Source organism: Leucoraja erinacea, chromosome 25, assembly GCF_028641065.1.
Source record: "Leucoraja erinacea ecotype New England chromosome 25, Leri_hhj_1, whole genome shotgun sequence".
Lineage (NCBI taxonomy): Eukaryota > Metazoa > Chordata > Chondrichthyes > Rajiformes > Rajidae > Leucoraja > Leucoraja erinaceus.
In genome coordinates, this window is record NC_073401.1 from 18,487,890 (window position 1) to 18,744,788 (window position 256,899).

At 41.3% G+C, this 256,899-nt stretch overlaps 3 protein-coding genes across 3 annotated transcripts; all 3 read right to left on the minus strand.

Moving 5' to 3' along the window:
* Positions 1 to 17,030: 17,030 nt before the first annotated feature.
* Positions 17,031 to 20,015, minus strand: LOC129709280 (uncharacterized). Its single transcript, XM_055655548.1, has 3 exons — positions 19,615 to 20,015; positions 18,117 to 18,227; positions 17,031 to 17,243 (listed from the first exon to the last, which is right to left on the minus strand). The coding sequence occupies exons 1-3, from the start codon at positions 19,939 to 19,941 to the stop codon at positions 17,046 to 17,048; spliced, it is 636 nt and encodes a 211-aa protein (XP_055511523.1). The 5' UTR covers positions 19,942 to 20,015; the 3' UTR covers positions 17,031 to 17,045.
* Positions 20,016 to 37,462: 17,447 nt separating this feature from the next.
* On the minus strand, positions 37,463 to 208,192 carry grk3 (G protein-coupled receptor kinase 3). Its single transcript, XM_055655888.1, has 21 exons — positions 207,457 to 208,192; positions 196,764 to 196,840; positions 107,190 to 107,263; positions 99,221 to 99,322; positions 97,984 to 98,058; positions 93,313 to 93,374; positions 91,443 to 91,494; positions 87,810 to 87,901; positions 84,794 to 84,893; positions 77,361 to 77,439; positions 76,873 to 77,003; positions 69,542 to 69,636; positions 68,635 to 68,742; positions 66,462 to 66,528; positions 62,088 to 62,188; positions 58,614 to 58,680; positions 57,589 to 57,684; positions 56,310 to 56,472; positions 54,413 to 54,549; positions 41,427 to 41,540; positions 37,463 to 40,401 (listed from the first exon to the last, which is right to left on the minus strand). Exons 1-21 carry the CDS (start codon positions 207,567 to 207,569, stop codon positions 40,240 to 40,242), a joined length of 2,067 nt encoding a protein of 688 aa, XP_055511863.1. The 5' UTR covers positions 207,570 to 208,192; the 3' UTR covers positions 37,463 to 40,239.
* A 39,300-nt stretch (positions 208,193 to 247,492) lies between these two features.
* LOC129709474 (beta-crystallin B2-like) lies at positions 247,493 to 256,280 on the minus strand. The gene is made up of 5 exons (XM_055655890.1): positions 256,173 to 256,280; positions 255,870 to 255,988; positions 254,329 to 254,461; positions 251,949 to 252,091; positions 247,493 to 250,779 (listed from the first exon to the last, which is right to left on the minus strand). The coding sequence occupies exons 1-5, from the start codon at positions 256,230 to 256,232 to the stop codon at positions 250,611 to 250,613; spliced, it is 624 nt and encodes a 207-aa protein (XP_055511865.1). The 5' UTR covers positions 256,233 to 256,280; the 3' UTR covers positions 247,493 to 250,610.
* Between the last annotated feature and the right edge of the window lie 619 nt (positions 256,281 to 256,899).

Sequence of the window (256,899 nt, forward strand, 5' to 3'; positions counted from 1 at the left end):
TGGAGCACACCAGAACATAGGAGGAGCACAAAGCATACAGATTCAAGGATGCGGGACCATTGTACACATAAGCACACCATGAAATAGGATACATCACATTAATGTAAACGATAACGGCAAATAACAGAGAATTGGGCTAATAATGTGAAGTTGTTTGTCCGAGTCCTGGTTATCATTACCTGATGTACCTGTGGTGAATTCAGCGATTTCCTGAACCGGGGTCATGCCGTCTTAGCTCCGGTAACCTTCGACCTGAGAGTGGGGAGATGATTGTATGCCCGGATTGATGCTGCCAGCCTTTTTGAGGTCGCGCTGGTTATAATCCCCTCGAAGGGAAGTGGAGGTCAGAGCCGATGATTGGACTGTGGGCATGTTTACTACTTTTTTGTATCTTTTCTGCTCCAGGCGCTCTAAGTTGCCTGAACCAAGCCATGCTGCAACCAGTCAGCATGCCTCTACGTGCACCTGTAAGAAGGTAGAGAGAGTCCTCCTTGACATAACTGACTCGCTTTAATCGTCTCAGGCAGTAGAGGCTGTGATGTCACTTCTCTTTATGGATTGCATCAAGGCTCGTTGTCTTGCTCTGCTCAAGCCCCAATTCCATGACTCACAGTCCTCTTTTTTGTCCAACCCACCTATATCCCATATACAACATATACCATTACAGCACAGTAAATACTTGCATTTTTTTTCCCAAAGGATTCCCTCGCAATTTGCAGCAACGTTTCTTCCTTATTTCAGTGCTGTCCAACTTGCTTATTGAACTATGAGCTTCCCTCTGTGAGTTTTCAAGCTTCAATCTTGAGGGAATGAACTGCAGAGCCGGTTTCAACCAATATATACAACGAAAAAGCTGGAGTAAATCAGAGCGGGATCCGAAACGGCTTCGTGATCCGTAACGGTCTACTTTCGCACAGAGTGAGTAGTGTACATGGCCATAGTTGCTATTGGCATATTTAACGATGGGCAATTAGATGTGCGGCACCGGACTAGTGCGCGCTAAGGACTACTGCAGTGACGTTGTTCGATATTGGGACAGGCCGCGAAGGCCAGAATTAAGGGGAAATGACACTTGCTGAGTCATAGCACGTGATCACGGGAGAACAAACCTATGTATGGAACAGTACATGCTTGACCAAAAAGAGTTAGGCGGTTGCTGCAACACGACGTGAGAAACTGCCGAATGCCTACACTCATTCTGCTACCTCAACTGGTGCCTAGGTGTGAGAACCATGTACTGTTTTCACTGGAGACTTCAAACAAGACTGAGTGGTACAAACTTGCGGTGGGGAAGGGATGGGGGGAGTTTCTACATTGGCTGATGGTAAGTTACTGCAGAGTGTTTGGGAAAATGACGCGCTCCCCAATTTTGGAGCCACTGTGGATCCACATAGGGTCACTGTCCATCTCCTGCATTTTTCGGCTCGGGGTTGATTGCAGAGTTACAGTAACTGTGGGAGTTAGGGGGGTACTATCGAAATGTTTCACAACAATGGGCCTTATGTAACGCCCAAAGGGGAGTATGTAGGTGCAGGGAACCCTGGGATATTTTTGCCAGCTGTGCTGTCATGAACATATAGCAACACTATGAAGAATCTTGCAGGTAAACACACCTGTCACAGCAGGACCCATTATTGTTTCCAAACCTTGTCAATTCAATTCAACTTTATTTCATCGCCACACTACTACAGTATGGTACAACAAATGCAGGGCTTGGCGTCAGTCCGAATTATTGTATCATAAGGAAAATTAAAAAAAAAAAAAAAATAGAAAGAAGAGCATATACCGAATAATTCAAGCCACTACAGTATTGTAAACAATGTCAGGACGGAGGGACCAGTAGTAAGCATAGGTCACGACGGTACTCCGATCAGCATGTAACTTGTATTGTGGTGTAGGCTGACGTGTTTGCGCCATCTCTACTAGGTACTTTGACCTGCGCCGCTTCCGCCGTCTGCTTGATGAGTGAGGCATCAACAGCCAGTCCATGGTTTGGGGTGTGAAGGTACTTATGATGATCTTCCCAGCCCGTCCCAGAAGAAGGACCCAGGAGGGAACAGGAAAATAAAAAAGAAAAAAAAAAAAAGAAACAGATAACAAGAAAATAAAACAAAAAAAAATAAAAAAACAAAAAAAAACTTAGAAACGCACCCAAGAAATACTCATAAAAAATAGAGCCGACACAAAGGAAGAAAAAAAACCTAGACCAAAAACGACCAAAAAAAAAATAAAAAAAAAAACAAATATTAAAAACTAAATCGCTAGTTAGTAATCACCAATCAGTAAACTATTAGCTTTTGCACACAAAAAACGAAAAAAAAAAAAAAAACAGAAAACAACCGTTTTTCCGGTGTAGGGACATCCATGTCAGGGTTGCAAACTTATTTAACAATGAGAAACATCTTCCAAAACAAAAACGGTTTTTATTTTTTGATCCATTTCTGCTGGTAAAGGGATCAAAAAATCACATGAGTAATGTAATCAGCATGTGGTATAATCATGAGACCAATGAATTGAAATTGAGGCATGGTGTCAATTTGGCAGAGTACACGATGGATATTTGGAGGTGCGATAGGGGTGTAGGCGTGATAGCAGGACGACTGCACCCAAATGTCACTTAGTCAGATTGCTAAGTGTGTCTAGCAAGAAGTTGACTTAGCGAAATGTGGCAGTCATGCATTTGTGGTCGCAGGAAAAGACTGTAGATATTTCTAAATGGGGAAGGATCCTAACTTGGAGTTGCAAAGGGACTTGGGAGTGGTTGGTGTAGCATGCACAAAAAGCGTAAAGTGCACGTTTAGCAAGTTAAGAGTACTTAGTAGGCAGGTCCCAAGCTCTTGCCCAAACTGCATGGCCCTTTATTTTCGATGAAGGACTAGTGTATTAAAACAGGGAATGTTAATTGCTCTAGCATGTTTATAAGGCCACGGCCTATCACATAGTCTTGTGAGCAATTTGGGGCCCCATATGATGATAGGTTGTTGCTGCTTATGTGGATCCATGATGAAGTTTACCGACAAAGATCCCGGGAGAATGGGTTAACTATGTGGACTTTTGAATACCCTGGGCCTGTATTTACTACTGGAAAAAAAAAATGTTAGAAGTATAAAGGGTGACCTAATTGAAACCTACTGAATATGAAAGGCCTGTGATATTGCGTGTGGAGAATATGTTTTCCCTAGTGTGTCTAGTCCCAGAGTCCATAGCTTCATATAAAAGGATGTCGTTTAAGAAAGAATGATGAGGAATTTTTTAGTCAATTATGTTGAAAGCTGTGAATTTCCAATTCCACAGATGGCTGTGAGGCTCCAGTCACTTCATTTTGGGTAATTTTCAGGCAGAAGATGGTCAGATTCTGTATTCTCAGTCGAAACCTAAAATAGGTACGCAAAGGATGCGAGGCCATTCGCCCCTTCCAGCCCTACGCACCAGGGCGCCATTCTTCCTGTGCATTGTATGTCGTTCCCTATCATAACCCATGCCTGCCCTTCTCCCCATATCCCTGTTGACTTGCACAGCTCTCATATCATCTCTATCAACCGTCTCTGATCTCTAATCCATCCGAGTGACTGGCCTCCACTGCTTCTGGCAGTCGAATTCCCTAAAATTCCACAACTCTCTTGCAAACATCCAGTTCGATCACGCACCATCGGGGCGTGTCGTTTGTGGAAGTGCTATACTTCCTCCACCCGTGGGTTTCCGCCATTTTACTCCCCATCCCAAAAGACGGTTGGCCAGTTTTGTAAGTTTAATGTGGCTCCTCTCTTTAATTGGTACACGGGGGGGAATGAACAATAAGAAGTGATAGAACTATTGTGAATGTGTGATTGAATTGTTGCGTAGACCGCATTGGACCGAAGGGCACTTTTTCCATGGCGTTACCATCTCACGCTAAAATCGAATTGATATCTATTGCAAGATCACGAGGAAGGCAAACTGAGCAGGCTTTAACCAACAAACAGGCTTTGTACAGAGACGTTGAATCTTATAGGACTGTATATCTACAATCCTACTATCATTGGCATCCTTCTTACTACTTAGTGGGGTAGGGGTAAAACTTTTTTGTTTATTGGGGTCAGTCCCGATCATAATGTTAAACACCTTAACATTCTTATTACAGATTAATTAATCATGTCTAGAGATTTATCTTAAACAAATGTAAATGATATACGTATTTGACTATTTATGCATATTGCCCAATTTATACTTCAATAATTCTCTAGCAACTGCCCATGACATCACCATGTTTATCCGTATCCCACAAGTTGCCTTCTGTAGGAGGTGAGAATCAGCAGATCACGTACTTTTTTCACAATAGCTAAACGCGTAAATCATCCCCCCACAAAAAAAAAAACAAATCACCCCCACAAATTAACTGGCCCAGGGTGCGAAGCTCTATAAGAATTCTCAATTTATCCCTCACAAACACATTGAATGTGATCACGACAATGCTTCCAATGTGTCGTGACAAATAGTTGATTAATGCTCTTGCTTCCCTCAGGGTCCTTCAACAACACGGGTTCGCCACGTACCACCACTAAAGAACTTGCTCAAGTCGTCCGTTGGTCGTGCCGACGCACGAGGGGCATTGACAGCCAGCATAGTGACTATATCATTGGCAAGCTGAGCCTCCCTTGCCCTTAGAGTGTGCTCCCAATGTACCGGGATCAAAATTCCCCTCAAGTACATGAGATCTAAGGGGTCTTTAACCCAAACATAGTACAAATTAGTTTATGACACTACGTTCATGGCTAGGATCACCAAAGTGAGAAGGATCTGTCCGGAAATGTTGTGTATTAAATAAACACATCATATTTTCTAATGTATGCAAGATCAAACATGGAGGCTGTTCAGTTTACAAGAGTATGACCATCCTTTTATACTGTTTTTTTTCAGATTCTCCTGATCTCATAGCACCCCATCATCGAGCAGATTTTTTGCTTACTGAGGCATGAAACCTCTGATAAATATTTTTACTTGATGAGTTCCAAAGATGCAATTGTCCATTATTTGTTACAAATCTCACTTAGGCTTCCAAGATAATTGCTTTTTATATAGAATTCTAACCTTTTCCCACAAATTGTTTTTGCTTATAAGCCTTGAATTCCAAATGCTTTTAACTGCTCACATATAACCCATCCTACAATCTTAAAAGAGTTTGGCATAACTTAACCTTCAGGCTCTCTTTCTTTCACCAGTTTTAACTTTAACACTTAGTACCTGAAGTGTGCCTGGCATCTCACTAACAAATGTGTTGCCTTTTAGAGATGTTTTCTATGATCTTATTCTTCCCTTCTACTTCTTCCCCCCCTATTGATTATCCATCCTGTAACGTACATCCCCGATCCAAGTCACTAACATAACTCAAATCACCAGTGGTTCTTTCAACTCTGAAGGGTACCCGTGACCAAAAGCTGGAGAAACTCAGCTTGTGCAGCAGCCTCTAGTAGCCAAGGAAATAGTCAATCGTTTTCGAGACCGTGAAAAACATGCACTTCTTCCCAGCACACGTTTTGTGACCAACCTTCGAATTTACTCCGACATCCAACATTTTCCTTCTGACCCACAAATTCCGTGTGTTAACTGAGCCCTAAATACACCCCGTGCCTTCTACCGTAGTCCATACTCACCAACACATTTCTCCTTTTTGTCTCCCTACCCTCCCCATCCAGGTGTTCATATATGTTTGCTTTCACGTATGAATCCCTATGCCTCACCCTCTATCCATTGGGGCATTAACGCGCTCTGTGAATTCAGTTATTTCATGTTATAGCGACAAACGACAATATTTTTTATTCAATGCACTATTATATTGAATAGTAGGATGTTGGGAGGGTTTTGTGCTCATTCACGCTCCCTTGTGCTTACGTCATGCATCACTTTTACCCCATACTCTATACTCCAAATCCCGAATTTCATTTTTCGCTCACAGAGCTTGTTTCTCTTCAGAGAGTCCTCCGCCCCCACACCTGAACTGCACCCCCTAAGCTTGCTATAGCATTTTTTTCACCCCCCTTTTAGTAAACATTGTGGATTTCAGTCATTTGGCCTGTATTTGAATTTCTCACACTCCTTTGATCACTATCACATATCCAACGACTTGAAGTGACACTAGATGGACTCTTATTTAATGGTTGCCTCTGAATCCCTTTAATATAATTCAGCAAAATGGCATAGTCCTTCCTCTTCTGTAACCTTCTGTCTGCTCATTGCGCCATAGAGTCCAATTCCCTTTTCGATTATGCATCATTAGACGATTTATTTCGCCCTTCTTGAATTATTGTCTACATTTCAAAGGTAGGCTACCTGCATCCTCTCAACCTTTCTGGGGAAAGAGCAATGCACAAATCCCATCAAGTGTAACCCTGGCAAACTCAAAAACAAAGAATTCCGTAATTAGTCAATTGAAGTATCATGACTTCCCTCAAGTTGCATTCAAAGGATATGTTGAAAACCAAATTATGATCTTTTCTGTTTTTTTTGGCAGTTCTCTGGACTTGATTCCTGATGGGCCGCCCTTGGCGAGTGGTAATTTCTAGATTTTGGGTCCACACTACTACGTACCCTCCTGCGTTGGTGGTTAACTTCAAACGGATTGCGACGCAACCATTTCACCCAGGGCCAACTTACTTTGCCCTTTGCTACGACGTTACTTCTATGTCTTTGCCTTGTGGTTTTGGGAACCTGTTGGTGGGGGGCCTTGCAGTGCTTTAAAGAAAAACTCTTTACAAAAACAGAACAGCCTGACCACTAACCTTGTTGTCATCTTAGCAGGTACAGACCTCCTGTGGTTTGCTACTTTTTGGTGATGCCATAGGGTCGGTACCATGGAGAACCACTAATCTTTTATTAACATGTACATTAGTACATGATTGATGAAGCTGAGGTGCTTAAAATAGATTCCCCATACTAGAATGTAATGAAATGAAACTGTCGCGCTATTAATGTTTATGTTATTGTGATAATGCACTCATAACAGTATATCACGATTAAATCAAGGAACTCTCTTTTATATTTATTTGCATTCATGAACTTATGATCATGGAATGCATCATCGATAACCAATCTTAAGGAAAGACAAGATTTGCAATTTTCACAAGTGACAATGAAGTATGACAACACACTACCACCAGATTCAGGAGTTTTTCTTCCCAGTGTTTATCAGAGAATTGAACATCATACTATAACCCACAGAGAGTCAGTGCTGATCTACTATCTACCCTCTTTGATGCCCTCGACTATCCTTGCGTGGACATTCTGGCATAACCTTCCACTAATCGTATTATCTGTAAATGGTGGAGAATTATTGATAGTACAGTAGTGTCTTTCTCGTGACTACGCTATAGTCACATTTCCACAAAAGCGTGTTCTTCGAAGCTGCTCTAACTTGGTACACAATTGACCATAAACCTAACTAAACTAAACATGAGCTGTGTATGAGCTCAGTCTCCAGTACTTAGGTAGTATGGTTGATGTGAATTTTTCAGTGATTTTGACGTTCCTTTATCCAGCTGTGTGGTAATCAGAACATTAAGGGGATTTGAAACCACATTGGCCGGATGCTTTCTACGTTTTAAACAAATGTAATGGTGGAAACTCAGCTTTAATAAACAAGGGTTGAAGGTAGAACCCAAGTGCCCTGGAGTAACTTAGCAGAACCATAATCAAAAAAAAACATGACCTATAATCTCAACTCTGAGGTGTCCACTCAGTATCGTTGCTTACGACAAGTTACCCGCTGGCGTCCCAGTCACCGGTTCTCCTCATGCACCATTCCGCCCAAACAGATATTCCACCCCTCACCCATAGCCCTGACTGGTAGGGTGTTGCACCCTGCTCTCCGTCCCCCCGCACGCTGCTCTCCCATCCTCCCCCGGAAAGTGCTCACCCCACCTATTCTGCTCGCCTCCCCGCACCGCTGGGCCTCTCCATCCCCGCACGCTGCTCCTACCCGCAAGCCTGCTCACTACTCTGTCACCATTCCCCGCCCCATCTGCTCCTTCAACTTATTCGCTCGCCGCAGGTGATTGACGCAGGTGCAGAATGGGCGGTTTTTATTATGATTTTTTAAACCTTCATACCTTCAGAACTATTCACCGATCAGAACAAAACTTCTTGCACTTATGTACACAGGGAAGGCTATTACAATGATGGACGACAAAGCATAGTTGCTCATCTGTGTACCCCAGTTTATGGGCACAAACCCTTTTACAAACAACCAAACCGCAAGTAGGACAGGATCAAGTAGTTTTATTAAGTATACTAGACTAGTAAGTGGGACCCGTTGGTTCCCATGTTCACGACTGGACGGGCGGTGGTCCCCCAGCATTCCTAATGCAATAATTCCACCTCTCCACCACCAATTCCATATTGTTGGCCAGTAGTGACGGGGGGGTGGGGAGCTTTTTCTGGAGAGGCTTGTATGGTCTGTTGTTATTTGGCCTTCCAGGTACTAGGGATCTCCCAAGGGCAGTATGGACATGTGGACAAATGGATTCTTGGGGGTGGCGGCTCAGTCCCTCAAGCGCCTGATGTTCAGGCAGCTCACTCGACGCTTGTGTGCATGGCAGTTGACGGGGTCAACGGCTATTCCGTGAAATTCAATTTTCAGCAGAGGTGCAAGGCCACCAACAATTCAAATTCCATTTTCCTACCCTATTTCATCCAGTGTGGCCAGGCCACCAATTCAAATGCATTTCGTTCGCAACTCTAATTTCAGCAGGGTGCAAGCCACCAAATCAAAGTCGTTTCACAACTACATTCAAGAGGTGCCAGGCCACCACATTCAAAGAGTTTTTCATACCAGTTTCAAGCAAGGTGAAACTACCATACCTACATAGAAACCACACAAAACCTACTCACGGTTCAGTAGAACATTAGTGTGTTACAGACAGATTTGTGACCCTCATCCCTCCCATCGTAACAGAGACTGACTGTCCCACACCCACACGTTGTCCGGGATATATAATCCCTCCCCCTCTCCACACTGTGACAGGTGTGGCCTTCATGGCCGGATTCGCCAGGAGAGAAATAACTCAACTGACATGAACTGAATCCATTTTGTAAACACAACTATACCATTTTGTTATATTTCATTGATCTGGAATAAGAATCCTTATTCCCCTGATGCAGCGTGTGGGGGGGGGGGGACTGGGGAGTGTAAGAGTGAGGCAAAATCACACAGCCATAAGTGGTATCGTTGTACCTAAACTCAAACTATAGTTGACAAACTTGCCGGTATTGTCTCAGTTTATTTAGCCACACAACCATTTGCCAGTTGCATTTTTTACCTTCTCCACCAAAACTAAAGCCATTAGGCAGTGCCTTTTTACTTACAACCCAAACAACCTTTGCGTGCCATTTTAAGCTCTATGCACTTCAGGGCAACGGAACAAAGTGGACGAATTTTACTTCAGCAAAACCAACCATGGAACGCAGTGGCATTTTCTACGTTCAACTCAAACAACCAGTGACAGGTGCCTGGTTTACTTCACACCACCGGAAACCCAAACCCCCCAAACAACCCTTTGCAGTGCCTAGTGGTTTCACTCTTCACCGCAAAAAAACCACAAACGGCCCCTTTGCAGGGCATTTTGTTAACTTCAAAACCCCGCAAACACACATTTGCATGCTTTTCACGCAAACACGCCAAACACGCATTATCAGTGCATTCTTTTTCACATGCAACCCCAAACAACCATTAGCAGTGCAGTTTTCGCGTCAACCCAAACAGTGCCATTTAGCATGCCATTTTTTACTTTCTCCACCTCAAACGGACCAGGGAGGCAGTCCATTTATGCCTCAACACACCACGGATTTTTATCAGTACATTCTTCACTTCACCCCAAAGAAATCCCTTAGCAGTACTTTTTACAATTTTATTTCACCCAAGTCACTCCACTAGCATTGCATTTTTCACTTCAATCCAAAAGCCATTAGCCGTCGCAGTTTTTTTACTGTCAACGCCAAAACGCCCATTAGCAGGTGCATTTTAACTTCAAACCACCCGATATTTGTCATTTTTCAAACCCACATTTAAGGGCACTCACAGTTGAGTAGACATGTGTATCAGTTTTTATTCAGAGCCAAGAGACGTGAACCTTCGGGCCTTCGCTCTCTTGCAGAGACTGAGGAGGCACACCATTCCTGGTTTTATATTTCCTTCCTCCCCCTCCCTCCAGCCGGGTGCAGAGAGAATTGAACATTTTTCAAACATGAATATCTCTCTGATGTTTTCAGCGTGGGAAAAATCCTCCGGGCCAGACGGGGGAGAGGCTCTAGCGAGGTGGGGCATTTAACTCAGAACATTATTCCTCATAGAGTAACATGAAAAGACGACACCGCAAAAAATGACTGCCATTGGTGGCAGCGTTCTCTCGGAACTCACGCACCAGCGAGCCAAAAGCGGTCAAATCGACTTTTAGTATCTGATAGATGTACTGAACAAAATCCTTTCTGGCCACAATTCTATTTCAGCAAATAATATATTTAGGTGGTGGAGTACCACCTACAAAGCAATGAAAGACGGCAGCAACAAGAGGTCATAAATAAATAATTTTCACTCACATGCTTTCAATTAATAACCTAGTGAAAGTTTCCCTGATGGGGCCAGTCATGATCTCATATGATAGGCATCATCACATAACCTTCTTTTTTCGATGACTTTTGCATAGAATGTAACGGTCGTGGGCACCATTGAGTGTGAAACTTCCTATTTTTTACATGTATTACGGTTATTACATCGTAGGGTTTCTATCGTAACAACACCATTAGTTGAAATTCTTTGCCGGTATCAGGAGAAAGGCACATAGAGGCTCTGAATAGCGCCAAAGGGCCCGCGCCCACACCAGATCGCCCGCCATCCGTTGGTAATAAAAATAGGGGCAAGCTATGAAAGGCTGACAGCCTCCTCCCTGCTCCTACATTGAGTTCCAACATCGTTTCAATCCCCAAACCCAAGGCAAAGATGATCACAGGGTCCAGTTCCAACAATCCATCTCTGCCTACTTAACTCTCCTCCTTGGTGTCAGTCTCAGGGTAGCAATCTCTATAAAACCTCTGCTCTTAACCAGACGGGTTCGAGGTGCCGAAGATGGAATATGGTGGCGACGGGTGTGTTGGGGGAGGTTAAATCCTCGTACCCACACAGCACAAAAAGGTGCCTTTTTACCCAACTCATTCATCCCTGCGTTCAGATGCCCTGTCGATGCTAGTCCTATTTACTGATTTCCCTACTTTCACAAATGTTCACATCTGACTACTCCCGTTTTTGATGACATCTCCATGTCAATCGTAAGGGAAGTTTAGCCACCAATCTTATTTTACAAGCCCACCAATTCCCACAGCCCAATCGGGAATCTGTTCACTACTGTCTCTACCGTGTTTAGAAAGCATGAGGATAACTGAGGATCTGTGAATAAGAATTTCCTGTGTATGATGTCGTACACTCCATTGCCATCTCACCAGAGGATGCTGCTGCCATGTTGTACATGCTGTGCCCGTTTTGGGCCACGGTAAATATTCAGTAGTGTCCTGACTGCCGAATGACCAACGCCAGTCCCACTACAATGATGGGTACCTCGCTCTTTGAAGTACTAATGTTAATGCTTCTCACCATCCGCTCTTTCCATATATTCTCCCTAGTATTCTTCTTTTTCTTCCCTTTCACATTTAGCCACAGTTTGCTTTTTATAAAGCCAGAACTGTTCAATAAATCTGCTTCCATTTTCGCTTTGGATAGCCTTCCCATTGATTACAATCTGGGTTCCAGAGATTATTCTCAACTCCTCTTTTGGTCTTCAGCAATTACTTAGCCCTAAACCTAAATTGGAAATACACCCACGACGATGGTCCTAGTAGGTTTGTACTGGTGTTCTCCTAGTTCGTAACACAAAGTTTTCCTTTGGCATGTCTCTAGTGTCTGACCCTGGATCCATATGTAGCTAAATGTTTCCCCACGAAGGTAGGAACTAGGAACACACGTTGCTATTCCCCGTATTGATATTTTAGCAAACACAATAGAATTCACTTTTAAGTGCTCTGTGACATAGATCACAATGTTAGCCACTCCTGGCGACCCAGATCTAATATTAATGCGCCGAACGGGAAATCTTAGTAGAGTCCTTCAGCTTTCGTGATCTGATTTTTCAATCATGCATTGGAACCACTTTAAGGTGTGTGTGTGAGATCAATATCATCCACATACCTGGAACTGATGTTAAATCAGAAAACGATGACACTGTTACTTCTTTGTAACCTCGAAGCAAAATAACAACGAGTGTATTGATCAAAACAAATCACCTTCCAACCCAAGATATGACTCCAAATGCTGGAGTATCAGCGGGTGAGGCAGCATCAGGAGAGAATGAATGGAGAACCTTTCGGGTCCCAGACTTTCTTCTGCCCTCTCAGACCAAGACGGGCGTTAGATTCCAGCATACTTCTAGACTGAACAGATCTTAGTACCCAATAAATCAAAGATGTGGCACCATTTGCTTCTCAGTTCTCCCCGCCGATACTGCTTTTAAAAACAAAATGTAGCAAAGCATTTACTAAGTCAGCTCATCAGATCAAATAGACCAGGATGAACCCCATGGAAGCTTTTGACTGTATTGATAGGTTAATTCTGTGTTGCTTGCTCTTCTTTACGACGCTTGATATTTTCCTTCATGTCTGTCTCCTCACTCTTTTAAAATAACCAGCCAACGTGCCAACTTTTTCAAAAGTTCTTTTGAAATTTAATGTGCCACTTGAGACTGTATCTGTTGAAACTTGACCTAATACAAACTGTTTTCAGGCTCAGTAGACCTCCCAAGAGGTCCCCACCCGACCGTCCTCTATCCATTCCCCTTCAACCGGCTGCCTGATCTGCTGAGTTCCTTCCTAAGGTTTGGTTGTTGCTTGAAAAGTCTCGCTGCCAGCCTCGTTGCTGATCAGGAGTTGTTAAAAGTAGTTTAGATATGGACACCATGCACTAGAAGGGGAGCGAGATAACGCCACAGGAATGAATATGAGTGGTATGGGATGGGGTTTGAAGAGGAAAGGAGAAATGGGTGCTGCACAAGGAAAAGCGGGGAGGGAGGGTGTGGGTTAAAATTGGGGTGGGAGGTGTGGGGAGTTAGTTACCTGAATTGTGAATTGAATATTCACTATGTTGGTTTTTGTGCTAGCCCAAGTGGGATATGAGATGCTATCCTCGCAGTCTCGCGACTTTTGGCCTTCAATAGAGATTGCCCTCCAGGACAGAAGGTCCAAGAATAGAAATCGGAAAGGGAAATTAAACTGGTTAGCCACCGGGAGATCCACTGGCCTTGTGTGTTCAACACAAAGCGTCTTAAAAAATCTTGCTAGTCTATCTTTTTCTCGCTTTTAAGGAGACCACAGCGGAAAGCACTGACTGCAGTTAGATGGTGGGCTCAGAGGATATCACTTTCGCAACATTTTCTCAGCCCGTCACTCTGGAAATCTGCTGAGGGCCTATGCAAATGCGAATTTATAGACTAGGAGGTTCGATTAATTAAGGCGGATAGTGAACAACACAACACAACGATACACTGCGTACCCGGAAACCCTTGCCCCATCTCAGCATATGTTTGTCGCCGGTGCCACGCAGAGTAGATCATCGATGATTCGATATCTCGGCTCTCCCCCTCTGCCTGATACCACTTGGCCAACGACAACAGCACCACCTACACCCACACTGTTGTTTCATGCACTCACACAACACACACGCACACACAATTCTCACTACTGCTCTAAACCACAGCTACACATGAAATATCCTTTTAGGCTAACGGGGTACCTGCCGCCCGCATGGTGTGTGTATGTAGTGGGGATTGACTGGCTCGTAGGGACTGGGAGGGCGGGGTGTAACCAGTGAGTGTGAGATATTGGGGGGAGGGGTGTGATGAAGGAGGCGGAACGTGCGTGTCGGGGCGTGATGGACATGATAAGTGGAGTGTCTTCAACCTTGAGGTGTGTGGGTTGACATTAAATTCAGGGGGAGGGGAGAAAAGGGGGTCAGGGGCTGGGTGATGAGGGCAGAATGGAGGTGCGGGGGAGTAGCCTTATGGGAGAGCAATAGAGTGGCGGAATCAGTGGGGGATGTTTAGCAGTGGGGACTACAGGCGAGATGTCAGTGGGAAGGTCAGGTACTGGTTAGTGGGCAGAGAAGAGGGGAGGTGATGGATGGGGGCATCGAGGGCTAGCAGGGATCATTACGCCGAGGGGTTCTGGAGGGAGGGGGTGTGACTGGTGGTAGGGGAAAGGGGAGGAGAGGTGGAGGGAGGGAATTGTGCGGAGGGGATGTACGGACGAGGGAAAGAAAGAGGAAGGTGGTCCTTCTAGTACGCTGGGGGATTCCAGGGATTGAACGTGAGCCTGCCTATGTCGCACTTGACCCTGTCGACCTCCAACGGATGGGGGCTATAGCGTGATGATTGATTTGCTGGGTGATGGGTTTCTGGTGGAAAGCGTCGGCACCTGTGTGAATCATTCGCAATAGGTACGGTGGCCGGTCGCGTTGGGGAACCAGCCTCCGGTGTGAGCAGGGACCCAGTGTGTCCTCTGACGGGATTCGAGGCTCTCTTATCAAACTTCTCTGCACCTTCACAATGTATGCGGATCCATCGGAGCAGTTTTTTCATCACCGACCCCACCCTGTGGCCACATGACTATTCTCGGTTCAGAGACATTATCTAATGCGGGGGCAGGAATTCAAGTGCACACAAATAGGTTATCTAACTGGCCATGGCAAGGCCGCTAATGCTTTGAAAAAAGTGGTCCCTCAAACCGCTAAACGCAACACCCAGAGATGCTGCCTGTCCCCGTACTGACTTACTGAGACTAGCCTCTATTATGTCCTTGTGTCCTACCTTGTTTGTTTGAAATCCAGGCCTGACTGCAGTTCCTTCTGTACATAACTGGTGCATGCCTAATATTTGTTTTACCAGTTCTTGTGGGCGTCCGCACTGTTGAAATCTTCCAATCGTCTGCCCCAATCTGTGTGTAGTAGAGGTCGGTTTTGAAGGTTCATTATGTTCGGCTAAGATTATGCCCGGACTGGACAAAATCGGTAATGACTTGTTTAATATTGCACTGGCCCGTGTGCTGATACAACTGACTAGGGAAATCGCAGCTGTATTTCCACTTGTAAATGCATAAATTAGACAATGAATGTACCTCTCCAACTCCACATCACCCTTGAAGATCTCACTCTTTGCAATATTAACTTACCCTGTGTTCATGCAACCAGCGAGTTTCACTTTTCATCCAGGTGTTCCTCCCTGTGCTTCATTGGTTTACGTTTTGCAGGCTTGGGAGGGAAGGAAGAAGTAGAGTATGAACTGCCATTTCCACTTAGCCTTGGCTCATTGGTTCTGCCACATCAATCGCCAAACATGTGTGACAGATAAAGGGAAAGTGTCCCTACCTCGGTGTGACCAGTGGCTTTCAGTGTCTATACATGTTGAGATTCTCTCACTGAGTTCTCCTCTCTCTTCGGAGTTATGCACTGAGTAAAGATGTTCTTTGGCCTAATATTTTTTGAATCTAAACAATAGATAATTTGTCTCTGCGCCCAATGTTTTATTTCTGTTCGTTTTTTGATTTTATAGTAGCCCAAAAATAGTGTTAATGATGTCCCAGACCTGCAGAGTTCTCACGGTCTTATGGGGATGCTCTCGATACCAGCCCGCCTGGCAGAAGGAGGCCTTTCTCTCCCTCCCTCATGGCCGTGCGAGAGGGGTTGTTTTGAAAAGCGGCGTTGGCAGATTTGCAAGCAGTGGCCGCGATCGCCCTGAAATCCCCTGATTCCCTCTCTATTCAGTCCTCACTGACATCCCCCGTGCTCCCCTCCCATCTACCCCCCCCCCCCATCTATTCATCATCTACCCACCTCGCATTGATTCTCCCCCCCCCCCCCCCCCCCCCACCCCACCCATCCATCCTGTACTTGGTCCCCCAATTCACCCTGTAATGACCCCCCTTCCCATCATCCTGCACTTCTCCACCATTCATCCCGTTTTGACCCACCCTCCATTTACCCTGCACCACAATCCCCCCCATCCATCCTGTAGTGATCTCCCCATTCATATTTTACTGATCTGCCATTCATCCTGTACTGAACCCCTCATTCATCCTGTATTGGTCCCCTCATTCATCCCGCACTGAAATCCCATTCATCCCGCACTGATCCTCATTCATCCCGCACTGATCCCCTCATTCATCCCGCACTGATCTCCCATTCATCCTATACTGATCCCCTCATTTCATCCTGTAGTGATCCCCCCATTCATCCTGCACAGACCATCCTATCCACACTGTCCTGACCCCCCCCCCCCCCATTCATCCTGTGCTGACCCCCCCCCCCATCCATTCTGTACTGATCAAGAAGAATGGGGGGGGAACAGTCTGAAGAAGGGCCTCGACCGAAAACATTGCCTATTTCCTTAGTTCCATAGATGCTACCTCACCCGCTGAATTTCTCCAGCATTTTTGTCTACTCCCCCATTCATCCTGTACCTGACACCCCCCCCCCATCCATCCCGTACTGATCCCCCCCCCCATTCGGCAACGTTTTGGGCCGAAACCCTACTTCAGGACTGATGGGTTTCGGCCTGAAATGTTGCCTATTTCCTTTGCTCCATAGATGCTGCTGCACCCGCTGAGTTTCTCCAGCATTTTTGGCTACCTTCGATTTTCCAGCATCTGCAGTTCCTTCTTGAACATAATATGTGAATGCTTCATTGAGCATAATTCCGACTGGTAACTACGCACTTCGTCCGAGCACATTATCGCACGTGTCATGCAAACCATCTTAAATGACCACCTAAACTGTCATTTGGCAATCTAAAAAGCTGTAACGGTTGCCCGGCTGGCAACAGGGAAAAAAAGTTAAGCGAGAGCCCTGACTAATGTTTCTAGCCTTATTCCTTAATCCTGACCTTAGTTGACAGGACAGGTTGTGGTAGAAGAGGGCAGGTTTAGCACATCAAAACTGTGAAATCCATTTTCTAGACTCACACTAGATTTAAGCACATGACCAGTTACATAAAGTAAAGGTAAACAAAGCTTCCCTTTTCACTTACCCGAGTTAGGAATGGCACAGTGAAATCCCTCAGCGCAACCCATTCTTCAGCCCCGTCCGTTATTACAAGGGGTAGATTCTGACGCAGATACTTCTGAAGAACAACTTTTGGATCCACTTTCTGCACAGATTCCACGGTTGGGTATTTCTGGCACACCTTTACCAATGAAATAGAGAGCCACTCAACCTTTCAAACTAAAACTACAATAACTTAAAACATGTAATTTCTCTTGCCACTGTAGAGAAGAACCACAATTCTTTACAATGTGTATTTCCCCCCAAATTCCCTCTTGAAGAATAAGCCCCAGCACATTTTGAATCCCAGATGCTAAGTGCTGCCCACGCAAGCACAGTTCAATTATAATCTTAGACTGGCAGGCTAGTCCTGAACAACATTGGCCCTAGAAAATCATCAGTAATCATTTAGTTCAAATCTGGCAAGATATTTATCATCCTTGTTGGAGAAAACCCAGGCTGATTATAGTCATGCAAAGTCCCTTTGTCCAAGGTAAACTAACTCAAAAAAGGCATTAGAATACAATTTCCAATCCCAATAAAGCAGTAACCAAAGTAGGGAATGCATAACAAAGCTCGGGATATTTATGGGTTGATCAATTAGTAAAAGATCTACTATCAGTAAAACTATCTTTCCCAAAACTCACTTATTTTTATTTTTACCATGAAAATGAAATGAAGAAAATCAACATTTGAATGCTGCCACGTTGATGACCAGTAGAAAAGGTGCACGTTAGTCAATGGGCTTATTTGTTTCAAACATTATACCCACACAACGTGGACACTCCAAAACGAGCATGAATCGTTGTAGTTGCAGAGACCATGAAGGATAGTTATTGAACCCCATAGTTATTCAATCCCATCCCTTAATAGTTAACCTGAACAGGGAATTTGAGTTCCCAAGAGTTTCATGTAGAAATAAGATTTTACCTCTCTCAGTGAAGGTTCCACCCCACTTCAGAAACATCACAAGATAACATTTGATAAGCTTTTGTCACAATGGTTCCACACTCACATTGATGCAGTCAGTCAGCTGTAAGGACTCGAGGCCTCTCACAAAATAATAGGGGTTCCTGATCAGGCAGTCTGTGTTGGAGTACAACGTCCAATCCCAATAAGGCAGCAACTAAAAGGTAAGTAAGTGTTCAAGACCATAAGACATAGGAGCAGAATTCAGCCATTCAGCCCATAGTGTCAACTCCAATCATGGCTGATCTCTTTCCCTCTCAACCCCATACTCCTCTGTAACCTTTGATGTCCTTCCTTGTCATGAACCTATCAAGCTCTGCCTTAAAATAACCAAAGTCTTGGCCTCTGTAGCAATGATTTCCACAGATTCACCACCATCTGGCTACAGAAATTCCTACTCATCTCCATTTTGAAGGTACATCATTTTATTCTGAGGCAGTTCCTTCTGGTTCTACTCTCCCATTACTAGAAACATCCTTCCCACATCCACTCAATCGAGGCCTTTCATTAGGTCGTTTTTGAATGAGATTCTCTCCCACTCCCCCCCCCCCCCCCCCCCATTTAAATTCTGCTGAGCCCAATAAAATAAACGTTTCCATCATTCAAACTATAACATTAGGTTAAGTGAAATTTCCAAAGAGAAATAGACCACTCTAGGGAGAAAAAACAATTTTGTTACAGGGCTTGAGCACAATACTAAAATGTACTCAAGGCTTTGGTTCATGAAGCCAAAATATCAATAGCACTGGCCTGGAAACAAGGTGCCCCAGAGGCTCAGTAATCTAAGGACGCCAGTAGCAACTTTGGATAAGAACTTGAACACATCACAAGCCCAGATAGCATTTGTAATTTTTTTTTTTTTTTTTTTTTTTTTAAGTGAGCATCGCTGATTGCGAGTGTATAATTATTGTATTGGCATTAAAATCCTCTTTCACTCATGTCCTTGCCCGTTTTAGCCAACATGCCATTCTGGATGTAGTAACATTCTGGTTAAATTACTAAACGAATAATATCGAGGCCTGGGCAAAATACACGGCGCTGGAGAAACTCAGCAGGTCCTGCAGTGAATCGAGAAGCCTGGACAAATGAAACAACGTGCATGGTCGAAACACATCAGTGCAGCGCAGAAATTTTAATTGACTAATTGGAATTGTCGTTGATCCACAAGGAAACGATTGGATAGATCACTGTGAACAAAACAGCATTTGGTTCACAATGTCTCTGGGTGAAAGGACGGGCCATGGGTAGGGAACAGGCAGCAGCAGTGAGCTGTAAGAAATGTCCCAGCAATGCACTCCAGACTGGAACAGTAAACAATTATCCAGCCTGAAGAAGGCTCCCAACCCGAAATGTCACCTGTCCATGTTCTCCAGAGATGCTGCCTGAACCGCTGTGTTACCCCAGCACTTTAATTGTTGATGGTCCATTAATGGTTCCCCCGCGCCTGAAATGCCAGCATTGGAAACTCTCAGCAGCCGGGGGGCGATGGGGTTTGTTCGGGACGGGACGGTGGGTGGGGGCGGTTCAGGTCCGCGGACACCCACCTGGATGAGCAGGGCGCGGCCGCAGAAGCTGAGGAAGCGGGCGGCGGGGCCGGCGCGGAGTAGGCCGCCTGGCAGGAGCAGCAGCAGCAGCAGCAGCAGCAGCAGCAGGGCGCCGGCGGCCAGCGCCGACCGAGGGCCGGGGGAGCGGCTAGGCCCGCGGCGCAGCAGCGGCTCCAGCGCCCGGAGCCGGGCCGAGGATGAAGCCGGCAATCGCCGCTCCCGCCGCAGCCGCTCGAACTCGCCGTCGAAGTAGGCGAGCCTGCGGGCGAAGGGCAGCGAGCGAAGCTCCGAAACCGGCTCGGAGCCTCGCCCCCACCGGCTCACCATCGCCGACTCCCCTCGGTGCCAGCAATGATCTTAGAGCTTTGGGTGCCAGGAGCTGCGCCGCTCAGCCCCGCCCACTTCAGAACAGCCCCGCCCACTTCGGCTCAACCCCGCCCACTTCAGAACAGCCCCGCCCACTTCAGATCAGCCCCGCCCACTTCGGCTCAACCCCGCCCACTTCAGAACAGCCCCGCCCACTTCAGCTCAGCCCACCTGGGAACAAATGCAGAGCCCAAAGATCCTATAGCAGCTCTGCTATAGATTCAAGATTCAAGAGAATCAGTGTACAGTACAGAGACAACGAAATGCATTTAGCATCTCCCTTGAAGAGCGACATAGCAAACGATTTGAATAAAAAATAAATAATAAGTGTCGGGGGGGGGGGGGGGGGGGTGATGGGCAGTCACCGAGGTACGTTGTTTAGTAGAGTGACAGCCGCCGGAAAGAAGCTGTTCCTCGACCTGCTGGTTCGGCAACGGAGAGACCTGTAGCGCCTCCCGGATGGTAGGAGGGTAAACAGTCCATGGTTGGGGTGAGAGCAGTCCTTGGCGATGCTGAGCTCCAGGATCTGGCAGAGACCGCCCGCCGCCAGTCCTGCAACAACTTGTTTGAGAAGGAAAGGTCCCGACCAAAGATACCAGAGGAGCTATAATCTTTGTGCTCCCGACCTCTTTCACAGGAAGGTCAACATTAAGTTGCAGGTACATTATCAGCACCCCGTTATCGCTTTATACCTTTGGTTGCTTACACAAAAAGTCACTTTGAATAAAAGTCCATCCCCGTACCTCCTTCAGCACTTTGTCAAATATTGTTCTTAAAGGTCTTATAAAATATCTATTTTTAATATTGTTTTACTGTTGTTAAAGGTGCAAAATTGTTAAACTTGTTAAAATTCCACACTCTTCTTAGAAGCTAAATGGTAAAAACAAGTCTTGCATTCATTGAACACTTTTAACCATGTCTGGGCATCTTATCCTAACCTGATGAACCACAGTTTACAGGTGTGAGAACTACATGAAACAACTCTCAGGGCAATTATAGATGATTCAGATTTTGCAGCCAAATAGCGATCCAACTAAATCTACAAGTTTGAAGACAACACCACTGTAGTTGGCCGGATATCTTGTTGGTGGGGGCGCTGCCAGCAGCGTGTTAGTCATTTCTACTTTTTTTGTTTTTTTTAGTATGTCCAAATGTTTGTTTTAATGTCTCTGGGTGTGTCTTGTGAGGGGGGGGGGGAGGCAAGGGGGGAACCGCTTCTGGTTGCCTCCTCCACAGAGAGGCGACTTTTTCCATGTCGCCTCCCTTGCGGCCCAACAACAAGGATCGGGCCCGGAGCTTCAGCAGCGGGCGCAGCGTGAACGTTTCATCGCGTAGCGGGCGAGCCCTCGCCGGGGGTCGCCAGAAGGGAGTGCTCCAATCGCTGGCCCGCCGACTGTTCCATCCTGAAGCCGCGGTCTGCGGAAACTGGGATCCCTCGCTGGGGACCCCGGAGGAGAAGAGCTCCGACCGCCGGCCCGCGGCCTACAACATCTTGAAGCCGCGGTCTGTGGTGCTTCTAGCTGCGGGGACTTAGATCTTTGACCGCTGGCCTGCGGCCTACATCATCTTGAAGCCGCGATCTCTGGTAGGGAAGCAGCGATTCGAGAGGGCCTGTATATCTGGCCGCCGGCAGCGGTGACTGCGGAGGTTTGTGGTCCCGACCATGGGGAAAAATGGAGGACTGACTGAACACCACAGTGATGAATGCTGTGGTGGATGTTTTGTGTTAAATTTCTATTGTGTATTGTGTGTTCTTTTTTATTGTACCACTGCTGGCAAGTTCATTTCACTGCACTTCATTCTGTATGTGACGAATAAATCTAACTATTGACTATCGAATAATGACAAGACGGAGTACAGGATGGAGATTCAGAACCATGTAACATGAGACAACCTCTCCCTCACTGTCAGCAAGACACAGGAGATAGTGATGGTGGTTGACTTCAGGAAGCAAAGCAGTACACACCAGTATACATTGATGGCGGCAAGATAGAGATGGTCGAAGGCTATAAGTTCTTAGGAATAAATACTGCTAGCAATTTGTCCTGGACTAGCCACATTCAAAGCAATGATCAAGAAAGCACAACAATGCCTCTACTTCCTTAGAAGGCTTTAGAAGTTTGGCATGTCCCCAACAAACTTTATCAACTTCTACAAATGTGTCAAAGAAAGAATCTTATTGAGATGCATCACAGCCTGGTTTGGTAACAGCTCCATCCAAGACTGCAACAAATTGCAGAGAGGTGTGGACGTAGCCCAGATCATCATACTAACCAGCCTCTCTTCCCTTGCTCCATCTACAATTCACACTGGGACTAGTCTCACCTCGGTCACTCCCTCTTCTCCCCTCTCCCATCAAGCAGGAAATACAGAAGTTTGAAAATGCACACCTCCAGATTCAGGAACAGTTTCTTCCCAGGCAACTGAACGGTCCTCCCATCAGCTAAAGTGTAGTCCTGACCTCCCATCTACCTCTTTGGAGACTTCTGAACTACCTTTTATCAGACTTCAATGTTATATCGTTGCACTAAAAGTTGTGGCTTTTATCCTTTATCTGTGCTTGTAGAAGAAAAAATTTAAATCTTCATTTACTTAATTTTGATCGGAATTAAATAAGGTAACAAAAGGGTGTGCGGACGTGGCAATTGGCATTTCGTTGACCAGGTGCAGAAGATCATGGGAATTTGGCAAAACAAGTTGCTTGATGGTCTGCTTGAAATATGAGATAGAAAGATGTAAAGATGCCCTTGTATTATGTTTGACTTGTATTAACCATCTGTTGTTGAATAAGATTAACATAAAGAAAAAGTATACTATGACTAACAAAATAATTAATATCCATGTAGTAGATAGTAATAACAGGAAAACATGTAGCCAAGGACGAAGTATATTTTTGCATAGTTGTAGCTAACAAAATAGTTGTTTACTGCACTGTATAACTGTCGGCTAATTCTGCTGCAAAGACAGGGAACTGGTGAACAGTTAACTGCCGCCATCTCTCCATGATATCATGCAATAAAGCCTCTTGAATCGAACCGCCAAGTCTCCGTTTTTCCTTTAATTTTCCTCTGTCAATTTCCTCTACGGTGCTTTTATCCTTTATCTGGATGGCTTGATTGTATTCATGTATAGTTTTCAAAAACAAAGCTGTCAAAAGCTTTTGACTGTACCTTGGTACACGTTACAATATTAAATGAAAGTACTGATGTCTCAACCCTCAGACCATAGTTTCATAACCTGTTATCTCTGTCTCTAATTAGAACGTTGACCTTATTGAGACAGCACTAAATCAGCACAGGTGATAAAGCAGATATTAAGTACTTTTGAGAACAAAGGAAAAATTGAATTGTCTGAGAATAAACCAAACCTTAAGCAATGTTTCCTCAAATTGGAAGGCATAAAGATGCGATTTCTCAATTTCACAGGGACAAAAAAGGTCACAAAGCCTTCAACATAATGGGAAGAAACATGCTAGAAGTGCACTATATGCCACATCGATAAATGCCTCAAGTATTTTCATTCCATGCATGAAATAGTCATTAGTCTTTTCTGTTTGTAAGTGAAGGGCTGAATGATTATTGGAGTCGCCTTTCCCCACTTTATTGAGCTTTTTCAATTACGCCAATATTGTAATTTGAGAGCAGAGGTAAAATGTAATGAAATTATTAATGGTCATAAAATTTTTAAAAACATCAGAACTGCAACATTTTGAGACTTATTGAGGCTGTTTAATCTGAGACACAGCCTCAACATGTAATTGAAAAGCAAAGTACTTAAAATGCCAGAAATCTAAAGTAGAACAGATAATGCTAGAAATACTCTGCAGGTCTGACTGCATTTATGGAGGATCAGAATTAATGACATAATTTCATGTAAAATTTACCATGAAACAGCTGATTCTGACTGCAGTCATAAATAAAAAACTATCTTGTAGATCAATGCCCAGTGTCTGCCTCTAGGTTTGGTAAGTATGGAGCCACGTGCAACGTGGAATGCTCCACATGCTGCCGTTGCCTTCCCCCTGCTACCTTCATTCTGGTCATTCCGCTGAATTTTACTCCACGTATTTTCCTATATCAAGACATCGACTGCACTGCAGACCATAGATTACTTTAGAAAAGTACTTTAGGAAGTCATCAAAAACATTATTAAAATTGTCTCTTTTCCTCAAATCTACAATGTAACAGAGTGGGTACTATTGATTAATCACTTCTGATATATTGAACTGCTCAGATTAGAAATAACCGTCAGTTTACTCCTGCATTCACCAAAATGGTATAAAACACCACACTGCAAGACCAAATATTCAAGCTAAAACTAATGATCAAATTTATTTACACCATATTTAAATACACAGAAGCAATTATTTAGCAGATAATTTGCAAAACAAAGCTCGATTTACATACATCTTTAAGCTTCCTGTATCCAAAATAATAACCTTAAATCAGATTGTTTGATATTTTTAATAAACCTTTCATTAGCGTAATGCAGAGTGTCTCTGCCTGCAAGAGTTCTATCTCAATCAATTGATATGGAACCAATTTTTTGAAACCACGGCCTTTAAAATGTTAAATGTATTTGCATTTTGCTTCCTAAAATAGTATTATTTAGAGATGTATGAAATTCAGTTGAAAACTATACCAATTTTATCATTTAGGCACAAAGTGCTTTTTGTGTTAAATAATTGCTGTGTGGAATGTGAGAACTTCAGGAGCTAAAATATGTTCCTATTCCATCGTTTCTAAGATGAAAATTTCCAAAGCAGCGAATATGGCTTCAGAAAACAAAATGCAAGTGCTCCTGTTTCTCTTCATTCCCAACGATATATTGTAGTGATGTTTAAAACTTGTTATAATCTCCGGATGATTCATTGGGACTCTGCCTTCGCAAATGATACCTCTGCATCTCAGAATTCCTGCAGAGTGGACAGGGGTACATTACGACAAGACTGCAGAAATTTGATCCTTGAGTAACAAAACAAATTGCTGGAACAACTCAACGGGTCAGGCAGCATTCATGGAGGGAATGGAAAGGTACCATGTCGTGGTCGGGACCCATCCTTAGATTCAGGAAAATTGCTGCTCATATACATCCTTTATTACTGTAAATAGTGAAAGGGAAACAGTTAATGAAAGTGGATGAAATTATAAGTGAGATGATGTGCAAATGCTTTGGGCAGGAATAGTTGTGCAAACTCATGGAGTGGCAGAATGAGGGGAACTGTGGACTGAAGCCAATTTTTCTGAACATCATCTGTTAATAATATGTAAGACACCCAGTAATTCGGTCCAGAAAGTTGAGCAGTTTGAACACGAGGTAGAGTGAAAAATAACCAGGGAGAAACTGGGATATGAATACAAGGATTAAGAAATCATTGGGTTGAGGTATTTGGAGTCAAGTTTAGGTAAATAAAATTTGTTGCAGGGTAGGATTTTGACAAAAGAATTGTGTAAAATTTGTAGATAACTGGGGATGGAGCGTTGGAGGTAGCAGTCAGTACATGGAGAGTTTAATCTGGTAAATCAGAAAGGTACGAAGAAGAGCTTCTATCATCCTATGATGAAGCAGGAAGGTGATGTTATTTTGGACGATTACGTGGATTGTATAATGACAGACCAGGTACCCAGTCAAAGCTCAATTCGGATAAATGCGATAATGTGAATACACATATTAGGATTCATCACCCAATCAATTAGGAAGGTGGTGGATGAGGGTTGGTATGGATTGCTTCCCTTGAAATCAGAACCGGGTGTCTTTAGCTTTGTGATGATGAACAATAGTAAGCTTTAAAATAAGTTTAGTTTAGTTTATTGTCACATGTACCGACGTATGGTGATAAGCTTTCATTGCCTGCTAACCAGGCAGTGGAAAGACAATGCATAACAGCAATGTATTATATCAAGCCAGCTGAGCTAGAATAAAAGAGTGTTGAAAAAGTAACCCCGTTGCAACCGCAAGAAATGCAACACCTGTCCCTTCACCTCCCCCCTCGACTCCATTCAAGGACCCAAGCAGTCGTTCCAGCTGCGACAAAGGTTCACCTGTATCTCCTCCAACCTCATCTACTGCATCCGCTGCTCCAGATGTCAGCTGATTTACATCTGTGAGACTAAGCGGAAGTTGGGCAATCGTTTCCCCGAACACCTCCGCTCAGTCCGCAATAACCTACCTGAACTCCCAGTGGCTCAGCACTTCAACTCCCCCTCCCATTCCCAATCCGACCTCTCTGTCCTGGGTCTCCTCCATTGCCAGAGTGAGCAACACCGGAAATTGGAGGAACAGCACCTCATATTCCGCCTGGGCAGCTTGCATCCTGATGGCATGAATGTTGAATTCTCCCAATTTTGCTAGCCCTTGCTGTCTCCTCCCCTTCCTTAACCCTCGAGCTGTCTCCTCCCATCCCCCCGCCCTCGGGTTCCTCCTCCTCCCTTTTTCCTTCCTTCTCCCCCCCACCCCTCATCAGTCTGAAGGGGTTCGGCCCAAAACGTCGCCTATTTCCTTCGCTTCATAGATGCTGTTGCACCTGCTGAGTTTCTCCAGCATTTTTGTGTACCGTTGAAAAAGTAAAGCTGTGTTAAATTTCACAGGTACACAAAAATTCTGGAGAAACTCAGCGGGTGCAGCAGCATCTATGGAGCGAAGGAAATAGGTAACGTTTCGGGCCGAAACCCTTCTTCGAGCTTTCACAGATTTCACATATGCATGACAGCTCATCAGTTTTTATGAACTTTGTCAGTGAGTGGGTGGATTTAAATAACTACTTGGAGTTCTGCAATTGATAAAACCTTTGAGTACTGTAATGTTCTGCTTGAACGTGAGAAAAGGATAATATAAATTAAACATGAGGTAGCAAGGAATGGAATCACAATGGTTGCGAATGTGCATTTGATGGTCAGATAACTGAGAAGAAAGTGAATGTCCAGGTTTTTTTGTCAAGGAAAGAGTGAACTAAAGTTGATCACCCGTGACATGTTGCCAGGGGTCGTCTGTATGGTCGTGAGAGGTCTCCAAAGAGTCGTAGCGTCTTTCTGGTCGCCGCTGAATTTTAAACATGTTTATAATTTCGGCGACCTATCACGGGTGCCAGCAGATCGCCTGTAAAGGTCGTGTAAATGGGACAGGCCCTTTAGTCAAGATGGAAATCCAAAGTTATTCAACTGATTGATGCAGGAAATCAGCACGAGATTGGTGAAGGGGCGGCATGGGAACAGGAGGATGGGAAAGCGACGTTAAGTGTATAGTTGAAGAGCTGAGTGTAGATCTTTCAATTATTAAATTTTTAAAAGTAGATGGTAGCCAAAGTGAATGCTCAACAATATTAACCAACATTGAGATTAGGAGAGGTAATGAAATTACCTGGAGCTTTGAGAAGAGCTCGTGATATTCAGTGTTAGCTGTGGCTAAGTTAGTGCTTCTCTCATCTTTGAATCAGAGGGTATTTGTTCAATGCTACTTCAAACATAAAGCCAAGGCTGACCTCAGTTTAGTTGTTGAGGGAATGCTGAACGTTGGAAATGTTGTCTTTTAATTTAAACTTTCAACCACCAATCTATCTCGCCTCTTCCATTGCGGTAAAATATTTCAAGACATTATTGAAGATGAGCAGGAAGTTCTCTCATTGTCCAGCTAATATTTATCCCAGCAGCATTACCCATCTTTCATTTTGTTGGTTATACGTACTCTGCCTGTATAAATTGTGACATTTCTAATGTTATAAGAGCGTACACTTTGTTTACTTCTTACGAGTGAAGTGTAATATGTCCTGCAGTTATCAGTGAAGTGCTATAATACTGTAAGGTTTTTTTTCCTTTCTCATGAAGATTGGGTGTTCAAGGAATTGTGCAGATGGAGCACCTTCAAAGTATGGACATCAGATATTGAACATGTACAGCAGTGATTGCAGAGATTACAGCAATCTCGAACACCAGAGTGAAACAGAACAGATTGGAAGATACATGGAGAGGCATTGAAAAAATGATAAGGAAACACACAATTCAATGAAAAATTACTATCTGCAATCTTTCAAACTACGAGGAAACCGAATAATTGCAATTTCCCCATTTCACAGTGAAGCAGTATATGCAGCTGTACTCTTTGAGAATGGGGTAACAATGTGGAGTATTGACAGGCAACTTTCCTGATGTATTGCTTTGCAATAAATGATTTATTATTTTTCAATCCTTGATTCTATTTTTGTTTAATTTAGTTTTGAAACCAGATTTGGCCTGAAGCTATCTTCTTGGTATAAAGTAACAAATCATTCATAATTGTTAATATCAATCATTCTCAAACAAGATGCAAACCAGATGGATCCTTCTCCTATTGGCCTTTAGATTGTTTTGGAATTCTTATCTTAAGTAAAGAGGTTGTAATTCATGAACTGGTCTACATTGACACTTGTCCAAGGAATGCTGCCTATAAGTTTAGTCAACAAAATATTAAACTATGCCTTGGACGGCCACATTACTTGGATATGAAGGTTGCTTATCATGTTTGTACAAGGGCAAAGGGTTCTCATAAGGTGTCACTGGTTCCTTCAGATTCCATCACACCACATCCAAATTTATCAATGAGACGTCAGAACGTCAGCTAACCACTTTAACATTGCTGATTTAATTCATTTTATATAGTAATGGACTATATCATTATTTAAAAGCTGTGCCCTCCACGGTTGTACGTTTATTTGCAAATCAGTAATACTTTGAGTCTCCCTGATCTTTAATTTATTGCTAATACCTCAATTTTGTATGTTGAATCCATGGCCATTGGATATTACCTAAACTCACTTCTTGGCAGAAGATGGGTGACTTTATTTTCATTTAATCTGGGCTCCATTGTTCAACATTTGCAGTCCCAGCACACTGATGCAATTATAAAGAAAGCACATCAACGCCTCTACTTCCTGAAAGATTACGGAGAGTCTATGTCAAAGAGGATCTCTCGAACCTCTACAGGTGGACAGTAGAGAGCATGCTGACTGGTTGCATCGTGGCTTGGTTTGGCAACTCGAGCGTACAGGAGCGGAAAAGATTGCAGAAAGTTGTGACCACTGCCCAGTCCATCATCGGCTCTGACCTCCCCACCATCGAAGGGATCCATCGCAGTTGCTGCCTCAAAAAGGCTGCTAGCATCATCAAGGACCCACACCATCCTGGCCACACATTCATCTCTCCGCTGCCATCAGGTAGAAGGTACAGGAACCTGAAATCTGGTACATCCAGGTTCATGAACAGCTTCTTCCCCACAACCATCAGGCTATTAAACTCGCCATCAAACAAACTCTGAACTATAACAGCCTATTGCACTTTATCTGTTTATTTATGTGTATATATATATGGTCTGCTATATAGACACACTGAACTGTTCTGTATTTATGCTTACTATATTCTGTTATGTTGCAGTAAGCAAGAATTTCATTGTCCTATATGGGACACTTGACTTGACTTGTTTGCCTGATATCTGAATTACCCACTCTAATTTCCCATTATTGGAAATGAAGAAATAGAATGGAAAGTTAATTGGACATGCACCCTCCACATAACAATTCTCAATCAACTCCAAGTGAAGTTGAGAAACCCAAAGCCTGAATGAATCAGTTTGTACTCGCTAGAATTTAGAAGATTGAGGGGGGATCTTATAGAAACTTACAAAATTCTTAAGAGGTTGGACAGGCTAGATGCAGGAAGATTGTTCTCGATGTTGGGGAAGTCCAGAACAAGGGGTCACAGTTTAAGGATAAGGGGGAAATATTTTAGGACCGAGATGAGAAAAACATTTTTCACACAGAGAGTGGTGAATCTGTGGAATTCTCTGCCACAGAAGGTAGTTGAGGCCAGTTCATTGGCTATATTTAAGGGGGAGTTAGATGTGGCCTTTGTGGCTAAAGGGATCAGGGGGTATGGAGAGAAGGCAGGTACTGGATACTGAGTTGGATGATCAGCCATGATCATATTGAATGGCGGTGCAGGCTCGAAGGGCCGAATGGCCTACTCCTGCGCCTATTTTCTATGTTTCTATGAATCAAACATCAGAGTTACAGAACCTCTTAAAATTGTTTGATGAGTGATGCTGTGTGCAGGTATTTTAAAATGTTCTGGCCCCAAAGTTCATCTCTGAAGGATGTCTTATTGAGTGATATCAAGAGACTCTACTCCATTTCTACTCTCCTTTTACATTTCAGGGGCTCCTGCTAATTTTTTCACTATCCCACCTCATCTCTGCGCCATCTTGTTACTTCAAGGGAGTGATTCAGTGATTGTTCAGGCTCCCGAGAATTCCACTTAGGGCTACAAGAGACGTAAGATAACTGGTCACAGAAGGCATGTGTCAAACACATTTCATTGTACCGTTGACCCTGTGTTAACCTATATATGAGAAATAAAACGGAATTAAAATTATTAAAAAGGCACATTTACTCCACTGGGAGCAGGACGGACAGGGAAAAGGATTTGCTTCCAGCTCTTGCACCTGTTAGTCTTGCTGGTAGGTTGCAGCGACAGATCATTGTCGGCACAATTGCTCGTTCCTGCCCTGCGCATGTTCCTAACTCCAGGTAAAACTGTCCACTAGGAATTTTACCATAAACATTTTCATCCAAGGCCAAACATGCGAGAGGACTACTCAGGATGCCCCAAAACTCTTTACAACCAATGATGTGCTTTTTGAAGTGCTTTGTTGCAAAGTAGGAAGTGCTGCAGCCAATTCCAAAGGAAAATGCTCTCACAAACAAAAAAATGAAAATGGACAGATAGCCATTTGACTGAAATTGGTTAAAACCACGTTTTATTTAGACAACCAGTTAATGACTCATCTGAAAAAGCAGTGCCTTCCTTGGACTGTCAAAGTAGACTGTTGTACTCAAGTGGAGGTTTCAATGATACTTACCATCCAGATGAGTGATTGAGTGCACACAACAATAATGCTTCACATGGTTGTTAACGTGAAATCAGCTGATATGGAGATGTAACATCTATGCAGCAACGATGAGCCAGATACTCTCCTGTTGTGAAATGTTTGTAGCTCCTTCAGCACCTACTCTTGAGTCTGACCTGTAACCTTTGATAAGCGTTAATGGTGCCAGCTTCTGAGGTTGTGGGTTCACTGATTTGAGAGGTACATGAATTGGCCATGTTTGTACAATTGGGAAGGGCTGTATCTGATTAGCATAAACTACAAAATTAGTTATTGGTCTGAACTTTTCTGTCGTTGGCAGATTAAGTTTCCTTATCAAACAGCAAGATCTGAGAAATACTGTTAAGCAATTAAAATGTGTATACATTGATGGTGAAGCTTTCTGTTTTAATTTATTATGAATCTACTGACCTGCACTTATCAATCCCAAAGTTAAGGGTTATAACATACAGAAATTACCATGTTAATCAAGTACAAGTCCAGCCTTGTATTGTGGTGTGATGGGCCCCTATATAGAGCACACACTGATATGTTCAGAGTAAACTATGACCATTGCATTCACTAGCTTTTGTACTTATTTTTAATTGGAAATAAAAATCCTGCTAACAATAAGCATCTCCCCTCTCTTTGCAAGAACTATTACATTAGTGGTAAAAAATATGAAATGATTCATTGAAGTATGCAGCAAAATGGAAACTAAGATGTGGCATTTGTGCTAATATGGTCAGTGAAAACGGATGTCCAGACTATTCTGTTGAAAAATGAAACAAACAAGTTGTGTGATGAATGGTGCAGTGTGTAAATTCTCAAACGAAAAATCTTGAATGAGTTTCAACCAACAAGTGGGCTAACGGTTTTAGCACAGTTTCCAGCACTTAGTTTGTGGCAGGAGTTCACATGTAATAACACTTGCATTTAACTGAGGGAGAGCAGTGTTCACTCAACCAATTAGACAAGCTTACCTTTGTTCAAATGAGACCTGGTTATCATTTTAGGCAGGACTGTTGCTGCCTAAATTAGTAAGTGGCATAAGAGAGGCATGGACCAAGTTGAAGAATTGCAGGCAGACTAACACTTTAATATTGTTTTTTCACCCTTGCTTATGCAAACTGAATATTCTTCTCAGTACACAAAACCACAATGGTATTCCAATGAGTCATTATGCTCCAACAGTAATCAATTTGGTAAAGTGCTTTGAGATATTTTGATGTGATAAGGTGCTTTATAAATTAATATCTCGTCAGTACTACCTTTATAAAACCAACCTGGTCTAGACAGATAGGAAGATTCAGGCATCGTTATGATAAATGCCACGTTTCACATCGGAAGTATACAAAATCCTTTCTTCCACTTTTCTCTCCTCTCCCCTTGAAAAAAATCCTGGGGTACACTTCTATTAGCGGTTAATAACCCACAACTATGTTAGATAAGTGGCCACTCTTATATCCGGAACAGGAGGAAACACACTCAGAACCAATTCATTATAATACCCACATATCTACTTTTCAGAGGGCATTCATTGGAAAGCACTTAAATGGGTTAATGTTTAATTTTTTTTCACAAGCCACTCAAAGACTCAGCTGCCAAAATGGCTTTGATCAAATCATTTTCCCCGAGGCAGGAAATTGAACATTATTTTCCATTCAGAAGAAGACAGGGAATGCCACTTAATGGAAAGGGTGATGGTAGTGTAGAACCCTTAAAGAGAGCATCAGATGTTAAACAATGTTACATTTTGCTGGCTAATGGCATTCAGACCCAAAATTGTTGGATTAATTCAGGTCTCACTGAATGACAGAACACATAACGTTGAGGGCCTTAAATGTCTTCTCCTGTTCCTCGGGATGACTCAGTTACATGCTGGCATTACTAAGTGATCCACCAGAGGAGAGAATGTTTGAATCTTCACACTTCAATTCATAATAAAACACAAGAAGGAGATTCAAAGAATCATATAAGCAATAAAATACGACCACATGCACCGTAATAATTCAGACAAGAGTTCAGTTTGGAATGTCAGAATGTCACAATGATGTCAAACAGACAGTTTCACAAATAAATAACATAACATGTCTTTCTTATCCCTTCTCCCCCACCGATTCTGAATTTTACACTGAAGATAGTTCATCCACGTTCATGCCACCAAAAAAATTACAGCTGAATCCATTACACAACAGGGTAGACACTGTTTGAAAAAATGCAGATTGAAGATCAGAGGGTCAATGAATGGGGAAGAAAGGGAGGGAGGAGGTCAGACATTCTGCAAATAAGATGCTTCTTTTTTTCCCCCAGACTATATACATCATCTGATATAATAACAACAAGATTCAGTCAATAGACAAAAGCTTAAAAAACTTTTTTTTCCTTTTTTTTTGTAAATTCAAGCACAGTATAGAAGTTGAAGATGCAGCATATCTTCGTGGGGGCTAATGTGGGCTTGTACCAGCGTACACTGTGACGCACGTGTCCAACTGAACACACCTGGAGACAAGCCTATCCCTGGATCACTCCAGCCCTGGTGCTCTGCACCTTTTTTCAATACAATTGACCCAAAAAAAAAAAACAGTAAAGGGTTAGGTGATGAACAATCTTGAGACTGTGCAAGCTTCATCAGCTTTTACTTACTTACTTTTAATTATGCCCCAAGTAAAACATTATCAAGTTATCTTCCTCTCATTTGTCTTAAATTAAACAATCTTGATTACAACCAGCCACTTTTTATGTGGAAATGTATCTGCATTCGAATTAAAAGTTTCCATGATAAACAATAGAGTGTGCACATCCCTGAGCCCAACGGAGCCCCTTTCTGAGGGACTCCAGTGTGCTGCAGGTTGATGATTGTCATGGGCATAAAGAGGAGCAGAGCCAGATCGCCAGGATCGAGCTTCGGCATGCTCGTAAATTATGCAAAACACATTTCTTAAATAATATAAGATTCATGATGAAACCAGGTCAAGCATGATGGCTGATTATCGTCCCTGCCTGAAATAGTCCCTCTTCCCAACCACCACCCCCAGCTTCATCCTTGCTTCATGGAGCTTCATGTTTGAACCTTGGGTTCAGCAATAGGGATGAAACACCTGACTTTTAAACCACGGGGGCCACCACTAGAAATGCTGCAACTCCTAGTACATCCTTAAAGCATTTCTTCAGCAGTAAAAGGTACAGGAATTAACCCGATTTAGACAGCATCATTAATGCAAAGCAGCTTCTTTCACTTCCCTGAAAACTGGTGCAAAAATACGATTTTAAAGTTGAAATAAATCTTGCAGAACTAATGATAATTACAAAATTTTGAATGAATCAATTTATTCATTGTGCAAAGACTCCAAAGGCACAAAATTTACCACAAGCTGAAGCCATAAAGCATTGATTCATTGCTACTGCCCGACAATTTGAACTTCACAAAGAACACAATGAAAATGTAATTTTCACTAAAGAATCTGCCCTCACCCCTGGATTTGGTGCTTAGTTTAACTTCTCAGCATTATCACCCCATTAGTGACACCGGCGTACTGTCTGCCTCCAGGGTGAAGAGATGGGTGTGCACGGCAGAAGCAGGGAGTGTTAGGAGCAAAGATCTTAGAGCGAAGCTCTAAGATCTTTGGTTAGGAGTATTTCATAGAGATGGGATCACACTTATTCAGAGGTGTAAATCACATGGCTCACTTGTTTGGAGTTAGTTTACATGTGTTGTGCCAATGAATGAGAATTATTCCAGACTAGCTTTTGGCATTTTTAAAGAACAAAACTTGGTACAGAGTTTGTACACGTTGCAGGAGGGATCATTTAGTTAAATTAGCTTATTTTTTTCCTCCAACTAAATCCCACAGTGCCTTGCATGTTTATGAAATAATTCCACTGGATTTACCTCATCAGCAATAGGAATGTCACTAGTTGAGGGTATACATCACTGTGAGGATGCAAGAACAACCAAATGAAATGAACACATGGAACAGCTAAACTTTGATGTACATGAAGTATTTAGATTCAATTATCGCAAACTCTTAATTTATTCAGATTCATACATACTTTATCACTGAATGGAAATAAGTGTGAGTAGGTTTGAAACTTGAATGATTGTTCGAAACTGAGTGTCATCCTCAGGATGTAGAGAAATTGGAACGATCTGCATGGTGGCTGGTGGGATTTTAGCATGTCAGAACCTCAAGACTAATCATAAATCAATACAAATTTTACCTGACATAATTGTCTTAATACATTTATAATTGGTGCAATCCAAACATTAGCTATCATTCACTACATATTCCATCCAGTTTTCTCTAGCATTAATACCATCCTGGGACTGATGGTAAAGATATATCTATAGATGGTAACAATATAACTAACTCCCTTTGCATGCACTGGCTAAACTGTTCAGTAATTCTGTTCAGCATTTTCTGTTTCTGCTTCGAATTTCCAGCATTTGCAATTTTCTCTTTATTTGTTATTCTTCACCCTAAGCCATGGTTTTAAACTTATTTAAACTTATGGCTTTCCCAGCAGTAGAGTGACTGCAAGCACAGCATGGTCTAGGCTGCTGGTACTCTGAGCTTCATGACTTCAGTATCTTGCCATACACTACCAAATAGATCACCAGAGGAGAGTGCGTATGATAAAACAATTGGTTGTGAAGATAATGTGGCTTTCTTTCTAGAAAATGGAGGGTATAGATTCTTTGGTACTCAATGGGGGGGAATCTCCTACTTTGGGGTTTCTAAGGCAGACGGGCATCTCATCCTGCTCCTTTGCTGGCTCAAAGTTAGAATTGAATTGAAGTTAGAATGTGAAGGAGATATGGTGGTCTCCTTCATCATAAATGATTACAGTACATCTCTTGGAGCAAATGCGACTCAAAAATTAATTGCCTGAGAAATTGGAGGATTCTGCAGCCATATCCTTCATCAACTCCAGCAGTTGCATCTCTACACTTCACCTAAGCTACCTGTGCTGGGTCCACTGTTGTTCATCATTTTGTATAAATAATTTGGATAAGAGCACACAAGGCATGATTAGCAAGTTTGCAGATGACAGTAAAATACGTGATATCGTAGATAGTGCTCAAAATTTACAGCGGGATCTAGATTTACCGGGCAAGTGGTTGAGGAATGGCAAAACCCGTTCAATTCATATAAATACGCGGTCTCGCATTTTGGGAAGACTAATCAGGGTAGAACTTTCATAGTGAATGGGAAGGCTGTATAATAGAGCAGAGGAATCCAGGAGTGCAAATACAATTCTCTGAAAGTGGTGTGACAAGTAGGCATCATTGTGAAGAGGACGTTTGGTATGCTGGCCTTCATTATCTAAGGGATTGAGTATGGGAGTTGGGATGTTATGTTGGACAACACTGGCAAGGCCACACTTGTTCAGTGTTGTGTTCAGTTTTAGTTACCCTGCCTGAGTGACAGAGAGAGATTGAGCAGGCTATGTCTTTATTCGTTGGAGCATAGGAGACCAAGGGTAACCTTATAGAGGCGTACAAAATCATGAAGGGCATAGTTAAGGTGAATGCACAAAGTTATTTTCCGAAGGAGGGGAGAATCAAAAACTAGAGAACGTAGATTTAAGTTAAGAGTGGTAAGATTTAAAAGGGACGTGAAGGGCAACTTTACAGAGTGTGGTACACAAATAGAACAAAATACCAAGAAAATGGTTGAGCCAGGTCCAATACAACATTTTAAAGATATTTGGATCAAAAAAAGATATTTGAATAGGAAAGGGTTAGAGAAATATGGGCCAAAGATGGCCAAATATGACCAGCATTGATGTGCACTTGGTCGGCATGGATGAGTTGTGCTGAATGGACTTTCCCGTGCTGTATGACTCTATGACTGATTGTGATAACACAAAAAAACTACAAATCTGAACAGAAATCAGCTAAATTTGGCGATGATACAAAGATTGATGAGTTAATCCACATTGTGAAGATCCCACGTAGGGATCTCGATAGGTTGTGATGAGGCAACAATTCAGCAGATGGAGTTTTAAGTGGGAAAATGTTAAGTTACCCACTTTGGAAGGAAAAAATTAAAAATCAATACCTTTTTTTAAAATGGCGACTACAAAATGTCACAGTACAATGGTTATGTGACAGAAACAAAAAGTGTGTGGATACAGGACATAAATAGAATTAATAGAATTTCAATTGCTTACTGCACATCATATGGGTACAAAAGTAAGGAAGTATAGATACTATTTTATAGGGCACTTGTGAGACCACACCAGTGGCACTGTGTACAGCATGATCTCTATATTGATGCAGGAATGCATTTGCACTGGAGGCAATGCAGAGAAGGGTTTCCTTTCAAATAAATTTCAATGAGGTATCATTGAATCAACCAGGAGTCATGATGTTAACGAGTCACAATCAGCTCTCTGCATCAAAGATTATAGATGGTTGCTATACATTGCTAACTAATTTAGTGAGCTCGGTTTATGCGCTCGAGGACCCATGCTGTGCAATGTGAAAAGCAGTGGGATATATTTTTGACGTTTGCTACGCATTCCTTGGGTAGCGCCCAGAGGAAGGTGGATAGACAGGGAAGATTGGACATTTTCACACACTCCACATGTTTGATCTTTCTTTAATTCAACATCACTTTCCTGCATCAATCCCACATCCTCTGATAACGGTCAATATCCAGAATACATAAATAATTTTTGAAGCTAAAATAAAACTAAGTGCATTATTATTTATAGCTTCTGCAACAAAATAAAATGCGGGAACAATAATTGCTTGAATCAGCGAACATAATTTTGTATTTACATATAGTACTGTACTTTCTCGTAAGGAGACCCAGTGTGTATCTCTCTTTAAGAAACAAATTATTTGCACCAATATCTTCTTTATGAGGTTCAAACATGATATTACATAAAAAGTCTTAAGGTATTTTCATACTGAGAAAATTAATTAATTACCTGTCTGAATAATTGGGTACGAACATTTCCAGAGGCACTGTGAAATGGAGCAAGCATGTTTAAATTTCCTTTCAAGGGATATAGCAGGGTGTAGAAAAGAGGAAACAGGATAGTAGGAAGAGAAACAACCCATTAAATGGGGCATTACGTTTCTGAAGGGCGGAAAATATTTCCAGAACTTCCTTTCATGTTATCGGTCTCAGAATCAATCGAACAATTAGCTTAACTCATATCAGGCAACCTAAACCATATTTAGGTTCAACAATGCATCCAAATATAACACAGCCCTTCTGACAAATCCAAGAGAAGCCAATGACGTAATTCCAAATGGAACTGAACTCATTGTTATGACCTCAGTCCTGACACTTTCAAACGATTTTGTTTCTCCTTCTATTACAGCAATAGGCTATGGCAATAGCTGTGGTACATTTTGAGCCAAATCCGTCCTTGTTATTATTATTTTTCAGTACACATTAAATGTAGTAGTCCTAAACAAAAATATAACCAGAAAATACTATACTCATCACTTTTGTATTTTTTACAGCCAAAATATGAGGTTTAAACATTTTAGTGGTACTGTAACTAAATCAAAATACAACATAAAATAATAAAAATTCAGCGTTGATGTTGCTCCCTAAATTCGGATTAATAGCTGACCCTTGTTGCAACTGATCAATTATTAAGATGCAATAATACATTGTCACTGTTCATCGAAGACATGTTGATAAAGCAACTCATGCTATGTAATCACCATTTTCTGATTTTCTCATTGTTATCACAAATTCTTGGTATATTAGTTTTTTAACATTATGTACACTTGCACAGAAATACCTATGATAAATATTTTACTTTCTCTTAAATCACTTTTAAATTTTCCTTAATTTGTAAAGTCCATTGGCACTTTGCACTTCATGGTGGGAATGGGGCAAAGACTTTACAAAACAAATCATGTGCTATGTGGATCAGAAGTACTGTAGAATTCAGGAATTCCTAAATATTTTTATTGCACTGAAGTAAAGGATTCAGGTTGGAGGTTGGGGCAATGTCCCATCAACGCAATGGTTTCAAAATCCTTCAGACTATCACAAGTAATTAATGACGGATGGAGTCCAGTAATTCTGGACCAATATCGAAGTTCAGGGAAACCAGGAACAAACTAGATCTGTTCATCAGCATCCAATTAAGTATAGTAACAGAAAATTGCCAACAATAGCAGAATAGTCTATGGCTGGAACCTGACATCACAGAAGCACAATGAGTCATGAATCAGTAACTATAGTTATATATCTTGTAACCATAGACACTTCGCAAAACACACTGAGCCATATACTGTAATTCGTTATCCATGGAAACTTGACAATGAAATGTGACAGTATTGATATCTAGCAACCAGTGAAATCCTATCAATAAAACAGGCCACAAAGCAACATCCAAGTAGCCATGAAAACTTAACAACTGCTGAGAGATAGCGATATTAACACATTGGAAACCCTGGTAATCCAGTATGGTCGCAATCATTTTCTCGTCTTTCATAGAAACATTGCAATCAGCAGGGATATGAGACAGGGTGGAGGGAATTAAGCACCAACGCACCATTGTTTTTCACAGTCTGTGTAACAAGGATCAAATGTAACTGCTCCAGAAACCAAGAAATGAATTGGCACCTGGTTACCATGGAGATAAAACAATCCATCTTCCAACATGTCTACAATCACCCAATATTGGGTACATATGAAAAGAAGTAGCTGGTAGAGATATGTGGCAAGACACTGAGTCTGAAACACTGAGATAAACCCAGGACAGATGATGATTGGCACATAGTGCAACGGTGACAGAAGATATCACCAATTGACATTTTGATAGCAGGAAAACCATGTCGACGGATGAGCCACCGATATGTGTCCATGTCTTTTGGGATATGTTGGAGTCCAGGAGCAAAATAATGTTGAGTGAATCAGTGACTGAAACACGGGTCCAGTCAGCCACTTGCTTTGTACGTGAAAGTTCCTTCGACCCTCCGATATGAAGCAAAGAACACCACCAGGGCGCAATGACGCATGACAAAATAAATTCTCCAAAATTATTTGGCAACATCCTCCAGTCCTTTCCTGTGGAGTTGGCTCATTAACCACGGCGATCACTGTGGTTGCATTTAACAGGTGCTACACTCGTTCATCAATACTTCCAATAGAAAATAAACAGCCAAACTGCTCTGAAAGTCTTACATTCATATATACATACACGTATGCATATATATAGATATAGATATACATATCTATACATATATATATACCCTGTTTTGTGGGATCATATAATTAACTAATAACAACACGCTGAACCACGTACGAGGTGATATAGAAGTAGTTGCACAAAACCATCCTCTGGTCTCTTGTTTCTCTTCCCCCACTCACACACAAGTGCTCTCTACTAAAGCCCGTTGCTGTTCCTGTGGCTGAGAGGGGGTTTGGTCAGCTCTACCACTGCTGAACGTGACTTGTTCAGCACCTTAGGGGCTCTCCGCAGCACCCTCTGAGCTTCATTGAAAGCTTCCGTTAATTCTTTCTTCCATTGGATAAACTCTGGATCACTCTGGAAAAACAACAAAAAGGAAGTGCAAGGACATCAGTTTAAATCTTTAGTTACATTTCCTAACTTTCTCCACTGTCTTCCTCCCGGTGATATTTGTTGAACATAGAATATAGTCCAACACAGGAACAGGCCCTTAAGCCCACAATGTCCATGACGATAATTATGCAAAATTAAACTAATCTTGTCTGCCTGTATGTGATCCATATCCCTCCATTCACAAGACATAGAAAATTACAACAATCACTAACACTACACTAATCAATCTTCCTAAATTTGTGGCAAGATATTTAATTATGAGAGGTATTTAGCCCGGCTTTGTCCTGTCCTCAGATGAAGTTTGCAGATAAACATTGTTAATGAACATTTCTAGAAACCTGCAGGGACTAGCCACCCTGAGCAACATTTTCTTCAGGAGGACCAGGGATATTTTAACTGTAGTAATCCACTACAAAAATGCATAGTAAATATTGTATCAGGTGCCTGAAACACAAGCATTATGCTTTGGTCAAGCAAAGAAGCATTTTAACATATTCTAATTCCGTTCTCCATGAAATAAAGTTATTTCATATATATGGAGAGTAAATTTCCTTCTCAACAATAATGAGAGGGAACATATTTTGTGCATCACCCATCCGTGCAGCGTCTCTGAATCAAGATGGCAAAGAGTTCTTAGAACTGAATAGAGATCAACTAATCAGCTCATGTCTTCATCAAACTTTCATCTCATTAGTCTGAACTGGGTTCACATCTAGTGCCGTAAAGTAAACGATCAGTTTATTCCACATGTAAGCTGTTCTTGTTTAGATTTTCAATCAATTATTGCACTGAACAATATACAATGATTAACTTTCTCCAACTCAAATAGTTTCAAAAACTCTCTAATCAATTTCTTTATGTAATATACTGAATCAAGCCCACTCCTGGAAGTCACAGTACAGCAGCAAAGCTTTTCTATGTTTACTATTGTTAAAATGGTGAGACACACCACTCATCTCGAGACCTCGCTGACCCACAGAAGCACTTACCTCACACTGCAATACAAATTGCTTTCCTCCCTTAAACCGCAGCAGGATACATTTTTTATCTTTAATCTGAGTCTCTTCCACTGAAACTATCTGCTCCATTGTCAGCAGGCTTTGCTAGATTAATAAAACAGAAAAGAAGAGTTAAATTCAGAAATGAACGTCAAAGTATTTACTTAATTTTGACATTGGGTTTTGCAGCGGATTGCTAAATTAAAGTATCCTATTACTATTTACTATCCAAGGGGAAGACATTCTGGGTATGGGAGAAATCGCCTTAAATGCTACTTAACTAATTATACGAAGCCCCACATTAACAAACACATAAAAAGAGGGATTTTAGATGGACAGCATCTGTGTTCTACTTTAAGTCAAAACTTAGACCTTGTGGTAATAACGATGCTGAACCCTGGCCTGGTGCTATAACTGTGTTGCTGTTATGGATGTGGTGAAGAAAGTTGTCAATAGTGGCCTGGTCTACCCAAATCACAAGTAAGCAGGCCATCATGGTAAAACCAGCACAACAGAAAACTCTAACAAACTGAAAGGGTGCGCAGGAGAAAAGTAATCTGGTTAAATTGGACAACAGTTGTAAGAATGTCGTACTGTTCTCCCGATTCTGTGTCTACTGGGACATCACATGAGAGGAAAACTGATTAGTCTGAAAACCAAAACATATCATTAAGGTTTTCTAACTCGCAAAATGATTATCAAATATATTGTTTCAAATTAGTTTACTATTTGCATATCTTCAAAGTAATCTCAAAACTTGTCTTATAATGTATGGCATGACCCCAAATCATATATGCAAAAATTTCCAGCCTTGCTGGAAAATTAAGTCATCACTGCAATTAGTAATTTATTTTCTATAATTGTTGATTCACTGTTAATCAGATACATTTGATCTAGAAGATCAGCACAATTGTTATGTTCCAACATGTGAATGTAATGTGATTGAATTTGTTATTAGGTTTGAAAGAATGAAGAGATTCTTAAAAACCAAAAATACATGTCACATTTCAAAGGAACTAGATATAAATGAGAAATAGTAGTGCAAAAATGATAATGGATAAACATAAACATAATGGGGGGTGTAAAAATGTGAATGTAATTACTCCAAAACAAAATCAGTATAAAAAGGGGCAATGCTCCAATTATAAAGCTGAGTAACCACAGTCAACAAGAGAGAGGTGCATGGACATGTGGGAATCCAGTTGATCAGAACAACTACGTAATGAGAAATGGGATAGGAGGAAAACATTGAAATGTTGACTGTAAAAGTTAAAAAGTAAAAATAATCTGCAAATATACTGTGAAAGCAATAAAAATGTGGGTTCACTGAAGAAAGAAGTTTGTGAGAATACATAGGAAAAAAAATGTAAAGCTCATTAAATGTATTCCATTTTCACAATGGAGCATAAGAACAAAATGCCAAGAAACTAAAAGCCAGTAGTGGAGAACATTTAGACAGTTTATTATTAGCTGAAGTTTAGACAAATGAAAAAATAAGATAGGCCAATTTTAAGATCTTGCTTTGACATAATAATATTGAAATAAATATACAAAAGTATTGCTGATTAAACAGTCCTAACTTTCCAAAATTCTTCAGCTTTTTTGGGAATTGTGGCTCTAGCTTAGAATCATTTCATTACTTAAGAGGGAGAAACCAGGTAACATCCAATGCAACCGTGGTGGGCTAACCAATTTAGTTGAAATTTTTTAAGGAGTTTGCAAACAATGTAAATGAACAACACCTTTGGATACAGTGTCAGTTTCAATATCAAACATGATATTCTGTTGAAGAAACCAAAATATAGCACCTCCCTCGGTCAACCTCCTTTAGTCCTGGGAAAATAGTTCCAGCCTATCCAATCCCTCTTCATAACTCAAGCATTGCAGTACAGACAACTTTCCTGTGATTCTTCTCTGCACCTTCTCTAGCTTAATTACTTCCTTCCTATAGTGTGGCAACCAGGTTAGAAGGAAGATAGCAGGATTGAGCTTTTAATAAAGCCCTATCAAACAACCAAGCAGAGCAAAAGGTTCAAATCACACAAATCACAACATTCACAAAATGCCTCAGGTCTTTCGTACAATACATCATACTTCAAAGGCTACTGAATAAGGTCAGTGAAAGTGGTCAGGGGACAAGCAGCGGAAAGGATATGCTTACTGGTTTCATCACAGAAAGCTGTCGAGGTCTGGGGTAGTCATTCATTGCGGGAGGTGAGGAATGGTATTTGGGGGGTGGACACATTAACAGTGTAAACAATGGAATTAACAACATAATTTCTAAATTTAAAGTTGACTCCAAATTGCAAGAGGTAAGGAAATAGTTGATACCGAGGAGGATTGTAATGAATTATATCGGAATTAATAAAATTGCAGATTGGGCAAATAGGTTGCAATGATGGAAAGTTTCGATGAAGTTTCAGAGAGAATGTTTCTATTTGCAGGGAAAGGATCAACTAGATAAATGAAGAGTGGCGTGAATGTGTAAGTTGCTACTACAAACTGCGCTTGCAGTGAATAGCTATGTATCTATTGAAGGAGAGGATGGACAACAATTCAAAGGCGAAAGGAGTGGACTTGTATGAGGAAAGTTGGGAGGAGGCGCAGGTGAAACACAAATACCGGCATGAATTAGTTGGTCTGACCAGTTTTGTGTTGTACATTCCATGGAGGCAGGCCAGCAATAGTAAGACAGTTCCTCAATCCACATTATCTGGCCAGGTGCAACAATAGCATTGGCCTCATCAGCACATCAAACACCTTGCGCAATGATGTAATTACCCAAGTAGATCAAATTCTCACGATGATGAAGAGAATAAGGGAGACATTGCCATAGCGATTAAGGTACTGGACTAATAGTCAGAATTCTACACCGCTGATCCAGAAACACAAATTCAAACCTCACATGACAGCTGGAAATGTCAGTATCCTTAAATAAATGAAACATTATTAATTTAAAAACATGGTAGTGTCTGCCAAAAAACCCCATAAATCCACATGGCCATAAAAACCTATTCATTGATGCCCTTCTTGGAAGAAATCTGCCATCATCCCCCAGAATAACCTTAATGTGATTCCAGCTCACTCATATCAATGGTCATTGCTGCAGCAGATGATTTTGTGCTTCCAATTGCTACTCTGACTGACACATTAACTAAACTCCAAAAAACTATCTTGTTTCCTCTCTTTCCCAGTTCTGTGCAAGAGTCAGAAGCCTGAAATATTAACGTTTTCTCTTTCCACACATGCTGCCTGACCTGCTGAGCTTTACCTGTATTTTTATCTATCTATATTACTAAAATTCTGAGCTTGACCACTTCCTGTTGTTCTGTATATTGATTTTAGAAAAAACGCTGTCACTTACGTCTGTGACTGCGCAGGACAAGAGGATTTTCCCATCAATGAAAAATAAAAGTTATTAGTCTTTAATAAATGTTGAGATTCTCTCTCCTGAAGGCCACGCCCCTTCCAGACTATAAAACACGGAAGTGTTGAGTGCCTCAGTCCGTCTCTGCAAGATGGGGGAGCGAGAGGGTCACGTCTCTCAGTCTGAGCTGTGAATAACACTGAACACATGTCTACTAAACTGTGAGTGGTTTTACTGACCAGTCAGTGCCCTTAATGTGGTTTGAAAATATAGTTTGGAAATGCTAACGCTGTGTTGCTGATGCTGTGTTGCCTTTGGTTTGGAAATGCTAAAGCTGTGTTGTCTTTGGTTTGGAAATTCTAAAGCTGTGTTGCCTTTAATTTGGAAATCCTAAAGCTGTGTTGAATTTGGTTTGGAAATGCTAAAGCTGTGTTGCCTTTGGTTTAGAAATGCTAAAGCTGTGTTGCCTTTCGTTTGGAAATGCTAAAGCTGTGTTGCCTAATTAAAGTTGCCTTGCCTAATTAAAGTTGCCTTGCCTAATTAAAGTTGCCTTGCCTTCTGTATAATTAAAAGTCTAATCTTGACCACTTCCTGTTTGCGCTTTGTATTGATTTTAGAAAGAAAACGCTACCACGAACGGCTGTGATTTTTGGCCATCTTACTCAGACTCCCCTCCGCCCATCAGGTGCCGAGGATTTTTCCCATCGATGAAAAATAAAAGAGTTATTAGTGTTTAAACAATGTTGAGATTCTCTCTCCTGTCAATCATGCCATGAAGGCCACGCCCATTCTGGTGGAAGGGAGGGACGATAAAACCCAGAAGTGTGAGCGTGGCTCAGTCTCTGCAAGATGGAGGAGGGAGGGGTCACGACTCGCTGTCTTTAGTGGCCTTGCACCCTGCTTGAAATGGTATGAAACTGCACTTGAATTTGGTGGCCTTGCACCCTGCTTGAAGTGGTGAGAAACTGCACTTGAATTTGGTGGCCTTGCACCCTGCTTGAAATGGAATTTCAAGGAATAGCCGTGAGTCAACTGCCAGCGCACCAGCCGCAAGTGAGTGAGCTGCCAGCACAACAGGCTTGAGTGACTGAGCCGCCAGCCCAAGAATCCATTCGGCCCACGATGTCCATACTAGCACTCTGGAAACCAATGCCTTCAGCCCACAACACCCATACTAGTGCTCCAGCAAGCCACCCTCCCTCCACTGGCCACCGATATTGGAATTGGTGGAGAGGTGGAATATTGCGTTGGGGGACCAGCCATCCCGTGTGATGCTGGGACCCAACGGGTCCCACTTAGTCTAGTTATTAATGTAACTGAGACTTTATTGCCTCCCATCCATTTGCCCAGATTTGAGCCCCACCGCTGGGCAGGGACTTAATATCGGAGTCGATCCCTTGCCTGGGATCACTCCAACGTGAGCTTGCAGTCTCTGGAGAGGCTAGTTGAGAGCTCCAACGAAGCAGAGGCTTGACCAGTCCCGACGCGGGGTTCGATCGCCGATGCGGAATCAAGATCGTCCCGTCAACGGAGGGCTCAAGGCCCCTGACCGCGAGAGAGCAAAGAAGGGAAGAGATCTGAACTTTTTTTTTGCCTTCCATCACAGTGAGGAATGAGGAGTCACTGTGGTGGATGTTTATGGTAAAATGTATTTAGTGTGTTCCATTGCTTTTTATTTGTATGACTGACTTGGCAAATGAAATTCCTCATTTGTTGCAAAACATACTTGGCTAATAAAGTACTATTGTGATTGTGATTGTATTCCCAAACCAGCGGAAACATTTCTTCTTTCAATCAAAATTCTTGAGAATTTTTGGAAAACTTCTCATCAATCTCCCTTTAACCTCTCCATCCATAGCTCCCTGATTCCCTGGCATAATTCCTCTGAACTCTTTCTAATGTCTCAACATACTTTTAAAAATGCTATGTTTAGAATTGGACACGTTCTCTTGTTAGGGCTTTGGCAATAATGATTTGCCTGATTTTCTACTCTGATGCATTTCTGAAAACATCGACATCGTGCCTCTAAAAATCAATAAAACATCTTTTTAAATGAATGTTTCTAAGCTTAATAAGGAATTAAAAGAAATGAAAAAAAATGAAGACATTAGTTTCAAGGAAGAGCCATGAAAATAATGTGTGAATTAATTAAATTGGAGATCCAGTGATCGTTTGATGATAAAACCTTGGAACTCATTCAGACATTGTTTTAGAATGCTAATCAAACACACTGTTGTTTTATTTCACTATCCCTTTTAAACAATTTCATGATCTGAAAACAAAAACGCAATTCATGGAAAACCATTTCAATTTAAAACAAAATCTCTATCCATATACTGTAAAAAAAAAAGCAGCACATCTTGGCAAGACAAAGATAGACTTAGAATTCAATTCTCTGCAGGTCAGCTTTTCAACAGATCATGTACAATGCACCATTGCAATTTAGTCTTGCATTTTCAGATCACTTCTCTCATCATCCTTCAAAGAATTTAATGCCATCATCCTTGTACAATTCATTTCAATCACTATTTTTATTGATAAGGTAAAATTCTAGGTGTGAGTGAGCAGGACTGAAAAGAAATGGCAACCTTGCTCTGCACAGAATTCAATGGCCTGAGCTTGAGCTCAGAGTGTAGCAAACCTGGCTTCAGTTCCATGTCTTTGAAGGAACACATCTGATCTTATTATTTATTGATTTGTGGTCTCTGTTGGTGGTGAATTGATAGACGCAGGGATTCTGGATGTTGTGGGCACTTTTAAATAGTTGTGGCCAACATAGAAATGTTAGTTTGCAATTTTCAAAAATATTGGAGATTACCAGAAGTTTTAAGTGCCAGCAATTATCATGCAAGCAAACTGTCAAGATCATCAGGAGAGGATGAAGCAGAGGAAAATTGGCAGAAAAGAATGAAGAATAAAGATAGATCTGAATATAAATGAAAATGGATGGTGCAATGTAGTTTTATTCCCAAGGGCCAAGTTATCGTGTCAGAGTCCCAGACGTTGCTCATATCCCATCTAGCTGGTCCAATTTGCAAACATATCCCATGTTGGTACTGACTGCATCACCACCTGCAACTACTTTAATTTTCTAATGTAATTGTGGTTTTGAGGTTGTACTTTCCAAATTGGATCAGAAAACAATACCTCACAAAAACAACCATTACAGAAATGCTTGAGTATTAGCACATTGGATCACAAGGGACAACCATACAAACCCAGGGTGGGCTATCAAAAGGATTCACACAGGAAGGCTGTCAATTAAGATATATTGTGCTAGTATGACCCTGCTTCCTGTGACCTGATACATAAGCATTAAATTGATTGAATTTCATTGTTTTTTGGCTAATCTTCCAGCTAGGCTGAATATGTTAAACAGGATGGCCGTCAAGGGAGAAAAATAAATCAATGAAAATGCCCAATTTGTTCTCCTTGCTTCTTAAAAGAGGGATGAGAGAATGTTAAAAAAACTAATAATAAAATGCAACATTTAAAAGCATTTCTCTTCTTGAACAATTAAGTTTGCGATAGCTAAGCTACTAGCTGAAGGGGAAAGAATGAGCGACAGAAAGACAATGTAAAATGAAAATAAAAATAGTTATATGTTATTAAAAGTAATCATGACAACCCCACAATACACCCAAAGTTTCAACTATAGCATGGGAGACTGGGTCGATGCTATAGTTTGATGTAGTGTTCTTACCAGCCTACGTCTTTTATAAATAATCCAGGCATCCTAAATGGAAAATAACATGACAAATCCTTTGTTTGATTAGATCTCACTTTATAGGGTATTGTTGCACTGATCTACTCACTGTAATGAAGCTCTGTTAAAATTTAAATGTTTATTTAATATTTTAAATGGCATCACATAGATCTGAGGGTGCACATCAAAATAGACAACCTTCCTAGAGTAGTTTATTGCCATGGCAATGAAACACCACTGTGTGATTGTGCATGATCTAACATGTGAGGGCTGACATTGATATTATCAAACAGGTCAAAACGATTAAGATATACCACCTTAGGGATGATATTATGTTTTCTATCAGGAGAATGGAACCTTTATTTGAAATATATCAATACAAAATATGCAAAATTGCATGGTATCTTGCAGGGATTGATCAAACCACAGAATGTGTATAAGCATCATTACTCCTGTGCCTGTCCTTTAAAGTATTTAAAATGCATAATAAAATAAGAAGACTGGAATAAATAAATAACATCTCTCAACACCAAGGAAGCAAAACATTTTCTGTAAAAATGCATAAAGAAAATGCAAAATCAAAGACCTGTTGTGGATAAATAACAGTTTTATGTGCTGCGACTAATTTAAAACAAAAGCTAGATAGATATTTTACTGTACAATGCACATCAATGGATTATATTCAACGGAACCCAACATCTGCCTGTTATTATGCACACAAATATGTGTATATGAGAGTGTTAAATAGGTTTATAATGATTCCGTTTATTGCATGTACACGCTAGACAGCTGTTACTGACATGATGCATCTGCGCGGCTGAGTTAAATACCATGTTCCACAAACACATTGCTGTTTGACTGCACTGACTGATCATTAATTTCAGTTTTCACTTTGCTTCCTATTATTCCAGAAAATGTTTTCATGGTTTTACCTTTTCATTGTTGACCTGGATAGATCAGGTACAACACGTTGGATGCAGAGTAAAGATCTTTCTGCATTACCTAAGGACTGAATACATTAACTGCAGACAAAAACTCATTCCATAGCCTGACTGAGCAACTAAATCTGGTACAGAATTACCTTGATTGCCGAATACGGATACTTTCCTACAGCCCATTTACAGAAGAGTCCTTAGTGTACCAAGGGATATTTCTATTACCAGCCAATTGTTCTTGTGAGCTCCCAATCAAAGCCAGAGTCACCAAGCAATGCAAAGGTACTCATATTATGTAAATAGAGCAAGATCATGCACAACTTCAAAAGTAGGCGTTAAATAGGGAAGCAAATGTTTATCTGAATCCTCTTTTACAATAAAATCTATTACTAGGTTAAAGCTAAAGATTATCAGTAGAATTTTGCCTCACTTAAGCGCTTGAGAAAGTGCCATCCCAGGGATCTGTGATACGCCCTAACAACTTAATATTGGCAACTTAATATAGACAAAATAGACACACTACTATTGAAGTGATACATTGTTCAAAAAGATCAAGAATTGTATTTGCAACATATTACAAGTCAGGAGCAGGCTATTCGGTCTCTCGGTTCAATTAAGGCTCCCATAAGAGCAATCCCATCAGTTCCAATCCCCTGTCTTTATGCCCTGTGATCCTGCAACATCATCTCTCTCATAGGCCCATTCATTCCTCTTTAAGTACAGTGCTCTCCATAATGTTTGGGACCCATCATTTATTTATTTGCCTCTGTACGCCACAATTTGAGATTTGTAATAGAATAAAAATCACATGTGGTTAAAGTGCACATTTTCAGAATGAATTAAAGGGTCTTTTTACACATTTTGGTTTCAGCATGCAGAAATTACAGCTGTGTTTTTCCTCCAGGCTTTCCATCACCTTTTGAAACTGTCAGCAACAGTGTTGGCAACCAAATCCTCAATACAGAACAAGGGGATAAAAGACACGGCCATTACAATAAAGACATCATCCGGTGAGGGCGGATCCTCGCACGTCTTCCGGGGTGCACGCGAGAGAGTGTCAGCCAGGTGCATATCCTTACCGCGTTTGTGGATCAGAACAATGTCATTTTTGAAGTTGCAGCAACATCCGCTGTAGGCATGCTGGAGAGGCGTGGATCGGTTTGTTAAAAATGCTGATCAGAGGTTGGTGGTCAGTTTCAATCGTGACCGTGTGTCCAAAGATAAAATCGTTGAATTTCTTGCAGGCGAAAGCAACCGCCAAAAGCTCTTTCTCAATTTTGGCATACTGTTGTTCTGTGTCAGTCATGGTGCGCGAGGCATAGGCAACAGGCTTATTGCCGTTACCATCATTTTGAAGATATGCTACGCCTAGTCCATGTTGTGAGGCGTCACAAGTCAGTGTGACCGGTAGTTTAGGGTCAAAGTAAGCAAGAGTAGGAGCACAAGACATCTGCTGCTTAAGCGTGTCGAACACCATCTGTTGTTGCTCGTGCCAGGTCCAAGCTGTGTCTTTGTGTGTAAGCTGGTGCAGTGGGGCTGATATTTCGCTGAAACCCGGAAAGAATTTGCTCAAGTAGTTAACCATGCCAAGGAATCTCTGCAAACGTAGCACGTCTGTGAGTGCTGGCAGCTCGTTGAAAGCACTGGTTTTCGCTGGATCAGTTTTTAGGCCGTCTTTGGTAAATACATGGCCAATGTATTTCACCTCATCCACCATGAATTTGCATTTTTGAGGGTTCAGCTTGAGATTAATGGCCTTGACACGGTCCAAGACCTTCATCAGATTGGCATAGTGTTCTTTGACTGTTCGTGCTGCAGTGAGGATGTCATCCACTACGATTGAGCATGGGTAGCCTGCAAACAACTGCTCCATAGCTTGTTGAAATACTTCACTAGTAGAACTTATTCCAAAGGGCATGCAAAGAAATCAATAACGCCCGAACGGAGTGTTGAAAGTAGTTAACTTCGAGGAGTTGTGTTCCAGGGAAATCTGCCAGAATGAACTCTTGGCATCTAGCACCATGAATACAGTTGCCTCAGCCATCTGCGTAGCAACCTCATCCACAGTGCGCATGGGATAGTGGGGTCGTTTAATTGCTGCAAGTCCTTTGGGTTGATTAAAATCCGTATCTCATCTTTATTCTTCTTGGTACCCACGCCCATAGTGGAAAACCAATCCGAGCGGTCAGCGATGGGAGCAATCACACCTAGAGACACCATTCTGTTGAGTTCACCTTGAACACAGTCCCGCATAGCGTGGAGAATCTTATGAGCTGGACGAACAACTGGAATTGCCTCAGGGTCAATGGTAATCGTAAACTTGACAGGCAACCTGCCCAGCTTATCGGCAACCAAAATTTTGTATTGTGTCAGGATTTGATGGTTAAAGTCACGGTCTGTAGTCAGATGACAAACAGAAGGGCTGAAAGCAATCAGACCCATGTCTTGACATGCGTTGACACCCAGCAGAGACGGCACATTTTCACGAACCACATAGAAATCCAGGTTGTGGACACGCGAGTTAAGACAGCAGCATTACTCAACTTGACCGATAGGGTGCACTCGACCGCCTGCAAATGGAACAAGGGAGGCAGCCCTCATCTTAAACCTATGTCCTCTGGTTCTTGATTCCGCTAGGTAAAAGACTACTGTGTATTTACAGTATCTATTGCACTCGTGATCATATATGCCTCTATAAGATCCCCTCATCAACGTTCCAAGGAATAAAGTTCTAGCCTGTTCAAATTCTCATGAAAGCTCAGGCCCTCAAGTCCTGGCAACACTTCGTAAATCTTCTCTGCACCCTTCCCAGCTTTACAACATCTTTCCTATAACAGGGTGACTGTGTAGGTCCTGCCTTAGTTCAACTTCCCAAAATGCACACTTCTCCGTCAACTATTGGACAAGCGAAACAGTAAATAGTAAATTCAGAATTGTTAAATTGAAATATTTCCTCAATACGTGGTATAGATTTCTGAATGGAACAGCGAACACGAATCCTTTGGATCTTTTTTAACTAACTAATGCTGAAATGTGGAAATATTTCAGTCATTGAACAAATACGTGTGGAATGATCTTCTGCATTTACAATTTTATTGATAATAATGTGAAAAATATATAACACGTTGTCCTGGCAGATTTCAAAGTTGCAGTCTGCCTCTGAGGGACTAAAAATATGCTTTGATATAAAAAAAAAGTAATGGGAACAGTCGTCCGAGATGGAAAGGAGACCTATCCATGTGCCCATCTGTTATGCTGTCTTTCCTTATCCCATGAATAAAGCGAGATGCTAATATTAATTCAGCCAATTTGATTCATAAAATTAATACCTCTTTGAACCAATATGCACAAATCTGTAAAATGTAAGATAGCAAGAAACTCAAAATTAGCCATGCAGTAACTTTTGATCTTTATGGCCTGATAATTCACCACACAGAATTACATCACACAACTAAAGGGAAATGTCACAATGAGGAACAGGTCATGTCATTAGAAAAACTGTTTCGCAATGAAGTCATTACACTTACCAACACAATTCTGTTTGTGCACTTTCTGTGTGTCTACCATTTTGATTTAAATTCTTCAATAAGTTGAAAACAAAATAAATGAAGGGGAGCTGCAGCATGTAATTAATACCCCACTAGCCATTGACCTATCATTCATGTATCATTGTTTTCAGTTATTTGTGATCAATTATTCTAATAATACAAGATGTGAGTTCTCACTTTTGCCGTCCTTCCTCTATTTTTGAGAAACACTCTTAAACCAGATAAACAGAAGCTCAACTTTCCTAATAGACAATAGACAATAGGTGCAGGAGTAGGTCATTCGGCCCTTCGAGCCAGCACCGCCATTCACTGTGATCATGGCTGATCATCCACAGTCAGTACCCTGCTCCTGCCTTCTCCCCGGTGGGCGGCGCGACTCTCGTCAGCAGCGGCCTCTGCAGTCTGTCCGCGGTTTATTATTTTTTGTCTGTGTTTTAATGTAGTTTTTGTTATTTTTTGTTGGGGTGTGTGTGTGTGTGTGGGGGGGTGGGGGGGGAGGGGAGGGAGGGGGGGGGGAAACTTTTTAAATCTCTCCCTGCACTGGAGACCCGACCTTTTTTCGTCGGGTTTCCGTTGTCGTTGGGGCCGCAACGAGGAGCGGCCTACAACAGGAAGAAGCCGGGGACTCTGGTGCCGACGACTCACCTCACCGTCGTGGGGCAGGCCGAGTCCGGAGCGGGTGGAGCGGTGGAGGAGCGCTGATGCTGCTGCTGCTGCTGCTACCGGAGAGTCGGAGGCTCCAACTGCGGGTCTGGCGGACGGCGGCACCGGGAGCCCGCGGGTCCCTGGAGGGAGACCGCTTTTCAGGGCTCTCGCAACGGCGACTTCTCCCGCCCGAGTTGCGGGGTCGAAGAGCTCCTGGAGCGGGGCCTTTACAGCACCACCCCGCGAGGCTTGGAATGGCCTCGGGACTCTGCGAGCGCACGCCGGGGGCTCTAACAGCAAGACCCGGTGTGCGACCTCGCATCACCCGGCGTGGCTTTAATGGCCGCGGGACAATCACCATCGCCAGCCAGGGGCTTTGACTTTGACCCTGACATCGTGGGGGGGGAGAGTGCAGTGGAGAGATAAGTGTTTTTTGCCTTCCATCACAATGATGTGATGGATGTTTATGTAAATTATGTTGTGTTGTGTCTTGGGTCTATTTGTTTGTAATGTATGGCTGCAGAAACGGCATTTCGTTTGGACCTCAAGGGGTCCAAATGACAATTAAATGTATCTTGTATCTTGTATCTTGTATATCCCTTGACTTCGTTATCTTTAAGAGCTCTATCGAACCTCAGTGCTCTTTACATTTAATACTCAAATATCCTGAATGAAGCATTAATCTTGATAAAACTTCCATTCTTTTGTCGCAATCTGGATAATCATATGCCTGATCACAAACAATTTCCTAATTTCTGTCAGGCAAACGTGCTTACCCGTGACTCGCCTTCTCCTCTCCATTCCAGCCGATTTGGAAAAAGATAGAAATAACGACGTTGCCACTGTGTCAGGAAAGGGTTTCCTAATTTCAGCATATAACCATGCATGATGCAGTCTTTCCCCAGGGCATAATCTGCATATAAAAGATGATATTAGTCCAGGTCTTAGAACTTACAACACTATCAGGATAGATCATGACAACACTTAAGACTCCACCATTCAGTAGGATTATGGTTGATCCTAATGTTGGTTTCAATTACATTTTCCCCAGCGATTACGATTTCCACAACACTTCAATAGTCCAAACATTAAACACTAATTTACATACATCCGAAGATGACTGTGTCGCCGACGACACCACTGTTGTGGGACGAATCACTGATGGTGACGAGTCAGAGTATAGAAATGAGATCGACCGATTGACCAAATGATGCCAGCACAATAACCTAGCTCTCAACACCAGCAAAACCAAGGAACTTATTGTGGACTTTGGAAGTGGTAGGATAGGGACCCACAACCCCGTTTATATCGACGATGGTGGAAAGGGTCAAGAACTTCAAATTCCTGGTCGTGCATATTTCCGAAGATCTTTGCTGGTCCCAGCGCACTGATGCAATTATAAAGAAAGCCTCTACTTCCTGAGAAGATTACAGAGAGTAGGTATGTCAAAGAGGACTCTCTCGAGCTTCTACAGGTACACAGTAGAGAGCATGCTGACTGGTTGCATCGTGGCTTTGTTTGGCAACTTGAGTATTCAGGAACGGAAAAGAATGCAGAGAGTTGTGACCACTGCCCAGTCCATCATTAGCTCTGACCTCCTCACCATCAAAGGGATCTATCGCAGTCGTTGCCTCAAAAAGGCTGACAACATCATCAAGGACCCACACCACCCTGGCCACGCACTCATCTCTCCGCTACCATCGGGCAGCAGGTACAGGAGCCTGAAACCTGGTACATCCAGGTTCAGGAACAGCTTCTTCCCCACAGCCATCAGGCTATTAAACTCGCCAACAAACAGACTCTGAACTATAAGAGCCTATTGCACTTTATCTGCTTATTTATGTGTATACATATGGTCTATGCTATATAGACACACTGAACTGTTCTGTATTTATGCTTACAATATTCTGTTGTGCTGCAGCAAGCAATAATTTAATTGTCCTATCTGGGACACATGACAATTAACTCACTTGACTTGATTTGAGATTTCCTAATCACTTTTTTACTTGGTTCTTTCACTTTGCCCTATCTAAATGGTGTCTTCCTCCTTCTATGAATCTAGTATAGTCTGATGTGACCAAAAGGGCATACTGATATCTTTATTCTTTCTTTGCTGGAGTGCCTTTGGCACTAGGCAACAGAGTTTCAATGGAAAACAAAATTGATATGTTCAAGATGAATTCTAATGAATGAAGGAGTGTTAAGCCGATAAAGATACATCACTGTAACTGTGAGCAGGTCCAATATACAATATTTAGAGCCTGGCCATTTGTGGTAATTTAGAAATCACTTCTTCACACAAAGAGTAGATTGAATCTGTAATTCTTGGCCCCAAAATGTATCTGTGGAAAGCATCAAACGATGGAAGAAGCTTGATATTTTATAAATGTGGAAACATTAAAACTGAATTCTAATGAACACTAACATGCAATTTCAATCCTCCTGGCATGAGTCTTGGAGCATGCATGAGAAATTTAAAATTAAAAAAATTAAAAAAAAATCCCATTAAATGATAGTGTGAAATTCAGGAAATATACAGCAGTTTGTGTGCATTAGTAGAAAGTCATCAACATTTAGAATGTCGCACTGAGTACTTTGTAGCATTTTCAATTATTTTACAATGCAATAGAAATTGATTTATGATCTATCAGATATTGAAAACAACTTTCCTACCTTCCTCGTGACCAAGCATCTTATTCTTTGCTCTCTTTCTGATCTCGTTTTTATCAGTGTCACTATTGACCGCATCGTACACAGTTTCCGCCACCTCCTGTTGCCAGCGTTCCGATATCACCAGAGGAAAGTTTTTATAGAGCTCCTGATCACTATCCAACAGCTGTGAGGGAGAATTAAGAAATGCAGGGCGGGAAAAGTAGAAGATGGAGAAGAGAAGAAGAGATGTGCACAATAGAGAGAGCAAGAATTGAGATAAGCCAAAAACAGAAGACCGGAGAGACAGTGAAGAAAATATATGGATGGATGGAGAGAGCACGAAAGAGGAAGATAACACAAGGAGGGGTGAAGAGAAAATGGTGAAAGGGTAAGGGAAAATAAGAACCGAAAGGAAAAAAGTGCAGCAACAAAAATTAAAGAGGATTAAGAAACCATTATTAACATAGGTTGACTCTGGTGCAGACATTTTTTGCTATGAATGCGATTAAAGGTTTAATGAAGCTCCCATGCTATACGTTATTAATTTAAATCTGTGAATTTTGTTTGATAAGAACCATATTCGCATTTCCTTTTTAACTTCTGTCGATATACAGTATTGTACTTTGTTCAGCATATTACTCTGTAATGCACTGGATTGTTTACTTTATAATTCTGTAGGAGTGCCATCTGAAAGCACGTTCTGTTGAACATTCTTTTAAAAATCAGCACAATATTTGTCTTTCTTTCACTAAGGTGTGAACAGATTTAAAAGAGACCCGAGGGGCAATATCTTCACGGAGAGAATGGTGTGTATATGGAACGAGCTGCCAGAGGAAGCTGCAGAAATGGGTAAAATGGTGATGTTTAAAGAACATTGAGACATACGTGGGTAGGAGAGGTTTTGGAGGGATATGGGCCAAACATAAGCAAATGGGACTAGCTCAGCTTTAAACTTGATTGGCATGGATAAGATGGGCCAAAAAGCTTGGTTCTGTGCTCTGTGTATGGTTAACAACTGAGGGACGTTGCAAATTGTCACCACTTTCTGATAATACAGGTGCCACCCACACGGTGCAGCTGCATAGTGACTGTTCAAGCACCTCTCATTACAAAGCAGCTACCCGCATCAACTGGTTACAGGAAAGACACCTGTACCAACCACTTCAAAAGCACCACTAGCAACTGATTATTATTGAGCGCCATTTATTCCGTTGGCACTTCACATTTTACAAGCATTCACATTTTTTCTAAGAGTCCAAGAGCAACTTTTAGAGAACTGTTCTGAACTTGCAGGCAATACCTTAATGCCCTTTGTGTCTTCTTCATCAAATGATCCTATATCAAATGCATCAGCTGCATTCACCTCTCCCCGGGGAGGAATAAGTGGAGGCACATACTGGAAACAGAAAGATAAAGACAGTTGAGCACAATAGTGTGTACCATGATATTTGGCACGTGTATTTTTATTGACTGTAACATCGCTCCCGGTGGTGGGAAGAGTTTGTGAAATTAAGGTCATGCTTAGAAATAGGTTCAGTGTCATAGACAGAATCATGATGCTTGATAAGTTGGGCTGAAGGGCCTATTTCCATGCATGACTCTACTCTACACCATTAGCTAGGACAGTGAGAAATCTTCAATTTACTGACAGAAACGGAACTCAATAAAAATGAAACACATTGTAACGTGTTAACCATAATTGTGAGTCAGAACAGAGAAGTTTGATTGTTCCTCTGAGACTCCATGTGGTTCATGCACCAGACTCACTTCTGAAAAGAGTGACCAGTAATGGTATGTGGGAATTCATTTTTGACGTCACCATCTTATGCCAAGGCAGAGTCATGATGAGGAATAAAATAAATTGTAACACAGTATTATTATTCAGCTCTCTGGTCCATACATGCACAGTTTTGGACATGTTTTGGAACATGTTGATATGTCTTTACTGTAACAAAAAACATAGTTGCACGTGATGATGTAATGTGTGGAGATAATTGTAATCTGTTGCAAATGTTGTAGGTTCAAGTGGTATCTTACAATAGTTTGGTCTTACAAGAATACATGGCTTGGAGACTCATTGATCAGATCCAAGAAACTGGCCTGTAAATATTCTAGTACTGGGGACAAGAAATGAAAACTGGATGATATAATTTGCGAAACAGAAGACAGGATTTAAAATAATGTAGCACAAAATCTAATTGTTCTTACTGATGCAGTTGGCACTCACCACTCAAGGTGCAATAATGATTCAAAATACAGCGATACTTCATAAATTCTTACTTCATTTACGTTTCGAAAGAAACATAACAATGAGCCAGTTCTCACCTTCTGCAAGTAGACTTGTTGCCAATCAATCCCTTTAAAAAAAGGATGTTCTTTCACTTCCACAGCACTAAGGAGACAAAAAGTATAATGTAACCCTAAAGTTGAACAAAAATTGACCCTTGCATTAGGTTTGATAACCCTAGCATGAACAAACATAGAACTGTCAATAAAATATTTAATCTTGGCACTGAACAATCAAATGTCATCATTAACCCTTGTGCTAGGAAGCAATATTTAATCTTGAAACTGAGCAACAGCATCACAGAATTCTAGCAAAGGACATAGTGATTGTCCATCATGCCGCTGCCATCTCTGTCAAAGACAAATCCAACCAAATTCTCTGCATTTTAACCAAAAGCGTGCACATTTCCAATTATGCTTTCAATATTATTGTAAATGTTGTATATTGAATCAGCTTTCATCACTTTTTCAGGCTGTGAATTCCAGATCATAATAATTCTCTGTATAAAAAAAAAAATGTTTTTGTTCTCCAATAACCTCAAATTTGTGGTTCCAACCATCATGACAATACTTTTTTCCTCTCAAAAAATGTTTTAAGTTTGAACATCTCCATTAAGTCATCTGCTATCTCCTATGTTTTTAAGAGAACAATTCCAGTCTCTCTGGATAATTAAAATAATTAGTCCCTGTTATTATTCATGGCCTCTCCAAGGACCTGTCATCACTTCTGGATTGTGTTGGCCAAAAATGGACACCATTACCCAGCTGACTCTCACTTGACAATTTATCACATGAGATTCTCGCACTCACAGGGTGTACCTTCTCAACTGATCCTGACATCAGTACCCCTGGCAGCATGCAAAATATATCAAAAATAAAGTACAGGGCAAAAATGGATTATTACACCTGGGATGAAGTAATAAGATGCAATCATTAAACCTGGCACTGAGCAAGAAGACATAATTAGTAACTCTGGCATTGAGCAACAAAAAGTAATAACTAAGAACTGTGCATCAAGATATAATCAGGAACCCTGGGGTTCAGAGGCAGGGAATCATTAAGTCAGGCAGATTATTAGTATTGTTGACATTTTAGCAACAAAATATCATCATTTGCTCTGACACTGAAATGCAATAGGATCATTAACCCTAGAAAATAAACAAAATATGATAATTTACACTGATTATCCGGGGAGAAATAATCATTAACACTGAGCAACAAAATAATCCCAGCACAGCCAGCATCTGACATTAACAGGTGCCTTAGTAAGTGACATGGTTTTATAATTGGTAGTGACCAACAACAATTAGTATAACTTATGTCGAGCAACAGGTTTTTATCAATAACATGGCATTGAACATAACAGTATCACTGACACTGTCATCAAAGCAATAGGATATTGTCACTAGCACAGGTACTGAGTAATATGATACCATCAATTACAAAGATAATGTACATCTAAAAAATATCTCAACAAGCAAAATAATTGATTATCTTGTGGCCAGGTATTATGACGTTATAATTAACCCTACCATCAGTGTCACTGGTACTCAGCAACACGATTTCAGCAGGACCCCTGACATTGAACAATAACGTTTCTTCAATAGCCTTGATATAGAACACATGACACCTAGTGATTTAGTGAAAGGTTTATCAGTAGCCTTCACATTAAGCAAAAAGATACCAATGCTACAACAACATGGTTCCATTAACCTTATTCCTCAGCAGCATTGCCAATGAACAAGGTGGTAAGATTACACTTGGCAAGGGGCAGCATGAAACCAACATCAATCCTGGATTTCAGCAACACAATCTCAACACAATTAACTTTGACAATCAAATACAGTGCACATTTCACTTCCAGAATTCCAAAGAACATCACTTCTGACAACATTTGGAAGCATGCAAGAAGGGATGATCCTTCAAAAAAGACATGGACGTGAGAATTATGAATGCAACAAAATAATATATTTTCTCAATCTTCCTCAAAAATTTAATTACTGACCACTCATGGAACATTACATAATGGGCAACTTTTGAGTTCAGTGGCAAATCACTGAATCTTATTATTGACTTCAGAAAAAGCTGCCAAAAAGATTGCGGGCTCTCTGGGGTCAATTTCCTTTACTAATTTAACTCTCAATCTAGTGCCTTTGCTAGAGGAAGCAAATCCTTAATCATATTATAAAACACAGGTGGGCGGCACAGTGGCATAGTGGTAGCATTGCTGCCATACAGCACCAACGACTAGGGTTCAATCCTGACTAAGGGTGCTTGTCTGTGGGGTGTTTGTATGTTCTCCCCGTGACCTGCGTGGGTTTCCCCCGGGAGCTCCTATTTCCTCTACACTCCAAAGTCGTACATGTTTGTAGGTTATTTGGCTTGGTAAAATTGTAAATTGTCCCTAGTCTGTGTGGAATAGTGTTAATGTGCGAGGATCGCTGATCGGCTCACATTCGGTGGGACGAAGGGCCTGTTTCCGTGCTGTATCTCTAAACTTAACTGAACTAAACTAAAAGCCACAAAGTGAAAGCCATGGATTAACTTTACAATCATTTTACAGAAGCAAAATTAAATTGACATCATAAAAATGGAAGATGAATGTAAAAAAGTTGGTTAACATCAAATAACTAATCGAATCTGGGAATACAGGTGCTTCCCAGATTACGAAAGATTTTCATTCCTGAGAATTGTTCGTAACCCGCAACTAAGAAACGTGCCCCCGGCAATGTATTTAAATAAAAACATGAGCTAACCAAGGACAACATGTAGTTAAACCAGAGCATTTAATAAACATTCGGATATTGCTGTGAACCAAGTTCCCACGGGTCAGAAGATGCCTGCAGCCCTGCAGCAGCCTGCAAATCCATCCCCGTACGGGCTTCTACACGAGTCAGCAGAGGAGGACCTGCAATGAAAAATTGCATCCTGTGCAGAAATCACTGACACCAATTCCTGTATTTCAGCAGTTAACTGTGCATTGATGCCAGGAGTTGCATTGCACTTTCTTTAGTCTTCATTCTACTCCTATATTCAAATCTTTCATGAAGATGTTAACCAAAACAAGACCCAAATAAACCATCCCACTGCTCAACCGTCAGAATGTTTCTGTTTATATTCGTCAACCAATTTCATATCCAAGTAACAAACATTTATTGAGGAAAACACTTTCATGCGGAAATGCAATGGTGGCAAATTCAACTTTATCACATTGCGTGCTTAACTTAACGAACAAGTTCCTTTATCGCAGCCTTGTTGAAATCTGGTAAAATATATTGGCAAGACAATCTTCATAAGCATATATTAATTGGCTTTCGTTTAACAAAAAGAACATAAACTTTAACATTTTGCACTGTGGGATAAGTATTCCAGCTTTCAAGCGATCTGAGTCACAAACCTACAGTCACTGCCTACTATTTAAAGTATTCGACCCTTCAGAGAGCACATCCTTCACACATTCTGCTACTGGTCTCCAATATGCTCCTTTACATAAAGCATAAAACTACAACCTACCCTCGTCCTAGGCATCCCAGTCTCTTGGCAACATCTCGCTGTAACAGACCTTCCAAAAGAGACTTCAACTCCACAGAGAAATAATCTGGTAATTCCACATTCTGGAAGAGGAAAGGAAAACAATTAAACACCATTGAAGTTTAGCCTTCCAGTGTAAATGGAATGGATCCGAATCACATTCTTCCCAATTGTTCCAATGCATTTTAGATTGTCTGGGTTTGAGAATACTGTGAAAATCAACAAAGCTAAAAAGGTTGATATACCTAGGATCTTTCGCATTCTTAAAGTACTTCAGAGCCAATTAATTTGTTTTACATGTTTAAGAAAGAACTGCAGGTGCTGGTAAAATCGAAGGTGGACACAATATTCTGGAGAAACTTAGCAGGTGAAGCAGCATCTATCGAGAGAAGGAATTACCGATGTTTCGTGCTGAAGAAGGATCTCAACCAGAAACATCGGCAATTCCTTCCCTCCATAGATGCTGCCTCACCCAAATTTGTTTTACATAATGTTTTAAAATAAGCAAATCCGACAGTCACGCAAAGAAAGCACCCACAAGCCGAAATGTGATAAGCAAGCGTTTTGAGTGGCACTGATTGAAAAGTAAATGTGGGGCAGGGCATAAGAGCTCCCCTACACTTCTTTCTTAGCTTTCTGAGATATTTCCTAGATGATGCTGCACAGTCTGAAAAAATTGTATTTTTCCAAAACAATCAGACTCTTAACCCTTCTTTTGGCAATTGCTCCCATGGTTGTCTGTAGAGCCTCCAGGTGGAAAAAAATGACTTAGAAATCTTAATTACAGCCTGGTCCATAGGTAGTACTTCATATTGGGAGCCAAAAACATATCAGAAATGTAAGAATCAACAATGACTCTGAGTTGCGAGTTGGTACTTGGTCAATGTGAGTAAATCTCTGAGTGGGAGATCCTTTCTCACAATGCATTCCTTCATTTCCATTCTCCAAAATGAGTTCTGCAGCCAGTCCACAAAAACATGATCTGGCTGTTCTTCCCGGAATGCCTCACCATTGGCCAATATTTCTTGCTTATGCTCTTTACTGCATGTGGATCCTTAGCTCTGCACAGCAAAAGGGATTTGCACGCAAAGTCCCCTTAAGTAAGTACATGCAGTTTGTTCGTTAGTTCAGAAAGTTGTATTGTCCACTTTCTTGTAAAAAAAAAACTGTTTGATTACAGTTGAAATTCAAGCAGGTTTGTAGCTTTTATCGTTAATACATTCTATAAGCTCAGGCTTAATATTGCATTATTACTATCCACAGATCCCAATTTGTCTTGTAATTTCTCACTGTGCTGAACAATCTGTACAGTTAATCTCCCCCAACAGTGAAGAGCTTGGTTCATTACATTTTCCTTCACTCAAGTCACATGGGTGATACCGAGCAACAATTATGATTGCAATATCATTAATCACTGATACATCAATACCGATCAGTTCTTTGATCCCAAAGGTTAAGCAGTTTTTCAACCATAGCTAAATGAAGAACTCTTGTCACTAACAACACTTAAGATTCATTGGAGTTGTTGATTTCACACAGTCTCTAAATTTTAACACTTTTAATAGCATGCACAGTTGATTCATTTAAATTCAATAAGTGAGCAATCAACACAGCATTATAGTCTTCCTGATTACTCAAGGAATCTATTTTCTAGGCCAGTTGACAGACTTATATGTTCTTCATGGCCCAACATCACAAGCATTCTTTCATGTCATTTTCACAAGAATGAAAGCTCTAAGCCAACATTGGGATTTGGCATAAAATTGAACAATCACTCTACCACCTACTATGTTAATGTGTAGCAAGACCACATGAGTTCAAACATTGAATGGTAGTCATACAGCATGGAAACAGGCCTTTGACCCAACTTGTCCATGCTGATCGAGATGCGTCTTCTGCAGTGCCCTCCATAATGTTTGGGACAAAGACCCATCATTTATTTATTTGCCTCTGTACTCCACAATTTGAAATTTGTAATAGAAAAAAAATCGCACATTGTCAGATTTTAATAAAGGCCATTTTTATACATTTTGTTTTCACCATGCAGAAATTATAGCTGTGTTTATACATAGTCCCCCAATTTCAGGGCACCATAATGTTTGGGACACAGCAATGTCATGTAAATTAAAGTAGTCATGTTTAGTATTTTGTAGCATATCCTTTGCATGCAACGACTGCTTGAAGTCTGCGATTCATGGATATCACCAGTTGCTGGGTGTCTTCTCTGCCACACCTGTATTGCAGCAATCTTTAGCTTATGTTTGTTTTGGGGGCTAGTCCCCTTCAGTTTTGTCTTCAGCATATAAAAAGGCATGCTCAATTGGGTTCAGATCGGGTGATTGAATGGGCCATTCAAGAATTGACCGATTTTTAGTTTTGAAAAACTCCTTTGTTGCTTTAGCACAATGAGAGCACAATATTGTTGTTTGGGATCATTGTCTTGCTATGGAATGAACCGCCGGCCAATGAGGCATTTGTTTGAACTTGAGCACATCGGATGTGTCTATACACTTCAGAATTCATTATGCTACTACCATCAGCAGTTGTATCATCAATGAAGATAAGTGAGCCAGTACTTTCAGCAGCCATACATGCCCAGGCCATCACACCCCCAACACCATGTTTCTCAGATGAGGTGGCATGCTTTGGATCTTGGGCAGTTCCTTCTTTCCTCCATACTTTGCTCTTGCCATCACTCTGATATAAGTTCATCTTCATCTCATCTGTCCACAAGACCTCTTTCCAGAACTGTGGTTGCTCTTTTAAGCATTTCTTGACAAATTGTAACCTGTCCATCCTATTTTTGCGGCTAACCAGTGGTTTGCATCTTGCAGAGTAGCCTCGGTATTTCTGTTCATGAAGTCATCTGCGGGCAGTGGTCAGTGACAAATCCACACCTGACTCCTGAAGAATGTTTCTGATTTGCCGGACAGGTGTTTGGGGATTTTTCTTTATTATAGAGAGAGTTCCTCTGTCATCAGCTGTGGAGGTCTTCCTTGGCCTGCCAGTCCCTTTGAGATTAGTAAGCTCACCAGTGCTCTATTTCCTCTTAATGATGTTCCAAACAGTTGATTTTAGTAAGCCTAAGGTTTGGCCGATGTCTCTAACAATTTTATTCTTGTTTCTCAGTCTCATAATGGCTTCTTTGACTTTCATTGGCACAACTTTGGTCCTCATGTTGATAAACAGCAATAAAAGTTTCCAAAGGTGATAGAAAGACCAGAGGAAAGACTAGGTGCCCAGAGATCTCTTATACCTGCATCAAGGAGGCAATCAAACACACTTGAGCAATTACAAACACTTGTGAAACCATGTGTCCCAAACATTATGGTGCCGTGAAATGGGGGGGACTATGTATCAACACAGCTGTAATTTCTACATGGTGAAACCAAAATTTATTAAAATACCCTTTAATAAAATCTGACAATGTGCACTTTAACCACGTGTGATTTGTTTTCTATTACAAATCTTAAATTGTGGAGTAGAGGCAATTAAATAAATGATAGGTCTTTGTCCCAAACATTATGGAGGGCAATGTATGTTAGACCCTATTGCTTGTGTTTGGCCCATATCCCTGAAAACCTTTCCTATTCATGTACCTGTCCAAATGTCTTTGATTTTTTTGTTATTGTATCTGCCTCAACTACCTCTTCTTGGATACATAAAATAAATCTCACACATACACGTGGAATCAGTACAACATGATACCCATGTAACGGGGGTGTATTTTAAGCACCGATATTTTCCTTTCCATTCTTCTCCCCCTGTATCATCACACCACACCAGCCACCTCCTCAAGCATCCACATCATACTTACAATTTCACTTCAAGATCAACTCCCTCGTTTTAACCCACTATTCTCTCAGAATTGATCAGACTGCTGATCAGTTTTGAGGTATGGGCAGTCTCATACAGAGATCACACTGTTTTATGGGATTACTGAGTAATTTCTGTCTCTCACCCCAACTACCCATAGATGATTCGACATTGTGAAAACCTGCAGTTCGCAAAAATGCAAGTTTACATGTTTCTTCTATTGAACAAGCATTGATATCTGGAGAGACTTCTCCATAGAAGACAAGCGCTGGTCAAATAATTATTTGATTGGTGTTTCAAAACTGTCCAAAAATTATTTAACAAAAAAAAACATATATATCAAATAATTAAAATTAGCAACAAATTATCATTTTCCATCATCAAAATTTATAAACGAAATCAGTTTAAATATAACATCCTAACAATTCTTTGTCGCAGTCTGAAGCATTTCTGCAGTGTGACTAACCCAATTTTAAAAATCTTCCTGTTGCACTGTCTCATTTGTGAATGGGATTTTTGTTGAGAAATCTGTTTTCTTACCATTGTGAGCGTCATGCGATCAATCTCGTGCTTATCTTTCGTCTTGTGCTGCCGGAAAGGACTGTGTCTAATGGGTGGAAAATAGTTTATCATCAGACACTGAAGCAACTGATTTGAACATCGCGAAGATGGTCAATCGCGTGGGAATCTTGGGGGGGGGGGAGAGAGGAAGAAAAGGAAAGTTTGTCTCTGATAACTTGGTCATTTAAATGTTAACATACAAATTCATTTTATTTGACATGGCTGAAGGACATATTATGTCAATGACCATGAAGCATGCAAGGGGAGGCTCTTTTGTTATATATATTTTTCACATAGTTTTAAGAAAATTACTCAAAATCTTTCATCTTTTGCATGTTTTATTTTAATATTATTTTTCTCATCTCCCTTTGAAATGCTTGCTACTCCCTAATCCAGTCCTCTGTGTTTCACTGTGGATCACTTCCGGGCAGTCACTGTCAATTAAGCAATGTTACATTGAAGTTTTCATTCTTTTATTAAAATATAAATTATAATTCTGAAGTACTGTGGTTGTAGTCGAGCCTCCAACTAGTTCCATACATGAATTGTAGCCAGAGGTATGATGTAAACTTGAATGACAACCAAATCGCTGGAAGAACTCAATCAGTCAGGCAGTATCTATGATCTCCCAATTGCCCAGGATGTAAAAGAGACACGCAATTTATGCTCTGTGCTGGTTCAGCTTTCTCCCAATATGAAAGAGTATATATATATATCTTTTTCAGCAGAGTGGCTTTTTAACTTCCTTCTATTCACAATAAGTATTTATCAGAAGAAACACCAGGAACCAGTTTGATCAATGGATTTCTGATTTGTTCACAGGTGAATTAGCCAAGCAAGTTTTAATGCAGAGGCTCCGACATGAAGAATGGAAGAGTTCTTGTCAATGTCTATACTGTATCAATAATACCTTAGGGAGAAGAAAGGAGAAAACATGCAATTTTGGCTGAATTGACATCAGCAGGCCTTTAATGTGTAGGAAAGAACTGCAGATGCTAGTTTAAACCGTAGACAAAAAATACTGGAGTAACTCAGCGGGACAGGCAGTATCTCTGGAGAGAAGGAATGGGTGATGTTTCGGGTCGAGATCCTTCTTCAAACAGAGGGTCAGGGAGGGGGAGATACAGAGATAAGGAAGTGTGCCTGTCCCATTGAAGCTTAGTTTGTTCTTGTTTACTCTTGTTTACTCCAGCATTTTGTTTCTAGCAGGCCTTTTTAATTCCTTGCTTCAAACGTGAACTGAATGAATGACAACCTTTTCAACTACAATATCAGACCTGAACACATTTTTTCCACCTGACAGTTAGATAAACGTTTTCCAATAGTGGTTACGAAAGAATATTAATAAAAACTGAACCCTGGCTAATTTTCCCAGTCTTTGTGCAGGTGACTCAAATCAGCTGTGGTGGCACATCTGCTGCCACAGCTGGAGCTATTTTCACTGAGGACTGAACCTGGCACCTTCTAGTCTATATTAAGCTACATATTGTAATCCCCTCTGTGGACCTTGCATGGATTTTTGCTGTTTTTACAATTGCGGAATTTGAACTTTTTGTTTTTCACTTTATTTCTCATAAGGCAGAACATTCTAACAATAATCAGGTTTGAACCATGAACAGGCTTAATTTCATATTCTGGGTATTTAAAGATATTTTCATAAATATGCTCGGTATGCAGTGCTCGAAATACAATAGCATAGGTTATTTTCATTAAAACGATGTAATTTGTCTTCAAAACCACCAGGCAGCAGTCATGTGCAAAAGTCCTCATTTGACGGCCTTGATATAAATCCAAAGATTCCATGGCTCATTTCCTGCTAAGCTGTGCTGTTGCTGCTCAGTGTATCAGCAGTCAGAGGACGCTTACTGTTTCCACAACTCCAATTCCTCTGGCTTCTCTGACTCCCATTGCATGGCACTTCAAGGCTTTGCTCATCCTGTGAATTGGACCATCATTGCTGGGATTCTGTTTCGATGACAGGCTTTGTTTGTGAAGGGAATTAATGAATTAGAATAATTTATTAAAACTACTAGCAGCAGAACTGAGAATAAATACTTTAAATACTCCTGCCTTTTCTCTTTTATTCCATTATTTCTACACTAGTAAGGCAAACAACATTATTTACGTGTACCAATTTGTTTAGGTCACTTACCCTCGAAGTAACTTGAAAAGCATGCAGCCCAGAGAGAACCAATCTGCACTGCTGTCATATGCTGTACCTTTCTGCAACACCTCTGGAGCCATGTATCCATGTGTCCCACTGCATCAATAACAACAAACTAAGCTTCAGAGGTAATATGCATATTATTATCTTTTTTAATACCCGCATAAAAAATGGCAGAAAAGCAGTGATTCTACGGTGGCAATTCATGCAGAACAGACGGGCTTTAAATTTTGTTCTTCCTTTGGAAATTAACTGACCTCCAGCTGATTGATGGCGCTGATGATAAAAAAAAGGTCTTGTTATGTTTACGCGAGGCAACTGCTCATGTTTTAGTTTCTGATTGCTATCCAACATTGATGTCAGAAGTATACATGTGTAAACTGGACAAGGAAGAATTTGGTTGTACTGCATGCTTAGGCTAAGGACTGGAGAATCATAATACTGTATACAAGCAAACATCGGTGCATGTTCAAGAAGGAACTGCAGATGCTGAAAAATCAAAGGTAGACAAAAATGCTGGAGAAACTCAGCGGGTGCGGCAGCATCTATGGAGCGAAGGAAATAGGCAACGTTTCGGGCTGAACAGTCTGAAGAAGGGTTTCGGCCCGAAACGTTGCCTATTTCTTTCGTTCCATAGATGCTGCCGCGCCCGCTGAGTTTCTTCAGCATTTTTGTCTACAAAACATCAGTGCATGTTGGAAAGAAAGGGTAAAAGAATAACTAAAAATATATATTTTTTAATTAATTAAAACTAAAAAGTAATTAAAAATAGAGAATTGTCTAAGTAGATCTGGTTGTAAGTAGGATAAATGCATTTATCTGCCAGCTCAAGACTGGTCATGTTTACGCAGTGCTCACATTAACATTAACCGACTCCCGACTAACAAGTACGTACACGCTGGCGTGGGGCTTCTTTTTTGAGAAATCACAGGCAAGCCCAAGATCTGATATCCTCACGTGACCATGTTCATCCAGTAGAATATTTGCTGGCTGCAAAAATAACACCACGTAACATGATGCAGCGATCACTATAATATAATTTCACTTGTAAACCATATAACTTCAATGCTTGTTGTAATTTTATTGGAAGTTAGATCAAATGGAGTTAGCTTGCAAATGACACCTGAAGACTTCTCAGAGACTCACATTCCCATCTCCACAGAAGCGGTAGAATTTAAATTCAACGAACAATGTAGATTTTTGAGGAACAATTACTGATTTCGTAATAATGATCGCAAAAAAACTTAGTTTGTCACAAAAGTCCATGTGGCTCATCAATGTCCTATAGCATAGGAAACCTGCCAACCATACCTGTACCTGATGTCAGGCCCTCCCGGCATTGTTAATTCTTAAACACCTTCTGAAATGGCCCAAGAAGCATTTAGTTCAAGGACATTAGGGATGGGCAACATTGGCCTTGCTAGCAATGTCCCCCCCCCCCCTCCCACCCCCCAACCCCCCTCCAATCATCAACAAAAACTTTTGGAAGAGGATTTAGAAAAGTAGCCATTGCTATGATGCAAGAAACTCAATTTTTACAATAGTCCTTCAAACAGCAACATGATAATGAAAGCAATTCTTAATTGAAATATGTATTTAGCCGAGCAAAAGGACAGGTCTGTGCAACTTCAGAAGATGCTATGGCATCTATGTTATGCCCACCTGAGAAGATAAATCTCATCTGCAAAGCTCTAGAAATTCAATGTTTGCCCCATCTACACGGTGCTACCAATATAAGATTGTGTGCTCAATTCTCTGAGATAGAATTTAAACCGAAATTCAGATGCAGAGACAAGTGCATTGCACTGATTAACGAGTTGTCCGAGTCCTTGAAATCCTTATCCTGGTGATCCTCAGCTGAGGCCAACTGTTTCTCTCCTACAAATGATAAATGACTGTCCTCTCATCATGGATCATTGGCACTCCATGAATCACATTATTAAGCGCCTTTTCCTTTACTGTGTGTATTTTGGCGAGTACTTGTTTCATGGTGGCATGAGTGAATCAGGAAGAGAAATGGTCCTGTGAAGGTGACCTTTTTCTTCTGTTGAATGTTCAGTGAGTGGCGTGTTCATTTTAGGAAGCTGCATGTTATTGTGAATCAGAAATTCTGATCAATTAATAATGTAAAGATTTCAAATAATCTGAAAATATGAAGACAGATAAAGCTCACAACACATTGTGAGTCTTCATCATTTTAGCAACCTGAATTGGACTGTTTCCTCCAATTTCATTATACACACACTCCTCAATGTGCTTACTCAGCAATTAGACTTTCCTTATGCCTTCTCCAGCATTTGAGGCCTGTTCTTTTCTCCTGTTGTGATAGGTTTTTTTTTCACTTCTGGTTGAGTGCATGCTTCTCTTTTACAAAGAAAACAAATATTTCACACTACAGAAGAATTCACAATGAGTGTCATCTATACACATTCCCTTGTGAATTTGCTACTGCTGCTGGCAATGCAATAGCCTCTTTACTTGACAATGAGCGACCATAACGTATGTAGAAAGGTAACAGGCATGAGTGATTGGCAGAAGAATACTCCTTGAGCAGAGTGATGTGCACATCCTGTGTTGAACATTCTTCTTTATAACATGTCTTATCATTTTCTTGCACAGTCCTGCAGCATTTAGAGCTTCTGCCTCACAGCAGCAGGGATATAGCTTTGATTCTGATCATGAGTGCAGTCTGTGCAGAGGTTGCACGGCTGCCAACTCTCACGCATTAAGCGTGAGACTCATGCATTTTGACAAATTCTCATGCTCTCACGCTGATCACAAATTTCTCACGCTCTGTCGTGAGAAACTCTGTGATCAACAAGAATTTCAAAATCTCATGGGCCGCGGGTGTTGGAGAGCCGGGGCTGAGGCAGGGATGGAAGCAGATGCAACGGTGGGGGCAGATGCGGATGGGGAGCCGGGGCTGGCGAGTGTTTGCCAGGCTGGCGAATCACTCGCTGCAGCTCCAGCCATGGAGCAGCCTCAGTGCAAGAGTCCCGGGCCGTCGGAGGCGTGCACTGCTCCCACTCGCCAGAGCGACATCCCCCTCTCAAGAGTTGTGGTTTACCTTGAGAGAGAGATAGGAAACAAGATAGAGAGATAGTTGCATATTGTAGGTTCACCTGCTATCCAGGGATGACAGCTTTGGCACTGATAAGAAGGTGGCCAAGGATTTTCACAAACTCCACCCAGTCAGAAGCCAATTGCCTTGAATTGATGTCATCTTAATCCCTTGCCCTTCTATGGAGCACTTCGTCTCCTGCCAGCTTTACCCAAGGATGATTTATTGAAGTATCAAGGAATAAGGAAAGGGAAGTGATGTTAGTAACTAAAGATAATCAAAATGTAAAGAGGAATAGTTTCTTTGTGTCCATATGTGTCCCTTGAGCCTCACATCCGCCATGTCATTAAAACCTCCTTCTTTCACCTCCGCAACATCGCCAAAATCAGACCCTCTCTCACACCTCCCGCTGCTGAAAGACTCATCCATGCCTTCATCTCCTCCCGACTGGACTACTGCAACTCACTTCTCCTTGGCATCAGCTCTACCTACATCAACCGACTCCAACTGGTCCAGAACGCAGCCACCCGACTCATCACCCACACCAAATCCTGGCATCACATCACTACAGTCCTCAAACAACTTCACTGGCTTCCCATCTCCCACCGGATCACCTACAAAGCCCTCCACCATCTGGCCCCCCCATATCTCACTGATCCCCTCTCCCCCTACCAACCCTCACAGTCCCTCAGATCCCCATCAGCCGGTCTCCTCTCCATCCACAAGTCCAACCTCCGCAGTTTTGGGGACAGAACCTTCTCCAGGGCAGCTCCCAGGCTCTGGAACTCCCTCCCCCAACTGATCCGCAATTCCGTGTCCCTCACCATCTTCCAGTCCCGCCTCAAGACCCATCTCTTCACCTCTGCCTATCCTTAGCCCCACGTTCCCCTCCCTTTTCATCTATGCTTGAATTGCCTCATATTGTGTTTTGAATTGAATTCTGTCTTTAATTTGTGTACTAGTCATGTCTCTACTATTTATTTCATTCCCCTTACATGTTTTTCCTCTACTTGCTAAATTCTTGTAAGGTGTCCTTGAGACTCTTGAAAGGCGCCCATAAATAAAATTTATCATTATTATATGAAAATATATTTCATATTGTACTGTTTATTTACACCTTGTTAATGATGGATAATGAAGATAGGAAAAAGCATCAGCATGTTCAAAAGCGATGAATATCAGCACAGGCAGGGTTGTTAGCTACTTCAAGGAAGGCATTGATTGTATGGTACACCACTGTAATTAGGCACTTAGTACAATTCAGATTTAGCAGCTATGGATGAACTGCGATACTGTCCAAAGACCAAATATAGGGGCCGCAATTCTCTTTTCTTGCCCACACCAACTTCCAAACTTTAAAACAGAATTGACAGCCTTCTTTTAACACGGCGAATTAAATCCTACTTTGTATCTTCTGCGTCATGCTTTGCGTTGCTTCAGTGGAGTCTTGATGCCGCATCTGTATCAGGTTTATCTTGCCTTTCAGGAAGTATGCTCAAACATAACTGTCTTCATCAAAGAGATCAGGAAGTCCCAAATAACGTACACTGTAGGCATGGTGCCTGTTTCAAGTCACATGCATGATATCGAGGGAAATGGACATTTAAGAGCTTGCCCCACATAGGCGATTTTTTAGGCGACAACAGGTGAAATAGACTGTCGCCATATGGTCGCCGGGGTTTCGCCTCTATGGTCGTGAGTAGTCTCCTCAGTCATCCAAAGCGTCGTAGCGTTTTTCTGGTCGCCGCTGGATTTGGAATTGTTCAAAAATTTACGGTGACAGTGGGCTTGACACCAATCAGCATAGCTTGACTTCTCCTCATGTAGGTGCTGTCGTAGGTTGTCGCCAGGATGACGTAGGTTGTCGCCGATGCTGACTTTGGTTAATTCCATTGGCGACTACCTACGTCAACCGGCGACAGGTACCGGCGACTGAATTGTTTTAAATTGTCTTCAGTTGTCGCCGACAGGGTCATCGCTTGTCGTAGGTGGACTTAGGTTGTCTTAGGTGTGGTCGTAGGTGGACGTCCTAATGTGTCGCCGCTTGTCGGTAGCCTGCCATAGCTTGACTTCGACTAGGTGGTAGGTTGTTATAGCTTGTCGTAGACATTGTCATAGGGGGGGTCCAGTCGCCAGTTTTTCGGCGACCTGCTACGATTATGACAGTCGCCGAAAAAAATCGCCTAAGTGGGACAGGCTCTTTCCAATGTATGTTATCTGCTGTCTTCAAAGACAAAGTTGCATCTAGGGTAATTGAGCAATGTGGTGGAAGTCCCTCCTCTGTATTTGCTATTAGAAGACACAAAACTCAGTAAAAAAGTATACCTGTCAGGCTTCTACCGCAACCACTTCTTGGCTGATATTGCCTACATTCTTTGTGACACCGTGAACAGATGCAATGCCAAGAAGCAGAGGTCCACTTTCAAAAGGACAGATAAACGTTCAAGATTGAAGTGAAGGAAAGGATATTTGCAAAGGAGCTGATGTCTATGTACAATGGTAGCCTTAAACCATCACTCTTTTTGCCCGTCATCCAAGAAATGCCCGTCACTTAAAAGGCACACACTGGATGGCAAGATTGGTATGCAATAGATTTCTGCCAAACTCCATGCCTCCTCTCAGTTCACCAGTGTGTCCTCATTATATCTCCTAATGTTCATTCAGTGCAAACAGGATCAGTACCTTCCTCCAATCAAACATCTTTATAGAGCAACACAATGGCTTGGTGGGTAGAGCGGCTGCCTTATAGCACCAGAGGCCTGTGTTCATTCTGGACCTCTGCAGCTGTCTGTGCAGAGTTTGCATATCCTCCCTGTGACTGTGTGGGTTTCCTCCGGGTGCTCTGGTTTCTTCCCACATTCCAATGACGTTAGGGTTTGTAGGTCAATTGGCTGTCTGTAAAATTGCCCCTAGCATTTAGGGAATGGATGCGAAAGTAGGATAATACAGAACTAATGCGACCTGATGATCGGCTTGGACTTGGAGGGCCGATGGGCATATTTCAATGCTGTATTTCAAACTAAAGTTGGGAAATGCTAAATCCTCAAATGTGTCTATTCCTCTGATAGTTAATTTCAACTTGACCTATGAAGGTAAGATGACACACTAGTCAACCTGAGGAGTACCTTCAGCAACAGACTGGTTCCACCAAGATGCAGTACAGAACGCCACAGGAGATCCTTCTTCCCTGTGGCTATCAAACTGTACAACTTCTCCCCCTTCTGTCATGGGGTAGACTGACTCCCCTCCCCAAATCTTTGCACATCCCCAATCCTTTCCACTCCTTTCCACTCGTCACTTTCATTTCATGCTTCATGTGTCTTGTGTTTTATGACTGTTGGCAGATCAATTTCCCTCCTGGGATAAATATAATTCTATTGTATCTTAAAAGTAATAGCTAATTTTAATTATTTTCAAACAGATATTTAAAAAGAAAACACTAATGTTGTGGTTCTCTCTTCTTAAAACAGGAAAACAGAATGTAATGAATTAATCAACAAACACCTATCTGACTTCCCAGTTGCTATTCCTCTCCATCGTTTCCATGTGGTTCTCATTAAGTGTCATTGTGTCAGATTAGTTGCATTCGGGGAGAAGCAGTGGTGTGTGACAAATGAAAGCAGGAAACCTTGTTGATCTGTCTATTCCCTGCAGAGAGAACAAGTTTTCAAACCATCGCATTTCAATTAGGATTGTTAGCTCTCTGGGATGTGCTGGATTCTCTACAAATTAATGCCTAATCTCTACGGAGGTGTTGCAAGCAATCCTGGAGAAAAAACATACAATAAAAATGACTCATTCAACATTTTTGTTAATTAGTTAAACAAATATTGGGCATGGGGACAAAAGACAGTGTGATTTATAATCAGAAATTACCCAACCTGGGTGTCTGTTTTCCCTCTTACTCTGGTATGAAGAACAGTGTAACAGATCAACAGAACCTGCAGGGCATGAGTCAATCCCTATCTTGCTGTCAATATCATTTGACAATGCAATTATTTGTAAATAAAGAAATATTTATATTGTATGGAAATTGAACTCTTAAGCAATCGTTTTGCATCCAGTTAATTATCAGGGGAGGAGCCTCGCGGCTCAGGCCTCATGGGTCGGAGCCTGGACCTCGCGGCTGTAACCTCGTGGTTCGGAGATGGAGATGGAGCCCCGCGGGTCGTTGAAGCCCGCGGCATTCATTGCCTGGGTCGACGGAGCTCGCGGCTGGGGCCTGAGTCGGTGCCATTGAGGTGACCGGAGAGGACCCTGCAGCAATAGTTGAAAGGTCGGTGCGGCGGTCGATGACCGCGGACGAGAACGGACACATGGAAGTGAGGACGCCGCTGGCGAGGGAAGGAACAAAGAAGGATCCGGAGTGGGGGGACCGGATGCAAGCAAAGAATTTCACTGTGACTTGTGACTTCAATTCAATTCAATAGGCAACAACTAAAGCTTAATCAACCCACTGATATGAGAGCTCAATGGGGAGCTGATGGGATTGCGAGAGGAAGAAATGGGATTAGTGTAAAAAAGTGCTTGATAGTCAATGCAGATGCAGATACAATGGGTCAAAGGCCTGTATCTTTGCTTAGTGACCTTGAGACACAGCCCTTGCACAGACAACATTAACTTCCATCCCAGAGAATCACTTTAGTTCTTCATCACATACCAACTGTGACCTTTCTGTATTTCACGCCATTATTTTCTAATAGCATCTCAAACCGTTTACAGGTCATTCATGGAAATACTCGGAAACAGGTTACGGTTCCTTCATCAACATTAGGTGTAAGTCACAGCATCATCTACCCAACAATGCTGTGGAGAGTATCTCCATCATTAAGATAGCAGTACTTCAACATCAATTTGCCAATGATAGTTAGAGCTGGGCATAAAATGCTGCCCTTTCCACCGAAGCTGAGATTGTATAATTTAAAACATCCAAATCATTTAATAGCTCATTGCAAAAGAAATACTGGTTAGTCCTTGCATCTTCTATACATTTATAATGAAATTACTTGGTTATCATTCCCATATTTGCTCTGCTGATAAAAATAACTAAAATCTACTTTTCTTTCCAAGCAAATATCTGCAGGTGATTTGACTTACTGCATATTATATTTTTATATTACACTTAAATTTAAATTATACCTGTGTTTAGATCAATCTCATCCTACCTTCAAGTCTCTGTAGACTACAAATCTATTGTGCATATGTTCCAGGCCCAGCATAATCTCTGCAGCATAGAATCTCATCTCCTTCTCGGAGAACACTCCATGCTGTGAAAGATGATAATGCAGATCTCCACCTACAAGCAGAAAGAGCAATGTGTTTTGAGATCTTCTGAAACATATAGCATGCCAAATATGCCCTATACACATCAATGAGCTGGTAATCATAACAGTTTGCTGCATAATCCCTGCCTTCGGGATGGGAAGTAAGGAAGGATAAATATTTGCATTTATTTAGATACTGTACTAACAAAAGATGAATGCATTTTAACCTTCATAAAGCTACACATATCAGGGATGAAAATAATCAGAGATTAATTTATTGTGTTTTAAATTTATCCCTCGCACCTCAACACACTACCGGCGGAGCAGTTTGAGAGTGAAACTAATTTGGGTGTCATCCAAGTGAGCAAGTTTCAAAATGTGTTTCTTACCGTTCATCAGATCAAGAATAAAGCACAGCTTGTCCGGTGTATGGAAAGCATAGGTCATACAGACGATAAAGGGGCAATCCTGTTGAATTAGAGACACAAATAGGTGATCAGATATATCTTGTTGTTGAATATTGCAGCAAAATACAATTGAATGATATAACCGACAAAATGAATCCTCTCATTTTTGCAATCTACAATAATACTTGTAAATTCAAAGGGGACAAAATGTTTTTATATACATGGAAGATTTTCCAAGGATTCTTCAAATTAAAACTGATTAACAAGTTAATGCAATGTTGTGTTTCTTTTCTCCTTCATCGTTTCAGAGAGAAAGCACAACTTGGTGTCAAGAACGTTGAAACTTCCAATCTTTTCATGGTGCAACTCTTGGTGGCTGCAATAAGCATTTTAAAGATCTTAAATCCTTTCCAAAAATCAAGCAAATATCAGTGAGACACAATGTCTTCAATGCAAGCATGGACTTGAGACATACTATATTGATTTTGGAAAGTGGCTGAGATCAGGTGGATCTTTTGAAAGAATCGAGGACTCATCTGACATTCCCAGTGATTAAACTAAGCATTATTTGAATAATAGCAGATTCTCCATCTTTCTATCACTTTTTTTTTATTTTTTAACCAACAGACTGTGGAATTCTCTGCCTCAGAGGGCGGTGGAGGCAGGTTTTCTGGATGCTTTCAAGAGAGAGCTAGATAGGGCTCTTAAAAATAGCGGAGTCGGGGGATATGGGGAGAAGGCAGGAACTGATTGGGGATGATCAGCCATGATCACATTAAATGGCAGTGCTGGCTCGAAGGACTGAATGGCCTACTCCTGCACCTATTGTCTATTATCACCAAATGTTGATTCCCCAACTTCTCATTCATTGCTGTTTATCATAGGATTTTGTAATGCATTAATTGCCTGTCTTGTTTACTGACATAAAGATTACTTTACTTCAACATATAATTGTCTTTAACTACTTTGGCATATGGTCAGAATTTGATGTCATAAAAGGTGCTATGCCTCCAAATTCAGTGCTGTCTTAAAAATTGCATAGAGAGGTGTAGCAGACGCTGAAATACATTGTTCCAATTATGAAACTTTTCACAATCCAGCTGTAACACAGAATGGGCAGATAAAAAGCGGTTTCTACATGGTGAAACCAAAATTTCATAAAAATGGCCTTTATCAAAATCTGACAATGTGCTCTTTAACCACATGTGATATTACAAATCTTAAATTGTGGAGTACAGAGGAAAATAAACAAATGACGGGTCTTTGTTCCAAACATTATGGTGGGCACCGTACCTACATTAAAAACTTTTAATATATATTATTGATATTTATTTTCAGATATTAAGTGAATTAAGGGGAATGAGTTTAGTGGCAGCGAGGTAAAATATCAGCTGCAATCCTTTTGAATGGCAGAACAAACAAAGGGAGTCAAATAGTTAATTATTTATATTTCTTACATTATGTTTTTACAAAAAACATTAATGAAAACATAAGAAAATAAATGTGATATACCAATTTGTACAGGGAAAGCAATCTACTACAGGCAATGAGAGTGAATTATTTAAACAACAATTCAACTGAGTAACACTCTCTCATAATAAATATCACTACCATAAGGCACAATATAAAAAGGGAATAAAGACATTGAGAAACACATTCAAGTCTCCTGACACTTAGTTAATAACTGTACTGCCCAGAGTAACAGCAAGTCATGTTAGCACTTGAACAGTGTTTAGATTAGTCCATTTACTCAATATTTGCAGGGACAATTTGTAAGGGGCAGACATTTGAGGTTCAATCCAGTATGGCAACAAAGATTTGCAGGCCATACTAGGGAACAAATGCCTGACCTATGGTCACCCGTATTATAATCATTAATTATATTAATAATTTAAGGTTACTAAATTAAAAAATCTGATATATGCACATACTTCCATTCTTATGAACGATATAACGAATTTCCTCACCCTCTTCACTTTTTTTAAATTGTTCTTCCTTATATGTCACATATGTTTGCCTTGCCATGCCATTCACTACCACACTATGGAGGTATGGTTACTAGATCAAGTGATTTTGGGGTATTTTCCGACATGGACTAAAACGGCTCATGGGCATCCGTAAAACTGAAGCCCTTTCATTACCTGGGGTGACCTGAATGAGCATTATTTCTAGGATGAGATCATGTCATAAGTGATGGGAGCAGAATTAGGCCATTCGGCCCATCAAGTCTACTCTGCCATTTAACCTCACTTCCTCCTAACCTCATTGCCCTGCCTTCTCCCCATAACTCTTGGGAACCCTTGACTTGAAATGAGGGATTTATGTCTCAGGGGAACTTTGAGAACTTGGGGGTAGGCACAAAATGCTGAAGTAACTCAGCGGGACAGGCAGCATCTCTGGAGAGAAGGAATGGGTGACGTTTCGGGTCAAGACCCTTCATCAGACTGAGAAGCTGGGTATGTTCTCCTTTGAGCATAAAAAGGTTGACAGAAAATGTGGCAATGTCTCTTAAGATAATAAAGTATAATGCCTGAGAAAGGTATCAAGAAGAAAAGGCAAATTTTCAACTTCAGACAATTATACCACATTCTAGATTCTCCACACGAGGAAATATCCTATCATCAAGATCCATTAGTATCTTGTATGTCTCAATCAAGTCTCCTAAGTTCCAATGGATACAAACAGAGCCTGTCCATCTTTCATCATGAGCACCACACTCGTCTAGGACTTTGAGTACTGAATCTTCTGAACTGCTTCCAACCCATAAACTTATTTTCTCAAAAAAAGAGACCCAGCTGGTGCATGTGGATATAACTAAAGCTGCCCAGTCTAGAGCATAGGTTAGTTTAGTTTAGTACAACAAAAACTTGAAAGTGCAATAAAAATCTTTAAAATGTCGTAATTCTAATGCTCAGATCTTTTCTCTGTCCTTTGCCTGTAGTGATGCCTTGACCTATTGTCTTTGCGTGTAGTGATGTCCAGACCTTTGTTCTGCCTGTGATGATGCCAACCTGTTCTTTGCCTGTAGTGATGTTCAGACCTGTGTTTGCCTGGAGTGATGTCCCAAACTTCTGTTTCCCTGCAGTGATTGCTATCTCAGCTGTCTGGTGCATTTCATTTATATTTGTAGCGAAGGAATGGGTGATGTTTCGGGTCGAGACTCTTCTTTAGACTCATGTCGGGGAGAGGGAGATACATAGATAAGGAAGTGCAAGGTGTGAAAATAGGACAAAGGGAATGTGGAATAGATCAAATGTAGAATAGATCATTGTTAGCTGGGCGAAATTAACAACAAAGCAAAAGGAAATAAAATGTAGTCAGAAACAGTAAGATTGGTTGGAGAACTGGGAAGGGGGAGCGATGGAGAGAGAGGGAATGCAAGGGTGACTTGAAGTCAGAGAGGTCAATGTTCATACCGCTGGGATGTAAGCTATCCAAGTGAAATATGAGGTGCTGTTCTTCCAATTTGCGCTGGTCCTCACTCTGAAAATCGAGGAGGCCCAGGACAGAAAGGTCAGTGTGGGAATGGGAGGAGGAGTTAAAGTGTTTAGCAACTGGGAGATCAGGTTGGTTTAGTCGGACTGAGCGGTGGTGTTCAGCCGAGCCTACGCTTGGTCTCACCGATATATAGGAGTCCACACCTGGAACAGCGGATACAGTAGATGAGGTTGGAGGATGTGCAAGTGAACCTCTGCTTCACCTGAAAAGACTGTCAAGCTCCATGGACGGAGTCGAGGGGGGAGGTATAGGGACAGGTATTGCGTCTCCTGAGATTGCAGGGGAAAATACCTGGGGAGGGGGTGGTTTGGGTGGGAAGGGACGAGTTGACCAGGGAGTTGCGGAGGGGACGGTCTTTGCAGAAGCGGTGGAGATGGGAAGATGTGGCTAGTGGTGGGATCCCGTTGGAGGTGGAAAAAATGTTGGAGGATGATGTGCTGTATGTGACAGCTGATCGGGTGGAAGGTGATGACTAGGGGGACTCTGTCCCTGTTATGACTGGGGAGGAGGGGAGGGAGGGGGAGCAAGAGCGGAGCTGTGGGTTATCAAGGAGACCCTAATGAGGGCCTCATCTATGATGGAGGAGGGGAACCCCCGTTTCCTGAAGAATGAGGACATCTCTGATGTCCTGGTTATGGAACACCTCGTCGACCCAAAACGTCACCCATCCCTTCTCTCCAGAGATGCTGCTTGTCCCGCTGAGTTACTTCAGCTTTTTGTGTCTATCTTCGGTATAAACCAGCATCTACAGTTCCTTCCTACACACCTCATCTTGGGCGCAGATGTGGCGTTGACGGAGGAATTGGGAGTCTTTACAGGAAGCAGGGTGGGAAGGCGTGTTGTCTAGATAGCTGTGGGAGTCAGTGGGCTTAGAATAAATGTTAGTTGGTAATCTGTCTCCAATGATCGAGACAGATCAAGAAAAGGTAGGGAGATGTCAGAGATGGTCCAAGTGATTCTCCATAGACTCTGCCTGACCCACTGAGTTACTCCAAACTTTGTGTCTTTTTTTGTCAAACAGCATCTGCAGTTCCTTGTTTCTACTATAAAATTCTGTTTGCTTTCCTAATAACCTGCAATACTTGTGTGTTGGCCTTTATGTTTCTGCACCTGGCACCCAGTTGCATCAGCTCTCAGACTTTCACAATTTCTTACTATTTAGAAAATATACATTTTATTTTTCCGACCAATATAGATAATTTCACATTTTGTCACATTAGATCTCATTTGCCAAATGTTTCCCCGCGGAGTTAACCAATCTGCATCGCTCTCTAGCTAGATGATGTCGTCTTCATAACATACTTTCCCATACATCATTGCGTCATCAACAAATTTTGCAACTATACCTCCAATCTTTTCATCCAAATCATTTTATATAAATTGTACGCAGTTAGAATCCCACAATGTTACCAATAGCATACTGCCAATTGCATCTTGCCAAGCAGCAAAATACATATTCATGTCTACTCTCCGTTTCTGTTAGTCAGCCGATCTTTGATTAATGCCAATACATCACCTCCTACACTACATTTATTTTCTGCAATAATCTTTGATGCACCATCTTATGAAATGCTTTCTGGAAATCAGAGTGTAGCACATCCAATTCTTCTTTATCCACAACACAAAGAATTCATTAAACACAATACATTATGAACTCATGCAATATTCTTGGTATGCTTTTAGGACTCAGTGATTCTGAAAGAGCCAACCTTATTTAGCTTTTTATAAAATATATATCATTTGCTTTTGGATAACAGTAGGAGACAGCTTGATTCGATTTGATGCTGGCTATTGAGAGCACGAGAAAGCCATTTTGTTACCAATGAGCACTGCATTTTTCAACAGGGCAATAAAGCACGGCTCATTAAGCACAGCAGCAGTGAGACACTCACACTTTCATCTGCCAAAGTAACCAGTGACTGCACAAATTAGACATCAAGCTGATTTGTTAACACTTTGAAGTCAACAACTTGAAAACATTAACCTAGAGATTCTTTGTGGCACAGCATTACAGGGCGGACAGGCCTGATGGGCAGGAAGGGGTTGGTGCCGAATCATGGATTGAAGAAGCAGTCATAGTCTGGATTGGTACTGGATTTGGGCCAATAGGGTTATGCTTTGGAACCGATAGTTACTATTAACTATGGTTGGAGGAAAGAGGCACAAAGATTGGGGGTAAGAAAGGTCATGGATCAGTGTTGACAAGGGTAAGGAAAATTGTGAATAGGCTTCCTGTATTGCTGAAAAATCCACAGGTAAGTTAATAAATGAAAGGGGACGACTTGGGCTGGTCAGGGAGGCCTGATCTGAATCACAGCAATAGTTGACTGTTCTGAGAGTGCCTAACAACAGGTGCAACATTGAATACTGTGATCCAGTTCCCCAAGTAGTGTTCCAAAGGACCATTGTACCGACAATGATGTCAGTAAATTGACAACTGATGCAGTAAATGGTTCATGATAGGAGGTGGCCAGTTGAGTTTTGTGTGATCTAACTTGTTTTAGTTTAGTTTAGTATTATATGTACTGACGTACAGTGAAAAGCTTTTTTGTTGCGTACTATCCAGTCAGTGGAAAGACTGTACATAATTACAATTAAGCTGTCCACAGTGTACAGACACAGGATAAATGGAATCACATTTAGTGCAAGATAAAGTCCAGCAAGGTCAGATTAAGGTCAGATTAAAGGTAGACACAATATGCTGGAGTAACTCAGCGGGGCAGGCAGCATATCTGGAGAGAAGGAACGGGTGATGTTTCAGGTCGAGACCCTTCTTCAGATTAAAGGTCTCTAATGAAGTAGATGGTAGGTCAGGACAATTCTCCAGTTGGTGATTGGATGGTGCTACAGTTGTGAGAGAATGTCAGATTGCATTGGACCAATCAGGATCAGGAGCATCAACATAAGCTAATTTGTAATAACTGTGACAAGGGCAAAGTTGGATGCTGAGTCGAAGACACATGGAACTAGTGATTTGTGGTGATTGCAGGCTTGATGTGGAACAGAGAGACAGTTAATCAGGGATTTTCAGTGGAATCAGTGATTGATATGAATGGTGGGGTTTCCTGATTTGGGTTGAAGGTTGGGAGTAAGATCAGTCAGAGTTTTTTAGGGGGTTGTGTGGTTATTATTGATCAGGGGCTGGGTGAGGAGTCGGTGGAAGGGAAGGTTTGGTCTTGTGTTAGGTTACACCTTGATACAAAGATAAGCAGCAAATTTTCCCAAATAAATGAATTATTTACTAGCATAGTATTAATAAAATATGATTCTTCTGGCAATGACTTGCAGAACAACATGATTACATGTCCCAGTCAATATTCCAAAAAAACCGTTATACCTGAAATAATGTAGAGGTTGAAATGTGACTGTGAGTAACCAACTGAATATGTTGCAACAATTTTGTTAACAAAAATCATCTAAGCTCCCATTCTAGACATACCAATCCATGCTGCTTCACTAAAAAATAAAGCATGGGTGAATTGTTCAAACTAAGGAGGAGAAACAGCTGCATTGGGAAAATAAGAGACTGTTAGATTACTGTTTCTGGTCCTGATGAAAGTTGGATTAACCATCATCTAATCTGCTCCATCAGCAACTAAATGGGGATGGCAACAGAAATGCTATGGGAAGATCAAAATTAATGGACTTGATGGGCTCCATAAAGATAACTCTGTTCTGTCAATAGCTTGGTGTCAATCTAACAACTACCAATCACATACAGAATCACTGAACCACCCTAGTCCATAATAAATAAGAGATAAGATTAAAAGTGACTCTGTTTTTCTCCCAGAAAACAGAGACTAATTTGATGACCAGGAGAACCAGGAGTGAATGAATTATGAAGGCAATGAGCTTTTCTTAATATGTTCAATTGTACATAACACTTCAGCAAACAACGTGCATATGATTGGACTTACCCCAGTGCTGACCAGGGACAACATGATTCGTTCATTAAGGGCTAATGTTTCTCCCTGTTTCATCTTGATTCGCTTTTTATCCAAGCATTTCATGGCATACCTGAAAACACAAGAGGACAATTTGGCAATTCATACAGTATTATTTATCACACAAAATAAACAAAGGTAATAAAATAGATTTATGATCTAGGTACAGAATTGAAGTAAAAGAAGTGAGAAGTGCAAGTACAATCAATTATTTCATTATTCATACCTGCAACAGAATATCCAACAGAAACGGCAAACTGCTTTGGGTTATATACCGAAACAAGATAATATATTATTAAATTGGTGTTCTTTACCCCTTGGTTGGAAGAAACAAAAAAGAAAATGGCTTGTGCTTTGAATTCAATTTGTCTTTAAGATGTATTCAGTGTATTTTAGGAATGGGATTTTCACGTGGAAAACGCTATTCGCTCAACACAAAGTAAGGTGTAGGCCAAAATAGGCCAATCACCCAGGGCACTGGCAGCAGGAGTTCTTCGGCATGATGTGAGGCTCAACTATCTTCAGCTGCTTTATCAATCCTTTTCACTCCATCATCAGGTCAATACAGGGATATTAACTGATAACGGGTGCAGTATTGAGTTATTTTTATGGACCTTTTTGGATAAAGACAGAGATACTTGGTTGAGATCTTTGTATCCTATTCAGCCGCAGCCTAAGTCCCAGAGGACTGAGATTAGCCAATGTTGCTCTTCTATTTAAGAAGAGGAGTAGAGTCAAACCAGGGAACTATAGGCTGGTGAGCCTTGCATCAGGGATTTTTTTAGAGAAGATTCTTTGGGATAGGATTTACTCAGATATAGGAAGGCATAGCCACCATGGTTTTCTGCAGGAGAAGTCATACCTCCAAACTTGATTGAGTTTCTTGAGGAGGTTATGAAGATGAATGTGTAGGGCAGGGACTGTCGTCAACATGGACTTTAGTAAAGCATTCAACAAGGTCTCCTCGTGTAGGCTGATCCAAAAGACTGAGGAAAATGGGATCCACTGAAACTTGTTGATTGGATTCAAAATTGGTTTGTCAGAGAAAATAGTGCGTAATAGTGGAGGAGGTTTATTCCACTACCAATAGCCTTAAGGCAAAATACCCCGTAGCCCTGGTCATTACAGCCGGGCACTTCAATCTAGCCAACCTCAAGAGTGTACTACCTAAATACTATCAGCATGTGTCTTGACACACCAGAACACCCTCGATCTCTGCTACACATCCATAAAAAACGTCTACCGTTCCATTCCCTGGCCACATTTCAGCAAATCTGACCATCTAGCTGTGCTTTTACTCATTGCCTACAAACAAAACTGAAGCGGGAAGATTCAGTACAGTAAGTTGTTCAGTGCTGACCTGCAGATACAGATGACATTCTATGCGACTGCTTTGAGTCCGTGGACTGGACCACATTCAGGGAATCTGCAGCCAACCTGAATGAGTACACCACTGCTGAGACTGACTTTATCAGCAATCGTGTAGAGGAATGCATGCCAAAGAAGTCTATGTCTTTGGGAATATCATATTTGTGTCATTACGTTCATCAGGGAGGGTTGCACTACTGCCAAGGATGCCAAACCAAGAAGAAATAAAATCATGGGAGACCCCTTCCACCCCTGCAACGGACTGTTCCAGCTGCTACGGTCAGGCAAACGCCTCCGTTGCCATGCGGTGAGAACGGAGAGGTTGAGAAGGAGTTTCTTCCCAGAGGCAATTCGGATTGTAAACGCCTATCTCACCAGGGACTAACTCTACAGAACGTTTTTCCTTCCATTATTTATTATGTAAAAGAATATGTGTGTTATGATTGTGTTTATAATTTGTTTGGTTGTTTTGTTGTTTGTCTTTTGCACAAAAGTCCGCGAGCATTGCCACTTACATTTCCCTGCACATCTCGTATGTGTATGTGACAAATAAACTTGACTTGACTTGACAATCCAAGTGTTACTTAACCAGAAACCATGGATGAACCGTGAGGTACTTTCCCAGTTGAAGGCCAAGACAGTTGCATACATGTCAAACGACCCCGAGAGGTACAAGAAAGCTTGCGACGATCTTCGTAAAGCTATCAAGAATGCCAAGAGACACCACCAGGACAAACTGAGTCCCAGTATAATAATTTGAACACCTGCATACTGCGGCAAGGCCCGAATACTATAACTGGCTGCAAAGCGAGTCAGGCAGCATCCTTGGCAATAGTGCAACCCTCCCTGATGAACGTAATGACACAAATATGATATTCCCAAAGACATAGAAATCTCACACAAAACCACTTTGGTCAAGACTGAATTAAGTTATTCAATGGGTCGTAAATAGTATTACTTTTTTCTTGACTAAAGCATGTTGTTATACTTTCTCATTTGCTGAAGAAAATTATATTTTCTTTAAAGCATTTAGATTGAGTAAGCGTGAATGTAGAGTTAAAATCTGCAACAAAGACAAACACGTATACAGCCACTAACCTATCCCCGGTAATCATTAATCACTAACAGATGCAATTCTTAATCCTCACTGATTTGCCAAACAGAAAATGTTGCACTATGAGGGACAATCTTGACTTTCCAGTAATGGCTATGGCATTCTTGGTTTCATTCATTTTTTATGTGAACAGAGTATTTGGTTAATCAGGTCTGCCAGCAGATTACATTTAGGTTCCTCGGCTGTAAAGCAGACAAAAGGCTCTGAGAACAACTATGCAGTATTTTCCAAGATCTAACAATCTAGCCTTCTTATTATCCTGAATGCATTCTGACTCCATGCTATTTTGCAGGCAGTACACATCCATCTCTGTATATTATTCTGCATTTAATGCACATCAGCTGATACCATAGCCTGTTGTGAAATCATTTCAGCTTGTGTTAATCAATTTCATATTCCAATCTCCTTGCCATCCTCCATGCTACACATTATTTTATATGTCAAAAGATTTTAAAATTATAACTGAAGCTTATGGAATTAAATACTAAAAACCAGGAAAAAAATTACATTTTTCCAGTATCAGCTTTCCTACATCCATATACTTCTCCGAATCCTCCCCTTCCAATTATTCGATGCACACTGAAGTCATTCATTGTTAGCTGCAAAGCAAGTGAAACATCATTATTATACTTGTGCATGGAATAACACAAACATGTTGCTCTACCTTTCAGCTGGTAGAAGCTCAGTAACATTTTAGGTTGGGAAAATATTTATAATATTTGCAAAGTGATATATTCCGATGTTTTACATGAATGGTTTAATGTTTCAGAAAGGGATTATCACAAGAAGTAATCTAAAACAGGTGCTGCAGGAGCTGATACAAAAAGGCAATTATTAAAACAGGAATTTGTGCAGAGCAGGGCACAACTTCCAACAGAGCAAAAACATATTACTTCAAGAAGTGACCAGGACCAGAAATTATAACTACATAATGGATTCTACACAAAGTGACACAGTACATTTATCACATATATTTATATCAGCATATGATGGAACAAGACCATTGGCAAGATGTTGGGCTGTTTTCTCCAAATAAACAATTTTGAACAATTAGTTACTCTTACGTATTTGTTGCAGCTGCTTTGCCACCACTTTTCAAATACAAATTCCTTGAACACAATTCCCATCTTATGCCAATATCACAAATTGCAAATATTATTTCCATTTTGCTGTGATTAATGTCATCGGAGTTAAATAAAGCCAACAATTTAGCAAATACATTGTCAATTTAGATGTGTACTGGATGTCTAAATATCGTTGCAGTTTGCCAAAGACTGTGACATCTATGCACACACTGAGAATGACCTTCAGTCTATGCAAGGCAAGACAGATTACAATGTCATTAGGCAGGAGCTAAGGAGGGTAGATTGGGAGAAGATTGTTGTTTAAAGGCCAGCAAATCAAGCAAGATCAGCATGTTCCAGTAATGAGGAGGGATAAGGACAGCAAGGTAAATGAATCATAGGTGACCAGGGAGATTGTAATCTTGGTCAGGAAGAAGTGAGGCTTATGAGGAACATTAAGTGAGTAGGAAAGAACTCAAGCGGGAGATTAGAAGGGCCAGAAGGAGCGATGAAATGTCATTGGCGAATTGGATTAAGGAAAATCCCAAGGCTTTTTATATATATATGTTAAAAATAAGACCAACCAGGGAGAAGACAGGACAGTTCAAAGATCTATAGGACCTTTGGCTAAGCCGTATTTGGAGAATTGTGTGCAGTTCTCGTTGCCCCACTACAGGAAAGATATGGATTCTTTAGAGAGGGTGCAGTGGAGATTTACCAGAATGCTGCCTGAATTAGAAGGTTTTCAGATCCATTGGATACTTAGATTGTTTTCTTTGGAATGTTGGAGGTTGAGGGGAGACTTGATAGAAGTATATAAAATTATGGGAGGCATGGATAGGGTAGACCAGGAGTCGGCAACGGGATGGGGGTGGGATCCATGTGTACACATGATAGATGTGGCCCGCCATCCGTTCACAGACATGCGTCCTGGCCCCTATGCATAACAAGGTTGCTGACCCCTGGGGTAGACAGTCGGAATCTTTTCCCCAGGGTGGAAATGTCCAACACTTGAGGGCATAGCTACAAAGTGAATGGGGGAAAGTGAAGCGAAGATATCTGGAGCATTCATTTTTCACGTATGGGGGAGTGGGTGCATGGAACGTATTGCCTGGGGGGGTAGTATCAAAGAATCAAAGGTATCAAAGGTATTTTATTGGTCACATTCACATACACCTAGGTGTAGTGAAGTGAAATGCTTCTTGCCATTTTGCAGCACATAAAGAAGGAAACATAACATTAATAAGAGTTTTAAACATAAAGAACATCCCCCCACAATGGTTCCCATTATGAGGGAAGGCATAAAGTCCAGTCCCCAACCCCAGTTCACCCATAGTCGGGCCTATTGAGGCCTCCACAGTTGCCTCTGCGGAGGCCCGCTGTTCCTGGCCGTTCTCGCCGGGTGATGTTGCTCCGGCGTCGGGAGAGTCCTCTCAGCGGCCTGGGAACCCTGGAACGGCCGCTTCCGTACTGGAGGCCGCGGCTTCCAAAGCCAACAAGGCCACGCCGGTTGGAGCTCCACAACTGGCGATCTCATCTAGAGATCCCAGGCTCCCGGTGTAAATTTCAGCGCCGCCGCCCGCAGCTGGCCGCTCCACAGTCCCGCAGCTCCACAGTCCCGCAGCTCCTCGATTTTCCTCAGTGATCTTCAGCTCACCGGAGCTGCAGCGCGGCGACCCGGGCAAGGCATCGCCCGCTATGTGATAGCGCTCCAGCGCTGTGCCGCCGCCGAAGTTCTGGGCTGTCCCCGACAGGAAACGCCGCTCCAGGCCCACTGGTAGGCCGCGAGGACGGGTCGAAGCTGCAGCCCAGAGAAAAGCTGCCTCTCCGACCAGGTAGGGAACCTGAAAGGTAGTTTCCCCCTCCCCCCCCCCCCCCCACATAAAAAAGTCTAGACCTCCAAACAAAACACTTAACTAACTTAAAATTAAAATAAAAAGATGAAAAGACAGACAGCTGCTGGATGGGCAACCGTGCACTGGACAGCGCCCCCTACATAGTGAATACCGACATGAAAGTGGCGTTTAAGGGGCTTTTAAAGAGACACATGGAAGTACAGAGAAGAGAGGGATATGGATCATGTGCAGGCAGATGAAATCAGTTCAGCTAAGCATCATATTTGGCACAAACATTGTGGTCCAAAGGGCACATTTCCTATGCTGTTCTGTTTAATGTTCAATGCTCTAAGAGCTCATTTCACGTTATTTTTCAGGCAGTAATTGTGATCTCATACATTTTTGGCAAATTGTTCTGCTAAATAGGCTGCATTGAACTACATTAACCAATGGTACTTGAAATTAACACTCATCATCTGTCCAGCGATAAGCCTCGCCTTGTTGCCATGGATTTATGATAGTAGGCAGAATTGGCTTAAAATTATTATGGGAAATGGGAAACCAGTGAACTCTAGTAATCTTGGAATTATATCTGTGTTAAACTGACAATTCCTGCTGTTAATTTCAGAGCCAGCTGATCTCAAGATTGAGAAACAAGAAATTGTACCCCACTGTGCCACCTTGGTGATAGAAGAGAAAAAACAGTACGATAAGCAGTAAAAATGCAAATGATTAGTTCTAGCTACAAAATGAATGCAGGATTGCCCAGTTTAATGCAACCCTAGTTATTTCAAAAATAAGATTCATAAAGCAGTAGCAGTTGGTTAAAAATGTCTTAAATTGTTTCAGCCAATGTACCTGAAATTCAACTTAGTTTTTTAGAATCGAAACACAAAATAATCAGCATGGATAGCTTCTCAATTAATAATGATAAAGAATGACTTCCATCTTGACAGCACCATGTTTCATTATTTTGATAGGCAATGACATTTACAAATGAGGCAAACGCTGGTTATGACTTCTGGCTCTTCTTCACATGGAGACCTTCAATGCCTGAATAAGTAGATTAGCATTTTACTCACAGGATAACTTATACAGACGAGGTACTTAACATACGTTACAAGACAGTAAAATACTACTACCACTAATTCACCTAACAAATATCACGTGAACATTGTGAACACTTGTGTAAAAGGCAACTCATGCTCTATAAATAGCTGAATCGTAAACGGTGTACTTACATGAATGTTTAGTTCCACATTTTTCCATTGGCAGAACCGAGTGAATCTGTCACTGAAAAAGAAACCAAAAGTGAGAAACATGTGGGTCAAGAGGAAGTCAGCTTCATATGTTGAGAAAATGGTGTTTATAAAGTACGGGTAGATTTGAACAATTCAGAGATTTGTTTCAGATTTCCAGTTTTCTTTATTCTATTTAAAGTCACTGGAGTTATATCCAAACCTTTAAAAGCTAACTATTCCATTTGGGACGTGGTGGGTGATTCATTTTATGTCTTTGGATACCTAACATGACACAGCATCTGATAGTTGTTTCCCTACTTCTGTGACTGATGACCACAGTCTGAATTTCACTTTACCTGTGCAAACTCAAGAGCATTGCAATGTACTACATCAGACCAGCAATCTGTCAACCAGCAGATGATTAGGCTGCTGAGATATCATTGTTGAGCAATGGCAGTGAGCCAATGGAACACAACCTTGCTGGAGTCTCTCATGAGGACAGTATTCATTCTCCCATGGTAGACAAAAATGCTGGAGAAACTCAGCGGGTGAGGCAGCATCTATGGATACCATAGATGCTGCCTCACCCGCTGAGTTCCATTGATGCTGCCTCACCCGCTGAGTTCCATAGATGCTGCCTCACCCGCTGAGTTTCTCCAGTATTTTTGTCTACCTTCGATTTTCCAACATCTGCAGTTCCTTCTTAAACATTCATTCTCCCATCCGAGTCACGAACCAGAACCCTTACCATTCCCATCATTTCAGAATGCTGAGGTCACCAACAAAATATACAACCTAAAGCCAACAGTGCTCAATATCATCCTCCAGGACCATCCTCAGCCACTTTCATCAGCCACTTCTCATTTCAGATGCCCAAGAAATCTTACTAGCAAAGTTCCCGGCCAATAAAACATCATAAAATGAAGATTACATCTGTCACTTGTTCAACTCAGAAAATGGCAGTTTACAGACAATAAGGGAAAGTTTAGAGGCAGCATCTACACATTGTAGATCATTGGGTATGGATGGACCTACACAGTCTGGGAACAAGAGTCATGGGGTAGCTCTTCATAGGAAAAGGTTACACACCTTTCCTGCTCCAAAGAATTCAGATGAGTACTGCAAAGGGGCAGGCAATGTGCAATGGATAGGCATGCACACAAAGATCTTTGGAACATTGTCAGACCTATCCAATAGCCTGCATGAGAAAGTCAAAAGCTCTGGAGAATTCAGCTCCAACCTTATAGTTCTCAGACTGCATAGTTCTAGAGATATTTCTTACCAGCATGGAAATGATAGCCAGCTCCATGTCAACACGCATGGGTGCAACCATGTTGTAGCCTCTGCAGGCTGACATCTCAGTTTCCAATGCACCACATGCCTTGTATTAAACAACATTCATTCACCACATATCCTGTTATCAGCGACATTCACGGGGGATAAACTCTGTAATATCAGCATTAACACACCACAAAATCCATTATTAAAAGCAATCAGACAACATGCACCCTATTTTTTAAAAACACTGATAGAGGACATACTCTAGATCATAATTGCAGTGTTCATCCTATTGAATGGAATGGTACATTGCCTATCATAAAGACCATCTTTACAACATATACACTCTGTTTTAATAGCATTTGCATAGGATGATACAATCTATGAACAGCATTCATGTAAATTATTTTTTCAAGGAAGGCATTCACATTTCAAAAACCATTTTTGTCAACAACATTTGCATGGCACACACACTTTCTAAATAGCATTTAGGGAAGATACATCTTTCTCAAAATAATATTTGCTCAACATATAACTCTAAACAATAGCTGCAACATGCATACCCTCCATAAAAAGTGAGCTTTGTACATACCTCTCTATAAACTTCTGGAACATTTTTCCCCGTAGACTGTCACAGATCTCTTCAATGTATGGCTGGTGAAATAAATGACAAGTAAATGTTGAAAATCAACCAATTACTTATGTTGCAATTTTCACAGGATTTGAGTTGGCAGCTATTGATTAGTAGAAACATCAGAGCAAACCACTACTGTACATTCAAATCTCCTCAAGAGTTTATCGATTGTAATTATGTTATTTATAACTTAATATTTCTAGCATGTGGCATTATTCAGCATTTTAAAGCAAAAACTGACAAATAATACTTCAAAACATAGATTGCACAGATGGGGTTATGACTTTGAACTGGAAATGTCTCTAGTCATTACACAGTAAAGGCTGGGGATGCAAATGTGTGAGGAGGGAAGGAAGCAGAAGTGCTGCCTGCAGGCCAACTGATAGAATGTACTGTGGAGATTCTGAAATTCGGAATCCAGCTGCTGCCATTTATGAAAAAAGAGACAAGAATGGGCTATTTCACTCCAGAGTGTTCCAACCCATTAAATCGTGACTGATGCATGCATCAAAATCCACTTGATGCTGAAGAAGGGTCTCGACCCGAAACGTTGCCTATTTCCTTCTCTCCATAGATGCTGCCTCACCCGCTGAGTTTCTCCAGCATTTTTGTCTACCTTCAAAATCCACTTTATCTCTTTCGCATCATATCCTTGAAACATTTACATAACAAAAGATCTGTTGACCTTAAGGGCCTGTCCCACTTAGGCAATATTTTCGGCGGCTACTGGCAACTGTCACAGTCGTAGCAGGTTGGCGAAAAAACGGCGACTGGACCCCCCCCCCCCCCCACGACAATGTCTATGATAAGCTAAGACAACCTACCACCTAGTCGACGTTAAGCTATGGCAAGCTATCGACAACTGGCGACCCATTAGGACGTCCACCTATGACCACACCTACGATAACCTACGACCACCCAGGCGACAACCTACAACAACCGGTCAACCTACGTCCAACCGCGACAAGCTACGACAAGCAACGACCCTATAGGCGACAACTGAAGACAATTCAGTCGCCGTTACCTGTCGCCGGTTGACATAGGTTGACATAGGTAGTCGCCAATGGAATTCACCGGTCAGCACCCGGTGACAACCAACGTCACCTGGCAACAACCATGTTTTGAACATTTCAAAATCCAACGGGGACCAGAAAAACATTACGACTCTTTAGGAGACTTGAGGAGACTACTCACGACCATACAGGCGTCCCCCCGCGACCATTTGGTGACAGCCTAGTCGCCTGTAGTCGTCCAAAAAAAATCGCCTAAGTGGGACAGGGGCTTTACTCCTGAACATTTCAATTGACCATTGGCAGAACAGAGTTGTAGATTATCATCACAGCCTGGTTGGGGCAAAAAACTCATGACTGCAATTTTACATAGCCCCAAGTTTAAGATTTTGTCTTCTTGTTCTGGATTTCCAACAAGATCTTAGCAAATTCCTTTATCATCAAACACCTCAATTCATCACTATTCCAAACTCAGTTTATCCTCCTAATTTATCCATTTGAACTACAATATGCATAATGTTGCACTGTCCCTCTTCCAAAGCTAATATGTAGACATAGAGTTATACAGCATGGAAACAGGTCCTGTGGCCCAACTCAATGTCAAGATGTCCTAGTTCCATTAGCCTGGGTTTGACATACATCCCTCTAAACCTTTCCCATCCATGTACCCATCCAAATAGCTTTTACATCCTGTTATAGGCCTCGACTATCTCTTCTGGCAACTCGTTCCACATATCCACCACTTTTAGAAATTGCCCCTCAGATTCCGACCAAATCTTTCCTCTCTCACCTTAAACCTATGGTTCTTGATTCCCTTACCCTGGGCAGATGACTATGCATTCGCCCCATCAATTCCCCTCATAATTTCACACACCTCTACAAGATCATCCTTCAGCTCCCTGCGTTCCAAGGAATAACGTTCTAGCTTGCTCGAACTATCTCCCTCGAGCCCTGGCAACACCTTAGTATTCTTCAAAAAAGCAAAACTAAAATATTTTTCGAAGCTGGAAACTCCTGAACTAAAAACAGAAAATGCTGGAAATAGGCAGCAGATCAGACAACCAGTTCATTTTCACCATGGAGCTCCACACCATCTGTTCCAGACCAGGACACATGGTCCTTTGAACAGAACAGATACCAAGTCAGCCTAGCCCATCACTTTCTTCCTCCAGACTAAATTTGCTTCTGAACAAATCTATTTTTTAACTGCACTCACCTCTCTCAAAGCACAGATGTAGCTATGGGGACCTAATGGATCCAATATATATCTATCCTTTTGTGGGTCATATGGATTATTCCTTTGTTCACTCTATTCAGCCTATGTAAGTAGCTGACCTCTTTATCTGGCATATTCATGACTGCACCGTGTTGCTTCCAGCTGTTGTTCAGAACTATTAAAGTTAAAACATATTTTTTGCCACTGCTAAAACTGCTATCACCTGGTCCATCTCCAATTCTCTTCTTCCATTTTTGTTTATTTCTCTGTTCCAAACATTGCAACCAATATTCATTACAAGCTCAGCATGTGTAGTGGAGCAGCTAGTGGAGCCCCTGCCACAAATAGCCAGAAATCGGGTTCTATCCTGACCTCAGGTGCTGGCTGCGTGGAATTTGCATGCTCGCCCTGTGACCTTGTAGATCTCCTCCAATGCTCCAGTTTTCTCCCAGCAGGTTTTAAGTTAATTGTCCACAGTGAATTGATCTTAGTGTGCAGGCGAGTGGTGGCATATAGGGAGAGGTTGTGAGAATGTGGGGAGAATAAAAGATGGAATTAATTTAAGACTGTGTAAATGGGTGGTAATGATCAGTGTGGGCTCAGTGGATGAAGGGCTGTATCTATGACTCTTGGACTCATGGATTCCCACACCTATCTTGATTACACCACTCCTACCTCGCCTGCTGCATATCCCCATGCCATTCTTCCAGCTTCTTTGTATTCTGCACACGGTTCTTGTATTGCCAACATTTACACTGATGCTTTTGGTGTGTTTTTTTCTCTTCCAGTTTGGTTCCATTTCCTATATAGTGTCATAGATGGAGCCGTATAGCATGGAAACAGGCCCTTTTGGCCCAACATACCCATGCCGACCAAGATGCTCCATGTACATTAGACCCACCTGCCCACCTTTGGCTCATATCCCTCTCAACCTTCCCTATCTATGTACCTGTCTAAATTATTTAAAATATTGTTACAGAACCTGCCTCAACTATCTCCTCTGGCAGCTCATTCCATATACCCACCACCTTCTGTGTGAAAAACCTGCCCCTCAGGTTCTTTGTATACATTTTATATTCATTCTCATTCCTTCCACCCAAATCAAAGATGGGTTCCCCTTATCCCCATCTCTCAACTAATAGCCTTTACATTTAACAATCATCCTCCATGAAGACAGTATATTGATGCGCCAAGTGATAATGCTACCACATAACTGCATCAATCCAGATTCGAATGACCTCCGAAACAATCTGTGTGGAGTTGCCTGGTTTCCTCCCACCACAAATATATGCTGTGCGTTAGGTTAATTGGTTATTGTAAATTGACCAAAGTGCATGTGGGTGGCAGAGAATCAGATGGTGTTGATGGATATGTGTGGGACAAGTGGATATAAGGGACAACAGTCTGAAGAAGGGTCTCAACCTGAAACGTCATCCATTCCATCTCTCCATGCTGCCTGACCCGCTGAGTTACTCCAGCATTTTGTGTCTATTTTTCGATATAAGGAAAATGAGATGGAAAATGGAACTACTCAGATATTCCATTATTCTGTTCTTATACCATAATTTTTTTTTAGCACAACTTCAGATTGTACTACAACCTTGCACCTTTTTGCTATTTTGCACTTGGCTCTGTAGTTATTGTTGTATTTATCACTACTGCAAGTATATTGTTTATTCTGGGAGCTTCACGTGAACAAGAAATTTCATTGCACCCTGATACATATGACAGTAAGCTTCAGACTCAGTAGGATGAGGAGGTGTCAAAGAACTGATACATGCTCTGCACGGTAGAGTCAGCCTGATAGACTACACAACACTACCTCTGATGGTAATATTGGGATTCATACTGAATGAGTGGAGGGCGACATGTTCTGAGGGGGGTGAGATTGGAATGAGTAAGGGGAGAGGAGATGTCAAGATGGTCAAATTAAAAAGTTGAGAGAAGGTAGAAAGGTGGCAGAGGGTGTCCAGGAGAAGGAAGAGTGTTGGAGATGGGCGAAAGGGTCATCATTTGGGGGGAGATGTGCAATGAATACCTGCCAAAAAAATGAAATGCATAGAAGCGACGACATATGCTCAACATCGTGGCAGGCTCATTGAGCTGTTGGCACAGGTGTACAAAGGTATGGCGTTGGCTGAGGACAGACCATTCAACATTGAAGAGGGGAGTTCAAGGGGGTTAGTGTTTGGGAGTTTGGGCTGGAGTCAGTCACAGGGTCAAAGTGGTGAAGGGCTCTGGGAATGTACCATGGAGGGAGGAGGTGAGCTCAGGGGATATGAAGGGTGGTAGAGGAGCAGAGGGAGGGGGGGTGAGGGGTGGGAAGGTGACATTGTCACCAATGGTTGAAGAGGAGCGGGAGCCAGAAATGTCTGTGTCAAGAGCCCCAGCCTGGGGACATACCTGGAAGAGACTGGGTGGCACTTGCTTCTTGGCCAAATGAGTTTGTACATGGTCCACTGCTCGCTTGGAGAAAGCCTACATTAGAACAAATAGTGTGTTTATATTAACATCTCATCATACTAAAATATCTAAAAACTATTTCCATAAAATAAAATTTTTGATTAACCATTCCAGCATACAAGTAATCTTTACATCCAGTTTTTAGCAATTTACTGATCCAATTTATTTCTATTAGACATTCATTAACTTACATTTCGACGGATAAATTCTTAGCTTCTCGAGGCTTTCATTATAACTGTAGCCTCTCATTTCTGGTAACATCTTGTGTACGAACAAATCACTTTTGATCCTTCATTTTTCAAAATTTCATGGTCATAAATTAATACAGTATTTCAATGCAGCTTAACTAATTTTATCCATTGACTCAATAATGGTTCATTGGTTTCGTCATTGTGGCAAATTTGGAACATGCAATGAATGGAATGGTGAAATTGTTTACTCAGCTAAGATTCACCAGATGAGGTCCTTGGTGCTTATTTCAATATTCCAGGCAAAGGGAAAACAAGTCTTCATGTAATTGTTTGAGATTTAAATGAGGGCATGGTATAGAGATTGAAACAGCCAAAATTACTTTGGGGTTTGACAAGGCGGATAGGAAATGCGCAGAAATATACTATTCAGTGAAGAATTCCAAATATTCCCACCTTCTTCATGAAGGCATTTCTCCTTATTTCAGCCTGAAGCAACTGACCCCCACTCCATCATTATCACAATGTACCTCTCTTCACAAACTCAGCCAGGAAACTCAACTATTATGTATCTAGCCTGTCAAGCTCTTTAATAATTTTGTACATTTCAATAACATCTCCTCTCTTTCTTTGAATGTTTAGAGAATATAATTGCACTCTTCACAATATTTTCTCATAGAAAAGATCTGCCTTCTATGGAATGAATCAAAAGAATTCCTTGCTGTGTTCCCTTTATGGCACATAAATATATTTTTTTAGGTAATGAGCCCAAATTTATACACAACTTTCTCTCTTACGAAGCTTCTTTGTAGGTAGGGAGGGAGATAACATTTTCCCTGTATGGGTTATATAGAACCTGCGGCACAGTTCAAAATGAATCAAAATCAAATACCAATCTTATATGTAATGCAAGTACACATTTCAGATCCTTATACAGATGTAAAATAAAGTTTATAAATTGGGTATTTTTTATGTAGAAGTGAACTCACGTGTGAACAGGACAACAATTCTTTCATTATATATTTATCATAAATCTGTCGACTCCTACATAAACGATCTTCTTCAGAGTCCAACTTTTCATAGTCTTTAATCTGCAAGGGAAAATATTGTTATAATCTAGTCTGATTATTATTTTAAGATGCAATATAGAACCTCTGATCTTAAACACAATTTAGTTGTTACTGGGTGTTGAATATTTTCTCAAGAATACAGTTCCTTTCTGAAGTTACTCATGACCTAAAGATCATCTTTCTGGTTTTCTTTATTTATTTTTAGTCAATTTATATCTATGCTCAATCATTTTTTAAAGTCTTCTTTCACCAGTTCTCAACATTTAAAAAGAGGAAACATAAATCCCTGTGTAATTTATATCAATACAACTTTATTGTTTTGGTTGCCACGATACTTGTAGTAGCAGATATCTCGGTGGTGTTTTGTGGAGCAGTAGCTGGACCCCAGTCATTGGAATGTGACAATTGCACGTAAATGTCAGGAAAAATAAAGCCCAGACTGTGGGAGAGCACAACATAAGCTGAAAAAAGAGAACAGCACTATCTGATACTCAAAAGCACTTTTCATACAGCCCAACAGCAATTTACAAGAGCATAACAAATGATTGTACCGAGTGCTCTGCTCATTTCTAATCTGAACAATGCTCAGGGTACATTCTCATCCTTGTCAACAGAGCAATGATGTGGCAGATTATGTTATCTTTATGTTGTAGAATTTTTTTGACTCTTGTCTTCCTTATTTTAATTGAGCGCATGCAAGCGGTTGATTAAAAACAAATAAAATAAAACCTGACAGATTTGACATTAAGTGGGTCATCTGCACTAAAAATTATTCCCTTTATCATGTATCTGCACACTGTGGACGGCTTGATTGTAATCATGTATAGTATTTCTGCTGACTGGATAGCACGCAACAATAAAGCTTCTCACTGTACTTGGTGCACTTCATGATAATAAACTAAACAATATAAGGGGTATTTCAATTTTCACATTGTAGTTTATTGCCAGCTAGCAATGGAATATTAGTTAGGACTACTCACAAAGGGTTGTCTGATCCAACACTATTGCAACCAAATGTTTTTTCTCATTCCCTTCGTATAACATGACATAGCTGCCCTGTGGGTGCACTGTTATACATCTTAAAATATAGCTGTCAACTCTGAGCAGTCATATGCCTCATCTGAAGCTGAAAATTATGCTAATAAGTTGTGAACCAATGACTTGGCATGTAAAATCCAAGGAAAGTGTGAATTTACAAGAGATATCAATGGATGCATGCATCACACAGTGAAAGGCTACAAGTAACAGAGAGATGAGCAACTATACAAGAGATTAAAAAGCATCAATTTGTAATGTACATTGCCGATGTTTCAAGTCTGATGGAGGGTCTTGCCTTAACGCATTGAAAATTTTGTTTGCCTCACAGCTGCTGCTCGGACGGCCGAGTTCTTTCAGCAGTTTATTTTTTTGTGCTAGATTCCAGAATCTGCAATCTCCTTTATATACTTTGGACGGGTGCATCATCTTGGAAATTAAAAAAAAAATCAACTCAACCCCACCCACAGAATCAATAAATATGTTATAAGCAACTAGAAGAGAGGAAGGGTCCACAGGGAGAAAGTAGTTAACTTGGCAAGTGTTAAGGGGGAAGGGGGGGGAAACTGCCTTTCAGGGTCCCCACCTGGTCGGAGAGGCAGCTTTTCTCCAGGCTGCAGCTTCAACCCGTCCTCGCGGCCTACCAGCGGGCCTGGAGCGGCGTTTCCTGTCGCAGACCGCCCAGAACCTCGGCTTCGGCGGCGGCACAGCGCTGGAGCGCTATCGTGGAGCGGGCGATGCCTTGCTTGGGTCACCATGCTGGAACTCCGGTGAGCTGAGACCGCCGGGAACAACATCGCGGAGCTGCGGGACTGTGGAGCGGCCAGCTGCGGGCGGCGGCGCCGAACTTTACACCGGGAGCCTGGGATCTCGCGACGAGATCGCCAGTTGTGGAGCTCCATCCGGCGCGGCCTTGTCGGCTTCGGAAGCCGCAGCCTCCAGTACGGAGGCGGCCGTTCCAGGGTTCCCATGCCACTGTGAGGACTCCCGACGTCGGAGCAACATCACCCCGGCGAGAACATCGGGCCTCCGTAGAGGCAACTGTGGAGGCCTCAATAGGCCCGACTATGGGTGAACTGGGGTTGGGGACTGGACTTTGTGCCTTCCCTCATGGTGGGAGCCATTGTGGGGGGATGTTCTTTGTGTTTAAGACTCTCATTGGTGTTATGTCTGTATTCTTTTTTTGTGTGCTGCAAAATGGCAAAAAGCATTTCACTTCATTACACCTCGGTGTATGTGAATGTGACTAATAAAAACCTTTGAATACCTTTGAATACTTTGAAGTGTACAGTGCATTCAGAAAGTATTCAGACCCCTTCACTTTTTCTACATTTAGTTATGTTATAGCCTTATTCTAAAATTGATTACATTCTTTTTTTTTTAATCATCAATCTACACACAATACCCCATAATAAAAAAGCAAAAACAGGTGTTTAGAAATTTTAGGGGAATAATTAAAAATAAATAACTGAAATATCACATTTACATAAGTATTCAGACCCTTTACTCAATACTTTGTTGAGGCACCTTTGGCAGCGATTACAGCCTTAAGTCTTCTTGGGTACGACGCTACAAGCTTGGCACATCTGTATTTGGGTAATTTCTCCCATTCTTCTCTGCAGATCCTCTCAAGCTCTGTCAGGTTGGATGGGGAGCGTCGATGCACAGCTATTTTCAGGTCCCTCCAGAGATGTTCGATCGAGCTGGGCCATTCAAGGACATTCACAGACTTGTCACGAAGCCACTCCTGCGTTGTCTTGGCTGTGTGCTTAGTGTCATTGCCCTGTAGGAAGGTGAACCTCCAGTCTGAGATCCAGAGCTCTCTGCAGCAGTTTTTCATCTGTACTTTGCTCCATTCACCTTTCTGTCGATCCTGACTAGTCTCCCAGTTCCTGCCGCTGAAAAACATCCCCACAGCATGATGCTGCCACAACCATGCTTCACCGTAGGTATGGTATTGGCCAGGTGATGAGCGGTGCCTGGTTTCCCCCAGACGTGACGCTTGGCATTCAGTCCAAAGTGTTTAAGCTTAGTTTCATCAGACCAGAGAATCTTGTTTCTCATCTCTCTTGGCAGACTCCAAGCAGGCTGTCATGTGCCTTTTACTGAGGAGTGGCTTCCGTCTGGCCACTCTATCAATAAAGTCCTGATTGGTACAGTGCTGCAGATATAGTTGTCCTTCTGAAAGGTTCTCCCATCTCCACAGAGAAACTCTGGAGCTCTGTCAGAGTGACCATCGGGTTCTTGGTCACCTCCCTGACCAAAGCCCTTCTCCCCCAATTGCTCAGTTCGGCCGGGCGGCCAGCACTATGAGGAGTCCTGGTGGTTCCAAAGTTCTTCCATTTAAGAATGAGGGAGGCCACTGTGCTCTTCAGGACCTGCAATGCTGCAGAAATTGTTTTACGCCCTTCCCCAGATCTGTGTCTCGCCACAATTCCTTCGTCTTCATGGCTTGGTTTCTGCTCTGACATGCACTGTCAACTGTGTGACCTTATATAGACAGGTGACTGCCTTTCCAAATCATGTCCAATCAATTGAATTTACCACTGGTGGACTCGAATCAAGATGTAGAAACATCTCAAGGATCATCAATGGAAACAGGATGAACCCAAGCTCAATTTTGAGTGTCATAGCAAAGGGTCTGAATACCTACGTAAATGTGATATTCCAGTTATTTATTTTTAATTACTTTGCAAAAATGTCTAAACACCTGTTTTCGCTTCTTCATTATGGGGTAGTGTGTGTAGATTGATGATACAATAAATGAATTTAATCCATTTTAAAATAACGTAACAAAATGTGGAAAAAGTGAAGGGGTCTAAATACTTTCTGAATGCACTGTATAATACTGAACTGTAAACCACCATGGACATTCCTTTATCTGTGGTGTACACTGTGGCATATGCATAATCTGCTGTACTGTGGTCCGCCTGTAATCTGCTGTACTGTGGTCCGCCTCTGTTGTTCAAATTTTGGTGTTGATATGAATTTAATGATGCAGGATCAAGAATTGGCAGCAAAGGGAAGTGAGAGGATCTGAATCGAGCAGTTACGTGCCTTTTGGGTACCTGTGAGCCAGAGGTGCAGGACAGCTTTTTTGCAGCTCCTCAGTAAATGTCCTGTTATTATGTGCTTCTGGCCGCTCCTAATGTACAAACTCCACCTTTCTATTTCCCTTGTCATGCAGTCTAATTCCTCTGTGCTCATTAGTCCAGGATCGGTAGGCGGCGCGACTCTCGTCAGCAGCAGCCTCTGCAGCCCGTCTGCGTTTTTATTATTTTTTCTCTATGTTTTTATGAGTTTTTTTGATTTTTTGTTGGGGTATGTGTGTGGGGGGGTGGGGGTGGGGTTGGAGGGAGTGGGTAACTTTTAAATCTCTCCCTGCACGGGAGACCCGACCTTTTCTTTGTCAGGCCTCCGTTGTCGTTGGGGCTGCAAGGGGAGACCGGGGGCTTTGGTCAGGGCTCCCGCCTCACGGCGAAGCTTCTCCAGAGCAGTGTTGCGGGGAGCGCTGCTGCGGCCCGACGAAGAGCTCCTGCAGGTCTGGCGGGGCCTTACAGCAGCCGCGCCCCCTGGTGGGAGACGGCTTGGAGGGCTCCCGCAACGGCGACTTCTCCCGCCCGAGTTGCGGGGTCGAAGAGCTCCTGGAGCGGGGCCTTACAGCACCGCCCCGCGCGGCTTGGAATGGCCGCGGGATTCTGCGAGCGCACGCCGGGGGCTCTAACATCAAGAACCCGGTGTGCGACCTTGCATCAATGGCCGTGGGACAATCGCCATCGCCAGCCGGGGGCTTTGTCTTTGACTCTGACATTGGGGTGGGGGAGTGCAGTGGAGAGATAAGTTTTTTTGGCCTTCCATCACATCAATGTGATGGATGTTTATGTAAATTATGTTGTGGCTTGGGTCTATTTGTTTGTAATGTATGGCTGCAGAAACGTCATTTCGTTTGGACCTCAAGGGGTCCAAATGACAAATAAATTGTATCTTTTATCTTGTATCTTGTATTTCTTATGGTCCCATTTCTCTCCTAATTCCATGTATCCAGTATCACCAACGCATAGTACTCTCCAGTTGCCAGATTGTCACTGAATAAACTCCAAGCACAACCTTGTTCTGCAAGATTCCCCAACCAATTACTGACCAATTTAGTGGGGTTGTTGGACAGGAAATTATTAAAATATATAAGAATGTCCTGACCTACTGGCAATGCTTCATCTTCCTCGATCCCCTAAGACGAGCATTCTCAAAACCAAGCACAGCCATTTTCAATAACCCGAACAGTCGTTTTGCAATATTCTGGCAGATTCACGAGTCTACTTGCAATTATCAACCCTTCCCTTTCAAATAGCACAAACGTTGTCTTTCTTAAAGCAGTAATACCAGGTTTTTCTGAGTGAAAGCCAAACCTAAACACTATTAGCCACATTGTAAAAGGAATAAATCAATAAAGGCTCAGGTGTCATTCCAAGTGAATTCAAGCAAAGAAACGCAGTGTGAAATTATGGAATGACAACATAGGAGACCCTTTGGCAATTCAAGTCCATGCTGGTTCTCTGCAAGAGCAATGCAGCTGGTTACACTCACAAAACCTGCCAAGCAGTTTTGATTTTTTTCCTTTCAAATACCTTTTATGGTATTTAGCAATAATTATGAGCTTTAATAACTAAGAGGGTGTGGCCGAAAGCTAAGATCTAGATTGTGGACATTGATGCCAGTCACATAAGACTTTATCAACAAGATTTAGAGTGCAGAATACAGGAATCTATCTGGCAAGGGTAAAATAGCTGAATTTGTATTGCATACTGAATGGGTTCATCATTCTAGCCTTTTCCACTCCTCTGATGGTCACAAAGTTAATGACCAAATTGTGGACACTTCAAAACTGGAAATAAGTCTCAGACCTTGCTGAAACTACAAATGTTTGCCTGCAAGACATTTATTGTAAACATGTACAGCATGATCAATGTAGGAAAAAATAAGAACATATTTTCCAATACTATAATTGAAACAGGCAAATAAATAATTTGTGAATCGACCAAACAGTCCATTTAAAGGTTGATACCACTGCCTTATCTGTGACAGCAGCAGTCATTCCCTGCCATGGAAACTGTTTAAAAAAAACACATGTCATTGAGAAACAATGTCCACAAGAGGCAATCTGTTGTGACCTGAATCTGCCAAGATTATACAGAGGCCAAGTTATCTCCAGGATACTGCACAGCCCCCTGCAACATGGGGAGGTGGAATACTGTGTTGCTGAGCAACGGTAAGCTTTCTCCAACTCAAAGTTCGTATATGTTAATCCTTCTACTTGTTGCGTGTTACTTGAACAGTTTTTGACCCCAAACAGTACACAGAACAAAAAACTAAACTTGAGCATTGACTTCCAGAACATTTGAGCACTGCTTTTGTAAAGAGTTTATTCTTTTATTAAAGTGACTGGATTTTCATTGCACATCAGCATAAAGTTCTTAGTTGATGGAAGTTAATTTTGAAAAAAATATTAATTGATAGTAATTATATGCTATTTTGTATAGCAACAACATTATGAGTAGTAAGTAATGACTACCGTCAGGTGGTTCAAACATTCACCATAGTGAAGTGCATCAAGAAGCTGGTCATGGTGCCAACCTTCCCCACAGCCTTGATCCATAATTGGTCCAGTGCCACAACGGTACATGGCAGACGCTATTTCCCTGGCCCTACACTCATCACTGGAACATCTAGATAACAAGGAACACCTACACTAGACTCCTATTTAGTGACAATAGATCTGCCTCCAAATCTCAACCAAACTTCTCTCCAATCTCCAGGACCTAGAAGTCAGCATCCCCATCTACCACTGGATCCTTAACTTCCTGACCCAGAACTCACTACAATTATATTATGACTTCTTCATCTCCATAACTCCTAAATCATGGAACTCCATTCAACAGCACAACTGAAGAACTTCTCTAGTTTGAGAAGATGCTTCACCATGGGCTACTCTGGTGTAATTGGGAATGCACATTAAATGCTGGACTCACCAATGAAGCTCACACTCCATAATGGTTTTTATTTCAAGTAATGCGTTTGATTTATATTAAATGCATGATTTTAGTTTTATCGAGAGAATCACTGAGACTTTCATCACATGTAAAGGGATAGTTTATGGCATATAAATCAGCTTAACATGGTCAAGACAGCTCAAAGTCATCTAGAGCTCAAACGTTAACGTGAACTGCAGATCAAAGCATAAAACTACCAACAGTTGTGTGTGAAAACAGATATAAAAATTTCACATTTTTAAAGATGTGTCACGATAGGATGGTTAATTTGAGAATAAAGAGACTTGCTCCACTGATGGATCTTCATCATAAATTTACTTAGTTTGGCCTTGGGTTTATCAGGAGATCCCGTTTACTGGACTGTGCCTTGAGTATTGATTCTTTGGTGCTTAGAGTTACCAAGGAACACAAAAAAAATCAGCCAATCCTCTTACTGCCCCACCAGTTGTGCACTCATTGTAGCCATACATTCATCAGACACTATTTCACCAAACGTGGTATTGAAATTCTTAAAGAAAAACCCAAAGTACACCTCAAGCAAAAGTTCAAGACCTGATGAAATATTAAGTTAAAGATTATAAACATGTATGCAAAATTACTTCATTGGTTCTACCTGCTCTTGCAGGTGCTATCCAAAGACTGATAACATCAAGTGAAAAAGTGTCTCTTCATCTCAGTGCTAAATGGTTGACTCCCACATGCTGAGTCTGTGCCACCCAATCTTATATTAACCAATCACATGGAGCTATATGTTGAATTACACAGCACAGAAACAAACGCTTTGGTCCAACTTGTCCATCTCTTACCTCCTCATAAAACTTCAGCTGGGGAACAGCTTCATCGATTTCATTCAGACAAAAATCTTTAAACAGCAAGAATCCTGAAAAACAAAAGATGAGAAATATCATGTTGTTAACCAAATAAATAGTGAAAAGGGACAAATTACTCTTGTTGGTGATATTGAAAAGATGACTATTAGCATCTGAAACACAGAAATTTATTGTAAATGATATTGTATTAATTCCATTGCTCCCATGCATCCTTCGCCTTGTCTGCTCTGCCATGGGTGAACAAGCTGCCCATGCTCCCTAAAATCTACCACTTTCCTCCTTAAAATCTACCACTTTGAACAAGGTTTAGCACACCTATCTTTAAATATCCAAAGGAAAATTTTGTCTGATTACCAAGCATTATTTAGCCAGCTAATAACAAAGTATGTCCAATTATTGATGTTAAAATCAGAGGAAAAATGCACATATGGCTGGTAATGGAATGAACTGCTGGAGGAAATGATAGAGGCGTGACATTTAAAAGACACTTGAATGGATTGAAAAGGTTTGGAAGGCTATAGGTCAGACGGAGAGAAGTGAGATTAACTTGCAGTATAGTATAGCAACTTGGTTGGCACGGATGAGTTGCATTAATGTCCTACAGTACAGCTCCATGATTCTATGACTTGCCTGGTAATCTCACGAAAAGTAACTATATTTGTTCATCTATGACTTTTCTTAAAAAAGTACACATCTGTGCCTTATTCAAAGTTCAAATATTAAACTTTTATTTTGGAAGTTTGCCATGGATAAGACAACGATCAATCATCAGATTACTAGTTTAGTGCCCGATTTCATTTTATATTTCGAGGACCCCGCATGGTGCTTGGAGGTGCACAGACTTTTAAACATGTGCACCATCCAGTTATGATATGGCTTTGATTTCATTCCACCATCACCCCTCCTTAGTCTGCTGTTGCATTTTCAAAATACGTGTGTTGCATCACCTGCTGTTCCTCTCGTGCCCAATAGATCCTTGTCTGGCCCATATATTTCCTATTCATGCAGCTGTCCTTCCCAGTTAAGGAAAAAAGGAAACGAGCATAAAAAACATCTTTAACCACATTGGATACACCATGTCACCCCCACCCCCAACCCAGAAAATGCACATTTCCATTGTTCTATTATGCACAAAACTAGATCACAGAGCACTGGGAGTTCCTCCACCACTCTGCGTTTTGCCTAAGAAAGTATGATGTTGGTTCCCCGTTTTAAATTTAGCACCCAAATACTTCTGTGGTTTTAACCAGAACCTTTGAAAATTGAGAAGTTTGACAATGGACCTCAACAACTGCTGTATAAGATGAGGGTAAACTGATTGCAGCACACCACAGCTGCACAATGTGCAGAGAGTCACATAAACAGGTAAAGGAGAAACAAAAATGAAAAAGCAGATTTTGTATTTGTTGGTGTTAAAGTATCTGGCTTTACTTTCAGTTCATTGGGGTGTTGATATGCTTCTCAAGGATTTCTTGGTATATTGTCTTTGTATTGATGACATAAGAAAAATAAACATAAATATTATGATGTAATTATACACTTTACTTATATTGTATATTTACTTACATAATGTTGATACTACAGGTGCACAACCTTTTATCCGACGATCCAAACAACGAAAACCTCCGAATAGCGACATTTTTTCAGTCCTTGAAGAAAGGTCCTTGAAAACGTTCACCGAGGGCGGCCCGCAGAGGTGACAGCGGAACCTCCGGTCGGTCTTCGAAGAAAGGGGAACTAAATCCCCATTCATAAAAGAGAAGGTGAGGGTATATTGCGCGGGAGGGTTAATAATTGACAATATGCTGCTGCCTGCCCGCTGAGTTACAAAGTTCCCACGGTAGACTCACGATACACAGTGTATCGTGAGTCTTGCATGAGAACTTTTAAACTCAGCGGGCAGGCAGCAGCAAATTGTCGCTCCCTTCAGTTTCACCCCACCTACACCCCTCTGCTTCCCGGCCATGTGTGTGACCCCTTCCCTCTCCTCTCCAGCTCCCCGCCCATTGCACCGGCGCGGGGGTTTTGCACTGTCTTCACGTCGGAGCCATTCACCGGAGACGTCAGGACCAACGGGACACCGGCCCCCAGGCCCACTGCAAGCACGGAGATCCCAGAGACCCACAGCCAGCAGCAGTCCAGCCCCGTTCCAATTCCAGAGGAACACGCTCCCCGTCGGGACCGAAGCTGATGGTGTGCAAGGTGCGTCTTGGTCTTGGGGTTGCGGATGAGCGGCGCAGCTCGGGCTGTGACGTCTCCGGCCACCCCCCTGTACAGGAGCTGAGACTGGGAACCGTGGAGTTGTTTGCAGTTGCAGAGGGAGGGGGCAAGGGCGGTACAGTTCCCAGTCTCAGCTCCATTCTAGGGGGTGACCGGAGACGTCAGGACCAACGGGACACCGACTGCAAGCACGGAGATCCCATAGACTCACAGCCAGCAGCAACTCTAGCCCAGCCCCGCTCCAACTCCAGAGGAACCCGGGTTGCGGATGAGGGGGCGCAGCTCGGGCTGTGGGCGAACTGCCACTTGTCGCCGTAGCGGCGCATCGGGGAGCGGGTTCCTGTTGGTCCTGACGTCTCCGACCGTCCCCCTGGACAGGAGCTGAGAGACGTCAGGACCACCAGAAGCCGCTCCCCGATGCGCTGCTACAGCGACAAGTGGCAGTTCGCCCACAGCCCGAGCTGCGCCCCCTCATCGGGACACCGACCCCCAGGCCCACTGCAAGCACGGAGATCCCAGAGACTCACAGTCAGCAACAACTCTAGCCCAGCCCCGCTCCAACTCCAGAGGAACCCGGGTTGCGGATGAGGGGGCGCAGCTCGGGCTGTTGGCGAACTGCCACTTGTCGCCGTAGCGGCCCATCGGGGAGCGGATTCCTCTGTAGTTGGAGGGACAGGGAGACACAGCGGCTTTTGAGAATGGTGGGCAATCACTTCCAAAGTTCTGCCCACACAGTCAGTACACCTCTCCTACACTTGTCTCCCGCACTAAGATTATCTCGCAGAGAATGATCCCAGCCTAACCCTCCCTATTCTCTCCTATTCTGCAAGAAAAAACTACATTGTAGACTCAAACTCGCGATCGAGTAACTGCCAGGATCGAGGCGCAAACTCGCGACCTTGCGGATATGAGCCGAGCACTCTACCACTGCGCCAGCCGTTAAAATCTACGCTAAAAATCTTCCATTCCGAAAGCCGAAAAATTCTGAATTACGAAAAGTGTCTGGTCCCAAGGCTTTCGGGTAAAAGGTTGTGCACCTGTACAATGTAACAGGAAATTTCACACATACAGGACTAAAACTCAAACTCTATTCATCAGTGATGGGGAAATAACAACATTACTTAGCCCTGAATATATTTAAAAATACACACGAATGGGCACGTTTGCAATGGGAAAAGGTAAGCACCTTTAATTACAATTTTGAAAGCTTTTACCATTGCTCCTGCAAAATATCAACTACTTACATATTCATCTTGAAGGACAAATGTGAGAATGCCAGGAATACTATTTAGAATTGCACATCTCCATATAAAATCTGAATATTATTTCCATAAATGTCCCACAAAGCTCTCTCTGAAAATTTATTAATCTGGGCTATTGTGCTCCATGATCCAATAAAAAGGATTTTAATGTCTGATAATCTCCATCATGAACACAATGAGCAAAAGGGAGATTGTAAAACCATGAGTGATTGAACAAGACGTTAAAATGATTCGGATTTCATTAAGAGGCAGATTTATACCATTCGCAATAGAAGCTCATACAGCAGAAAACGTAGTAATTTCATTCTCCCTCAGGCCCAAGCTTGAGTCAATCAGTATGGACTCTGAAATAATTATGTGAGCTTTGTGAAAATGGGCATATTCCCACTTGGATATTCTTCAATTCAGTGTTGATGCTGGGATTACTAATTAAATAATGAGCTCTGCACACTGGGAGCAAGATTTTTTCTCACAAGGCCAGAGATGATAGCTACATTGACACAAACACATGCAGGGTGAGGCAAATTAAAAAAAAAAAGCTCTGGCATGCACAGCTGAAGATGAGATGAACAGCATGCAGGATGGAGTGATTCCCTTTCATACCAAGACAAAGGGAACTGCATTAACCAATCTGTTTCAATACCATAACCTGAAATTCCTTTGCTATTTCATCAATCTTCCACTGTAGCTCCAGTGGCAACTGATTGATACATTTCTGAAAACATTGTGCCTGGTTACTGCATTTTTCAAGAGTTTCCTGCTTACCTGATGAATGGAATTTCTAACAGTTTATAGGCCTGTCTCAGTTAGGTGACTTTTTAGGCGACTGCAGGAGACTATGCAGTCGCCACATGGTCACCACATGTTCGGGGGTGATTGCCGGGGAGTCGCCTTCATGGTCATGAGGAGTTCCCTCATTATGGTCGCAGCAAATTTTTCAACATGTTGAAAAATTAGCGGCAACTAGAATGAAGCCGCCATGGAGAGCAGCGAGAATTCCCGTGGCGTAGGTGGGTCGCCAGGAGGTCCTAATGGGTTGCCAAGAGGTCGAAGGTTCTCCTAGGTTCTCGTAGGTTGTAGTCGGTGCTGACCGGTGAATTTCATTGGCTCATTGGGGAAAAAAAAGGTAAGCAGTAATTTTCAGAACCAAGGATAACCGACCGGTAATGTTAAATGTCCGCCGGGCTTCACAGCCGTGTATCTCTGGCTTCTTAAAAGTTGTCTCCACTCCTTCACATTGGCTTTGGATCACATTGGTTTCACTCAGACAGCGCTCCCCCCGCTTGCCCTGTCCCCCGCCTGCATAACGGGCTGGTGCAGGAAGCGATGTGTGTGTGCGCGTGTTCCACTCTGACAATCGCCGTTCCAGTTGTCGGTTTTTCAGGTGACTGCCGGCAACTTGACAATCGCTGGCAGTCGCCTGAAAAATCTCCTAAGTGGGACAGGCCGATTATTCTGTGACTCAGAAGAACAACTCACCTACATCTTGGTTTATCTTACACTACAGAACATGAGGAAGAAACGAGTGACAAGGAATAAAGTGACCAAATGTGATGCACCTGTTCCCGTGGGATAAAGCTGCCTCCTTCAGCTAGCAAATTCATCAAGACTGCCAAGCTGTTTGCAGACTACAGTTTACTGACATCGGGCAACATTGGGTGGGTAGATGGAGATTCTCTGAATGTTCATTGGGAGAACTTCGAGGCCAGGGGTAAGTGGTAGGGAAGAATGAAAGGAGCGGTGTTGACAGAGTGACAGAGACGGGAAGATTGAAGAAAGGGAGGCCCAAGGATAGAAATGAGTGAGGGAAGAGGCTGTGTATGTGTGTCAATGTGTCTCTGAGTATCTGCATCTCTGCTCTGTGACTTCATGTGCATCTGCATAGGTGCATGTGCTCAGGCGACTCTATGTGTGCACTTCCCTGTGTACGTGCAAATGTTCATATAGCAGTCTCGTTTCTAACCATCCCAAACCTATTTGCCACTGATGAAATAATTCATTCTGCTATGTCCATGCGGCAGCTGGGGTGCAATGGTCACCCTACATTTAAATAATTCATGCATATACATCTTCTATTCCTATCAGAAGGGAAACAAGTCGTCCTCGACTCCAGGAGATTGCCGAAGATGAGGAATAAACTAAGTGCAGATGCAAGCAGAGAATGAGAAATATTTATCATACAAATAAGAGAACAAGCACAAACATGCACAGTGACAAAGGCAGGAACTATTTGACAACCTGCCTGCCCGGCTACTTGACATACTGCAATTGACATTTCTGTTCTGCCAGCTTCCTTATGCTGATGTGTCATGTACATCTGACTAATGTCATATGTTCACTGACCAGTATAAAATTTCCATCCTGATAATGAAGGTAAAAAACACTATCTGCAAAATTTCGATAAAATTGCTGCAGCTCCAGAAGGGAACATATGTAATGAGAAACAGTAAATATCTGATCACAATCAAAAATGTATAATTTCTTTTATTTTGCTTTATTTTTGCAGCTTTCATTGGTTTCATCCTACCATCCCAGCTAATTAGGCAGTAAATGGAAGTCACTAGTCTGGTTCAGTTGCAGTTCTCCAGGTGTTTATTGGGTGGCAAGTAAGACTCTGTTTCATGAGGCATGATTTTCTCATTCGGCACCATCCCTCCCGAACAAATATTGGACCCGGTGTCCACTGAAGTTATACGTTCAGCCTTTATTAGCAAATTATAGAAAACTTCAGTGAATTCTGAGAAGAATATTATTAAAAAATGAAATTATTGAATTAGTGAAAAATGAAGGAGATAAATAACCAAATGGATATCAGCCAAATAGTTCCACATTATGTGCTCAGATTTCTGCAACGTTTATATTCAAAAGAAAATTATCTGATGCATAGCTGGAAGAGAAATAAAGACGATTTTTTTTCTGCATGCTGCATGACTAATTCAGTAAAACCAGTTTGGATATGTACTATCTCATTGTACTATCCCTACAGTCATCAATATCTACTTACAATTCTAACTTTATTTTTTGTCTGATGAATCAATAAAGTGTCACATCTGAGTGACATTCAGCCAGTGAAATGTAAAAAGACAAGGAAGAGTACTAAAGGAAGGAACATTTATTAAAAATGGCAGACACTGGACATATGAAATAAAATCAGAAAATGTAGGAAATATTCAGTAGTTCAGAGCAGCAGAGAAACAGTTAAGATTTCAGTTCTGGGGTGCTTGATGTAATTAATGGTTTGTAAGGAACATTTGGTTCAGGAATCTCCAAAGATTGTTCTCGTACTTTTTCTAATCAGGTTTTCTCATGGTTGTAGTAGTGTGGAGGAAGTTCTAAATCATGTGCTTTATAATGTCATGTTTACGCATACATTGAAACCATCCACAGCTGAATATTGGATAGCAAGCACAATAATGTATGGGCTCTAGTTTGGAGACTCTACTTTTTGAAGTAAAGAGAAGGATCAACCATCAATTAAACTTCTAGACAGAAAGATACGATACGATATTACTTTATTGTCAGAACAAAGTCTGAAATTTGTTTTGCATTGCAGCAGCTCCATTTACAGCATCACATAAAAGTTAAAAGTGACTTGAAATGTCATGCATCAAGACAGGACCCAAAAAAACATACATTCAACACAACATTACAATAACAGGACAACATTTGAGGCCCATCAGCATGCATTTGATCTGGGATTAAGCGCCATATTCGAGGATTGACTGGTGCAAAAAAGAGTGCTTCAGTCTAACCTTAATAAATTTTGGAACCCTATATCTCCAGTTTGATGGTAACAAATTGTACTCACTGCTCACTGTTCAGAACGTGGTTGGGGTCAGAAGAAATATTGGTGGCCATCCTTAGTATGTTTTTATGGTTGGATGATTCATACAATTTCTGAAGTGGTTGACCTACAATCTTTGAACAGATTTTTAATTGTTGGAGCAGTTTTGATTTTGAAGTAGCAGACAAACTCTTGTACCATGTAATCTTACAGTATTGCAAAACACTCATTATCACAGCGGTAAAAAATAACAAAAGGATTTGTCTACTTGCTCTGAAAGATCCAAGTCGGCGGAGAAACCAGATTCTTTGTTTTGTCTTATTGCAAATCTTATCAATGTGGTCATTCCATGATAACTGATGATCTATCGTTACCCCCAAGTACTTAAATGAAAATAACTGCTTGATTTTTTCATAATGGATAACAAGAGAAACTTTATGAGAGTCAGATGGTGAACCAAATATAATCTCTTCTGTTTTCTTTGTGTTAATCTCAAGAGCATTATTATCAGTCCACTCGACCAGTTTGTTCACGCCGAGTTGGTGCAGCCCAGGGTTGGCTGAGTTACTTAACAGAGATAATAGAACTGTATCATCTGAGTACTTTAGAATATATTGATTCGGTCTATCTGTAGGACAATCATCAGTGAAAAAGGTAAAAAGCATAGCTGAACTCACACAACTCTGGGGGGCCCCAACATTGGTTGTGATGGCAGATGAAAAGGTTTTATTCACCTTTACAATCTGTACTCTGTTAGTGAGAAAGGAAGCATACCAATGAATCAGATAGGGATTCAGTTCCTGCCGGACCATTTTTGACACCAAAATGTCTTGCTTGTATTATGTTGTAAGCTGACGGAAAATCTAGAAAGAGGGCTCTTGCATAGGTGTTCAAGAAGGAACTGCAGATGCTGGAGGATCGAAGGTACACGAAATTGCTGGAGAAATTCAGCGGGTGCAGCAGCATCTATGGAGCGAAGAAAATAGGCGACGTTTCGGGCCGAAACCCTTCTTCAGACTGATGGGGGGTGGGAGGGGAGAAGGAAGGAAAAAGGGGAGGAGGAGGAGCCCGAGGGCGAGGGGATGGGAGGAGACAGCTCGAGGGTTAAGGAAGGGGAGGAGACAGCAAGGGCTAGCAAAATTGGGAGAATTCAATATTCATGCCATCAGGATGCAAGCTGCCCAGGCGGAATATGAGGTGCTGTTCCTCCAATTTCCGGTGTTGCTCACTCTGGCAATGGAGGAGACCCAGGACAGAGAGGTCGGATTGGGAATGGGAGGGGGAGTTGAAGTGCTGAACCACCGGGAGTTCAGGTAGGTTATTGCGAACTGAGCGGAGGTGTTCGGCGAAACGATCGCCCAACCGCCGCTTAGCCTCCTGACCATAGTCAGCTGATTTACATTGGGGAGACTAAGCGGCGGTTGGGCGATCGTTTCGCCAAACACCTCTGCTCAGTCCGCAATAACCTACCTGAACAGTGTGTGTGTCTACAGAAGCCTGAAAGATTTGTTGCCACACTGTTACAAAGTTCCTCAAGAGAAAAGCGCTGCATCCATCCGGCCCAGCAGCTTTCTTTGTATTTGTACAATGAATTGTTTCCCGGACATCTTCTACTGTGATGACAATTCTGTTGGAGTCAGCAGGTATAACAATGTCGGTGCACTTAGTAGAATTATCTAGAGATTCAATTCTGGCAAAAACAGTGTTGAGTTTGTTAGAAAGAGAAAGTTCGTTATCTGTCACAATAGACTTAGATGGGGTTGACATTCTTGTCATAGATTTCATTGTATCCCACACCTTTTTAGAGTTATTGGCTCTGAAAGCATCTTCTAGATGCTGTCTGTGTGCCAATTTTCCTTCCCTCCAAGATGTTAGCAGTCATGGGATTTCACTTGGATACTAGAGAAAAATGTGGGTAACTATTGGAAAATAAAAACCTTAATAAAATGTTTTATTAATGTTAGGAGTCATCAAAAACATATTTTTGATAGATAATGGTCTGAAGTGCTCAGAATAACTATCAAAGATCTGACTGCAATGCGGCACTATGATAGCAGAAGAGCTTTTGAATTCAGCACACAATTCTACCCACATTACTAAACTACATAACTCACAAGAATAACTACAATTATCCGACATGCTGCACGTGACAAATTGTTTAATAAATAAAGAGACCTTGAAAGTTTACTCAAGAAAAAACTAATAATATTGCCAACTCATGGTAATCGCTCTGACCACCGAAAGTGCAGAAGGAGCACCTGAGAAGGCACTGAGCACCTCATGTCCCTATAACAGGAGGACATGGAGGCCACATAAAACAATGAAAGGATCATACAGCTTTCCACACATTTCAGCTGCCTGCCCTGCCAAGCCTCACCATCTCCACACGTAGCACAGTCTTGGAATCCTGCATAAGACTCAGAAACCACAATACTGGAATGAAAGCATGTCATCCCCAATCCTGAAGGGACTGCTTAGGAAGAGAAGTGCATTGTGTATGTCTGCGGTCAGCAATCAATTACCATAAACAAAGGCTATTGATCCAACGGCACAAAATACTCTGCATTGCTTACTGTGGTAATCTATTTTCATGTTTTGAATGACGTGAAATGACTGGTAAAAACTGAACATCCCACTTGGTTTAACAAAGGGAGAGACTAGAATGGGCAAATAAAAACATTAGTTTAGTTTAGTTTCGTTTAGAGATACAGCATGGAAACAGGCCCCTTTGGCTCACTGAGTCCATGCCAACAAGCAATCGCTTGCACACTAGTTTTATCCTATGCACTAGGGACAATTTACAGAAGCCATTTAACCTATAAGCCTGCACATCTTTGAAATGTGGGAGGAAACCGGAGCATTGGGAGAAAACCCACATGGTCACAGGGAAAAGGTACAAACTCCATACAGACAGTACACCCCGGTCTCTGGCACCCTAAGACAGCAGCAATATTGCTGCGCCACTGTATCGCCTGTAAATGCAAATCTTATTTTTACATTAGATTTCACATTAGAACTACAAAAAATATCACAATACTGTAATTCCTCAAAATCCTCCTTTGAATGCGAGCTGAATGAACCACAGTGCTTTTACTATTGAGGCTTTATCATCAGTTGTGCTCCTTAGAGAACCTTGAAAGAGTCAACTGGTGGAAAGGTTTACGACGAACATCCTGGGAAATTTCCTTGAAATTAGGCCACTTGATTTATGTCGCCAACAGCTTCACTCAGGTCCAAATACCTATCAATCTTCAGCTTGTTTATTAGCTCCTTATCCCCCACATATCTAATTCAAAAGTGTAGTATTTAAATTCCTTCACAGAATTGTTCTCCAGCCCTCCAGTTTTAGTCTTCCATATATGCCTTTCTTCTTTTCCCTCAACCAATACATTACAAGGCCTACAGTCAGAAAATTCCTACTTCTTGAAATTCTCTTGCTAACTTTCAGTGCCTGCCCAATTCTTTTCCACTTTTCAAACTCCTTCTCAAAATGTTTAGTGTGACCATAGGTTTTGGTTATATACCTTACTTCCTGTTTTGTCTCCACCACTTCTACAAACTGTTCTTTCTGTTGAAAATTAAAATGACGGAAAGGTGATTATATTGCTATTATTTGGCTTCAACGTTACTGTTCTCACTCACCATGTTCCAAATGCAATTCTTTTCGCAGAGTTCTAACGCCTAACTGGTTTGATCGCCCACTGACTGGACAATATCAAGCACAATAATGTTCTTGTCTGGAGCATAGCTTATAAGGAAAATCTTACAAAACATAGATAATCCATAACTAACCCCATTACTTTGATTTTTAATTTGTACATCTTTAACACTAAAATGGAGATCATCATTTCAAATCATTTTTTACACATTCCCACTGGCCCAAGCATGCATTGAAGTTTCGTCCTACGTCGTTTCTCTCCTACATTTTTCTCCTAATCCTTTCATTGTAATCATCACATAACTATCTTGTGCATCAAAGTTACTTGACCACGTGCATATTAAACGCAACATCCAACTGTCATTTGGGCCACCATTATAGCTGATATATTGAATATTCCCTTTTTTTTTAGTGTCATTCTGTTTCAAAACACCCATCATCAACTTTTGCCCAAAAACACACTTTCAGCTGTCTATTCTCCCAAAACCCTTATGGCCTTTCAACCTGCTTCCATCTTTCTTGCAATTCCATATTTGAGTCTCTTCAATCGTGACCTTGCCATAACAATGAAATAATTGCCATTGTTAAAAATTGTTAAACGTGAAATTGTAAACATGAAAGATCACAGTTGGTGAAACTCATTATGATACAGATTCCTTTACAACAACAGAAGCCCTTGTGAAGTTAACAGAATAAGCATACCTACACAGGCATATTTTAATTTCTCAATTATTTTCAGCTTTAAAACTAGCTTTTTCCGGCATATAAATAAAATCAAATTAGGGGCGTTTCCAAATGGAATCACTTCATTACCTGGGATTGACCTATATATTTTCAATAAAGTATGGTAAATATCTGGTGTCACAAAGCATATTGCTCGTCTGCTGACTATGACTGAAAACACGTGTGAAGATTTTGGTAGACAAAAGCGCTGGAGAAACTCAGCGGGTGCAGCAGCATCTATGGAGCAAAGGAAATAGGCAACATTTCGGTCCGAAACCCTTCTTCAGATTTTGCTGTTTGGTACTTGCAAAGATACTGTGAACAATTTCACAATAGAATTGTTGCCCATAGCAACTGGAGAAATTCTCATCTCAATTTATAGCAAGTGGACATGGGATGTGGAGAAATTAACTTTGAGTTACTGCACTAATACCACGCAGCGGTACATATCTAAAGTATTTAAAAAATAATTGCTATTTGTGTGTCAGTTTGCTTCATTTATGAATCAGCCCAACAACACAAAGGAAGTTTAAAGTACAGTTTTAATCTTACTTTCTATTCCTCCATCTCTTCCCAGGTGGTCGGTTTTTATGCTTACACCAAGAAAGTGAGCACTGTTGACTGATATATCACACTCCTCAAGCAGAATCCTTTGATCACTGTAATTTGTCTGTCGCAATGTTGATGCAAACAATGCAAATCTTCAGTGCGCGGAACCACAGCAGCACCATTATCACTGCTAGGTTCTACTTACTCTGAACACAAGGGGAATTCAGTGGGCTCCAGGTGGAATTCATGCATCAAATGCAACTTGATACGTAGCTTTGATTCACCTTCTGGAGGACAATTCAAAGGGTACTGAGATTAAGATCTGTTTGTTCTCTCAATTCGGAAATCTTGCAATGGAAAGCTAATTTTGGTCTGGTAGTGGGTGTAATTAATAAAAAATCAATCTAAAATTGGTTTTATCTAATGTTGAGATTCTCAAAATTCTTATCAAATGCTGTACTATTTTGTATGTCCAAGACATTGAAAGTTCCAATCCCATGTGCCTTGAGCTAATCTCAATCAGGAGAGAAGTAATGGGAGGTGTAAGTGATCTCCCCTTGGCTGTGACTTAGAAAGGGAAAATGTCTGGAGTTCTCAACCTGATCTCCACCTCATGTTGGAGACTAGTCTCAAGCATAGCATGGAGCCTGGCCAGGTCATACACTAGCTTATGGAGCTGCATTAACCCACAATGCACTTCTTAATTCTTCCCCCAGCTTTGATGTCTTCCTTTTCCTCATTTCTCTATTCTCCATTCCTATAACTAGAACCACCAACACCAAACCTATTTTCCCCTCATCTCCTTGATAGCCCATGTGGCTGCCATGGCGAGAGTTCTTTAACAGCACTGACCAATTTCTCAGCAGTTCAGCAAACAGTTGCCCTCTGTGAAAAATTAGGTCAGTTTCTGATGAACTTAAATGGAACAAAGCCAATGAGTGCAGCAAAAATGGGTACAATGAATCATAAGGCACAGGGTTGCAATCTGTTTAAAAGTTATATCCCTGGAACAAAATGCTTACATTTATATGTAGCTGAAAAAACTAATCAAGCACAAGAGGCTTCTGAATTTTTGTAGTTGGCTTGTCCAACATCCATTGTAAACAGAAAGTTTGGGAGAGAACAGAACAATATGTGGGTGCAGATCCATTGTTTTTATTTAAATCCTCAATTGTCAAGCATTTTGTGGCATATTCAGGCTAGAGATATTTGGTGCAATGCTGGGCCTGCTATGTGCAGTCATGGGAAGAGTGTGGGTTACAATTTTACCAGAGTGTCTAGGCCGAGCAAGATTCAGTTCATCAAGACAACATTTTTCATCACCAGAAGGGAAATGGTACTAGGAGAATGGGCCACAACACGCAACAGCCAACACTGTTCTTTGTCTACAAAAGGAAGCAGCTGTAGGAAGAAAATAAGAATATGAAGACGTAAGAAATAGGAGGAGTAGTTTACTTTGCTCTTCGAGCCTATCACATCATTTAATGAGGTTATGGTTGATCTTCCCTGCCCAGTCACCTTAACACTGAATTCTCAGCACCTGCAATCCATGCATTGCAGCCTTGATGCACCGAATGGATGAAACAAATGTTTACTATGGAGGATGGGGTTCCAGTAATGTGGGCTGCTTCATTCTGAAAAGTGTTAAGTTATTAAGTGTTGGATAGCACTCATCTGATAAGTAGAGAATATTCCTTCGCACTCCTGACTTATGCCTTGCAGATGGTGGGGAAGCCATCAGGGGGCGAGTTATTATGACAGGATACAAAACCTCTGACCAGTTCATATATTTAGGTGAATAGTCCAGGTATTTATTTAGTCCGTGTGAATTCCTAGTTAACGACGACTTCAGGATGTGGATGATAAAGGACTTGGCAAACAGCAATGCCAATCAATTGCAAGGGGAAGTAGTAATCTATTTTTTGTTGAAGATTGTAATCACCCAGCACTTTTGCAGCACAAAGGTTCATTAATACCTGGTGTGATGACTTGGAGCTAGGATAATTGATTTCCAAAAACCCAAATCATTTTCCTATGTGCAAATGCATGACTGCACTCAATAAAGTGTTTTCCCTGGATGTCCATTAACTTCAGTTTCATCAGGGTTCCTGATGGTTACTTGGTCAAATACTGTTGTGATGTCTGGAGTAATGATGAAAGCAGGTAGAGATGATGCTCTAGTAGTCTCAAAAAACAAACTGAACAAATGTAGAGAATATTCTCTGTGCGATAAGGTCCCAGCTGGATGTCCCTGGCAGGATTTATACTAAACAACTAGTAAAGTCTATCAAATGTATACTCTGGTGAATTCCTGTGCATGCTCTTCATGTTCCTGCATGCTGAAAGATATATTTTTGTGGTATTTTCTCAAGCATTAAAATTGGGATGAATGCCCTCAAGCAATCACTAAAATATGGATTAGCGATAGTTGGCCTTTAAATTCCAGGTTTTCAAGGCAAAGAATGTTCAGGGCAAATGTTGAAAATATTTCAAAGTTGAAAGTTGGTCAATGTGCAATTATCAAAGTCACTTGGGAAGATTTTACACCAGAACAATGTTTCTAATGCAAATGAGATCCAGGTAGGAAATATGAGTACAACCTGGAGGTTCAATAACATCTGGAAAGTGCATTGTTCCTCCACTTTGGGACAAACCCATTTATAACTGCACAGAGCTGGGATTTTTTTGATGTTGTGGGAACAAATTCCTAGATAAATGAATCTCCTTAAATCATTTAATCATCTGAGAGAAGTGCATAATCAAAGAGAACCTTTAAAAAAAAACCCATCTTAAATATGTTCCTGAACCACCCCCCTATCCCCACCCAAAAGAAATACAATCAGACAGAACTCTCATATAATTAACTACATTCCATTGGTGATACTCTTTTTGTTGCAAATGAATACAATCACTTTTTTACTTACCCTCTCGTCATATTATGAACAAGAAATTTAATTACCTTCTTTTTCTGTTTTCGCTATAGTTTAAAATGACCTCTGGCTGCATCAATGGAGTCTAAGCCTGCGATGTTTGTGATGTGACTGCACTCAGCTCAACACCAATAAAGCAACAAGTATTCATTTACATAAAAGATTTTACCAACAGACAAACCATTAATTGATTTGAATAATACAACTGGAAAGCAACTGGTGAGCAAGCCTGAAGATTGAAGTTCCAGCCAAACAGATCAGTGTCTCACAATGACAGATTTATTGAGCAAAGAAAAGGCCTTCAGTATTGTTGCTGAGAACTGAAGATAAATCTGAAACAGCCTTCCTATTTTAAACATCAAACGCCAGAACAGAAGTAGGAAAACAAACAAGATTTTTGTCAATGATTCATGCAGCATTTTAGTGACATGTAGGAACCTCTTACACAGATGTATTTATCAACATTTTAAAACATATTTTGTCCTTTTCTTTCACTAATCTAGCCACAGCATGCTTTGTCCTTGATCCAAGAAGGCAAATGGCCAAGTCATTCCCTGGCCACTGGGAGGTGCAAGAGACCATCCCCCATTTCCTAACAAGATTTATCCTCTTCTTAAATCAAATCCCAGATTAAATACTTGGTACTCATAGGGCTGATTTCCAAGCACATTCCTGTACATCTCAGTTCAATGTACAGTGCCTTCCATAATGCTTGGGACAAAGACACATCATTTAGTAATTTGCCTCTGTACTCCACAATTTGAGATTTGTAATAGAAAAAGATCACATGTGGTTAAAGTGTGGTTAAAGTGCACATTGTCAGATTTTAATAAAGGCCATTTTTACACTTCAGAACACAGTATGCCACTACCATCAGCAGTTGTATCATCAATGAAGATAAGTGAGCCAGTAACTTCAGCAGCCATACATGCCCAGGCCATAACACCCCCACCAACATGTTTCACAAAAGAGGTGGTATGCTTTAGATCTTGGGCAGTTCCTTCCCTCCTCAATACTTTGTTCTTGCCATCACTCTGATATGTTAATCTTCGTCTCATCTGTCCACAAGACCTTTTGTCCAGAACTGTGGTTGCTCTTTTAAGTACTTCTTGGCAAACTGTAACCCGGCCATCCTATTTTTGCGGCTAACCAGCATCTTGCAATGTAGTCTCTGGATTTCTGTTCATGAAGTCTTCTGCGGACAGTGGTCATTGACAAATCCACACCTGACTCCTGAAGAGCGTTTCTGATCTGTCGGACAGTGTTTGGGGATTTTTCTTTATTATAGAGAGAATTCTTCTGTCATCAGCTGTGGAGGTCTTTCTTGGCCTGCCAGTCCCTTTGCAATTAATAAGCTCACCAGTGCTCTCTTTCTTCTTAATGATGTTCCAAACAGTTGATTTTGGTAAGCTTAAGGTTTGGCTGATGTCTCTAACATTTTTATTCTTGTTTCTCAGTCTCATAATGGCTTATTTGACTTTCATTGGCATAACTTTGGTCCTCATGTTGATAAACAGCAATAAAAGTTTCCAAAGGTGATGGAAAGACTGGAGGAAAGACTGGTGCTGAGAGCTCTCTTATACCTGCATTAAGGAGGTATTTAAACACACTGAATATCCTTTTCTCCATAGATGCTGCCTCACCCACTGAGTTTCTCCAGCATTTTTTGTCTACTTTCAATTTTTCCAGCATCTGCAGTTTTTTTCTTAAACACATCATAATTGTCTTCAAAACCCTGGGATGCACACCATCAAATCTCAGGGATTAATGTCTTTAGGTATTAGACTGTTATGAGTGCCTGGTACACACCTATTCCAATAAATACATGTCTTAATTAGGAAGAAAATCCACAAAATGTGTTCCAATTTATACTTACGCTTCAGAAAAATATTCCTTCTTAATTCTTAGAACTCTAATAAAATTCCTGGTTTTTCATCAAATTTTTGATTTGAGTTCCTTTTGCATTACGATTTATATCTGTTTATATTGAAGTCACAAGCTCTGTTTATAAATAACTCTGCTTGGGAGAGTATATGGCTCACTTGTTCTCACAAGAACATTTGAAGAAAAAGCTGAAGTATATCCGACATGAGTACACATGGTATTTATGTGTAATTCACTGACATGGATGATGCCTTTTGAATAGATGAAACACTGTGCATTTATATCTGTTTACTAATATACTATCAGTCATTGCATAACTACTTAGACATTCATTAATCAGTAGGTAGCCATCTTCCAAAGCAATACAAGCCTCTGTTTCTGTCATTCTTTGAGAGTATGTATGCCCACATCAACATCTGCAGTTCATATGTATCTACAAACTTATTTTTAATGAGAAATCTATGTAAATGACAAATCTAAGCACATTTCTGGAAAATAATTTGTGCATTGGCAGAATACAATGCTAGGTAAAAGATTGTGGCCTGGGCTCACAAATAGATCGAGGAAGAGAGCTTTCCGTATAATGAACGTAGCATAATTGACTGTGTGTTTAATGGATTCTAGCCATCAAGAGACAGACTCATCTCAAACCAAAATCTGAAATGTGAAGCTTTTGTACTGTGACAGCACCCTCTCCCTCAGATAGCACTCTGATCCCTGTCACTGGCTGACAAGTCAGGAGCGGCCAATTCTGAGCATCGCTGGTAGCAGATGGGTCCTATTAGCTGATATTGGTTGGCCACTTGAACCGTCAGCCTATTAAACCCAGGCATTCCAACCAGAGTGGAGAAAGGCAGATGGAAGAAAGGTAAAAAAAAAAGAAAAAAGGAAGACAAGGGGAGGCAAAGTGGAACGACTCCATGCTAACTGTGTTCCCCTGTAGCAGGTTCGAGGAAGACTGAGCCACTAGGACAAACCTGATAGTAGATTCAATGGGCCGAATTGCCTAATTTTGCTCCTATGACTTGTGAGACCAGCAGTGCCTCCATGTGGTCAAGACTGGAATGCCAAGAAAAAGCCTTAGATAGCCAGTGCCTCTACTGAAGCTAAGACTGGGTGGCCAGGACAAGCTTGAGATGCCAGTGCCTCTGCCTGCTCACGGACAAGGGACTATGCCCACAAACAGAGGCAAAGACTGAGCCACCAGGATAATGCAGAGATCGCCAACGTATCTGCATTTCAATATTCTTCTTTCCCTAATTGTTTAACAAGTAAATCTCACAATTTGATTATTTACATGCAACTCAAGATGATCTCTTGTCCAGTCTGCAGTTTCACAGTTATGTAATCTAATTTAGGCTGGCAGCAGAGCAGCTACAAATGATTGCTTTTATTACCGTAGATAGACATAAAAAGCTGGAGTAACTCAGCGGGTCAGACAGCATCTCTGGAGAATAGGAATAGGTGACGTTTCAGTTCGAGATCCTTCTTCAGACTGAAACGTCACTTTTTCCTTTTCTCCAGTGATGCCGTCTGACCCGTTGAGTTATTCCAGCTTTTTGTGTGTATCTTCAATTTAAACCAGCATCTGCAGTTCCTTCCTATGCTTTTATTAGCATAGCTGGTCCTCCACTATCCAACTATTGGAAGAAGCACAGATTTCATATTAAGAAGTCTCATGCCATTCCTATTGTGAAGTTGGATAAACTTGTTTCCAAACGCAAAATATGGAACAACGTATCTGGCAGTGCAGCACTCCACTGCTCTGGAATTTCAGCTAGGACCCTGTGTAAAAAACTCTGGAGTAATCTTGAACAATAAACAAACAGGCAGCATCATGGAGAGAAATTGTCAAATGGCATTTCAGGTCAGCACCTTCTTCAGCCATTTCCCTCCATAGATGCTTCCTGACCCACTAAGTTCCTCCAGCAGTTCTGTTTTATTGCTCAAGATTCCAGCATCTACATAGTGTCGCTGGAGTGATCTTGTTGAAATTGTAATCCATGGAACAGGGTTCTATGAACTAAGGCAGAGCTAGCATTGTACAATAAGTGGGAATACACACTCAAATATTATGTTTACTGCTTAGTGCTCGGTCTAAAAGTGTTCTAATGCCAGGGAATTGCTTTCTGAACATTGTGGAGATGTTAATAGCACCATGGTTCTGAACCCTCCAATTGAACACTCTTCCTAATCTTTTCCAAGAAAAATGGCTGATGAGTGCTTTAAAGAAACGTCATAAGATAGCTGCGCTCAACAAAATTATAACCATGAAGCACAACGATAGTGACATCACCAATATGTTTAGGAAACGTTTTCTCATAGTGCAGACTGACGTTTAACCACTACATAACACTCTAAAAGGATATCGAACAGCTATCTCCAGTAGTAATATAAACAGTGAAGCACTGGGGATTATTAAATGCACCTTAAATTATATTATTGGTCAGATCCTAATTATCGATAAAAATTTATGGTATTCGAGTTAAATGTACGTCATAATACAGCCCATGAGCATCAGCATCAGGAAAAAAATATCATTTAATGATTCAATCCTTCTTCATTTGGTCTTCTGTAATATCATCTAACGATATGGATAGCCCTTACACTGTCTTCAATTTCTGATCTTTGCTGGGAAATAAAAATCAATATTTCCAACTATCTTAATCCCATTTTTTCAATATCACTTCAGCCTCACTTTAGAAGAACACAAATGTATTTAAAGATCACACTTTTAACATGGAAAGATTGTGAAATAGCCATACCATGAAATAAACCTTTTGGACAAAATGGATTAGCACCAACCCTAAAACAGCAAGAACAGGATTTAAAGATTAGCATGATAAACATATATTTGTCATTCCAAATATGTAACCTCAGATTCTTGAGTTTAGCAGATCGGTTGGAGTTACAATTTTGCTTCAAAAGAAGGATATTTTGGACTTAATTGCTGAATGCTTGCTGTAATACACAGAGTTTTTGCCCGAGGCTGATGAGTTTTCAGAACTTGACCACTCTTGCCATACAACACTCAGAGCTAGATAGTGTAAGTAGATAATTGCAATTATGTTAAATATTATCTTTAACAATGACAATAAATGTTTAATCTTTTCAATTTCTTCTGTACTGAAAACAAAAAGCACCATTTAACACGTTGAACAGAGCTGATCTAAGACCATATTAAATTTGGATGCTGGAGATCATACTTCCAGTTCCCTTTCAGTCTGAAAACTCTGCCTTTCTATCCCTCTTTCTTTCTTTAATGCACCTGTTAAAACATCTTTCTGCCCAAACTCTTGGTCGCCTATCTTATTATCTTCTTTGACATTCAATGACAAATTTTGCTAAGCGTTTAAATGAGGTAACCTGGAGGCATTTCACTGCCAATAAAAAGATGATAGAAATGGAAGCTGTTGTTGTTTTTGGAAGATAAATACTTGAAGAATAAAGTTTGAATACTATTGTATTATGATACCAGTGTACATTTTTTTTTTTTAAACGTTATATTTATTCCATTAAAAGACAACAAATCATTTTTTTAAAGCAGTAGTGCAGTCGGATGGTGGTAATGATGTTGCAATTATTTCTTGGACTAAGACTATTTTATAAAGGTTGTAATCTACAGTTTTATTGCTGCTAAATTCCTAATCTCCCCAACATTGCCACATGCAGTGCTGCTGACGAAGGTTTTGTTTGTGTAAGGAAATTGAAAAATAAATTGTCTTTCTGAATTTCTGCCAATTGGTACTTGGCTTGTCAAATTTCCATTTCTCCCTGCATATCCAGGAATTAAAAGTTAATTCAAAAGTAACCAGCGTTAAAACATTTCAATTTCACCAAATTTTCTTTAAATCATTATTTATTCCTTATAAGGTTTGGGAACATAGTCATTATGTTCTTGGACTAGTATTCACTGGAGTAATGATACGGAGCTCAATCTCATCATGCCAGATGGAGAATTTTAAATTCAAATAACAAAATGAATCTCTATCAATAGTGATATCAGATTGTCATAAAAACTACTCGCCACATCTTCCCATCTCCCCCCATATCTGCCTTCCGCAAAGACCGCTCCCTCCATAACTCCCTTGTCAATTCCTCCCTTCCCTCTCAAATTTCCCTTGCAACCACAAAATGCAACACTTGTCTCCTCCCCCCTCGACTCCGTAAAGACCCAAGCAATCTTCCCAGGTGCGACAGAGGTAGTGATCTCTTCCAAGATCTATTGCGTCCGCTGCTCTAAACAGATCTATATCGGTGAGACCAAGCGGAGGTTGGGGCATTTTCGCCGAACACCTCCGCTCGGTCCGCAACAACCAAGCTGGAAAGGCACTTCAACTCCTCCCATCCTTCCGATCTCTGTCCTGCACAATGGCCACAGCAGCATCCCAATTGGAGGAACACAGCAACGTAGTCTGCACCCCCGGGGCATGAACTAAATAGCTCTCTGAATTGATCCAGTAGTTCCAAGGATTTTAAGGATTAATAAATTCTAGAAGGGTTAAACGTTGCCTATTTCCTTCGAGAGTGCTGCATCCGCTGAATTTCTCTCCATTTTCTGTGTAACCTGAAAAAAAAAACATCCTCATGGAAAGGATCCTGCCATGAAAATCTGTTTTATGGAAAATACCCAAGGATTTTAAGGATTAATAAACTGGATTGAGGAAGTGTACATCATGAATATTCGAAAAAAAAATCGAGGATAGTGTGAAAGCTGTTTTATGGATACCCAAGAAAGCAACTGGCTTTATATTTTTAGGCAGTACTGGGAACATTCGTTTGGTTTTCGCCAAGATCTTCGGTTCCTCCCACACTCCAAAGACGTACAATTATGTAGGTAAATTGGCTTGGTAAATGTAAAATTGTCCCTAGTGTGTGCAGGATAGTGTTAATAGGCAGGGATCGCTGGTCGGCACGGACCCGGTGGTCGAAGGGCCTGTTTCCACGCTGTATCTCTAAACTAAACTAAACTGCGCAAGACATTACAATAAGAATTCTTCCAGAAAGTGTACTGAGCCCAACCATGTTCACTGTTTCATTGATGGCTTTCTTTAACCACCGCATCAGGAGTGGATATGTTGATTTCAAATGGAAAACTAAAGCAGGTTATTCCTTTTTTGTAGGTGGACAATGTTCAAACATGGCTCATGTGATGTAACATTTACACCATAGAAAGGCCAAGCAAATGATAATCTCCAACATTCCTTCCTTCTTGACATTACAATATTACTAGCTATAGTATTTAATCTCTAAAAAAATTAGCTTTAGGTTTAGGATTATTATTCTCACATGTACTGAGGTACAGTGAAAAGTTTTGTTGCTAACCAATCAGATCACATAATACTACACATAAACACAATCAAGTCAAACTCAAGTACAATAGGTAGAGCAAAGGGGAAGAAACAGAATACAGAATATAGTTCTCATCATTGTGGTGCAACAGTTCCATAGACAAAGTGCAATGTCCACAATGGGGAAGAGATAAATCGGACATTACCCTAGCTTATGGAAGGACCGTTCAAAAGCCGGATAACAGAGGGGAAGAAGCTGTTCTCATGCTTTAAAGCTTTGTTTGATGGGAGCTGGGAGAGGAGAAATGACCAGGGTAGGACAAATTTGATTATGTTGGCTGCTTTTCTAAGGCAGCATGAAGTATAGATGGAGTCAGTGGTGGGGAGTCTTGTCCGTGTAATGGACTGGGCTACATCTACAAATCTCTGCAATCTCTTGCGGTCTTGGACAGAGCTGTTCTCAAACCAAGTGTGATGTAACCAAACAGTAAGCTTTCCAGAGAGAATCGGTAGAAGTTTGAAAGACTCATGGCAGACATGCCAAATTTCCTCAGCCACCTTAAGAAAGATTGGTGTTGGTGTGTCTTCTTGCTGTTGCATCAATATGGTTGGTCAGGACTGATCGTTGAAAATATTAATGCTATGGAACTTGAAATTCTCAACTATCTCAACTTCTGCACCATTAATGCTGATTGGGTCATGTACTTCACCATGCTTCCTGAAATTAATAACTAGTTCCTTCGTCTTGCTAACTTTGAGAAGGAGATTGTTGGCTTGACACCATGTTACCAAGTTATCCCTTCTTGTCATTGTTCGATCTGCATTCACCACTGACTGGATCAGTTACACAAATATATTTGCTATAAGAATAGGTCTGACACTAGGCATTCTGCAGCATGAAATGCAATAAAAGTTTCTTGGACAGCTTCTTCCATATACTCCATCAACCCCACCTGACAGAATCGGCAAGGAATCTACAAACCTATGTTTCCTATTAGGTCACAAACTATCATGGGTTTGGACACATGGCATTGTGCTGTTATCACTGCTGAGATCTCCCTCATCAGAAACACTATTCAACGTATAGCCCAAGCATTCAAGATAACATTCGCCACCTGTTTCTCAAGGGGATTAGTATTAAAGGCTGCCTTGCCAACAATGCCACATCACATAAAGAATACAAAAAAAATCATGATTCTGAATTTGCTTCCTCCTATTCTCACGTACCTCATCTCGCTTCCCTCTAAATTCATATCCCGCTTCCTCTTGTGAGGCTTAATGCAGAGCAGAATATTTCCACACAATAGAATTGTATGTTAATGTTCAAACAGATTCTGAGACTTCAAATTTAACAAAGCAGCTCTGTCAACCTCTTCGTAGCATACTTTTTGTCAATAACATATGAAGTAAATATCCTGCTAGCTTCCACACCAGGATATTTATTTAATGGAACCAGTCCAAAAACAAGTTTGTGGGATTGCAGTGGGAAGTTGCAGTACATGGATTCAGACTGAGCCAATAATCAGGGAATCTAAACCATACTGTTTTAGAAATTGTGCTTATAGTCACCACAATCATTTGAATTGGGTGCCTTAATTGGTCACTACTGTCAATGTACATGCGTAACATCAGAAAACAGGTGCTGCCTACAACAGCAGAGTCACAGCTGCTCGAAGCTCATAAAGAGGCAGCCATTCAACAAGTGATGATTACAAATCTAAGAAAACAATCCCATGTTTCCATTATTTCTGAAGTTCTTGCATCTCTTTTCAACTTTAGTGCATAACGTGTTCAACACCTCCGGGCTGCGGGTCTGCGGAGAGGAGCGAGCGAGAGAGGAACGGTTTCAACATCGGGAGCCTGGGAGCTCCAAACCGGCGCGGCCTTGTCGGCTTCGGAAGCCGCGGTTTCCAGCTAGAAAGCGGCCGTTCCAGGTGGCCCAGCCGCTGAGAGGACTCTCCCGACGCCGGGGCAAGACCACCCGGTGAGAACGGCCAGGAACATCGGGCCTCCGTAGAGGCAATTGCGGTGGCCTCAATGGGCCTGACTTTGGGGTGAAATTGGGGTGGGGACTGGACATTGTGCCTTCCCCCACAGTGGTATCCATTGTGGGGGGATGATTTTTTTGTCTGTAATGTAATCCTGTTAGTCTTTGTCCAAGATGGCTGCCGTGAAGGGAGAGTGGACGCTGGCGCGCTTTAGCTGCCGCTGCTCTCTCTTCACATTGTGTTTTTGATTTTTTGTTTTTGGACTGAATTCTGTTTTTAATTTGTGTTTCTGTGATGTCTTTATTATTTATTTTCTGATTATATGTTTATATTTCCTGTTAACCTATTTAAGGTGTCCTTGAGATGTCTGAAAGGCGCCCAATAAATAAAATTTATTATTATTATTATTATAACATATAAAAAGGCATAATATTTCAGATACTTAATGATCCAAAATCAGCAACATAGATTCTCTGATACTAGATCTCCATCAAAATGTTTCCCTAACTTGCCCAATGTATAGCATGAGCAATTGTGGGGAAACACAAAGTGACTGATATACTCCCTTGTGCCCTATTTTAATTATACATTTATTAGAACTATGCAGTACCAGAAAGGTATAAATTGTTGATTGTCCATCAAGTGAGTATCATACCACAGCTAAACAAAAATATTTGGACCTGTATTCCTTACAAGTTCTATAGATATAGGTACCAATGATCATTTATAAGAAAATTATCCATGTTGCATGTGTTGCAGATGTTTAGGAATTAATATGGTCATATGGTTCAAGGCAAGACATTTTATCTTTTAGAATAGATTTTTTGACTGCAGAATATATTTATTGCACAGTAAAAGACAGTGAAGAAAATTACTATGCATATTTGCTAGAATAGTTAAACTTTGCTTACTTCTTAAATCATTGAATCTAAGGTGGTTCACAAACTAAATATAATCATCCTTCTCATATAACAAGGCTTGCTAGTTGATACTCCAAAACACATTCTCAGGCTACAGATAAAACTCACCAACAGAGCAAGATAAAAATGGCATTTAAATTTAACTTATTGATTTAATTAACTTTACCACCAACCTCTACCCTGCCCTCAGATTCACTTGAACTATCTCCAGTCCCGGCTAACTCCCCAAACCAGTTACTTCCTCCCATCCCCACTCCTATTTGCCTTCCGCAGAGACCGCTTCCTCCACAACTCCTTGGTTCACTGATCAATTCCGACCCCAACCATCCCCTCCCCAGGTACTTTCCCCTGCAACTGCAGGAGATGTAACACCTATCCCTATACCTCCTCCTTTACCTCCACCCAGGGCCCCCAGTAGTCCTTCCAGGCAAGTTAGAGGTTCATATGCACCTCCTCTAACTTCATATACTCGTCCATTGCCAGAATGAAGCCACATGCAAACTGGAGGAACAGCACCTCATATTCCACTAGGGTAGATTACATTGAACATTGAATTCTCCAATTTTAGGTAGGTACAAACCCCCCTCCCATCTTCCCCCTGCCCTTTCATTTCCCCCCTCTCTCTCTCCTGTACATCACCTGGACTCGATCCATTTCCCCTCCCTCTCCCTCTCCCCCTCCACCTAAATTCCTTCCTTTAGCTTCATAATTCACAACTCTTCAATCATTTGGTCTCACACATCCTGTCTTTTCATCTGTTCTTTGTCCAATCATCCGCCTATCAAAAAAATCCTCATTGTGCCTATTAATTGCCAGGCTTTGTTCTGCCCCCGCAGTTCACGCAGTTGTCATCAGAAAGCACAGAGGGTGCCAAGTGCCTTGAACGCACTGACTGGGCTGGTGGTGGAGATAGATACTATAGTGGGATTTAAGAGACTTTTGGATAAGCACAAGGATATGCAGGGAATGGAGGGATATGGATTATGTGCAGGCAGATAAGAGGTGGTCTTGACATCATGTATGCCACAGACATGTGGGCCAAAAGGCCTGTTCCTGTCCTGTACTGTTTTATGTTCTGTCCAATGTTCTAAACTTGGAGGATAACATGAAAGTGGTTATATCATTTATCTAGTTTCCATTGATCTGTTGACGTTACAGTAAATGTTGCGGAACTAAATAAAACGGAAGAGATAACCAAACTGCGAAGTCATATTGCTTCACAGATTCTCATTATCCGTCAGTCTGAAGGTCCTCACAAGTCTGAAGAAGGATGCCAACCCAAATCATCGTCTATCCATTGCGTCCACAGATGCTTCTCGACTTGCTGAGCTCCTCCAGCAGTTTATTTATTGCAAAGGTGGACACAAAATGCTGGAGTAACTCAGCAGGATAGGCAGCATCCCTGGAGAGAAGGAATGGGTGATATTTTGGGTCGAGACCCTTCTTCAGACTATTTATTGCTCACGATTCCAGCACCTATAGTCTCTTGTGCCGCATGTTCTGTGAATCTTGCATGCAATGTGGCCAATATGTGGAATTCATTCTCTACCAGTGGTTGATTTCTGTGCAAAACTGGTTTCTGATTGAGCTTGCTGAAGGACCGTTCACAAGCATCTGTTTAAAATGCAGTGCCTTAAAATGCATAGCTGGTTGCCATTTGCAAACTATTCCAGTTCATAAGTTCATGCGTTATAGGAGCAGAGTAGGCCATCCAGCCCATCGAGTCTACTGCCATTCAATCTTGGCCGATCTATCTTTCCCACTCAATCCCATTCTTCCACCTTCTCCCCATAACCCTCGACACCCTTACTAATCAAATATCTGTTAATCTCCACCTTAAAAATACCCAATGACTTGGCCTCCACAGCCATCTGCGGCAATGAAAATCTACAAATTCACTACCCTCTAGCTAAAGAAATTTCTCCTCACCTCCTTGCTAAAGGTCCGTCCTTTTATTCTGAGGTTATGCCCTATGGTTCTAGACTCCCATTAGTGGAACCAACCTCTCCACATCCACTCTATCCAGGTCTTTCACTAATTGGTCAATTTAATGATGTATCCCCTCATTCTTCTAAACACTGAGTACAGGCCCAGTACTGTCAAATGCTCATCCTATGTTAACCCAGTCATCCCTAGGATCATTCTCATAAACCTCCTCTGGACCCTCTCCAACACCTGCACATCCTTCCTCAGATATGGGGCCAAAACTGGTCACAATATTCCAAATGTGGTCTGATCAGTGCCTTTCAAAAGCCTCAGCATTACATTGCTGTTTTTATATCCTGGTCCTCTCGAAATAATTTCTAATATTGCGTTTGTCTTCCTTACTACTGATTCAATTTGCAAATTAACCTCTTCGGAATCCTGCATCAGCACTCCCAAGTCCCTTGGCACCTTGGATTTCTGTATCCTCTCCCTGTTTAGTAAATAGTCTACGCCTTTATTCCGTCTACCAAAATGCACCACACTTTGCTACGGTGTATTCCATCTGCCACTAATTTGTCCACTCTTCCAACCTGTCCAAATCTTATACAGAGTCCCTGCTTTCTCTACACCACCTGCCCCTCCACCTATTTTCATATCATCTGCAAATGTTGCCATGAAGCCTTCAATTCCCTCATCCGAATCATTTATATACACCGCTAGTCACAGGCAGCCAATTTGAAAAAATCTCCTTTATTCCTACTCTTTGCCTTCTGTCATTCAGTCAGCCATCTATCTATGTGTATCTTCCCTCTAATACCATGGAGTCTCATCTTCTTTAGTAACCTCATGTGCGGCAAAATCTTCAAAAAATCCAGGTCAACAACATCCATTTACTCTGCTTTGGCTATCCTGCTATTAACTTCCTCAAAGAATTCCAACAGATTTGTCAGGAAGGTCACCCCTTCACAAAACCATGCAGACCAATCTATTTTACCATGTGCTTCTAAGTACTCGGAAACCTCATCCTTTATAATGGGCTCTAAAATCTTACCAAACACTGAAGTTAGGTTAACCAGCCTGTCGTTTCCCCTCTTTTCTTGAACAGTGGAGTAACAATTTCAATTTTCCAGTCCTCTGGGACCATTCCTGACTCTAACTCCACTTTCAAAACAATGGAAATACTATACAACTTATTACTTGCTAGATTTTTATTAAATACAAAGCTGTTCAATTGGTCATGAATAATAAGTGGCCACAAATGTTAATTCTAAGGTGGCGTAATCTCACAATGGTGATTACCGAATTGGAACAAAGAATTATCAGGCCAAGTTCACGTGCTTTATCTATCGCGTCAAGAGTAAGAAAAAAATCAAGTAATATATTACTATGGCACAGTGGCGCAGCGGTAATGTTGTTGCCTTACAGGGCAAGGTGAGGAGAGTGTACGTACAGGTTTATAGGTTAATTGGTATAATTGTAAATTGTCCATAGTGTGTGTAGGATATCATTATCCAAAGCTCCTCCATGGCCAGAATGAGGCCACACACAAGTTGAAGGAACAGCATCTCATACTCTACTCAGGTAGCTTACAACCCAACAATATGAACATTGAATACTTCAATTTTAGGGAATCCCACCACCGCCATAATTTCCCTCCCTCTGGCTTTACAACCGCAACACTTCAAACCTCTCACACTTACCTTTCTTTCTTATCTCTGGCCTTTGTTCCAATCATCTGCCTGTCAACTGCCCGCATCTATATTGACCCACATCGCTTTGTCATGCCTCGCCCCTTTGCAGCTTTCTCCTCCCCTCCTCCCCCCCCCACACCCACACCCCCCCCCCCCCCCCCCCCCCCAACTTCTCCGCCACTCACTCACCCCCCACCCCCCCCACACACACAATCAAGTTATTCCAGCACTTTGGAAAGTTTGGAATATTTCTATTCCAAATATTTGGAAAATGATGAGCCGATTCAATTGCTCACTGTGTATGTGGATAGATTTGGAAAAAAAATCTATTAATGCAATTAAATATGCTAAACTGTTACCGTAGCAACAAAATTTGGATGATGTCAATACAGCTTCTGGTTTGATTGAGTTGAGTAGTATCAGTGGAGGTAGATATACTCTTTTAAAAAGCTAAAATTCCTCAAATTATTTTGTCAGGATTATTCTTTCAGAGCTATTATATTTGGTCATCAACAGTAACAACGTAAATTTCACTAGTGTTCACCACATTTAGAAAGTTGATTCAGTGAATATATTAGAATAAGGAGTGATTTTTGATCAGGTGAAAAAAAGCGAAAAATAGAACGATTGTGGGAAGACGGGTGGAAAGTATTGTAGAAATATTTGGAAGTCTTTTAAAATAAGGAGGAATATTGCAAGAAGGGGCGAGGCGAGGAGAGCATATTTATCATTATTAAGAAAATGGCTTCTGCAAGTGATGTAGAAGGGGGGGGCACATTATTGCAAAAGAAGCAGATGTACAGATAGATAGGAAGTTTGTTGAAGCAAGATGGAAAGAAGACTTTAAGTTTTAGATAAGTAAAGACTGTTGTTGAAGTCAATGCAACAATGGAATATCCCAAGGTGCTTCACAGGAGTCCTGTCAAACAATATTTGAAAACAACCATTGCAAGTGAGTTATAGGAATAACAGTGTTTAGGGTCTTCACAGCTGAAGCAACAGCTGCCATGAGCAGAATGATTACAATTAGCATTACGTGGCAAGAGGATGTAATTAGAGCCATGTAAATATCTTGGAGGGTTAATAGGATGACAGGGATAGCAAAAGGTAAAGGCCTCGGAGGCATGTTAAACATAAACTGCAACAATGGGTGTTCAATAATAACACATTGCATGAAGAATTATGGGTGTCATCACAGTAATAACAAATGTAACAAGATCAGTCCTCTACTTCATGCAGGAATAAATAATATTAAAGAAAATGAACAGGGCATAAAAACAATGGACTGCAAAATATATTTATTTTTATATGCCTCACCATGGAAAGCATTTAATGCAGAGTCACTGTCACTTTCAATGATAGAGTCCTGTACTTTAAATATCAGCTAAATGAAATTCAAAAGGAAATTTCTTAATTTTCTCCCTGAGGGAAGTTGGTGCCACGGTCAATTCTGTCTCATTTACTCAGATCACAGAACAGATCTGTAACAACTTACCAGCGCCCAGCTAAATAACAACAAATCTGCTGGATATTGGCACATGTCCCAGACATGCAGAACAGCATTTATGATCGAAAGGCTTGATAGCAAATGAGCACCATTTATGAATCATAACTATGTTCAAATATATGTATGAAACTTTCCGTTCTGTCTTTAAACATTAATTAAGTCAACTGTGTTAATCTTCAATTCATTTAAATAGCATAGTTAGGGAAAGGGGATAGCGTAGCCAGGGAAACAGACATTGTTCTCTGCAGCAAATATAGAGACTCAAAGACTGTGTGCCTTTTCTGGTGGTCGGATTAAGGACATCTCTTCAGACTGGAAAATAAGTTCGAATGAGGAGAAGGATTCAATGGCCGCAGTCCATGTAGGCACTGCAACACATAGCTAGGATTAGGAAGAAGGTTCTGCTGCAGGATAATGAAGAGCTTGGGGAAAAATTGAAAAGCAAAACTATAAGGGTGATATTCTATGGATTATTAAATGAGCCACAGGCAAATTAGCAAGAGGCAAAATGGAGACACGAGAAACTCTGGTCAGGCAGCATCTGTGGAGGAAACGGATAGACAAATGTTTCAGGTCAGGACCCTTCCACAGACTGATGGAGAAATGGGGAGAAAACTGGAATAGGAAGGTGGGGTTAGACCAAAGCCCAGCAAGTGAATGGTAGAAACAGTTGGTGGATTGACAGATGGGTAGAGATTAAGGCAAAGGGGAAATAAGAGCAGTACTGTGGGACACTGAAGGCATAGCTGTGGGCTTCATCGAAAACAGCAGGCAGTAAACCATTTATACTTTAGAAAGAGGATGTCCTATCCCAAAGTGGAAAGCTTGATCTTCGGAGAAGATACGGCGGAGATGGAGAAATTGAGAGTAAGGGATGGCATTCATGCAAGAGGCATTGTGGGAGGAGATGTAGTCAAGCTAGCAACAGCAGTTTTATAGTAGACATCATTTGATCGTCCGTATTGGGGCTGCCTGCTACTCCTGTGCAGAACGCATCAATTTCATCAACTTTATTACTAATTTCCACCTGATTCTCAAATGCACTTGGAACATCTCTGACATATCTCCACACTTTAATCAAAGGAGAAAGACTATCAACAGGTCAGCTATCAGCTACCCTGATACATGTCCCTTGGGGAAAGGAGGTGCAGTGGCACTTTTAATCAAAGAAAGTACCAAGTCAGTGCTGAGTCATGACATAACAGCAGTAGATAGTAATTTAGAATTTGGGTTCAACTCATGAATAGCAGGGGAAGGAAGACACAGGCGGTAGTAGTCCCTAAACCCCCAAAATGTAACCTCTCAACAGGTCAGAAAATAAATGGAGAAATAACATCGACCTATTGGAAAGGAATGTGAATTAACATGGGAGATTTTAACCTATATATTAGAGTCAGAGTCGTACAGCACAGAAACAGGCCTAAAGCCCAGCTTGCCCATGCCGAACAAGGTGCCCCATCCACACTAGTCGCACCTGCCTGCATTTTGTCCATATTCCTCTAAACCTTCGATAGATACAAAATGCTGGAGTAACTCAATAGGTCAGGCAGTATCTCTGCAGAAAATTAATTTTCTACAAAGATGCTCCCTGACCTGCTAAGTTACTCCAGCATTTTGTGTCTATCTTTGGTATCAACCAGCATTTGCAGTTCACTTTTATCAGATTCCCATTAAATCTTTCCCCTCTCACCTTAAATCTATGTCCTCTGGTTCTTGATTCCCCTACTTTGGGTGAAAGATTGTGCATTGACCCTATCTATTCCCCTCACTATCTTATACATCTCTAGAAGATCACCAATCATCTTACTACACTCCAAAGAATACAGTCCAAGCTCACCCAACCTCTCCCTATAGCTTCGGCCCTCAAGTTTTGACAATATCCTCTTAAAAATTAAAAAATATTGAATAGACAATCCAAACTGGGAAGGGTAGAGAAGAAGAATCTGTGGGAAGTAACAGGGATCATTTTTGGATAGGAAAGGTTTAGAGGGAATAATAAAAGTGAACAGTAAATGCTGGTTAATACCAAAGATAGACACAAAATGTGATGCCTACATGGGAACAGCTACTTTAGATTTTATCTTTTGTATTGAGGAAGGATTAGTAAGGGAACTTGTGGTTAAGGGTCATATATATATGGCATAGTTTGGACAGATGGCCAGAGCTTTTTTCTCAGGATGGAAATGTTTATTATTACATAGCATAGGTTTAAGGTGAGAGGAAAAGTTTGAAGGAGATTTACAAAGAAAGTCATGTTTTCTCCCCACAGAGTGTGGTTGGTGCCTGGAACTCACTGCCTGGGGAAGTGGTCAAAGCAAATACCATTTAAAAAGCACTTACCAGACACATGAACAGGCAGGGAATAGAGGGATATAAACCTTTTGCAGATTATGGCTTAGTTTAGATTGGCATCATGGTCAACACAGATATCATGGGCTAGATACAGTAAGATTGGAGGCAATAGAAAGGAGATTCACCAGGCTAGTTCCTAGAATGAGGGACAAAATAGTTTGGGCTAGTGTTCTTTGGAGTTTAGAACAATGAGGATAACCTTATTCAAACATTTCAGATTCTAAAAGGACATTATAAGGCAGCTGGTGGGATGTTTTCACCAACAGGTGTCTCTGACAAGGACACATCACTACAACAGGCCAATCATTTAAAAGTGAAGTTCAAAGAAATTTCTTCTTTCAGAGGGTAATGGATCTATGAATTCTCTGCCGCAGTGGGTAGCAGAAGCTGGATCATTCTGTATTTAAAGTGGAGGCGGATAATTATTTGATAGATCGAGGATAGGGGGGCATGGAGAAATGTCACAGATGGGGAATTGAGGCCAGGTTAGCTGAGCCATAAACATATTAAATGGCAAGATAAGCTTGGTCTACTCCTGTTCCTATTTTCTTTTGTTCTTGTGACTTTTCTGCTATTCTTACTCAGGATACTTAAGCTTCTGTATTTTAGTTTACATTTAAAGTGAGTCTTGGCTCCTTCTTGTTTGAAGAATGTCTTCACTATCCCAGATTTCTAAATACATTTTTGATAGGGGGCCCAGCATAATAAACTGAAACCACACTGTAAAAATTGTACAAGAGCATTTAATCTCCATTTTGCTCAGTTCATTGTAACAAATCTTATGATCACAACAGATCATGGTATAGACTTTTTTTTAAATATTTAGTTCAATACAAGCCTGTCGATCTAGTTTCATCCTTGTTTTTACATAATATGCTATTCAGATATTTCCACAGTACAATAATGTCAGAGTGATACAGCACAACAATGTTTCTTATTAAATGTAAACACATCTGTCTTTGCTTCGTGTACCATTTTATGTCATTTATATGTTATTTCCATTTACCAGTTTTCATACTTCATCAATTAATACTGCAATTGTTGCAGTCGTTTCTCATGTTGAGAAAGGTATTACAGTTAGTCATAAAGCGCAGAAACAGGCCATTCGACCTAAAATGGCCAAACTGACCAAGGTGCCTCATCGACACTACTCCTACCTGCCCGCATTTTGCACATATCCCACTAAACCTTTCCTATCCATGTATCTGTCCAAATGCCTTTTAAATGTAATAATGGTACCTGCCTCAACTACCTACGCTGTCAGCTTGTTCCTCATGCTCACCACTGTGTCTGTGTGAAAATATTGCCCCACAGGTTCCTATTAAATCTTACCTCTCTCACCATGAACCCATGTCCCCTAGTTCTTGATTCCCTTATCCTGGGTAAAATACACTGCATTTGCCCTATCTATTCCATTCTCCTGAACCATTTAAATCCCATTCCAGCTGCACTGCAAATAGCTTTGTTCGAATGGGATGGAAGCACTTTAATAAACCAACACTTTTCCCTTATTAGTAAAAGTAACTAACTTTTAATGTATGGTATAAAAACAGTCTGGTCTTTCAATGTGTGGGATATATGATTTTAATTCTATTGTGATACCAAATGAAATGTATTCCCAATAAGACCAATTCATTTAAGGGTATCAATTATATCCCACCAATTTTCTTGTAGCTTATCTGGATTTTTATAATTGTTAATACATTTTAATAGATGAATGTTAATTTCAAATCTATACAAAATGCCAGACTGTGACCGTTCACTTCCTAAAGTCACATTTCAGACTTGTTTTTCACCAACTTTTTAAATTGTATATTCTTACATCTTTAACAGCCATTACAGAAATATGGCTGTTGATACTATACTGTATCAACAGCCTGAGTGCAGTGTGCATGAGTGCAGTGGAGAGATAAGTTTTTTTGGCCTTCCATCACAGCAATGTGATGGATGTTTATGTAAATTATGTTGTGTCTTGGGTCTATTTGTTTGTAATGTATGGCTGCAGAAACGTCATTTCGTTTGGACCTCAAGGGGTCCAAATGACAAATAAATTGTATCTTGTATCTTGTACTGGAAACACATCTGAGAACTAAATATTACATGGTATTCAGCAGCTTGGAAGGACAGGTAAAGGAGTGAGTAGTACTTTTAATAAGGGATGATATCAGCATTGCTATTAGAAAAGATCTTGGCTCGAGAGATCATGGTGCAGGTGCAAAATTAGTTTAAGTGGAGCTAAGAAGCAGCAAATGGCAGAAAACATTGGTGGAAGTTGTTTATGAACCTCAGACTAGTAGATTTCATGAGCACCATGGCGTACATAAACGATTAGGAGATGCATGCAACAGCAATAATACAATAAGCATAGGGGAATTTAGTGCTAATATTTTAGTGCTAATATTCCTAGAATGCATAATACAGGTACATGGATTTCCAGAACACTGTCAGAGATCTGACTAGGGAATACCCCTTTTAGATCTAGTAATATATAACAAGAAAACAATCTTCCTGATGTACTAGTGGCCAGAGAATCTGGGGTGACAGAGGAACTGAGGGAAATCCACATTGGGCAGGAAATGATGTTCGGTAGACTGATGGGACTGAAGGCTGATAAATCCCCAGGGCCTGATGGTCTGCATCCCAGGGTACTTAAGGAAGTGGCTCCAGAAATCGTGGACGCATTGGATTCAGGATCAGTTCCTGTGGATTGGAGGATAGCTAATGTTATCCTACTTTTTAAGAAAGGCGGGAGAGAGAAAACAGGAAATTATAGACCAGTTAGCCTGACATCGGTGGTGGGGAAGATGCTGGAGTCAATCATAAAAGATGAAATAAAATTTGGATAGCAGTAACAGGATCGGTCCGAGTCAGCATGGATTTATGAAGGGGAAATCATGCTTGACTAATCTTCTGGAATGTTTTGAGGATGTAACTAGGAAAATGGACATGGGAGAGCCAGTGGATGTATTGTACCTGGACTTTCAGAAAGCATTTGATAAAATCCCACATAGGAGATTAGTGGGCAAAATTAGGGCACATGGTATTGGGGGTAGAGTGCTGACATGGCTAGAAAATTGGTTGGCAGACAGGAAACAAAGAGTAGGGATTGACGGGTCCCTTTCAGAATGGCAGGCAGTGACTAGTGGGGTACCACAAGGCTCGGTGCTGGGACCGCAGCTATTTACAATATACATCAATAATGTGGATGAAGGGATTCAAAGAAACATTAGCAAATTTGCAGATGACACAAAGCTAGGTGGCAATGTGAACTGTGAGGAGGATGCTATGAGAATGCAGGGTGACTTGGACAGGTTGGGTGAGTGGGTAGATGCATGGCAGATGCAGTTAATGTGGATAAATGTGAGGTTATCCACTTTGGTAGCAAAAACAGGAAGGCAGATTATTATCTAAATTATGTCAAGTTGGGAAAAGTGGAAGTACAACGGGGTCCTTGTTCATCAGTCAATGAAAGTAAAGGGCCTGTCCCACTTACGTGTCCTTGACACGCTAATTACACAACCTCGTGGTCGTGTTTAGGAGCACGGGCATCGTATGGCCGCGCGGGGCAGGTCCCACTGAGAAGCGCGGAGGGGTATGTAGTTTTTGCGCGACATCGCGCGGGGCTCCGAAATTTTTGTAGCGAACAAAATCTTCGCGCACCAACAGCCTGTCGCGGAACTGACGGCCAAAGTGTGACAGGCCCAAGACCCTGGCGCGACGTAACGTCTCACCTTCAACAGCAGCATAAGCAGGCAAACGATCGCCAAACCCGACCTGGGGCTCACGGCCGTTTCGGTCCGGATCCGCCCCAACTTCTACTCCCAGGGCGGGGCCAAGAAAATTGAAGATAGACACAAAATGTTGGAGTAACTCAGGGATGGCGGTGAAGGCATGACAGTGGCATTTCAAGAGTTTTTTAATATAGGTAGATGCAAATAATGGAAGGATATGAATCAGGTGCAGGCAGCAGAGGCTAGTTTAATTGAGCATCATTGTGGCTCAAAGGGCCTGTTCCTGTGGTGTACCTTTCTATGTTGTGTTCCATATCTAGAACATAATTCCTACCACAATTTATTTGCAATTAAAAACCTCATCCATGTCATAATCTCCTGATTTATTATTTCAGACCCAACATTTTTCAGCCTTCATTAACCTGAAATTTTCCTCAGTTCCTTGTACCTTCAGTAGCACCAAATTGCATTCACTCATTCATTACCTCTTGGCTCAATCAATTTGGCTCCAGGAAAAACTTCATTTGTAAAATTCCATTTTACAATTTTGACCCCACAAATCCCTCCATAGTTTTGCTCCTAATCATCTTTGTAATCACATGTAGCACTTCAATCGATCAAGATCTCTCCTCTTCTAATGCAAGCCTCCTAAGCATATTGGCAGTCACGGATTGAGTACGTTATACCTCAATGCGCTGCTACATTTTCTTACCGTTCTTCTGCTTAAAATAAAGCCTTAAAATCCACCTCCGAGTGCTCAAATGCTCCTGCAGCTCCTGATCAGCGTAGTATCAAATTTTATTTCAAAACAGTCATGAAATGGCTAAGAAAACAGATTGTTAATTGTGCTATATAACTGCAAATTTTGTAGTAGAGATAGAGATAATTCATTGCTATCAAGATATCCTGCTTTTCCATAGTTAGTGAGTCATCGAGTCATACAGCACTGAAACAGGCCCTTCGGCCCAAACTTCCATTTCGACCAAGATGCATCATCAAAGCTAGTCACATTTGCCAACATTTGAAGCATGTCCCTCTAAACCTTTCCTACCCATGTACCTGCCTTTTTGTGTCTTTTAAATGTTGTTATTGTACCTGCCTCAACTACCTCCTCTGGCAGCTGATTCCATATACCTACCACCCTCGAGCATGTGAGAGGTAAACTTTGGGAGGTAGAATGAAAGGGTAAAGTATACATTTAATAGCAAGATCCTTAACAGCATTGATGTACAGAGGGATCTTGGGGTCCAAGTTCACAACTCACTGAAGCAGAAGATGGCAGAAGAAGTAGATAAGACAGTAATGAAAGCATATGGTATGCTTGCCTTCATTGCGAGGTGCATTGAAAATAAGGGTCAGGAAGAAGACACAAAAAGCTGGAGTAACTCAGCAGGTCAGGTAGCATCTCTGGAGAAAAGGAATAGGTGACGTTTCGGTTCGAGACCCTTTTTCAGACTGAGAGTCAGGGGAATGGGGAACGAGAAATAGAGACGGTATTTAGAGCGAAATGAATGGAAGATATGCAGAAAGTAATGATAATCAACAAAATGTGGTCCAAAATGGTCAATTGTTAGCTGTGGAATAGGTAATGACGAGTTAATACAGACAGTGGAACTCAGCAGGGCGATAGTAAAACTAGTACAACGATTAAGGTGGGGGAAAGACTGCAAGGGAAGCGATGCAAGGGTTACTCGAAGTTAGAGAAATCAATATTCATACCACCGGTTTGTATGCTGCCCAAACAAAATATGATGAGCTGTTCCTCCAATTTGGCCTACGTTTGGCCTCACTCTAACAATGGAGGAGGCCCAGACAAAGAGGTCAGTATGGGAATAGGAAGGGGACAACCGGGAGATCACATAGGCCGAGGCGGACTGAGCGAAGGTGTTCAGCGAAACGATCGCTGAGTCTGCACTTGGTCTTGCCGGGAAGTCCACATTTGGATCAGCAGATAGAGTAGATGAGGTCGGAGAAGGTAACATGTAAATCTCTGCCACACCTGAAAGGACTGTTGGAGTCCCTGGGCACAATCGAGGGAGGATGAATTGGGACAGGTGTTGCATCTCCTGCAGTTGCAGGGAAAGGTACCTGTAGAGGGGGTGGTTTTGGTGGGCAGAAGTTAACCAGGGACTTGCAGAGGGAACGGTCTCTGCAGAGGGAACGGAGAGCAGAAAGGGATGTGGATGGGAAGATGTGGCTAGTGGTGAGATCCTGTTGGAGATGGTGAAAATGTCAGAAGATTATGTGCTGTATGCGCCGGCTGATGGGGTGAAAGGTGAGGACCAGTGGGACTCTGTCACTGTTGCGACTAGGGGGAGGGGGAGCAAGAGCAGAGCTGCGGGGTGCTTCAGTGTGAGGGCCTCATCTATGAAAGAAGATGGGGAACCCCCACTCCCTAAAGAATGAGGACATCTCAGATGTCCTGCTATGGAACACCTCACATTGGGAGCAGATGCGGCGTAGACGGAGGAAATGGGAGTAGGGGATAGTCTTTGCAGGAGGATGGGTGGGAAGAAGTGTTGTCTAAATAATAGTGGGAGTCAGTAGGTTTATAATAGGTCAGTCAATAGTCTATCTCCTGGTGGGAGATGGAGGTGTAGAGTGACTGAACGTCCATTGTAAAGATGAGGGAATGGGGGCATGGAAAACAGGTCATTAAAGAGACGAAGGGCATGCAAGGTATCTTGGACATAGGTCGAGAGGGATTGGACCGGGAGAATAGGATGGAGTCAAGGTACATAAAAATTATTTCAGTAGGCAGGAGCAGGCAGAATCAATGAGTCTGCCAGGACAGTTGAGTTTATAGATTTTGGGGAGAAGGTAAAACCGGGCCGTGTGGGGCTGGGGAACGATGAAAGTTGGAGGCAGACAGCCTGAAGTGATCAAATCGGAGAGAGTCTGCGAGATGATGACATGGTGCTCATCTGTGGGGTCATGGTCCAGATGCGAGTAGGAGGAGGTGTCCGAGAGCTGTAGGGGAGGGGGGGGAGAGCAGTAGGAACTAGGAGACCGAGTCAGGACGTCTTGTTGCCGCTCTATAGGAATTTGGCTTGGCCGCAATTGGAATATTGCATGCAGTTCTGGTCGCCCCATTACAGGACAAATGTGGAGGCTTTGGAGAGGGTGCAGAGGAGGTTTACCAAAAGGCGGTCTGTATTAGAGGGTTTCAGCTACAGAGTTGGATACACTTAGAATGTCGGAGGTTGAGGGGAGATTTTAGAGAAGTATACAAAACTATGAGAGGCAGTGATACATTTTGACTTCCTAAAAAGCTAATTTCACACTTATCTGCATTGAACTCCATTAGCCATTCTTCAGTTCACGTGACCAGATGATCAAGATCCAGCTGTAATTTTTGGTAACCCTCTTCACTGTCTATGATAGCACATATTTTCTAACAGCTGCCCACACAATTTGAATAATGTATACATAAATTGCCTCGCAACATGGTGCAATTGGTGTCCATGGCAACTTCTCACCTGTGCCTCATGATATGCATACTGGTAGCTGTGTTGAGAACATTTCTTATAAAACAGTACAGGTGAAAAAACTGTTGAGATTGCTAGCAATCTATGTAGAACATTACAACATGTGCACTCAATAACAGAAGGAATTAGACTAATGCTGCATGTGTACCCATTATTTTATTGGCATGCAGCCAGGTAACCAAGAAATAAAATATGCCCAATAGACTTCCTCCTTTGGGTGCATGCAGATCAACCTGCTACAAATGTATTGCTTTTTGCAATTTTACACAATGCTATCAAGCCCATAATTTATGCTCAAAATATTGCCTCCGAAATGGAACGCAAAAATAACAGGTGATGCCTTTTAAATGTTGCTTTTCAGATTATGAAAATATGATTCTCTGAATTCCATATTCGTATGCACTTAACCCTTAAGATAACCTGGTAGAACATATTGCTCACCACAGTAGAATCACTACAATATTTATCCCATTTATTTTAATAGAACGGGAATCAGTGGAAGTGTTATAGCAGGCAGACCACCAGTTACAGCCAAGGGCAAAAGGTGAAATTTAACCACTTCATCTCAAACACCATTTCTCTCTAACATCATTGATGTCCTAATACAGAATACAACTACTGCCACAGTGGTGCAATTATGGTACAATGTTGTACAGTTGTATAAAGATCAAATGAACATAAAACACATTTCATCTTTTATGGAACTGCAGAGGCTAGTGTATAGCAAAGATAGACACAAAATGCTGGAGGAACTCAGAGGGCTAGGCAGCATCTCTAGAGAAAATGGATAGGTGATGTTTCGGGTCAGAACAAATTCTTCTGAACTCTTCACTCTAAAGCAAGTCGTCACCTATCCAGAGATGCCGCCTGACCCGCTGAGTTATATAGCATTTTTTGTCTATCCCTTGTAACAAGCGCAGATATATCCCACTTCCACTTCACTTTACATAGAAACATAGAAAATAGATGCAGGAGTAGGCCATTCGGCCCTTCAAGCCTGCACCGCCATTCAATATAATCATGGCTGATCATCCAACTCAGGAGAATTACTCCTCAAACACCTTTGGCTGATATAAACTCAAAACAAAAGAACTGATTTTCCTCCCAATTCGACCGATTGTCCTATTCATTATGTCTCCACACATTTGTGATCCAAAGGAATTCCGTTAAAGAGTACATGAAAGGGATCAACTAGCATACGCAGAAGCCTCAGCTTAGCCCTTCAGCATTGTTCACAGTATTCCATGTAGTCAACAACATTTAAAGTACTCAAAAAACAATAGAAAGCCATCAGCAATTAAAAATAAAATTACTGATGATCTCTTTTAAACAGCCCAAGGCATAAATATGAAGTGAATGAAGTCTGAAGAAGGGTCTCAACCCAAAACATCACCCATCTATGTTCTCCAGGGATGCTGCCTGCCCTGCTGAGTTACTCCAGCACTTTGTGGTAAGAGAATGAAGGGAGGGGAAATGGGGATGGACAACATTACTACTTTCAAATGCCTTTTCAGAGGCATAAGGTTAAGAATTGGCTTTAGCTAAGACATTGAGCCAAACCAGCTTTGAACATTGTTTTATCTAATGAAGTTTTTCATAGTTTTGGCATGTTTCAGTTGCTTTTGTGTTAACACTCTGATCATAATGGATCCAGCTAATGGAAACCATTTTAGAATGAAATTTGCTGTGAGCCCACTATGCCTATGCCAGCAGTATGAAAGATCTATGCAATTATTCAAACCTCCCTACTATTTTCTGCTGCCTGCAAATATTCTATATTTCAAGTCCAATTAACTTTTGTCAGTTACAATTGAGTCTGCTTCTTTCAATCTTTCAGATAGTGCAGTCCAGGCAATAATAATTCACTTAGTTAAACAATCTCAGATCTCCTTTCATTCTTTTGTCAATTACCTTAAATTCCAGTTTACCAACCCTTCTTAAAGTGATAGAATATATCAGCAGAAGCCATTTCCAAAGTCCCTCAAAATTTTCAGCACAATTATGGCTAGAAATTCAAATAGATACACTTTACGGTCTGAGGAAGGGTTTTGGCCCGAAACTTTGCCTATTTCCTTCGCTCCATAGATGCTGCTGCACCCGCTGAGTTTCTCCAGCATTTTTTTTTGTGTACCTTAGATACACTTTATACTGATTTGGTTACATCACAGAAAGTCTTATTGTTAGGAGCACAGCACTAGAAATCATTTGAAATTGGACATCTAGAAATTTTAGACATATCATGTAAATAATAAGAAATAAAGAAATTACAGCTTTGTAATTATCTATTCATCATGTTCTTATACATCGGAACAATGCAGATGGAGTAGTGAGATGGGAATTCCAAAATATACACGTATGCATGCTTACAATGGGACACATGTTATCCAGGAACCTCCAGGAGCGAAAATGACTACAAAATGTTTTGACCACTGCCCAGTCCATCACTGGATGTGACCTCCCCACCATCGAAGGGATCTATCGTAGTCGCTGCCTCAAAAAGGCAGCCAAAATCATCAAGGACCCACACCATTCCTGGCATCAGGAAGAAGGTACAGGAGCCTGAAGACTGTAACGTCCAGGTTCAGGGACAGCTTCTTCCCCACGGCCATCAGGCTATTAAACACAACAAATAAGCTATGAGCTCTGAACTGCAAAAGACTATATTACTATTTGTTATTTGCACTATATTTGTTATTCATTGAACTTTTTTCCCCCGTTATATACAATGTTTACATAGTCACATATTCTGTTGTGCTGCAGCAAGTAAGAATGTCATTGTCCCGTCCGGGACATATGACAATAATACACTCTTGACTCTTGACTAGACCTAATTATGAATGACAAAATAGGTTTGCAAAAATAATTAAAAATGGATAGACAACTCATGAGTAACGACTAGAAATATGAAAGGTTTAATTTGTAAACACAGTTGAAAACAACACAAAGATACTAAATAGGAATAAAAATTGATTTTCATAATGAGGAAGAGTGAGTTAGCCGAGTTTAAATGACAAACAAAGACACAAAGGACAACAAAGATAGATTATCAATTGAATTGACTATCAAAAAGACCTAGCAAGACTTTGTCATCAAACCAAAATGTTCCTCTATCTTTCACACTGCAATATTGGGCTTCACTTCCAACAAGCTCCCTACTAGAATGAAGTTAATCTACATAAATGTTCATTCTGTCAACTTTCACATAGGTGGGTTTATGGAATGAGCTGCCAGAGGGAGTAGTTGAGGCAAGTACTACAACAATATTTAAAATACATTTGGACAGGTACATGGATAGGAAAGGTTTAGAGGGGTATTGCAAAATGAAGGCAGGTGGGACTAGTGCAAATGGTCACCTTGGTCAGTCTGAGCATGTTGGGCCGAATGGCCTGCTTCCAAATGGCCTGTTTCCATATGACTATAAAAGTGCCCAGAACTAAGGTGACTGTATCCTCAGTCATCAAGCTACAATGTGCTTGAGTTTGCACTGTTACACCGAACAGTTCACTGAAGTGCATGGAAGAAGAGCTCTTACATTAAACAACGACAAAATAACTATTAACCTCCCCATATCTCGTGCAACCTCTCAGAGAAAGCAAATATTAATGACAACATTTACCGCCACCTCCAGTGTGTCTGCATTATCGTTACCCATCTGAAGAAGATTGTTCGAAGATAAAGGTTTCAAATCTAGCATAAAGCTTATGGTCTGGTGAGTATCATAGACCTGTAGACTTCAGAGACACAGACAACAAATGCACTGCGTAAAAAATACACCAAATCCACTAGAAGAATATGCAAATAAATATCAATGTCCTTCGGGAAGTCCTTCCCCAGGCCAGCATCTTCAGCATTGTGGCTTTGTTTGCATTCAATTGGCTCTGATGGATGGACCACTTTATTTCCACGCCCAACACCAGAATTCTAAAACAAGTAGTCCACTCTGAGCTGTGGCCCAGTAAGAGACTATTAGGAAACCAGAGGAAATATTCTCAAGGCCTTGTTGAAAAATATAAAATCTTCACTGCTCTCACCCTTAGTCAATTCAAAATGGTAAAGGATAATTTAGGATAGCACTAAGAATCTTTATCAAGAGCATGCCAAAGTCAAGTGGGAATGGTGGAAGGACCACATTTCTTCTATTGTGGCGGCTCCTAAGGGTCGTCCCATTATACTGCCGAACCCCTCGGCACAGGAGTGGTGCAGTCCGGAGGCGGTCCTTAGCCGGAGGGTATAAAAGGCAGGGTTTGGGTGCCATCTTTTCCTGGTTTCGTCTTCCCCTGAACCGGGAGGAATTAAAGTAAAGTGCTTCTCAAACTTCGGACTACTTGCCTCATTTTGAGACCCACGCACTATATTGGTGACCCCGACACTCCATTGGCATCATGATTGAGACCGAACAAAGCCCTACCTCCTCACACGCCAGCCCGACCCTGTCTCTGGACGTGGTCTCCGTAAAACTGCAGCTGCACCACACCACGGCTTACCACCCGCAGGCTAACGGTCTGGTGGAGAGGTTCCACCGGCAGCTGAAGGCGGCATTGAAGGCACGACTCACCGGCCCGGACTGGATGGACGAGTTGCCGTGGGTCATGCTGGGCATCCGGACCGCTCCCAAAGAGGACTTGGCCTCATCATCGGCGGAGCTGGTGTACGGGTTGACACTCACAGTGCCCGGGGAGTTCGTGCCGTCGGCGCCGGAGCAGCAGGAAACGCCCTCCTCCACCCTTCAACGCCTTCGCGAGCGAGTTGGCAGGCTCGCACCCGTCCCGACGTCCCGCCATGGGACATTTCGCCCACACGTGCCAATGGCCCTCACGGACTGCCCATACGTCTTCCTGCGCCGTGATGCCCACCGGACGCCACTCCAGAGGCCGTACGAGGGCCCGTTCCGGGTGCTGGAACACGGGCAGTCGACTTTTGTCCTGGACATGGGGGGCCGGCCGGAGGCCGTGTCGATTGACCGTTTAAAGCCGGCGCACCTGGACATTGACCAGCCGGTGCTGGTTGCTCAACCTCGGCCCCGAGGGCGCCCCCCCTCACGACTCCCTCCACCTGTCACTCCACCTGTCCTCCCGCCGGTCCCTCGACCTGTCCCTCCACCTACGCCCCCGCAAGCCCCGGGATCTGCTGACTTCCGCACGCGGGCCGGCCGGGTCGTGCGCCCGCCGGTGCGTTTTGTGCCTCTGGTTCTGGGGGGGGGTCCTGTGGCGGCTCCTAAGGGTCGTCCCATTATACTGCCGAACCCCTCGGCACAGGAGTGGTGCAGTCCGGAGGCGGTCCTTAGCCGGAGGGTATAAAAGGCAGGGTTTGGGTGCCATCTTTTCCTGGTTTCGTCTTCCCCTGAACCGGGAGGAATTAAAGTAAAGTGCTTCTCAAACTTCGGACTACTTGCCTCATTTTGAGACCCACGCACAACACTCTGATCCTTCCACTGGACAGACTCATCTGCTGGTCGTGTTAACCAGTTTTTACCTCATCACTGAATCCCAACTTGGTCTCATAAATCACCTCAGAACCTAAAAGACTGGGGGGGAAATATGTCAAGGTCACTCACAAGGGGCTGCCGAAAAAGATGCTGATTCTTTTAAAAGGATATACCATAAGTATGTATGAAAAAGATGAAGACTATTTCAACCTTTAGAATGCTACTAATGAACACACCACTAAGTAAAATCAGCCTGAGGTTTGTGAACAGAATAAAAGGACTGAAGGCAAAAATGTTAAGGGAGAAACAAGGAATCCAAGAGAGAAGCACAAAAAAAATGTTTCAAGAAGGCAGAGTGAATCACTTCACAAAAGCATTAGCAAAATGAAAATTCTAAGTGCAAGCCGGGATGCCTGAGAGAAGAGGATAATGATTCAGTAGAGCATAAACATGAATTGGCAGGAATACTTAACAAGTACTTTGCGCTAATGTTTATAGAAGAGAAAGATACCGAGTAGGATGTAAATCCTGAATATCTATACATAAGTAAAACTCTGATCTTGTTATCTTCTATTTGCGCAAAAACGGTTCGCGATAGAGCTACGATTTTTCACCAGTTCACTCACCGTTCTCCTATGCTGCGAGTCCACCAAGTTTTGTTCCAATCGGTTGAATGTCGTCAAAGTTAGTGAGGTTTAAAAATCTTAAAAACCGCGCGTGCACAGTTCGATCTCTTCTCCTGCCTTCCAGCACCGCACGGGTTAGTCTCTTCCCGTCACTCCCCGGGACGGTCCGCCCCTTTTGCGCCATCGCGTCTTTACTGGAGCTGAGGAAAGCCGGCGGAGGTTTCCGACCGGACCTTCGGAGGGACCCGAAGCAGCCCCGCCCCAAGCAGCAGCCCGGCAATATCGCCAAACGGAGAGCGGAGAGTCTGATCCTGGCGGAAGAGAGCATCCAGCACTCGCTGCGAGTCCAAACGCACTACCATCGCAACACCCCGCAGCTCCACCCCTTTCCACTCTGGTCCCCCTCGCTGGCTCCTGCCCCCTCCCCCGTGATACCCCACTCTCCCCCATGGCTCTTCCCCCATCTTTTCTCTGAGCTAACATTTGCCTTGTGCATTATGGTATGAACCAAGGCCCCCTCCTAATGGCCTCCTGATAACTCATGTTGCCAGAGATATTTATCAAACAGTTCAAATTTAGTGATTTTTTTCACATTTAAGTACTAATTTAAAAACAATTAAAACTATGTTCAACACAGACCAATATAAAATATTTGTATTAATGAAATTAAGTTAATTAAAGACATCTGGTACGAAGATTATTGGAATAACTGAGTGATAGGATTAATCTATACTTGTAAAGACTAGACATTGAATGAAGATAGTCAGCATGTTTTGTTTTGAAAATATCCAGTCTGATTAATTTGATTAATATTTTATATTGGTAAATGATGAGGTCTGTGCAGTTGTTGCAGTTGACATATTCACCAGAAGACTTTTGACAAAATCCCACATAGGAAACTAGTCCAAAAGATTACAGCCCACAGGATCTGGGGCAAATGGATCTGATTTATAAAGGGTCCATTGCTTATTTATCAAATATAATAGTGACCCTAATTCAGATAATCAGGGTATGTATAATTTACATAACAAGAAGCTAGAATAGACAAAGTCTTCAGCTATACATATCTTTGTTTGGCTGGGATGTCAATATTAATTACATACCTGGCCATGGGTTTTAATCCAACAATAGACAGAAGGACCACACAATATAGAGTCATTGGGTCATACAACATGGAAACAGGCCCTATGGCCCAACTTTTCCATGTTGACTAAGATGCCCCATCTACGCTAGTCCCACCTGCACGCACTTGGCCTGTCTGCCTCTCACCCTATCCATGCACCTGTCCAAATATCTTTTAAATGTTGTTATAATATCTGCCTCAATTGCCTCCTCTGACAGCTCATTCTACACACCCACCACCCTGTGTCAAAATGTTGCCTCTCAGGTTGCTATTAGAATTTCCCCCTCTCATCTTAAACCTATGTCCTCTGATTCTTAATTCGCTTACTCTGAATAAAATATTTACCCTTTTCCTTTCATAATTTTATACACCTTTATAGATCACCATGAGCTTCAAGGAATAAAGTCCTAGCTTACCAAATCTCTCCTTGCAACTCAGATCCTCGAGTCCTGGCAACATCCTCATAAATCTTCACTGCACTCTTTCCAGCTTAATGAAACCCTTCCTATAGCTGGGTAACCAAAACTGAACACAATATTCCAAATGCGGTTTCACCAACATCTTATACAACTGTAACAATACCCTGACTGACGAAAGCCAATGTACCGAAAGCCTTTTGGACTACCCTATCTATCTTTGATGCCACTTTCAATGAACCTGCTGTACAACAGTCCTCAAGGCCCTGCCATTCACTGTGAAGGTCCTGCCCTGGTTTGACTTCCTAAAATTTATTTTTTGATAACCATCTTCACTATTTATGATACCGCCCACTTTGGTGTAATCTGCAAACTAACATGCCTTGTACATTCTCATCCAAATCGTTGATATAAACCATAAACAGCAATGACCCAGCATCGATGCTGAGCCACACCACAGGCCCCCAGTCTGAAAAACAACCTTCTGCCATATCCCTCTGCTTTTTTCCATGAAGCCAATACTCTATTCAGTCGGCTACTGTAGCTCTCCCAGGATCTCATACGATCTAAGTTTCCACAGTAACCTACCATACATAACCTTATTAATTGCCTTGCTGAAGTCCATATAGACAATGCCTACGGCTTTGCCCTTGTCAACTTTTTTTAATTACTTAAAAAAAAAAACTCAATCACAACATGAATAACCTTACAAGTAACAATGTCCAACATCAGTAAAGTACAAGTATTTTTTGATATTTGACTTCGATTTTTGTCCACTACTGGAATGAACAAAAATATTGAGGTCTTGACAATGACAGGCAAAGAACCCCTGCTGCCATTAAAAACCTGGTAAATGTATCCTCATTTAAGCTTTAATTATTGTTTATAATATTTATAAAATAATAAGCAACTACTTAAAGACAATTTTTTAGAAATAAATTTTGGTTGGTTCCAGTTTCCCATTCTGTGTCATTCAAAAAGGATTATTATCTTACTGTGGAAGAACACAAAAAAGAACACATAAAATAATTGGCAAAATACACTTTTTCTTTCCATTTTAATTATTTGTCTTCTATTTCATCGTGAACGATTTGTCCTAGCTTAATCAATCTTCTGGTAAAAACATCCAAGACCTCACTGGTACTCAATTAAAGTGCTTTTTGCGCCATGTCAAACATTGCCCTTTCTGTTGGTGCATACATTCACACTTTCCAGCAGTAATTTGTACCCAGAACAAAAGGTGAATTCTAGCTCCATACAGTCACTCTTGGTGCGATAATTCAAGCCCATTCAATTGAGAGCTGACTCTCCTTGTTTGCTTATTTTACACTTGTACATCTTGCCCTTTATACACTGGAGAAATTTCTATGCAGTAACCTTAACCAGATGGGTTCATCACTGACCCTCACAGTTACTTTAAAACATGTGTTTATTTTCTCAATGTGTGGTTGATTTCAAGATTATTTTTTTTCTGATATGTTCATTCCTTTCTTTTACATAAAGAAAGAATGCCGAGAAAATCTTGAGCAATACTGCGGTTTTCTTAACATTGCCTCAAATTATGAAACTAATATTTAGCGCAATGTGCAAATACGTGCATCCCAGTCAAAATGGAAACTTTATAAATCCATTCTACAGGCTGCAGCATGGGTAATTTCAAAACCACATTGCATGGTTGTTTAACATTTAATCAGCATACCAAACAAATCTGCAATACACCTCTGATTTCCAGCCTATATTAGGCTGCAAAACTCTTGGCTCATTGGCAATACCAAGTTACAAGGAAATGGTGCTGTTCCATCTGTGGATTACCAGGTAAGAGACAACCTGGCAAAGTTCATAGTTCACAGAATGGAAATTCCAATTTTAATTCTCATTCTCAACAGCTGCTATAATTTTATTTTAATTTTGCTATAAATTCCATCTTACACATTTAGTCTGCTCCACTGCAAAATCCCCTTAAGGTATGTCTAATTTGAAGAAGTTGGATAACACAGACTTCGCGAATGAAGACAGAATCGGGTTAAACTTTTAATAACCTGCAATATTGATTCTGGACACCAGAATAAAACAATTTCATTGTATTTCCCCATAGTATTCTTCATTCTTCATCATGATTTTTTTACTCCACCCTGTAAATTCAAGGGAATATAGTATAGTATAGTTTTCAAGGGAATATTCAAAGGGATAAAAATCCAAGATTATGCAACCTGCATAAATAATTTAAATCTCATGAAATTCAGGACAAATCAGCATTGCACACCCTCCAAGACCAATATTTGTTTTCAACTGTTCGGTTTTCAAAGCTGAATCTGTTTTGCTGAAGAACTCTGACCGGGGCTCTGTACAAATGAGCCATAATTTGTCGCCCTTGTATTCCAGTCCCTTTGGCATAAATAGCCATTCATCTTTTTAATTACTTTTTGTACTGGTGCACTAGCTTTTAGTGATTTAAGCTAATTTAATTTACTCTGGCAGCATACTGATTAACTCATTTATCCACTACCTTAATGTTGAGAACTGCAGTAAAATTAATTAACAATGATTAAACCATAAAAGAATGTGATATAAATGTGCTAAACTGTGTAACAGGCATGTTAGAAATTCTTCAAACATACAAACTAAAATAAATAAGAGTGGCAATCACACAAACAGGGATATTCATAAATATTGTACTATAATAATGACTAAAAGAATTTATGAAGCTTTCAAAGTTTTTTTCAAAATATTCTTAACTTGGGCATTGCAATAATGGTTCTTAAGTAAAAGTTCATAACTGTAGAGCACAATTCTGCCCATTTTTGTTTGAAATGCACTGGATTTTTTTCCCAGTTAGACAGCCAGTAGAAAGATCTCCACGTTTTCTTCTCTTTTTCTTGGACAACCCCTCAGGATTAAGCATGACGTGTGTTATGAGATAGTTAATGAGCCCAATGTAGAAACTGCAGACTCTTCCACAGACAGGACGAGGAGCCTGATGAAGCAGATTGGTGGGTCATTTGTATGATGGTTCACTCCTTTTACAGTTTACTGCAATAAGGTCTGGAGCTGGCAAAATTCAAACCATGTTTAAGTGAGCAGTAGAAGCAAAGAACTGCACATGTTGGTTTATACCAAAGATGGAAACAATTTGCTGGGGTAACTCAGCGGGTCAGGCAGCATCTCTGAGGAAAAAGGATGTGACGATGAAGACCCAAACCAAAAAATCACCTTTCCTTTTCCCTAGAGATACAGCCTAACCTGCTGAGGTACTCCAGCACTTAGTATCATTCTTTAAATGACCAGTAAGTGCTCTTTAACAGTAATGTCAGCAACACTTTCCATAATGTTGATGACTGAGAGTAAATGCGTGGGGTGGTAGTTGGCCTGATTTGACATTCAGATTTTTGTGGATAGAATATGCCCAAGCAAACCAGGGTCAGACCTTCACAGTGAATGGCAGGGCTCCTTAGAGCATTATAGAGCAGAGGGGTCAAGGAGTGCATAGTTCCTTGAAAATGGTATCATAGGCACAATCCACAGATTCACCACCCTCTGGCCCTCTGGTTGATGACTGGCTTCCTTGACTTTGTCTGAAATTAATCATCCATTCAGCAATTCAGTTGAAGAAGATTGCAAATTATTTTTGGCACCCTATACTGAGCTGGTCAACATTGAGAAAGAAGATGTTAAAGGACTTCCTTTTTCCTCTTAGGTGTTAACTGATTTCACAGCTAGATATGTTACCATTGCAGAGCATTGATCTGATCCATTGATTATGTAATTGCTTGGCTCAGTCAATCTTCAACTGCTTTTGTGTTTAACAACACATTTAATCCTAGCTGCAGCTCCTGTAGGTTTGCACACCGCTGTTCCTGTCATGCAGTTTTATAATCATTGAAATTGGGTTGTTTCCTCACTAGGACTTCATGGATATGAAAGAGCTTTAGGCTGGACTACGAGATTGTGAAATGTGGTGGAATAAATTATCTGGTTGCTGGTGACCAAGTGCCCAGTTTTGAGCTGCCAGATCTCTTTCAAATTGTTTTCAGTACAATGGCTGTACAATTTTTTTCAGTACAATTATTCTAAAGATAACATTGAAGAAGATATCTTCTGAATAAAGAAGGGATTTTTGCTCCACTGGGACAAGTGATCAATCCTACCAATGTCATGGACAGATGGCCCTATGACAGTTAGATGGATGAGAGTGATGTCAATTAGGGGTTATCCCTTGAATTGATTAATCCATAATCTGCTGCATACCACTTTGGCAATTATAACATTCAGGACTCAGTACCTTAGTCAATAATCATGCTACAAAGTTAATCTTAATGAAAGACATTGAAGACATGTGTGGGTTCTGGTGAAAAGTCATAGACGGTATCAATTGTAAAGAACCCTTAATTCTCCAGTAAACAATCTTGAACTTGAGAGCTGGTAAAGGAAACTGCCACAAAATGAAGAAATCATGACTGTTGCCAAGATGAAAATTTGCCTGAATGATGCACTGTCTATGCATATTTCCATATTTGAAAATGTGAAATCCTTCATGATTCCTGTAAACAACTGTTGCTTTGATTTCCACTCATGGCAATGTATGATAAATTCATCTTTATATTTCCTCTTGCTGCAGAAGGGATAATGTCAAACTGTGTTTTGTTGTAAAGGTGTTGGACACGAGGACCATAATTTGGATACAAGGAACTGCAGATGCTGGTTTACAAAAAAATGACACAAAGTGCTGGAGTACCTCAGCGGGTCAGGCAGAATCTCAAGAGAACATGAATAGGCGACGGTTAATTTGGGACATGAATAGGTGACGGTGCATGGGACCTTTAGGTGACGGTTCATGGGACCTTTCTTCAGGCCATAATTTGTTGTCTATAGCTCCAGCAGCAAACTTGAAGGAACCAGACATTTTAACTTCCATGCGCAATATCACATTTAAGCTATTTTGAGATTGCATTTAAGGGAACAGCAGTTGACAAATTTGTATAACAACCATTTGTGAAGCCAGGATGCCTCAGACAATAGTCCTCTCTGACAATACGATAACAGATTTGCTCCCTGGAGATCATTGACAGATACACTGATGAATCTACCCTGCTTCCCTGTTTTGGGTCTGGACCCATCTTCAGATTTCAGCAGGAACCTTTCCTGTCTAAAATAGGGTCCTGACCCAAAACATCATCTGTCCTTCTCTCATAGATACTGCCTATCCCACTGAATTTCTCAAGCACTTTGTTTTTCTCAAGATGCCAGCATCTGCAGTTTCGTGTACCTTCCTCCTCTTGTACCTTCCTCCTCATCTCTACTCAGTTCCCAGAGAACCTATGAGGGTATTCATTTCTGGAAACATTTCAAGGCAGGTATTTACATGAATATAAAACAATGTTGGCCACAAAACCCAGCAAAGCACAGGAGAGCTCCAACAGCATAGGGAACTATGCTGGCTCCATTCCTGTTCACCATCTACACAGCGGATTTCCAATACAACACCAACAGCTGCTTTTTGCAGAAATTTTCAGATGACACAGCTGTTGTCGGCCTCATCAAAGGGGGCAATGAGGAGGAGTATAGAGATACAATAAACAACTTTGTGGAGTGGAGTGCACACAATAACCTCCATCTCAACACCACAAAAACAAAGGAGATAGTTGTGGATTTCAGGAGGGGGAGGAGGAGGACTCAACCAACACCAATCACCATCAGGGGCACTGAGGTGGAGGTGGTCGCCAACCACAGGTACCTTGGTGCGCAGCTTGACAGTGAGCTGGACTGGAAGAGTCATATAGAGGCGGTGTACAGGAAGGGACAAAGTCGACTGTATTTCTTAAGGAGCCTAAGGTCATTCAACATCTGCCAACCCCTACTGTGCAATGTCTACCATTCAGTGGTGGCCAGTGCTCTGTTTTTTGCTGTGGCCTGTTGGGGAGAAGGCGCCCGCATAGCGGACAAAAACAGACTGGACAAGCTGATCAGGAAGGCCGGCTCAGTGGTAGGGGCTGAGCAACTAACGGTCCAGCAGGTGGCAGAGGCCAGAACTCTGAACAAACTGGGTTCAATAATGACCAACCCCACTCACCCACTCCACGCCCTGAAGGTGATCAAGAGCAGCATCTTCAGTCAGAGACTGATTGCACCAATGTGCAAAACTGAGAGATATAGGAAGTCTTGTATACCAGCTGCTATAAGGTTTTATAATGCACAAAAATAATTTTGCATTTTTTTAGTATTCATTCATTGTATTTTAACTTATTAAGTATGGAAGCTATCTGAGGAAATGTGTGGTGTTATGTCTGTCTTGAAGCTGTTGTGGCACTGTAATTTCCTGTAAAGGATTATTAAAGGATCTAATCTAATCTAATCTAATCTAATTACCCAGACAGTCAACCTTTCAATCAACCTGCAACATGTTTATGATCCATTTAAAAAGTCATGATGGGACAGATGATACAAGTTTAGAAAGGGACAGTTAGGTGGTCATTGTCACTGCATTTAGCACACTGCTGCGTGAGGCCACAGCTAACATACAGTACGAATGAATCGATCAGATACTATGGCACAAGTGTCAAGTCAGTGTTATGCATACTGATATAACATTGTGTCTATCATGATATAGTGATTATGACATCAATCAATGAGTGATATACGCACATTTACCAGGGTAACATCTGAATCATATTAGGATATTACATAGTTCAGCTTTCCCTCTGAATAGATTTTCTAAAGGACAAGAAAAACCCAGTCGCAGATTCTAGAAAGCATTGGAAAGGAAAAATATCAGGTGGTTCCATATAAAGCAGATCCAAATTGGCAGTTTTATGCCAAGGCACCAAATTGAAAATGCCTCCAACAATTTCTGGTCATTAAAGTAACATTCTTATAGCCCTGTCCCACAATACGAGTTCATTCCAAGAGCTCTCCCGAGTTTAAAAAAAAATCAAACTCGTGGTAAGCATGGAGAATGAATGTAGCGGGTATGTCGGTGCTCGGAGAAGTCTCTTAGCGGCTCGTAATGCTAACGGCAGGTACTCAGGAAGACTCGCTAACGGCAAGTAAGCATGGGAAGACTCGTGAAGATTTTTCAACATGTTGAAAAATGTCCACGAGAGCCCCGAGTACCGACGAGTGGCCATTACCGTAAATCTCCGAGTTCGATCGGACCAATTTATAATTTACAGAAGCCAATTAACCTACAAACCCACATGTTTTTGGCATGTGGGAGGAAAACGGAACACTCAGAGAAAACCCACGTGGTCCCAGGGAAAACATACAAACTCCACAGACAGCGTCCGACATCAAACCCGGGATTCTGGCGCTGTGAGGCAGCAATTCTACCACTGCGCCACTGGAGATTAGGAACAAATTATAGAAAACATAACAAATCAAAGTACAATCCATTTAAATGGAGGTAACACAACAATAAAACAGATGTGTAGAAAGGGCATAAAAAGGAAAAGACTAGAGAGCACAAGTTATAGATATACAGAAGAATTTATAATGGGAATAAGGAAATGACTGAGTAATTAAACAATTACCTTGTGTCAGTCTTCATGAAAGACACACAAAGCCTGCTCAATATTTTATAATATCATGCATCCTGTGAGAATTATGAACTGAAGGAACTAAGAATTAGTCAAAAAATGATACAAGAAGTTGGCGAGTTTCAAAGTTGACAAATGACAAGGACCCGTTCGTTTACATCCCAGTTTCAAACAGATTGCTTTAGAGATAGTGGACGCTCTGATTATCATCTTGTACGGTTTTGTTGATTCAGAAATTGCTCCTGGAGATTCCATGATAGCAAATGTGACTATATTATTCAAAGAAGATGGAAGAGAGAAAATGGAATCATTCAATGAAGAATAACAGAACACCTTGAAAAGAATAATATTGAGCAGATTCAACATGGATTTGAGGAAGAGAAAATTATGCTTAACTACAGTTGGGAGTTATTTGAGGTTGGAATGGTGGACTAAATCAGAGGTAACCAATGTCAAAGATGCATTTAGATTTCTCAAAGGTTTACAAGATTCTAAACTGAGCAGCAGCAGTGGTCCGGCATACAGTGTCGGGTCCGACTCTGAAGCACGCGGAGAAGGGAAAAGTATGAATGAGTCATAGTGATAGGAGACTCGTTAGGTATGGGGCACAGACAGGAGATTCTGTGGCAGTAAATAAAACTGCAGGATGGTGTGTTGCCTCACTTGTGCCAGGGTCCAGGATGTCTCTGAGCAGTTGCAGAACATTCTCAAGGGGAAGGGAGAGTAGCTGGAAGCCATGTACAGTGCATTCAGAAAGTATTCAGACCCCTTCACTATTCCACATTTTGTTACATTACAGCCTTATTCTAAAATTGATTTTTTTTGAACTTTTTTTTTTTATCATCAATCTACACACAATAAAAAAGTGAAAACAGCTGTTTAGAAATTTTTGCAAAGTAAATAATTGATAAAAAATACATCTATTGATGCTCCTGAACACATCATCAGTGATGTAACCTGGGGTAATTGGGTGTTTCGGGTCTTTCAACATCAGACACCCTCACCCAGGCGACCTGGCCGTGGTTGACCAGACCACGACTTGTGTTCAGGTGGCATTCGCTCCTCCCCATGGACCTCATCTCCTGATCCAGAGCCATCTCGAGGCCTTCTCCGCTGCCTCTGTGGTGTTCTTGATGGCTCTTCTCCTCTCCATTCCGTTGATGCCCAGTGCACTCAAGGCTTTGCAGAGCGATTGCCCTGCAAAACCTCTGCAGCCAACCTCGATGGGCATACACCTTGCCTTCCAGCCCTGCTTACGGCAGTCTATGACCAGCTCTTCGTACTTGGTCATCTTCCTCTCGTGGGCCTCCTCCAGACGGTCCTCCCACGGCACTGTCAGTTTCAACAAGACGATGTTTTTGGTCGCCTCCGAGACCAGGAGGATGTCTGGCCTCAGGGTGGTCGTGGCAATGTGCTGTGGGAACTTCAGCTGTTTCACCAGGTCTACAGAAAGCTGCCAGTCCTGCACAGGCGCCAGGATTTCTGACTGATTCCTGGCTGTTTTGATTCTTGGCAGCTGCACTACGGCCTTCACGAAGATGATCATCTGGGTGGTGGGCCGTGCTCATCTGCAGCTGCTGATTCCCATGCTGATGGCTTCTGCAATGGGTTTAAGAACCTGGTCATGACGCCAGGTGTACCGGGCCTGTCCAAGAGCCTTTGGGCAGCAGCTCAGGATGTGTTCCAACGTCTTCTTGCCTGAGCATTGCAGGCAATCCGGAGATTCCGCTTTGCCCCAGATTAAGAGGTTTGATGGGCTGGACAGGACATCGTACACCGCCTGGACCAGGAACTTGATGCGCTGTGGTTTAGCCTGCCAGAGCTCAGTCCATGTGACTTTTCGATCCATGACCTGCACCCACCTTGTCTAGGTATGTTACAAAACGTACCTGAATCGTGGCTGAGCATCTGCCCCTCCCCTTGTGTGTGATTTTGGAGCTGTTTGGAGGGGGCGGGTTTAAAACCCGATTTTTACTAGGCTGTTCCAATCGCAGATGTTCAGCCTAGTAAATCATTAACGGAGAATCGCTGCAAGACCCGGTCCCAAAAGCTATTATTAGTTTTATAGGCCTCGAAGAGTAGATATAATAAATTTAAAAGCTCTCGTTCATTCCGCAAGCTCTGGCAGCCCCAGGGTTTTATAAAGCAAACAATTAAAGGTATGTACCTTATTTTTACATTAAATGGGGCATGTATATAACCCTATAATTATAATTTTCTATAGCGAGTAGCTCATTTTGGGCTTCTTATATCCCCCAGTATTTTTCTCGGCATTTGAGGGCACTAATCCAGCGCGATGTCAACATTCTAAACCTGCGCGTTCCACATGAACCCACTAGAAAACCGATTTATTTACAGCAATTGAACACTAAATTCCTTCCATTTGGCCTATAAATTAATGTAAATTAGATATAAAAATCATGTTATATTGTGAATTATTTGTGAATAATCTTTGGACACTTAGGCTATTTAAAAATGTTAATCTTTCCTTAAGAAATGTGCTTTTGACTATCTAAGATCACAGCTTTTTTGTAATGCCCATTGAAAATCAATAGGGAACAAGATGCTAATTTCCGAGTATGAAAATGGTCATAACTTTTTTAATACTTGAGATATGAAAGTGAATTTGGTGTCAAATTAAACTTATTGTTATGCTTTATCTGATGGGATAAATTGCAGACTTGATTTTTTAAATCTCAAAATTTTGTAACATTGCTACCTTGTCCAGGCTCCCTGCTGCCTCAAGCCAACCACTCTGGTAGACCTCTCCTCCTCCACCACTGCTCTCACTTCCTCCTGGACCAGCCTGCGCCTCTCGTTCCCCTTGGCCTTGTCAAACTGGGGAGTTGGGAAGATTCCCAGACCAGCTCTTTCCCGAGTCACTGCTCCCACCAGGACTTTGTGGCGTATCCGAGACTCCACTTGTAGCACGGCTTCTACAGCTCTCCACTTCCTCCCAGTTTTCACCTCCATCTCTGCCTGAGCCACCTTGGGGTCGCTGAAGTCTCTGTACAGCATCACCTCTCTGGCCCGAGTCACTTAAACTCCTCTTCCAGGGACTTCAGGGGCAGCTGGAGCTTAGTGTTATTTCCGTAAATGGCGATGCTGCTAAGACTCCTAGGCAGTTCCAGCCGCCCCCTGAGAAAGCTGCTGACTTTCCTCTCCAATCTCTCTACGATGGATATTGGGACTTCATAGCAAGCAGTGGCCAGAGTATCCTTGGCAGGATACCATGCTGGTAAATCCATGCCTTGAACTTGCCGGGAAGCCCCGACCGGTCCACCGCTCTCAACCAGCTCTCCAGCTCCTGACAGGTTGCCTGGACTGATGCTCTATCCTTCAAATAAATTAATAATCCTTACAAATAACTGAAATATCACATTTACATAAGTATTCAGACCCTTTACTCAGTCCTTTGTTGAGGCACCTTTAGCAACGATTACAGCCTCAAGTCTTCTTGGGTATGACGCTACCTGTATTTGGGTAATTTCTCCCATTCTTCTCTGCAAATCCTCTCAAGCTCTGTGAGGTTGGATGGGCAACGTCGATGCACAGCGATTTTCAGAGATGTTCGATCGGGTTCACGTCCGGGCTCTGGCTGGGCCACTCAAGGACATTCGCAGACTTGTCACGAAGTCACTCCTGCATTGTCTTGGCTGTGCTTAGGGTCGTTGTCCTGTTGGAAGGTGAACCTCCGCCCCAGTCTGAGGTCAGAACGCTCTGGAGCAGTTTTTCATCAAGGATCTCTCTGTACTTTGCTCAGTTCATCTTTCCCTCGATTCTGGCTAGTTTCCCAGTTCCTGCCGCTGAAAAACATCCCCACAGCATGGTGCTGCCACCACCATGCTTCACCGTATGTATGGTATTGGCCAGGTGATGAGCGGTGCCTGGTTTCCTCCAGACGTAACGCTTGGCATTCAGACCAAAGAGTTCAATCTTGGTTTCATCAGACCAGAGCACCAGAGAAAACAACCCTTTTGGCAAACGCCAAGTGGGGTGTTATGTGCCTTTTACTGAGGAGTGGCTTCCATCTGGCCACTCTACCATAAAGGCCTGATTGGTGGAGTGCCGGAGATATAGCTGTCCTTCCGGAAGGTTCTCCCATCTCCACAGAGGAACTCTAGGGCTCTGTCAGAGTGACCATCGGGTTCTTGGTCACCTCCCTGACCATGGTCGTTCTCCCCCGATTGCTCAGTTTGGCCGAGCGGCCAGCTCTATGAAGAGTCCTGGTGGTTCCAAAGTTTTTCCATTTAAGAATGACGGAGGCCACTGTGCCCTTCGGGACCTGCAATGCTGCAGAAATTGTTTTATACCCTTCCCCAGATCTGTGTCTCGACACAATCCTGTCTTGGAGGTCTACGGACAATTCCTTCATCTTCATGGCTTGGTTTTTGCTCTGACATGCACTGTCAACTGTGGGACCTTATATAGACAGGTGTGTGCCTTTCCAAATCATGTCCAATTAATTTAATTTACCACTGGTGGACTCCAATCAAGTTGTAGAAACATCTCAAGGATAATCAATGGACACAGGATGTCATTTTGAGTGTCATAGCAAAGAGTCTGAATACTTATGTAAATGTGATATTTCAGTTATTAATTTTTAATTACTTTGCAAACATTTCTAAACACCTGTTTTCGCTTCTGTATTCTATGGTATTGTGTGCAGATTGATGATTAAAAAAAATATTTTAATCAATTTTTAAATAAGGCTGTAACGCAACAAAATGCGGAACAAGTGAAGGGGTCTGAATACTTTCTGAATGCACTGTATGTTGGCACACATAATATAGATAGGAAATGGGATGAGGTCCTGCAAAGTGAATATAGGGAGTTAGGCAGAAGACTAATAAGCAGGTCCAAGGGAGTTGTAATCACTGGATTACTATCTGTGCTTCATGTTAGTGAGGGAAGAAATAGGAAGATAGGGCAGATGAATGCTGGGCTCAGGAGAACATCTCTTAACTGGATAAAATAAAAACTTAAGGAATAACAAAACAAATAGATCTTCGTCCTTTACAAACATGAAATGATAAACCATCACGATTCAAGATTAATCTAAATTATTCAGCTCACAAGGAGACCATTTCAATATCTGGACACGTTTAAACAAGGTGTAATTTTTCAGATTTTAAATTAAACAGTTTATTTATCTATTTCCATTTTTTTTAAAGAGTAAGTCAAAGAATAAGCCACAGTAAGGTTACTGATCTTAATGGTACGTAGGAGTTCAATTAACACATACAGAATGTAAATGATAAGTTCACCAGATAATCAAAGTGGTAGACTTTATTTGATTTTAATTTAGCTGATCTTACTCAGCAACTCCTCCATCATGTAATCGGAGACTACCCTTAGAACAAGTTACAAAGCATGCCGGCAAAGAGAAATAAGTGTTTAATTAAAGCATGGTTATTTGTGAAAGATGGTCAAGACATTTCTAATTATCCATGCAAATTAAAGAAATTAAATTACTTTTCAGTTCAATCATTTTGCATGGTGCCCTGAAATTTGGTTTTATTGCAAGTATTTTAGTTTTTTGTTCCTAGTCCTCAAGATTTAAACATGATGGTAAGTACTGAGATGAAGATGATTGCACGGGCAAGCAGCCAGGGTCACACTGATTTCCAAACTGTTTTCACACAGTTTATTCAATTTGCTCTAAATTCATGGAGCCAACTGCATCCGCATTGCGTTTGTTGAACTCTCCCGAGGAGCTGGGGCAAGACAGGAAACATTGCTATGTGCTTTCCAAAGCAGAGGTAAAAACATATCACAAGAGGATGACCTTCCAGCACATAATGTTTGGCCAAAAAGGAGGGGGAAAGGAACAATAAAACATGAAAATGAGACAAAGTGCATCGTCAAAGGATGCTTTCCATCAAACCAATAGCTCCCATTTAAGACAGCAAAAGATGTATGATCTTGGGTGTGTAAATAGTTTGTTGAAGGTGACAGGAAAGGTTGAAAAAGTAGTTTAAAGATATATATGGGTTCCTGGGTGTTATAAATAAATCCATGGAATATAAGATCAAGCATAAGGTATAAACAGCAGGTAAAATTGATGCTGAAAGACATACGGAAATATACAGGCAGATGAGCAAAGGGGGTTGACTGAAGATATACTCCCAGAGGAATGTTTTAATTGTGGAGTGATGGCGATCCCAAAGTTCACGATTGTAACGTCTACAAACATCCAATGGGGAAGGGATTACATTTGGGGACATGAAGAAGCTCAACCCTAATCCTACCTCAGCGATGTAACAGTTCGGACCATCTCTTAGTCCACGGACCATGGACTTTTCCCCTACTTGTGCTTTGTACTAATGTCTTGGTTTTTGCAGTCTCTTTTTAATTGTTTTCCAGAAATTGTGTAAATTATGTACAATTTATGTATAATTTATGTTTTTATGTGTTGTCTATGTGTCTTTGATGCTGCAGCAAGCAAGATTTTCATTGCACCTGTACCTCAACGTTTGCCACTTGTTTGTTATTCGTATTATTTTGTTTCTTAGGCGTTCATCAAAATGTATGACACCTCAAAATTTGTAGACATGCATATAAATCATGCAATATATTTCTTATTTCAATTTAGTGGCAAAAAAAACTAATTCTTGTTACAACCACCCAATTGAAATTGTTGCAGCATCAGTATAGCTAATCACATTCAAATTGAGGTAGAGTTTGGATTAAAATTAGTCTCATAGTAATGAAATTGGGAAATCTAATTTCACAAAAAGACTTTTGCACTGTTCCTGATTTAATTTCCATGAAAGACCCAAATGTGATTTTTTTTTTTAAGAAGATGTGCACAGATATCAAATAATAAAGTTACAGGTCCTCCCTGGGTTCCATTCCTGAGAATTGTTCATAACCCAAACATTTCGCAAGTTGGAAATAGAGCTGTGGACAAATTTCCCACATAGCCGGAGAAGCATGCAGAGCTGGGTTGTCCCGAGAACAGATAGTCTAGAGAAGCATTGTAAATCTTGTCTTGGCATTCTTAATAATAAAGCTACTATTAACAAATTTAGCCAGCCTATCTTAGGTTAACAATGATATTATTTTAAAAGAATTTACTGTGGACAAGGTTTTAAAGGGCCCCAACCCATTACACTGTCTGTTCATTTCCATCCACTTGCTGAGGAACTGCTGAGTTCCTCTAACAGTTTGTTTTTAGCTTTTAAATGATATAGATGGTTTTAAAAAGGACACCACTGCTGGTCCAGATTGTGTGTCTCTAGATAGGATTAGCAAAATGGATATCAATGTGTTAACTAGAAGGTATTCTTTTTTGGGCTCAATGTGGTAAAATTCCATCTGGTGTCATGAGCGGTTGCCTGCAGCCCTGCAGCTGACAGCAAACCCATCCCGCTGGTCTTCCAAATGCCTGTTCATATCTAAGTTGGGCATTCATTAACTGGGACAGACAACCTGTGATCTAAATGCTATCTTTCCACTCTGATTTGGCCTTGCATCCAAACCAGGTTAATGCTATGAAAATTCCATCCCTTAGTTACATTTGGCAGCATTCAAATCTTTTTAATCCAATCTGTCATGAAAATGCAAGAATAAAGTTGTTTCTAATGCAAGATTATTAGCAATCATATTCAAAAATTAATGACTAGTTGTTAGAAATAGATATGTTATACTGGCTCATTCTAAACAACAAATACTTGTTATCTAACACATAGTAAAACACATAGTAAAACATGAGAAACAGATACAAGGTTGAGATGACAATTTACACTGCAACTAGATGTAACTTGGCTTGAAAGACCTATTGACATTGATCGGAAAATCTGAAAAAATTACCAACACCATCAAATGACAAGAATGGCAACTTTGTGGTTAAATTCCTGGACTGACATCCAGGGATATGGATTATTGATCATAGGGACACAAGGTAATATTCCATCATGGCATCAAGTGAAAACTGATTCAAGAAATTAAATGAATCCATATAATATAAAACTTCTATATTTAAACCCAAGCTTAAAAATTAATAGTGTAAAGTTACTTCTGAATAGGGCCACATTAGTAGCCAATATAACCATTGAATCTAGCCCAAACAAAATTCAATGGACACACTAATATCCTTTAATAAAATGTTCATATTCATAGAGCACACAAACAATAGTACTGCACATGTTTAATTCTTGGTTACAGTAAAGGGCCTGTCCCACGTTCACAACCTAATTCACAACCTTTTTTACTCTTGGACATTTTTCATCAGGCTAGAAAAACGCCCCGACCTACTTGATTCCATGAGTACCTACGATTAGCATCGCGGCCTGCTACAACCTACCTACGACTTCCTACAGCCTGCTACGACCTCCTATGACCTTGTGACGACCATGCTGCGAGTGTGAGTCCCTCCCCCTCCCTCCAGCAAGGGCAGCAGAGAGAAAGGTGAATTTCTTTTAAACATTAATATCTCTGATTTGTCATCGATGGGAAAAATCCTCCGGTCCCGGAAGGCGGAGGGGGGCTCTGAGCGAGGTGGCCAAAAATGACAGCCGTAGCTAGCGGCGTTCTCTCGGAAATCGCAGCACAGCGAGCTAAAAGCGGTCAAGATCAGACTTTTAGTAATATAATTACTAATCCAACACTGATCACTATTAGATTGATTCAGGTCACCGGTCATTATGTTATTGTTCCACTTACTTATCCCATCGCACAAAGTGCTTTCTAAAAGTTTATATCAGATTCCCATTTATCAATGATTAAGGTTTAGACCAATGAATGGAAAACAAAATCCAATGAAAATTGATGTCCTTTTACATGGTTTCTTTATAAATGAAGTAAACAATTTAAACAGGAAATATGAGAAAATGTCAGAAATGAAATTCTACATATAATTCAAAAAGCAACAATGACCCGATTCAGGTGGCAGGCAAATGGGAATTATGGAATCTTCTTGCTTTTATATTCGACAGCTCACACAGTTCTAAGTTCTTGGACAGAAAAAGTGGGTATTATGTTTGACTAGTCAAAATGGAGCAGCTTAATAGAGACGCTAAATTTTATTTTTGGCAAAGGTTATATCTCACCAGGCTGACTATTCTTCTTCCTATGAAGTATAAAGATAGCTCGATCAATACTGTGGATTTTGAAAAGCCTTTGATAAAATGCTGCTGAATAGGTTGCACTGACGTGTGGTTTCTTTTGCTTTTCTAGCGGGTGCTTTCACTACTTAAAGACCTTAAATTGTGTCAGTTTCCTGATCACTAATATTCTCCAATATTTCTCTCTTTTCTAAGTTTGCTTGTTCCTGTCTGATTGTATGTTTCCCCCAAACTTTTATTCTACAAATTTTTCTATCCTCATATTCAGAAGATAATTTAAAAAACCCTTGACTCCTCTAAAGTTAAAGTTAAAAGCTAGCCTGTCTATTTTTCTTCTACTTTGTTTTTTTGGACTCACTTATAAGATAAACTTCTCTCATGAAATCAAGAAGTGCTGCCTGAGGTCTTTATAAAGCCCCTGTCCTATCCACACTCACTCAACCGACACACCCTGCTGAGACCCAGCCATTCTCTGGCCAGATCTTTGCTGCCAGATTATCTTATCCACCCCCAGGACTGAACATTCACTGCTGGACTAAGCAATCATATCCCTGCACCCTCCCCCTGTTGCATCAGCAGCCTACAAATCAAGGTATGAGAGTAAGGACGACACATTGAGTTTAAACATTCAGGAGATTGCAAGTTTCAAGTCCTGGATTAAAATGCTGCCAGAAAGCAGGTATTCTAAGGAATGGTTACAAAGGCAGAGAGAAGGGAGGAGCAAGCATGGGGGGGTGGGGGGCGTTAGGTAGGAGCAAAGGGAAAGGAAAAGCGAGGAGGGGGAAAGGGGGAAGCAAGGAGGAGGGACGGGGGCAGGGAGGGGGGGGGAAGGGAAGAGCGGGGTAGAGAGGGAAGGAGGATTGGGGGAGAAGGGCGGAGCGGGGAAGGGAGGGAAGAGCGGAACGAGGGGGCAGAATGGAGGAATGTGAGGAGAAAAAGGAGGAGCGAGGGGGGAGAAAGGAAGAGCGAGTGGGTAAGAAAGGAGGAACGGTGGGGAAGGAGGAACGGTGAGGGAAAAGGGAGGAGCGATAGGGGGGCGTTAGGTAGGAGCAAAAGGAAAGGAAAAGCGAGGAGAAAGAGGGAAGCGAGGAGGGAAGGGAGGAGCGAGGGGAGGGAAGGGAGGAGAGGGGGGAGGAGGGGAGGAGTGGAGTGGGGAGGGAGGAGCAGGAGAGGGGAGGAGCGGGGAGCAGAATGGAGGAGCAAGGGGGGAGAAAGGAGGAGCGAGTGGGGAGAAAGGAGGAGCAATGGGGAGAATGGAGGAACGATGGAAAGAAGGGAGGCGCGAGATGAGAGAGAAAGGGAGAAGGGAGGAGCAACAGAAATGGAGAGAAGAGGGCAAAAGGGGCATTGGCAGTTTAGACAAATAAATTAAAGTTAATACAGTTCATTTGATTATGTATGCCTCTTTTCCCAATCAGAAGGATCAAAAACATCTCGTAATCTGAAAGCTATTTCTCAACAATGCTTCTGAAATACAACAGCAAATTTTATTTTCTTTAGGTTTCTAAAATACTCAGTGCACCATTCTCTCTCCTGTATATATATATATATATATATATATATATATATATATATATATATATATATATATATATATATATATATACTGGACCAAGTGGGACCCGTTGGGTTCCTGTCACACAGGAGGGCTGGTCCCCAAATGAAATATTCCACCACTCACCCATAGCCCCCAACTGCGCAGGCATGGCTGACGGATTCCCGTTGTGATGCCAGAGATCCCCGTTGTGACGCGAGTCATGACAACCCTTCACAAGTGCGCCTCGCCATCCCCCTTCCTACCCCTATCCTCCTCCATACCCCTTCATCCCCAGCACTTCCTCCCCCTCCTCTTCACCGCCCTCTTTGTTCCCCCTGTCCTCCTCCCCTCCCCCACTCCCGCCTTAATCTCTACCTTCCCCGACCCTCAGTCACTTCCTCCCTCCATAACCCTTCTACCCCCCCGTACCTCCCTCCTCTCCCTGTATCCCCCCTCCTCCCCCTCTCTCCCTCCTCAACTCCCCCACTTTCCCCTCCCTCTCCACCCCCTCCTCTCCCTCAATCCCCCCAGTCTCTCTCCTCGCCTCCCCCCCAGATCTCGATGTAAACCAGCCCCATTTTCGCCAGCATGGCGGTGATGTTGTACTTGAGGCGGGGGCCGTCAGGGGGGCCCGGGCATCCTGGAGCCGGGGTAGGGCTTGAGGCGGGGGCTGTTGGGGAGGGGGAGGGGGCGAGCGTCCTGGAGCCAGACGAGGGGGAGGGCTTGAGGCGGGGGCTTGCGGGGGCGAGCGTACTGGAGCCAGGGGAGAGGGAGGGAGAGGTCGAGGGTACCTGGCGCGGCCTCTCCCCACCCCAGTCCCCGCATTGGCTCCAACCCCAGCCCAGGGCCCAGGTGGGGCAGAAATTAAAATAGAAGGAAACTTACACGAGAAGCCGTCGGAACGCCGTTGTGATGGGAAAAAAAGATGGCGGTTTGAAATTGTGCAATGGTTGCGCTGAGGACCCGTGGGGTGTCCTTTGTGATGCCTGTCAAGGCGCGCTGAGGACCTGTGGGGTGTCCTTTGTGACGCCTGTCATGTAAAGACGGCAAGTGGGGGCGGGGCAAGTGAAGGCGCTGTTTTATTTTTTTTAAGTTTTAAACGTTAAAAACGTAAAATATACCATCAATCTGAACAAAACTTGTTTAATTTACATCACAGGACAATGGTGAGTAAGGGGGGCCAAAAATTGTAGCACTATCGTGTACGTTTTCTGCGCAAATACAAACCAGGCAAACAAACGGACAAACAAACAAGACCCAAACCTGCCGTATGCTAATTACACAAAGGTTTGGGAAATGTTTGAAAACAGCACGTGTTGCAATGATATGTTGCAGCAGTAGCTAACAAGGAAGTGTTGCAAACAAGTGTACTATCAAACATTATAAAACTAAAGGTGTAACATTCCACTAGTCATAACTCTGTCCTTACCAGCCAACACTTACAGAATAAGGAGAAGGAAGAACTACTAATTTATCATCCTTCCTGAGCTAGGATCACTGAGTCACTCAGGAATTGCCATGACCTAATAATATATATAGTTTAAGACTGCCCCAGGCAAAGTCTTTGCAACTAACTCATCTCAACAAGATCCATAAGGATTTGTTTTTATAATTGCTCTGTCTGTACATGCCTCAATACCTGTTAATGAATTTGTGAAATACAGGGTGTGACATGGAAAGTTTAGACAAATTCAGTATTTGCATTGCTTGTTCCTATTACAGTTCTGTTGGTGGTGATTTGTGCTGGACAGTTCATTTGTCTGGACACCAGGCGAGGTCAAGGCTGGGTTTAACTGTAATATGATCCATGGCCAGTCAATATTCAGTGTTCACATCACCGTCTATATCTCTCGTTCCCTTAACCCTAACCAGTCTGAAGAAGGTCCTCGTCCCGAAACGTCACCCATTTCTTCTCTCCAAAGATGCTGCCTGTCCCGCTGAGTTACTCCAGCTTTTTGTGTCTATATTCAGTGTTAAAGACTAGTTGGATGTGACAATTTATGTTTACAATGTACTCTCAAATAGATCAATGTCTTTGAAAGCAGGAGAGAGTATAAGGGCACCAAGGATGAAAAACTGTTCATGTGAATAGCCAATCTCCACAGTGGACTAGTGACAGCTTTAAAGTGAAACATTCCATTAAGACTCCATTTCTTTTGTTTACCCAAAACCAATTACGTACATGTAGTACTCTGAACTAAATGTTTTATGCTTGTCCAGACCATATTCCTCCTGGGGAAATCAAATGCAAAAGTTCCCAGGTTCAGGGTGGTGCTCACTAATTGATATAAATTGACTGTCTTCTGGCTGCAATGTTTACTGTTCAACCCTTATGGAGATAATCTCCAAAGATTCAAATCTCATCTTGTTTACCTTAAACAGGGATTTTAGTTTCTCAAGATAATGTGGTTTTTGATATTCTAGCGGTGATAATAAAGAATAATAAAGGAAGGGATAAAGACAGAAGGTAACAAAGTTGAGAAGTTGAATTAATTTGCATGCAGCTGAGAAACAGCAGGGGGCAGAAAATATTGATGAAGGTTTTCCATGGGCCTCAAGACGGTAGTGATAATGTGGAACATAATATAAATCAGGAACATTTTCAATAAAAATAATCCAGAAATCAGAGGGGAATTTAGCAGACTGGGCAAACCAAATTAGCAATAATAGTATGGAGGAGAAATTTATACAAAACAGTTTTCTAGATCAGTATGGCGAACAACTAAGGAATAAACATTTTTTTACAGTCTGCTGTTGTTCAATATCAAAAGATTACTAATGATGTAAGTAAATGGCCTTTTGGGAAAATTGATCATCTATATAATTAAAAGTCGCATCTTGACCACTTCCTGGCTGTGCAGAATATTGATTTTAGAAAAAACGCTACCATATATCGCTATGATTTTTGGCCATCTTACTCACAGTGCTTTTCCACTAAGCAGGCCTCAAGGATTGTTCCCATCGATGAAAAATAAAAAAGTTATGAGTGTTTAAAAAACTTTGTGATCCTCTCTCCTGTCAATCACCGCGATGAAGGTAACACCCCTTCCGGGGGTGTGGGGGTGTGTGGGGGAGGCAGGACTATAAAACCCCGGATGCCTGAACATGACTCAGTCACTCTGCAAGATCACGAGGGAAAGGTCATGACTCTCATTTTAGACTGTGAATCAACTGAACTGTGAGTCGGCAATGTACTTGCAATAAATGATTTGTTAGCCCTTAATGAAAATGAAACTAGTTGTTTGGCCTGCCCTGTGCTTGAAACTGCAATGGCAATGGAAATGAAGTGAAAATGCAATGAGCTGTTTGGCTTGGCCTGCCCTGTGCTTGAAACTGCAATGGCAATGGAAATGAAGTGAAAATGCAATGAGCTGTCTGGCTTCGCCTGCCCTGTGCTTGAAACTGCAATGGCAATGGAAGTGAAGTGAAAATGCAATGAGCTGTTTGGCTTGGCCTGTCCTGTGCTTGAAACTGCAATGGCAATGGAAATGAAGTGAAAATGCAATGAGCTGTTTGGCTTGGCCTGCCCTGTGCTTGAAAGTGCAATGGCAATGGAAATGGAAATGAAATGAGTTGTTTGGCCTGCCTGAAACCACTAATTTCGGCCCACAAGGCCCTTATTAGCCGAGAAACCAGTCCCTTTTGCCCAAAATGCCCGTATTAGCCCAGGAGGAGCATTTTGGCCCAAAAGGCCCGTGCCAGGCCAGGAAAAGTCCAGAAAAAGTGCCTTTCACTGAGATTTCACTCAGATTATTTTTTTTCTCTTTTTAAGTCCCTTCGGCCAATCAGGCCTGTAGTAGCCCAGGATGAGTCCCTTCAGCCCATCAGTAAGTATTCCCCCTGCAAGTATTAAACCTCACCCCAGTATTTTTCTCCCTCCCTTCATTGGCTCCCTGTGAGATCCAGGCCAGGATAGACTTTCCTCCTTCATTGCTGTGATATGCAGAAAAAGATGAAAAATGTCTAAAATTGATTCTCCACCCTCTCCCCTTTCTCTCTCACACAGTGTCTCTCACCTTTTTGGGCAGAATTTCTGGCAGTTTCTGAGCTGCCAGCCCACCAGGCCTGAGTGACTGAGCTGCCAGCCCACCAGGTCTGAGTGACTGAGCTGCCAGCCCACCAGGCCTGAGTGACTGAGCTGCCAGCCTACCAGGCCTGAGTGACTGAGCTGCCAGTCCACTAGTGCTCCAGAAAGTCCCCCCCCCTGCTGGCCACCAATATTGGAATTAGTGGAGAGGTGGAATATTGCGATGGGGGACCAGCTCTCCCGTGTGAACATGGGACCCAACGGGTCTCACTTAGTCTAGTAATATTATAAACAGAAAGGGAGTTATTTCAATCCTAAATTCTTATACCTAAACAAAGTAAAAACTCCAATGGTATAAGGCACAAATTAGCTTTGATAAACTGAAAGTAATAAATACTGCATGATTTAAAGGAATATTCGTTGGATGTAATTCTTTTTTTAATCACTGTTGTTTCCTTAGTGAAATGTATTGTATTAAATATTTTTATTACTTATGATATGATTGTGGGTCTGGCTCATACCTGGCCTGATTGTTAACTTAAAATCATTCTGCCCCAGCCCTCTTGAATGGAGACTTCCAAAGAGTCATTTCCCTATAGGGTTAAGAAATTTTGAATCATATCTGTGTTGAATGGCCAAATCTTTATTTTGAAACTGTGATCCTTGACAGACATCTCCAGGTACATTCTTACCAGGGCCTCATATAATTACACAAAGGCATCATTATCCTTGCACTTTAATTAGGGATTCCAATGAGTTAGTAAGAATATTAACGTATTTTCAATGAGGCTTGCAAGGCATCCTTGAAGTGTTTTTGTTCGTCCAGGAAGGGAGAGTCAATTACTGTGACAAAGCATGAAGTAGAATCTTTATTTCGGGAAATAGGAATCAGGCAAGTTCATGACAGAGTCGTAGAGTTCATCAAGTCACACAGCACAAAAATAGGCCGTTTGGCCCACCTTGTCCATGCCTACAATTATGTCCTGCTCCATCTCAAAAGATGATCTGTCTATACTGAAATTATCTTTTTCTAGACCGAGATACCATCACTTAAGAATCATCACTCTCACTATCTAATTTCTGACAGAAGTGGGAGAATATGTTTCATTAAGATCATCTTTACTATATTGTGCAGTAACCTTATTTTTGGTACTTTATCAAATGCTTTTTAAAAAACTAAATCCTGAATATCTGCTGGTTCCCTTTATCCCATATGATTGTTACAGCCTCAAGGAACTCAAGCAAATTTTGTCAAACACATCTTTGTTAACATAAAACCACACTGACTCTGCTTGACTGACATGATTTTCTAAATATGTTGTTTTATTTCCTTTATGGATTGAGCATTTTCCCAATGGCAGATATTTGGCTAACTGCAATAGGATGTCCGCTTTCTGGTTCATTCTTTCATGAATAGTTGTATAATTTTCATAGCTTTTCAATACTCTGGGAACTTACCTAAGTCCACGGAATTTTGGTAATTTACAACTACCTCCATTATCTCTTCAGCCACTTTATGACTGTAAAATGGATGCCATTAAGTCAACAAGTGGATGTATCAGTCTTTAACTCCATCAGTATGTTTTTTTAGTGATAGAGATAGTTTTAAGTTTCTCCCTTGATCTATTATTATTGGGATATTTATAATGTTTTCTTTATTTTTGTCATTAATTCCCATAATCCATATTTATTTTAGCCGCTCTCTTCCTTGTTATACAAAAAAATTCCCAATCCTCTGGCCTACCATGAATCTTTGGAACATTGCATGACTTATCAATCAACTTGATAACATCCTTCACTTCCTTAATTAGCTGCAGCCAAGGCATTCTTCCAGAGACTTTCCTTCTCAACAGAATAAACTTTTTTTGCATTTTATAGAATATTTCCTTAATTATCTGGCATTGCTGATTTACAGTCTTACCCTTTAATACATGTACCCTGTCCACTTTAGATAAGAAGCACAATGGTTATGACCTTCACCATATGACTTTCCAAGAACATTGTGGGAAGTAGTATCAATCGATGATCCTTTACAAATTTGGCAGCCCTCAAAAAATTACTATTTGTTCCACAATGGCAAGTATACCAAGATCCTCACCAACAGATCCAACACAGACTCAAACCTTGTGGACTGGAGTCACACAAGGTATATCATGTCACTGGCGTTCATCTCCATGAATGAGAGAATGGTCTCATGTTCAGATTATCCACAATTTGGAAACATGGAAACAGTTATAAATCGTAAACACTCTGAACATGAGCCAGTATAGCCATTCCATTAGGTCCTGACTAGTCTGGCTTTAAAAACGTAATATTCGTGCCTTTAAAAAGTGCATCAATCCCAGTTTTAAATAGCCCAATCTCCAATTTTAGGGAGAAATCTCCACTACCATGCTAGATCAATGAGATTTGGGTTGAAAATGGGGACAATTGAAGTGATAAAAGTGAAACAAAAGGTAACATGTGAAACCATGTATATTCACAATGGTACAGTATGCTGCAGTACAGCATATTTGCTATAAAGTATGGAGATGTATGCAGTCCCTGCTAAACAATGGAAAAACTAGGCCAGCCAAGAGTCCGTATGGGTGGTGTATTATTGATGCAGCTGCTTGCACAACAAACTGAGTGGGAGAGACTGAACTTACAACTAAAATAGGAACTGTTCGGAAAGCCTTCCTTCCTCTTTGCCTTAAAAGTACTATAGTGCAATACAACTGCTATATTCAATCAGAGAGCATTGACTTGATGATGCATTTTCCGCTCTTTCGTTCCCTGTCCTGACCAAGCCACTGCTCTTAAAAAACAAGTCAAGCACCTGTTAAAGTAGAATTTCATTAGCATAAACATTACACTCTTACTGCATTGGAATGGGAACTGATTCTACAAAGTGCATTTTACAGAATGGGATAATGCCCAAGCAGGGATTTAAAAAAAATTAGACTACTATTCAATATTTTTCAATATCATACAAAATATACTAAATGGTTGAGGATGTACCAAACAGGTAAAAATCTAAATGTCTAGTGCACATAGCCCACATATTGCAGGAAGTATCATTAATACTCCACAATATTAACTCTCTCTTAACTATGTTGCAGGGCTGCCAACATTTGGTATGGAGCTTTTGCATTTTTCAGCTTGAAATTGTGCAATATGGTGCACACTAGCGAATCTTTTAACTTACACTTGAATGCAATATATATGCTTTAAATTGGATTAGCTATGAATAAGGTTAGACTAAATTACATTCCTAATTACATTCCACAGTAGAGCCCAGGCTCTGATCAACACGTGCAGCACATGAATGATCTTGGTATATTCATGTATGGAAATCAGATTATAATCAAACACTTGGCCCATGTTTACCAACCTGGGCCTCACTACACACCTGGTACTACTCCTGACCCTGTCTCCAGTTGCATACCTTCTCTCATTCCTGACCCTGAGTCCAGCCTTACACCTGGCCCTCTATTCTACCCTGATCATAGCTGCTTACCTGCTTAGGTTCCCAGTGCTGAACACTCCCCTGGTCATAGCTTCGACTGCACACCAAGTACTATTCCAGACCTTGACCCTAGAAGCACACTTGGCCTTGCTCCCCTCTGTACTGACAATATATAAAGCCCCATATCTGACCCCCTGGACTTAACCTATTACATTCAAGTCCACAGGTGCTTATCTAATGCAGTAATCTTTTATGGGGCACTTCACTGACCAAATTATGTATAATATAATTTGTTACATCCATTGGCTTCCTTGTTATCTAACATGCTAGTTACTTTGTCAAAGATGTCATCAATTTCGCATCCATAAAATTACTCACTCAGCTGTATATGTATTATGTTACCATTTCTTTCATTTTCCTGTCCTGAAGTCATTTTCATCCCCAATATTTTCAGTATTTTACTGTCTTCCTCTCAGCTGGGACTTTTCCGAAATGCAAAGTCCAATAACAATATATTTAAGCAATATTATTCTATTAAATGGGATCTTGAGAGTACATAATATTTTCTGTGGTATTCATAACACAACAATGATAAAAAGATCTTTGTTTTGATTGCACCGACCAACATGCATACATTATTATAATAGTTAATATGTACCGAGGGCAAATTTTTGTCCCAATGCTCCCCATTCCCAATTACTTTTACATTGATGTGATTGAAATCCAAGTGAAGTTTAAATGGCATCATAAAAGTAAAACTTCCGGAATGGATGATATTCATACGTGGTTGGTTGGGGTCAGTAATTGCACAATTACTATATAAAACTTTGAATCTTCAGATGTTCTGGTTCAAGCTTAAATTAAAGACAAATAATAATCTCCTCACACATTCCCCTGCAAGTATCTTTGTCACTCCTTTAAAATGTGCCCCTTCTTTGAACAAGCTCTTAAATGTCACATCTGAATCCGTTTCCATCTGATTACACTCCTTGTGAATGTTCATTTACATGTTCCATTAATAAAACATCGAGATTGGGGACATTTCTACAACCTGTCAAAAGGAATTGGCGGGGGGGGGGGGGGGGGGGGGGGGGGGGGGGGGGGGGGGGGGGGGGGGGTATAAATAGTCAGTGAGGTAAAACAAACATAATAGTTGAGTGGCAAATGACAATAGTGCTACCTTCCCAATATTTAACTGAAGGAAATAATGTGTTATCGGGGCTGTATGTTGTGACAGACAGCCTGGCACCTTGCATGGAATTTTAATATTACATTTAACCCATCCCCCTGGGTATTCTGGATTAATAAATTAAGGTTTTGTCAACTAATTACAAATCAAGCTAATTACAAATCAATAACATTAGCCAACTCCGAAACATGAAGCGCTGAGCATTGGGATCCAGACATCACGGACAACTGGCCTCTGTACCCCGCTCACATCTGGCAGTGTTCTCCGTCTGAACCAGGGGCTGCAGAGCGTTTTTGAAAGCGGGGAGGCTGAGTGATCACTGGCCTAGGGGGTACCCAGTGAGGGAGTGGAGCAACCGAATGGGGAGAGGGCGTGGAAGGGGGGTGTCCCCCCTCCCAGGGTAGGGACTTTTGAAATTTGATGTAGTAAAATCATGTTTTAGTGCATTGTAGAAGTATGATTTCAATGTTTTTGTATGAAGTATTTTTAAGGTAACTTTATGGAACAAGCTGCCAGAGGAGGTAGTTGAGGCACGGACCATCCCAACATTTAAGAAACAGTTAGACTGATACATGGATAGGACAGGTTTGGAGGGATATGGACCAAAAGCAGGTAGTGTAGCTGGGACATGTTGGCGGGTGTGGGCAAGTTGCGCCTAAGGGCCTGTTTTCACACTGTATCACTCTATGAATACATTATACCTCCACCATGCACGAATACTTCAAAATCAAGTAATCGTGTTTTATTGCCATATACTCAAGCATAGAAACATAGAATATAGGTGCAGGAATAGGCCATTCGGCCCTTCGAGCCAGCACTGCCATTCAATATGATCATGGCTGTTCATCTAAAATCAGTGCCTCTTTACTGGTTTTTTTCCCCATATCCCTTGATTTCGTTAACCCCAAGAACTAAATGTAACTCTCTCTTGAAAATATCCAGTGAATTGGCCTGCACTGCCTTCCGTGGCAGAGAATTCTACAGATTCTCAACTCTCTGCGTGAAGAAAGATTGTCCTCATCTCAGTCCGAACTGGCCTACCCTTTATTCTTAAACTATGACCCCTGGTTCTGAACTCCCCCAACATCAGGAACATTTTTCCTGCAATTACAGTAAGTGAAAATCTAGCAGGCAAGCAGGATGCTTTCTCCAACCATTTGAAGTCCACTATCTTCCACCGTTTCTACCCAGTGCATGGTACTTCCTTCCAGCAGCCACTGGTTGTCCTCCAGGATGTACCGAGCCGCAGCCTGATCCATGTCGGTCACCTGGGCGAATTCGGCACAGAGACTCTCACGGCAGCGGCGCAACGCTTCCGATGCCTCCGACAGCCCGGGACTCTTGCACTGAGGCTGTTCCATGGCCGGAGCTGCAGTGAGCGACTCGCCAGCCCCGCTCCCTGTCCGCATCTGTCCCCGCCGCTGCTTCTGCTTCCAACACCCGTGGCCCATGCAGTCGATATGAGTTTTTTAATTTTCGTTGATCACAGAATGTCTCACAACAGAGCGTGAGAAATTTGTGATCAGCGTGAGATTTTGGCGAAATGCGTGATTCTCACGCTCAATGCATGAGAGTTGGCAGCTCTGCCTCTCTATCCCCCTCGCTCCCCCCTCTCTCTCCCCTCTCTCGTCCCCTCCGTCTCTCTCTCTCTCTCTCTCCTCTCTCTCCCCTTTCTCTCCTTTCCCACCTCACTTTCCACCTTTCTCTCTCTCCCCCTCTCTCCCCTGTCTCCCCCTCTCTCCTCTTCCCTCTCTCTTCTATCTCTCCCCTCTCTTTCCCTCTCTCCCCCCTCTCTCTCTCCTCTCTCCTCCCCTCTCTCTCTTCCCCCTCTCCCCCCACCTCACTCTTCCCCCTCTTTCTCGCCCCCTCTATCCTCTCTCGCTCCCCCTCCCCTCCCCTCCCCTCTCTCCCTCCCTCTTTCTTTCCCCTAACTCTCCCCTTTCTCTTTCCCCTAACTGTTTCTCCCCCTCCCTCTTTCTCTCTCCCCCCTTCTTTCTTCTCTCTCCTCCCTCACTCTCCCCCTCTCTCCTCTCCTCTCTCTCTCTCTCTCCCCTCTCTCGCTCCCTCTCTATCTCCCCCCTCTCTCTCTTGCTCTCTCTCTCCACACACTCTCTCCTCCTCTCCCTCCTCTCCCCTCTCTCTCTCTCGCACTCCTCTCTCCAACCCTACTCTTTCCCCCCCATTTCTCCCTCCCACCTCACTCTCACCCTTGCTCTCTCCATCCCCTCTCTCTTTCTCCTCTCTCTTTGCCCCCCTCTCTTTCCCTGTTTCTCTCTCTTCCGCCCCTCTCTCTCTCTCTCTCTTCCTCCCTCTCTCTTTTACTACCCCTCTATCTTCCCCTCTCTCTTCCCTTCCCTCCTACCCTCTCTCTCCCCCCTCTCTCTCCCTATATCACTCCCCTCTCTCTCACCCTTTCTCACCCCCTCTCTCTCTCTCTCTCCTCCCTCTCTCTCTCTCTCCCCCCCTCTCTCTCTCTCTCTCTCCCACTTGCTCTCCCCTTCCTTCCTCTCTCTCTCCCCCCATCTCTCCCCCTCTCTCCTCCCCCTCCCTACCCACATACTCTGCTCTCTCCCTCTCTCTCCCCCCCCCCCCCCCCCCTCCCCGTCTCCTTCTCCTCTCTCTCCCCCCTCCCTTTTGAGAGTTACTGTCCCTTTGGCACAGAGACTCTAACGGCAGCGGCGCATCGCTTCCGACGCCTCCAACGGCCCGGGACACTGGCACTGAAGCTGCTCCATGGCCGGAGCTGCAGCGAGTGACTCGCCAGTACCGCAAACACTCGCCAGCCCGGTAAACACTCGCCAGCCCACAACACTCGCCAGTCCCGGCTCCTCGCATCTTTTCCCGCCGCTGTTTCTGCTTCCATCCGTCCCTCAGCCCCGACTCTCCAACACATGCAGCGTATATGAGTTTTGAAATTTCTGTTGATCACAGAATTTCTCACGACAGACCATGAGAAATTTGTAATCAGCGTGAGAGCGTGAGAATTTGTCCAAATGCGCGCTTCTCACACTCAAAGCGTGAGAGTTGGCAGCCCTGAATGTTCTAATGGTGACCCAAGCCCAGTCACTTTGACACAAAGAAACAGGAAGGCCAATTGCTCTTCAGCTATCTTGGGAGCATGATTTGCAGAAGGCTGGGTGAAAATGCTTGGTCATACTCATACATTGTAAGTTTTCCAGACGGAAACCACAAAACGAGATAGAATAAACACGTTGGAACCATTTCATCTTTCAAAACAAGCAGAATAAATGTAAATGAATGAATAATTACAAAAATAATCATGCATAAATACAAAAATATTTGGGAGAATCAGGTTATAAATATAATTAAGGTATCAATGTAGTGAAATCAATTTCAAGCAATTATTCTTCAAAAATAGTTTTCTCAGTATTTTTCCAATTTTCTCATCTTTTCCCATAGGCGCTAATCTTCATGATGGGGTCCAGTTTGGCAAACAACTGCTGCATACACCCCACATGCCCATTATTCTCAAATAAGCTTTGGGAATATGTACTAGGAGAATATTTGACTGCTTAGTACATCCCAGTCGTCCTCCACACCCTCTAGTTCACACATATACAAACACTCGCACCCTCACAGGCACAGAGTTGTTGCTCGTCCAACAAAAGATATATATTCCTGACCTACTCTCACTCTGCAACTTGGAGACAATTGTAACACCTAGTTGAGGGGATTATGGCTTCTGCAGCCTTTACTAAGTATTAAGAATCTGACCATCAAACTTTATAGCAAATACTTGGGCACATAACTGCTGCTATTGTAGTATTGAGGGAGTTCATGGCAAACTGAAGATGAAATCTTTGAATTCTCAGAAATGAAATCTGGGATTAATGCCATTTACCAAGATTTCTCTTCATTAAAATATTTCTTAAAAGCTAACTTTCTGACCAATTTGTTTCTTCACCGCTTTGTTTCTTGAACATCCGTATTTGATTGCGTTTCTGCGAAGTATTTCAAAACATTTTAACTTTTAAAGGACAATATAAATATAACTTGCAAATATCAACAAGACAGAAATAGGATTGGGTAATTTATATTAAAAAAAATCTCTTGATATCTCAGCCAAAAAAGAATGCTTCTCTATCATCTATATTTCAGGAAGATATGCATTCCTGCCTGCATTAACTGAATGAACTTACTGTTGAAAGATGGGTAGATTCAGTCTGAAATGTGACCTCCCAAATTAAATTGAGGTGTCAGTAACACTAATCGTTTTCTGCAAGTTGGAGCAGTGAGAGAATGCAGCTCTGATTCACCAACTTCCTTAAGATAAATTTTACCATTTTTCTTGGAGTTTCAGAAGGTCGAGTGTGACACAGGCATGCAAACTTGAGTGATACTCTCCTCTTGAAAACAACATCACATGTTGTTGACTTGTTTGATAGCAAAAGAGTTGCATTACATGCCCTGGTGGACACATTCAGGACCTCCTCCAACCCCATCTCTTGGAGTTAATTGTTGTTTATGTCCATCAAGAGCACATTTGCCAGAAAAATGTTTTTAACAGGCTGATCAGGTCACTTGCTGCACAAATGATTGCTACAATATCCAAGCTTAGGATGCTATAAGAAAGAAGAGCTGCAAAGTTCACACAGTTCTAACAAAGAATATGACATTCATAAAGATTTACAGCAGCTTACAGACTATGCCAAATGGTAGGCAATACCATGTGAGGAACAGGCATGCTTTGACATGCTCAATGCCTGAATAGCCTCATCTTTTATCACCAATCTGGAGAAAATGCAAACTGCTGACAAGACGTTCCAAAAGCTAATTGTCAGGCCCACAGCTCTGCAATAACAGACCTGTTTCCTCCCACATGCCTCCCTTCCCCCACTACTTCCTGTAAGGTCCAGTACTTCCTGTATTCTCATTTACGGTTTTTCTCTCGAAACTCTGCCTCAGCAGCATTATTAAAAAACACAGAAATAATATTTGAGGGTATTATTGACTCGAGTGATGGTTGTGTGAGTGTATTCCCTTTATTAATGCTGGGTTTACAAATGTAGAATAGATACACTGACAGGCAAACAAGCAATGCATTAAAAAGTGTTCACCTACTTGGTCTAATACATTCTTAATTTCTCAAATATTTCCTCTTAAGCTATAGCTAATTTACAATTTACCTCATATAAAAATAGTTCACACTAATTTGCAGATTGAAGTGAAAACTGGACCTGGCAAAATAGTAATTGTGCTTAGGTTTAGGTTTATAATTATGTGTACCGAAGTACAGTGAAAAGCTTTTTTTGCATTTCATCCATTCAGATCATAAAATATTATAAAATCAAATCTATACCTGCTAAGAGTAGAAGAGTCGGGGTGAACGATAGGTAAGCTCTAGCAGGGTTTCAGGAAGTTAAGTGGGTAAGATGGACTTAACAATAAATAAATATATCATGTTTTATTGACTAAGCCAGTAGGATAGGCTGAATAAATTATATTTATTCTAGACGAGGTATAGCACATACTTCTCCCACACTTTCGCCACCTCCAACGGGATCCCACTACTGGCCACATCTTCCCATCTCCACCCTTTTCTGATTTCCGCAGAGACCGTTCCCTCTGCAACTCCCGGGTCAACTCGTCCCTTCCCACCTATAGCACCACCCTCCCCAGGTACGTTCCCCTGCAACCGCAGGAGATGCAACACCTGTCCCTTTACCTCCCCCCTTGACTCTATCCAAGGATCCCAACAGTCTTATCAGGTGAGGCAGAGGTTCACTTGCACCTCCTCCAATCTCATCTACTGTATCTGCTGTTCCAGGTGTCAACTTCTGTACATCAGCAAGACCAAGCGCACGCTCGGTGATCGTTTCGCTGAACACCTCCGCTCAGTCAGCCTTAACCTACCTAATCTCCCGGTTGCTCAGCACTTTAACTCCCCCTCCCATTCCCAATCTGACCTTTGTTCCCGATGTTGGGGAAGTCCAGAACAAGGCGTAACAGTTTAAGGATAAGGGGAAATCTTTTAGGACCGAGATGAGGAAAACATTTTTCACACAGAGTGTGGTGAATCTCTGGAATTCTCTGCCACAGAAGGTAGTGGAGGCCAGTTCATTGGCTATATTTAAGAGGGAGTTAGATGTGGCCCTTGTGGCTAAAGGGATCAGGGGGTATGGAGAGAAGGCAGGTACAGGATACTGAGTTGGATGATCAGCCATGATCATATTGAATGGCGGTGCAGGCTCGAAGGGCCGAATGGCCTACTCCTGCACCTATTTTCTATGTTTCTATGTTTTCTGTCCTGGGCCTCCTCCATTATCAGAGTGAAGCCCATCGCAAATTGGAGGAACAGGACCTCATATTTCGCCTCTGTAGCTTATAGACAATAGAAAACTGGTGCAGGAGTAGAGGCCATTCAGCCCTTCAAGCCAGCACCGCCATTCAATGTGATCATGGCTGATCATCCAAAAATCAGTACCCCGTTCCTGCCTTCTCCCCATATCCCCTGACTCCCTGATAACAATCTTCAAGAGCCCTATCTAGCTCTCACTTGAAAGAATCCAGAGAACCGGCCTCCACCGCCCTCTGAGGCAATGATTTCCAAGGACTCACAACTCTGTGTGAAAAAGTGTTTCCTCATCTCTGTTCTAAATGACTTACCCCTTATTCTTAAACTGTGGACCCTGGTTCTGGACTCCCCCAACATCAGGAACATGCTACCTGCCTCTTGCGTGTCTAACCCCTTAATAATCTTATATGTTTCAATAAGATTCCCTCTCTCCTAAATTCAAGAGTATACAAGCCCAGCCGCTCCATTCTCTCAGCATATGACAGTCCCACCATCCCGGGAATTAACCTTGTGAACCTATGCTGCACTAACTCACTTACACACCAGCGGTATGAACATTGACTTCTCTAACTTCAAATAGCCCTTGCTTTCCCTCATTCTTCATCCCCTCTCCCTTCCCAGTACTCCCACCAGTCTTACTGTCTCCGACCACATTCTATCTGTCCCGCCCACTCCCCGAACATCAGTCTGAAGAAGGGTCTCGACCCGAAACATCACCCATTCCTCTCTCCAGAGATGCTGCCTGTCCCACTGAGTTGCTCCAGCATTTTGAGCCTACCTTGTATTTATTCTAAGCTTTCTTATGCTAAACATAATAAATAAAATCAATTGGTCTACCTTCGATTTTCCAGCATCTGCAGTTCTTTCTTAAATAAAATCAATTGGAAGAACTGGTTCAGGAATTCAACAAGAGGAAAACACCACACACAAGAGAAAATATACCGAAAAAGCAAGAAATCAAAAGGTTACTCCTATCATATTCTAAATAATTCTTTGGAACACAATAATGGTATTAGATTGACTGGATAACTCAGGATATATAGCTGTATATATAACAATCTTATTTATTAATAACTGATATAATCTCACAATAAAGCAACAATTCGAGAATTTTGTACAATAATCAAGGATGAATTTAAAAACTATAGGAAAATTAATTTGTCTTTCAAACTCACTAACAACTCAATGCGTCCATTTACCGTATACAATACATTGAGACAGCAGTACTCCAACTGGGTTCATTCCAACAGAATCATGATCAAATGCAACATTCCCATTAAATAAGATTATTTTGTAGCAGGATGTTCTCTGAAAAGTTCCCCGGTTTTGTGCTACTTGGTAGCAGCCTTGAGACTGACTATTCCATTTGAACTTGACAAACTCAGCAATACTTGAGAGATTCAGGCTGGATCAGGAGTGTTTATTCTATTAAAATAGTCAGGTTTGAATCAGGTTGTGCTGTGCAAGCCCACTTCAGCATTTTATCCAGATCAGGATATACTGCTTATATCCTATTTCCTCAATCAACAGGAATGTACATTTTTTCCTGCTTTTCTACAAATGTCTCTGGATCAGGTTGACTATGGAAAAAATGAGTAATTGGGCTCAGCAGGGGGTTGTATTGACTGTGGCCAAGTTAGATTTGGGTTGAATTTTACACCTGAACCTCACGAAGTACAAAATGTTCTGCAGTCCCTTCCATGTATGATCCAGTACAGATTTTCCTTCCTATCTACCCAATGAAAATCTGACACCAGTACTGTCAAATTTAAATAGCTGCTACATTGTGAAGGTGAGTCGAAGTTTGTGGTAAGTAATTAATGCACCACACAACTGGCCTCAGCGCTTTCAGGCTAGCTTCCTTTCTTATTTCAAGTGAGATACAATGTACACACAACATAAACCCCTTATTTCCTCTTCTAACCAACAACCACTCTGTACAATTAATGCAGACATAATGTGTAGGAAAGAACCGAAAATGCTGGTATTCCTTCTAGACGCTGCCTGTCCCACTGAGTTACTCCAGCATTTTGTGTCTACCTTTAATACAGACATAATCTCCCTCACTTATCAAATGCCCACTCTACTCCTGGCAAATGCACTATGAGCAGCAAGCAACAGCTGTCCTAAAGAAACACTGCATTGATATACACCCATCTTCAACAACGTCAGAGCCTATAACCTAACATCTTTGTAAACATAATGTGCCTTGGCAGAGATGAAACTGCTTATCATTTTTTATTATATCATTCAACCGCAAGAATCATTTGGTAAACTGAAGACCAATCTGCTTGTTTGTTAAACCTCTGGAGCAGAGACCATTACATTACTGCTTCAAAGGTAGCAGCAAATATAAATTAACTGCACTCTCATTATTGCTTGTGGAACACTGCTCCTGTAGCAATCATATGCCACATGTTGGAAGAGAGGAGGGGTTTCTTGAGCCTGCTTTGTATTCCTTCTGTTCAAAAATCTCAGGATAATTCAAATTGTTCCATCTTGAGAATCTCATAACCTGGTACCAAATCAACAACCTTTCCCTCAATGTTAGCAATACAAAGGAGATTGTGATCAACTTCAGGAAGCAAAGCAGCACACACACCCTGGTATACATTGACGGCACCAAAGTAGAGATGATTGAAGCTCAAGTCTTAGGAATAAATATCAACAACAATTTGTCCTGGACCAGCCACATCAAAGCAATGGCCCAGAAAGCATACCAATGCCTCTACTTCCTTAGAAGGCTTAGGACGTTTAGCAGGTTACCAACAACCCTCACCAATGTATACAGATGCGCTGTAGAACGCATTTTAACGGGATGCATCACAGCATGGCTCAGGAACAGCTCTATCCAAGATTGCACTAAATTTCATAGTTGTGGCCGTAGGTCAGACATCATTCAAACCAACCTCCCTTTCATTGACATCTACACTCCATGCAGCCTTGGCAAGGCCACCAGTATAATCAAGGACCAGTCTCACCTCAGTCACTTCTTCTCCCCTCTCCCATAAGGCAAGAGGTGCAGAAGTTTTAAAACACATATCTCCAGATTCAGAGACAGTTTCTTCCCAGCTGTATTCAGGCAACAGGACCATCATCTCACCAACTGGAGAGTGGTCCTGACCTTCCATCTATCTCATTGGAGAACTTCGAACTATCTATAATCTGACAATCTGTGGAATTATTTGCCACGCCACAGAAGGCTATGGAGGCCAAGTCAGTGGATATAATTAAGGCAGAGATAGATAGATTCTTGATTGGTACGGGTATCACAAGTTATGGGGAGAAGGCAGAAGAATGAGGTTAGGAAGGAAAGATAGATTGATAGGCCAAATGCTCTAATTCTACTCCTATCACTTGTGATCTTATGACTAAACGTTATACATTTTATCCATTATATGTACACTGGATGGCTTGATTATAATCATGTAATCTTTCGGCAATTAAAAGCTTTTCACTATATCTCGGTACATGCAACAATAATAAACTAAACTATCAATATTTCATATTTTTCATAAAATTAATAAGGTTCTCTTTTAAATCAGTGTTCAATTCTTGTCAACAAATGTTTGAAAAACTGTGCAGAAGCAATTTCAGCATCTGCTGTCTGGCACTTTAGGATGGAATATGCCATAGCAGTTCAAAGAGCTCCTTGAGCATTTCCATTCCTGTGAATAAAATGCATGATAGATGCTTTACGGTATACATTACATGCAGAGAAATAATGCATGACACCATGCAAGGTTATTGTTAAATGTATCAAAAAGGAACTGCACTTTGACCATCAGGGTCTTTTGCTGAAAGATCAAATCGGTAACTGGAGGCTGAAAATCTGACGCTATTGGGTGGACAGGTTTAAAAAGGCTAAATTGAAAAAGGAATGTATCCAGAAAAGCCTATGTGCATCTTATAGCAAGCAATTCAATGGTATCAATATTGGGCATTTTATGGTTTATAGCCAGCAAAATGCTCTAAAATCTATTTCAATCTTTGGTTTATGTTCTGGTCCAAGAATCATCAGAATGTGGATGAACCTGAAGAATGGTAACTAAAACTTTTTGAATGCTATTTGTTCTTAAAGCAATCCATTTTTAATAGTGAACCCAGGAAAGCACTAGGAACCTTGGAACCTGGGAAAGCACTACAGTATATAATATTTTTTTACAATCAATGGTTCAGGCCAATGTATTAATAAGTCTGAAGAAGGGTTTTGGCCCGAAACGTTGCCTATTTCCTTCGCTCCATAGATGCTGCTGCACCCGATGAGTTTCTCCAGCATTTTTGTGTACCTCCTATCAATAAGCACCCATTGGTTCATTTGTATGAGAGAGATAAATGAATAGATGGCTGCAGGCCAAAACTGAAGGATTTAAGATGAAGGTAGACACAAAATGCTATAGTAACTCAACAGGACAGGCAACATCTCTAGAGAGAAGGAATGGGTGACATTTCGGGTTGAGACCCTTCTTCAGACTGAAGGATTTAAGTTGTGAAAGGCTATGAATACTTTTGTACTTTTCAATGGAAATATCCCTCAATTGACTTAATTGGGAGGATTGCTATAGATGATACACTAATTGTAAGAACATATTTCACTGTCATTAATAAAAGTCAGACCCTTTCTGCCAAAGGGTCTTCAACCTGAAACTGTTGCTGTTTCTCTTCCTACAGATGCAGCTGACCTGTTGGGTATTCCCAGTATCTTCAGCTTTTTTCGTTTTATTAAATTAGCCATATTACACAATTAACCAAGTTATCCCACTGAAATTTCATCCTTATTTGTACTTTCTTTCTAATAAATCTCTTGTGCCAAGTACCAAATAATTAGGTAAATAAACTCACATGGTAAGCAGTTTCTGTTATTATATTGTTGTTCGCATGGTAAGAATTTGTTTCAGTATACGGTGATGAAGAAAATTACATATTCACTGCCAATTGAATTCAAACCCTACAAGTACAGGTTTGCATTGGAAAGAGGCATTTTAAAACTGTTAATTCCCCTTTGCAATATCTTTAGAGTTCGCATGTAGCATTGAAGTCAAAATAAATGCATTAATTCTTTAAATTAATAAATTGGGATTTATATTATTTATTGCAAACTGCAGATGGACATTAGACAAAATGGCCTGCAGGTAAAGGTGCCGAATTAAAATTACAAAAATATTTCCTAATACAGGAAGTGATTTCAGCCATTTAAATTATATTCAAAAAAGCTTTTTTAACTTGTATGTGCCATAAATCCCAATATCGATCACTATAATTAGCAGAACATACTGCACCAATTTTATTCAATTCCCTCTGTAATATGTATTTCACTCTGGGCAGGACCCTATTCAATCTACATCACCATCCCAAGCAATATTTTATTGCACATATGAATTGCACGTATAGTCATGCATACACTGTTGAGCCTTTTCATGTAAATGTAAAATCGTTTTAATTTGTGCAAAGATCATTAGCCTGCAAATCATTGGTCCACATTACATTTTGCGTAAGGCAGTTAAGACCTTATGCAATCCCCCCACAACCTCGCCACCATAACGTTCAATATGGCAGTGTCTGTGGAACCCATTCTCTGTCTGCAGAGCTCCCCACGTTCATAGCCTTTCACTATTTATGCACATAATTCTGAAAAGATTAAAAGTCATGACATAAATTAATTTATTGAACAGCACATTTCCATTGCTACATCAACACAAAACTGAAACTGTGGTAGAAAACCAACTATTTGTTGGGGTTGATTTGTCACTAGACATAGCTTGGATTCCTTCTAAACAAACTTTTTTTTTAAATTATACTGCTGGAACACATTGCTACAAATCACCAGCAGAGTCAATACTGAAATCTTCAATGACAGAATGTATATGTATAAGTATGATTCTATAAGCACATACAGTTTTTTTAATAAAATTAGGAAACCAAAAATAATTTTAAGCTAGAATTATTAAACAAAATCTTAATTCTGCTACTAGTTTTGCTGCAACCTGGCTTCAGATGGGAGATCTGTATCTGCTCTGCATATACTGGAAAAAAAAATTCAAACAGATTTTTCATCGTCTTTCAAACTGCATGTATTATTCTTTCCTCCCAAGTACACTTTGAATACATACAGTACATTATTATGATGATACACAACTTAGGCCTCTTATCTAGCTTAGATTAGGCTTTTATAAACCCTATGCACAAAAGTTGCTCGAGTTTTCTAACAGCAGTAGAACCACTGTTCATTAGTCATGAAATCCTTTCATGACTAATGAACAATACTGTTATTTGAAAATCAAAACAAAATGCTAATACAATAACAGATTCAACTTTGGTAACTCAGATTCTTACAGCAAATGGAATAAGAACAATATTGCATTTTTAAATTATTTAAAAATATATCCACACACAGAGCAAGGAAATGTTAACATGAAGCCAAAGCAGTTAATGAGGTTTATTAGAAAGAGATTGTACAGTTGGCACAGACAAGGGTTTTCTGGGTTACAGAAGATTTGACTTAAGGAACTCTGACGTTATTTACAATTTCCCATAAATTTTAAAGCATCTTTATGACAGAAAAATTAGTTACAGACATGCAAATATCTTCAGAAATTATGGCATAGGGGTAGCAGCTACTCAATTCAAAAGAAAACGTAAAAATGGCTTACATGTAACCTCATGGCTGTAATTAAAGCGATACATTTGCTTTAAGAATGCGGCTACAGACTGACAGCCGGAGGACACTTAAGGGGTTTGCTTCGGAAACGGACAAGGCAAATCTCTTTTATTAACACGTGAAATAAGTAATTTGTCTTAAAAAAAAACATCATTTCAATTTAATTTTTCATCCCATATCCTTTCCTCTTTATCCAGAATTGACATATACAAGAGAAAGTCCAGAATGGAGAATTTAAAAAATGGGTATACAGGAGAAGATGCAAAAAAAACCTCCCAGTAATACCGTCGATCCAAGGGCCCAGTGAAAAGGAATTTAAAGAAATCAATGAGCCAGAAAATGGATAAAGGCCAGGCATCTGATGATCTACATCTCAGAATTTTGAAAGCAGTGATGTGAATGCTTTGATCATCATTAAAATTCTAGATTTTGAAACGTTTCCTGCAAATGGAGGGTAGCAAACTATAATTCCACTTCTCAAAGGAAGGAAAGTGAAAACAAATGATAGGGAGCTGCTTGCCTAACATAAATGATTAGGAAATTGCAGATAGAGCAAGCAATTAGGAAGGTAAAGAGTATGTTGGCCATAGTTGCAAAAGGATTTGAATATAGAAAGTAGGGATGTCTCACAACAATTATACAAGACCCAGGACATTATATACAATTTTTGTCTATTTTTTTAAAGAAGGATGTACTTGTCATGTAGAAAGTGCGGTGAGGGTTCACCAGACGGTCTTCTGAGATGGTGGGCCTATTATATGACAAGAGATTGAGAAAGCTAGGCAGAGGCAACTGAGAAAAGACCTAATTGACAAATATAAAATTCAAAGAGAGCTCAACAAAGTAAATATGAAAAGGATGTTTTCCCCAGTTAAAGAGTTTAGAACCAGGCTTTAGGGTCTCAAAATTAGGAGTTGGCCATTTGACACCAAGAATGCTTGTTCTTCACACCTCAGCCATGGGAATCAGTCTATCGTGGGAATCATTTACTCCACTTCAACTCTGTGAAACCCCATTTTAAAATATTTCAATCTTCCTCATTCTTCCAAAGAGAGTAAATATGCAATTTGCTTAACATCTCCTCATATAATAACCCTGCTATCCCGTGATTTAATCTGATGAACCTTCACTACAATTCCTTTATCGCTCATTATACCTCTCCTTAGTTAGGGACACCAACCCTTGTACCCATATTCCAAAGGCAATCTCACCAGGGCTCGATATAATTGGAGCAAGATGTCTCTGTTCCTGTGCTCAAATCCTCATGCAATAACATACTGTAAGCCTTGCTGAGTGCTTGCGATTAACTCTTATGCAAAGATAGTGTTGTCGCTCCGAACATCTACATTTTCAAAAAGACGCAAAAACATGTCATATTTTTCTACCAAATTTATGACCTATATTTTTCCATGTTACATTATTTTTCCACTTCCTTACCAAACACACTTAACCTGTCCATATTCCTTGCAGCCTTTCAACCCATTACAACAACCAGTTTTGTATCATCAGCAAACCTGGATATATTCCATGAGATTCCCCCATCAAAATCATTGTGGTCATTGTGAACAGATGTGGCCAATGCCAATCCTTGCAGCAATCCTCCAAACAAAAAATGCTGTACATTCTTCCCATGTTCATTCAATCCTCAGAGTCAGTATCTCACAATTTAATATTATTGAATAATATTTTATCAAAAGCCTTCAGGAAGTCCAAATAGGCCATATCAAATAATTTGCCATTGCCCTGCAAGTCATAACTTCAAAAAAACTTCAATCTAATTTGTCAAAACTGATATTTCTTTCAGGAATCAAACTTGACTGCCCAATTCAATTTTTATTTTCTTTTACATTCTCAGGCGTGTGAAAAGGGTGGAAACCAACACGGGTTTTCATGCCTGGCTTATTGTCTGATGACTCCAGTCCAAGTCAGGATCTGGTGCAATACCCTGTCCAACTGTAACATTTTCATTATTTTGCATGAAGTTAGACATGAAGAATCTTGATTGGGATAAGGAATTAAGGATTGGGCAGTCGTAAACACGTGCAATTCTGGACCCTGCAAAAGTAACAACTTCAAGAAAGAAGTGAAGAAAAAGATGAGAAAAATGATCAAGCAAGAAAAAATGCATGAACATCAGGCTCAACCAGTATTCAAATGATTGGATTTCAAAACTCCTTTGATAACATGCCTGTTGTTTGTATGGCATTATTAAAACAGAATTTAGAAAATCAATCCCCTGCATCACATAATGATTATCATGGAAACATGCAATTTTATCACTCACCAATTTTCTGGTTGAAGATCTTCTCAAAGGTCAATTCATCTCTTTCCTCCAAGTATTTTTGCATAACACTGCGTATACTGTAAATTAAGAATAAAACATATTGTTCAATTAAAGAGCATCATGTTGATTCTAAATCAATGTATTTTACCACTGGCTGACATAATTAATTAATTTCTTAATGATATCTGATTAATAAATTATAAACGAAGGTTAAATGCTGTATTATACTAAATGCATCAGCATGATCATAGAGTCATACGGCATGGAAACAAATCCATCGCTCAACTTGCTCATGCCAACCAAGATGCCCCATCTGTTATCTGACCTGCACGTATTTGGCCCATATCCGTCCCAACCTTTCATAACCATGTAACTGTCCACATGTCTTTTAAATGTTGTTGTAATACTCGTCTCAAATACCTCATCTGGCATCTTGTTCCATATACCCACCACCCTCTGTATGAAAAATCTGTTCCTCAGTTCCCATTATATCTTTCCCCTCTCACCTTAAACTTATGTCCTCTGGTTCTTGATTCCCCTACTCTGGGTGAGACTCTGTGTATTCACTGTATCTATTCCCCGCATGATTTTATACACCTCCATACAATCACCCCCTCAACCTCCTGCACTCCAAGGAAAAGGTTCTACCCTGCCCAACCTCTTTCCACAGCTCAGGACCTCAAATCCTGGCAACATCGTCGTATCCTTGTATATGATACCTTTTTCAAAATAAAATGTTTTTCAATTTCTAATTCAGTTTTTCTACTTTGGTCACTCAACGTTACAATCTCCCAGCCAAAGCATAAGCTCTTAACTCAGTCTCATAATGCTGATCCAAATTTTACCCTTTTTGGTTTTGAGCCACTCCTTCCATATCCACTGGAAAATTCATGCACCCGTGTCCTTAATTACTCCCATGATCCCATAATGAAACTTATTCCAACCTTCATTTATCCTAAAGCACAAATGACCCTTCCCAAACCAACCCCACTCCATTACTAACCAGTGTACTTGGACACCTTAAACTTTTTCTGCAGGTAAAGGTACAATATGGGAAATGGTGTACTATAGGAAATTACAACAGCAGAGAACCTCAGTCTCATTATCCACTGGATAATCATATTCTTCTGAAGAAAATTATTCTAAGTGGCCCAAACTACTAAACCTCCCAATTATTGATGGCCTACCATCTACCATAAATTGGACAAGAATAGAGCATTGCACTAGAAGTTAAAATACAAGGATTAAAGTGCTTCAGTTGTGATTTCTGAATTGATTACAAGAACAAATAGAGCTAACTTGAAAACATTAACAACAGGCTCCCAAAGGGCTTTTTTTAGATTTACTGGTATCTAAAAGAAGCCCATTGAGGACATCTTAATTACACCAATGAATTATTCGCTTCACTCATTCATCATCCAAAATTGCCGCCACCACCACTGCCAGTACTGACGGATCTATAACCACCTAAATTTCCGTATTAAGCTGTATTACTTTCAGCTTTCAATCACGGTACGAGGTACTAATGCAAGATCTCATCAACCAAATACAAAAGCAATACCTGTCAATAATATTGCCAATCCTTTTCTCTGCAAGTTCTTTCACTGTATCTTTATCCATAGCTCTTCACATCCTGCCTCACGACTTACGTGTGTTCCCTCACTTCACAGTCAACCAATAACACTGAAATCCAATCCCTCTGCCTTTTAACTTCTCTGTTCATTTAGAAGCCTTTTCAAAATCCCTTTCCAATGAGTAATTTTGCCTAAATTTGGCATTATTTTGTCTTTAACAAAACAGCCTACCTTGATTTTGTTCTGCTAAAACTGAACTAATTTATGTATATAAATGCAGCCTTCTAATCTGCTTGTTTTCAATCAATAACGTTTTTTCACTTTATCCAGTAAATTTGTACACGGCAGATCGTGTCTCACTTACGTGATTGAGTTTTTTGAGGAGGTGACAAAGGAGATTCATGAAGGTAGGGAAGTGGATGTTGATAACATGGATTTTAGATGAGGTATCCAGACGATCAAGATGTATGGGATTTCTGATCACTTTGTTATATGGATTCGGAATGGGCTCATTCATAGAAGACAGAGGGTTGTGATGAAAGGTAGATATTCTAGAAGGTAAAATAGGCTGGAGGTCTGTGACTAGTGGAGTTCCCCAGGGATCTGTACTGGAACTTTTGCTGTTTGTGATATATACAAATCACCTAGGCGCAAGTGCAGGTGGATTAGTAAGTTTGCTGACAACACCAAAATTGGAGGAGTTCCAGACAATGAGGAGGGCTGTCAGAAGATACATTGGGATATAGATCAGCTGCTGAAATAGGTGGTGAAATGGCAAATAAAGTTTAACCCGAATGAGTGCGAGGTGTTGAACTTTGGAAGGTTGAGAGGAGAGTATACAATTAATGACACAGCATTGATGTGCAACAGGATCTTGTAATCCAAGTTCATAGCTCACTAAAGGTGCCAGCACAAGTAGATAGGGTGGTAAAGAAAGCATTTGGGATGCTTGTCTTTATTACTAGGGGCATTGAATATAAGGAAGTGAGGAAGTCATGATGCAACTCTATAGGAGTTAGGTTATGTCGCATTTGGAGTATTGTGCGCAGTTCAGGTTGCCCCATTACAGGAATGATGTGGAAGCTTTGGAGAAGGCGCGGAGGCGGTTTACCAGAATGTTGCTTGGGTTAAAGGATTTTAGATATAGGGAGAGGTTGGATAGACTTAGATTGTTTTCTCTGGAAAAATGGAGGTTGAGGGTGGACTTGATATAAGTATATAAAATTATGAGAGACATAGATAGGGTAGACAGTCAGGACCTTTTTTCCAGGGTGGAAATATCCAACACTAGAGGGCATAGTTATAAGGTAAGAGGGGGAAAGTTTAATGGAGATGTGGGACAAGATTTTTTAAATATAGAGGGTGAGGGCCTGGAATGCATTGCCAGGGGTGGTGTCGAGGCAGTTTAAATGGCTTTTAGATAGGCACATGGACTGCAGGGAATAGAGGGAAATGCATCATGTGTAGGGCAGGTGAGATCAGTTCAGCTAGGCATCATGTTCGACACTAACATTGTGGGCCAAAGGGCCGATCCTGTGCTGTACTGTTCTATGTTCCATAACACGACGGTGACATAAATAAAATCCCAAGATTATTTTCAGAATAGTTCTGCTCCCTGCGTGTAGTAAAGTCAAGAAGGCTTCAATGACCTAACAGTTTAGTGTGTTGTGCAAATTGCAAGGCATGCAATTATGATGGCATGATGATGTTAATCAGTTAATCTTGTCTCACACAGTAAATGGGAGAGAGTAATTTGCTTCTCCCAAGGAGGATCAAATCCATCATATTGTTTGTTTCTAATGGTCCAAAAAACAGAGCATTATTGAACTCGTCCAGTGAAAGATCACTTGGTCATTTTTCCATTCCTTCCGGAGCCATGACCATGGATAATTCAAGATAAATAAGTCACCAAAGCTTAATGAAATGCACCAGCAATTATTGAAAGGGGCCACCATCCAGAGAAATTGTCCACAAATTTTCATTAATTGTATGCAAATCATACACTGAGCGAGAGAGTAGCCAATGCATACTTCTAATTAAAAAAAGGGGGGAAATAAAATTGGAAACTGCAGACAGTTCAGTTTAATGTTGGAAGTGGATAAAATACAAAATTCATAATAGATGATAAACTTAGTAAACAATTTGAAATACGGAATTTATTCAAAGACAACCAACGTGGACTCATGCGGATTAGGCAGCATCTCTGGAGAGAAGGAATGGGCGACGTTTCGGGTCGAGACCCTCCTTCAGACAAGATACATGTCAAGACCTAACAACATTTTGAAGAAACTATTAATTACAGTGGATGCAGCAATGGTAAATGTATATGATGGCTAGGAAGCTACATTTTCAAAGGCTTGATTTTTAAAATGTCATAAAGGATCAAAGAGCATTGCCACATGATTGGAAATTAGTATTATAGGCCTTGCTTAAATTGAAGAAAGTTTTAAAAAGTACTGTGCCTATTTTTCTCTTTTTACATTTATTAAAACAATATTGATATTTCTTTTTTGGTGAATTGTCCCCACATTAGGACCTCAAGCTTTATGGTATAGACCAAGCTAGATATTCATGTCATTAACACCTGCTACAGTAAAAAGTTCAGGTAGTTTCATAAATGAAATAAAGGAAAGATATTCTAGCAGGCTGACTTTAATATCTCTAAGCTCCTGGTTCATGGGGATTCATGTTTAAACAAGAGTCCATTAGTGCCACTAAATGCACAATTAATTCCCCACAGAAAACTGCAGCAATTTTGGACAATGCTAGACTTCACCTTACATTCTGTTAGTTCTGGATGGAATTAAATATATCCGCACAAGACAATTCAAAGCAGAGAAAGGGAACACACAATAAGACACAAAGTGCTGGAGTAACTCAGCGGGTCAGGGAACATGGATAGGTGACGTTTCCGGTTGGGACCCTTCTTCAGTCTGAAATAAATATTGTTCTCTCTGCTGGTTGCCAACCTAACATGTTAAAAGTAAGGAAAACTTGCATATATACAACATCTTTCTTGTCACTTTCAGGACATAAAAGGGCTTTCCAATATCCTTGAATGTTCTTACGACATAGAACAATGTCACTTGGTCCATCGAATCAGAGTAATCCCATTCCACCGTTGATTTTCCTGTAACCTAATCTCTCCCACATGCCCATTAACTTCCTACACCCATGGTAATTTGCAGTAATCAATTAAGCTTCCACCCAACATATCTGGATTGTTGAACAAAAGCAGAGCACCTGGGTGGAGCCCAGAAGTTCCAAGGAAGAACGTGCAAACTCCCCACAGCCAACACCCAAGGTCAGGAATGAACCCTGGTTGCTAGAGCTACGACATAACAGTTTCATCTTTTACAGCCATAAATGTGTAGTTACTATTGCAGTGCGGAAAACATGTAAACTAAAGTGTGTACTGAAAGCTCTCACAAACAGTAGCAATGATAATTACACATAATATGTTTTTAGAATGCTGAAAATTTTGGCAGCATTTTATGTAACAAAGTGTTCAATTTTCTGGTTCCTCCACACTCTCATTCTCTGTGGTTGTTGGTTGTTCCCCAAGTTATTAACATTAGAGCATCAACAAGGAATGCTTTGCTTAGTAGGATGGGTGCAGTTAGCACAGCCACACTGACCCAAACTCCATCCCAAGGTGCACCATCTTCCCCTCCCTAATCCAGGAACCCAGAGGCCTAGTTTAACCAGATTTAAATCAATACACACCACTGATGAAACTGATGAAATAAATATTGTTCTCTCTGCTGGTTGCCAACCTAACATGTTAAAAGTAAGGAAAACTTGCATATATACAACATCTTTCTTGTCACTTTCAGGACACACAAACTGGCTTTTGTTCTACCCATGGCTGTCACTTGTCAGATAAATTCACTATTGAAGAATGCAATCAATTATTCTGTTTAAACAAATATCTCAATTTAAATCATCTTGAATCAACTTCATCTATTGGCGAATAGGCTATGTCACAAGGAACAAGTCATTATTTTAAAGTCGCAAATAATATTTAATTCCAGGCATGATGCATGAAGCAAACTTTTAAAATATACACTTGACAAATCTTTACAATTTTAAAATATGTTTGTATAATTTTTTGGGTACAGATAATGTACAGTGCCGTCCATAATGTTTGGGACAAAGACCCATAATTTATTTACTTGCCTCTGTACAATTTGAGATTTGTATGAGAAAAAAAATCACATGTCGTTAAAGTGCACATTGTCAAATTTTAATAAGAACCATTTTTATACATTTTGGTTTCACCATGCAGAAATTACAGCTGTGTTTATACATAGTCCCCCCATTTCAGGGTACCATAATGTTTGGGACACGAGGCTTCACAGGTGTTTGTAATTGCTCAGGTGTGTTTAAATGCCTCCTTAATGCAGGTAGAAGAGAGCTCTCAGCACCTCGTCTTTCCTCCAGTCCTTCCATCACCTTTGGAAACTTTTATTGCTGTTTATCAACATGAGGACCAAAGTTGTGCCAATGAAAGTCAAAGAAGCCATTATGAGACTGAGAAACAAGAATAAAACTGTTAGAGACATCAGCCAAACCTTAAGCTTACCAAAATCAACTGTTTGGAACATTATTAAGAAGAAAGAGAGCACTGGTGAGCTTACTAATCGCAAAGGGACTGGCAGGCCAAGGAAGACCTCCACAGCTGAAGACAGAAGAATTCTTTCTAAAATAAAGAGAAATCCCCAAACACCTGTCCGACAGATCAGAAACACTCTTCAGGAGTCAGGTGTGGATTTATCAATGGCCACTGTCCGCAGAAGACTTAATGAACAGAAATACAGAGGCTACATTGCAAGATGCAAATCACTGGCTAGCTGCAAAAATAGGATGGGCAGGTTAAAGTTTGCCAAGAAGGACTTAAAAGAGCAACCACAGTTCTGGAAAAAGGTCTTGTGAATAGATGAGACGAAGATTAACTTATATCAGAGTGATGGCAAGAGCAAAGTATGGAGAGAAGAAGGATTTGAGTATAGGAGCAGGGAGGTTCTACTGCAGTTGTACAGGGTCTTGGTGAGACCACACCTGGAGTATTGCATACAGTTTTGGTCTCCTAATCTGAGGAAAGACATTCTTGCCATAGAGAGAGTACAGAGAAGGTTCACCAGACTGATTTCTGGGATGTCAGGACTTTCATATGAAGAAAGACTAGATAGACTCGGTTTGTACTCGCTAGAATTTAGAAGATTGAGGGGGGATCTTATAGAAACTTACAAAATTCTTAAGGAGTTGGACAGGCTAGATGCAGGAAGATTGTTCCCGATGTTGGGGAAGTCCAGAACAAGGGGTCACAGTTTAAGGATAAGAGGGAAATCTTTTAGGACCGAGATGAGGAAAGGTTTTTCACACAGAGTGGTGAATCTCTGGAATTCTCTGCCGCAGAAGGTAGTTGAGGCCAGTTCATTGGCTATATTTAAGAGGGAGTTAGATGTGGCCCTTGTGGCTAAAGGGATCAGGGGGTATGGAGAGAAGGCAGGAACAGGATACTGAGTTGGATGATGCCATGATCATATTGAATGGTGGTGCAGGCTCGAAGGGCCGAATGGCCTACTCCTGCACCTATTTTCTTTGTTTCTATGAACTGCCCAAGATCCAAAGCATACCACCTCATCTGTGAAATACGGTGGTGGGGGTGTTATGGCCTGGACATGCATGGCTGCTGAAGGTACTGGCTCACTTCATTGATGATACAACTGCTGGTGGTAGTAGCATAATGAGTTCTGAAGTGTATAGACACATTCTATCTGCTCAAGTTCAAACAAATTCCTCAAAGCTCATTGGCCGGCGGTTCATTCTACAGCAAGACAATGAACCCAAACGTACTGCAAAAGCAACAAAGGAGTTTTTCAAAGCTAAAATATGGTCAATTCTTTAGTGGCCAAGTCATTCACCTGATCTGATCCCAATTGAGCATGCCTTTTATGTGCTGAAGAGAAAACTGATGGGGACTAGCCCCCAAAACAAGCATAAGCTAAAGATGGCTGCAATACAGGCCTGGCAGAGCATCACCAGAGAGGACAGCCAGCAACTGATGTTTCCATGAATTGCAAACTTCAGTCATTGCATGCAAATGATATGCAACAAAATACTAAACATGACTACTTTCATTTACATGACATTGTTGTGTCCCAAACATTATGGTGCCCTGAAATGGGAAGACTATGTGTAAACACTGCTGTAATTTCTACATGGTGAAACCGAAACATATAAAATGGCCTTTATTAAAATCTGACAATGTACACTTTAACCACATGTGATTTTTTTCTATTATAAATCTCAAATTGTGGAGAACAGAGGAAAATAAATAAATGATTGGTCTTTGTCCCATACATTATGGAGGTCACTGTATATATAATTTAAAATGTTATGCTTATCAGTGTGAACAACTCATGCACACAAGTGTTAACATCATTATCTAATAGGTCAAACATAGCGCATTAGATTTCAAAACAAAGCTGTCTTTGGCCTGTATAAGATCTGAGGACTGCAGACGAATTTTTACTCGGGTGCTTCCAAATTTAGGTCTGGCCCAACCAGATGTTGAGAAACGCTCCTTCTAAAATTCTTTATTCATGAAAAGCACAAACAGTTACAGAGCAGAGTCTCATTATTCCAGCCTTCAATATTCCCCGTTATTCCCACCATAAAAATATCAAAAATATCCAACAGTCATTGTTTTGACCTCTCCAAACTATATTAACACTGGAAGTGTTCTGGCTCATTAATCAGCTGGCTATATTAAATGTAACCCATGAAAAGTGAATGCATTTGTTTGTGCTGGGATATAGTCCCACGGACACCAGCAACTATATGGTACCTTACCAAGTGACTATTCTTCACTTAGTTTGAATCATTTTCAACCACAGAGAGAACATTATCTGCCACATGTTCTAGCAAAGTACATCGGGTAACTAGAAGTTAAGAATCTTGGCTGACTTTTTCAATCCCTTGTCTGACCACTGACATTAATTCTACAACCCCACATTAAATCAGCATATTCCATAGACTAGATACCCAATCTGTGACTTCAGGTCTGCATTATTTACTGCTACATTTTTAATCACAAATCCAAAGGGGAACACCTAAGGTGATTTTAAGTAAAGTTAATCAAAAGCTAAAAAATAAAGTATTCCAAACTATCCCAGCAAGGGCAGAATATATTCGGACTTTCATTAGCTAGAGAGCTCTTCATAATTCATGACGCTGTAGGAGTAAGTTAAGGGCTTTACAGCTTGTGAAAGCACATCTGTCATTTACAGAGATTCAAATAATATTATAAACAGAGGTTCTCTGCAGGAAATTGCATCTTTTTTTTTCCAACAAATTAAGGGATTTTTTTCAATGATTGAAGGAGAAAGGTATTAATTGCATAAATATGTTTTATCTCAAGTGAACATATGGACAAGAGGGAATATTTTATCACCAATACTTAATTTACAACATCTGAAGAAATGCATGGCTACTTTGATATAAAACTAGAAATAATATGTTTTCTCATTCATTTTGGAAACCAATTTCAACAACTACATATCCTCTGCAAAATCCGCCATCTCATTAATTTCCTGCAAATACGTCAATCCACAATTACAATCACAATGAATCAAACTGAGAATTTGATCAAAATTCATGGTGGGTCTCTTTGGAGGAAAATTGAACAACTTTAAATACTTTAAGCCTGCACAGACGCTACATATAACAGATAATCCAGACCTTTTCTATAGTTCAACCATATATTTTAATCAAACACTCAATCATATACTATATGCAACACCATATTTACAGGTAGCTCTGTTCTTTGAAGTATTTGAAAATAATTAGCAGTAATGTAAGCAGATTTCACATCAATTTACTGACTTAAACATTTAGCCTTAAAAGGCCAGGTTGAGTTAGTTATTGAATACATACAATTTAACAAAATGCATTCACACACAGACATCAATTAATTTCATTTCCCAATGTTCTTGATTTCATTTAAATTTCCAAATAGTTATCCTTCACAGTTAAGAAACAGCATATTCGTAAAGGTTCTCATAATGCAGGTTGCATGCTTTGCTTCATGGTTATGTTTGTTCAGATCAGACAGGAAGGAAACGTAGAGCCCACACAATCGTGTTACTCCTAGCATGAGTGGCCTATTTTCAAAAATAAAATGTATGTAGATTTTCTACTAAAAATTAATTTTGGTGCACAATCTACACCAAATTTTGCATTTGGTATTATATAATACCACATTCATATTTAATCCTACTTAATATAAGCTTTTTCACAAACGAATAATTCACATAATTCAGATACTGAATGAAGGCCTAATCTTAAATCCTGCTAACAGTGCTATCTTAACCCAAAAAATTAATTTACCACCTTCTCCAATGTATTTACAAAACAGTTTCATTAATTTATATTGATATTAATCAAACACATTGATTAAAAAAATAAATTTACCACCTTCTCCAATATATTTACAAAACAGTTCCATTAATTTATATTGATATTAATCAAACACATTTTTAAATAGAATTCTTACTGGAATGCATAATTGCAGACCATGACAGAAACGCATATGATGGTACTAAACGTGCAAAATAAATTATTTTAACCTTTATTATTTTGTGTTTGCATACACTGTCTGCAATAGGAAAATATATTTCTCGATTTAAAAAGATATCCATGACCCAGCTAGCACGATATCTAATCACTTAATTCAAGTTTTCCTTTAGGTTAATTTAAATGAGATAATTTTAAAATAATTAAACAATAAAGAAGATAATTTTACGATTCATTCAAATTGTGATATCAACGACGGGGATGCAGAAAATCTCGAATTCCACTCTCGATCTAATCCTGTCAGATTTACACACAGATTGGGCACATATGATCGCTTAAACTTATGTTTTTTTTAACAATTGAGGTTTGCAGATGTTATAGAATGAACTGTTTTCGCGAATTCGTGCAATAAGTGACAGCTGCTGCTGTTGTGTTTTGATGGTGCAACGCCTGTCATGACAAACGGGGTGTATTTTTTAAATTCGGATATGGAGGCATTTTACCCTTCGTATTCGTTCTTTCTTTCGCTCAATCCTTACCTGGGCTCTGGAAGTACAATTTTCTTGCTGGCTCTGGCAGCTGGAGTCGATTTGCTTTTCTCCATCGCCATTAAATAGCTCACATCAGCCAGCACTGCCTCCAGGTCCGCCATCTTGCCGGGAGAGACAGCAGCGAAGGAGCCGCTGAGAGGGCGCGAGGCGAGGGACGCGGGCGCCCGCTGCACCCGGAGACCGGCACAGGGCAGGGAGAGGGGCGCTGACACTACCCCGGGAACAACACTGGCAACCCCGCTCCAGACACGGGGACCAAGCGCTAATCAGGGAGCTAACAGCCAGAAACTCTCCCCAACTCACTCATCTGGGGAGCTGCCAGGCTTCGGCCCTCATTCCTGGAATAGGACACCTCCAGAATAACACTAAAGATCCACAGGTCTTCTCCTCTGCAACAGTGTTTATTTCGTCTCTCTTTCCTTGGTACACTCTGATGCTCTCGGTTGTACAGTGGTCATGAGCAGAGACTGGAAGCTTTTCACTTCCTCCTGGTGTCAAGGAAGGATCTCTTTGAAAACGTGGAACTGGAACGCTTCTAGTTTTCCTCAGAGGCCCCCTGGATCGGGTCAATATGCTGGCCGAGGGTTCATCTGCACGGTAGAGGAATTTAACAGCGTTATCTTTAGAAAAGTACACAATGGGAGGCAAACCAAAATAAACGATCTTCACTTGCTTTGCCTTTGAGGCTGGAGGAGCCAGCGAAGTGCGTTTCTGATTTAAAATGGCACAGCGCTGCTGGTGTCGGAAAGAGCAATGTTATCAAGGTTTTGTCAGAATCTCATGCTATTCAATGAGAAAAAGACTAGCATACACAGAGGTACGAGTTCCTTATTCAATTCCAATACAGAGCAAGTCGGTTTCTTATTTACTAGGATAGGTTGGGTATTTTTAATTTGGTAACATCTATTATTATTACTGTACGTCAATTTTGAATTAAACGCAAGGTGCAGGCTTTAATTTGCATTTTGGGATGATTAATGCTCAGTAGTGGTGTTGGACCGCAACTGTCAGTTTTTGTTTGCCATCAGCTCCAGAACCCATGCAGGTAGCGGGATCAAAAGTGCACGAGTGGAGACTGGTCTTTTGGTAGGTCTAGACCCATGAAAATGCAGGTCAAAGCTTAAAGGCATAACAATCTAAAGACCCACTGTTTCTGCCATCTTCACCGAGACGCTGATTTGACTGAGGACTGACTTCAGTAGTTGATACCATTGTGATATTGGGTCCTCCACATCACTATACATCAGGAATAAACCCACTGTCTTCCTAGTTTGATGTACTACAGTGCAATGGCTGATGAACCCATCTCTGTAACACCCAACCAATTAAATAAATTGTAACGTTTGATTTAACTTTAATATTTTTTGGAAACGCATCTATTTCAAGGGATTAATTTTTGAAAGAGTAATTCATTACTAATTAAAAGTAACTTTTCATTTATGCTGTGATGTTACGTGCCACACCACAGGTCCAACTGTTTTCATTAAAGAATCAGCAAACTATTTCAAAATAAATGTTAAATCAAATGACCTATATTCTGTCTGCATAGAATATGAGAAACTACAAACCCACGTGTATGGGGTGGGATGAAAAAAGTGTGCTCTTTGTTAAGCCTACCATAACTCACTTCACCATAAAAATTTTAAGCTCTTGGAAAAAAGTTCTTGCTTTCACAAATCATTAATTTGATGCCCAATCAGAACAATGCAAATGTACTATATTACACATCTTGCAGACTTTTATTCCCCCAACTGTAATGCTGGTTCATAGTATTTATTGCATGATATGAATTTTCATTTTATCCTGGTACATCCACCAATTTTTCTCCTCATCCTGAATTCACATCATCTGAAAGAGTAGACTCTTCCTAGTGTATACTTGCAAAGATGCCAGCTGATTTCTCATTCAAATTGTTGTTCTACTTTGCAAATACGCTTTCACAATGAATAGGAACAGCTTGTTGATAAGGAAGTAGAGGTATTGGTGTGCTTTCCTAGCCATTGCTTTGGTGTGGCTGGTCCAGGACAAATTGTTGGTGATATTTATTCCTAAGACCTTGAAACTTTCATCCATCTCTACTTCAATGCCATCAATATACACTGGGGGGGGGGGGGGGGGGGTGGGGGGGGCTACAACTTCACTTATAGAATCCCAGCTACACTAGTCTCGCCTGCCCGCGTTTGGTCCATATCCCTCCAAACCTGTGGTATCCGTTAAGCTGTCTAACTGTTTCTTAAATTTTGGGATAGTCCCTGCATAAACTACCTCCTATGACAGCTTGTACCATACATCCACCACCCTTTGTGTGAAAAAGTTACCCCTCAGATTCCTATTAAATCTTTTCCCCTTCACCTCAAACCCATGTTCTCTGATCCTCGATTCACCTACTCTGAGCAAGAGACTCTATGCATCTAGCCGATCTATTCCTCTCATGATTTTATACATCTCAATAAGATCACCAATCATCCTCCTGCGCTCCAATGAATAGAGTCCCAGCCTACTCAACCTCTCTAGCTCAGATCGTCTAGCCCTGGCAACATCCTTGTGAATCCTCTCTGTACCCTTTCCAGCTTGACAACATCTTTTCTATAACATGGTGCCCAGAATTGACCACAATACTCAAAACGCGGCCTCAACAACAATTTCTACAAATGCAACATGACCTCCCAACTTCTATATTCAATACTCTGACCGATGAAGGCCAATGTTCCAAACGCCTTTTCGACCACCCTATCTACCTGAGACTCCAGCTTCAAGGAACCATGCACCTGCACTCCTAGATCCCTATGTTCTACAACACTCCCCAGAGCCCTACCATTCACTATGTAGGTTCTGCCCATGTTAGACTTCTTAAAATACAACACCTCACTGTATTAAATTCCATCAACCATTCCTCAGCCCACCTGGCCAATCGTTCAAGATCCTGCTGCAATTTGTCACAACCATCTTCACTATCTGCAAAACCACCTAATTTTGTATCATCTGCAAATTTGCTAATCTTGCCTTGTAAATTCTCATCCAAATCATTGATATAGATCTGGGGTGTCAAACCCGCGGCCCACGGGCTGGATGCGGCCTGTGAAGGGGTCCGATCCAGCCCACGGGATGATTTCCCCGATGCAAGAGCGGGCTGCAGCTGTCCGCAGTGCTAGATCGGACTGCGTCGTGCGTGTGCGGCGCGATCCGGCGCGCATGAAGTCCCATTTTGCCTATGACCTAAAATGGGCAAAATGCATTTGACACCCCTGATATAGATGAAAAACAGTAACGGGTCCAGCACCGAACCCTGAGGCACACCACTAGTCACAGGCCTCCAGTCTGAAAAGCAACCTTCTGCTTCCATCCATGAAGCCAATTTTCTATCCATTCAGCTATCTCTCTTTTGATTCCATGCAATCTAACCTTCCAGAGCAGCCTACCATGCGGAACCTTGTCGAATGCTTTGCTGAAGTCAATCACAATCTCCTTTGTCTTGCTGATATTGAGGGAGCGTTTGTTGTTTTGGCACCAGGTTACGAGGTTCTCATCACCTTCCTGTACTCCGGCTCATCATTATTTGATATCTGGCCCACTATGGTGGTGTCGTCTGTGATCGTGTAAATTGAGTTGGATTGGTATTTGGCTGCACAGTCATGAATGAATAAGGAGTAGAGGGCTGATAACACATCCTTGCGGGGCACCATTGTTGCGGATTAGGGTCAGTTGCTGAATTTAGGTGACCACTGAATTCATGATTAGCAAATGGGGCCATATGATTTCAGTTGAAATTGTATTTAATATGGAGAAATGTAGATTTTTTACATTTTATGAGATTACATTTACATTTAAATTAAGAATCCATCTTAAAAGTGCGAACACAAATTGACAAAGTTTTTGGAGTAAACATATAAAGAATAATAGTAAGATTAAACGAGAACTTACCAGTTTGAAGTTTGATCTTTATTTTATGAGGAGGAACGTTGAGGGAATACGTGAAGAACCCCGCTTACGGCGCATGCGTGTCATTCTTCAAAGCAGCGGTGTGAGGTCACAGATACACAATAATGACCTAAGATAGTAAGATTATTAAAGAGATACCAGTTTAAGATATGACCATATAAGGGTGGGAGCGGAGGGCACGTATTCCCTCAACGTTCCTCCTCATAAAATAAAGATCAAACTTCAAACTGGTAAGTTCTTGTTTAATCTTACTATTTTACTTCGGAGTCACGTGAGTGACTTCGTGAAGACTTCAAAGCTCTGTGACCTCATGCCGTGGAATGAGTCCAATCTTCACAACTGCCTTGGTAGTTTGGGAGAAATTGTTACTGGTATTTAAGAAAATACAATCATACCAACATTTTAAACAAAATTGTAAATAATATTTATTAAATCAATTTATAAACCTTATAAGCTTCAGGTATAAATTATATAGAACTCAAAATTTTGCCCGAAAACGTTTCTTCTTTTCTAACTGGTTTGTTGTAAAATGTGTGAAACGTTTTCTCTGATGACCATCCTGCAGTTCTGAGGATTTTGTCCATCGGTACCTCCAGGCGATTAGCTGCTGATGTAGCTGCAGCCCTGGTGGAGTGAGATTTGAATACATTAGTGTCCACTCCTGCCTGAATTAAGCAATATCTCAGCCACCGTGAAATGGTCTGAGTCGAGACTTTATGGTACGGCTTCTTATGGCTAATTAAAAGAGCCTTTTCATTGCCTCTGATAGCCTTTGTTCTGTCAATATATAACATGATGTGTTTCACTACACAGAGGCGTTCATCCTGCGGATAGGCTATGAACTCTATCACCTGACCCGCTGATCCTGGTCTATTTTGCTTAATAAGGCCCTGGATCACGAAAATCAACCTTCCTGTCGCCTCAGTCAAATTATCCAATCTTAACTTCTGTAATGACTGGACCCTTTGCGCTGTGACCAGCGCCATAAGCATTACCATTTTCATAGTGAGATAGTTGAGCGGTAATGCCGTAGCCGGTGACCAATTCCGTAACATGGTTAGGACTACGCTCACATCCCAGATTTGGCTATATCTAGCCCTTGGTGGGTTTGTGTTAAAGATGCCTCGTAGCAGTTTTATTACTAGAGGATGTGAGCCGACACCCTGTCTTTCTGTGCCTTCCCATAAATAACTGGACAAGGCACTCCTAGCACTATTGACCGTGCTGTAACTGAGTCCTTCATAGTGCAGGCTTGTGAGGAATTCTAGGACAGCTGGAATATCCATCTTTCTGTGGTCTAGATTGTTATCCAGGCAGTATTTAGTCCATTTCTTGATATGACATAAATATTGTTTTTGAGTCGAAAGTCTCTGTGCTGCTGTGATCATGTCCACAGTTCTATCAGATAAACCCATATGCCGAAGTGGTTCCTTCAGAGTCTACAAACCAATAAATTGAGATAATTATGGCAAGGATGGCTGTCCCCAGTCACCGGATGCACCAGCAACTGAGGACTATGTCTTAAAGTAATATATGGTGTAAGCACCAAATCCTGCAGCACCGAGAACCATGGTTGGGTAGGCCAATCAGGTACTATGAGAATCCCAGATGCCGAGTCTAGCTGAATTTTCCGTAGTACCCGATTGATGAGGCAGAAAGGAGGAAATGCATAAATGAACCATTTCCCCCAGTGCAAAGAGAATGCATCTGTAGCTTCTGCCTCAGGATCTGGTTCCCATGATATATACCTTGGTAACTGATGATTTAACCTGGATGCAAAAAGATCAATATCCGGCCTTCCGTACTTTGCTGTGATATCAGCAAATATCGTTCTGTCTAACATCCATTCCGTATTTTCATTAAATTTTCGTGACCTGGCGTCTGCCACTGAATTAAGTATCCCTGGTAGATACGTAGCCGATAACCAAATATTCCTTTGGATACACCATTCCCAAATATGGTTTGCCAATTCATCACAGGATGTTGATATATTTCCACCCATATGATTTATATATGCCACCACCGTGGTATTGTCTATCTGCAATCTAACATGCTGGTTTATCATTCCCGAGCAATAAGATTTTAAACCATAAAAAGCACTCAACATTTCTAAGTAATTTATACCCTTAGTGGTAAGTAGGTTAGTTTCCTGTATATTCCATCTCCCTCCAGAGCTCGAGATGGTATCCGTTGCTCCCCAACCCAGTGCACTGGCATCTGTTTGTAATACCACAGATGGGTTTGGAATAACTATTGGGTTGGAGTTATATATAACATTTTGTTCCCACCATTGTAGTTCTTTTATAGCTCTTATTGTTAGCTCCATAGGCCTATCAAAATGGCCTCTATTAATTTTTAGTGCTCTAATTTTTTCTCTCTGTAAATTTTGGTAATGCAATCGTCCAAATTGAATGGCAGGAAACATGGCTATAATTTTCCCAATAATCCTGGCTACCCGTCTAATGGATGGTTTAACGGTATTAATAAGCTCTGTGCAATCCTTTTGGAACTCCGTGGCTTTCCCTATAGGTAAAGTCACTAACATATCAAGTGTGTTAATGGTGAACCCTAAGTAATCAATATTAGTAGCAGGTGTTAATCTTGACTTAATTGGATGGATAATGAATCCCAGCTGTTCCATCAATTGTCTTGTGGCAACCACTGCTCTACTAGCCAATTCATAAGTTTTCCCCACAATCAAGATATCATCCAAATATGCCATCACTCTATAGTTTTGTTGTCTAAGAAATGCCAAAGCTGGTTTAAGAATTTTTGTGAATAATCTAGGGGCTGACGTTAGCCCGTTTGGTAGCGCCTTGTATTGCCAAAGCTGACCCATCCAATTAAATTTCAAAAACCGTCTGTGTTCGTCTCTGATGGGTACCGTATAGTAAGCATCTTGCAGATCAATACTTGCCATAAAGTAGCCTGCCGACACTAGCTCTGTAGCAGTACTAAAAGTATCCATTTTAAAATGAGCATATTGTACAAACTTATTAAGTGTTGATAAATCAATAATTATCCGGCAACCCCCATCTTTCTTATGTCTAATAAATATATTTGAGACAAATTCCTGTTGTTCATGTTTGGTTTTTTCAATTACTCCTTTAGTGAACAACCTTTGTATTTCAATTTTAGCTTTAGCTCTGTCTAATTTGGTAAGCATATAAGTTCTGTCCGGTGTATGTTGTACTGGAGGTTCTTGTATGTGTATAAACTCTATAAGATATCCCTTAATACTGCTAAGGATATACCTATCCACAGTTAACTTACACCATGCTTCCAAATGAAATTGCAACCTCCCTCCAAGTTCTGTGCTCCTTATTAATTTTTGAGGCACAGACCCACCTACCTCCATGGTTATCGGTGGTGTTACTTTCTTGGTCTTAACCGAGGTTGCGGAGGGCCTTGAGGTTGAAAGTGGGGTAAATGTTGAAGTGGAGGCTTCCGCATTTTCCATTGTGGGCGTCCCGGGCCAACCCCTAAAAAAGGACGCTGTTGCTGGTTACCTCTGGCCTCTCTCCAATTTTTCGTACTATAAATATTAGTACTTGCTTTTTTAGTCGTCCCATAAGGATGATACCGTTTTCCGAGATATCCTTTGGTCGCTTTTATTAGGCCCAAAGTTTTGGCCTCTTCCTCCAAATCTTTGACCTGTTTTGATAGGTCACCCCCAAACAACAAATTTTGAGGTTTTATGGCTTTCTGCTTGCACAGGATTGCAAATTTTGGATCTAACGCTGGCTGAATAGCCCCTTTCCTGATGTTGTTCAGTTCAAATTGAACATTGCAAAACAGTGCTAAAGCGTCTTTCATGTCATTTGACATATCCACATTTTCCAGCGTACGGGCCAAAGCTGTTATACCCGCCGAGAGTCCTTTAAGAGCGTTTTGTATTTTGATATCTAGACTCCGGATATCCTGCCCCACGTGTCTCCAAATGCTTCGGTTCACCCTGGGTACATTCAGAGCCGCACAATTTCGCGGAGGTAAATGTCTTGCCCATACCTCAGCTAAGGTATTAGTTTGCAGGTGATGGGTCGTCATGTAATCAATGCTGGCAGCCATCCTGGCCTCTAGGTCTTTTCCAGTTTGTTCTTGCTGGAAATATTTGCCCACCATGTCCAGCAACTGTGTTCCCTCATCCTCCATATGGGAACGTGGCTCTGACTCTTGTTCAGAGTCTGAGTCAGGCAGCCCTTGAACACCCTCTTCAGATGAGGATGATATGTCCAGCAGCCTTTTCTGGCAATGCTCTGAGGGACTTACACCTGTGTCTGTGTGGCTTTTATCCATTTTCTGGAGCCTGACACTACGGAGATGTTCCTCCCACAACCGCTCCAGCCGACTTTCATGCTCTCCCGTACTGGTCGATCGCGGGTGTTTATTTTTAGCCCACCGCTCCTGCCGACTTTCGTGCCCTCGGGCACTAGTCGCACGCGGTTTAAATCGCAACCCGTCGCCATGCCTACCGGCTCTGGTTGCTCCCGGCCGCTGCAAATGCCGTTGTTCGCCGTCCCGGTACTCCTCCGAACATATTGATGACGGCCCCACATGCTGCAGCCACTCGTACTGTTTTCCGAGCTCTGCAGATGCGGTCGCTGCTGGCTGCTCTATGCCCTGCAGCTGGTCATCATCACTGCTATACAAGTAAGTATTTACCGGCGACTTTTCGGGCTCACTTTCACAGCGATAAGTTTTGCGTTTCGCCTTCCCGCCCGGTCTAGAATTAGTTTTTCCAGGCGCGGGGTTTGAATCTGGCACAGCTGTCTCAACGCAAACTGCCTGTGCCGTCGGCTGCTGCTGCGGGTCCCCGGCACCTTTACCGCCGACATCCTGCAGCTTCTTCACAGCCTTTCTGCGTCCTCTGTCCATTCCTAAAAACGGTGAAAATGCAGAATCACTTACCTGCCGTCCACCGGCTTTTTAACTCTCCCGTTCAAGGGGACGTCCTCCCCAGGTCCGACACGTTCAATGCGTGTATGCGATATGTCACGCATGCGCCGTAAGCGGGGTTCTTCACGAAGTCACTCACGTGACTCCGAAGTAAAATAGGTGTTATAAATAGAATCATGAAATAGAACGCCTAAAATGCATTTCTCCATTGACATAAATTGCTTTAGTTACAGTTAAAATGCTGTCTCGTTTTCAGCATACTATTTATGGAAAAAAATAAAAAGGCTATGAAGATAGTTTGCACGCAATTCCGCAGCATGTCAGGAATGTGAAAATTTAGTTATAAGGCAAGATTAAACAAACTGGGACTTGTTCTTTGTTAGATACTTCAAATGATTCAATAAAATTTGTCAAGCATGATCTTCTCTTCTGAAAGTAAAAAACAGACGTGTATACATGTATATAGCATTTTTAGTTTCTTGGGGCATTCTGAAATACATTTACAGCCAATGAAGTACATTTTAAATGTCGGCACTGTTATAAGGTAGGAAAGAAACATGGCAGCTAACATGTGCACAGCATATCCCATGGACAGCAAATGTCAAGCCACGTCAAGTCTATTGTTGTATGCACAAGTTCGGTGAGGTACAGGTTCCAATGAAAATCTACCTTGCAGCAACGTCACAGGCACATAGTCAGATAACACAAAACATATATCATATACTTATTAAAAGTCTGATCTTGTACGTGTATATATATGTATATGTGTTTGTGTGTATATGTGGCTGTCTTTACATCTTCGCAAAAACACCACGTGGTAACTATTACATTTTTACATATTCCGATTGTCTTTTTTCCTGTTGAGGCCAGGAACACCTTATCTGAACATTTCATGCTTTATTTCTTGACTTATTCTCGACTCATTACTGATTAAAAGTCTAAAAAAGTAAAAAGACTTTGAAATTAAAACCATCAGCTTCAAATTATGTTATGATGTCACAATGGCTCAGTTAGCAGAGACCAACCAGCCTCAATGAAGATTTCATCCTATATTTGACACGTTATTCATGATTAAAGCTATAAAAATGCCAACTTTCACAAGATTTTTACATATTCCGATTCATATTTTTCCCCTCAAGGGATCACTTTTACTGAACGTTTTATGCTTTCTTTCTTGACATATTACTGATTAGTTTAAAAAATCAAAATACTTTCAATTTCAAACCAACCAGCTTCAACTGATGACGTCACAATAGCTTGACCAGCAGGGGGAGGGCGAATTGCTATTGCAACAGGCAGGGCAAGTGCAATTGGAATTTATTTTAAAGATCACCGGCTGAGGAAAGCAAGGGGAGTGCTGGAATCTTACATTCGAGAACGGCTTGAGTTGGAGGACCACGCCTCTCGTGGGGGCTACAGGTAGGGAACGGGTGCGTTGGGGGAGCAGACCTAACTGCACTTGGTCTAGTTATATATAAATTGTACATAGATTCTACATAACACTGAAAGGAAAAATAAAACATGAGTGCAAAAATACCTAATTAGAAAATGTCCATGGTAGTGCAAAAGATGGTCCATGTGTTTTGTCGCCAAGGTAGGATTAGGGTTCTGCCAAGAACCTGATGGTTGTGGGAAGTAGTTGTTCCTGAACCTGGTGGTGTGGGACTTCAGACTTCTGCATCTCTTGACTGACAGTAGCAGCGAGAAGAGGGCATGGCCTGAATGGTGTGGATCCTTCATGATTGATGCTGTCTTCTTGAGGCAGCGCCTCATGTAGATGCTTTTGCTGGTGATGTGAGCTGTGTCCATGATGGAATGGGCAGCCTCTTGTGTTCCTGTGCATTGGAAATGCAGTAGCAGGCCATGATGTAACCAGACAGGATATTTTCTACAGTGTAAAAACTGCAGATGCTGGTTTACAAAAAAAGACACAAAACATGGATAAATGATGTTTCGGGTCAGGACCCTTCTGTCTGAAGAATGAAGAGTCTGAAGAAGGGTCCCATCACTTATCCATGTTTTCAGATATGCTGCTTGACCTGCTGAGTTAGTCCAGCATTTTATGTCTTATTTTCTACTGTGCATTTGTAGAAGTTTGTTAGAGTATTCGGTGACATGCCAAATCTCTTTAAACTTCTAAGAAAGTAGCAGCACTAGTACATCTTCTTTGTGATTACATCTATGCTTTAGAATTAAAAGAGGATATTTCCAGGACTTGAGGGCCTGAGTTATAGGGAGAGGTTGGGCAGGCTAGGGCTTTATTTATTGGAGTGCAAGAGGTTGAGGGGTATCGTGAGGTGGATCGATAGGGTGAATGCTTAGAGTCTTTTACCCAGAGTAGCTGAATCAAAAACTAGAGGACATAAGTTTACGATGAGAGGGGAAAGACAATAGGAACCTGAAGGGCAACTTTATCACAGAGGGTGGTGGATATATGGAACGAGCCGCCAGAGGAGATTGTTGAGGCAGGTAATATAAATACATGTAAGACATTTGGACAGTAAAGGACATTTGGACAGGTACATGGCTAGGAAAGGTTAGGAGAGCTAAAGGCCAGATGCAGGCAGGTGGGACTAGCGTAGAAGGGGCATCTTGATCGACATGGCCAAATTGGGCCGAAGGGCTTGTTTCTGTGCTCTGTGACTCTGAGACTGGAGATGTTGGAATCTTGAGAGAAATACAAACTGCCTAAAGAAATCAGCGGATCAAGCAGTATCTGTAGAGACAGAGCAATAGCTGATGTTTCAGGTTGGGGTCCTGCATCAGAGAGAGCAGATGGTAGATACTCAGTATTGGGGAATAACCTGAATCAGCATCTCCGGGTGTTGTTTCCAAAGGGATTTCCGTCCACTTAAGAGAGTTTTGAGGACTTTGATTTGTCCTCAACAGAATTCACATACAATAATTTGAACCTTTGAAAGGGTTGCATGTTGTTAGTTTTGGTTGTTCTTTGTCAGTACTTTGTGAAAAAAAATAGCTTGAACCAGTTAAGTGCACATAACACACTTTCAGGGGTGATGTTTTTGAATGTAATGCTGTAAAACTTTGAGGCATTTTGACTATTCCCTTATGTGATAGAGCTTATCATGCAAAATGTGAATAGCTCAATTGTAATCCTGTATTGTCTTTCCAATGACTGGTTAGCACGCAACAAAAGCTTTTCACTGTACCTCCGTGCAAATGACAGTAAATTAAACTAAATTGTGTAATAGAATACTGATCCAGAATAACTATTTCTGAGATATTGTATAGATATAATGTTGCCTATGACAACTGAAGTAGTTCATCAACATTTAGAATTCTTTCTTGTACTGTTTCAACTGAAAAAATGTAAGATATGTATACAGACATACCATTTTAATATTTATTATGAGATATAACAACATAGAAATGTTTAAGTTCTGGGTCAGATGGTCATCTGCAGGAAAAAATTGAGAAGTTTGCAAGTGGCATCCTCAGAAATAGCAATGTGTTTTTCATTGCTTTGCACAATAATGTTTATCTTATGGCGTGCTGCTGTATAAATACATGTTCTTTATCTCTGGAACAGTAAATAAATGGTTTATAAAAGATATAAGTTGTTGAAATAACACTGCCACACACATTATCAGGAGATGTTAATGTTATTTTAACAATACTTATTTTTTTATATTATGGCCAATAAAAAACAATTACACATTTTTCAGCTGCCTATTCCTTTAGTTCATATGTTTTTGGCAATGATTGTTCTGAGGGTAATTAATGGTACAGCAGTGCAATCAAATTTTATTATAAGCTGTTATTTTGCACATGCAGCATAAATAGGTGTATGATTATTATAACCTAATTCTACCCCTTCCTCAGTCTTTTTACACCTAGCTTTCTGAGGCAATATGAAGTGGTTAATGATTGATGTAATTATACAGAATTTACTAAAGTTTGTGAAATTGATTTTCCAGTCTAATTTCCAATCATTTTCCTATCATTCATCTTGGAACATCTCAATCAAATTCTAGGTGTATCTTGAGACAGAAGGAACTGCAGAGGCTGGTTTACAAAAAAATGACAAAAAGTGCTGGAGTAACTCAGTGGGTCAGGAAGCATCTCTTGAGAACATGGATAGCTGTTATTTTGAATCGGGACCCATCTTTAGACTGACAGTAGTGGTGGGTAGGAGGGGAGGAAAAAGCCGGAAGGGAGATGTGGGGGTGGAATCAAATCTCGCTCGTGGTAGGTGGATTCAGGTGAAGGGTATTTTTATTGGCAGATGGTTGGACAAAAGTCAGACATGAAAATAAAACAAGTGTGAGATAAGGAGATAAGTATAGAAGAGGCATGAAACGTGAAGCCAGAGGAAGAAAAATAGGTAGAAAGCGAGAGGAAGAAGGGTAAAAGAAGAAATGGTGAGGCACAGGGAAGAGGGGGGGAAACAAAATGAGGGAGGGTGTTTGTAAGCAAATTACATTTCTGCCACCTTCCATATGATCCCACTATCAGAGTTCCCCTGGTCCTTGCCTTTCACCCCACCAACCACTGCACCCAACATATTCAAGGGCATTTCCGCCACCTTCAATGTGAACCTTAGTTCCCTCATCCCATCCCACCCCAACCATCCCCACCCCCATATACTTTCCCGTGCAACCATAGGAAATATAGCACCTGTCTCTATACCCCCTCCCTTGCATCCATCCACAGACCCCAGCAGCCTTTCCAGGTGAGACAGAGATTTACATGCACCTTATCTACTGCGTTCGGTGCTCCTGATGCAGCCACTTTTACACTCAGTGACATTATGCATAAATTAGGTGACCCTTGCGCTCAATCGGCCTTGGCTTGCTGGATCTCCCGGATGCTAGCCCACTTCCCATTTCCATACCGACCTTTCTGTCCTGGGCCTGCTCCATTGCCCCAGTGGTGCCACACGCAAACTGGAGTATCAGCACCTCATGATCTGCTTGCGTAGAGTATACCCTAATGGTATAAATATGGAAATCTTCAACTTTTGGTAACTTATCTACAAAGATCACCACCAACCCCCTCCCCCCTTTTTTCTCCCTCTTCCTTGTGTCCCAACTTATAAGCATCCATTTTTCCCTTTCCCCTTCCACATATACTCCTTCCTCTGGCTTCACAATTCACAACCCTTGTATCCTTATCTCCTTATCTCACACTTTTTGATTTTTGATCTCTTGCCTTGTTCCATTTATCTGGATATCAAAACTGCCCCTCGCCTGTATTCATCTATCACTTTCCAGAATTTGTCCTGCCCCCATCTCTCTTCCAGCTTTCTTTACCTCTACCCCCCTCCCTCCCTCTCCCCCCCCCCAACAATTAATCTGGCCTCCACAACAATCAATATGGTTCTGACCCAAAACATCGCCTATCCGCGTTCTCCAGTGAAGCGGCCTGATCCATGGACTTACTTTGTCTTTTTTTAAGCGTATCATGCAAACATACTTGGACTTAGTTCATTAAATCAAACTGTCAGTTGTTTTTGTCAGTTTTAACTGTGGGTCCCAAGAAGCCAAGTTCAATAATATTTTTTGCTGCACTGCACATATGCACATACGCACTTTCCTCCTTCAAATAATCATGTGGTAATATGCTAGCCATTTAGCCTGTCATTGTATACTTTGTCCTCACTGTAAGCTAGAAAGACTACTTGAAATAAAGGTCACGCCTTTCATAATAATTTAAATGGATTACTTTACCTGAGAAGAATTCTTCAGAGTAATTTCCCAGCTGATGTTTAATCATTTGGTAATTGTGAAGGCTGCATTTGCTCACATGTGGCATTCTGTAATTTGCAGACACAGGTGTATTCGATAACAATCTGTCAGCTGAGATAGGTTATACAGTATCTGGGAAAAAATATGAGCTGCAACTGCAGTTATTTAAAATAGTTGAGGCTTCCAGATAAAAATGTAATTCAAAGGGACCAAATCATAGTGAAAATCGATTTTTAAAAACATATGAAAGTATAGTTTTATGTCAGCCAAATTAGATTCTGGGTATATTATCTGTTAATTATATGATGAGAATGGTGAAGAAAGGAGCTGTGGCATCCGAGGGTGAGTTAGTCACAGGGAAATAAGTTGGGGAAATGGCCTCTTTCTATGTGGTGAGGAATTGTGAAATACAATTCAGAATTCAGATATCTTTTAATCTTTATATTGATGATCTGTCCAAACAATTGGAATCCTGTAATACTGGGTGCATGATGGTCATATTTTAGTGAACAATATTATGTATGCACATGATCTTCTGGTCTTTAGTCCATCTAGCGCTGGTCTCCAGCAGCTCCTTACTATATGTTCTGGGTATGGTGTGGAACATGATATAAAATATAATGCTTGTAAGAGTGCTGTTATGATCTGTACAACCAAAGAGGATAAATGTCTAAAATTTCCTGATTTTAAATTGTCTGACAATAATCTTAGTGTCTATAATAAGGTAAAATATCTTGGGAATTTTATTACAGAACATATGACAGATGAAGAGGATATTTATAGGCAACGACGTATGCTGTAGGTACAGGCAAATATTCTCTTGCGTAGGTTTGGTGCGTGTACAGATGTGGTGAAGATGTCGTTGTTTAGAGCATATTGCACACCACTCTATACTGCGCACTGTAGTCGAACTATGGAAAGACAAGTTTGCAGAGACTAAAGATGGCCTATAATGATGCCATGAGAACACTGCTAAGGAAACCTAGATGGTGTGGCGCTAGTAACATGTTTGTGGCTGCAGGAGTCAGTACTTTAGAAGCTATCCTAAGAAAACACATAAATAAATTCATTTGCAGGATAAATGATTCTAAAAATGTAATTATTGTGGCCTTGTCAAACATAAGGTTTAGCACTACATGCTACGAATCCCAGCTGTGGAGACACTGGTATCGCTGTCTTGTAGGACATTGAGCATTCTTTTTTATTCTGGATTTTATTTCATGTATTGTGTTTTTTTAATATATAATTTATGATGCTTTTATAACTGATACACTAAGATTTTACATGTATTTTATGAGGTTTTTATATGCTATGTATTTTTATGTAATGTTGTCCCTTGTCTGGACCTTGAGTCTGAAATAAAGTTTATTATTATTATTATTATTATTATTATTATATGGCAGTATAGGATAGTGTCTCTGCTCCACTCTCCCCAAGCAAGCTAATTGACACTAAGCTGTAAAGCAAGTAGCAGTGTTCCCCGCTGTGTAACTTACCACATCCCCTGCCTAAATAAGAACCACAATAAGACTAGCATCTCAGTTAAGCCCAAGTTGTGCAATGGTGCATGGCATACTCAAAGATCTAGGTTGAAACTCTGGAAGGATTTTAAAACTAAGAAGACATTTTTTTTAATAGAGCTGTCATGGGTCAGGAGGTACGGGGATTTGAGGTACATGATAAAATGGGTACTAGTTAAGCACGGCAGCAGGGTTTTTATTAATCTGGTAAAGGAAGCCTAGAACAAGAAAAGTCAGATGAGTGCATTGCAATAATCAATTTTAGAGGTAAAACATGGATTAAAGCTTCAGCAGCAGATGACATTGATGAGTCCAGATAATATGGAATCAGTAAAGAGGTACTCATCAGAGTACGTGTGGAAACTAATTATAATTTTGAATGATGTTGCTAGGATACTATACTGCTGTAAAATTAGTGTAATCGTGCGCATCTGGACAGTGGTGGGAAAGCACTGGAGGAGAATGGGGTGGTCAGCCTGATCACAAAGTGCAGATATTTTGAGAAGGATGGATAACCTTTGTCACTATAGCATAGAAGAAAGAAAGATGTATTTAAATGGAAACTTTCATATCCCTTCAATGGCAAGTTTGAAGGGGATAGAGACAGTACCTGATGAGACCGAAACAGAACCAACAAGATGTGTGTGTGTACACATGATTGTGTGTGTTGGGGATGGGAGAGGGAGATGGAGATGATAGTGGTAGAAAGAGAAAATGGATAGATGCAAAATGCTGGAGTAGCTCAGCGAGTCAGGCAGCATCTCTGGAAAAAATGGATAGGTGACATTTCAGGTTGGGACCTTTCTTCGGACTGATTGTAGTAGGGAGACTGGGAGAAAAAAATGGAAGTGAAGAAGCTTCCAAGAAGCACCGAAAGGAAAATGTGAATAGGATCCAGAGAGCAACAGGAGAGAGACCTAGACATAATAATACTAAGCTTTAAGGTGAGAGGGGCAAAATTTAAAGGAGATGTGCAAAGCAACCTCTGCGGGGTTTGGTGTTTGAAGCAGATACGATAGCAGCTTTTAAGGGGCTTTTGGATAGGCATATGAATATTCAGGCAATGGAGGAATAAGGATCATGCGCATGTAAATAAGAGATGGTCTTGGCAACTGGTACGGCACAGACATGTTGGCCGAAGGGCCTTTTCTTGTGCTGTGCTGTACTATGTTCGAAAAAGGGCATTAGTGGTGAAGTTGCTTAAAAGTGTGAGTAGATAAAAGGGTTTAAGAAGATGATTTACAGGAGACAAAAGAAGCAAAGGGTTTGCTTTGCATTCCAAGATGATCCTGGAATAATACTCAGTCTTGTGACACAAAAGTAGAGCCCAGCAACATATTCATAAATATTCTCTGCACTAATTCCAGCTTAACAACATATTTCCTGTAGCAGGATGAACAAAAGTAAAAACAATAACCCAAATGCAGCCTTACCAATGTCTTGCACAACTGCAACATGACATCCTAACTTCTATACTTAATACTCTTAGCCTTCCTGACTACCCTATTTACATGTGATGCCACTTTAAAGAAACTATGTACTTCCATTCCTAGATCCCTCTGCTCTGCAACAATCTTCAGAACTTTGCCATTTACCGTGAAGATCTTGCCCTGGTTTGATTTCCCAATATGCAACACTTTGCACATCTGTGTTAAACTCCATTAACCATTCCTCCATCCATTTGCATAACTGATTAAGATCCTGCTGTAATTTTTGATAACCATCTTTGGTATCTTCGATACCACCACTCACTTTAGTGTCGACTGCAAATTTACTAATCATGCCTTGTACATTCTCATCTAAATAATTGATATAAACCACAGACATTAATGTGCCCAGTGCTGATCCCTGAGACACACCACCAGTCACAGGCCTGCAATCTGAAAAGCATTCTTCCACCATCACCATCTGCTTCCTTCCATGAAGCCAATTCTCTATCCAGTACCTTAAAATGTTGTTGGCTTTGCTCATGTTGTATTAGAGAATATATTATTTACCAGCATTTGAAACATTTTGCCATACAAGGCTTCTCCTAATATCAGTGTTCCTGATTTCCTGAGTGAATATGTTATCAGATAACAGTCTGGAATTTTTACGAGTATATGAAAATCAATTTGTAAGCTTAATTTAATATTTTGTGACAAGAAAACAAGAAAAGGGAGCAGAGTGGCATATTTGGGAAGTGGTCCCAGCCTTTGGGGAGCCTCTGGAGGTCCTACAATTTTAATTCTACACAATGTTGTTTTTGCACTTACAGCATGGGTAAATGAAATGGTTGGACTTAATGTGATATTCCTTGGATCAGGCAGTTGAAGTAGACAAAAGATTTGCAGCTCTGAAGGGAGTGGCCTTTAACTGACACCAGTGGAGAAAAGATAAAAGGGAAGTATAAATAAAGAATCCACACTGTGTAGAATGGGAGTGTTTAAATATAAATGCTTAATGCTCCTTGCATGTTTTTATACAAGATATCAATTTTTTTTAATGTTGAAGATGAAAATGGGGTCTATATTTAGCTTTCCAACTTACGAAGTGCTGGGGTGAAATGTAGCAAATCATCAACTAAGAATGGTGTTTTGTGTTGCTAATCATATAAATTATGCTAAAACCTCCTTAGTCAAACACAAGTTGAATGATTTAATAGGTACACCTTCACTTGGTTAAGAAATGTATCCATATTTAAATTAGAATTAAAAGATTACTTCTTCATAATGGCTGAATAATAAATAAGAATGCACAGAACAAAATTCAATCTCCAATATCAGTCCACCAAGGAAGCACAATTTAAACAGCTGAAGAACTCCAGAATGTGCTGAATCAGAAAATAGTTGATGTTCCTTCATTACTACTGGGTCAAAATTCTGAAACATTCACCAGAAAGACTGCAGCAATTCAGGACAGTGGATTGTCGCCTTTTCATTGAATTTATTGCCCAATTTGGGGCGTACAGTGAATTCTGGCTTTTCAGCTTTGCCCACTTCCTGAAATAAATGATGACGATCTATTATCATCTGTACAAGGAAGAAACTTCCTCCTGACTGTTTTTCTAAACTAATGTTACCCAACCAATCATAGAGCGGATATCTGTTGACTGGTGGAACAGAGTTCTGTCTTTTTCTGTCTTTCTATCTTGCAATGTAGAATTATTAAAAACTGGAATGAAGAGGTAGGTAAAATGACTTGCAGCAAACTGGAATATGAGAACATTTATACCAGTGAGGTTTTTTTAATATAGTTCAATTTGAAAAGGTGTATTTGCACCTTCAATTTGCAAACTGTATCCATATGGCAAATAAGATTTCTGGTGTATTTCTAATATAAGTTACAAATAGAAAACAAACAGAAATGTTGTTATTTTTTAGGCCTCAACTAAAAGTTGAAAACTAGATTAGTGTAGTTTAGTTTATTTCGTGACAAGAAACTAAACTAAACTAATCTGGTTGAGGCCTAAAAAATGACAAAACTTCTGTTTATTTGCAAACCAGTATTTGGCTGAAAATTTAGAAATGAGGCAGACAAGGTGATCTATCTATCACCTTGACCTGAATTTTATAACCTCTGCAGTATAATGATAAATAACTCAAAATTATGTTAAAACAAAATACCTCCTTAAACTTTTACCTACATTGTTGTCAGAAATAATAATAATAATAATAATAATAATAATAATAATAATAATAATAATAATAAACTTTATTGCGGACTCGAGGTCCAGACAAGGGGCAACATTACATTTAAAAAATGCATTGCATATTAAAAAATATCATAAAGTACATATAAAATCTTAGTATATCACTTATAAAAGCATCATAAATTATATATTTTTTAAAACACAATTCATGTTAAAAATCCAGATTAAAAGAATGATCAATGTCCTACAACGAGACAACGATACCAGTGTCTCCACAGCTGGGATTCGTAGCGTGTAGTGCTAACACTTATGTTTGACAAGGCCACAATAATTACATTTTTAGAGTCATTTATCCTGCAAATGAATTTATACGTGATTTCTTAGGATAGCTTCTAAAGTACTGACTTCTGCAGCCACAAACATATTACTGGCACTACACCATCTAGGTTCCTTAGCAGTGTTCCTTAGATATATTCTTAATCAGTTGAAATATAAAAAATGAAAGGAAAAGCAAAAGTGAAATAATGCCATAATCTGTTCCCTTAATATACTGCATGTAATCTTAAACTCTAGCCCCCTCATTTTATTATGGACAGCTTGTACATATGAACAAGTGTTTGGGAGACTGGCGGGATGGATTTGCCAGTGGTGCTGCAGGATCTTCTGCTGGGTGGGAACTGTGCTTTTCTGCATGCCTTCTCTATTTACCCTCTCCCAGCACCCAATCCACAACAATCTGAAGCAGGCCAGCAGCCATTCTTCCTGTGTATGCTCATTCTTCCATTATAGCTTTACTGTGATCTTCTCTCACCATATACTGACTTTTTTCATATCTGACTTGCGAGCTGGTAGCGTCACAGACAGCTCTCAGGATCGGAACCCTGTTGTAACCTGGGGAGGACTTGTATTGGGCTTTGGCTAAAGGTGGTGTAAATTAATCAGAGTTCCTGTGCTGCCTTCTATTCGGTGACATTGAATAGAAAGTATTGTGTGAATAAAATGAGACTACACTGTAGTCCCTATCAAGATCAAAATGAAGCACATGAATGTCTAATTAATGAGAAGGTGATGGTGTTCCAGAAGATCCAATGGCTTCTGAAGGCTGAAATTACTGGCTGAAATATCCCCAGCCATTTTTTGTCCTCCAATATTCCCTTCCACTATGTCAGGTGCTGTGTTCGGCAGCATTCTTTGCCCATTTGAGCCCCATTTGAAATGAAAGATTAATACTCTGAATTCACACTCCAATGGAGCTGTTGTTCTTTCCACACTATTAGGTAAAATGTTTTTGGCATGTTTTTGAATGATTTCTTAATGTGCTGGGCAATATTTATCCCTCAACCAACAATGACAGAGCTAGCAGAGCTGCTAACCTCAGGTGCTGTATATGTGGAGTTACTCAGTGACTACCGACCTGTGGCATTAACGTCCGTGGTGATGAAATGCTTTGAGAGGTTGGTCATCAACTCGTATCTCAGCAAGAACCTGGATTTGAAATGAACAATATTTGGATAGAACTCCGAGGCATGGTTTGCCTGCTCCTCCCTCCTCTAATGGACCCTTTACATTCAGGTATAAAATATCAAACAGAGGGAGGATGTAAATTAAGTCTTTTGAATTATCTTTGAAAGGCAATGGAAGGATAGAGAGAAGAACATAGTGATGTTAAAACATATGCAATCCTGTGGACTTGTGCAGAAGAAGGATTTAGTGTGAATAAAGTTCAGAAAATTTAGGCGTACTTTTATGGGATTGTAGAGGCTCTCTGCCAACTTTCATGAAATGTCAGTGTTTGTGGTCTACTGCAATGGAAGACACTTATTCCCTGTAAATTTGGGAGTGGCCCACATTTAGTATTTGTACAGTGTTTGGGTTAGAAGATCTGTCGGCAAAGTACACTTAAGACAGTTGAACAGTTATGACAGTTCAATGACTTATGACAGGCATTGAAAGTAGGCATGCAGGTGCAGCAGGCAGTGAAGAAAGCGAATGGTATGTTAGCATTCATAGCAAAAGGATTTGGGTATAGGAGCAGGGAGGTTCTACTGCAATTGTACAGGGTCTTGGTGAGACCACACCTGGAGTATTGCGTAAAGTTTTGGTCTCCTAATCTGAGGAAAGACATTCTTTCTATAGAGGGAGTACAGAGAAGGTTCACCAGACTGATTTGTGGGATGTCAGGACTTTCATATGAAGAAAGACTGGATAGACTCGGCTTGTACTCGCTAGAATTTAGAAGATTGAGGGGGGGATCTTATAGAAACTTACAAAATTCTTAAGGGGTTGGACAGGCTAGATGCAGGAAGATTGTTCCCGATGTTGGGGAAGTCCAGAACAAGGGTCACAGTTTAAAGATAAGGGGGAATTCTTGTAGGACCGAGATGAGAAAAACATTTTTCACACAGAGAGTGATGAATCTCTGGAATTCTCTGCCACAGAAGGTAGTTAAGGCCAGTTCATTGGCTATATTTAAGAGGGAGTTAGATGTGCCCCTTGTGGCTAAGAGGATCAGGGGGTATGGAGAGAAGGCAGGTACGGGATACTGAGTTGGATGATCGGCCATGATCATATTGAATGGCGGTGCAGGCTCGAAGGGCCGAATGGCCTACTCCTGCACCTATTTTCTATGTTTCTATGTTGAAGGGCCACCTCCTGGAGAGGGGTGTCAATTACGATTAATTCTATTCATCCACATCATTTCATTACAGGGCATGTTTACAGGAATGAGGTAACACACCACACATGGTAGAAAGTCCATGTCTACAGTGCAGAGACATTTCAGTTTAGAGTATGATTGTTTCTACTAAGGCATAAGGAACTATGATCAATGACGCAATAGAAAGGCTGAGGTTCTTTGATAAAATCAAGCATTTGGCCAATTAGAATCAATAGTAACCATTGGTGGAATTGATGCAGCTGAATCATTGATTTAAAATGATGGAATCAGGGATATTATTTGGAATAGTTGGAATCAAAGGATATTGAAGATTTGACAGGAGAAAAAACACAGAAACGTCTGGTAGTTATATGCGACAGGGACTGAAAGAGTCTCTTGAGGAATATAGAGTTTGTAAAAGAGAACATAAAAAAGAAATTAGAAGGGCAAAAATGGGCCATGAAATATCCTCGGCAAGTAAATTAAGGAAATTTGTTCTATTAGTATATCAGGAGCAAGAGTATCCAGGGAAAGAGTTGATCCCCTCAGGGACAAGAAGGGTAATCTATGTATCTTTAAACTAAACTAAATTATGTGTCGATCCAGGCGATGAAGGGTATAACCTGAATATGTCTCATCTCTATTCACCAAGGAGAAGCAGATGGAAGATAGTGAGTTCAAAGAAATGTTGATGAATAGAGGGATCTTGAGGTTCAAGTCCATCATGGGTTGATAGAGTGGTGAAGACAGTAGAAGGCAGCCTTGCATTCGTAGGTTGGGGCATAGAATATATAAATTGAGACGTTATGTCGCAACTTTACAAAACACTAGTTTGAGCACGCTTGATTTATTGCATGCAGTTCTGATCACCGCACTATTGGAACCTGTGGCTGTGCTGGCGAGAGTTGAAAGGAGATTCTTCAGTATGTAGACAGGATTGGAAGACTTTAGTTATGAGGAGAGATCGCATAGACTGGGTTTGCTTTCCCTGGAGTAAAGAAGGTAGAGGAGAGACCTGATAAAAGTATATAAGATTATAAAAGGCACAGGGAGGTTGGATGGTCAGAATCCTTTTTACTATGATAGGTGTGTCAAAATTGGGTTTAGGTGAGAGGAAAGAGTTTTCAAGGAAATTTGAGGGGAAGATTTTATTTTCCATAGAGAGGGGTTAATGTTGAACTAGCTGCCAGAGGAGGTGAAGTCAAGTGCAATCATTATGTTTAAGAAACATTTGGACAAGTAATTAACTATGCAAGACATAAAAGGATATTGATGTGGTGTGTGCACATTGGATTAGTGTAGATAAGCAAAATGATCAGCATGGACTTGGTGGTTTGAAAAAGACTGCCTCTATGCTGTACAACTCTACATTTTGGTATGCATCACCTTCTATAAACCATGACCTGCACAGTCTGCAATATTCTCCTTGTCCCTCTGGAGGAAAATGGTATACAATTAACATCTCATAAAGACAACACACAAATCACTACAATTACTGAAATCCCTGAAGCCACAGAAAGAGAAGGCATAAAATGAAACGGACAGATAACCAAAGAACAAATTTTAGAAGATCAGGTTGGAGATGAGATGGCTTGGGAAGATTGATAAAGATTTGTCAAATATTATTCCAATTTCAGTATCAAAGAAATACAGTGCTTACAGTATATATGCAAATGTACTTTCTTCAAGAACAATGTGTTCACATCTATGTAACATACAACAGTACAGCACAGGAACTGGCTCCTCTTCCCTAATGTCCATGCCAAACTTTATGCATAGTTAAACTAATCTCCTCCACCCGCTGCATATCAATGTGTCTATATAAAAGCCTTTTAAATGCCTGCACCACCAACCTTGGCGGTGTGTTCCCAGCACCACCACCACTCTGTGTAAAACAAAAATTGCCTCACACAGGTCCTTTAAACTTGGCCCCTTTCACTTTAAAGCCATGCCCTCTAATCTTTGACATTTCCAGCCTGGGAAAAAGGTTCTGACTGGCTTGTTATAATTTCATATACATCTATCAAGTCACCCTGAGCCTCTGACATGACAAAGAAAACAATCCAATATGTTATAGTATCTTGAAGTAAGAGAACCACACAGCAAATGTAACTTCACAGCTGCTGAAAAGTCTACACCAATTTTATTCTGACATACAGTATTATCTGTCCAGGAACCAGCATAGAGAATAAAATAAATTAATTAAACAATCACAAGGATTGTCACTGAGCGTTAGGGAGATTGAAGAATTAGAACAGAAAAGAGAATCAGAAGTATAGTTACAGAAGGTTACAAACAATTCCACATGGCTGAGATTTCACAAGGCCAGGCTTCAAAAGCGAAGTGATCATGGTGCGCCAGTCTCATCTGCAAGGTAGCGTGAGAGTGTTTCCACACCTTCGCTTCAGTGAGTGGTAAGTTGCAACAGTTCAATGCCTTCAGCTGTAACAGACAGCAATGATTCTCAGAACATTCTGACAAACTAAATTTGTTATTGAGAATCACAACACTAGGAATAGATATTTTGAACAGAATGTTTTCTCAGGGTTTCTGAGCCTTACATGAAGTGATTAATCTGTGATAACAATACGAGGAGCACCTCTGCTCCTTTGCCCTGCTCTGTAGACCAGCAATGAATGGCTAAGGAGGCTGATGGACCTCCGGAGGCTGCCAGCAAATCTGCTTCCTTAAGATTGTCTCTGATGCTTATAGATGGAGTACACTTGTCCGGTATTATTGTGTTTCTATGCTAGTCCTCTGGTCCCTTTCAGACCTTCCCACCAGTGGGACATTGAAAGCAATATCAGAGTGCGCAGGGGCAAGGAGCAGAGATGGAGCAACCCACATCTCAGAAACCAGCTGTACGATGTTGCAAGATATGATACGAGAGTCCAAACATATTGTTTTAGTAAAGAGTTTAAATTTCGGTAGGGTTCAACCTCTTTAAATTTTACCTGCTTGTTCCTGTCCCTATACCTCCTCCCTCGACTTTGTCCAAGGACACTGACAGTCCTTTCAGGTGAGGGAGAGATTCACTTGCACTTCCTCTAGCTTCATCTACTGTGTCTGTAGTTCTAGGTGTGGACTCCTATATATCGGCAAGACCAAGCGCATACTCGGTGATTGTTTCGCTGAACACCTTCGCTCAGTCCGCCTAGGCCTACGTGATCTCTCGGTTGCTAAATACTTTAACTCCCCCTCCCATTCCCATACTGACCTTTCTGTCATAGGCCTCTTCCACTGTCAGAGTGAGGCCAAACGCAAATTGGAGGAACAGCACCTCATATTTTCCTTGGGCAGCTTACAACCCAGCGGTATGAATATTGATTTATCTAACTTCAAGTAACCTTTGGTTTCCCTCTCTCTCCCTGCCTCACCCCCACCCTAGTTCTCCGACTGGCTTCACTGTCCTCCTGATTATTTTATCATTTGTATGCTTTGTTGTCACCTTCCCCTCTGCCAACAATGAAACATTCTCCATTTCCTTGATCACACCTGCTTTGATCTGTTGTTTTCACACCTTACCCTTCCATATCTCTAGTTTCCCTCTCCCCTGACTCTCTGTGTGAAGAAGGGTTTCAAACCAAAACGTCATCTGTTCCTTTTCTCCAGAGGTACCTGTCACACTGAGTTACTCCAGCATTTTTTATCTACTGTATCTTTGGTGTAAACCAGCATCTGCAGTTCCTTCGTGCAAAGAAAATATAATGACAATCAAAAATACAGAGATTGGTATAGGAAGTTTTCTGAATGATTTGGCTAAAAGTTTGTGTCCAAAAATATATTTTACATGAAAATGTAAAATTAAGGAAATAATACTGTACAGAGAGAAGTCAGAGAACTGTGAGTATCATTCACATAATTACTAACCATCTGTTCTTGAAATCTAAGTGACAAGTTTGTAAACAGAATTCTAATGATGGTGAAACATTACAAGTTCTTTGAAAAGGATGAGATACTTTTAAAAGAACCAGTTTTAACCCAATGTGCCTGGCAAAGGCTGAGAGTCTGGACAGTTATAATTGCATAGATTATTTACCTATTCCACAACCACTGGGATCTGACTATTCCTGACTATAATGTGCTCACACTGCTTTGTACAAATAACCAATGAGGCTCTTACAGTTTATCGTGTGTACCTACCTGAGTGTTCCAGTGCATGATATTTTAGAGTTGTAGTGGATACTGTGTGATGGATACATCATGCATTTTAATAGTAAGATTAAACGAGAACTTACCAGTTTGAAGTTTGATCTGTATTTTATGAGGAGTTACGATGAGGGATTACGTGAAGAACCCCGCCAGGACGCATGCGTGTCATTCTTCAAAGCAGCGGTGTGAAATCACAGATAACTGTAATGACTAAACATAGTAAGATTAGAGAAGAAATACCAGTTAAGTATATGATCAGGGTGGAAGCGGAGGGCACGTAATCCCTCATCGTAACTCCTCATAAAATACAGATCAAACTTCAAACTGGTAAGTTCTCGTTTAATCTTACTATTTTACTTCGGAGTCACGTGAGTGACTACGTGAAGATTTTAAAGCTCTGTGATTTCGTGCCGTGGAAACGAGTCCATGCATCACATCTGCCTTGACTGTGGGAGGAATAGTGTTAATATAATTTGGACATGATTCGTCATTGAAATCATAACATTTATTAACACAAATTATAACCCCTTTTATGGGTTTAATTAATTTACAGAACTTAAATTTTTTTCTGCAAATGTTCCAGCTTTCATCACTGGTTTATTGTAAAATAACTGGAAAGTTCTTTCCCCTGACCATCCTGCTGCTTCGAGGACTTGGTCCATGGGCACATCCAGTTGTACTGCTGCCGATGTCGCTGCAGCCCTGGTGGAATGAGATTTAAAAACGTTAGTATCCACCCCAGCCTGTGTCAGCACCTGTTTCAGCCATCTCGAGATGGTCTGGACCGTCACTCTTTTGTGAGGTTGCTTATGGCTGATCAGCAGTCCCTTCTCATTGCCTCTTAAGATTTTTGTTTTCTCTATGTATAATGACAGGTGTTTAACTATACATAGGCGGTCATATGAAGGGTATGGCCTGAATTGTATATTGAGGCCTGCTGATCCCTGTCTGTTCTGCTTTACCAGTTCGTAGATGTGGAACGTAATATCGTCAGGTGAGGAGGTCATGTTGTCCAGTCTGAGTTTATGCAGTGACTGAACCCTCTGTGCCGTGACCAGTGCCATTAACATGACTGTTTTCAAAGTTAGTCTGTGTAGGGACAGAGTTGATGCTGGAGACCAGTTCCTGAGCGTTTTCAGGACAATGCTCACATCCCAAATTTGGGAGTACCCTGTACCTGGTTTTTGGGGGATTTGTATTAAATATTCCCCTCATGAGCTTTGTTACCAGAGGGTAAGTCCCTACAGTGTAACGCTCTGTCCCTTGCCATAGGTAAGTCGACAGGGCACTTCTGGCGCTGTTGATGGCACTGTAGCTGAGCCCCTCATCATAGTGGAGGCCTGACAGATATTCCAGAACAGATGGGATGTTCATGTTTCTGTTGGTGATGTTGTTCTTATGACAGTACATTTCCCACTTCCTGATGTAGACCAGATATTGTTTTTTAGTTGATTGTCTTTGGGCCACCGAGATCATGTTCGCTGTTCGGTCCGTTAGTCCCAGTTGTAGAAGTGGCGTTTTTAAACTCTACAAATTAACAGGTTCAAGCTTTTATGGCATGGATGGCTATCCCCTGTCACGGGATGTAGCAACAAGTCTGGTCTATGTGGGATGGTAATACATGGTTCTAATACCATGTTTTGCACCACTGGGAACCATGGTTGTGCAATCGGGTACTACCAAAATACCAGACGCAGAGTCTTGTTGTATTTTCCTTAATACCCGACTGATGAGGCAAAAAGGAGGGAATGCATAGATAAACAATTTCCCCCAATGCAGCGAAAATGCATCTGTTGCTGCTGCCCCAGGGTCTGGTTCCCATGAAACATAGTTAGGTATCTGGTTGTTTAGTCTGGATGCGAATAGATCGATATCTGGTGTTCCATATTTTGCTGTAATATCAGAAAATACCATTTTGTTCAACATCCATTCGGTGTTTTCATTAAATTTGCGTGACCTGGTGTCTGCCACTAAATTTAGTCTCCATGGTAGGTAAGTGGCTGATATCCAAATATCTCTCTGGATGCACCATTGCCAAATTGAATTAACGAGATTGTCACATGATATCGATTTGTTACCACCCATGTGGTTGATGTATGCTACCACGGTGGTATTGTCTATTTGTAATCTAACATGCTGGTGATATGACCCAGTACAATATGACTTAAGTCCATGAAATGCACCCAACATTTCCAAGTAATTTATACCCAGTGTCAGTAAGAAGGATCCTCCTGCACTGTCCATCTACCTCCACAGCTGGTGATGGTATTGGTGGCTCCCCACCCAAGTGCACTGGCATCGGATTGTAGTACCATAGAAAGGTTACTGACAATGATTGGGTTGGAACAAAGCCAGAGGTTGTCTATCCACCATTTTAGTTCCGTTTTGGCTTGGATTGGTAGTCTCATAGGTCTGTCAAAGTGACCTGCATTGATTTTGAGAGCTTGTATTTTTGCTCTCTGTAAGTTTTGGTAATGTAGAGGTCCAAATTGTGTGGCTGGGAAAGCAGCCACCATTTTACCAATGACTTTTGCTACCAATCTGATGGATGGATTTCTGATGTCAATGAGGTTGTTGCAAGCCTCTATTAAATCTCTAGCCTTTCCCTTAGGTAGAGTCACCGTCATGTGAACTGAGTCAATGGTGAATCCCAAATAGTCCATAGTAGTGGACGGTGTTAGTTTAGATTTAACTGGATGGATGATAAATCTCAGTTTTTCAAATAACTGTTTTGTGGCTGTTACAGTTTGTATGGCCAATTCCAAAGTTATGCCCACTACGAGTATGTCATCTAAATATGCCATAACCATGTGATTACGTTTCCGTAGAAACGCTAGGGCTGGTTTTAACATTTTCATGAACAGCCTGGGGGCTGATGATAGCCCATTTGGCAGTGCTTTATATTGCCAGAGTTGTCCCATCCAGTTGAATTTTAAGTAACATCTGTGGTCACCTCGTATGGGTACTGAATAGTAAGCATCTTTTAAATCGATGCTGGCCATGAAGTAACCTTTGGAAATTAATTGTTTAGCAGTAACAAAGGTTTCCATTTTAAAGTGAATATATTGTACAAATGTATTCAATTTTGTCAGATCTATGATGATGCGACAACCACCATCTTTTTTGGTTTTGGTAAAAATATTGGACACGAATTCTAATGGTTCGTGTTGAGTTATCTCAATTACACCTTTTATGTAAAGCCGCTCCAGTTCAGCTTGTGCCTCTGATTTTTCTTTATCAGAGAGTACGAACACTCGGTTCGGTCTATGTTGAACTGGAGGGCTGTACTCGTGTATAAACTCTATTGTATATCCCTGGATACTGTTTAAGATGTAAGTATCGGTTGTTAGCATGCTCCATGCATTCAAAAACCAGTGTAGTCTCCCCCCAACACCCATGCTCTCCATATCTTTTAGGGAACCAGACCCACCTACCTCCATTGTTACCAGTGACAGGTTTACTTCTTTTTGTAGTTCTTCCACTGTTGTTGCGCTGGTGCCTGGTTTCTCGGGTTGGTTGGTGTTGGCATTGGGGTTCCCCGCATCTTCCAAGAAGGCCGGCCTGGGCCATGGCCTAAAAAAGACTAATGTTTTGAGTACCGGGCCTCGAGCTTTCACCAGTTCTGCTGGTGGGTGCGTAGGGATGCTGTCTTTGGCTGTAATTGTTTTTTGTTGGTGATCCTTTTATTAATCCCAAGGTTTTGGCTTCCTCATTGAGCTCTTTTACCTGCTTCGATAGGTTGCCACTGAACAAGAGAATTGGTGGTTTTGTGGCCCCAGGTTTGCACAGTCCCGCAAATTTTGGGTTCAGTGTGGGTTGTATGGCACTTTTCCTGATGTTATTTATTTCGTGCTGGGTGTTACAGAGTAGTGCCAGCGCATCTTGTTGGTCCTGGGACATATTCCTGTCTTCCACTGTACGGGCAAATGCTGTTATCCCTGCAGTCAGTAATTTTAGTACTTTTTGTAATTTCACATCCATACTCCTGACCCCTGTTCCGATATGTTTCCATATACAGTTGTTGATAATTGGAACATTCAGGGAAATGCAATTGCCCGGTGCCAGATGTCTTCCTGTGGTGTCCAGTAAAGCCTGCTCTTGTAACTGGTTTAGTGACATGTAGTCAATACTGGCAGGAAGCTTTGGCTCCAGATTTTTCCCAGTCTGTTCCGGCTGTATAAAATTGGCCACCATGTCCAGCAAGTTCTCTTTTTCCTCGCACCCCATGCACACTTGTCTTTTCTTCCGCGGACCCCTCTTCCAGGTCAGCCCAGAACTGACCCGCAGTGCTCCCCTCCGGTGAGGTGGAAACACTGTGCAGCCCTTGAAAAGGTACTGCTGTGGGTTTGTCATAGGGCCCACAGTGACCCGACTCCATCTCCCGGAGTCTGTCACGTTGGAGCAAATGCTCCACACACCGCTCCATCCGGCTCCAGCACTCTCGGTCGCTGGCCGCCCGCGGTGTTTCAAAGTCGGACTCCTCCGAGTCCACGACCTTGTTAGATTTGTATTTTGCCTTGCCGCCCGGCCGCGTGGATTTGGCCGGTGCGGCGGCGGCATCGGGCACAGCTGATCCCACTACGGGTGATCCAAGTGCCGTCGGCTGCTCTTGCTGGCTGCCCGCTACTCCGCGGTCCTCCCTCACCAGCTTTGTCGCAGCCCTTGTCTTTTTTGTTTTCTCCATTTCCCTGCCTGTAGTTGGGAAAGGAAATAAAAAAGACTGCAGAGTAAATCCTTACCTGCAATTAGCGGCTTTTAAACTGCCGCCGCGGAGGAACGTCCTTCCACCGCGTCTGATGTTTCGCAATGTGTGTAGCGATATGACACGCATGCGTCCTGGCGGGGTTCTTCACGTAGTCACTCATGTGACTCCGAAGTAAAATAGAGTGTTAACAGTGCAAATAGATGGCAATGTTATGGTGAGTTATATGTCACAACATGGAATACTTCTGATTGTGTTATTGGTCATTTTCCACACTAGGATGTATTCAAGTTCAAGTTCAAGTTCAAATGAGTTTATTGTCATGTGTCCCTGTATAGGACAATGAAATTCTTGCTTTGCTTCAGCACACAGAACATAGTAGGCATTTACTACAAAACAGATAAGTGTGTCCATATACCATAATATGAGTACAGGTGCACAACCTTTTATCCGGTGTTCCAGAAACCGAAAAGCTCCGAAAACCGGCCATTTTTTCCAGATGTCGTCTGCGCACCAAAGCTCGCGTTTGGCGCCAAACTTGACCCAAAACGACCCACGGTCAACCCAGGTCTGTACTACTGTAGCGGCTGCCTCCTCCCTGGAGACCGGGAGACGCTTAAACATCTGTAAATCATTGCTTAAATGTTAGTCAGTTAGTTTGGAGGGCTTTTATGTGAAGGGGGGTGAAGGGGTAAACTTTAATTCTTAGTCCGCTACCTGGTCGGAGAGGCGGGGAGCGGTCAATGCCTTACCGGGTCGCTGTGCAGTAAGCTCCGCAGCGCTGTGGCCGGTGGGGCCGTGGGCGGCGCCGGTTGTAGCTCCGACCCCGGCAACTCTACCCCTGGCTGCGAGGCGCTCCAAATCCAGCGCGGCCCGCGGCCGGACGCCCCAGCTCCGCGAATGTCGGGAGTCGACGGCGTCGCAGCGCTGGGATACCAGCGGGGTGCGGGCAATGCCTTACCGGGTCGCCGTGCGGCAAGCTCCGGAGCGCTGTGGCCGCTGACACACAACATCGCGGAGCATCGCTGGATTTGGAGCCGCGCAGCCAGGGGTAGAGTTGCCGGGGTCGGAGCTCCAACCGGCGCCGCCCGCGGCCGGACGGAGCCCCCACCTCCGCGGCTCCAAATCCAGCGACGCTCCGCGAATGTTGGAAGAAGGTGGCCACAGCGCTCCGGAGCTTGCCGCACGGCGACCCGGTAAGGCATTGCTCGCTCCCCGCTGGTATCCCAGCGCTGCGACGCCGCCGACTCCCGACATTCTCGGAGCTGGGACGTCCGGCCGCGGGCCGCGCTGGATTTGGAGCGCCTCGCAGCCAGGGGTAGAGTTGCCGGGGTCGGAGCTACAACCGGCGCCGCCCGCGGCCGGACGGAGCCCCCAGCTCCGCGAGGTTGGGAGTCGCCGACCAGGTAGGTAGGGGACTAAGAATTAAAGTTTCCCCCTTCACCCCTACAACCACATAAAATCCCTCCAAACTAACTGACTAACATTTATGCAATGATTCTCCCGGTCTCCGGGGAGGAGGCAGCTGCTCCAGACTTTTCAAGCCGCCCGCGCTACCTACCTAATCTACGCTAAAAATCTTCCATTCTGAAATCCGAAAATGTCCGAAATCCGACAAGTGTCTGGTCCCAAGGCTTTCGGATAAAAGGTTGTGCACCTGTATATACACACATGAATAAATAAACTGATAAAGTGCAAATAACAGATAATGGGTTATTAATAATCAAAGTTTTGTCCAAGCCAGGTTTAATAGCCTGATGGCTGTGGGCAAGTAGCTATTCCTGAACCTGGTTGTTGCAGTCTTCAGGCTCCTGTACCTTCTATCTGAAGGTAGCAGGGAGATGATTGTGTGGCCAGGATGGTGTGGGTCTTTGATGATACTGCCAGCCTTTTTGAGGCAGCGACTGCGATAAATCCCCTCGATGGAAGGAAGGTCAGATCTGATGATGGACTGGGCAGTGTTTACTACTTTTTGTAGTCTTTTCATCTCCAGGGTGCTCAAATTGCCGAACCAAACCACGATTATTCATTAATAATTAGCAAAACCGTAATGGATACGGCAAGAAGTAGATTTCTTGCCATGTCCAAGATTGTCTTCAAATTCATTTTGAAACATGACACTTGCTGCAATATAATGTAATGCTGTAGTATATTATTACAAAACTGAACCAAACATGTGATTTAATGTTGGTAGGTTAGAATTTTATACAAATAGGCCAAAGGATGTCTTGTGGATTTACTGGCAATGCCATACTGTGCAGAAGAGGTTATTTTACTGACATTGGGACTGAAGACAATTGTTCGAACATGGTAATGGCTGACCTTGTGATATATCACTGAAGAAGGATCCCAACCTGAAACGTCGCCTATCCATCTCCTCCAGAGATACTGCATGACACACTGAGTTACTCCAGCACTTTGTATCTTTTTTGTGGTATCACTAGCCTGCCTGTGCAGTGCCAAGGTTGATAGCAGAAAACATTACATTTCTCAACACTGACACCTCTCATTTTAAAATATGAGAAAAGAATATCAAATAAAAAGCCGGTGTTGCAAATTTAAAATGTGGATCTCGTGACAAAGATCATAATATTTCTTTGCCTTATCGAAGCGATGATGCATTTCTTGCTTTTCTCAAGCCAAGTAGAAACTATGGGCAAGAGCAAAGACAGCAGAGTTATTTGCTTTTGGGTATTTCCCAGTAGTGATCTGAGGTGACTGTTCAGAGATATGAGGCAGTTATTTTGGGGTTTGTACATCATAATGAAACCCCGCTCAGTCACCACCACTTTGCCTCTGTGGTGGACACCCACTGTTTCCATCTTTGCTGTTATTCAATTGAGAAGCTTGTGAAAGACCAGGGTGTATGGTATTTGGCAGCACACTCTTTGTAAGGAGCAGCTGAGAATAGAAATCAATTGATTCAGTGACAGAAACCTATAGATTCACCGAGGAAGGAGAAAGTGAGAGATTGGGCCGCTTTCAGGTCCTGAGCATACTGTATAAAATATTTCCATTAATCTTCATTTTATTTAGTACTTGTAAGGAAAATTATTTTAAATTCATACAGCAATTCCTGTTCCAATTCTTGATTAATGCCCACATCATGGTCATAAAGGTCCTTGCTGGTCCACCCTTGGTTTGATCAATGTTTGTTTCTGTAAATGCTGATAAAGGCTGCTTTGCTTAGCTGGAGAATGTTATTGTTGCAGTATAAAGGCGCAGCAATTTATGAGGGAAAATATCTTCCCTCAGACAATTGAGATATTTTGGTATTCTCTATTTAAGGAGTTATAGAATCATACAGCATGGAAACAGACCTTTCGGCCCAACTTACCCATGCCGACCAAGTTCCCCCATCCACGCTAGTCTCACCAGCTTGCATTTGGACCATATAAACCCTTACATCCATGTACGTCTCCATTGGGTTTTTTTAAAGGTTGTTACAATATAGTGCCTGCCTCAACTAACTCCTTTGGCAGGTCATCCCATATACCCACCAATCTTTGTGAAAAAGTTGCCCCTCAGGTTCCTTTTAAATTTTTGCATCTCACCTTAAACTTATGTCCATTGATTCTAGATTCTCCTACTCTGGGTAAAAGACTGTGTGCATTCATCCTGTCTATCCTCATCATGGTGTTAAGTTCACCCCTCAGACTCCTGCGTTCTGAAGAATAAAGTCCTTGTTTGCCCAATCTCTCCATATAGCGTAGGCCATCAAGTTCTAGTGGCATCCTCGTAAATCTTCTCTGCACTCTTTCCATCTTAAAGACACCCTTCCTATAACAGGGTGATCAAAACTGCCTTAACAACTGGAGCCATACAGTGTGGAAACAGGCCCTTCGGCCCAACATTCTCCATCTACACTAGTCCCACCTGCCTGTGTTTGGTCCATATCCCTCTAAACCTATTTATCCATTACCTGTCCAAATGTTTCTTAAATGTTGAAACAGTACCTGCCACAACCTCCTCCAGCAGCTTGTTCCATGCACCCACTACCCTTTGTGTAAAAAAGTAATTCCTCAGGTTCCTATTAAGTTTTTCCCCCCTCACAATGTCATCATGCAGAAGGAGTACATTTCTTTGTAATAGCTAGTGGGAGATAATAGAGATTATCAGGAAATTCAGGAGGTAAAGCTGCCAAAACTTTACCATTTGTATGCAGTAAAAGGTAACAGCTGAGGCCTGAGGTACATGGTTGTTTTACTGTTTCCCACCACTGCTTTTTATTGGTGGTGGTGGTACCCATTTAGAGAGAGTACTTTGAAGCCAATTGCTTGAACCTTGCCTCTAATCCAAGGTTGTCCGCTAGTGAAATCTTCAGGTTTTTATGTTAGTTCTCTACACTGTTCATCGGACAGCATTTTCTGATCAACAGGGAACACATTAGGAGTTCATGCTCCATACTTTAAAATTCCCAGCCATGAAGATGGGTTTTACATTAGAGTAAAACGGAAAAACTGGCAGAATTTGTTGAACCCAGAAAAAAATCTCTGGAGAGAATCTCGAGAGTCACTTACCTCTTCTGAAGAAGGGTCTTGACCCGAAACGTCACCCATTCCTTCTCTCCAGAGATGCTGCCTGTTCTACTGAGTTACTCCAGCTTTTTGTGTTTAACAAGGCAGTGTCTCTGCTCACCAGATCAACAGCCTTGCAACTTTGGAAGGGATCTGATATCTTCTGAAATGTCTGTACATCATTTTAAACTTGGCCTAAAGTTTCTTACAGCATTTAGCAAATATAGAAAAAGCAAAACTTGCTTTTTAAAGGTTGCATAATTTTAAAGGAGAATTAGGTTATTACCTTTACTTGTTGAAATGGAACGGACAAGCATTGATAAAAAATGTAGATTGTTTTGCTTTCTTTGAACTGTTTTAACTCGTCTCTAACATTGCTGGTTTTGCTTTCCCCTAGGTCATCTGGAGTACCAGATTGGCGGATAATCAGATCATTAACCTGAATTTGCTTCACAGGTATGTCAACAGAGAAAGGATTACATTACGTTTGCATGCAAATGTGTGACGAACTCTGCCTATGCACGTCAAAAATACTTGTACCCGCAAGTTAATAAGAACATGGCTTTGTTCAGAATGTTTTTGCAGATTATTTTCTATTATATTTTGTGGTTTACCAGATTGGTAATATTGGTGGAATTATTCCCAACAGCTGCAAGTAGGAATAGAACAACAACTTCAGCAGGGTAAACAAAGCCTACTGCAATGGATTGCATATTTTGCATGGGAATGGAGTGCAGTTTTTTGATGACGTGAAGTTTCAGCATGTATAAAAGGGCCTCAAGGCGCTTTTACAAATTAATGCAAAAGCATTATTTATAAAGACATCGAAGGATAGCAGAAAAATTGTCAGATAGCCTTGTACGTATTATGAGGAAAGTGCTGCAACCATGGTTATGGAGGTAGTAGTGGGACATTAAAAAAAATAATCTTATAATTAAGCAGAGTTACAGTGGTCTTATAAAAGTGGAATTGTATTTGGCAATTTATTGCAATCAAATTGTCCAAGAGCAAGGAAGTCACATAGAGCCTTTAAAAAGCAGTGGTTCAGTTCACAACTGGACTACATGTGTCCACTACATACCCTGTTCTTGGGCAGACATGCTGCACACGATTTTTCAGAATGCATCGCCCAGTTATCCGCGCATGCATCAAGAAATGCAAAACAAAAACCATTTTGTGTTTATTTATTTGAATTTTTTCAAGTAAATGTTGTGAGAGTGGATTTCATTCCGATTCTCCAGCTTTACAGTAGTGATTTGTGAATTTCTGTTACCCACAGGGCCGGATTTACGTATAAACTGGACAAGCTCAAGCTTAGGGCCTCGAGATCTAGGAGGGCCTCGCAGGATTTACCACTAGGCTTCATAGGTTGAAGCCTAGGGCTTCGAAATCTAGGGGACCTCCGGCCAAGGCAGGACACCTGCCGTTCAACTCTGGGCGGGCCCCCCTCTCTGTCTCTCTCTTTCTGTCTCCCCCCGCTATCCGTATCCGGGCCGCCGGGCTCTGCTCGCTCCTCATCCGCCAGCACGGCAGGCCGCCTTGCACATGCGCATTGCTACGGCTTGCACGTCCTCCCCCTGCACATGAGCACAACTACGGCCTGCACATCGTTTAAGAAGGAGCTGCAGATGCTGGAGAATCGAAGGTACACAAAAAAGCTGGAGTAACTCAGCGGGTGCAGCAGCATCTATGGAGAAGGGTTTCGGCCCGAAACATTGCCTATTTCCTTCGCTCCATAGATGCTGCTGCACCCGCTGAGTTTCTCCAGCTTTTTTGTGTACCTTACGGACTGCACATCATCGGCCAACCTGCGCATGCGCACTGCCACGGCAACTGGTCAGTGCTGGGCATTTTCTCCCTCACTTTGAATTGTGGGAGATTTGGCCGCCATTGTTGTCCGGTCGCTGCCTCGCCGCCAGCACTGAAAAGCAACGCAGAATCACTCCCTAACCCTGGATCAGGAGTAACTCCCTGGAGTAACTCTTGCTTCTGGTTTCCTGGTCCTCCATAAATATTCTAAATGGAATTTAAACTGGAGGTGGTAGAGGGCTGAACAATAACAGCCTATTGCATTTTATCTGTTTATTTATTGTGTATATATATGGTCTATGGTATATAAACACACTGAATTTTTATCTCCTGTTCTGTATTATGTTCCCATATTCTGTTGTGCTGCAGCAAGCAAGAATTTCATTGTCCTATCTGGGACACATGACAATAAAACTCTCTTGGCTCTTGACTTGGACTTAAGCAAAAAAGGGTTCTTGGAGAAAAAAAGAGTACCTTAAATTTAGTTGCGTCTGGTTGGGTAACTATGGTAGAGTGAAGACTATTCCATGCTTTAATTGTGCGGTGGAACTCCATGGAGCAGCCAGCAACTCAGGATAGAATAAATTGGGTGATGTTTCGGGTAGAGACCCTTCTTTAGACTCCCTCTGGTTTTAGTGTCTTTAGTTTAATTTAAAGATACAGCGTGGAAACAGACCCTTCAGCCCACCGAGTCCACGCCGACCACTGATCACCCGTACACTAGTTCATTCCCACACATTAGCGGAGTAAGTCAAGAATCAAGAGTGTTTTATTCTCTCACGTCCCAGTTAGAACAATGAAATCCTTACTTGCAGCAGCACAACAGAATATGTAAACATAGTACTCTGTAAACAATATTATAAACGAGAAAACAAAGGTGTATATTTATAACTATATAAATATATATGTGTGTGTGTGTGTGTGTGTGTGTATAATGTATATACCCACACACACACACACAATTTCACTCCTGGGATTAATAAAGTTTTATCGTATAGTATGTGTGTTGGAAGGAAGTGCAGATGCTGGTTTAAAATGAAGATAGACACAAAAAGCTGGAGTAACTCAACAGGTCAGACAGAATCTCTGGACAAAAGGAAAATATTACGTTTTGGGCTGGGTCTGAAATAGGTTCCTGCACACCTTTGGAATGTGGAAGGAAACAAGAGCACCCGGCGAAAACCCATGTGATCAAAGGGAAAAGGAAACTTCCATACTGACAGCACCCATATTCAAGATCAATTCCAGGTCTCTGGCACTTTTAGGCAGCAACTTTATGGCCAATGTACAGCCCCATAGTCTAGAACTTAATTAAAACGACAAGTGTGGCATTTCCTGCGGTTGCAAGGGAAAGTGCCAGGAGAGGGGGTGGTTTGGGTGGGAAGGGACGAATTGACCAAGGAAGTTATGGAGGGAGCGGTCTCTGCAGAAAGCCAACAGGGGAGAAGATGGGAAGATGTGGCCAGTGGTGGGATCCCATTGGTAGACAAAAAAGCTGGAGAAAATCAGCAGGTAAGGCAGCATCTGTGGAGCGAAGGAATAGGCGACGTTTCAGGTCGAGACCCTTCTTCAGATTGATGTCGGGAGGGGTGTGACATGAAAAAGAAAGGAAGAGGAGGAGACAGTAGGCTGTGGGAGAGCTGGGAATGGGAGGGGAAGGAGGGAGAAAGCAACCCATAACGTTACCTATCTCCTTCGCTCCATAGATGCTGCTGCACCCGCTGAGTTTCTCCAGCATTTTTGTGTACCTTTGATTTTCCAGCATCTGCAGTTCCTTCTTGAACAGAAAGCAAGGGCTACCTGAAATTAGAGAAGCCAATGTGCATACCGCTGTGGTGTAAACTACCCAACCAAATATGAGGTGCTGCTCCTCCAATATGCGGTGGGCCTCACTCTGGCCATGGAGGAGGCCCAGGACAGAAAGGTCAGATTCGGAATGGGAAGGGGAGTTGAAGTGTTGAGTCACCGGGAGATCAGGTTGGTTATTGCGAACTGAATGGAGGTGTTGTGCGAAGTGATCGCCAAGCCTGCGCTTGGTCTCACCGAGGTTGATCATACGCTGAATAATCCAACCACATTTTTGTTTGGAAGTGGAAAGAAATAATAGAAATTGCATTCATTGCAACGTGTAAAAAGAGTTGAGATACTGTATTATAATTTTGCTGCATGTCATTGTGGTATATATCATGTCTTGATTGGTGAATATGTTTAGTTTGTGGCTTTATTTGAAGCAGAAATAATCTGTCAGTGCTTCATTGAGCATAATTCCGACTGGTAACTACGCACTTCGTCCAAACACATTATCTCACGCGTCATGCAAGCCATCTTAAATAACCACCTAAACTGTCATTTGGCAACTTAAAAAGCTGTCAAGATTGCCCGGCTGACAACAGAGAAAAAAAATTAAGTGAGAACCCTGCAAGGTGTATAATATTTTTGACTCTTTCTTTCTTACATATGCTGTCACAACGCACTGTAGTCTCTAAACCACCCTTCAGTAATTTTCCTTGTCCTCCATTTCAGAATAATAGTGTTTTAAGCCAATAACTCGACACTAGCAGTGGCAATAAATAAATAAATAAACAAAGCACAGCTTTCCAGCCCCTTATCTCGTTGGCCACGCTCGGCTGCAAATAGGTGTCAATCTGGTGGACCATCTTCCTCTAGTCGTGGGGGTGGGGGTAGGGCCTTACGAGTAGAACAGCTTAGGGCCTCTCTTCATCTAAATCCGGCCCTGGTTACCCGAATGGCCTCTATGGCCAGTTCCAAGCACCAACAATTGATGAATGTTGCGAAGACTTTGTAGAGGGTCAAGAATAGATTTACCAAAATGAGAGACTTTAGGTTTGTGGATAGACTGGAGAAGATGGGATTACTCTCCTTGGAACAGAGGGAACAAGAAGACCTGATCAGAGCTATTTAGAATCATGAAGGCTACAATTGGAAGAAGTAGAGAGAATCTCTGGAGTAACACGACCATTCTTCAGTCTTATATATGTATATATGATAGAAATATTCATGATGGTATAGACAGTCGGAACCCTTTTCCCAGGGTGGAAATGTCAAAGAGTAGAGAGCATAGCTTTAATAGAAGAGGGGCAAAGTTTAAAGGAGACGACCGGGGCAAGTTGTCTTTATACAGACGGTGATGGGTGTCTGGAACATTCTGCTAGGAGTGGTGATAGAGGCATGTAAAACAGTGGCAATTAAGTGGCTCTCAAATGGGCATATGGATATGGAAGGGTATCACGTGCAGGCAGAGCAGATTAACTTGGCATCATATTCGTCACAGACACTGTGTCTGAAGGGCCTGATCCTGTGCTGCACTATGTCCTATGTAATATACAGAGTATATACATACTCCTGCTACCAATCATTCAAGGATTTTTAATTCAGTTATCTTTCTGGTCGCAGTGAAATTATTTTTGCACCACCTGAATCCGATGAAAACAGTACAGGCAAAAACAGGGATATCATGTTGCCTATTTCCTTGCAACATTTGCCTAGATTTTAATGTCAACACACATTCACCAATGACTGTGAAGAAAAGTGCCAACAAAGATTTACTAATCTCTGTGGCGTGGACTTCCCCGTTTCCAGGACAGAGTTCATGTTAAACAGCATCCTGCAACGTGACGACATTGAGTGGGACAAGTAACCAATTGCATTGAGCTATTCCCACTGCTAACACAAACACACTTTTATTTCTTTTTTTTTAACCTTTTGCAAAGCTGGTGAGTTTAGAGGGAAAAGGAAATATAGCTGCCCTTGGTCTGTGGCTGCAGCTGCAAACTAACTTATGTTAGTACCTGTACTGAAACTTAGCAACTTTTTTCAAGGCCAGATGCAAAATGTTCCAGAGCTGTCACTGTATTCAGCTGGTTCCAAATGGAACTGCCAGGCTCATTGAAGCTCAGTGACCAGCTAACAGCGTTCAACTGTCGGGGTCAAACCTGGAAGATTTCTAGCATCACAGTGATGGCATTCATGAAAGGCACCGTACTCTGAGGTTGCACAGTCAGTGTCTTCTTGTCAAATTTCGAGTATCAGATCCAGATAGTAAAACTATTGTTGTTTAGTTTTTACTGAAATTGACAGTAATACGACTAAATGTCAGAGCTATGGTTTTACAATGAATTGGAAGAAAATATTAGATTATTGTTTAATGTTTTCAGTAGTTCAGAGCTGAAATATCACACGCTAACCATACTGGGTATTTTGGCAGTTCTGTGCGATATGGTTTGCTGTTGAGACCAGAGGTTTTCGCTTTTTGTGCACAAAAACTGTGAACCACCAATTTATATTTTGTCAAATGGGCCGCAAAGTAAAATAGTTGGATGATTAATCCCACTAGAGATAAAGTTGAAGTTATTTGATATGCAACCAAAGGCGGGGTACATTGTGCACATCAACATTGTTCAGTGTCGCTGATATGAAACACTTCATTCTTTACCCTGGATTGTTGCAAATGTTCTGAGCAGATTGTTTATTGTCACAAGCCTGCACTGCCATTCAGTGGTCACATCGTTGTATGACACAAGACTAACAAGATCTGCATTTGTAGTTTACACCTCTTAGCTTGGATGTGCAATGTGCAACAACGTTCAATTCTGCTCAAGGATCAATGCTACCAGGAGAGAACTGTGTGAAAACCTGCTCACCTCATTTCACAGTTCAGTATTCCAAAATGTATCAAATGGTCAAATGTTAAACTAAAAAAAAGGTAGACACAAGAAACTTTAGATGTTGGAGGTACTCAACAAGTCAAGCAGCATCTGAGGATAGAAATAGGTAGTCGACATTTTGGGATGGTATCCTTCATCTGGACTGTCAAATGACCCCAAATGTTGACCAAGCATTCCCTCCACAGATGCTCCCTGACCTGAAGAGTTTCTCCAGCAGTTTGTATTTTCACTTAAAAAAATTTTAGTTATATAGTACTGACCATAGTGTTACATGATGCAGTGGTACCCACTTACTCTTTTCAAGGTTTGCCAGTAAGTTTAAGTTTCCTATTGTCTCCTCATTGTGCCCTGCTGGTAACATAAATTTGTAAACTATACACATAAACACAAATTGGTAGATAGCTGCAATTTTCCAGGTTCCCCAACAAAGGTAGTTGTTGGGGAATCTGAGAAAGAGTTTTTGTTTGTAGAATGCTGATCACTGTCCAGCACCCATGTAAGACATTCCTGAGCAGTCAACGTCACAGTTCACCCAGACACTTTCCAATACATACAATTGGATAGTGATGAAGAGTGATACTTAAGCTTTGTTTTTGATATCTGTTTTGGAAAATTTGGAACCAACCTATTTTACAGCCAAACCATTGGGTGAATTATTCCCACAGAACATCTCTGTAAACGCTGTTCAATAGGATCAATTTTGTGGAAATCCAGTGTTTCTTCCCTCCACCTCCTTTGCTGTTAAGTTAGTTCATATTTAAAAAGAAAACACACAATAGAGGAGATGAGTTTGAAATGCAGGATTTTATTGGGTTGCTTCAGCTGATATATGCATACAGAATATTGTGGGAAAGCAGTTGTTTAACCTGTAGTTAGGAATTTAGCAGCAATTTGGTGAGAAACTGACAAGTGGAGCAGAGGTGCTGTTCAATTGGTGGGATGAAAGACACCCCTCTGATGCCACTGCATATCCCTAATACGTCTGACAGACTGGATCTGAGGCTGTTGGGCTCCAAATTCACTATTGTCCTTGTATTCCTTCTTCTCCAGCAAATATTGGTAGCCTCTGTAGCCTGGGTACTGGTAGCCAACCCATCTGAAAATAAAATGAAACATGGAAGAGGAATGCCACAAACTCTCAACTTCTCAATTGAAAGAGGTCCAACAGACAGACTTCTAACCCCCAAGTCCAATACGGAACTAACTTATTTCAGCTGAGCTAACCAGAGACGGAAAGCATCTAGTTGGGTGGCAACACTGTCTAGAAAGGGAATGGAAATATTTAATATAATTGAATGACCCTTCCATTCCACAAAGGGATTTAAACCTTTTGAGGCAAGAGTTTCAGATCAAGAAACATACTGTGTAATGTCCATTGTCTCAGGTGGTGAATCCCAAACTGTCATTGAAACATACTTTGAGACATTATGAAAGTTGCGATATAAATGCTAGTTCTTCCTTTTAACTCGTTTTTTTTTTTGAGGAGAGGAAGCACGAGGATCAAACAATAAAAATGTCTCATGAAAGATGAATACTGTTATGGCCTTGTGATGAGGGTACAATCTCAACCTGTTGTTTTGATTGATTATGGTGCACTGAGGTTTGGCTCTGCTTCTGTTGAATTATTCTAATGTAAATTTCTCTAAGCCTTCCTATCAAGCCAAATGTTGCATTTTGGAATAATATTGTGGATAAATCTTTAAGTGACAGATTAGGTTTAGGACTGTCATATTCATGGCTTGAAGACAACAGGTCTAGACTTGTTCCTCTAACATTTCCAACAATTCGTTCAAAAATATTGAAGCCATACTTTTCACTCCCAGCACCAATCCCTTGAAATTGCTAAGGACTCTTACATTTTATGGCTAGCATATATTTCAAGTGAGAATTTGATAAATTTAAAATGCAAACCCAATCCAAAGTAATTTTAAGGTAGGAATTGAAATCTAATTTTATATTTCTCTTTTTTATGATTGGAGGCATTAAGGATTTTAGAAAACCTTCAAGCTGCAGTAAGCACTTGCATGGATAGGTCAATGATGGTCTGCTCTCCACAATGAGCTTGTAGTTGTAAAAATCTGGCAAAAGTCTTCACTGAGTCTATTGATGGAAGGAGGTCAAAAAGCAGCTGCAGCACCCATCGCTAGTACCCCACCGTAAGAAAATAAGCTAGTCTAATGGGAAGATTTTTATCATGTCCAGAGTCAGAGTCAGAAGATGTAAATAGAAAGCTTTTTTTTCTAATAGACTTCTCTCAGTACTCACGTTCCATTTAGAACACGAATGGATGACACTTTTTCCTGGTATCCATGAGCATGGAAACTTGGTACATCATCATCAATGATTTCAATTTTCTTTCCAGTGAAGGTGGGGTTTTCATAAAGAATGATCTTGTGTTCATGCCCATCCTGTAAATGCAATGACATAAAAAGATAAGTCCTCCTCTCAAGTAGAACTTGATGTTGCATTTATGTTGCTGAGATGAAGCATGTAAATGAGAAATGGGATTGGGTCAAGGGTGGATCCCAGGGGTAACAGCTGGAGAAAGAAGGAAAGCCATTGTAGGTGATCCACTACAATTGACTGGATGGACAGCAGGTCAGTGCCATCACACACAACTAAGATGGTTGGTATTGATTTATTGTTGTCATGTGTGCTGAGATATAGTGAAAAGCTTTGTTTTGCATGCTCAACTAAATGACACCATACGCGAGTACAATCAAGCCACACACAAGCACACAGATAGTATAAAGAGAAAAATACCCAGGGAGCAGAACGTGGAGCTACAGCGTTATAGCGTCACAGCACCGGAGAAGGTGCAGATGAAAAAAAGAAAAAGTGCACTGATGTAATCAACTATGTCATAGGTTACACATGGTTATACAGATGGCTTATTAAAACCCCAGTCATATCGAATGGCAGCTGTAACCTACGTAGGGGTTCTCTTAAAGTGGCAGGGATAGAAATCTCATTCGAGGTTTCTGGGAAAGATGGCCATGTAATTCAAAGGCAACACCATGGCTTGGAATAGGGACTTTGGAATACAAAGGAAAATTGAAGATGAGTGAGCTTGAAAGAGATTATTTTTGGAGGGGGATCTTCAAAGAAAGAATTCATCTTCAGACTATCCAGCTTTGCTTTGCTCATTGACCATCCTCAAATCAGAAACACCAAACGTTGTGAAATCTGGCATTGGGACCAAACATAATTGGTAACATAGCAAACGGGTCAGTCCTGATACAAAATATTACAATTAGGAAGTAAGTGTTGTCTCTCAATCATAGACAGAATGCCTGAAGCATTTACATAGCTCAATAGAAATAAATTAACAGCTTCTGAAGAATTTATTCAGAAGAGAACAGTTATTGATTCCACTAAAAAAATGACTCTAATTGTTCCTATACAAGGTGCTTTGAGAATAATTACTTCATTACATAATGGTATGAATCTTCATTTTTTTAAGCGGACTTAATTATACTCACTAATAATATACTGAAGTTTCGGGCTTACTGATACTATCATATCTAACTTGTTTTATATGTGTTGAGGGGGGTCTAGCCTCCATTTCAAGACTATCACAACTTAATGTTATGCACTGCTGTGGACTTGTTTTTTTGTTCCTAATTGTGTTTTGTATTCATGTCTTGCTTTTACATGTTCCTTTCTTCTTTTTTACTGTCTTGAAGAAGTGATGTGTAATCTTGGTACCATTTTTGTTTTGGCATGTTTGTCTGAGACTATGTGCCCAATCTGCAAGCAAGATTTTCGTCGTACCTGTATCTCTCCATGCCTGTGCGTATGACCTGCCTTGGTTATAGAAACTTTGTCTAAGAACAAATAGTAAAAGATAGTACAAAAAGGTTGTCACTCTGGATAGTCATTAAGAAAACCTGATGGCCAAATTAGCAAATCTGTCTCTTCATATTGTTAAGAACTACGTGTCGAAAGGTATCCAGGATGTGATCTTATCCAGACATTAATCAAGTTTGGGAACTTGATCCATTTTTTCTCTCTCTGTTGAAGGAATAAATTAGGATTATCAGTCTTCACGTCAGCCTAATGACTCTGGTTGGAAAATTGGCATGTGGATACTCATTGAGGATAGGGTAAGTTTGACTTTGATGCCCCAAAAGTCAAACAGCTATTTGGCTCACACAGGTGGAGCACTTACAATATTTGGGTGAAACACGGAATAAGAGTTGTCCACTGTGAGATTTTCTCCGCCAACAGGAAATATATTTATGTGGAGGGCATAGAAAAAGAGAGGAAATTGAAAATAAAAATCGAGAAATTACCATCAAATAATCAGCATACATTCTGAATATCAAAGCTTCAAAATTTCAATTTAATATTTTCCATATTCTCAGCACACAAGCATCTTCTATCTGGAATTGTTGATTATTGATTGGAATCAAGTCTCTTTCCTAAACAATTTGTTAGGTCCCTATCTGACAAGTACCAAGAACAATTCTATCAGCTCCCCTGCTGTCTTGGTTGAGATCAGCTAACTCAGCATGGACAGCCGGTCCTGCAACTTTCCCTATTGATAAGATTTGAGTAAACCATTTGGACATTTAAATAGTCCTGCATTTCTGCTGCTCTGATGAGGTTTGGTTAGTTAGCTGTGTGATCGATACCAACGTACCAGTTTCACAGGCTTGAAGGAACCAATGTTGTCACTTCGGCGACTGTTTGTCCATGTGTCCCAGCGAGGATATTCTCCTTTCTCAAACACAAACTGTTCACCCTTGCAGCCAGTCTGTTCAAAGCCAATCCATCTGCAAATAAAATAAACAATGTTTGATTTTGGACAGTAATAACTGTTACCCTCTCATAACAAAAACATTTATTGGTTGGTGTGATCTAATGTTGCTCATATCAGATGCAGAGACCAGATTTTTTTTGTTCAAATGAATCTCCAAGCATGATAACTTGTATATCTAAATCCTCAGTAAGGACATTTGGCCTATGACTGACTCAGTCATGAAAATAATGCTCAAGATAGGAGGTGATTTTTAACTTGCCTCTTATTGATTGGGAAACACATTGCACAAATGGGTGACATTTCCTGAGTATGCCCAGGAATGTTTTCATCAACAATATATAGAAGGCCCTCCCAGTGAGGGCAAAATAGTGGATCTCCTATTGTGGAATGAGGCAAGGCAAGTGTTTGAAGCTTTGTTAGGGAAACACTTTAGGACAAGTGACCATAATTGCATTAGTTTAAAAATAGTAATGGAAAAGATAAGACTGGTCCACAAGTGAAAAGCCTAAATTGGAGCAAGGCCAATGACAGGAGTAGGGAACCGTATGAAGGGCAAGGCTGCCAGGAGTAGGGAACCGTATTAGGGTTAACAGTTCGGCAAACATCAGGTATTGGCAGCTGGGATCAAGTGAACCCCTCGAAGAATACAAGAAACGTATACGCGTGGATGTATACTTGATTTGGAAATCAGGAGGACATAAAGAGGACATAAGGTAGATCTGGCGATAAAGGACATTTGTTTTACAGGCATATTAAGAGCAACAGGGTATATATACCTGGTCAGCTTGGATGGGTTAGGCTGAGTGCCTTGCTCTATGACACTCTATGAAAGACATGAACACTACACAGGTGAGGAGGCAAACATTTGCCCACTCACCCAGCCTATCCAAGTCACCTTGCAGTCTCCAAGGGGACCTTGCACCCAGGACAAGGGGTCACAGCTTAAGGATAAGGGGGAAATCCTTTAAAACCGAGATGAGAAGAACTTTTTTCACACAGAGAGTGGTGAATCTCTGGAACTCTCTGCCACAGAGGGTAGTTGAGGCCAGTTCATTAGCTATATTTAAGAGGGAGTTAGATGTGGCCCTTGGGGCTAAGGGGATCGGGGGTATGGAGAGAAGGCAGGTACGGGATACTGAGTTCGATGATCAGCCATGATCATATTGAATGGCGGTGCAGGCTCGAAGGGCCGAATGGCCTACTCCTGCACCTAATTTCTATGTTTCTATGAGGCATCTGTAGAAATGGAAGCAGAGTGAACCTGCCTTGATGAGAGGATCCAGCATTTTTCTTTTTATTCCGGGTTCCCAGAATCTGCAGTTTGTTTTCAATAGACTGCAGTAAACATTAATCCTGAAAATAGGAGCATGAAGTACTCAGTGGTTAGTTGCAGATTCTGCAGAATTCTATGCAATACTTACGGTCCACAGTGCACCACAAGGGAACCAACTTTTCCCAATCCGGCTTCTTTCAAATTGGGGCAGGGACCATTCAACTCATGAAAACGACCCTGGAAGTTTTCTTGCTCAAACAGGACAATCTGAAACAGTGTCATAAAATGAGATTCTGCTGACTTAGCCATTATTACAAATAAGAAATCGAAAAAACAATGAATTTTGAATTGCTAATCCCGTGGTTTAGGACGTATCATTCCCTTGTTTTAATTGAATCAGAATTCAAACTTTATTGATCGATAGTTTTGAATAAAGACAGCAAGATCTAACCTTATGGGCAGCGGTCGATGTGGGGTGCTGCTTGGGCGTTGGGTTCTGTTCAGATGCCATTGTTGCAGAAAGGGTGTTTCTGCAGAATCCTAACAGAGGACACAGATAACAAAGGATTTCTGTACAATTTCTGTTTAATCGAGATGAACAAGTCTTATTCAACTGTTTTGTGGGCATAACTGGCAAATGAATAACTACAGATCAGTGATTTGCAGCATAAAATGGTTCAATTCTGTCCTCTCAGAATTCAACTACTGATGCTTTAGTTAATCGTATGCCAGCTATGCCCACAAAACTGTTGAATGAATATGTTTATTGTCATTGCACAATACTGTGCAACAAAATTCCATAAGGCTTGTTCTCACAAAACAGTTGAATAAGACTTGATCTCAGGATTAAACCATGCTATTCCTTTATTTCTACCTTAATTTGTCACAAAAACTTAATGTAACAATACAACCTGAAATTAATGTGTCCACTGCCAAAAATAATATAATCTGTCATATAGCACATACCCGAGATTCTGAGTTTCCAATACTGAAATAGCACTCTAACTGTGAGAACAAGAACTTGTTGAGAGGTCTCACTAATTCTCCCATCAAAAATTGCGTTTGCATATATTTAGACAATAGTATACAACTATCTTGCTGATTTCACATTATTCCATGAAAAATTCTCATAGGCTAACATCTATAGGCATTTTTTTTTAAATTATGACATCTGCAGT

Bases quoted from the DNA above. Each gene is read 5' to 3' on its own strand.
- LOC129709280 (XM_055655548.1), bottom strand. From the start codon at position 19,941: ATGGTGAGCCGGTGGGGGCGAGGCTCCGAGCCGGTTTCGGAGCTTCGC. The intron at 18,228-19,614 runs GTGGGTGTCCGC...CTTACCTTTTAG, and splicing joins GCCGCGCCCTGCTCATCCAG to TTGCTGCCTTATTGGGATTG. The intron at 17,244-18,116 runs GTGAGTGTGGAA...TCATTGGTAAAG, and splicing joins AGCTGACTGACTGCATCAAT to GTGTGCCAGAAATACCCAAC.
- grk3 (XM_055655888.1), bottom strand. From the start codon at position 207,569: ATGGCGGACCTGGAGGCAGTGCTGGCTGATGTGAGCTATTTAATGGCG. The intron at 87,902-91,442 runs GTAAGTACACCG...CTTGCTTTGCAG, and splicing joins ATGTGGAACTAAACATTCAT to CTAACAATGAATGACTTCAG. The intron at 69,637-76,872 runs GTAGGATGAGAT...TTATTTTTGCAG, and splicing joins TAGTCTACAGAGACTTGAAG to CCAGCAAATATTCTACTGGA.
- LOC129709474 (XM_055655890.1), bottom strand. From the start codon at position 256,232: ATGGCATCTGAACAGAACCCAACGCCCAAGCAGCACCCCACATCGACC. The intron at 254,462-255,869 runs GTAAGTATTGCA...TTTTATTTGCAG, and splicing joins CTTGTGGTGCACTGTGGACC to ATGGATTGGCTTTGAACAGA. The intron at 252,092-254,328 runs GTACGTTGGTAT...TTGCATTTACAG, and splicing joins CCTTCAAGCCTGTGAAACTG to GATGGGCATGAACACAAGAT.